At 35.7% G+C, this 216,318-nt stretch overlaps 10 protein-coding genes and 1 long non-coding RNA gene across 30 annotated transcripts; 5 read left to right on the forward strand and 6 right to left on the reverse strand.

Annotated features, from left to right (window-relative positions):
- The first annotated feature begins 6,486 nt into the window (after positions 1 to 6,486).
- LOC126763382 (talin-2) lies at positions 6,487 to 84,083 on the forward strand. 7 transcript variants are annotated; one of them, XM_050480835.1, is made up of 17 exons: positions 6,487 to 6,586; positions 37,207 to 37,312; positions 62,748 to 63,036; positions 63,258 to 63,656; positions 63,733 to 63,924; positions 64,013 to 64,091; positions 64,169 to 64,672; positions 64,738 to 64,826; positions 65,762 to 65,850; positions 66,167 to 66,283; positions 66,363 to 70,950; positions 71,020 to 71,210; positions 77,487 to 77,603; positions 78,532 to 79,047; positions 79,517 to 80,197; positions 80,648 to 81,327; positions 82,254 to 84,083. In XM_050480835.1, exons 3-17 carry the CDS (start codon positions 62,901 to 62,903, stop codon positions 82,483 to 82,485), a joined length of 8,610 nt encoding a protein of 2,869 aa, XP_050336792.1. In that variant the 5' UTR covers positions 6,487 to 6,586; positions 37,207 to 37,312; positions 62,748 to 62,900; the 3' UTR covers positions 82,486 to 84,083. The 7 variants fall into 7 exon arrangements, with proteins under 7 accessions (XP_050336792.1, XP_050336795.1, XP_050336797.1 ...); XM_050480838.1 differs by lacking the exon at positions 65,762 to 65,850 and adding an exon at positions 66,057 to 66,079; XM_050480836.1 differs by lacking the exon at positions 6,487 to 6,586 and adding an exon at positions 8,138 to 8,294.
- A 1,735-nt stretch (positions 84,084 to 85,818) lies between these two features.
- LOC126763400 (isovaleryl-CoA dehydrogenase, mitochondrial) lies at positions 85,819 to 87,584 on the reverse strand. Its single transcript, XM_050480887.1, has 3 exons — positions 87,240 to 87,584; positions 87,033 to 87,158; positions 85,819 to 86,964 (listed from the first exon to the last, which is right to left on the reverse strand). Exons 1-3 carry the CDS (start codon positions 87,464 to 87,466, stop codon positions 86,046 to 86,048), a joined length of 1,272 nt encoding a protein of 423 aa, XP_050336844.1. The 5' UTR covers positions 87,467 to 87,584; the 3' UTR covers positions 85,819 to 86,045.
- An 8,803-nt stretch (positions 87,585 to 96,387) lies between these two features.
- Positions 96,388 to 164,623, forward strand: LOC126763383 (uncharacterized). 6 transcript variants are annotated; one of them, XM_050480843.1, is made up of 8 exons: positions 111,340 to 111,482; positions 120,854 to 120,925; positions 144,868 to 146,450; positions 146,525 to 148,134; positions 154,842 to 156,846; positions 156,919 to 157,151; positions 157,244 to 157,477; positions 161,684 to 164,623. In XM_050480843.1, the coding sequence occupies exons 1-8, from the start codon at positions 111,401 to 111,403 to the stop codon at positions 164,223 to 164,225; spliced, it is 8,361 nt and encodes a 2,786-aa protein (XP_050336800.1). In that variant the 5' UTR covers positions 111,340 to 111,400; the 3' UTR covers positions 164,226 to 164,623. The 6 variants fall into 6 exon arrangements, with proteins under 6 accessions (XP_050336804.1, XP_050336803.1, XP_050336800.1 ...); XM_050480847.1 differs by lacking the exons at positions 111,340 to 111,482; positions 120,854 to 120,925 and adding an exon at positions 96,388 to 96,403; XM_050480846.1 differs by lacking the exons at positions 111,340 to 111,482; positions 120,854 to 120,925 and adding an exon at positions 96,816 to 96,840.
- LOC126763407 (negative elongation factor E) lies at positions 113,853 to 166,519 on the reverse strand. Of its 2 annotated transcripts, XR_007667612.1 has the most exons (5): positions 166,349 to 166,519; positions 165,769 to 166,286; positions 165,514 to 165,680; positions 165,178 to 165,399; positions 113,853 to 113,917 (listed from the first exon to the last, which is right to left on the reverse strand). XR_007667612.1 is itself a non-coding variant. In XM_050480896.1 (4 exons), exons 1-4 carry the CDS (start codon positions 166,427 to 166,429, stop codon positions 165,308 to 165,310), a joined length of 858 nt encoding a protein of 285 aa, XP_050336853.1. In that variant the 5' UTR covers positions 166,430 to 166,486; the 3' UTR covers positions 165,046 to 165,307. The 2 variants fall into 2 exon arrangements, 1 of the variants encoding a protein (XP_050336853.1); XM_050480896.1 differs by lacking the exon at positions 113,853 to 113,917 and having other exon boundaries at positions 165,046 to 165,399; positions 166,349 to 166,486.
- LOC126763418 (uncharacterized) lies at positions 157,484 to 161,199 on the forward strand. The gene is made up of 2 exons (XR_007667613.1): positions 157,484 to 161,042; positions 161,165 to 161,199. It is a non-coding gene; the product is annotated as an uncharacterized LOC126763418 (long non-coding RNA).
- Positions 166,520 to 166,830: 311 nt separating the features above from the next.
- LOC126763388 (pseudouridylate synthase 7 homolog) lies at positions 166,831 to 169,549 on the forward strand. Its single transcript, XM_050480854.1, has 5 exons — positions 166,831 to 167,014; positions 167,091 to 167,278; positions 167,343 to 167,739; positions 167,804 to 168,356; positions 168,447 to 169,549. Exons 1-5 carry the CDS (start codon positions 166,914 to 166,916, stop codon positions 169,356 to 169,358), a joined length of 2,151 nt encoding a protein of 716 aa, XP_050336811.1. The 5' UTR covers positions 166,831 to 166,913; the 3' UTR covers positions 169,359 to 169,549.
- A 540-nt stretch (positions 169,550 to 170,089) lies between these two features.
- LOC126763387 (uncharacterized) lies at positions 170,090 to 177,297 on the forward strand. Of its 3 annotated transcripts, none has more exons than XM_050480851.1 (9): positions 170,090 to 170,477; positions 173,205 to 173,460; positions 173,543 to 173,672; positions 173,734 to 174,700; positions 174,759 to 175,348; positions 175,420 to 175,472; positions 175,543 to 175,644; positions 175,851 to 176,170; positions 176,232 to 177,297. In XM_050480851.1, the coding sequence occupies exons 2-9, from the start codon at positions 173,384 to 173,386 to the stop codon at positions 176,258 to 176,260; spliced, it is 2,268 nt and encodes a 755-aa protein (XP_050336808.1). In that variant the 5' UTR covers positions 170,090 to 170,477; positions 173,205 to 173,383; the 3' UTR covers positions 176,261 to 177,297. The 3 variants fall into 3 exon arrangements, with proteins under 3 accessions (XP_050336808.1, XP_050336809.1, XP_050336810.1); XM_050480852.1 differs by having other exon boundaries at positions 173,311 to 173,460; XM_050480853.1 differs by having other exon boundaries at positions 170,091 to 170,477; positions 175,423 to 175,472.
- On the reverse strand, positions 171,362 to 172,600 carry LOC126763414 (uncharacterized). Its single transcript, XM_050480910.1, has 3 exons — positions 172,326 to 172,600; positions 172,096 to 172,264; positions 171,362 to 172,033 (listed from the first exon to the last, which is right to left on the reverse strand). Exons 1-3 carry the CDS (start codon positions 172,477 to 172,479, stop codon positions 171,706 to 171,708), a joined length of 651 nt encoding a protein of 216 aa, XP_050336867.1. The 5' UTR covers positions 172,480 to 172,600; the 3' UTR covers positions 171,362 to 171,705.
- Positions 177,298 to 178,070: 773 nt separating the features above from the next.
- Positions 178,071 to 188,602, reverse strand: LOC126763410 (pyrimidodiazepine synthase-like). 3 transcript variants are annotated; one of them, XM_050480902.1, is made up of 4 exons: positions 188,575 to 188,602; positions 178,768 to 179,354; positions 178,569 to 178,690; positions 178,071 to 178,324 (listed from the first exon to the last, which is right to left on the reverse strand). In XM_050480902.1, exons 1-4 carry the CDS (start codon positions 188,600 to 188,602, stop codon positions 178,294 to 178,296), a joined length of 768 nt encoding a protein of 255 aa, XP_050336859.1. In that variant the 3' UTR covers positions 178,071 to 178,293. The 3 variants fall into 3 exon arrangements, with proteins under 3 accessions (XP_050336859.1, XP_050336858.1, XP_050336857.1); XM_050480901.1 differs by lacking the exon at positions 188,575 to 188,602 and adding an exon at positions 184,183 to 184,210; XM_050480900.1 differs by lacking the exon at positions 188,575 to 188,602 and adding an exon at positions 179,877 to 180,025.
- On the reverse strand, positions 182,761 to 188,664 carry LOC126763409 (pyrimidodiazepine synthase-like). Of its 2 annotated transcripts, none has more exons than XM_050480899.1 (4): positions 188,575 to 188,664; positions 183,367 to 183,953; positions 183,174 to 183,295; positions 182,761 to 183,058 (listed from the first exon to the last, which is right to left on the reverse strand). In XM_050480899.1, the coding sequence occupies exons 1-4, from the start codon at positions 188,600 to 188,602 to the stop codon at positions 183,025 to 183,027; spliced, it is 771 nt and encodes a 256-aa protein (XP_050336856.1). In that variant the 5' UTR covers positions 188,603 to 188,664; the 3' UTR covers positions 182,761 to 183,024. The 2 variants fall into 2 exon arrangements, with proteins under 2 accessions (XP_050336856.1, XP_050336855.1); XM_050480898.1 differs by lacking the exon at positions 188,575 to 188,664 and adding an exon at positions 184,183 to 184,274.
- LOC126763411 (pyrimidodiazepine synthase-like) lies at positions 186,258 to 188,669 on the reverse strand. Of its 3 annotated transcripts, none has more exons than XM_050480903.1 (3): positions 188,575 to 188,669; positions 186,500 to 187,086; positions 186,258 to 186,436 (listed from the first exon to the last, which is right to left on the reverse strand). In XM_050480903.1, exons 1-3 carry the CDS (start codon positions 188,600 to 188,602, stop codon positions 186,311 to 186,313), a joined length of 741 nt encoding a protein of 246 aa, XP_050336860.1. In that variant the 5' UTR covers positions 188,603 to 188,669; the 3' UTR covers positions 186,258 to 186,310. The 3 variants fall into 3 exon arrangements, with proteins under 3 accessions (XP_050336860.1, XP_050336862.1, XP_050336863.1); XM_050480905.1 differs by lacking the exon at positions 188,575 to 188,669 and adding an exon at positions 187,887 to 188,085; XM_050480906.1 differs by lacking the exon at positions 188,575 to 188,669 and adding an exon at positions 187,602 to 187,870.
- Between the last annotated feature and the right edge of the window lie 27,649 nt (positions 188,670 to 216,318).

Raw genomic sequence — 216,318 nt, forward strand, 5'->3', positions numbered from 1 at the left:
TGTCGGGATCTATTCTAGATAGATAGGATTGCTGCGAAAACATCCCAGCAGAAACTACCTGGAGAGGAGTGTATTTTGTTCTCAACCAAAAGCATGGGAGCCCACATGGAGATGTCAGACGAGGTACATCAATACATTCTCTGATATTTCGGAGTGCTTTTCTGTATCTTCTTCCGCTGCGTCCTGCTGAGTTCAGTGTTGCGTAATTAATGCCCGGGCGAAGATGGCCTGGTGTCCAGCAACGTTTCTCTATCCTTAGCCCAGGTACTGCCGGCTAGGGACTTGAGGATCTTGTTGTGGCTCTGTCCTTTAGTAATAATTGAGGTTGTATGCGTTAACACAAAATACTTCTTATCTTTCTGATTGTTTTAGGTTATCCGACAATTACTTATCTTTAATGTTTACTTCAGGAAATTAATAAATGTTATGAGAAAGTTTTCTGTGGCAAAAATACAATATGAGGTTCGGCAATGCCTCCAAAGGGTCTGCAATTAGGCAAAAATTGTTAATGTTGGACCGAACCCAGGTTCTTTTTGATGATAGTGTTCAATTCTAATTATTACATCTATGCTCTATCCAATAATTAAGTTAGAGTATACCCCTGTTATTACACCCTGCACAGGGTATATTAAATTTGCCACGGATTTTGTAACACTCAGAAGGAAACGTCAAAGACGATATAAAGTATTTATATTTATAGGTGATCAGTTTTTGAGATATCGATCTAAAATTTTTCGTACACCCTTTTCTCTGCAAGAATCCTCACATCTGCCGGAACAGCCAATAACAGACCAGTAAAGCATTTAGCTGCCGTATTAAATGAACTATCAAAAGTAAATTCGTGCATGAAATATTTCTTTATTTGATAAGATATTTTCACGAAATCTGGCATATGAAATAACTTGTTTGGATCAGTCCACTATAGCATATTGCTCTCATTTAAACTGATCGGTCAAAATCAAGACAAAGGCCTGTTTATGCTAAAATGTGTTCCATTTTGATGTTCCGTACTTTTTAAAGATAAAACTCAGAAACTTTAAATTAATTGGAGAATGTTTACTATCATTCGAAATAACCTTCTTTGGCATTTATTTTTTGAAGATTATACTATCTTTGAAATATTGGCTTCGGCTACGTCTCAGATGATCCATTCATTAAGTCCAATTTTTGATAACTCGTTTGAGATTTCGAATGATAAGCGTGACTATTCGCGTAGACTTTGGACTTTATATATCCTCACAGGAAAAAGTTTAACGGTGTGATATCACACCGAACTGTTCTTTCAATGAATCCATTGATTGATGCGGTGTGTGGGAAGGGGTACCGTCTTGTTGGAACCAAATGTCGCCAAGATCACGAGATTTAATTTCAGGCATCAAATAGTCGGTTGTCATTGACGGCATCATTTTTGAAAAAATATGGACTGTTGCTTCCCCTGGCCCCTGAAATGGCTACTTTTGAACAAAAGAACAAAATTTGACTTTAAAACATCGGATATTCTTAAAAATTTTCAAGAGCTCCTAGAGCTAAGCGATGTCGCTTGGGAGGGAGGACTTTATATTGTACACTTTCAATTTAAGATCTCGACGTAAAATGCTCCAAGTCGTTCCATACGTCAGTCCGAGTTCCTGCGAACGACGCCGAATCGACTCTCCACGGTCTTCATGTACACTCTCAGCTACGGCTGCTATATTTTCTTCACTGCGAGCTGGACGTGGTCTATTCGGTCGAATATTATCCAATAATGAGTTCTGCAGAAGATTTATGGTCCTTTACGCATTGGTAACTCTGAATAGCGCAGTCGATGGAACGATGAGCTGTACGAGATATACGACGGCATTGACATAGTAGAAGTAGAAGAATAATGAATGCTGGGTCTCAAGATGGGTGATGGTGTTGCGAATAGTACGCTCAGTCCGCCGATTATGTTGACCTTAAGTTGAGCAAAGCACGCGAAACACATTCTTTACAGAACCTGAGTTTTCGTAATAAAGTTCAACGATTTTTTAACGAATTTTGTATATCATTGACGAACAAAAATTCTAACCTCAGTGTTCGAATATCATTAAAGATACATTACAACATTGTGAAACAACCAGATTTCATAGATTACTCATGTTGTTTTATGAGATACAAAGTATATATTTATAATATTTCATTACCGCCACTGTCCCAACACCCGAACCCTCCTAAGTGCTCCCTTGAGACAGCGTCATATGAAAATATGGTGATTTCAACCAGTTTTCTATTTGCTTTTCCACAATTTGCCGTCATAAATCTTGGCAACCTCTCAACCGTGCGACTGACAGTCATTTCAGTTGTATTTTCCAAACAGCGCGTGGACACTTGCAACCATATGAGCGCAACTGAAGGCGGCATATGAAGAAAGGCAGTTGCTTTTGGGTGGAAATTTCCACATATCAGCGCTCGATGCCATTTGTAGTGTTTGTTTTCACATCCGCCTTCCGCCGAAGACGCGCATTAGAGGAAATCAACAACAAATGCGTGGCATGAGCGAAATTTATGGGCGCCGGCTTGAATTGCAAAGCCATGTGAGGAGCGTGTAAGATGAGTAACCAAAAAAAAAATCAGAATAATGCAAAAATATTGTCAGTTCCACACACGCTTTGTCACAACATGGCAACTAAGACGCATCATCTTTCCGCTGAGTTCGAATTGCAAAGGGTCAAACCGAAGGTTGAGCGCTTTCGCTTTATGTTGTTGGTCATTTAAGCCGACGAAAAGTCGCTGACTTAACGCGCTATACGTTGCAGCCTCCCACTCGGCCGGATGTTGGAAGCTTCCGACAAGCGGCATGGCCGCCAACTTGCCGATTCTTCAGCACTTTCCAGTCGATGGGCGGAAGTGAACGACAGGCGTCCGATTGAGATTAATTCAATTTCACTCCATGCATATCCTTCGACAGCACAATTAATATGCGCACACATACACTCATACATTTGCTATGATTTCTCAACTTTTCGTGGATTTGTGTGGGGGTATCAATACTCCTCGAGATTTCCCTTTATCTGCTTGCAAGGAAGTTATCATAAATTATGATGTACACAGACACTGATATGTATCTGGTATACATACATACATATGTACGTATGTATGCAGGCGCTTGTTGTCAGCGATATTTCCCGCATCTCTAAACAATTTCTTATGCACATGTCCGTCCACGCATTTGCGAAAATAAAAATTCGAAACGCCAACATTTAATTTTTTATATCCTTCGCACACACACACACACTGACAAAACAACGCTTATACATGGTATGTGTTTGTATGTATATGTTGTTGCGCGTGAGTTGCGAGACACCACGCGCCCACACGCGTCATCCTTGCGCCGCCTTGCGAGCGAATGGCTTGGAAGTCATGAATTTCATTTTTATTGCCTTTTTGTTTTTCATCGAAGATTTGCAAAAGTTTTTCATACGAATTTCCCTCTTATTTATGTAGTTGTTGTTGTCAGCGATAACAAAGTGAGGATACAACAAATTTGTGTGCATACAAATTCACATTTGTGGAAGAAAAGTATTTTGTTCAAGTCGAAGAAGGCGAGTGAAAAATACGTTGCGGAAATGACGATCGTTTGGCGAAAGTTGCAAGGAAGTTGGGAAAATTTGTCGAATAGCTTATGGCCGACATAATAATTTATCATTGTTTTCAAAAGGCAGCGGGAGAAACGGAATATTTTCAAATGAAATTGTTGTGTTTTGAGAAATTGGGTAAAATGGTTAACATTAAGCTAAGCGGTCTTTCAAAACATATACCATACATACATACATGACACCACATATATAAAAGGTAAACCATTTCGAGACTCCCTACTTTTTAAAAGAAAAAACGTATAAACTTCAAATTAAACGAGGAATTTTTATTATCATTCGAAAGAATATTCTTCGGCATTTATTTTTCGAAGAATATCTCTTTGAAATATTGGCTGTGACTACGCCTCAGATGGTCCAACCGTTGAGCCCAATTTTCGATGACTCATTCCAGCATTTCGACTGAAAACTGGGGTTTTGCAAGATTGTCCGCACAGACTTAAGACTTTACATATCCCTAAAGGAAAAAGTCTAACGATGTGATATCACAAAACGTGAAATGATCTGCTCACCAAAGTGTTCTCTCAATAAATCCATTAATTGATGCGATGTGTGGGAAGTGGTGCCGACTTGTTGAAACCAAATGTCGCCGAGATCGCGAGATCTTCAATTTCAGGTATAGAAATAGTCTGTTTTCATGGCGCGATAACGGTCGCCATTGACGTTTACGTTCTCACAGGCGTCACTTTTGAAGAATGATGGTCCAATGATTCCACCGGGCCACAAATTGCATCAAACCGTTGTTTTTTTGGATGAAATATAGTTCTTAAATCTCTTCAGGTTGCTCTTCGTCCCAACAAACGATAATTTTTTTTTTTTACTAGATCGGTAACACCATTATTTTAGGTTTTTAAATAACAAAAGAGTCACAGCGAGCCAAATCTGGAGAAAAACGTGCCTGAGCGATGACTATCGTTAGGTGTTTGGCCAAAAAGTCAGTCACAAACTATAAGATATGTTGATAAGATATGCTATATCTTTGATGCCAACACGATGATCTTCAAGCACTGTTTCTTCAACTTTTATGGTGTTATCTTCCTTAACAAAGACGGATAGACGTCTTGCATTGGGCAGTCAGTTTGCAGTTTATATGGACCCGTCATATTAATTGTATATAAGACACTTTTGTCGCTCGCCCATGGACTTGGATTCCAAAGCATAGTCATCGCTTACGCGGCTACAGCCGAGGTTGTTAGATTAGGTAAGGTAAAAATGCTGATTTTCGTGAGACCACGAATAATCCCACTTGGGCTGCTAGAGACGCTTGTCCGTTGTGATGTCCTGAACTCCTGAGCCCAGATCAAAAATACCGTCGTATATCTACCAAGCGCCTAGAGTCAGACACAAATTTATTGAGCCGGCTAATATCAAAAACTGCAAATTCGCCGGGTTCGTAGAAAGTTTGACAACAAAGACGCTTCAAATTTAGCCTGGTGAAAGCTGTACAGTAAAGGAGAGAGTGTCTGATTTTTCCACCTCATCTTCCCTCACTACAGCTTTGACAAGTTGCGTCTTTCAAAATCTTTAGTCTAACCTTGTGAGTGCGGCCATTTAAACCTGCTCGTTCCTATGGGTATTTGGGTAAGAGTGACCTTTCTAGCGAGCTCTTCGACTTTACACTTTCCGTCGATTCCGCTGTGGCCAGGCACCCAGATCCTCCTCTTTTCCAGCGACTCCGCCTCTCCCACATACATTTCGAAGGTATATGCGCGGAGAAGAAACCGCTGTTAGTAGGTTCCGCGGCACAGTGGTCCAAGTTGCCAGGAATGCAGTCGAAGTAAGAGAGGATTTCGGGATGTCCCTCTCTGACCCTCAACTTTATCCTGTGAATGACTTTCTGAAAACCAAACCCAAATCTTTTGCAGATGGACGTTTGGAAGAGGTAATGTATGTGGAATTTAGAGAAAGAGAAAACGAGTAATATCATTCAGTTACTCGACTTCTGTTTTTGAGAGTAACGCGAATCGAAAGTCGTTTTTGATGAGTCGCTCCCACAATTTCGGTTAAAGGTGTACGAGAGAGCTGAAAAAATGGGCATATCAAAGGTCCGCGTGGGAGCTGCCGGCGCGAAGAGTGGCTCCTTAATGTTTTTTAAGCGCCATCCGAAAAAGTTTCATGACCGTCCACGAAATAATCTTTTCTCCAGTACACATTAGAAACCAAAGAATATTCCAAACAGTGGATTTCACCGGCGAATCTGCTCCTTGTCTGCCCTATCCACCGGAATGGGGTGACGACGGTTATCTGAGACTCACAAGGTGTGATCTGAATCGACTACCTGCAGAGGAGCAAATGTTTATGATATATGACGAATTATTGTGTGGTTTTCGGGGAAACTGGCATTTCCATCATCTACTCACACAACACTTCTTCGTCCTTTGCACAAGTACCGTTGTTGTTTTCGTTGTTGCAACGGCGGAATTCTGCCCAGTTGGCAGTCCTTGGCCGGATAAAAATCCGGGTCCGTTCCGGTTATGTAGACCAGACTGTCGTAGGAACGGTCAAATACCGTCGGTACCTCTCATTTAATCCCATACTAATACAATGTTGAAAAAAACCGTTATAATAACAACAACAACCATTGGAAGTTGAAGATAACGCTTCGATTCGATTTCAATTTAGGGTTCAGGGTAAAGAGCTCTTTCTTTAAACAAATGATGATTATTTTAAATGTAAAAAAGGAAAGATTAACATACATAATGTGTTGTTTTATTTTAGTTAACAAAATTAAACTTTATTATTTTTTTCCATTTTTTGCATTATTGTTCTTATTGAACACACAGATGTCGCCGTGTACCCTTCGCTTTTTTACACTGATATGGTAAGGCGATTTACTGTCAAACTGACAGCAGCGCAATCGTTGCTAATGGGCGTATGTGTGTTTTTTCTATTCTCCAGCAATGAAGTGAATCCTGAAAAGGTGTTTATTTTATGCTATTTAAGTGTTTTTAAACGTGTAGTAAACGAAAATACATGTAAGTTTAAGTAAATTAAAGTTTTGCGAACTCAGTAGAGTATAGTTGTGTGCTTTCTGTGTAGTTTTTGTGCAAAATATAAGAAGTTTACATTCAGCTGCTTGCCTATGCCGATGTCAGATTTTTATGGCATCATCTCTACCGCAAATTGCTGCAAATAAATACAGAAAATTTTAATATAATGCTAATATAAGTAAGAAATTGTGTGTTCTTCTAATTGCAATATAAAGAAGCAGAGCATGCATGAGGAAAAAATTTTACATGTCGAATGCAAAAGTGCGGTGCATTTAATCCAATAAGAAAATTAACATTCATACATTTCTGCGGCTGTATGCATGTATGTATGTATATGCTTATGTAGGCATTCATAAAAACATCTATTGGATGGAAGCTTATTGTATCTTTACTTTATCCAACGAAATAATGTCCGGAACTTATCAGATTTTCTCGTTATTAAGGACTTAAGCTATATTTCTCAAGCAATCTTATATATAAAACATGTATAGTTATAAACATAATTACAAATTTTGGAGGAAATTGTGATGAGAAACTTATTATTTAAACTGAACCAACATTGATCTATATCATATCAAAATTTGTCAATATCTCTCTAAATTATTTAGTAAATGTTTGGTTTTAAGCATCTATAATACCATCCACCACCAACCTCTTTTTGTAAATTAGAAAAATATTTTCGTTCTAATAGGGTTAAGTTTGGCGCGGATTATTGTTCAAGGTAACAGTATAATCTCCGAAGAAGTTGTTCAGGTCGGTCTACTATAGCATATAGCTGTCAAACAAAGTCACCGATTAAAATCAAGTCTCTTTTGTGACCTTTTGTATTTGTGAAGGGTATACATACATATAAACGAAGTTAACGTGTTTTTTTGGTTTTATTTTATTAACTAACATATCAAAGTGCAAGTGATCTTGATTCAACTGTCTTAATTGTATTTACCTAGATGCTGGTTGTTGAAATATAATGGCAAAATGCTGCAAATTATGTTGAAATTTGCCAATTACATTTTATGGAGCCTTATCATTTTATTATTGCCGGGTCGGCTATGAGTAATACTCGTTCAAGCATCAACAACATATTAAGGTTCCATACATGTCGCTACTTCCTTTCGTTACCCTATAGTTGCTGCTACTCCACAATTTTTTCAATTTACCAATAAATACTTAAATTAGTCATTCGCGCTCGCGCAACAAATTTGCTTTCATCACACATCTGTTGTATTTATGAATACTTACATACATATGTATGTATTTATTTGGATTCACTTCGTAAATTTTACCGGCAAGATCGTCATCAACTCTTGCAGCATTGAGATTCCTCATTTCAGACTCTTTAGTGAGCACCGATGAGCATATAGAGCGAATGACTCTGACATGTATAAATGCTAACTAAGGCTATTTATAATTATTTAATGTTTGTGGTATTTTACTCTCCGGCTACGGCTAGGCGCTAGCGCTCGTTTCGCCTACGGTGCACTGGTGGCGATATACTGAATTTATATTTGCTGAACATTCAGTTCAAGAGAAGAAACGGTGTGAGCTGCTCCAACACGCAGACGGTGCGCGTGAAAATAAATTTAAAACATTTTAATTCGATTAAAAAAGGCAAAAAAAGTGAAGAATAACATTAAAATTTGCCATTGTCCAACAAATGTGTGCTGATGGAATAAGTTTATTGTGAGCTAAAAAGGTACGAGCACGCTAAACGAAATTTGGTAGCAAAGTGTAGTTTGTAAAGTATTTATGATTTTACAAATATATGTATATACATATAGTATATATATATGTATATATAAGTTATAAGTGACTCCGAGCACAATTCAGTGTCTGTGGAAATATAACATATGGTGATTTAGGTAAAATATGTGGTTTGGTTATACTCAATGTGGCAACAAATCTAAATTGGATACAATATAATTATGAAATTAATAATTTTTGGGCAAGAATTTGTTGAGTAAAAACATAAAATACATAAATAATATATCAGTGTGTGTGATTTTCGAAACATAATAAAGTGAAAAATATCATTTATAGAATTTTATATGTGCCTGCTTGCTATATCGTTGCACAAAATGACCGATTCAATAAATAAGGCAGTGATGTGATTTGTATGTTGTTCTACATACATATATAAAAGTGTAGTCTGACGCACTGGTGCTGCTGTTAGTGACAATATGCAATCTGGCATTACAAGTGGTTATTACTGCTAAAATTTATGAGAAGTGTAGACATGTGATCATCAAGAATAATAAAAAATTAATAATCTAAATTGTGAAAACATGTGTATATGCCATATGTATGTACATATATATTTCTAAATCAACAAATTGTGCATCAGACAAAACTAAATTATTAAAGTTATGCAAATTCTTAAAACTTCGTATCAATGACATACAAATAAGCATTAATACATACCAATGTATGTGCATTGCCCAAAGCAAAAGCAAAAATTTTGTGCTAAAATTGATGTATAGTCAAAAATATATTTGCTGGCTGCCTCATATGTATATACGCTGTTTATTGGATAAAAACCAACGAATTACCTCATCGTTTCAGTGCCTCAATTGACTTGGCCGCCTCGAATTCTACCGCCTACCCGTTTCGTCTAACTCGCTTCGTTTTGCTAGCTGCTTGTTTGTTTATACACTGGCCGTTGGGTTTGGAACTCGCCAGTGAGCAGTGTTCAGCATTTATTTGTATCTCGATATTTTGTTCTTATTTTTACCTATGTACATATGTATGTATGTATGTATGCATGTATATGTACTTATGTATTTATAATCATAAATGTATCGGTATTAGTTTCATAAAAACAAAAATACAAACGATAATGTACATAAGTATGTATGTACATGAGTATTACGTAGACTGATAGTTTTTGGTTTATAAATGAATTTATTAATGTAGTCGACAAGTTATGTTTGTTGTTTAAAGTTTTGAGCTTTGAGCTGCAATTTTATAAAATTAAGAATATAATTACATATGTATGTATGTATGTTTGTACATACTATGTATATATAATTATAATAAACAATTTAGAATTATTACTTTTTTTTTGCATACATTTTTCTAGAATTAGTGTGTATGTTCGTCTGGTAGCTATGTAGGTTTGTTAAAAAAAAATTATAAGTTTTGGTGTATTTTTTAAAAGTAATTATTTTTTATTAAATTTATTAAAATTTATTAATTAATTTTTTTTTAATTTTTTATTTAAATTTTTTTATTTTTTTTATGTACATATTTTTTCTATTTAAAATTATTTTTATTTTTTTAATTTCAATTTTTTTTTTTATTTTTTTAATTTAAATTTAATAATTTTTTAGATTCTTTTATAATTTTTTTGTATTATTTTTTAACAGTATATTTTTACCCCGCAATTTCTTTAATTAGAGTCCCACTCCACCATTTTGCATTAATTGCATGGTTCCTTTCCGTTAATATGTATATACGAATATTTGTTTATGGTCGTAAATATTGTTGGCGCTCTGTTCCGTTATCTTTCTGATTACTCTTTACATAAATACCAGAAGAAGTGTTGACATTGCATTCTCTGAATCAACCAATAACTTGGAACCTTATCACCTCATGAAAAATTCGAAATCGGTATCGTTTACTGTTATTTTTATACGGTATAATCTTTTCTTGTAAATTATATGTTTGATTGTAAAAGTTTGCAGTGTAAAATTCCTATTTAAACCCCATAGTATTGTGTGAAATGTCAAGCCTCCGAAGTACAAATATCAAGCTTTTTTCAATCTTTTTTTTTTATACCTACATATATTAAAAAGACATCCAGCAATATTCTCTGTGCTTATAGCAACATTATAGATCAATGTAAGTACTGAAACTACGACTTATCTAGAATAGACCCAGACATATCCAATATACATACATGTCCTGCATGCAATGAGTCTCCGACTCAGAGGAGACACTGGTCCTCTTTGCATGCCCTGCCAACCCTACTCATCTAACACCCCTTTCCCTTTGGTCAGACCCTGTCGAAATAGTACGTTTCCTGGGCCTTCCGCTAGATGACGTCGACGACAACCTGGATAACTCTTACCATCCTAACGGTGATTGATACACCGTGAAAACAACAACAACAACCAATGTAACTATGTTGGGGTGGTTTTGGGCAAAATTTTGAAACGTTGAATTATCTTTGGGGGCAAATATTATTCCTTATGTCTTTCAATAAACAATTATTTTTGTTCAGTTTAGAAATAAAGCTATCAGGGCCCTTCTTTCGCTTGATTTGTCGATCCATATGTTCTATAATAGTTATATATTTTTCGATAAAGGTAAGAGGGTATTCAAGTCTAGAGAACCGAAACTCGAGCGGGTATAGCCATTTATATATTTACTATGATTTTTTTTTATCCATTTTCGAAGAGTATACAAAATAAATTTAAAAAAATATCATAAAGTTATTCGTCCTTGATGTATAGGGTGCAAAAAGAGGCCTCGTCCTCGTCGTCACAACTTCCAACCTTGTGGTCATCTGATAAAACAATGACGCATTCTTGATTATACAAATGTCATTATCGAAAAAATAATTATAAAATATTTTTCAAAAATAAAGTTTGATTTTTCACTAATTTTTTAATTTTTTCGAAATTGTTTAAAAAATTTGGAATTCGAAATATCCAGTTTTTTGTTGGGTCATTGGAAATTTAAGAAAATCGATTGTTTATAATAAGTTATTTGACTTTAAATTTTTTTTTATATCCTTATATTTAAAACAACAAAACAAGGGATAAGTAATTTTCACGGGCTTCTCTTGAAGCCAACTTTACTCCATTAATAGAGTTCTCCATTGACCGAAACAAATGGTAGTCCAATGGTGCAAGGCCTGGGCTGTATGGTGGATGTATCAAAACTTCCCAGCCAAGCTCATCCAGTTTTTGCCAAGTCATCAAAGATGTGTGTGATCTGGGTTTGTCCTGATGGAAGACGATGCCCTTTCTGTTGATCAGTTCTAGCCGTTTTTTTCGATTGCTTACTTCAATCTCATCAGTTGTTGAGAGTAAAATGTAGAATCAACCATTCGATCAGGCAGGAGCAGCTCATAGTAGATGGCTCCTTTCCAATCCCACCAAACACTCAGCATAACCTTTCGAGGCGTCAATCCTGGCTTTGCGACCATTTGTTGAGCTTCACCACGCTTGTACCATGATCTTTTTCGCACATAATTGTCGTATTTGATCCACTTTTCGTCTCCTGTTACCATTCGCTTCTGAAATGGTTCGATTTCATTTCGTTTCAGCAAAGAATCGCAGATGTTAATTCGGTCCATTAAATTTTTCACAGACAATTCATGTGGTACCCAAACATCGAGCTTCTTTTTGTAGTCAGCCTTTTTTAAATGGTTCAAAACCGTTTGATGATGAATATTAAGTTCCTTAGCGATGTCATGGCTGCTTATGTGACGGTCCTGGTCAATATTTTCCTCAATTTCCTATGTTTTCATCGATTTTTTCAACGATAGATCAACTAGGGCGAGGTGCATGTTTTACATCGAAATTTCCAGAGCGGAAGCGAGCGAACCATTGTGTGCTACACGAACTGATACAGCAACATCTCCATAAACTTCACAAATTTCCCTTTTTTTATATAAAAATTTCAAATTATATCGAATTCCTTCATTATTTTCACTAATTTTTGAACAGATGCAACTTTTTTTCAACTTCCCGAATGAAGCTCAAATCTCACCTTTCCAACACTATATGACACAATGTGATTGGTAGCATTGGAGATATACGACTGCAACATCTATTGACGAAATACGAAAAGACTTTTTCGACTACTCAATATTTTTACAGCCTTTGCAGGAGTATAGCATGTTGTGGTTGTTGCTGTAGTAACATATGATATTTTCAAATCGTTTTGAGGAATTTTACTGCGGTGACATTTCTAGATTGGGTCTGAATGTAGTGTAAGCAAGAAATTATAATATTCTAAATTAGTAACTTTGCTTTTAAAAGCGGAGAAGGAATATATGTATGTATGTACATATATTAACATAAGAATATTCATATATGCATATACATACATATGTACGTACTAATAAACATGCTGACATTTTTTTATAATAATATTTGTACATATTTAAATTTGTGGGAGTTTAATCGTAACTAAAATTGGTAAACAATTTTGTTCTGATATTTCAACTTACAAACATACTACGGTATATACATATGTACATATGTATGTATGTATGTATGACTCTTATATTAACATGATGTATGTATGTGTATGAGCAAAAATGTTGCTCACTTTTGATATCGTCACTTCATGGTTTTGGAATGTGTTTCTACTTTTTTATTTTCTTTTTGTGATTTTTTCATATTTTTATTTTTCATATGATGATAAAACTCGCGCGCAAATTTGGAAATACATACATACATACGTACATACATATATAGTAACATTAATAATTATATTTGCATTTCGCATTTTTCATGATGAATTATGTTGATGTGTTCTAGAATAATATCGTAAACAAGTTAAGTATGTTTGTAGCTCTAGTGTCGCAAGTGTGTGTGTTTCCTTTTTTATTAGCAAACGCAATTTAATTATGTTACGCCTATGTAAGTGATATGCGTGAACTAGTTTCTCGACTACGAGTACGAGTAGTCTAAATATTCGTCTGCGTGCGGGCGTAGACTTTTATCGCAAACAAAGCATACTTTTGCGTGACTTCTGGGCTAATCTACGTAGCAAATTTATGAGTATTTAGCAATATACACATACATATATATAAACACTATAAAGTTGAGTTTAGCAATTTCAGAATAACAGGTTCTTACACATATGACGACTCGCCTATTCATTAAACTCCACCGTAAAGAGTAAACAAATGAAGAGCGTTGCTTTGCTAATAATCACGGTCATGAAAAATTCACACCTAAGCATTATTGTCGCGAGATTGCTTTAATATTTACTTCAAGCAGTACTTAAGAGACTGAGCAAACACAATATGTACCAAAATAAGTGGTTTATACAGATAATACATACTTGCAAATGGTTCTTTAACGTTAAACGATTTTTTTTTAATCTATCATAGAAGTGAGATCGTTACTTCTGCCTTAATTAGTAATATATAGGTTAGAAGAAAATCTGAATTCGTGCTAATTAAATAGACCCAACTGTGATAGAACCGGATTTTCCTTTTTAATTAACGATCCTCACTTCTTATGATTTTATTCGGAGGATATCCATAGTTTCACACTTAAAAACCCATTGCCATTTTGGAGACAGTGATCGAATATTAACGCACTTTTTTTTACTTATTTTCCCAAAAAAGTCAATATAAAGTGCCATCCATTTCGAGCTTCCCTACCTACCATTTTAAAGAACAAGCACATAAACTTCAAATTTAATGCAGAATGTTTATTTTTCGAAAGAACATGCTTTGGCATATACTTTTTGAAGATTATTTCATTTGCTACGTCTCAAATGGTCCATCCTTTGAGTCTAATTTCGATGCTTCGTTGGAGCATTTTGACTGGTTACTGGCGAATGACACGCGTGATGTTTTGCTCCAAGGCCTGAATCGAAGCATAGAATTTAGACTTAAGGGGATATTCTGGTCTAGGACCATGAATTTTGGGTAATTTTTAAAGTGTCGTAAAAAAAAGGCAATTAATATTTTTACCATCCATTTTTTATTAGTTATTTGTTAATTTTAGAAGAGTACAGAAAAAAATTAAAAACTAAAAAAAGTAAAAAATTTCAAAAATTATGAGCTGACGAAGTGGGGGGTCTCTAAAAATTTCCACGTGACCATACCAATGATTTCAACCCTCCTAGTTATCTGAAACCAAAAAAAAAAAAGATTATTAATCTAGAATAATGTCGCAATGGCCGGAACTGCGGAAAAGTGGAAAAAATTGTTTTCACAAAATGGCGACTGCCTGAAAAAAAAGTTGTTTTCACTTCACTTCATCACTTTTTCTGACTATTTCGAACTTTTTAAAAATAATAAAAATAAAAATTTGGGGATGGGGCTAGTTCCAACCATAGACAAGCCTATAAAGAAGACTCTATAAAAATTTCAAGTAAATCGGACCAGTAGAACCTGAGAAATCGTGGGTATCGTTCCGAAAAAATCAGTTTTGAGAAAAACGCGTTTAAAGTTTAGGAGACAATTCTAGTGAACACGGACGCCACGTCACAAAATCGGCTGTATCTCCGAAAATAAGTCGAATTTTGAAAAATCCTTCCAAGGTCATATTTTTGAAAGTCTAAACATTCAAGATATGCAAAAAAAATCGATTTTTTTCAAAATCCTAGACAAGAATACCCCGTTAACATATTCCCACAGGAAAAAGTCTAACGGTGTGATATCATGCCATCTTGGTAGCCAATCGATCTTCCTTTTTTTCATCATTTCGTCTTCCAAGTTGGTGGCTGGTAACATATACCATTTCTTAATTCTTAGGTATACCATTCTCAAGGTTATTATTTCTGGTCAGATCCAGTGCCACTAATGAAAATTTCTTCACAATTCGATAACTTGTCAAATGATAGACAGTGAACAAAGCATTTTTTAAGTTTTCACCCTTTACATTCGCAAACGATTTGTCACTAATCTTAATATTCGACCGGAAGTCGTAAACATATGTATGTATATCTATCTGTCTTATATGACTTCCTTAAGTTCGTTATCCTCAACCGGCTCACGTTTTCACAATTTAAGGTCTTGAATATCGTCGATATGCTAATGGGTGTCTGTACATCTTCTGCTTAAGGTCTATAACCCAAATTTCACGCGTCAAACGGACACAAACACACGCACACATACATAAATACATATTTACAGGCGTCGTCATTAATTTTGGGGCGCTTACATATACATTCTTGCTTTCATTTACGAACGCATACGAAATATCGACAAAATATCGTAAAAATTGTGTAAGCAATTGGAATTTTTATTTACTTTTCCTTATCCCTTTGAGTGCAGCGATTTCGCGTGAAGCAACTCACCAATATTGAAGCCAATTCATAGCCCCATCACGTTGTCTGCGGCGTCGATTAGTCATAGCCGTTTTATGTGAGTATATGTATATTTGTATGTGTATGCGTGTGTTAGTGTATTTTCGCGTATTCGCTCTTTTTCATTATCAAATGGCTTTGTTTGTGATATATACTATATATATGTATGTATGTATATACACAAATTTATTTATGCAGTTTTTTTGCACATATTTACATACTCAACTAGACTTATCCCTACTGACGTACATACATATGTATGTATGTATGTATGTATGTATGCTGCATAAATATGTAGGGGTTCCCTGCCTATATTTCACATATTTTTATGAATAACTCTCTATTCAATCGTTTTTCTTGCTATAATTATACACTACACACACATACACACGCGCACGTATTCGCTTATGGTTGTTTTGTGAGCATTTATATGCTTTGCACAGCTGATAACAAAAAAGCGTATGATAAAATAAAAAAATACGCCCATTAAGCTAAAAATAGCGAGGAGCATTGTCTGTATGAGAGTTTGTATGTATATGTGTAGGTAGTTGTATTGCGGGAGCAGCAAGCTGAACTATTTAGTCGAGTGTTTATAGTAAAAAGAATGGGTATAGGGTGTTTCAATAAGTGATTTTAATATTAAAGTGCTTCAAAAATTGTCTAATAATAATAAATTAATTATTCTTCATAAAGAAATTCAATATCGCGTACATACAGACATGGCAAAATCGACTCAGCTCGTCACGCTGAAAATTTCGATATATTCTTTATAAGGTCCCCAACGTTTGATTGTTACGAAGATCGTAGCAAACCGAATTTACTTACAAAACACAATCGAAGCACTTTTAGAGTATGTCTTTTAGCCGTTTTCCTCTCTTAGAGTATAATATTTTAAATATGGTGCTTCGAATTTCTTTTTAAATTTTTTAGAAGATTAAAAAAAATTATAAAAATTCATATAGAAACACCCTGTATATATACAAAATATGTATACAAAAATTTAATTATTTAATAGAAATATTTGAAATAAATAAAAAAAATACTTCAGAGCTCAGCTTGGAACACCCTATATACTGTTAATCAATTAAATTGGGTGTGTAGTGGGGTTACGCTAGTTATTTAGAAGATTAAAAAAAAGCAAAAAATTATGAAAAATTCATATAGAAACACCCTGTATGTTTATATGCTAAAAGTTATTTTAATAATTATTTAAAAAAAGATTTGAAATAAATAAAAAACTATACCAGAGCTCAGCTTGGAACACCCTATATACTGTAAATTAAATAAATTAGCTGTGTGGTGGGGTTACCTAATTATTGAATTATTTAGAAGATTAAAAATAAATAAAAACAAATTACAAAAATCCATTTAGAAACACCCTATACATATGTATATATGCTAAACATTATTTCAATAATTATTTAAAAGAAATATTTGAAATAAATAAAAAACAATTTCGATAGCTCAGCTTGGAACACCCTATATACTGTCAATCAAATGAATTGGGTGTGGAGTGGGGTTACGCTCCTGCATATGGGGTACATACCCGCCATCAAAGCGACAGTGCCAATCCTTTGTGGTTGAGGATTATTACCAGTGCTGACATACATACTTACATATATATATGTACATACATACATGTGCTGAGGTAGCACATAGTACATTTGTATATACATATGTATATTTATATATTTATCTAGATAGTGAGCTAAACATTTAAATTCGAGGTAGCACATAGTACATTTGTATATACATATATTTATACATTTATACAGATAGTGAGCTAAACATTTAAATTCGTTTTGGATACACCGTTCGAAGTTTTTGACGTTTTTTTGCTGTACGATCCTTGGCCTCAACAATATAGTGGTCCGAGTCGAGACAACCGGGCGTAGCTTGATGAATTCTGGTTGGTGGCTTTTTGATCCAGGGACAACCGGGTAGCTTGATGAATCTTTCTATTGTGGAATGTAGTACTACAAATAACCATATTTCGGGCGCCGGCGAAAGCAATCAGCCGCAATCCGTTTGGGGATGTTTCATCATGGACGTTGAACTTACCGACCGTTGTGCCAAAGATACCTTCTTTGCTCACCCTGGCGTTAAAGTCACCATGCACAATTTTTGACATCGTAGCGGGGGCAGCTCGCATAGGTGCGCTCTAAGCCCTCATAGAAGACATCCTTGGTCACTTAGTCCTTATCTTCTGACGGGGCGTGGGCCCAAATCAGCGGTATGTTGAAGAACTTCACCTTGATGCGAATTGGGGCTAGACGTTCATCCACCGCGGTGAATGCCAGCTCACGGCGACGGAGTCTCTCTCCCGCCACGAATCCCACACCGAATTTGCGCTCCTTTATATGGCCACTTCAGTAAATGCCACAAGGACCTACTCGTCTCAATCCTTGTCCCATTCATCGCACTTTTTGGACGGCGGTGTTGTCCGCCTTTATATTTACGAGGACGTCAACCAACATGGCAGCGGCATTTTTCCACTTAAGGGACCGGACCCTTAAATCGTAATTCTTAGTGCATTTGCCGTCGTCGTCACCAAAAGGGGAATGTCTTATCCAAGGCTGTTGTTTTCTTTTCATTGGGGGCGTTTTTTACGTGGCGCACAGCCCTAGGGAGGTATCGTTCGTCTTCTCACTTTAGCTCGCCTTCAAACGGGCGTAACGTAAGGCAAATTTTTTGAGCTTAGCAAATTTAATTTGCTTTCATCAGACCACATGATCTGTTGCCAATCACTTTGATCCCGATTTTGGTACTTTTGAGCTCAAGAGTGTCGTGCAGCCCTAATTTTTTGTGTTAATGGTGGCTTTTTGGCAGGGCGCCTTCCATATAAACCCACGTCTCTAAGCCGTTGACGCATGATGCGAATTTTTTGATCACACGTTAATTTCTTCTGATTATGAAAATGTTCCCATTAGAACCACCCGTTACCACATATTTTTTTGCTGCGCCAATGGTGGCGTGTTGGAACTGCATAAAATGAAACCTATTGATTACGTCAGTAGATCGGTCGTCACACCAGCTCGTTCGCTGGCATAACTCTATTTACTCGGTACTCGCCTTGAGTGGCGTAAATGTCCGTTCTCAATTAAATAAATAAATAAATTTATTAATAAATGACTGTCTTTGTTATATCGGAAATCTTGACTTCATTCCACTGTTCATCGAACGACAGTCGGCCAATTCATATGTGCTCATATATAAAGAACTAAAGATAATGTTGCCATATTCGAAAACATATTGTACATGGCAGAGCGCTGCTTAATCAAGATGTGCAATTCGAATTGGAACACTCATACATATACACATACATATGCATGGTATAGTGACTGACCGCGTTTCTCGTGTTTGCGCTAATCGATTCTAAATGGCAGACGAATCGTGATCAAAATCACTAAATCAAAAACTATTGCGACCTATCCCCCACCTGGCTTAATTAGATAAATATTTATCATTTGTTTATACTTGCTAGGTATTGTGTAGGTATGTACATAGGTACATTCCTGACATTCCTTAAAAACTAATGAGACTTCATGTCACTGACCAATTTTGTAAAGTGTAAAAAAAAGACTCTTCAATAATTTATATTTCAGTGCTATTGCTAAAAATTTGAATAAAATTCGGCAGCGCGAGTAATGTTAGCTTTATAAAGCGCTGGAACTCTGATATGGAGTTGAACTTTAATTCCTAAAGCGTGATATATTGGTTTTGATAATTTGAAAAGGTGTCTAAGCCAAGCCAATATGGGTTCCAGACCATGATTTTACAATATATTTTAGATATAATTGGTAGTAGTACAAACGTGTGATCCATTTCGAGGCCCCTAGTTTTTTAAGAAAATTCAAATTTAATGGGAAATGTTTATTATCATTCGAAAGAAAATTCTTTGGCATTTATTTTTTGAGGATTATCTTTTTCAAATGTTCGACTAATAACTAGCGAAACTTGCTCCAAGGCCTGAATCGAAGCGGTATTATCCGCATAGACTTTAGACTTTACATATACTCATAGGAAAAATCACGCGATCTTGGTGGCCAATCGACTGACCCAAAACGTGAAATTATCTGCTCACAGAAGTGTTCTCTAAATAAATCCATTGATTGATGCGATGTGTGGGAAGTAGCGCCGTTTTGTTGAAAATGGAGATCTCGAGCTTCAATTTCAGGCATCAAATAGTCGGTTATCATGGCACGATAATGGTCGCCATTGACAGTTACGTTCTTACCGACATCATTTTTGAAGGAATATGGTCCGATGATTCCATCGGCTCGCAATGAAATGATAGCTCTTGAATCACTTCAGGTTGCTCTTCGTCCCAAATGCGACAATTTTGCTTGTTTACTTATCCATTGAGCCAGAAATGGACCACATCGCTGAAAAAAGTTGGCTCGAAAACGTCGGATTTTCTTGGAACTTTTCAAGAGCCCATAGAGCGAAACGATGTCTGTTGGGAAGGTCGAGTAGCTTCAATTTTTGCACAAGCCGTATTTTGTACACTTTCAATTTAAGATCTCGACGTAAAATTCCCCAAGTCGTTCCATACGTCCGTTCGAGTTGCTGCGAACGGCGCCGGTCTTCGTGTACACTCTTTTAGCGCCATAGGAGATCGCGTATTTTCTTAAAGTAAATTATTCTGAAATTTTTTTGTTGGAGTCACCGAGCTTGAAAGAGATCTCCCTTGGTGTTCAAGTCTTTGCTCGCTTTCTTGCCATTACGTCTAGGATATATGGGTATTAGGGTATTTCTATAAAATCTTATTATATATTTTCACTTTACACCACAATACTAGAGACCATTAGGATTCAGGGACAAAGAATTTTGAACTGCAGGTTCCAAACCCAGTCTAAACTTTCAGCATGAACCCTTTAGAGTGTTTTCAAAACTAATGGCTTCCTCTTTTTTTAAAAAATAAAAACATGACATATTTAGCACACCAATTTTAGGGAAGGGCAGAATAATTCCTAAAGTACGGCTAATAATTCTAATCGGAATTCTTAGGTTCTCAAGATATTTTTTATCTCATATCTTACCATCTTTTGTACGCCAATAAATTGTATTTGATTAAATGTTGCCTACATTTAGGCGATAAATTAATTATACCATGTATTCCATATAGGACCTTCATATTTTTTGTACCTAATACTTTTTTTTTTACTTTTTTATTATTTTTGTTGATTTGTCAACAACAAATTTACAACAAAGTTAAACTTTTTTTTTAAAATACTCACACTTAAGATCACGAGGTATTTGCTTCCTTTCACCGTAACTAAATTAAGTCATGAAGGTTAGTCATAGCAGAGTAACTCGGCATAAGTACATACATACATATGCATAGAGCCACACATGAGTAATAGAAAAGTAGAAAAACTAGTGACAGCATGGCTGTGGGTGTTGCAACAGGCGAATAAGCAAGAAATCTTTCAAGTGCCTAGCACTTTCACAACCCACTGTAGGAGATACGTGCCTACGTACTCGATATACATACACATATATATACATATAAAATTATGTGTGTTTGTATGTACCGCTAAGTGTATGCAATTGCATTTTTCTAAATACTTCTGTACATACAGACCTAGTACTTGTAGACGCTATGTATGTGGAGGTGCTCGCCTCACAGAATTTATAGTTCCGCGTGCGTTCGTCGGGAGTCGCCTCACCACTACCAACGATCCGTTGCAATCCTCACTCATTTCATTCAAACTTTATGGACTTGGCAACTCACTTTTACGTGGTGTCTTCTTCATTGTTGTTTTTGTTATTGTTGTTGCCATTGTTGGCGATGAAAATGCCACGTTTTATACTTGTTTCCGTAGCAGCGGTGCCCGACTGACTGGAGCCAAAGAATTTTATTCGACACATTCGCACATTCTTCCATTGCTTGTCCCACTATTACGCTATCGTGACAAATAGCCGTACATACACACATACATTCATACATACATATGTGGCTCTCGTACGAGTGTATTCGCATTGAATTGGTTTGGAAACACTTGTCGACTTATTACGTTAGCTAAATTGTAGTGACATTAAGCCGACGACTCACTCACCGCATACCACTATCTCTCTCTCTCACTCCTTCGTAATACTTAAGTTTGCTAAAGCGGCTAGTTTGGCTTAAGTGTTTAAGATAAAGACACTTTTATAGCGGTACTTTTAAAAAAATGCTACAAAAGATATCCTTCTCTGCGTCGTCATTCGAATAAAAGGATATTTTCGCGTAGCAAATTTCTTTAAAATAAAAACTGCTGCAAAGAAAGCAAGTAAGGATGTGCCATGTTTGGTTGGAACCGAACCAAGAGCATTTTTCGAAATAATAAATTAAAATAAAAAAATACTGTTTTTTAATTACCGTTACAGCATCCATATCAATAGTGAAATATGACTAAAAATAGTAAGACTTTGTTCTTATTTTAAGATTCTTAATTTATTTTTCAAAGTCTCTGTCGTCCCTCTCAAAGTAGAGTCTCCTTGGTCCCAATACACTTATATTTAGGTTTTTACCAAACCTCAAAACAGTTATTAACGTCAATTTCCGGAATAGCCTTCAATGCTAGTATCGATTCACGCTTAATCTCTTCAATTGACTCAAAACGGTTTCCACGAAGCAGTCGTGAGAGTTCGCTGACTAGCCAGAATACACACGGAGTTAAATCAAACGATTCCCATTCTCATTAAAACGGTGGTTGCGGCATTATATTGGTTGAAAATTTGGCAAACACACAAAGTATTAATGATGTATGCGACGGTGCATTATCGTGGTGCAAAAACCAAGAGTTGTCAGCCCATAATTCAGGTCCCTTTTTACGAATAGCTTCGCGCAAACGATGCATAACACTCAAATAGTATTACTCGTTGACCGTTGTTGGGCCGAAAGAAATTCGGACTGCACCACACCTCGATAATCGAAAAAACTGTCAACATAACCTTAGCTTTTCAACTGCTTTGACGTCGTTTTTTCGGCTTCGGCTCACCTTTGCCATGATATTCGGCCGATTGATCGTCTGATTCCGGTTTGTAAGCATAGATCTAAAACTCATCGCCAGTAATAATGCGTTTCATGACATACTGACAGTCGGAAAGCATTTTTCACAGTCATTAACGCGACGCTGTTTTTCGAAAAAATTTAATGCGAAACCAATCGTGTTTTCACTTTTCTTATGACCAGATGATCTTTCAAAATGGTTTTCACATATGTATACATACTTCCGATATTCCAACGATGCCAGTCAGATCTCTTACTGTTAGTCGTCGATTCTCAAGCACAAATTCCTTTATTTTATTAACGAGTTGATCATTAGTTGATGTTAAAGCTGTCATTTTGTCAAATATTAAAATTTAGACAGATTCTTCGAGCATAACCCATATTTGTCTATTGTTATAATATATTTTTTTTTGTTTTGTTTTTTTTTTTGATTTGAAATAATTGTGAGCAAAAGATTCTTCACAGCCAGACACCTTTTTTCTTAAAAATTGCTTTTTCAAAAGAAAAATGTACAAAAAGGAAGAGCAGGCGATTGGAAAAGTAAATGTTCGGTCAGTTTTAATTTGTTATGATCTGTAGTTTTTTTCATTGTATTCAGCAATGTTACAATTTCATCAAGGAAAGATATACGCAAGACCAACGTTAACAAATTATTCAATTTTATTAGCAAAATAATGGATCTCCAATTGCAAATTTTCTTTCGTTTTGCCATTTTATGCTCGTAAATTCGTCCAACCGTGCTCGCTATTCGTCGAATTGTTGAACATTTCGAACATACTTTTTTTTACATAATGTTCAAGTGCCAATAAGACAAAGAACCGTAATAATGAAAATATTGCTGCTCTTCAGGCATGTGATGCTGAAGACCGCAATTTGTCGATTCCTAGATGATCTCAAGAATTACGACTTTTTCAAACCACAACCTGGCGGATTTTGAGCAATAATTTTGGCCAACCGTAATCGTCGTGAATATCATTTTGCCTTCCGAAGAGGCTACTTTCAACTGAGTTGTGCTGTAAATAAACAAAACTGTCGATTCTGGTGCGAAGAAAAATCCAAAAATTATTCATTAACAACCATTACATTCACCTAAATTGACTTTTTGGTGTGGTTTTTGGTCTGGTGAAATCATCGGTCCGTATTTCTTTCGAAATAAAGCTGTGATAACCAACTTTTTATGACCGCAATTATAATTAGTTGATTTTGACAACATCTAGTTCCATCAAGACGGGGCCAAGTGCCATACAGCACGTGCAACAACCCAATTATTGCGAGAAAAGTTTGGAGTTTTGATTATTTCAAGAAATTGTGATATTGAATGTCATCCCAGAAATTGTGATTTAACACCATTAGATTACTTCTTGAAGTCATTGGTCTTTGTAAATAAACCAGACTCTCCTCAAGCTTTAGAGGTCAATATTGAACGTACTATTCATGACTGACGACTTGATTTAGTGGAAAAAGTATTCGTAAATTAGGTTCATCGAATTCGTGTCTGCAAAAGAAGTCGTTGAGGCTATTTGAATGATGCTACATACATATATGCTGAACTTAATGGTATCGGTTGTATTTTACATTAATTGAAAAGCCTTTGAATTTTCTTAACAGTTAGTGTTTTTTTAATAATCATTTTACTCTTATTGGAAAGCCCTGTATATCTACTTCAATAATACTATTTTAAACCGATAGTTCAAGAAAACCTTTCTGCTCCATGCAACATGGTGCGTGTGCATTGAAAAAATCACTCCAATTGAGTAACTACTCTGGGTTTAATAGTCCACAGCGAACTACTTATGTGCATCGAGTATATAAGTATGTGTGTAGATATATCTGAGTAATTTGAGTTGTGTCATTTTTTGTAAACACATCCACGATTAGCCACATGACCGCGCTTTCATGGCAGAAAAGTGATTTTGTTTTTCTCGAGAAAATAGTAAATGTTTGCACAGAATGTAATAGGATAGGAGGAATGCTTGAAAGCTAAATACACATACATATGTACAAATGGACTTACAACGTTACGAGGGTGGTTTGTAAAGCCATTCAGCTTTTGAGTGACAGATTTTTTTCGTAGAAAGTATTTTATTTTACCATAAAAGCAAGATTTGAACATTTTTAGACTTTTTACAGTCCTTTTTCCCAGATGGAGGAAAATATTTTTCTAAAAGTTCTTTGAATTATTATTCTTAAAGGATGACTAATTATTATGTTTCTAAAGTTCTACCTTGTTTTGGTGTCTTCAAGTTGAAAAAAAGTAATAGCTTCAGGGATTTTATTGGTACAAAGAAATCATTGTTTTCTTTTCTCACAATTTACCAGATAGTCTCTCCGTGGCTTGATCTTAGCCAAGTATCTCGGTTTTTTGACTAAAATCTACGTAAAATTTGTGCAAAATCTCATAATAATACTAAGCGATAAGCGTTCACCTCTACTCTTGGTTTTTTGGGAGACTCTACGAAAAAATCTACATCATCTGGAACTTTCGTGCTCCGAGAAATCTATATTTTGATCATGAATGCCGTAAACCCTTGTTCTCAGCTCTTCTAATCATTGGTATTTCCAAACAGCTGAGATTAATTCATTCCCGCATTGAATCAGATCTGTTTACTGTCAAAAATGACAGCACCAAGGTTGCATTTTCTTCTATAATTTCTCTTAAAACTTCCAAAAACACCAACTTATCGACCCACCCTCGTACCTATATGCAGCTGTAAACAAAGAATTGCGCTCTGCACCATTAATGTGGGCAAGAAAGCTAAGCCAAAATAATAAAAGCGAATGAAAACAGTAATAGTTTGAAATACGAGTAAATAAGAGCAGTTTGCATTGTTGAAGACACACTGACTGTTTGTATTTGCACAGTGAGTGCCTCATCATCACACACAGCGACACAAATCAATCAAAGACTTTAGCTTTGTAAGCGCTGGATGAGAGTGGAACTAGATAATAGGCGCTAATAGCAAGGACTACGCACGTGTTGTTCGGGGGTTTGTACCCTGCAGGAAATTTCACCTTTTGACCAACAAGTTTAAAGTTCTGATTCTTTTAAAGAATATTGCCCAAAGTAAAAAAAATAAAACATTTTGGGGAAGAAAGGGAGAGGCATAACTTTGCAGAATCGGCATACAAAATAATTGGTTGGTTTGGTGAAAAAGTGGTCGCGCTTGAGCTCCCAAGCAGAGTCCAGGCCAAGCAGCATTCAACAACGCGCCATATTTGATAGAATTAGTATGTTTTTCCCACCCTAGTTGAAGACTTTCGCAAAGGTTCTAGGTTTTCATTAACTTGAGAGGTTGTTCTGAATTACCAAATATCAGTAGTACGTACCAAATTTAAATAATTCCCACTACTCTGAAAATAGGAATATTTTGATTTGTCCACCATCTACTCTATCCCAAAGTAATTTTGTGCAAGCATCTTAATATTGGTCTTTCAAGATCTGGGGTATTCAAACTTGGCAACGGAAATAAATATATTAAGTGCATATTGATTGTATTTCCTAGATATGTAAGAACCCCCAAGATATTGGGTAGTCGAAAAAGTCTTTTCGTATTATTCCGTCAGTGTAAAACTTTCATCAGTGTAAATCGAAATTTCCATTGGTGTGCTACTCGGACTGATACAGCATCGTCTCCGTAAACTTCACAAATTTCATTGATGGCTTGCGTGGCATTCTTCCCTTTTTTATACAAAAATTTCAAATTATATCGAATTTCTTCATTATTTTCACTCATTTTTGAACAGCTGTAACTTTTTTTCCAACATTCCTGAATTTTTGGTTAAAGGAAGCTTAAAATCGCACCTTTTCCACACTGTATGGTATGAAACAATGTAATTGGTAGCACTGGAAATATACTACAAAATACGAAAATACTTTTTCGACTACCATATATTTGGTATTTATTCAACTTTCCTTACGTAACTTGTTTCGCGCCGAAATGTAGGCAACACTTTTTCACATTCGGTTTTTCCTAACCGTGCAGTGAAGTTCAAAATGATCCATTATATTTTATTTTCACCACATACATATGTACATATATACATAATTTGCTTACATACTGTGGCTGTATTTGTTTTCGCCCGTCTCTTTTCTTGTATCCTTGTATGAAAGGGGTTAATTTAGTCATATTATTTTGCCAAACGTTGGTGCTTGCTGATGGTTATCTCGATATAATTTGCCACATTATGAGTAGATTATTTGGTCGATTCCACTTACTGCATAGACAGCTCGAGTCATTGCCATGGTGTGGATGTCAACGAACACAATGAGATTAATTTTGATTTGTTTGTGCAATTTCTATATAGCACGTGTGCTTATATTGTATACACTACATATACATATGTATGTGTGCATTCGTCGGTATATAATATTATAGAAATGTGTACATATACCATATATATACATATATATGTATATAGTTAAATATTATTATTCGATTATTAAAGACTCTTACGTTTGCTATACCTTTGGAAATATGTTCAAAGCTGTTTCAGAATTATTCCAATAAATACCACTAGTTTCTTCCAGTTGGCGTTTTTATCCATTCTTTTAAAACTCAGTTTTTTCTTATATACTTATAAGCATATAAATACATAAATATGCCGCATATTTTCAGTCATTTTCATATTTTTTTTAATCTCTTGTGTTTTTGCAATGTTTTGTTTTTTCCTAAATATATTCTTATCGCTTGTGGTTTTTACAGCGAAATTTACTTTAAGAAATCTTTGCTATAATATTTTGAAATATGCGGTGTTTTTTGTTGTGTTTTCCTGGAAGCGTGATAAAAATATGAGCTAATGCATTGAAATGCCATAAAATGCCATAAAATTTGCCACAAAAAATTCAAAACTTTTTTATAAAATAAAATAAATTATTTATAAAATATTTTTATAAAAAAGTTTAAAATTGTTGATAAGCAGTAAAAAATATAATGCAAAATGCATGTGATTTGGCAGTCAGAAAAGGCGCGGGTTTTTGTGATTTTTTTAAAGAGGGATTTCATATAATAAAGAAATAGAAATATATACATTTACAGAATTTAATGTATTTCAATAATCTTCGATTCATATATAATAGCCATAAGTCACACGAAGCTAAATCCGGCAAATATGGTGGTTGTGACATTATATTTGTTGAAAATGCCACAAACCAAACCAAGAATTGTCGGACCATAATTCTGGTCTTTTTCTATGAATAGCTACTCACAAACGACATATAACAAATAGTATTCCTTGTTGACAGAGTGCACCACACCTCGATAATCGATGAAAAGTGTTAACATAACCTTGATTTTTGGCCATCTCCTGCTCTTCTTTGCCACGATATTCAGCCGATAATCGGACTAAATTTGGTCACAATTTGACTTTGGCGCCACCTAGTGGTATACATTTTTATAAACACAATTTTTTATATTAATTTTTTAGTTTAGGAATAACAGAAATCCCAAAAAATGCCCGAAGTTTGCCTTTGCCAACAGAGAGTATTTTGCAGCGTTACATAAAACGTTTAATGTTGGCTGAAACTTAGATCAATTTCAGATTCGAAAATTTTGAAGATAGTCCGGTATATATCACCGGAATATAACCGCATTCATATTAGGTCAAGGACTGTCAAATCAGCGGCATTTCTTATACCATTTGAGACTTTATCATGGCAAGTAACAAAATAGTGGGGAACCAGTCCTGCAGGAACCACAAATTGAACGATGGACTTTTTTGTTCATCAAGACCATTTATCTAGATATAGCGCCCACAGTGCTCCAAAATTACATTTCCAGTAGCATTTTCAAAGTATAAGTTTGGTTAACGCTAACGTCGTTAAAAAATTCTGATATAACTTTCATCATCTGAGAATGCTTTAGTTTTTTCGCGGTCAATAACAATTTTAGAAAAAAGTTCGAACTATTTTCGGTCAAGATTTCCAGCCAAAAGAGCTGTTAATGTCAAAATATCATCCCACTAAAAATAACCCACCATATGGAATAGCTTTTAGCTGACAAGCCTTTTGCCTCATTTTATCCACCACCCCTACTTACATGTCACGTATATCGTGACGTTTCTCCTGTCCGGCAACACTTGAGGATTAGTTAGTTAAAATTAGTGTTTTTTCAAGTTCTTGACATTTGTTTTCCATGCTAAGCTTTTTTGATTTTTATTTATACTAAGCTTTCTTCAGCATAAAATTTTCGTTGACACTTCACCGTGAAAGTGCTGATCAACCAAAACTAATAATTTATTGCCCAATGTCTTTGGCAACGTCGTCGTTTTCTTTTCTAAAATAAAATAAAAATAACAACCAAGGTAAACAGAGCATATGTTGTTTTTTTCTAGAGTTTCGTTCCACACTTTTCGTTGTATTTAATTCACTGTGTAATTAAAAATGTTTTTGTTCGATTTCGAAAAAAGAAGGCACTAACAACGATTGCCACAACCAATGAATTGGATGATGGTATTTCCAATCAAATTATGTACATATATAAGGAATAGAAATTTACATGGTATATTCATATATGTATGTGTATATAAATATATAAGTATATACCTTTGTGTAACTATCTAATTTGTATGTGAGATTATGTGTTGTAAACGATGATCGGCAGCTGGTAGCGGCATTGAAAGAAACAGACGGCGTCTTCTCATGCGTTACACCTTCTGATGATGAGCACAACGAATACTTACATACTACATACATACATAATACTATATACTTATAGTAGCTTTAATGCTAGATTTCGTTTAATGTTTTTTAAACTTTTTTAATTATTTTTTTTTTGTGATTTTTGGCTATCTTTCAATTTGGCAGCTTCTGTTGTGTAGGGGTATGTGTATGTGTTTAGTATGATTCGTCATGTTTCTTTCTCTCAGTCCCATTGATGAATCACTATATAATTTATAGATTTTATATTTTTCGTAGAAATGTGTCTGTCTTTTGCTAGTAAACATTTGGCCCTGTTGTTGCTTTTTGCTTTGTTTTTACGCAAATTTTGAATGCAAAATGAATAAATGAAGATGACAGAATTTTTTGTTTATTAAAAATAAGAGAAAACATTAGTACGTAGGAATTAAAAATTTTATTTTAAAAAGAAAAAAAAAATAAAAAAGAAATAAAGAAGAGTAAATGAAATATAAACAATAAAAATAAAACGAAAAGAATTCAAACAGTAAAACACTACGAATTAATAAAGAAATTAAAAATAAAACACAAAAATTCTTTAAAAAAAAAATTTACATAAAAATGTTACATTATAAATATAAAAAAATCAAAAAAATAAAAATAGAAAAAATAGATTAATAAATAAAATAAGATGAAAGCTCAGTAATAACAGAAATAATTTGTGAATTAAAACATCTGTGGTAACTTTGCTCAAAAATATGTTTATCGAAGGGGATTCTTAAATTTTGGAGCACATTACGTAATATTTTCCACAATTTTATTTTTACAATATATGGCAACTCTGTTTAAGCATACTTATAAAGTTGCACCTAACACATTTCGAAGTCTTTCTTAAACACCTTTTATTTTAGAACACATTTCGTAGTATTTTCGACAATTTTACTTTTACGATAGGTGGCAACTCTGTTAAAAAAAAGTTTAAAGCGGTACCGAACACTTTTCGAAAGGCTATCTTAAACCCCTTATATTTTAGAAAACATTACGCAATATTTTCCATAATTGTACTTTTACGATAGGTGGCAACTCTGTTAAAAAAAGTTTTAAAGCCGTGTCGTACACTTTTCGAAAGTTTTTCTTAAACACATTTTATTGTGGAGCACATTACATAATATTTGACACAATTTTACTTCACGACAGATGGCAACTCTGTTCCAAAATATTTTTAAAAACTTCAACAAACAGTTTTCAGAAGATTTTTAAAGACCTTATATTTGATTATATGTATTACTATCGTTTAAGCATTTTTAATAGGTGGCAACAATATTTTAAAATATATTTAAATACAAGCTTTACAAATATTAGTACCTTTGTAATTTTGTGCTTAGTTTTAGTTTCTATCAATAGGTGGCAATTCCATTTCAGAAGAATGTTTTAATTGCTTTGTTTTACTTTAGTTGGCATCTACTATTTTTATCTAATGTTTTGGAATACTATTTTAAATATAAGATATATATATGATCGTTTTTGAGCTTTGCAGATCTATAAAATGTTTTCATAAATATATACATATGTACATATGTATACATATTTACATCCATATGCCAATGTATTCAAGTTCAAAGCAGCCCTCATAGCAAAGCCCGACTCATTTAAGAAACAAATGCGTCAGTCGTTTATAGTTTTTTTCGATTACTCACTCAATTTGCAATTTTTTTTTAATTCTAACTATTTTTTCTTGATTCTTTACTTCTGATTCATAACGCTTTCTTAAGTCATACTTTGAAAATCCTTTTTTAGCTACATACGTACATAAGTATGTATATTGTGATTTAAATGAAATTAATCATAAGCAATTGCACGCAACTATATTTTTATATCTAAAATTGGATATAGACTTTGACGCTCGAATAATAATATATAATAAATAATATGTTATATAATTTTTATCGGGTATTAAAAGTGGATTTCCCCACTGAGAATTTTGTTTGGTGTACGTGCCAAGCACCGAGTTTACATTGCATGACTGCCTGGCCTCAATTATGAGAGGGATGGTTCATATTTGAACTATAAAGCTATATGCCGATATTGCAATGTGTTCTACATACAAATTTAATATTACAAAGTGAGATCTATAAAATCACCTTCAGATTTATGATGGTTTCTATTTGCAATATTACAGAGTGAGCTCATTCACTATTCGCCTTTGATCAGAGAGATCACGAAGGTCATCTTGAAACCAGCTTACATTTTTATTTATTAACAACAATTCTTTCTATCAAATCGACAGAACTAGTTATAATTTATATTATATTTATTATTATATTTCGAGAGTAGTAAGAAGGTATTGATTATTTTATCTTTTCCTTTGGTTGGGTTGAAGAACAAAAAATGCTGAATGTTTTATAACAATTGTTATAATGTAAGGAATCAGAGTATTATAACCAATAGGCAAACTTTTCGCGTCGTAAAAAAGATCTTAAAAGGGTTTTATCAATTTAGAAAAAAAAATATCGACTCGGCTTGCGCGCGCTGTTTAAACTCAGTCCTAGTCAATTTTGATCCTGAGTATATTTGTTTATAAATGAAAATAGATTTCAAATTACTACCATCACCAATAACTAAGAGGTCTTAACTTTATAAATAGATGTTTCAAGCATCATTTCTTACAAAAATTATTAAATATCGGCTTATATGTTACTCTAGACTCTAGACATCATCTATGTTGTTATAATAACGTTCGAGCCTCTCCTTATCGAATCAAACCACCAACTGTCAACTCAAAAATATTTGAGAAATATTTTGTACCGACTAGTAGTAGTCGGGTGATCCAAGTACAGGTACTTTTTTCAGTGGCCTTTTGTGACAGATCACGCGTTAGTCGTGTCAAGTGTCATGTTATTTTTGTTGAGTATTGTTTGGCATTTCACCATGGAAAGACTTACGCCTGAACAACGTTTACAAATCGTTCAACTTTATTACGAAAATTTACGTTCTGTAAAGAATGTGTTGCGCGCACTTCGCTCAACTTATGATAGTGTACACGAGACCATGGAGAATATGATTCAGCGCCGTTCGTAGCAACTCGTTGACAGACGTATGGAACGACGGCGCCACTTCCCACACAATGCATTAGTCAATGAATTTATATAAAGCGCACTTCGATGAGCAGATAATTTCACGTTTTGGGCCGGTCAAGATCGTGTGATATCACATCGTTAGAGTTTTTCCTGTGGGGATATGTAAAGTTGTAGAGTCTATGCGGGCAATCCCGCTTAGATTCAGGCCTTGGCGCAAAATATTACGCATGTCATTCGCCAGTTACTAGTCGAAACACTCGAACGAGTGATCGAAATTTGGACTCAACGGTTGGACCATCTGAGACGTAGCCGCGGGCAACATTTGAAAGAGATAATCTTCAAAAAATAAATGCTTAATAATATACTTTCGAATGATAATAAACATTCCCTATTAAATTTGATGTTTCTGTGTTTTTTCTCTAAAAAAGTAGAGAACCTCGAAATGGATCACTTCCTACTACTATTGTAGTTTAATCGGCGAACTTTTGACAGTCGCGAATTGAACAAACACAGATAACAAACACAAAAGATGTGTACGTTTGACGGATAATCTCATTAATTTGTGACATAATTAGTGAAAGAAGGGAAGGACATTGCTTACAAATTAGTATATGTGACCTGGTCTACGGAAAGGGGGGCTTAGGTGTCAAAAATAGTTAATGAGGGTTAGCTCCCTTTTCGTAGACCAGGTCACATACATATATGAAAATTTTACAGCTTGTCTTGTTTATGACATAATCTTGAGATATTATAGAAACTTTAAGGGGGTATTCTTATGTAATCACTTCGAAAAATCGATTTTTTTTTTATATTTAAAATTTACATATGTTCTTCTACTCATTTATAGTAATCGTCCCAACCAGAATTGTTTATTTTCGAAAAGATTTTTTTAACGATTTTTAACGAAAAAAACAAGATTTTCGTGACTTTTTTGAAGTTCGACATTTTTTTTTAATGAAAGTGATTATATTTGCTAAGGACGATAGCCGCAGAACTACTGATTAATAATCCATTCAATTTTTTTATTTCAGACAACATGAACAGCCGCTATCACCATGACCAGTGAACTATTTTTTTTTATTGGGGACGACGAAAAAAAATTTTTTTTGTACATCTCAAAATACAAATAAAAATATGTGACCTGGTCTACGAAAAAGGAGCTAACGTGCGAAAACTAGTTTTCTGCGAAAAGCTGTTAAAAATAATCGTCAGTTTCTCGTTATCTCATTAATTGTTCTCCTTTTTTTTTTGACACCTAAGCCCCCTTTCCGTAGACCAGGTCACATATATTAAAAAATTAAAATGATTTAATTTTGTTGTCGCATAAAAAAAAATTTCCTAAAATGTGGTAAAATGTATGCGTTCACATGAGAGTACCCCCTTAATGAGGTATGCGTATACTTTCCTGTGTAGAATTCGACTAGATAATTGTGCTGCTTTCACACATAAACCTTCTTGACAAGATTACGGAGTTCAATCAAGCTAAAAAAGAAGTGAGGGTATGAATTGGATCCTGACATTTTTTGTCGGGTGCATTTTTATAGGAGTATGAATGGTAGCTACATATGTACATACATATATGCTATAGAGATAGAGATGCTAGCATTACATTGGAAAAATTTTCGTAAATTTTTTTTTTTTTTTAATAAAAAATTGTTCCTTTTGATCGATCTTTTCTTACATATGCATGTATGTAAGTGGCAACTCTGTTACGGAATTTAAATGCAAGTGAATCTAATATTCCACAGCGCACTAGCTTAGCTCTTTCTCATCCGTTATTTATGGCTTTTAACGGTTTTTACACGCCATTATAACAATTATAAATAAGCTTAACGTTTTCTCTGCAAATAAAAGCCGACGCATCGAATATAATACTTTGAATATATTAACTGCATAAGCAGGTATATCTACCGTTATTATATGCTATATGTCCACACATATTTCTAATAACAAATAACGACAATGGAAAGTGATTATCGTGTGATGATTTTGACATATTGTAAACACGCCAAAGTTCGGTCGCTCAATTTCACTTTCATGTGTGTGGGGCATGCAACTCTTTCATATTTGGAGCGTACAACACCATAATGCAACACTTCGTTAGCTGTCCGCCTACACACACGTTGATGCACACACACACAAATATATCTAGATTTATATATGTATGTATATAATAAACGTGACATTGTTTACATCCGCCGAATTGATGGACATACATTGTGGCCGACCCACGCGACAGCTACGCGCCACTTGCCATGATTATAGAAACGAGCGCTTACCGACTTAGATATATACATACATACATATACTTGTATGTACATGTATGTGCATTCTTATAAAGCAATCAACAACATTTATAGTGCAACCGCGTAGCTACTGCATGCCGGCTGAGTGATTTCACGCTGGCCGCTTTCAATGCGCGGCCAATTTGTGCGCCGACAATGGGCAACAAACGGTAACAAAGGTATGCACGCGGCTATGTAGGTGCATACAAAGTGTGTTGACGGCCTTAAATGGGCCAAATGCCTTTGCACCTACACTCTGGCGGCTAATTCGGCGTCAAGTCGCCATATCCAACATACAAATACTTCTGCTGACAGACAGATATACTACAGCTATGCTTTGTATATGCATTGCATACATATGTATGTATGTGTATATATTTATATTTACTCTTCTATTAAGTGAACTTTGTTGTTGCGCGCTGTCGTGCTTTCGGCACGTGGCACAAAATGCCTGGTCTTCTTTGCGCGAGCACTCGCATCTCCTAGTTGCTTGCATTATAGGCGCATTATACTCTACTCTAACTCTGCTTGGGTGTTCGTGTGCGCTTGTACGTGTTCGTAATTATTCGCACTCGTACGCTTCGATCCGTTCCCTATTTGTTGTGTAGCAATGGCAGTCTTCGGCAGCATCAGTGTGTCGACTATGTGCACTTCATAGTGTTCTTGCACGAAGTTTTGCTTCAGCGTCGCGGCAGTCTTAACACCAAAGGTGGTCGCCATCGGTTTTTTTCTAATTAAGGCCCTGAGTGGCATTCCTGCACTTGAGAGGTTGAGGCAGACAACTTTGACGTGACCGTTTGCCTTCAAATGGCAAAGTTGTTGTGGGGCATCCGACATTACGTTTGGGAGAAAAAGAAATTCTTTACACTTACACTGTGAGAAATGTGGGTAGGAGAGCATGATGCAGTATTTCTTATAGTATATCTTGCATCTAACGCTTTTTTGTAGTTATATTATTCTTATCAGTCGCAGAGTTTTTATAGCTCATAATCTGTCAAGGTATGTTGAAAAGAAACCAGTACTCTTCATAAATTTATCTATCTTAGCTGGCGTACGTCGATGATATTGATATCATTGGACTGGATAAGGAAGCGAAGCGTATGGCGCTGGTTTTGAACGGGGCAAGACGGAATATCTCCTGTCATCAAACAAACACGTGTCGCACTCGCGACTTGGCTCTCACGTCACTGTTGACAGTCATAACTTTGAAGTTGTAGATAATTTCGTCTATCTTGGAACCAGCGTAAACACCACCAACAATGTCAACCTCGAAATCCAATGCAGAATAACTGTTGCCAACAGATGCTACTTCGGACTGAGTAGGCAATTGAGAAGTAAAGTTCTCTCTAGACTTCCAAAGACCAAACCCTACAAGTCACTTATCATCCCCGTCCTACAATATGATGCAGAGCCATGGACGAAGACAACATTTGGTGAGTCGGCGTTTTCGAGAGAAAGGTTGTGCGGAAGATTTATGTATGGTCCTTTGTGCATTGGCAACGCAGTACCACAGTCGATGGAACGATGCGCTATATGAGATATACGACGGCATTGACGTAGTTGAGCGAATTAAGAGACATCGGCTACGCTGGCTAGGTCATGTCGTCCGAATGGATGAAAACACTCCAGCTTTGAAAGTATTAGACGCAGTATCCACTGGCGGAAGCAGAGGAAAAGGAAGAATTCCACTCCGTTCGAAAGACCAGCTGGGGAAGGACTTGGCTACACCTAGAATCGAGGAAGAACGACGGGCGCGCTGTTGTAAACTCGGCTATAATCACGTAATCAGTGCCTACGACAATAAAGAAGAACTTTTCGCAGATTTAGATTGAATAATCTATATTATGGAAATTCAGAACTGTTTTGTTTATCTCTGAAAGTACGATATCGAATTCGTATATAAAAATTTAGGGTGACCGGTTGGACTATTGCAACAAGTTAAAGGGCTTGCTGGGGTATACGGGAAATCATATTTGAACAATTCATATTTTAAAATATTTTCTGCCGAAAGTGTTACAAGCTTTTGGGCGCTCAAAGAAAATTTTTCCGGCAAACTCCATATTTAAGAGTGGTGCACAATGTTTGAGCTCAAAGTAATCAATAAACTCGAGTTGAACGCATATGGCGAAGCTACAAAAGAATATCTCGCTGTGTAGCTTACCTTGATATTGTGCGTCGTTTGATCTCCAAGAAAAGTTTCAATGGGAAAACTTGAACCCACCGATTTGGTGTTTGAAATGTGACTGCAATGTGCCTGCATACATACATACATACATACATACATATGTATATACTTAAGACATTAGCGAAGAAGTGCAATAGAAGCGGTTTATCTTCGCAATTCACAGCTTATACGGTTCCAAAGCCTACAAAGTTGCGGTAGCAGAAACCGCACGGCCAATGCCTCACTGACATTGCTGGCCTGGTTTGCTGTTTGGTTAAGGTTTTCTCTTATGGGTGTGAATATATTTAGCAAGTGTGATATGGAGCACATTCGAGGCAAATGGAATTCAATATGGAAAACGCATTTCTCTCAAAACTTTTCTTTTAGTTTTTTATTTTTACTTAAGAATATCGGTAGCTTAATGTGCTTTAATTAATTTTTTCTAATTTCCTTTTATTTTTTCTTTCAGATTCCTCACATCGAAAGTTAACAAATATAAACAAACGAACGACAACAATATCGCCATTTTTTTTTACAACAATTTACGAATTTTTTACCTTTTTGCTTAAAACAAGGTGAGTGATATTAACCTCGATTATTAATTATAATAAGTGGCATTTTCTTTAATTACAATGGGCATCACTGATATATTGGGTAGTCGAAAAAGTATTTTCGTATTTTGTCAAAACATGTCGTTGCAGTCATTTATATTTTTTATGCCATTTATATGATTTTATTGATATTTAAAGTACATAAAAAATATACAAAATCGTCGAATCACAGGCGGCGAAGTAGAGGCTGCTTCCTGATTAACATGATTTCAACCCTTATAGTGATCTAAAATATTCATTAGTAAAGAAATCGCTATCGTATTCACCTTTAACAAAGAAAAAATTACAAATTAGCGTTCACTTGGAAAAAAAATTTTAACTCCCTTTTCTATCTTTTTGAATTTTTCATCTATACTGAAAATTTAAATTTTCCAATTTCCGAGGCTGGGGCGATTGAGAGAGGGATGCATAACAAATATAACAATTTATCAAATTTAAAAGGTATAGGTTAAGTAGAGTTTGAGATATCATATAAACCACCTTAAAAAAGTGGATTCGATTAAAACGCGCTTAAATTTTTACGTTAACGTTTGCCATTCCGGCCACGACACTAAAACGGCCATAACTTCAGAAATTATTTAAATTTTGAAAAATCTTTTTTGGAAGATATTTTTGAATATCTAAACCATCGAATTATGAAAAAAATGATTTAATTTTTAATACCACCCCTTAAGGTGTTATATCTTCCTGTGAATTTCAAAAAATAGATTTTCTGTTTTACATATACTAAAGGGTGTTCCTTTCCTCGGTTCTCCTGTTTTTAGAAGAAAAAGCACAGAAACTTCAAATTTAATGTGGCATGTTTATTATCATTCGAAGGAATATTCTTTGACATTTATTTTTTGAAGATTATCTATTCTAATCTATTTCAAATGTCTCAGATGGTCCATTCGTTTTGTCCAGTTTTCGATGACTCGTTCGAGCATATCGACTGGTAACTGGCGAATGGCACGCGTGATGTTCTGCTCAAAGGCCTGAGTCGAAGCGGGATTGTCCGTATATACTACTTTAGATTTTACATATCCCCACAGGAAAAAGTATAACGGTGTGATATCACACGATCTGGATTGCCAATCGAACGGCCCAAAACGTGAAATTATCTGCTCACCGAAGTGTTCTCTCAACAAATCAATTGATTTATGCGATGTGTGGGAAGTGGCGCCGTCTTATTGGAAGCAAATGTCGCTGAGATCACGCCAAGATAACAGTCGCCATTGAAAGTTGCATTTTCATTTTTCAAGAGCCCATGTAGCGATACGATGTCGCTTGGGAAGGTCGAGCGTCTTCAGTTCTTGCACAAGCTGTATTTTGAACGTTTTCAATTTAAGATCTCTACGTAAAATGTGCCAATTTGTTCCATACGTTAGTCCGAGTTGCTGCGAACGACGCCGAATCGACTTTGCCCGATATTCGTGTACACTCAGCAAAGGCTGCAAAAATTTTTCACTGCATGTCGATCGTGGTCTATTCGACCGAATTTTATCCAATAATGAATGCTGGATCTCAAGATGGGTGATGGTGTTGCGAATAGTACGCTCAGTTGACCATAAGTTGAGCGAAGCATGAGAAACACATCTTTATAGATCGTGAATTTTCGTAATAAATTTGAACGATTTGTAAACGTTGCTCAGGCGTAAATCTTTCCATGTTGTTAGTAATAAAAAATAGAAAATGAAACAATCGTTGCTTACAATGACATACTCTATCAAGACACACACCTACTGATTAAATAATGAAGGGTGAAATGATTTATAATAAAAGTTTTTCTCTCGTCTGGTGTCATATGAGAAAATGTAATATTTGGTTGGTATGTTTCACATAGGTTAGGCTAGATAGCTGGTCACTCAGCATTGCAGAGAGATCACACTGAGACTGTTATGTTCAGTCCTTCGTAAAGCCTAATGATAAAATCTTCTGTATTTGGATATTAGCTATCGGCAAAGCGCTCTGAACTTATAACAAATCTGCTAAGGGGTTTTATTTCTATTTTCGCTATTTCACCTGGATGTCCTAATATGGTATATGAGATCCGAGGTTTTTTTGCCTTGATCTGCCGAAAACGGGAAATTCAAGGAGGAAGTGTTGAGATGTTTCTATTTCTTTTTCTTCTAAAAGGTTGATGCAGCCGGCATCCGTCTGTACCGTCATATCTGTCCACAAGAAACCAAGCAGCTCTCACACGTTTCCATTCCTCTGTTATTGAGACTGAGTACCTATGCAGATTCCTAGGAAGCGTTTTTTGTAATGTCTAACCTTAAGCATTAGCCTTTTTGTTTTTCTAAGCATTTTGAAAATTTTATCAAAGAACCTTCAACACTCGACCAAATCGTCTAACTAACAAGCCTTCGATTTAATAGATCTCTCGAAATTGCCTGCTGAATTGTTTTCGGACACTATCACTACTGCCAACTACTTGTTTGGGACCAAAAGATCATAAGATACGTTGTAATGAAATATTTTTTAGTTATTGGATTGTTTGGTCAGAGGTTACTCAAATTATTTCTATATATAGAAGTTTTCGTCGAGACTTTCTATATACCATCTGATCAAATTTGATGCAGATTGGCAAACAAAAATACATTTTCATGTATTTTAATATAAATCTTTATCAACGCCCTTAAGGTAGGCGCCAATAAAATCATTTTTGCCGTTTCGGCTTATTTTTGTTTGTTTTTCACTAGATTGTTGGACAGCTACGACATCATATTCATAAACAAATATATTGTCATCAATAATGATGTGTTTGTTGAATGAAAAGTTCTCAGCCACCTTGTCAGGGATCTCTTTTACGACCTCTACTCAACGTTGTTTTTGCAAAAGATTCAGATTTTGGTATCGCTTCATACCCCAAACTTTAACCAACATGTATTGAGCCGATCCATAAGAGATGTTGAGCTCCTCTGATATGTCTCTAATGGCAATATGACGATTTCAAAGAATATCTTTAACTTTTTTCATGTTATCGTCATTAACAGAGGTAAAACGACGACTCGCAAGAGCGAAGTTTTCGATGACTGCATCTAAATCGAACCTCATTGTTTGAGGTGTAAGTTTTAGAAGTAAAAAATAATATTTCTGGACAAGTTCAAACAACAGCTATTAGATGTGCCAAACCATAAAAAAATTATTTTTTTTTTTCAAAAACATAGTATCATCAAAGCATTCATTTAGTATACTTGTAAATTGTTCTTGTACGGCAATGTGTTGAAATTATTATAACTGTAACTAACGGCTTTCATATTATATTGGTAGGTGCTTAATATATTTTTTTACATTCACACATATCCATAAATATTTATTGGCGTATGCACGAACTCACTCGTATGCAAGCGAGAAGAATTGCACAAAAGAATTGTAGACTAGGCAACTGAATGAAGAAAGGATATATGTATGTATACATACATACACATGTACAGAATCACACAATGGCTCCATGTTGTCGCAGCTTCGTGACATTTTTCCTTTCAGCATTGCGCAAACAACATGAAAACGCTCGCACAGTCAAATGCTCCTACGACCCACACACACATACGCGCTAAATGTGGTCTCCACACACACACATAGCAAGTGGTTAGCGAAGCTTGTATTTAAGTCACAGACAAAATGGTCGCTAGGCGCCACATTGTCGCGCCAGTTGAGATTTCATGGCGGCTGCTGTGTACCGTTGGCAAGTGTACACACCAACACACACACACGTACCCCCATATACATGTGCTTATGTTACAGCGATATGAGTGTGATATCCTGCCATTCGCTGGCGCTCTTGATAGATTTTACATTTTTTTATGAGCAATATGACTACTTCACCACCGTGTGAGTGTACGAGTGAATGCGAATGTGCGTGTGTTGTGCATTTGCCATTTTTATGTTATTCGACGATTGGTATTCTACTGATGCGACGATTGCACTGTGGTAATTAAGCAGTTGTGCAAAAACGATTAATTGCATTTCATCAATGATTTACCGTTTTATTTCACGAGCGGACTAAGAGCGGTCTTCGGCAAGACTATTTACTCAAATGCAACATTTCTAATTAATTAGCTGCAAAACGCAGGATTTTTTTTTATTGTTTTAGCTGACGTATCATTACATTTAGAAGAGATTGAAGAACTCAAGGGTTTTTACGTAAATTGTCATGGGGTTTCAGATACTTAAATGAGACTTTGATTATAGGTTAGGTTACTCTGGTTGATCTCCGATCCCTCGATTTTCATCCTGATCTTAGAGATGATTTTGAACTGAAAGGAACCAAAATGGTATCTAATACTGAGATATACCATTTACTAGACAACTTCGAGCGAAAACTTTTACTCAACGCAAGGATATTTATCCGACAATCTTTGTTATTATATCTTGCTAAGAGCCACAAACTACGTAGACTTCGTGCGCCTCAGCCCGGATCAGAAGGTCTTTGTGACCACTTAAGTTCTGCTATCCCAATTCCTTCGAGTCCTCGGTAAGTGTGGTGGATGCGGAAGCAAATCGAAGTCCACTTCTTCACTTTTGAGAGCCCACTGCATTCATCGTATTCGGTCTTATGTAACTGGTTTGGATATAAATGAAATTCCCAATTCCGGTGAAAGTACATTCGATGCCATTACGTATAGAACTCGATTTCTCTTGCCGAAGTCCAGACGCTGAACCCAATTTTCGACGGTTTTCAAGCATAAATCGGCCGATACTGCTGCAATTTCACGTTCGATATTCGTACGAAGTTCATCAATCGTCGCTGGCTTGTTGGCATAGACCATAGACTAGACGCAGCTCCACAGGAAATAATCTAACGGCGTCAAATAGCACGACCGAGGCGGCCAATAGACTGGGCCATTTCGTGAGATAACACGTTCATCAAACTTGGTTTTCAATAAATTGATTGTGACATTCGCTGTGTGGCTTGTGGCGCTGTCCTGTTGGATCCACATACTATTGTCCAAGTCCATACCATCCAATTCGGGCCAAAAATATTCGGTTATTATTGAGCGGTAGCGATTCCCATTCACAATAACGTAACGCTCTTTATCATCACGGAAGTAGTACGGCCTAATGACGCCGGCGGCCCATAAACCGCACCGTAATTTTTTCGGTATGCAATGGTGACTCATGGAGTATGTGAGGATTGCTGTCTGACCAAAACGCATATTTTGCTTATTGATGAACCGATTCAGCCAGAAATGAGCCTCATCGCGGAAGATGATTTTTCGATGAAAATCCGGATAGTTTTCAAGTTGTTGCTCAGCCCATTCACGAACATACGACGATTTTGGTGTTCAAGCGACTTCAGTTCTTGCGTCACTTTGTTCTTATAAGGATGAAGACCAAGATCTTTTCGCGAAATTCGTTACAACGACGTCATAGATCTGCCCAACGCTTGAGAACGACGTGTGGGAGACTGATTTGGGTCACTTTTTTGTCTCACTGACATGGGGAAACATTTTTTACTGTACCTGTGGATTCAAAATATCGCACTAGACGCTCAATTGTTGACGACCATAAATTGGACGTAGCGCTCTTAAAATTGAGGCCACTAACTCCGAATTTCGGTAGTAAAATTTAATAATTTCGACTAGTTGTATATCTTTCCATGATGAAATAGTAAACCTTACTAAATGTATGCTTAATATGGCGTCGTTTATTGTCCTTATCGGTCTACTTTTGTAGCGATGCTTTTGAAAAACCCGTTATTATATGATATAAGAAAATAATTTGAAAAAGAAACTTCGAGTTGGTTGGTTCCTCTATTGTTAGGCCTAGAAAACGCGCTATCAGTCGAATAAATGATGCAGTTTTTTACTCACGTACCTGTGGTGATTGTCAAAATTTAATTTATTTCAACACTCAGAACGCAATGCGCACGGTTACTCTCGTTTCTCGAGGCATATCGTGGTCCCCATAGTTGGAAAATTGTTAATTGCTTCTCTGGGAATAGCGTTTAATGACTGTTGAATTGTAGGGTTCGAAGACTGATCAAGAACGAGGTCTTGCTGTCCCTGGAACGACGGTTCTGCATCAGGAAAATGAATGCAGGAATGACTTCCACGAAAACAGCCGAGTAGAAACTGCTTATAAAGGACTCTACTTAGTAGATCCCAGTAGTAGGGGCTCATATTATATTCCGTTGTGCGATTGCTGCTGTAATGGCACAAAACATTCTTCAAATAATTTCAATTAATACTGCCGTGTTATCTACCAGTCCTTGGGTGAATAAAAATCCGTTCCGTCCGTTCTGGTCGAAGAATCGACTGTAGTGGTAACGGTCCGACTGCGGAGTTCTGGCTTGTTCGAAGCTCTATCATCAGCTTCGTACTAGTTTCAGAAAGCCAGATTAGAGCTCATTGTCACTTTATTAACGACTGAATATGCTTCAATCTGCTACTGGAAATATATCTACATCTATTGCCGATCCACTTCTAATTCTTTACTGGCGTACACAATGATTATGCGGTTATAGCCGAATTAAAAACAGCGCCCCAGGCGTTTCTTCTTTCCGCGAAGACAGGTCCTTCTCCACCTGATCTTTCCAACGGAGTGGAGGTCTTCCTTTTCCTATGCTTCCACCGGCGCGTATTGAATCGAAAACCTTCAAAGCTGGAGTGTTGTGTTTGATTCGCCGATCCACTTAGTCGACTTTCAAATAGTTCCTCGTTCAACGACATTAATCATTTTCCGCTTAAGATTGCCTCGCCGTCAAGTGAGCTAAAAAAGTGCTCGAGTTAGGCAAATAGCATTCTCATGTTTTATGATGAGAATACGCACAACTATTTACTTTAATTAAATGTGTTCACACTGCACGAAGATTTCTTCGTAAATTGCATGCAATATTGGCATCCTGTTGAGCCCTACACTGCTGGCTGAAACATGATTTCGCTACTTTTTTAATATGATAATGACAAGCTCACAACATTTCCTTTTTATCCACTAATATACTTTACAAAATCCCAAAAAAGCAGAAAAACAACAACAATCCCGCTCGTTAGCTTGTTAGATCGCTAGCGCGATTGGTTTCTTGGCTTGTGGGCTGCTTGCACGGTTCACATTCCGTCCCGGTGGGTGGCAAGTGCTGCGTTGTCATTGAGTTGGCGAGTTAGCTGCATAAACAAGTGTTGTGGCGACGGAGTTTCGGCTTAACCTTGCTGCGGTGCATTTGCTCTAATGTGGTAATTGTTGTTGTTTATGTGGTTGTTGTTATAGTAGTAGTTGGTTGTTGTTGTTTTGTCTTTTCAATGTGCGCAAATTAACTTAATCGCTGAAATCAGTTTGTTAGCATTAATTGTATGCTCCGAAGATTCTCTGTTATCTCTGCGGGTATGTGTGCTTATGTGTTGGTTGTTTGATACAGAATATGTATATATGTAAAGAAGTATATGTTTAGGCTATATATATTTTAGCATATAAGCGCAGTTATTGACGCAGCATTTACAATGACGTTGTTAATTAAAAATCAAAGCCTACATCCAGGCGCAGCAACGCGCACTCTGCAGAGCGCCGTACTTATAAGCACATAACCATGCTTAAGCGTGGTATATACTTATGTATGTATGTAGAGGGATGCTAATACATATGAAGTTATTTTTGTCAGCTCCATATGTCTGTATGTGTGTTACTAAGTTATATATGCTTATATACATAAAGGTATAAAATTATATATCAAAGCGGTTATATGCACTTGGGAGTCAGAAAAAAAATTTTTCCTGATTTTTTTATTAGGCATTTTATAAAATAAATAAATGCTTTCATAGAATTTAATGTGCATAACTAAGCACTAAGTTAAGGTACAGGGTCGCAGTAGCAATTTGTGGGCAAATAATTTTGAAAAAGTGGGCGTGGCGCCGCCCTCTATTAAGTTTAACGTATATATCTCTTAAACCACTTAAACCTTCTGCCATTTCTTCCGTAAAATTTAGTGTTTCTGACGTTTTTTGTTAGTCGGTTAACGCACTTTTAGTGATTTTCAACATAACCTTTGTATGGGAGGTGGACGTGGTTATTATCCGATTTCTTCCATTTTTGAACTGTATGTGGAAATGCCTGAAGAAAACGACTCTGTAGAGTTTGGTTGACATAGCTATAGTAGTTTCCGACATACGTACAAAAAACTTAGTAGGGGGCGGGGCCACGCCCACTTTTCCAAAAAAATTACGTACAAATATGCCTCTCCCTAAAGCGATCCTTTGTGCCAAATTTCACTTTAATATCTTTATTTATGGCTTAGTTATGACACTTTATAGGTTTTCGGTTTCCGCCATTTTGTGGGCGTGGCAGTGGGCCGATTTTGCCCAGCTTCGAACTTCCTTCTTATGGAGCCAAGAAATACGTGTACCAAGTTTCATCATGATATCTCAATTTTTACTCAAGTTACAGCTTGCACGGACGGACGGACGGACGGAGACAGACATCCGGATTTCAACTCTACTCGTCACCCTGATCACTTTGGACTCTCTTAGTTTTAGGACTTACAAACAACCGTTATGTGAACAAAACTATAATACTCTCCATAGCAACTTTGTTGCGAGAGTATAAAAACTACTTAAAGCGCGATAAATCAATAACTAAATACGCCAGAAACATAAAATTTTACCCCTCGAGATGATATGACTGAGCGCTAATGCAGCCGTGGTCAAAATCGGACGATGGGCGTGGCACCGACCACTTTTATGTGAAAACACATATCTCGACACCCGCCTGACCGATTTCAACCAACATGACATTCAACTAGCATCCCTATAATGCAGTGTGAAAATGGGAGAAATCGGACTACAGGCACGCCTACTTCCCATATAACACATTTTTAAATTCCTTCAGACTCTTTCCTTTCGAGTGTACAAATCAAGAATCAATTAATACAAGTATAACGCATGCCACCCTATGACCAAAAATCTAGGTATCGAAAATGCGAACCCTAAAGCCTTTAGGTGACTTTTTACCAGATTTATAATTGAATTACAGAGAGAATCCTTTCCTGGTAATAGTATGTCTATGTGCTACAATTGGGTGTAATGGGGTCAATACCTCCTGTAGCCCCCATATACCTAAAGATTGTCGAACTTTCGGGTGACTTTATACCGCTTATATCGACCTATCGACCAATATGTGAGTTGGGAGAGAGCATCGGGCTGAGTATTAAGTTTGTCACGATTTAGCCATGTCCGTCTGTCTGTCTGTATATATACGAACTAGTCCCTCAATTTTTAAGATATCGTTTTGAAATTTTGCAAACGTCATTTTCTCTTCAAGAAGCTGCTCATTTGTCGGAACAGCCGATATCGGACCACTATAACATATAGCTGCCATACAAACTGAACGATCGGAATCAAATGCTTGTATGGAAAACTTTCACATTTGACAAGATATATTCATGAAATTTGATATAGATTATTTTCTAAGGCAACAATGTTATCTCCGAAGAAATTGTTCAGATCGGTTAACTATAGCATATAGCTTCCATACAAACTGAACACATAGTTACTAACAGAAATGCACCTGTGAAGGGTATTTAGCTTCGGTGCAACCGAAGTTAACGTTTTTTCTTGTTGTGAATAAAATCGGGTGCAAACTCACTCTAAACCCCTTGTAACTAGCAGGCCTTTTTTACCTGAAGGTACTTACCTGGTTTTAATTCTTGCAAGTTGCAAGAGCGTGAAATCTTCGGTTATACCCGATCTTAATTCTTCCTTACTTGTTCTGCTTAAAATTGTCTCAAGTCCAAAATCATAAAAAATGTATTATTACATTAGATAAATATAAGTTATGATCTAAGGACTAGTCAAAATTTTGGTTTTTGCCAAAATAGCGGCTTCTAAAAAAAGAGTTTTTTTGTGAAAAAATTGAACTACAGACTGGCTTAGCTTAGGTTAGGTAGTGAGGTTGATCTAAAATCGATAAATCTCAATTGATATACGTCCTTTATATTACCCGAAAACTTCTAAAAGTGGATTACTAGATTCTCATCGATCGAAGATCGTTTTGAGTTTACCACAAATTTATTAAAGCGTTTCATATCAATACCAGCAACTTCGCTAGGTTCGCCAAAAGTGTGGGTACCGAGATATTTCAATCTGTCTGACAAAAGCCAGACAATGGAGGAGGTAGATACAAGATGATCCCCCTTCGCCTTCCATCATACAGCTTTGGCAAAGAGCGTCCGACAGAATGTTTAGCGGCGAGGTTGACTTTGCTAAGAGACAGTAGTTCGGAGGATATCTTATGGTTCACTCTGTACAAGAAGTATCTCGCAGTCGCACCAGTTCTGGTTGTTACCAAAACTTGCTGAGCTCACTGGAGGTCCAAAGGTCCACAAGTTCTGTTTGTTGGCCAGCGCTTGATGAGCTCATTGGAGATGCAAAGTTGCTTCGGAGGCAATTGGGAAAAGGATGCACTCCCTAGTAAGCTCATCAGCTTTGCAGTTTCCGGTGATTCTGATATGACCACCCTTCATATAGTCGTATAGTATGGAAGAAGTTTGAAGCTATCGCTAATGAGGTCATCAGCGATAGCTTCGGTCATCGTAGTGAATGCACATCTCTCTAATGGAAGCTGCACTTCGGAGGTGTACATCCACTGCTATATTGATGGCAGCCGCCTCCGCTTGAAAGACGTTACAGCGGTGTTGTTATCTGAAACTAGAAGCGGTGGAGAGCTCTCAGCAGAAGACCTTACCACCTACTCTCATTCTTCGACCCATCTGTGAAAAACTCACTGAACCTCTTTTTTTTAATGACTTCGACCCCTAAAAAATTTCTCGTAGTAGTGTCAACCGAGAAGTAACCGCCAGGAGAAGGTTCTGCGATGCAGTGATCTAGATTGTAAGGAATACAATCGAAGCAGTGTGGTATTTCTGTGTATCCCTGCCCGCTTTAATCATTGCTTGACATATATGTCTGTATATCTAATACTATGTTCAGACCGACACTTAATCACACGATTTCGGCTGTTGAGTGGTTTATCCCACTAATCTTATAAATTTATCAAGATTTCGCCATACAAAAATGACAGTTCAAAATCACTTCATCGGAGTGATTTGAAACTGATCCACGCTAAATCCTCTGTGCGACTCTGATTTTGCGCCATATACTTGTCAGCTATGGAAATCTATTCCATTATCACAGCTGATTTAGACACTATAAAAAGGAAAAAATGTAAACAAACAAATTTTTATTAGAGCAATAAATCTAATTTTTGCTGAAAATCGACTTCCCAAATGAAAAAATGCGTCCATTATTTCCATTATATGGAAAATATTTAAAAGAATACGGCTTTTATTACAAAATACTATATGACAATGTTTTCTTTTGATAAATATTGAGCGATGTAAATTCTTGAATGGCAAAAACAGCTGTTTTTAATCTTTTCAACGGCAGTAAGAACACTGTTGGGTTATGAAATGCTTAAATGTAATCTAATCTTTTAAATTTTCGGTCTGAACATGGTATAAGGAGGTCTTGTAAAATTTTCAAGTCGATAAGTCCAACCGGCTCGGAGAAATTTTGCTCACCAACTTTGAAAATATCGGTTCGAAAAAAACTCGTTAAAGTTTCTGGTAGCCGATTACACTAAATTGAAAAATTCGTAAAAATACGCTTATATATTCGAAATTATCCGGATCAACTTCAATTTTTCGGGGAATATTTTATTTATATAGAATAATAAAAAAATCGATTTTTTTAAATTCGCAAGTGGGTATAACCTCTTAAGTAAATGCGTACATATATACAAAAATATCGCTTATATAAGTATATACATATGTACGTATATGAATATTGAAGTAAATATATGTGAACAAAAAGTCATATGTACTTATGTATATTACTTACTTATACATATGTACATATATGCCAACTTCAGCGCATTTTTTCTCGCAGTCCTACATATTGCTGTTGCTGTTGCCTTCCCCAAACTATATAAGGCCAGTGCGAATTTTCATAGTGGTTGTCGCCTGTCGCGTTTCTATATAATCCAACCCCATGGGTGGTGTGATTTTAGCGCTTCATATGCATATATGTATGTGTTGTAGTTGTACACCCACCAATTTCGGTCCACCACAAAGCCAACCTCCAACCCCATGGCCAGCCAGCCAGCTGAATACATACATATATATGTATATTTACGACTTTATATCGGCGCTGCGACAGCGCAGCATCATACCACACTTTGCACACCCCTCTCTGCTGTGTAGGTCTACGTGTGTGACTCGTTAGCCGTTTGACTTGCCAGCTTTGTTGTTGCGAGCGCTGACGTGGTGCGCTACTTGCCACTTGTCACCGCACGCGGCCGGCACTTTTTCGCATACGCTTTTTTGTTTTTGTTTTTGCATTTTCTTTGAACTTTTTTTTGTAAGCGCAACGTTGCGCAGCTTCCGATGGCGCATGCGCCCAACACTGTCGCTGACACTGGCATTAACTGTATGTGCTGTGCTTGGCCAACACATCAAGCATTGTCGCCGACGCAATTGCCAACAGCTTCATCACCATCACTAGTGTCCTATGCGGCGACACCACCACCACCACCGCCACCGGGTAGCTGCGCGTAGCGAGCGTACGCTTCGAACGCTTACGACTTGTGGAATGGCTGAGTTTAGCAGCAGTGGTTCACGATGTGTCGCTGACGGAACACATCATTCTAGGCCTAACCACAGATCGGAAAGGACATCAGCGGCGTGCAGTAGCCAGCTTAGCCAGCCAGCAGCCAGTAGCCAGTAGCCCGCAGCAGCAGCTTCAAACGCGGCCGTGTTAGCAACAGCTCAGCTGTGAGAAAGTGCTGGCCGTTCGCTTCAACTCAGTCGTGCTTGCGACCTGCCGCGTTACACTTGTCGAAAATGTAGCGCTGCGCAAGGAATCAGCGATAAAAAAAATTAATCCGAAATCGAAATTAGATAACAGTACTGCAAGTTTTACTCTAACGGTTGTGCTCAGCGTTTACAAACGAAGCGAAACGAACACGCGTTTGATACAATTTGTTTATTGTTGTTGTTATTTATTAGTATTACGCCTTTTAAAGTTGACGGTTTTTGCTTTTAAAACAATTTTATTAAATAAAATTCAAAAGAAGTGCCTTGCGTGCTACATTTTGGGAAGAATGTAGACGCCGAGAAACACCGAATCGCCTTAAAACATCCAGTGCCTTAGAGATAGACGCAAATGTTTCGGTTTTAACAAAAAAATTAATATAAAAAAAAAAAAATTAATATAAAATTAAAAAAAAAATTATATAAAATTAAAAAAAAAATTATATAAAATTAAAAAAAAAAATTATATAAAATTAAAAAAAAATTAATATAATAATTTAAAAACGGTAAATATACGATTTTTGAATATTTTAAAAAATAACGGTTAAAATTCGAAAATAATTTTTTTCGTGTGCCTTAATCGCCGCCATAGCCTTAAAACCTACACACACACACACACAATCGCTTGTCGAGATTGTGCCGTTACGTGTAACGTGTTTTATTGTCCAAGTTTTATACGTCGTTTTTTCTCGTCATATTCGTCGCGTTTTTAATCCCATCGCTTATTGTTGTTAACATTAAACTACTTTTTACCGCAAATGTATACGTTTTAAAAGCTATTGCTGTTGTAATTTTAAAAAACTGTAATTGTTAAGCATCGTTTGTTGTCGTTATTGCGTTCGGAGATTTTAGTTTTGTCGGTTCGTTTAATTTCGAAAATAATAAATTTGTTATACGAAAAATCAACGTTACGACGTACGTCCGTACGTGCAACGTAACGTTGTTGGTGTCACATCACAACGTGCCTCAAACAGTTGTCGGCGATTCGGTCGCGTTGAACGGCCCAGCGCAGCCAATGCCGTGGGCCATACGTTCACCACGAATCGCACGATCGAGCTGCTGTAAACGATTTATAAAATCTTCACACAATTGCCTTGCGTTTTGCCCGATGTGCCTTCACGTTTTTAAAAGTAACAACGAAAGCTCAGCAATGAGTTTCAACTGTCCAAAAAGTAAGTAGCGTTGCCAAAAATATTTATTAACAAAAACAAAAAAAATATTAAAACAAAAAAAAATTATTAAAACAAAAAAAAATTATTAAAACAAAAAAAATTATTAAAACAAAAAAAATTTATTAAAACAAAAAAAATTATTCACAAAACAGTTATCAAAAAAAAAAATAACTGTTTCGGGTTTGCTAATTTTTGGAGAACATTTTTATTTGAAAAAAATAGTTCCTGGGAATTTGTTTGCTTTGGTTTTGAAGAACATTTTATTTGAAAAAAAATTGTTCTAAGGAATTTGCTTTCTTTAGTTCGGAGTACTCTTACAATTCTTAAAAGACACTTAGTGTGACAACCTTAAAATGGCGATGCTTTTAATTAAAAAAAACAGCTACTGCATCAATGTTTTTAAAATTTTAAGAATATATTTATACATATTTTAAGTGGTTACGTGGATTTCCTCCCATAAAAAAACAACCCTTTTTCAACAATTTTTTTCTCATATAAAAACTGACATATTTTATTAGAATTTTTAATTGTTACAAACATACACTATTAACTAAGAATTTTAGAAATTTTTGAAAAAAAAAATATTTTAAACTCGGCCATTGCGATGCCACTTCCGGTGACACCTCGGAAAAAAGATGCATTCGAGATGGCAGGCTAGCTCTTAACAGAATAATTTAAAGTGAAAAATATGTGTTTTAGTTAAAACCTTAACTTAGAACTTGGACCAAAGGTAAAAAACTGAAAAGTGGATTTTTGGTAGACATTTCCGTGAAATTCCTATATCATCAAATACTTTTTCGAGCTGTGAAAAAAATTATTTATTTATTTATTTTAATATGAGCTGTAAATAAATTTACAGACATACTAGGAAAACAAAGGGAAACTGGCTGCTTAGGCCTTCGTCCAAAAAAAAATTAAATTCTTATTAATGTTACAATTTTACTGTTAGGAAGATTGACACAATTAATACAAAATAAACTTATGGATTTAGTTCGGTACCATGTTGCAGAGGCTTCTTGAAAAATTTCCACAGAAGTATAAAAAAGATGGTATTCGAGAGCCGGAACTAAAAATTGCAAAGATATAATAGGAAAAACACTCCAGAATATCTGACTTTGAGAGAACTTACCGGCTTTGAGAATACATTTTTCTTTATCTATCATGCTCTAGCAAAGCGGCGCACTGCAGTTTGAAGTTGCTCTCGTCTGACCACAAAACGTTTCGCCATTGCTCAAGTGTCCAGTTCTTGTATTTGTTTGCCCATTCTAAACGCGATTTTTTCAGTTTTTGGGTCAGCATTAGCTTTTTTGCAGGACGTCTTCCGAACAAACCGCCTTATGGCAAAATTCTTCGTACTGTTTCCACACTTATTTTCACTCCATTATGTGTGTCCAGCCCTGACTGTATAGAAACGGCACTTTTGAATCGATCCTAAACACTTATCATTATACCCTGAACAGGGTGTATTAAGTTTGCCACGAAGTTTGTAACACCCAGAAGGAAGCGTCGGAGACCCTATAAAAAATATATATAAATGATCGTATATCGAGCTGAGTCGATTTAGCCATGTCCGTCGGTCTGTCTGTATATATACGAACTAGTCCCTCAGTTTTTAAAATATCGTTTTGAAATTTTGCAAACGTCATTTGCTCTTCAAGAAGCTGCTCATTTGTCGGAACTGCCGATATCGGAGCACTATAACATATAGCTGCCATACAAACTGAACCATCGGAATCAAGTTCTTGTATGGAAAACTTTCACATTTGACAAGATATATTCATGAAATTTGGTATAGATTATTTTCTAAGGCCACAATGTTATCTCCGAAGAAATTGTTCAGATCGGCTGACTATAGCATATAGCTGCCATACAAACTGAATGATCGGAATCAAGGGCTTGTATGGAAACCTTCCTCATTTGACGATATATCTTCATGAAATTTGCTAAGAGTTATTGTTCATAGAAACAATATAATCTCCCAAAAAATAGTTCAGATCGGATTACTATAGCATATAGCTTCCATACAAACTGCGGTAAATTCCCACATTCCTAACTTGAATGACGGTGTTGCCACTGGTGCGCTTTTCAAAACCGCTAGTGCACTTATTGTTTTCTTATAAATACAAGTAGATAGATAAGATAATCTATCATCAATACTGGCTACTAATCACCACTTAAACTTCCCATTAGCTTAAATCACACTTCAAAGAATAGCAAGCGCAATAGGGAACTCGGATTTTTTTTTTTGTAATTATGCGTAAATTATTATTATTTTTATCAATACTTACCATTACCATTTGAAAACCGTCAGATCAGCATTATCAACACCTTAACCAATTGGTAAAAATTCTTTCTTTTGTGGCTGTTAAAAATGTACATGAAAAATGTATTACTTTCAATAAAGCGCTAACAAAACAATGAATAAAAATTTAATAACATAATAAATGCGGTCCTTAATTAGAACTTACTTCCAATACAGACATTTCGCAAACATCGATACACAACTATTTAGTGCCAAAACTCTATATTTAGTAATAGAATTACGGTATTGAATTAACTGTATGTTTACACTTGTTGTTAGCTTATCCATTAGCGACGCAGTGTGAATTTACGATGATTTCCTATAGAAAAATGGTGAATGAATTACATTCCGCGCGCCTCAACGCTTTCGGCACTATCGACAGACACACATACCTACATCATACTGCTTACATATCGGTACAATTCGGTTTTATGTACTCATTAGAGCGCTTGCTGGGCACTTGATAGGCGCACACCTGCTGCGCAAATTACGAGCGTGCGGAGGCGACAAAATTCCATAGCGCTCGCTAGCTGCCTGGCTGACTGGCAGTCATTAAAGTGCAAAGTTGCGCTGAGATAATTATTAGCCACAATTTGCCACCCCAAAACCGTACGAAATGCATGCGTAGGCGAATTGTGTGTTTGTATGTTTAGCTGTCACGCCGACAAACAACGGAAGTTGACTTTCGAATTCTTTCGAGTTCTCCCTTGCCAAGCTATCCTTCCGTGCAAACAAATCATTCATCCATTTGAAATTAGATCCGCTAGAGTTATGACGGATATCGCTTACAATCGCACTAACATTTACACAAGCATATTCGTAATAGCAAACAGTGTATTCTATTAATTATTATGCTTTTCGATGTGTAATCAAGTAGTAAATTTCATTAGTGTCCTGAGGCTTTTGTTTGTGGAAATTGATATTTGGCTGCACAGAGACATTATTGTCGGTATGTATTAAATAAAGTTTGCAGTCAAGTGTATAGTTGTAATTTTTATTGCGATTTTATCACTAATAGTTCGGTCACATGTCATTTTTAATTACTAAATTTTTTTATGTGCTAAATTATACTCTGAATTACTTAATTAATATTTGAATTCTTTTAAACAACGATACAGGCATAAAGGTCTTAAATTGTGTTGTAAATAATTTGAATCCGACCAGTTAAAAAAAAAACGAATTTTCCAAATTTTTTTCTGAGAAAACCTATAAATTTATTATTTGGAAAGAAACTACAGCTGATCTCCGGGAGCTCATCTCAAAGACGTTTTGCGGTGACTACTATATCCCTGAATGGAATCCTCTGAAATGTTAAATCTAATAAAGCACATCGAGGGAAAAAGCAAAAAAATATTTTCCGAGAAAATAACGGTTTCTCATAAAAAATATCGATTTTTACAGAAATTTCGTCCGTAAATTGTTTATAAAAAAATATTTATCGGTAAAAAAAACCTTCGATTAATTATTAAAAATTTATTTAAGGGGTCCCGGTGGTCTAGAACCCTCAAATTAAGGGTGTTTTCAGGATTTTTTTAAGGTTTAAAAAAAGAGCAATCGATTTAAAATTTTTACAGTTTATTTACACACTTATGAAGAGTACAAAAATATTTTTTTGTTAATTTAAAAAAAAATTTAACAATATTAAAAATGGCGTCCAAAAAAAGCTATCTTAAAAAATGACTCCCGGTGCCGTTGTTGATTTTAACTCTTCAGAACATCTGAAACATAAAAACCAAACAAATTATTAATCGGTAGGAGTGCAGCTATCGCTGGGAATACAACCAAAAAAAAAAAATTAAAAAAAATTTCGCGCTTTTGAAGTTCGGATTCTGAAAACAGCTATTTTTTGACCAGTTTTAGATCGAAAAAAAATCGAAGTTCTTAAAATTAAAATTTGATCGTAGTTCCAGCGATAGATATTGATCTTATAAACACCATATTAAAATTTCAAGTGATTCGGATGGATAGTTTTTTTTTCATCAACGGCACGTTGAAAAAAGTAGTTTTGAGATAAATGACGTACAAAGCATCCATTCATTGAGCTAAAATAATATGAATATCCTTCCAAAAATTTTAAAATATATTCTTAAAGGATTATACATTCGAACTATCAAACAAAAAAAATCGATTTTTTTGAAAATTCTAGACCACCGGGACCCCTTAAGAAGCACGTGTTAAAATGAGCGAATAATCGTTTAACTTCGAAAACTCCATTTGGAGAAAAACGCGTTTAAAGTTTGGAATGCACTACCAAGCATTCTGAAACATTTTTTCAAATTTGCCTGTAACTTCGAAAATATTCACCGGAACGATATGAAAGTTTCTGTGTGTGCTCCTAAATAGTAAAAAAATCGATTTTTGAAAATTCCCATTGTATATAACCACTTAAATAAAATAGGGGTTCGACCTTAACTTAAAAAATGTTTCAAGTTCGACATTCACCATACATAGTAAGCGGAATCTAATTTTTTTATTTAATGAAGTTCTAAATTTAAACAAATTCAGTACGAATTCTGCACTAAATTCAACAGTCCATCACAAAAGTTCAACAAATATACATTTATATTTTTTTTCAGGTATAAAAGTAGAGAGGTGTTATACTCTATAATAACTTTATATAATCCAGACATAAAATTGTCATTCTGAAAAAAAAAAAAAAATTAATAAAAAAAAGTTTGGCAACCCCTGCAAGTGATAAAATTTGAATGTAACTATATCTGAATCAAAATATTTGCCTGACGAGAATAAAAATTTATAAAAAAGTTTGCAACCCCTGCAGGTACCAAAAAGGGTTTACAATTTTCTACATACTTAATAATATCACGCGTATTGAAAATTTGGTATTGAATTTTTCGATTTTTTCAAAGCCTTCATATACTTGCTAACTTTTCAATTCTATATAACTGTATAATATATTTGAAAGTGTTGTACAATTTCGCAATTTCAACTGAGTTTCTTCAGAGTCAAATTGCTTATCCGAAGTTACTAACAAGATTTGACAAAAATAAAATAAAAGTTTGGGAGCCACTGTAAGTGCATAAACCTCATTGTTACTACTCCTTCAGAGTCAAATTGCTAATCCGACGTTACTGACAAAATTTCACGAAAATAAAATAAAAGTTTGGGAACCACTGACAGTACCTTAACCACATTGATACCGTCTGTCAATAAAATTAAATTACAAACTTTTCAATAATTCGCAGTTCTACATAACAGCACTTATTTGATAATGTTCTATTTAATATTCAGTTAACGCTTTCTCACATGTTATTCGTTAGTTTGATGTAACAAATTAGAAAAAAATATTATAGAGAATATGCTAAGCCATAGTAGTGAATTGTTTGACAAAATGCAAACAATAAAAATGGTGCGGAGCACCAGGCCTTACTGAGACCTTCGGGCTCGTTAGCAACTGTCCCTGTTCTCTCCTCCCCATTTACTGAGAATACGCACTCAGGCGTTAGGGTGCGCTTTAGGTAGCTCTTTGATATTATTCTTTACTTCTCTCTCATTCACTTAAGTAATTTAAAAGTAAATTATTTTAATTTTTTTTCGAAGTGTCTGCTTTTAACATAATTCTCCTCAGTAGCTTAAAATAAGCTTGCATTTCGTTGCTTTGCGCACAAGCTTTGCACATGCGCCTGCCATGCGGAACGGCTGAATCCAACGCATACATTGCCGCATGCCCATTACTAGCTTGCCATAAGTGGCTGCTGCTAACCCTAACAGCACACAAACAGCTGTAACTGTAATTTTCCAATTCTACTTGGCGCTGTTAAAATCTCTACAAACTCTACAAGGGTAGTTTGTGCCATTGCCATACCGTTTCCGTGCCGTAAAATGAAAAGCTGTATGCATTACCAGCATATACATACATACATATGTGTGTGTGTGTATGTATATGCCGCTATGGCAGTGGGAAAACGCGCATAAGCATTAAAACTCAGCGTGTGGGGAAGTTCATTGCCTAAGTGCCACCCTCTAGCCATGTGCCACTTTTGTACGCGTTTATTGTGCCAGTTTGCAGTGACAATCGAGCGCACAGCATCAGCATCCATCCCCCAGAAATGTTGTGAACCGCAGAGAATCGAATCAAGCCGCATTTCTGTCTGTAATCTTATATGCGTGTATGTGTGCGTATTTGTGTGAGTTGTCTGCCAGGAGATGAAGGAGCACACACAGATTTTAGCTTTTTGCGCTGCGCGTGATTTTCAGTTGTTGTGTGGAATTGGTGGCAAGAGGTCGTGCGTCAACGGCGCGCTGTTGTGGAAAAATAGAAAAAATCTTGAGTTTTTTTTTGCTGAAATTTAATAAGTGTTTAATTTGATGTGCTATTGAGCACACAGTTGTGGACATATTGGCGAAAGTGGGAGTGGCAGCGCCTACCGTGTGTGGCAAAAGCCTCAAACAAAAGTAACTGCGTGTCTTTCCACGGCGTATCTTGGCGTTGATAACCTCAAAATGCTTACGAAAACTGCAAAAAGTAAATGAAAATATTGAAAATAATGGTTTTATTTGATTTGCAGTTAATTTTCTCGAAGAATTCGTGCAATTTCATATGGCGGAAGTGTAGAATTCGGTGAAACGCTGCAGCTGGTTGAGAAGTTGGTGTGAAAATTCAGCTTTTTTCTCGGCATAAAAGTGTGTTTTCTGTGTATATAATAGACATACAAATGTACAAACATACATATGTATATACATACATACAGTCAATGGCTAGCAGCAAATAATCACCTTTCTCCGCCATCCCTTTTTAATTCAAATGACCGAAGAATATCGATTTTGTTTTATGCTTTTCATTCTTTCAATCTCGTTTTGGTGTAATTTGTGTGCTTTCTACAATATTTCACTTGGTCTTATGGCTGGTAAAAAAAATCCATAAGCCAGCACAGCCTGGGCTGGGTCAGCAAACAAAAGCAATCACAGGCGATTACTAACATAGTTTATTGGAACTACTTACATATATACACAATAATACTTTTTTTGAAATACTGTGACTTTTGTCAGCATTTTGCTTTTACGCATACATACATAATATAAATATACACACATACACATATCAACACATAGTTATCTACATACTTACTTACCTACATATATATAGTACACTGCTATGTTATCAGCTTTAATTTTTAACAGCACACTGTTATATATCCTTTTAATTACATACTTAATCAGCATACATACACACATACAACACTACAAAAATACATACATAAATTATATTGACAAGGTGTGCCCCAGTGGCAAAGTGATGCTTGCAGTGTTTGTTTGTTTTCTCTCCACTTCCTGCCTTGCTATTGAGCAGCTTTCCAGCTTGAACCGGAAAAAAGTATCGAATTAGAAAATAGGCAAGCATTTAACTAAAGGCAGACGGCAACTATACGCATTATACATATAAAGAAGAAAAAACGTTATTATACCCTGCACAAATCAAAAAGTTTTCCATATAAGCACTTGAATTGTATCGGTAAATTTGTATGGCAGCTATATGCTATAGTGATCCGATTTGAAAAATATGTTAGGAGAATGTAACGTTCATATGCACAATAGTTCACACTAAATTTCATCAGAATAACTTGTCAAATAAAAAAGTTTTCCATACAGGGACTTGAGTCTGATCCTTCAGTTTGTATGGCAGCTATATGCTCTAGTGGTAGGATCTAAGCAATTTGTTCACAGATTTTGCCATTGTCTTCTATAATATTCCATGCGAAATTTCGTGAAGATATCTTGTCAAATAAAAAAATGTTCCATACAGGGACTTGAGTCTGATCGAACAGTCTGTATGGCAGCTATATCATATAGTTGTCCGATATCGGTGATTCTGACAAACGAGTTGCTTTTTGGGAAGAAAACGATGAGTGCAAAATTTCAGATCGATATCTCAAAAACTGCAGGACTAGTTGGAGGATTGAGCGCGTTATTACAATGTTATGCATGTATATATCGTCACCTAAAATGCACAATAACGTAACATCACTTTTCATAAGTTTACAGGCGAAGGAAAAACGAAATAATAGAAACCACTCATACCGAAACAAAATATGAGTTTTGGTTATAAAATGGTTATACATTGGTTATCATATACTCAATTTGAGTTTTGGTTATAAAATGGTTATAAATCGGTTATTTTCTCTAGCAGCGAGTTACGATTTTTTTTATGAAACGTTGGCATAGGTGACGATATGCTTTATAAGCACTCCGACGTAACCTTCTATTGCTGCAAACTTAATAAACACTGTGCAGGGTATAACAAAATACACACAAACCTACATATAAACACACAATGCAACTAAGCGCGGTCGTGAGGGTTGCCTAATGCCCAGTGCACAGATAACTCTAAGAGCAAATATTAAACGTGAGCGCATTGCGGTAAAACATACATTTACCGTAAGTCAAAGTAAGCGGAAGCGGCTGTAAGAGGGGTTGTTGTTGCTGGCATTTTGCCAATTATGCGTACTGTGAAGAAGTTTTAAGGCAAATATTGACAAAAGATACATACAGATAGCCATAAATGACAGGCAGTTCACCATTCACAAATACAAAAAATGTGAAAATTTTTAAAAAGTAATTTCGACTAAACAAAGTCGCACAAAAATTTGTTAAAATTAACTTTTTTATAAAACTCGATCACACATTTAATAGATTGTATTTTATTTACATATCTGCAATAGATAAATATCAATATGTATGCGTTTACAGCGTAATAGATATGGAGACCGCAGCAAAGTGGAGGGTTTCTTCTCTGCAAACAAACCAAAAAATTATAAAAGAAAATCCTTGCCTGCCTTCTTCTCTCTTGCTTTGATTGTATTCGGGGTATTTAGGGTGGATTCTGTGCCATCAAATTAATGTGATTTTTCCATTGTCAAATGTTCACTCCTTAAGCATTTCAAAGCAGGAATTAAATACACAAGAAGTTGCGACTTTAAGAGGAGCATCACAGTCTTGAGAGTGATTATTGATAATAAGGGCTGACAATGATAATTTTGAAGTAATATATGTATGTATGTGTTATATAATTTCTTTTTTTTTAATTTGAATTCGATATTCCAATATCCGGTTATTCATCCGAATAATATGTTGAGAAAATCTGGATAACTGTAAATACGGTAATTAATATGACCTTCGTAATATTTATTTTTGAAACTATTCGAATTTTCGAAGATCATATTAATATTCGTATTAACAAAGAAATTCTGAAATTTATGAAAAAAAATATTTTACCCACGGCCATTTCATTTTCGGTGACCCCTCGGGGAAAAAAGATGCACAAGTTCTCAAGACTGTATCTCCGAAACTATTACTCAGATCAACTTGAAAATTTAGGACAATATTCTAAAGGTGTTGTAGAATAAAAAAAAAAAAACAATAAAAAATTCGATATTTTTTTTCGGATATCCGAATATAAGGATCTTTCCTTTAGATCTTCGTAGAATGAAATATGAACAAAAATAAAAAAAAATCAAACACTATTTTCGCTGAACCACATTCAAATTTTTTAAAATTTTTGAAATTTTATTTAATACCAAAATTATTATTTCATTATTGAGGACGGTTCTAAAATCTGCTCTGATTTTTTATTTAAACCCATTACGTCAAACATCTACTGATTTCGAAAACGTTAGAATTTGTAAATGGAAAAAAATAAAATTAAACCTTGCATCGAATATAATTATAGTTTAGAACTATCTTCTCAAACCTCCCGCACTGTTCCTCTATAATAATTCCATTTGATCAATACAACGTACTCAAGTCTCCAATTGTGTATGTTCAACAAATTTGAGTACGGAAAATAGCGTCTTCAGCCAAAAAGATATTTTGTTTGCATGATAGAACAATTTATACTTACCAGAGAACATATAAAAAAACATTGATTAATAATTAACAAGAAAAATTGCCTAAGCTTTGGTTTGAAAAGAAAATACTCTCTCAAAGCGCTCCCATTAAATTAAGTCGATTTATTTTTAAAAACCTATACAATATAAGCCTAATTATTTTTAATTTAAGATTAGAGTTTGTTGGGACAGCGGTTCTATATAATGTATATATTGTGACAAAAAAGTACCCGGAAATTGTAAAAAACGCAAAATATTTCATTATTCATCAATATTTATTTTGTCGCCTTCAAAGTAATCCTCACCAGATGTAATACACGTATGCCAACGATTTTTCCAGTGATCGAAACATCTATTTTTTTGGGATGGCTGGATTCCACGGAGCGGCAATTTGAGTTTGGGGCTCATTGCATTTTTGGCTTTAAATTCGGTCTCAATCATAGCTCGATGCGATGGTGTATTGTTATCGTGCAAAATCCATGAATTCTTCTTCCACAAGTCCGGCCGTTTTCAAAGTCTGTTTTGACGCAAACGCCTCAATGCGGCCAAATAGATCTCCTTATTAACCGTCTGTCACTCCGGAACAAATTCATGATGCACCAAACCACGAATATCGAAAAAAATAATGAGCATCACCTTGATTTTTTAGCGGCTTTGGCGTGGTTTTTTGGTTTTGGCCTCATTTTCTTCTCTCCATTCTGATCATTTTGACTTGTTTGCATGACAAACTCTTAAACCCTTGTCTCATCGGCAGTTAGATTGCTCTCCTTGAATGTGGGATCAGAATGCGCATGATCAAGCTCTTGCCATCCCTCTAACACTTGCCTGACGATTTTCATCATCATATCTTCAAAGATAGAAAAAAAAATTAGAAAATAAGTAGATTTAAAAACATTAATACTAATTTTGTAATATTAATAAATTGAGAATCTTAATAAGAAAGTTATATAATATTTTTTTATACATTCCATTAGATATATGTTTATTTTGCTCAGTTTATATAACATGTAAAGGTTACCTTTGTCATTTGTATGCCATTTATATACCAAAATTATATCATATTTTTCACAGTAGAATTATGAAACCCTTCTGAAAATCGAATTTTTTAACTGCGTGTGGTTGAGTTCTGCCTTTTTCATATAGGACTGATGTATCTCACTGTTGGGAATAAATATCTTATTACATAATATACATTTTTACACACTCCTACACATGGCAGTACACGCCTGCCTGCACATCACATCAAAATCAATCAGAAAACCAATACTTATGCTAACCAAATTTCGCTTGCTCTTCTCTTCCACAGTGCCTTTTAAAACTAAGTCTATAATTTTATTATCGAAAAACGCAAAAATCAACAAAATCGACAATAAGAACAACATAGTTAGTCGATATCTGCAACACAACCACAAGCAGCGAAGAAAAAGCGACGTCAAAACGTACAACGACAAGTGCCAAAATGTCAACACTATCGTTACGTATACAGTTAGAGGGTGGCCGTGTCACAAAGACCATACAATTCCATCCCAATACGACAGTATTTGATGCCTGTAAAATTATACGGGATAAGTTTGCCGAAGCTGTGCAGGGACAACGTAAGTAAAAGGCAAACATAATGGTGGTGTACATACATACATGTATACTTACATGCATATACATATATACATATATATAATGTATATACATAGTGTAAATCTCGCATGTGTATGTGTGTTTGTATGCCACCCACGCATTTTGCTTGATTCCTTGTCTATCACATTTTCCCTTTAATCATCACTCATTTTGCTTTGCTTTCTATATTGTTTTCCTCCCACAGCCAGCGAATATGGTCTATTTATATCGGATGAGCAACATCAACAGGGCGTTTGGCTGGAAGCCGGCCGTACACTCGGCTATTATATACTCCACAATCAGGACACGCTGGAATATCGACGTAAGCTACGTACGTTGCGTGTGCGTATGTTGGACGGTGCCGTGAAGACCATACTTGTCGATGACTCGCAACCGGTGTCGCAATTAATGGTGGTCATTTGCACGAAAATTGGCATCACCAATCATGAGGAGTATGGACTGGTGCGCGAGGATAACGAGGCGCAGAATGAGAGCCTGCCGGATAATAAGTTTGGCACGTTGACGTTGCGTCGGAAATTCACCGAAAAGGATCGTGATGCGAAGATGGAAAGTTTGCGCCGGAAGCTGAAAACCGATGATGAAAGTAAGTGACATTAATTACACGCAAATATATGCATATGTATGAGTGCAAGTTACATAAAATTTCTACTTACTTGCAGTCAATTGGGTGGATGTCGGTAAGACGTTGCGCGAACAAGGCATTGATGAGTCGGAAACGGTTTTGTTGCGTCGTCGCTTCTTCTTCTCGGATCAAAATATTGACTCACGTGATCCGGTGCAATTGAATTTGTTGTACGTGCAGGCGCGTGACGCCATACTCGATGGCACACATCCCGTTACACAGGATAAAGGTACGTGTTGTTGTTCGTCGCTGCGTATACAAAGCATACATTTTGTTGTTATTGTTATTCTAATACTGGTTTCTTTTCATACAAAAAGCTTGTGAATTCGCTGGCATACAAGTGCACATACAATTCGGCCCACACAACGAAGCCAAGCATAAGCCCGGATTTTTAGAGTAAGTCTACATATTCAACTATAAGTAGCACACACACAAACACACAAGTATTTACATCTCTATTTGCCCACACACAGTTTAAAGGATTTCCTGCCGCAATCCTACGTACGTGTGAAGAACATTGAAAAGAAAATATTTGCGGAGCACAAGAAACACGCCGCTCTGACGGAAATCGACGCCAAAGTCTTGTATACGAAGACGGCACGTGAGCTGCCTACCTACGGTGTGACATTCTTCTTGGTGAAGGAGAAGATGAACGGACGCAATAAGTTGGTGCCACGCTTGTTGGGCGTGACCAAAGATTCCGTATTGCGTTTGGATGAACGCACCAAGGAGATTTTAGTATCGTGGCCATTGACGACGGTACGTCGTTGGGGCGCCTCGCCGAATACCTTCACATTGGATTTCGGTGATTATGCCAATCAATATTACTCGGTGCAAACAACCGAGGCTGAGCAAATTGTACAGCTAATCGCTGGTTATATTGATATTATATTGAAGAAGAAACAAACCAAAGATCATTTTGGTATCGAGGGAGATGAGGGCTCCACTATGGTGGAGGAGTCAGTTGCGCCCTCAAAGTAAGCATTGTTGAAAAGTGTTAAGTGTATAGAGTGTGTCTAATTGTAGTTATTTCTATTTGCAGAGCAACATTCTTGCAACATGAAACAAATAAAATTGGTAAAATCAATACTGAGTCGCTGGCACATCCCGAAATACTGCGTGCATCCGATGGTGAGTTGTTATTTTCTGTGTCAATTTTGCGCTTTACGCTTTTTCTGTGATTTTTTGGATATATATTTTTTTGTTTTGAAAATTTTTTGTATATATGTAGCTTTGAAAATATTTTTTTTTATATTCTTTTAAATTTTTTTACTTTTATATTTTTTTTAATTCATTATATTTTAAATTTTTTTAAAATATTTTTTTAAACAATAAATTTTTTTTTAAATAATTTATGTTTATTTTTTTTAATTTTTTATATATTTTTTTTTAATTTTAAAATGTTTTCTTTTTTTTTGTAATACAGTTTTTCTCTTTTTACTTATTTATATGTAGTAATTTTAAAATTCTTAAAAACTATTTTAAATAAATAAAAAATTTTAATTTTTATATTTTTTTTAATTTGTTTATATTTTAAATGTTTTTTAAATACTTTTTTTTAAATATTTTTAAAAAATTTAGAAACTATTTTTTAAACTCTTAAAACAAAAAAAAATCTTTAATAATTTATATACATATGTATAATTTTTTATATATATGTATATTTTTTTTTAATTTTGTATATATTTATTTTTTAATTTTAAAATGTTTTCTTTTATTTTTCTAATATAGTTTTTTTCCGTTTACTTATTTATAATAATTTTAAAATTCTTAAAACAATAAAATATTTTTTTAATAATTATATATATTTTGTTAACCTGTTATAATTTTTTTTTTTAATTTTTTATATATATTTTTTTTAAATTTGAATGTTGTTTTTTTAATTTTTTTTCCTTTTAATAATTTATAATATATTTAAAATATTTTAAAGACTATTTTTTAAATTTCAAAACAATTTTTTATATTTTCTCAAATATTTTTATTTTTCTTGTATATATTTTTCGCACAATTTGCCTTAAAATCTACGCATTGCACAAATTACTGTAAAAATAAACGAAAACAAAAAGGCGAGCGCAAGTATACGCAAGGCGAAATGCAATCGGTGCAATATGGCGCCTACGTGGGGCAAGTTAACCACGCCCATCAACCGCCAACGGTGAGTACAAAAAATTTTTTCTTTACAATGCATTATTATTTTCATTTTATTTTGTCATTTTATTCTATTTTGCCATGAGCTTTGTGTATAACTATTTATATACATACATATATATCTATGTATATAGAAACATAACCTAAATTAGGCACCATAATATACTAATAAAAATACATTTCATTCAATTCATGCTGCATACACATATAAAGGTCAAAGCGAACATATGCATAAAGTAGGTTAACAAGCGAAAAATAATATAAATTTTGCTAACAAATTTATCTAACTGAAACACTGTACAAATAAATCACACTCTTTATAGACGAAGGAGGTACGCATAAGCACTGTGAACCTAACCGAACCGCAACGCGCGCTACTCGGCTACATCTCGGCGGGTCAAGATGTCTTGCTGCGTGCCGATGAGGAGCTTAGAACGAAGGTATGTAACAGTAAAGCGCATAAAAAACGCACACATTCACAATTAAGACACACACTAAAATCCCGTTGGCTACTTTTAGGCGCCCATACAGGAGCTCGGCACCGACTTGCGTTCGATCGAGTGGCGTGAAAACACTTTGGACACTTCGAAACAGGCTGTGACCAGTCATGTGGCCACCATGAATGCGGCTACCGCACAAATTATAACCGCCTCACAGTTCGATGAGGTCGATACGGAGGCCATTTCCGCATCCGTTTCACAAATAACACAAACCATACCAGAAGTAACGAAGGAGGTGCGTCTAATCGCCGCGCTCATGGAGGATAGTAACAATGGTGATCGTTTGTTGGATGCCGCGCGTAATTTATGCAATGCATTCAGCGATTTGTTGAAGGCCGCCGAGCCAGAGAGCAAAGAACCTTCACAGAATCTCATCAATGCCGCTAGTCGCGTGGGTGAGGCGACGACGCATGTGCTCAGCACCATTGCTGAAGAGGAAGCGCCTGAAAATAGTGATTTGCATGATATGCTGCTGACTTTGGCCAAGGCCGTGGCGAATACCACAGCCGCTTTGATGTTGCGCGCCAAGGCGATCGCGGCCAGCTGCGAGGATGAGGAGTCACGCAATCGCGTTATTGGCGCGGCCAGTCAATGCGCTTTGGCGACTAGTCAGCTGGTGGCTTGCGCTAAGGTTGTTGCGCCCACGTTGCATAATGCCGCTTGTCGTGAACAATTGGAGGCGGCGGCACGTAATGTGGCGCGCGCTGTTAACAACTTGTGTGAGGTGTGCAATGATGCTACCAATGATCCGAAATTGAAGAATGATCTGCTCGCCGCCGCACGTGATGTGTCGAAGAGTTTGAGTGATATGTTGGATCATGTGAAGTTGAGTTCGCGCGAATATGCTAGTCGCACCAGCCAAGAGATGAGTCCGGTGGAGAATGTTATTATCGGCACGGACATACTGGTGGCTTCTAACGATCCACAAGAAATGGTACGTCACGCCAAAACGCTCGGACAAGCGACCGCACAATTGATACAGAGCATCAAGGGTGAGGCGGATCAGCAGAAGGATGAGGATATGCAACGTCGTTTGCTTTCAGCTGCCAAGCAGTTGGCCGATGCTACAGCAAAACTCGTCGAAGCTGCGCGCCTCTGCTCTGGTAATCCACAAAATACCGAAAATCAAAATGCTTTGCGTCGCGCGGCCGAAGAGTTGCGTGAAATCACCACCACCACTGCAAATACGCCAGCCATGAAACGTAATCTAATTCATCGTCTCGAGTACTGCTCCAAACAAGCTGCCTCGGCGGCTACCCAATGCATTTCGGCAGCACAGAATGCCGTGCAGCATAGTGATGACCATCAAACTAAGGAACAGTTGTTACAAGACTGCAAACGCGCGGCCGACACAATACCACGTCTGGTGACCTCGGTGAAGACTACACGTTCCAGTCCAGACGATCCCAATGCCCAGTTAAATCTAATCGAAGCCGCTGAGCAATTTATCGAACCAGCCATACAGGTATCGCGTTCCGCACGCGCGCTACAACCCACCGTCACCGATATACCCTCAGCAACACAGCTGTCGAAGAGCGCGCTTTATCTGGGTCAAACCGTGTCTGAATTGAATTCGGCCGCGCAACGTGCACGTGAAGCTTGCGGCGGTCAAGAATTGGAGTCTGCTTTGGAGGCGGTGCGCAATCTGCACAACGTGCTGGACGACACACGTAAGGCGGCGCAATCGGGCAGCATTCGTCCATTGCCTGGCGAGACGGTCGAAAACACCGCACAACAGCTGCGCATCTCTGCCAAAAATGTGGGTCTGGCGCTCAGACAGTTGCTCTCATCGGTTATACAAGAACAACGTCGTTACGCAGGTGTGGCCGGACGTGATACCGCTTTAGCGCTCGGTGATTTCACAAAGAGCGTACATGGCGTCGCGGCCACAACAAAGAACCCGGTTGTCATAGACTGCGCCGACGATGTGGTATTGCATTCGGCGCGCCTGATCGAAGAAGCCCAACGCACGCTGCAAAATGTCGGCAACACCGATGCGTTAACCAAAGCTGGACGTGATGTGACCGCTGCGCTTTCAAAGACCGTCGATTGCATACCTGGTCAACGTGAAGTGGATAACGCTTTGCGTAATGTGAGCGAATTAAGTGAAATACTCTCGATGAGTGAATTCCCACCGTCGGAACGTAACTACAACACATTGCAGTCGGAGTTGAAACAAGTCGCCGAGGGACTCAGCGCGGCTAGTGGCCAAATCGTACAGGCGTACGACAGTCCCGCACAATTAGCCGATACTAGCCAAAACTTTGCCACCAACTATCGCGATCTGCTCGCTGTTTCAATGGAGATGGTCGGTCAAACGCCCGATGAGGTCGTACGCTCCGAAATGATCGACCGTTTGCGCAATGTCTCCACGCAATCTTGTTCATTACTATCTGCCGCCAAGTCCATTGCCGCCGATCCAGGTCAACCAAATGCCAAGAATCTATTGCATGCAGCAGCACGCAGTGTCATCGAAAGCATAAACAAACTCGTCGACGCCAGCATACAATCGGCGCCGGGACAAAAGGAGTGCGACAATGCCATACGCAACATTGAGGGTCTGCGCGTAATGCTGGACTATCCACATGAGCCCATCAACGAACAGGGCTACTTCGAATGCGTCGAGAATGCGACCGGCAAGTCACGCAATTTGGGTTACGCCATTTCCGAGATGATTAACAATGCAAAACAATCGAATCACGTTGGTTTTGGTCAGTCGGTGAACACCGTGGGCGAGTCCATACACAGCTTGATCGAGTCATCTGCACAGGCCGCCTATTTAATTGGTGTATCGCATCCGAGTAGCGTCGCCGGGCGTCCGGGTATCATTGATCAGGCTCAATTGAGCTGGGCCTATCAGGGCATTCGTCAGCATTGCGAGATTGTGAGCAGCGCCAAAGCCACGAAACAACAAAAGATATCGGCGCTAACGGTAATCGCCAAGCATACCAGCTATTTGTGCTCCATCTGCCGACAGGCCAGCATGAACACCAACAATCCGGTGGCAAAGAATGAGTTCATTGTGTTGGCTAAACAAGTTGCCACAGCCACCTCGAACTTGGTACAGGAGATAAAGAGTATTGAAGACGAGCCATCCACACCAACGCGCGCACGTCTCGTAGAACCGCTATTGGAGTCTGTGAAAGCGGTACGTCAATACGCTTCCAGTCCGGAATTCATTTCGGTGCCAGCAAAGATTTCCGCCGAAGGTCGCAAGGCGCAAGAACCAGTTATCAATGCCGGACGCGGTGTTATCGACGGCGTGATCGAAATGGTGAAGGCCGCAAAATCATTGGCGCTCTCACCTGATGATCCACCAGTATGGCAACAACTTTCCAATGCCTCAGCACCCGTCTCCGAATCCGTGAAACGTTTGGTGGACAACATACGCGATAAAGCGCCGGGTCAAGCGCAATGCGAACAAGTGTTGCATACGCTGAACACGTGCACTCGAGAATTGGATAGCTGCGCCATGGCTGTCAGCGCACAAGGTTTGAGTCAACGCCGCGATAATAATTTACATGGCTTCAGCGGTCAAACCTTGAATTCCGCCGCTGAGTTAATTGACAAGCTCGAACCTATACGCATGGCGGGCAAGAACAATGCCGAGCAATTGGGACACGCTGTCGGCGAGATTTCACGCTACATTGTGCCCATGGTGAATGGCGCCATCGGCGCTTGCACGCACATCGTTCACACTAACCAACAAATGAGTTTGATCAACCAAACGAAATCGGTGGTGGAGAGCGCTGTCACGCTAGTGCAAGCCGCTAAAGATTCGGCCGGCAATCCACGTTCCACACATGCGCACACACACTTGGACGAGTCGATCGATTACACGCGTCAAGCGATACAAGAGCTAACGGAAACTGTGGAGAAGATCAACGCGGACATGGGTGTCGTCACGGGTCTGATGGAGCAAGTGAATCGTGCCATTACACGTTTGACCGACAAACGTCAATCGTTGCTTAATGCCTCCTACTCCGACTCCTTCGTTGACTATCAAACACGCATGGTGCAATCGGCTAAGGAAATTGCGCGCCTAGCAAATGACATGAACGCTAAGGCAACCATCGAACCGCAACTACTGCCGCAAATTGCCTTAGAAATGACACAGCATTACACGCAGTTGACACAGGATTCGGTGGGCGCATCCACGACCACATCCACACCGGATGTAGCTATGCGCATACGTTCGAGTGTGGTGGATTTGGGTCGCTCGGTGAGCTCTATGATACAATCGGGCGCAACTGGCGCACGTCCCAACGACGTGTCGAGTCAAGGCGAAATCGCACGCAACGCACGTGACGTCTCCGAAAAGGTCGCACAGGTTTTAGCTGCGCTACAGGCCGGTTCACGCGGCACGCAGGCATGCATTAATGCTGCACACACCGTGTCCGGCATAATTGGCGATCTCGACACGACCATCATGTTTGCCACCGCCGGCACCTTGCATTCGGACGGTGATGGCTCATTCGCCGATCATCGCGAACATATTCTACAAACCGCCAAGGCTTTGGTGGAGGACACAAAAGTACTGGTCACTGGCGCTGCAGGCACACAAGAGGAACTGGCGAACGCCGCACAGAACGCCGTCTCAACTATATGTAAGTGTGGCGTTTAATACATTACTGCGCTTTGTAGTGTGATTTTATAATTACTTTTGCTTTCTGTAGTACAACTTTCGGAAGCTGTTAAGCGTGGCGCTTGTAGTCTAGGCTCTACACAGCCAGATTCGCAAGTTATGGTTATCAATGCCGTTAAGGATGTCGCCTCTGCTTTGGGTGATCTGATTAATGCCACCAAATTGGCCTCAGGCAAACCCATACACGATCCGTCGATGCAAGATTTGAAGGAGAGCGCTAGGGTAAGTAGCGTTGCCATATTCTTTCAAATACCTTTTTTTTACTTTTCAAATTAAATTTTTATTATTTTCACACACTCTAGTATTGAATTATCGTTTCAATACTATAATTCGTCAGTCAGATTTCAATGCTTTCGTTGTTGTGGTGCTTTTAATTTTATTTTCTTTCTCATATTAATACTTAAATTTGTTTTTGAAGAATTTTTCTCAAAAAATCAGCTTTCTAACTTTAATATTTTTCATATAAATTTTTGTTGTAAAAACACCGATTTTATTTTCATGGAGTCAACTCGCGTTTAATTTTCACCTAAGAAATTGCATTTGCTGCGTTTTCTAACCGTATAAAATAGCCATACATTCAGTTATATACATATGTATATATAAATATTTAATTAGTTTTCGTGTTTTGGTACTTTGGACTGTTTCATTTTAACTAAAAATTGCATGTGTCATTAAAATTTCATATTTCATTACAACGGTTAATGCTGTGTGCTAAACTAGTGGAAAAATATTTTAAGAAGTAATGAAAGGCATTTTTTGTTTATAGAGTCAGCGAGTTTCTAGTTAGGTGATAGAGTGTTTAGAGTTTGCCCTAAAAAGTAGGCAGCAAAATATACCATAAACTTGAACTAGAGAGGTCACTAATTGGTATTGGGTAAAGATTTATTCTGTAAGTTCTAAATAAAATACACTCAGTCCTTTTTTTACGCGATTATTGGTTCTGCCACTAATCGCGTAAAAAAAATCGCGTAAAAATGGTTAGTTTTCCAATATTAACTGACGAATTGGTTCCGAATATAAAAAATATTGCGTATTTACGCGCAAAAAAATATTAAAACAATACAATAAGTTTCAAATTTCAGACTTTTGATTTATTCATTCATAGCAAAATAAAAAATACAAAACAAAAACCATATATAAAAGGCAGTTGAATAATGTTTAAAATATATCCATAAATCACTAGAATTTGTACTTAGAACTAGATTGATGTTCTGATCAGCTAATTGCACCATAAATTCAGTTCTTTTTGGACCCATTCTTAACATGCAGAGACTCAATTCTTTTTGAAAAATTCGTGCACGTTCGGCATCAGTATCATTTGCTAAATTTTCCAATTCTGCTGATTTACACACGCATACCAATATCCACACACTGTACAGTTAAAAATATGTAAACTAAATAATATATATAGAAAATTACAGAAATTTCTCACTTTTAAAAGAAATATTTTTGCTTGATTAAATAGCCAAGAAATTTCTTTCTTGTTCGGCATTATAATTTTTATTTTAGCGCTCGAAAAAGTAGACAACAAAATATAAACTTGAATGAGTGGGATTACTAGTAGGTTTTGGGTATAGATTTCTTCTTGTGAACGCTCCAATTACACTTTTAAAAGGAATAATTCTGCTTCGTCATGTAACAGTTGTATGGAAAACTTTTTTATATTGACAATATATCTTCACGAAATTTGACATGGTTCATTATCGAAGGCTACGCTACCATCTCGGAATTTCTTGTTCAGATCGGACCACTATAGCATATAGCTGCCTAACAATCTGAACGATCAAAATCCAGTACTTGTATGGAAAGCCGTTTTATTTGACGAAATTTGACACATTTTATTGCCCAAGGCAACGGCCACCATCTCGAATCTTGTGCAGATCAATTCAGTAGGGCATATTGTTGTCATACAAACTGAGCGTTCAAAATCAAGTTCTTGTATCAAAATTATTTTATTAGTGAAGGGTTGCTTAACTGCAACCGAAGTGAACGAGCTTTTCTTTGATAATTTTTTTTATTTTTTTTTTATTGGTTTCTTGGTAAATACTGACTCTATAATCTGCGTTTTCTTCATTTTTTGTGTTCAAATACATTGTAAATGCATCAAAAATTCATTATTGTAGCACAATTAAAACATTTTGAGCACTTGAAAATTGGACAACAACAAAAGCTGTGTTTTTAATAAATTTGACAACACCGCTGAGAGCATTTTTTCACATAAATATGTCCACGAAACTTTATAAAACTATTTATTTACTATACAAGTCACTAAATTAATTAATATTTGATAGAAATCATTATTTATATAAAAACAAAATGGCTTTGGCACTTCATTTAATACTTCAGTAAATATAAAAAATATAAATATGTGTACAAAAGTGGATAGCACTGCAATTTTGTGCATTATGGGGTGGGGTAATTTTATATATTAGAATAAATAAATTTGAATTTTTGTATTAAAATTTTAAATAATTTTAAACTAATGCATTACATGTATTCTCACGTGAATCTATAACTTTTTTCATATTTAGCTTCTACAAATAATTTAAAAAAGTAAAAGCAAAACAACTAATTTCGCCACCGTTTGTAAATATTTACTTGTAGTTGCTATTTGTTGTTGTTTTTTTTTAATAATTTATAATAGTTGTGTATCACAGTTTTGTATAAGAAGCATTCTCATATTTATTGTTCTGTGTCAGCTGAGTAATGGTAGCCACCTTTGCATACACCTATTCAAAATAATTATTAAACAAACAAGAAAGGCCTGCGCAAACGTCTAATTAGCCTGCTAATGGAGACATGTATGAATGCACTTGTAAATATGTATATGAAGTAACTAGCGGCATAACACAAGCTTTGTGCGGCACAACCTAGCACGCCTGGCACTCGCTTCATTGCACGACGCTCTATTTATATTCTGTCTATAAACACTCATATATGCATAACTGCTCCGCTGTTCTTCTACTCTCGCAAACTATCCTTTGGTGACTCTTGCAATTCTTACGCTGTGGTCTCTAAACGCTTACGCACAGAAATAAAGCTGCAAACTGCTAACAATTTACGCAAAAAGCAAAAGCTGCGTGCAATTTTTATGTAAACAAACAAAAAATTATTATACAAATACACACATACAAGTGTTAAACGCCTACTGTCATTGTCTACTGTCTTTTTTCTTCTTCCATTACATTTGTCAAATCACTTGTTCGTACGTGTGCGCGCCCATTTGTACTGTCAAAAATATCGAAAATTAAAAAAAAAAATTTAAAAAAATGTTAAATCATCAACCCTGGGGGTAATGCAGACGCTTAAAGAAATGTGCACATCTGCTGCCGCCGCTGCTGGTACTACTAACATACTCTATGGCCAGCGCGCACTCCATCGCCAGTCACTCATAAATCATGGAATACTTAGCGCTTAGGCCAGCAAAAGTGCCGAGCGCACAAGTCAAGCAACCGCAAGAGTTGCACGATTTTTATAAAAAAAATTATATACATACATATATTGAATAACACGTCGTCTTCATCTCGCCAAAACGTCTTAACGTCAACCAGCTGTCGTCACATGCGCCTGCTCTCATTTTTTGACATTTTGGAGCATCGTTTTTTATTCATATAATCAAAATCGTACCGTCAACGCACCGCAAAATCAAAATTTAACGCATAAATATTCGAAAAAACAACAACAACAAATCAACTGGTTAAACTAATTTTTAGACATAATATAAAATTTAAAATAATAATACTAATACTAAAATTTTAAAAATTCTATAGCATTTTGGCTTGTAAGAATTTGCGGATGCTGTTGCACTCGACTTGCTTTACGTTTTGGTAGCAATTTATTATTTTTTATATTTTTAATTTTGACTTTTGGAGGCTTCTACAGCTTCACTGCACACAGACATAGCTAGTAGTTGCCACACTTTTCTCTTTTTAGTTGAAATTATTATGCATTGAAAGCGGGAAAGAAATTACTTACAACAAAAAGCACACAACTATCAACATATTATTATGTATGTAAGGCTAAGGCTTTGAATGGTTAGCGCTGTTAGCAAACGAGTTACGCACAAAATATTTGAAAATTTTCAGAAGTAGCACTTTTGTGAGTAGTACTTGCAAGCTTTGTATGTCGAAATATGCTTAAAATTAGTATTCGTCGATTGGATGTGATCTTTTGGGGTTTCAAAAACATATTTACAGTGTTTGTCGTTTCGATGAAATTTTTTGTGAAATTATATTATTAAAAATGTAGAGTTTTGAATATCTAGATATGTTTGAGGTTAAAGGCTGTCATTTCAATTAAATTTTTTTCGAATACAAAATTAACAGTTTTCGATTATCAAAAAACATTTAACAGGTTTCGTTGATTCGATGCAAATTTTCCGATGCATAGCTTTATAGAGTTTCGGATATCTAAAAGTGCTTAAAATTAGAGTTCGTCGTTTCGATGATTTTTTTTACGAATTCATATTTAAAAAAAATTGAACTTTAGAATTGTATTTTTCATAAAATTTTGAGTAAAATGGTTTTTAAATTAAAATGACTATAAGAAAAAGATTTTATTTAGAAACTATCTAGAATGCACCATAATAGAAAAACCTCTTCCAAACAAAATTGATTTTTTACATTCGGCGATTTCATAAATTTTCCAAAAAATATTATTCCAATACAAAACTGTTTTTTTTATTTAATGCATAAATGCCTAAACCCTCCAAAAAGTACTCAAATTGAATTCCAGTCACTAAAATACAAGTTCTAATAGTTAAAAAGTATTATTAAATTTAGGTCTGGATGTAAAATGTCATACAATCCCAGTGAGAAAATAGAAATTGTAAAAAAAAATGTATATGAAAAATAGGAGAAAATCAGTCCCAGTGGATTATTTTCAATCTAACACATCTTGAAAACCAACCTAAAATAGCCAGACCATATAAACATCCGAAATCTATTAAAGCCAAAATATTATGATTTCTGGAAAAGAAACAATAAAAATAAGGTTACTAAATATTAAAAAATAAATTTTCTGGCAACATTTAGCTTACTTCTAAATACAGTTCGGTTTCAATCTTCTTGTGGTTATTCTTTTCGAACAGCTAAAAGAATATTACACACAAACTTTTAACCACAAGTTGGAGCGGTAGCTTAGCTTAAAGTGCGCAGGCACTTCAATGAACATAAGACGTGCAACAACATTTTTGAAAAAATTTAGCATTTTTGAAAAAGTTTTGTAAAATAGTATGAGTTAAATTCATACAAATAATTTAGTAAATCAGTGAATACAAAACGTGCAACTACAAATTGAAAAAAAAAAATTGGTTTTATAAAAATGTACTGAAAAATCGCATGAGACAAATTTTTAAAAATAGTTTTTATAGCAGAAATAATAATTTTTATAACAATTTAAGGGTTTTTAATTAATTTAGGTTTTATAAAAAAGTATTGAAAAAAAATATCATGAGATAAATTTTTAAAAATAGTTTTTATAGTAAAAGTATTTATTTTCAACAACAAATAAATGTAATATTTTTCAAAACGAAGGGGATACTACTCGAATATTTTGCTAGAAATAAATTTTAGGCGCTCAAAAAACTCCAGAGAACCCTTGATTAACAGTTTTAGGTTTTAGTTTCAACACTTAAATATTATATATTCCAAAATTAAAAAAAAAACAGGGGTTTAGGTTTAACAAAATGCACCTACTTATTATTGATCATAAAAAATACTAAAACCAAGTTTAATTTATATTAACTATCAAGACGCGTACGGCAGCATCTGCAATTTCAGTTTCATATCTACTAAGTTTTGTATTGTAAACCCCATACATACATACATACATACAAATATGATAGTCTAACGCAAATACTTAATTTTTTATACTTAATATGAAATTCAATATTAATAAATATAATACAAATAATAAATAAAAATTAATTATCACCTCATAAATAAATATTCTTTTTGGGGATAGTCTGATGTAACCGAAATAAACTGTGTACTTCTTTTTAATTTTCAATATTATAGAATTTGAAATTTTATGGTAATAAATGAATGTGTCATAGCCATTGAAAATAGTAATTAACTTAAAAAAAAATTATTTTTAATAAAATTTCAAAAAGAAAATATATTTTATTATCTAAAAAATTAAAAAAAAATTAAACTACATCTATATAGTAATTAAAATAAATATATATTTTTTATAATTAAAAAAGAAAAAAATTAAAAATATATTTATTTTAATTTACTAAATTATTTTTTAATAATATTTTAAAAAAGAAAATATTTTTTCGTAATTTAAAAAATTATTTTTTTAATTAAAAGGGGAAAAAAATTTAACTTAAAAAAATACGCAAAAAATATATATTTATTTTTAATTAAAAAAAAAAATATTTGTTAATTTTTTTTAATTATTTAAATTAGGCTAATTAATTTAATGAATAAGAATTATTTTTATTTATTTTTAAATATAAATTAGAGTTTAATATTTTATTTTGAATTAATGCAGGTAATGGTGCTAAATGTATCTTCATTGCTGAAGACTGTCAAGGCTGTTGAAGATGAACACACACGTGGCACACGTGCTATGGAGTCCACCGTCGAAGCCATTTCACAGGAAATACGCGTAAGTTGAATAAATTATGAAATATATTTTTTAAAGAAAAAATTTTCAATGAAAATTACTATTTTCAAAAAAAATGTTAATGAAAATTATTATTTTTTTTAATAAAAAAAAATTAGAAAAAGATCTAATAAAACAAAAATCGAGTTTTCCAATAATAAAAAAAACCTTTCTTAAATAAAAAAAAATAAAAAGTTTTTTTTTATAAAAAACTAAGAAAAACTGCCTAATATAAAATAATAATAAATTTAAAAACAAAAATAAATTTTCAAATAAAAGTTACTGTTTGAAACAAAAAATTTGAATTATTTATTTTTTTAATTAAAATAATTAAGAAAAAATGCCTGAAACAAAAATAGATTTTTGCAATAAAAATTTCTTTTTTAAATAAAAAATTTTGATAAAAATTATTTTTTCGATAAAAAATAAGAAAAAATTTCGATAAAAAAAATAATACAACAAAAATAGATTTTCCACAAAACACTACTAATTTTTTCATCAAATACAAAATAATTTTTTTTCAATAATTTGTTTTTAAATAATTGTTTATATAAAATTAAAAAAATATTAATCCAGGTAATTTGCAAAGACATTATTATATTTTCACTTACATCATCTTAAACAACACAGAAATATATATCAAAAATTTCAATGAAAATAATATTTAAAAAAAATCTACTTCAAGAAAAGTTTTCAATTTAAATTAAATTAATTTTTTTTTTTCAAAAATAAAAGCAAAAAAAAGTATCTAATTAAATTAATCATAATAAAAAAAATTAAATTAGTTACAAAAAACTATTTAAATTCAATACTATTTTTTTATAAATACATATACATTTTTCCATATTTTTGTTTAGATTTTTTTTTTTTTTTTTTCACTGACATCACTTTAAACACCTCAAACAATTAAATTTATTTATCATTCTCACAGGCCATCCACTCACCACCACCACCCGGCAGCGCCCATTGTGGTCCTGAAGATTTGATACGCGTCACCAAGAATGTGACATTGGCCACGGCAAAGGCCGTCGCCGCCGGTGCTTCCAATTTACAGACCGATATTGTCGCAGCCGCCAATTTGGGTCGTCGCGCCATATCCGAAATGCTACTAATTTGCCGTTCGGTTGCATGGAATTGTGCCGAGACGGAAGATTTGCGTCAACGCACACTCGAAGCTGGTGCCTCTGTCGGCGAGTCCTATCGTGAACTCTTGAATGGCATACTACACAATTGTTCGGCCGATGATCGTGTGCATTTATCGCGTCGTGTGGCGAAGAGCGTTACCGATCTGGTGGCTATGGCGCGCCTACTAAAGGGTTCGGATTGGATTGATCCCGAAGATCCGACAGTGATTGCCGAAAACGAGCTGCTCGGCGCGGCGGCATCTATTGATGCGGCGGCTAAGAAGCTGGCGTCGCTACGGCCGCGTCGCCAACCCGATGTGAAGGTGGGTGTTTTTTTTTATATACGTATATCTATACTAATTAATATGTGTGCCCAAGTGGTGTTGGAAATAATTTTTTAACAATCTAATGAAATGGTGTTGAACTTTTCGTAACTAACTGTGCTATTTAAAAAAAAAATTATTAATTAAAAATTAACTGTGCGAATTTCACTAAAACGAAGAGCTAAAAAATTAATGGTGTGTGGTTTCTCAGTGTGTGTGTCTGCCCTAAACTGCTACTAAACGCTAATAGTTCCAGTCAGATATGTTTGATATTCTTGGTTGTTACATTTAAAGGTTCACCCAGGAATCAAACATATTATTACTGCGATTATTAATATGCTACTAAACAATATTTTATAATGGCGAAGGTTTTCAATGCACTCAACAATTGTAAATTACACATAACACAACATAACCTCAAAACACTTCCACTACAAAACATATAAACTAAATGACTTTTCACTTTCAGATCGAGTTGGACGAGAACATGAAGTTCGATGAAATGATTTTGGAAGCCGCCAAAGGCATTATGGCCGCTTCGTCGGCTTTGGTGCGCGCTGCCAACGCGGCGCAACGCGAACTCATCGACCAGGGTAAAGTGGCGCGTCGTCCGCTCACCTCCTCCGATGACGGACAATGGTCGGAGGGCCTTATATCGGCAGCGCGTCTTGTTGCTGCCGCCACGCACAGCTTGGTTGAGGCCGCACAGAATTTGGTGCGCGGCGTAGGCACCGAAGAAATGCTAATTTCCACCGCCAAGCAAGTGGCCGCCTCAACGGCACAATTGCTTATTGCTTGCAAAGTGAAATCGAACCCCAATTCGGAAGCTGGACGCCGCCTGCAAGCGGCAGGCAATCAAGTGATCAAGTCTACAGAGAATTTGGTGCGCGCTGCACAACAGGGTTTGGAGGATGAGGAGGAGAAGACATTGAAAATCAACACCTCGATGGTGGATGGCATGGCGCAGGAGATTAATGCGCGCTCCGATGTGCTGCGCATGGAGAAGCAGTTGGAGGAGGCGCGCCAGAAACTCATCACCATTAGACATGCGCGCGCGATGCAGAAGAAGACACAAGGTTTTGGCACAGACGAGAGTGACACGGAGTATGCGCAGTCCACCTATGGCACATTGCAGAAGAGTCAAAATAATGTATGTATACGTTTGTAATTGTGCGTTTTTATTGTTGTTTCTCGATTTTTATTTTGTTGTTGCACATTTTCACATTTTAATTGATGTAGCTTTGCATTGAGGAAGAACAGCTCGTTCAATGAGTGGCCAACACACTGGCGAAATTTTTTAAACAAACGAAAAGAAACGAACTGCATGTTTGTTGTTTTGTAAATTACAACAAAAATTATAAAAATAAACTGAATTGGCAACAATTGGTGTTGAGACAAATAAGTGTGTTGCTCGCTGTGGTTAAAATATTCTTTTCTTTTTAGCATATTAGAGTAATTAATGTAGACTAACGGCACTTATGTTTTGTTAATTAGAAAAAAAAACAACAATAATTGCATTTACATCCACCACTAATATTCGTTCTAACCAAAAATAATAATAACGTCCGCCACTTTAACTTCATTCACATCTAACCTTTAGACACTAAACCGTTCGGCGGGCTACCCCTCGGACGTGCCCACCTCGCCGAGTTATTACAGCCAACAACAACAACAGCAGGCGAAGCATCATTACAACTACGCGACACATCCACAGCATTTCCATCATCCCGCCGCTGTGTCGCCACCGCCACCACCGATGAGCCACCAATATGCCAGCGTTGGTGATTTGAATGGTGGCATCGAGTTGCCACCGCCGCCGCCACCACTCTCCACCACACTCTACAACATGCAGGCAGCCACTGCGGCCGGCAGTGGTGGCAGCACATTTAGACCTAACCCCAAACTAACAGCCAACGCCGTGCCACGCCCCTATCCCGGTAGTCCGACAGCAGGTGGTGCTGGTGGCAGTTTATTAGGTACTAACAGCGGTGTTAGCGGTGCTAAACTCACACAATCACCCACTTCTAAAGCGAATGTTAGTAATTATCATCAACAACAACAACAATCTTTTGAAAATACCACCAACGCTACAACAACAATCGCTGGCAATGCTGCTCATCAAACGCAGTCACCACAACAGAAGTCATCGTCGTCGGTTAATCGCAAATTGGAAGCTTGTGTACAGGATTTGCATGACAAGACGTTCGGCCAGGGTGGTGTGGTGCAGATTACCGGTGCGGGCGCTTATCCAGGTCAAAACTATGAGGGTTATACCTCGAGGTGAGTGCAGTGAAAATGATAGCGCAGTGTTTGCAGAAATATAAAGCTAATTGGTACATTTCACATTTGAGGTTATGTTGAAAATTTTAGTTTGATATAAAATTTAGCAGTAGAATTGAATTTGTATTATTAAAAAAGCAATACATATTATTTTACCGCGCGACACTATATAAATATATGAGGCATGTAGGTTCTTTTTATACCCTACACAGAGTATTTTAGGTTTGCCACGATTTTTGAAACATCCAAAAGGAAACGTCGGAGACTTTAGTTTCAGAGATTTCGATCTGAAATTTCGCACACGTCCTTTCCTCTCCAAGAAGCTGCTCATTTGCTGGAACAGCCACTATCAGCTGCCATACGAATTGACCGATCAATGCCGTACCCACAACAGTTGGGTATACGTAATGGGCATAGACGCGGATTTTTATCCAACCAAGGACTGTCAACTCGGCATAATTTTGCGTTACAAGAACAACAACAACACGACAGTCGGGTCTGTGTAACCGGTACAGCCCGAATATTTATCCGGCCAAGGACTGTCAACTCGGCACCATTCCTCGAAATTACTTTAGAAGTGTTTTCTGCCGCTACAACAACAACAACCTATCAAAATCCAGACCTTTTTTGGCAAACTTTTTTAATTTGACAATATTCCGGCAAGAAATTCGCCACAGATTATTATCTAAAGCATCACTTCAAGCTTCCAAAAATTTTTGTTCATATCGGACTATAGCATAAAACTGCCACATAAACTGACCGATCAAAATCATGATAAACATCTTTTTGCTAACTTTTTACGCTATAAAAAAAAATTAGTCTGTGTAGGGTATTTTGTTTCGGTGCAGCCGAAGTTAACATTTTTTCATGCATAAATTCGAATTTATTTAATAAATTATCAAATACTAATGATTTCGATTTTTTAGATATGAAACGCGCAATTACGAGAAGAGCAATGAAACGGTGGACAAACCATTGGACTCCAACTTCTCGCAATTAACGCTCAGCACTGACGGCGGCAAAGTCAGTATCATTGATCAGGGCTCGGAGCGTTTGACATCGATGACACAGCGCGTAATGGAACGCAAAACATTTAGCACCACTACCGAGACGCGTTCGGAGAAGAAAACCGAGTCGCATAGTTTTCGCATGGAGTAGATTTAAATAAGTTAGCAGAGATGCGAATACACACAAAAGCAAATAAGCGAAAAATAAAAACAAAAAAAATATATATTGTAAATGAAAATAAAAACAAATAATATTTATAAACATAACAAAAAATTAAAAATAATAATAACAAAAATTCGTAAAAAAATTATGATAAAAAATTAAAATAATAAAATATGTAGTATAAAAAATAATCATAAAATATTATAAAAAAATAACCGTAAAAAATTGCATAAAATGAACAATGTAAATGTGTAACTGTAAAATTTGGCAAACATGTTGGTGCTATTAAACTTAACTGTTGTGTGTTGTTATCTCATTAACAACCTAACGGTTTGCCACAAAGTTTGCTTGCGAGAAATGCCACTTCGCCAAAATAACTACCGTTTTGTAGGCGCTTAAGAAAATTTGCCAAAAGTGCTTTTAACTGTACTAATATTTATAATTAAACTATTAATAATAATAAATTACTTGTAATAATAATAATGCATTGATATTTAGATATTAGTAAATAATAATAGAGTTTTGATATGTTTATTGTTTTGAAAAAAAAAAAAAAAAATATTTATATTGTCGCCAAACAAAAACAAAAAAAAAAACGGTGTAAAAACAGTTGAAAATGCAACTACTCACCGTTTGCTCGCCAAATTGTGCCGTTATAAAGTAATTTTGTGTTATTCCATTGCCGCATTGTGTAACTGTGTATTTTTCCTCCAGCGTTTTTGTCCTTTTTTACGTGATAATGTAAAGTTAAATACAACGATCTGCAGTCCATATAAAAATGATATTTTTGTTTGCCAACATGTTGCCTGTAATTGCATAATGTTTAATTTATTTACACATCGTCATCTAAAATGCAAAACAACGTAACATCAAAAAAAAAAAAAAAAAAAAAAAATAGAAAATCGTTGACAAATACAAAAAACAAAATATATAACCAAAACGCAAATTTAACCATTTGATAACCAAAATATAACCATGTTATAACCACTTCATAACCAAAACTCAAATTTTTTTCTATGAGTGGTTTCTATTATAACGTTTTTCCTCGGCCTGTAAACTTATGAAAAGTGTTGTTACGTTATTTTGCATTTTATGTGACGATACATAACACAATTAACTGTATTAATTATTATTTAGAGCGCATTTGTAAGCAAAAAGAAAATAAACAAAAAGAAAATGCAAAAACAAAAAAAAAACAATTTAAATATACTACGTTCTATGCTTTATATTGTAATTCGATAATTGTCTAACGCCACTTGTGTCCCTTCTGTACGTGATTAATGTTTTTAAAACTTATTTTGACACTTCGTATGAAAATATTTATATTATGTATTTGTATTTTTGATTTTTTCACACTCGCTAAATGCTATATAAAATATATATTAGACCTATTTGTACATACATACGTATACATATATGTTTATTTTTTTATTTTCATTATTATTATTTTTTTGGCTTACACTTATTTACGCGCATATAAACTAAAAATATTTTTAAAAATTTGTGTGTTTCATGTGTAATTGTTTTTTTTTATTATCATATGTACAATGAAATTAAATTAAATAAAAATAAGTATTAATAACAGAGTTGGTGAGTTTTGTGGATTTATTTTTTCTTGCTATAAGGACATTTATTTTAGATGATGTGCCTTGTAGTCACAAAAATAAAAGTTGACTTGGAAGTTTTTAGTTTCTAAGCGGTTATAATTACGAAATTAGTCGTTTTCGAAACGGAATTTCTACACTGGCTAGATGTTAGCTCTATCATCTTTTCAAAAAACAAGGCAACAACAAAGTTATACAGTCGAATTCTACTCAAGTGAGTACATGGATATCGCATATAACTGATGTAACCGTTTGTTAATCTATTTTTACTTGATTATACCTGTCCATCAGATTTATACTAGTTTTTTTTCGATTCGCTACTCTCAAAATGGGTTGCAGGCGACTGTAGATGTGCGAAACGCCTTCAACAACGCTAGATGAGTGGATATGATCGACGCTCTCGAAAAAAAGCTTTAAAATCTCTGACTACCTCAGAGCTGTGGTGCGGAGCTAGCTTAATAGTAACAGAAAACTGCTGTACCAAACTAGAAAGGGATCACGAGAGATAGCGGTCACGACAGGAGCAACACAAGGATTCATTTTAGATTCAGACTTGTGGAATGTCAGCTATGACGCTATACTAAAACCCGAAATGCGAGACGAATCGTACTTAATTGGCTACGCGGACGATATTGCAGCAGTAATTAGAGCATGAGACACAGAAGCGCACCTCAGCCCTCACAGTTGCATCAGCCTCCCGAACCCTGCCAGGTGATGCAATATTAATCATAAGTGGTAATGTCCCAATTTACCTTCTAGCATACGAAAAGAAAAAAACGTCCGAAAATAACAAGAGCGCAATAGAGCAAATAAAGCAAGATACAATAACAACATGGCAACGAAGATTGGAAAATGATAATAACGGCAGTTGGACGTCCACATACTAATAAAAGACCTAAACTCATGGACAAGTCGTAAATTCAGAGAAGTCGACTTTTAGACAACCCAGCTGTTATCCGGCTCATGGATACTTCAAAAAGTACCTCCACAGAATGCGGAGCGTCGAAGAACCGTCATGCCTATACAACGTCGCGACAGAAGACAACACTGAAGACACATTCTTTGAATGTATGCGATGGCAACGAGAACATCACCGCCAGAGAAGACCTGGTTGGCCCAATTAACGCGGACAATTAAGTCAGCGCCCTGCTGGAGAGTAAAGTAAACTTGGGGATTATCCAGAAATTCGCAGCTATTTTGCTACGCAGCAAAAAGCGGGACTTGGACTCAGGTGCGTAAATGTAAATCTCTCAATAAGAAAAATGGAACGCCACTATGAAGTAATGCAAATATGTTCTTTAGAGGGGACGGGGGGAGGATTTGGTTTTTTAGTGACCTTCAAGTGGCACATACCGCTGCTGTGACGACAGCACTGTTGATGCGGAAAGCATTTTCCACCACCTCACCCGCAAAAAAAAAAAAAGAAATAAGAGCGAACCGAAATACATTTGGAAGAATGTAGTCCTTACACAATATGAGCAGCGTGACGAGCTGAGTCCGTCTGTCCCTCGGTTTTTGAAATACCGATCTAAAATCACATACACGTTCATTTCTCGCCAAGAAGCTGCTCATTTGTCGGAACCGCGTATAGCATATGGCTCCAATACCAACTGACGGATCTAAATAAAGTTATTTTAAGAAAATTTATTAATTCTAATAGCTTCAGACCGAAGTTAAATTTTTTGATTTTTGTTGTTAGAAATGAATAAAATTCCTATTTAGTTCATATCGAATTGCTAACATTGTTTATTAAAAGTAAAATATAAATGTATGTATATTTATGTATAAGAATATACTAAACTTATGGGAGAATACATTATTTACACATACATATAGCTGTACAAAGGTACAAAAATAAATGCAACAAATAGTCTGTTTGTTAATATATATCATAGATAGGTTTTCTGCAAGGCACAAATCACAACCGCAATCTCGGCGTAACGTTTACTTGTATTCCTGATTCAACTGGCGGCCGATCAACCAACGACGAATCTCCGAAGTGCCAGCACCGATCTCATACAATTTAGCATCGCGCAATATGCGACCGGTTGGATACTCATTGATAAAACCATTACCACCAAGTATTTGTATGGCTTCCAGCGCCACTTGGGTGGCTTTCTCGGCACAATACAAAATGACACCAGCGCAATCCTTTGAGCTGCGCTCACCACAATCGGCGGAACGCGCTACAGCATACAAATACGAACGGCAGGCGCTCAAAGTAGTATACATATCAGCCATTTTGCCCTGCATCAGCTGGAATTCACCAATTAGTTGGCCCTTTTGCTTGCGTTGATGCGCATAGTCGAAGGAGACATCGATGGCGGCTTGCATGAGACCCACGGGACCGGCAGCCAACACCAGACGTTCATAATCCAAACCGGACATCAATACATAGACACCCTTATTTTCCTGGCCCAAAATGTTCTTAACCGGCACTTTGAGATCCTGGAACACTAATTCGCATGTGCTGCTGCCACGCATACCTAATTTATCGAGTTTTTGCGCCACACTGAAACCCTCCCACGCTGTCTCTATGATAAACGCCGTTATGGCATGCTTGTCCTCGCAACCGGTACCGGTCTTGGCGTACACAATTAATGTGTCCGCATCTGAACCATTGGTAATCCAGAATTTACTGCCGTTGAGCACATAGTAGTCACCCTTTTTCTCGGCGCGCAACTTCATCGAGACGACATCGGAGCCGGAACCTGGTTCGGACATGGCCAAACCGCCGATATGCTCGCCACTGCACAGTTTTGGTAGGTATTTTTCCTTTTGTTCGTTGGTGCCGTTTTTTGTGAGCTGATTCACGCAAAGATTTGAGTGCGCACCGTAGGAGAGCGCGACGCCACCAGCAGCTCTGCAGCAGTGAAAATAAGCAAATATTTATATCTGTGATCAAATGCGTATGCAAAACTGCATACTCACCTAGAAATCTCCTCCATGATAATGCAATGATCAAGGTAAGTGCCACCAGTGCCACCGAAATCCGGTTCAGCTGTGATGCCTAAGAAGCCCAGTTCGCCCATCTTCTGCCAAAATGCGCGTAGATCTCTGTGTGCAACAGGTCAAAGTACAATTCCATTTATGTAAACACTATATACACTGTTTTCTTCTAGCAATAAAGAAACTCACTTGAAGTTATCATTCTTGTCGATTTCCTTGGCATACGGTGCCAATTCTTTTTGAAAGAAATTGAAAGCGATCTCACGCAACTTCTGTTGCTCCTCATTTAAGCCGTAAAATTTATCATTGACGGGATAGTGTGCTGCACCTCTGGCCTGTTGTGGTATGCTTGCCGCAACACAACGGGGCAACAAGTTGGAGAGGGATTTTGTGGCGAAACGTAAACTTACGGACATATTAACTGGGTGCAAAAAAACTAATAACACGAGGGAGGGAGATAAGGAAAGATTGTTTCTTCAATTCACTTCCAACGAGCACAAAATATTAAACACTTTTAATCAGTAACAGCTGTTTTGATTACATAAACACACGTTTACTATCAGTACGGCGTTGCCACATGATTTCTTGGAGTTTTGACAGTTGCGGTAATTAAAATTATATTTTATTTTGAAAAACTAAATTTTTTTATATATTTCGAATATCTAAAAAAGTTGTAATAAAATTTTTCGCGAAAATTTCTGATATGAAAAGAAAAATTACTATGTAAATGCATATGGAAAAATTCAATAAAAGCTCACAAATATTTATTTCAAGCGATCAAAAGAGCTTTCCGTGTACTATGTCTAACTATATACATACATATGTATGTAAGAAAACAAAATTCTGTGCTTGCGCTCTTTTATTCGAAATTTCTCTTTTGAATTCGTAATTGAAAGAGAGAAAGCGCTTTTTAACATTAGATCGTGGAGATGTTACTCTCTTTTATTTCAGAACCTTGTCACTTGAATAATCCAAAACAAGAAAAAAAGTTATCTTCAGTTGCACCAAAGCTATAATACACTTTACAAATAACAAAGTTTTCACATAAGAACTCGATTTTGATCGGTCAGTTTGTATGGCAGCTGTATGCTATAGTGATGAAAAAAATTGTTTTTAGATTGTGGCGTTCCTTTAAGCAACATATAGACATACATATATCGTCTTATAAAATAGTTTTCCACACAATAACTTGACCTTGATAGTTCAAGTTGTAAAACAGTAATCCGTTATTGGCGCTAGCGACAAATGAGAAGTATATCTTTATATATAAAAAGTACGTGTCACGTTGTTTGTCCGCGATGAACTCCTAAACTACTGAACCGATTTTAGTAAAATTTAGCACACTGTGTCCAGTTCGAACTAACTTAGATGATAGGATAGTTAAAAGAATTCATAAATAAAGAATACCGTGAAAGCTCTCTTAAATTAACGCCCTATTAAGCGGACATATCCATTAACCATGCACATTGTTGATGTTTATTAAAAGGCATTCTATTAAGCGGACAACTCTATTAACTGGACAGAAACGCTGTTAACCGGACATTGAGAAAGCAGCCTTAAATTCGTATTTTTTCCAATGAAATTTATTTGTATGAACATATTCAAATTTAAACCTCAAGTACAATACCTTGGATTCTTATACCGACAAAAACAATTTTCACTGTATTGAATAGTTTTTTATATGAATAATAGTATAAAGTGTATACCATAGTATGTATATATATTTTATAGAGCCCCCGACATTTTGTTTCGAATGTTACGAACTACGTGACGCTTAGAACTATATTCCATTCTGGAGATAACATTTTGAGATATTCTAAAGCTTAATACCAGCTACAAATAGTTGACACTTTTTAGAGATATGTTTTTTAAACCAAATTCATTTCATTGCACAAAATTGGTTAGAAGTGACCGTTATTGAAAGAATGCTTTTTATATTTTTTCCATATTTTTCGTAACTTGATAATTGCTGTTTTGTCTAAAATTCATACTATTACTGTTACTGTGGATTTGGCTTTTGCTCCAACCAACTTCAACACTTGATGACAGAACCTAATCTGAAAGATCGTCAACTTTCTATCTCCAGGAGAAGCTATATAAACTTTTAAAGAGTCTTCAATCAATATATCTACCTTTCGTTTTATTGTTATCTATTTTGAAAATGAGTGTTGGCTAGACTAACCTCAAGAAGGTTCATCTGCGTTAGCGGCTCTGACTTGAAATTCTGATTAACAACCATAAGGCTAAAAATCTTGTTAGATGCCAACTAGAAATTGTTTGGACTGGCGAAGTATACTAATCTTAATATTTACTTCTTGAATGTCTAGCTTTTGAGAGCCGATGTTCAAAATCTCGCTGTCACTTATTTAATTATACAGGTGAACAAGCCTGGATCCTACCCTTAATAAGTTTGTGACAAGCTCGAAACGATTCGTCAGGTTTGATCCATCTTGAGGGCTTTTTTATTCGAAAATATAGAAAAATTGTCCAATTGTGATTTATCGATCAGTAATGAGCCTCAAAAAACCTGAATATAAGAAAAAACTGTGAGGTACTACTACATTCAATGATTAATTGATGAGAAGTCAATAGATGGCGGAAATGTTGTGTTTTCTTCTTTATAGAAATTGTGGACTTGGTAGTAGGATATCTGAGATGTGACGTTAAGATGGTACTTAATTTATATAGATCTGTTGTAAAATATATGGAAAAGATAGAAAGGAACATCCAATTGAATGCGACATGCTAACGTCTAGGAATCAGTAACAATATCGAAATACGTTCTATCTGACACTTAATAAACCTCTGGATGATTGGAAATTGTTCATTTGAGATGAAACAAAGATGTTCTACTCGTAGTAATGCTGATATATTTATGTATAGGATAGTCTTTGATATTTATCGAATGGTTGTACTACTGTGAGCACTTGTCTTTCTGAAGCACATAATGGGCAGTCGGCGATTTTTACGATGAGTAAAATTGTTCAATAAAGAAGTTCCATTAAATTTTGTGTGCGAAATCAAATATTTCTGATGCCGAAACGTTTCAAATGTTGGAAAAGGTCTTCGGAGATACGTATTTGCCGCGTGCAAGTGTTTTTAATTGGTATTCAAAGAGGGTCGAGAACGCATTGACGACGAACCACATCCAGCACGGCCATCAACATCAACTGATGATCAACACGTCCATAAAATAAAGAAACTGCTGCTTGAGGATCGACGATTAACTGTCAGAGATCTTACTAGCATCGTTGGAATATCTGAAGGATCAGTGAAAACCTTTTTGAAAGATCATTTGGGCCTAAGAAAAGTGAAAACACGATTGGTTCCAAAATCATTAAATTTTTTCGAAAAACAGCGTCGCGTTAATGTCTGTGAAAAATGCTTTCCGACTACCAAAATGTCGTGACGTGTTATTATTGGCGATGAGTCTTGGATGTAGGCTAACGATCCGGAAACAGACAATAAAAATGGCGAACATCGTAGAAAATGTGAGCCGAAACTGCCGAAATTAAAAATTTTAACATTATGAAGAAAGTCTTAACATTTTTTGCACATAGTAGTAGAGCTTACACCTCTAACAGTATTACTTAGTAACATTAGGGGAGGAGGCGGTAAACGACTGCTCTGGAAATATGGAGTAGAGGCTACAATAGGCGCTGCTTTCACATAGAGTTTCAATTTGGGTACGGCTACTATAGCGTCAAAGCAAAAGTCGAAAAAATAAAAACGTTATCGAAAAATTATCGTCAAAGTAATTATAAGAAATTACTATAGCTCTGCATTACCGTCGTAGGGTATCGAAATTTGGGTGTTAATTTTGCTAGAACATTAATTTCTTTCAAAAAGTGTGTTATCATTCATCAATCTTTCGGCAAGTGGACAAGTTTTGACAACTCCCAACTTCACTACAACAATATGTCCGAATTATGTAAAAATGTTTGTATGTATATGTGTATGTATGTATGTATGGGTATGTCTGAAATTGTAGCTGCTTGTTGAGATTTGTTGTCAACTAAAAAAACACATATTTGTCTGCGACTTCAACTCCCTCCAACAGCACTGTACTCGCATGACTGTATGTGTGAATGTAAAAAGGTTTGTTCATGACTATAAAAAAGCCGGACATGTAATGATTGTTAATTTGTAAGGATAACAACAACAATGAACACACTTAGCTTGTCAAACCGTTAATGCCAAATGTTTGAACAACAAATGGCGGCAGTTACTTGCAACAACAACCGATGAAACATTTCAAAGCTGCGAGGATACAAATACATGCAAACAGTTGTAGGCCTGCAGGGAATAACACTTTGGCTGAAGAAATACATATGTAACTAGTTGATGACTAGCGCAATTTCGCCAAATTTGTAGCCGCTCAAGGTAGAAATATTCAGTATTCAAACAGATATCTTGGAAGGGGCCCGAGAGCCATAGACCCACACTCTTACTTCATACAACGTCGGGCGATCCAAGTAGAGGTACTTTTCTCAATAGCCATTTTTTGACAGATCACGCATAAGTCGTGTTAAGCTGACATGTTATTTTTGTTCACTATTCTCTGGCATTTCATCATGGAAAGACTTACGAACAACGTTTACAAATCATTCAACTTTAACACAAAAATTCACGTTCTTTAAATAATCACAATCGCCCTACTGAGCATACTATTCGCAATACCATCACCCATCTTGAGACCCAGCATGCATTTTTGGATAATATTCGAACGAACAGACCACGTCCAGCACGCAGTGAAAGAAACATAGTACATGTAGCTGAGAGTGGACATGAAGACCATGGATAGTCGATTCGGCGCAGTTCGCAGCAATACAGATTGATCTATGAAACGACTTACTTCGAGAATCATCGGTTTATATTTCTTCAAAAATGATAACCGACTATTTGGTGTCTGAAATTGAAGCTCGAGATCTTGCCGACATTTGATTTCAACAAGACGGCGTCGATTGGACAGCAAGTTCGTGTGATATCACACCGTTAGCCATTTTCCTGTGGGGATATGTGAAGTGTAAAGTCTATACGCTACAGGCAATTGCCTGTCGAACGAGTCATTGAAAATTGGACTCAACGGATGGACCATTTGAGGCGAAGCCGCGGCCAATATTTGAAAGAGATAATCTTCAAAAACTAAATGCAAAAGAATTTTCTTTCAAATGATAATAAACATTTCCCATTGAATTTGAAGTTTCTGTGTTTTTCCTTTAAAAGTGTAGAAAACCTTGAAATGGATCATCCTCTATATCTGATAACACGGAAAGACCGCTCGTGGCGGCCATTTTTGTTTCATTTCTTTAGTAGTTGTGTGCACGCTTGAAAATTGTCTAAGATTATTATGATTCACGATTTCCGTTGGCTACTTTAAGAGCTCTGTCTTCTCAGATTAGGCCCATTTCTAGCTTAATGGCTTGTCAACAAATAAAGTTGTCGCTGTTAGGGTGAGTAAAATTCTCGCGGGGTTCAATTGAATCCTTAAAAATGGACCATTTGGTACGGATGGTGCGGATCGACGCTCACGATCTCTATTTCCAACAAGACGGTGCGCCGCCGCATTTTTCAAGTATAAACAGGTGGCGGAGCCGTGTTGGACGTTTGGGTGACAATTAGCTCAAATCATAAATGGCATACATGTATAGGCATAACCAAAATCAAAAAGAAACAACACCTATTTCGAAAAAATATGAGTGCTTCATTTTAACATCACATCATTCTTGTTGGCAGACCTCAAAAGATGTCGTCTCAAGTATTTTGTAAAGTAATTTGATAAAAAGTAAGTCCAATCCAATTTTGTGATAAACGAAAAAAAGATGATCCGATCTCTTTATCTCGAATAACCTCCACTAGAGACTAGAGACTGTTCGTAGTCTCTCTTGGTAAATAATGCCGTCCATTGTGTCTCAGTAGAAGGGGTCGATTTCTTCTGGCGATTTACAATGGAATGGCTGGGTCCCACATGATCTTGGCATGGAATTGTCAAAGTCTTTCTGGATTGCGGTAAATCGCAAGAGCTCTAATGAGCAAAGTTTACCTCTCCCCATTTAGAGAGGTTTTAACTGATCATTGTCCAATCGGCATGTACGTAAAAACTTTTCGGGATACCCGTTGATTGTCACGCCTTTGCAAAAAAAAAGACAAAATCACCTTGAATCTTACATCTTCAGCCATCCAGCTGAACTGGCGGAAGTAGAAATATAATGCCTAAGCATATTTGAGATATGTTCAAGGTGCTCTACAGACACATGAGTTCCAATTACAGGAGTTTTTTGGCTTGACAAAAAACATGCCATTAGTAGATCACATATAATTGCCATCCTGGAGATCTATGGCTGAAGTGAACTTAAAACAAGAAAAAACGTTAACTTCGGCTGCACCGAAACTAATATACCCTTTACAGGTGCATTTCTTTTAGTAACTTTGTGGTCGGTTTATACGGAAGCTATTTGCTATAGTAAACCGCTCTGATAAATTTTTTCGGAAATTATATTATTATCGTCAAATGAGGAAGTTTCCCACAAGCATTTGATTCCGATCATTCAATTTGTATGGCAGCTATATGCTATAGGTAACCGATCTGAACAATTTCTTCGGAGATTAGAAAATAATCTATAGAAAATAATCTATACCAAATTTCAGTCGAATATATCTAGTCAAATGTGAAAGTTTTCCATAAAAGAACTTGATTCCGATCGTTGTTCCGACAAAATTTTAAAACGATATCTTAAAAACTGAGGGACTAGTTCGTATATATACAGACGGACAGACGGACATGGCTAAATCGACTCAGCTCAACATAATTTAAGTTTGCCACGAAGTTTATATCTGATAACTTATATATATACTTTATAGGGTCTCCGACGCTTCCTTCTGGGTGTTACAAACTTCGTGGCAAACTTACCCTGTTCAGGGTATAAAAATAAACCGTTATCCATCGCAAGCGAGTTTTCAAAGGATAAAATGGTACAAAAAGAAGTTTCTTTTGATTTTTATCGGTCAGTCTGAATAAAATACTATCGAAACACTGACCTGAACAATTTTCTCGGAGATTTTTGCGTTGTTTTTGACAATAATCTCTGCCAAATTTCGTAAATACATTATAATAGTCAAATAAAAAACTATTCCGTACAAGGACTTGATTTTGATAGGTCTAATTGTATGACAGGTCTAACATCGGCAGTGCCAAGAAATGAGAAAATTATGCGAAAGGTCGCGAGTGGACGATAACTTAAAAAATTTAGGAACTAGGTCGCCTATATGCAGGCAGACAGACGGACATATCTAAATAACTCCGCTCGTCACGCAGATCATTTATATACGTAAGTACTTATATACTTTAAAGGGTTTCCGACGTTTCTTTCTGGGTGTTAAAAACTTTGTGGCAAACTTAATATACCATATTCAAGCTACAAAAATCGTGTGCAGAAGAGTTAGACTTCGTTTGGAGTTTCGAAGCTCCAACTTCAATTTCAAAAACGGTTATATCTGGGAAAATGTGAAGAGTAATGAAAGAGATGAAAGTCATACATCGATGAACAAAGACACCAGGCTTATACGATGACAACATCCGATGAGTTGACGTTACGAGTTTTTGAGAGAAAGGCCCTGCGGAAGATATATGTTCCTTTGCGCATTGGCAACAGCGAATACTGCATTCGATTGAACAATGAGCTGTACGAGATATACGACGTCATTGACATAGTTCAGCGAATTAAGAGACAGCGGCTACGCTGGCTAGGACATGTTGTCCGAATGGATGAAAACACTCCAGCTCTTTAAGTATACGACGCAGTACCTGCCAGGGGAAGCAGGAAAATAAGACCTCTACTCCGTTGGTAAGACGAGGTGGAGAAGGACCTGGCTACACTTGGAATCTCCAATTAGACAAAGGTCATGTCGTTTGTATGGATGAGAACACTCCAGCTCTTTAAGTATTCGACGCAGTACCCGCCTTGGGAAGCAGAGGAAAATAAGACCTCTACTCCGTTGGTAAGACGAGGTGGAGAAGGACCTGGCTACACTTGGAATCTACAATTAGACAAAGTAATGAACGACTGGCACGCCGTAGTAAACTCGGCTATAATCGCGTAAGCGGTGTCTACGCCAATAAAGAAGAAGAAGAATGAAATAGATGGTGCACTAAAACCAAAGCAATTCCTGCAAGGATAGCAAGCACGAGTCGCATCTGTGATTATATATGTATGAATGCACATACATACATATATACAAATATGCCTGCATGTTTACAAAAAAAAAATCAAACCTCGTTCAAAGCTATTTTTAGCTTTAAGCAAATCGTTTTTTTCCTTTTGTAGCGTGCCATGCGCCACCAGGATGGCAACGGCAGACGGTGAATTGTGGTAAGCGTGATTGCTCCATTTACTTGTGCTCAAGCTTATCAACAGCAACTAAGACGGTGCAACAGCAACAACAACAACAACAGTGACGGAGAGTAAGCAACTAAAATGCGCATGTCTCAACAATGTGGATGGAATAGAGTGGCTCCTGAGAGTACGTGTGTGTGTGCATTGATGATAGCATTTGTTTGTGTGTGTGTGTGTGTGTATAGCTATATATGTGTGTATATGTGGCTATATGTGTGTGTGGGTGCTTTCGATGGCTCAACACATGACCATCACAACGTCTACACGAGCAGCCAGAAATGCCGACACAACTATTACAACAACAGCAACAACAACAATGCGGTCAATAACAATAACAACGAGCGGAGCACGAGGAAATCAACAAAAAAATTGAAAATAAATACAAAAACAAAATGTAGCAAAGTAAAAGGCTGCAAATGCCGATAAACAAATCAAAAGCGCCGAAACGGCAATAAGGAAGCACAGCAGCAAAACACAGCCAAGTGGCTGGCGGATACCAACACACATACGGCCAAAGTACATACATATATTAGAAGGACACATGAGGCCAAGCAAACGCAACGCGGGCAATCGAAGCGCACAATTGAAATCATATTTTAGTCGGAAACGCGTCATGCAGTTCGTTTGTGTAATGAGCGCATCGCTGCAGTGGGAATTCAACAGCAGCAAAAAAAGGATTCATACACATACACACACATACATATAAGTGAAGTATGTATGGACGCTCGACTCGACTGCTGCTACGCTGCTTAGTGCGGTGAAATAGTGATGAGCCAGCAATTAAATCGCTCAAGCTCAAGGATAACGCGAAAAATTGACATTGAATGCGCTGTAAATAGTCGGTAATGAAGTCGAAGATAAAGTTGAGTGCACGATAAATTAAAGTAAATTAAGGAAAAGTGAAAACCAGCGCACATATTTGCTGAAAAGCCAAGAAAGTGAGCGTGAAATAGCGAAAAAGTAAGTGCAGTTGGTGAAAACAAATGCGGAAAGTGCATGCGTTAGCAAAAAAAAATGCAATAGTAACTAAACAAAAACAACAAAAAATATTTGCATTAATTTTAAACAAATTTCTGCATTTTTCAAATAAATTTTCACAAAAAAGTAAATAAATTTACGCAAAAAAAGTAAATTTTGTGCTAGAAAGCGTGCGAAAATGCCAAGATAGAAATGCAGCAAGCTTGAAAAAATATTTTGCCCATAAATTTTAATGCAGCTCAGTGCAAATTTAATTGGAAATTAACTTGAAATTCGTGTGGCAAGGCGCAGCGCTGGAATATTTGCTTATGTAAATAAAAATAATAATATAAATAGAAGAAAAGTAACAACAACAACAACAAAAGTGTTTGCGAAAATCGGTATTTGTGGCACAAGTTGCAAGGGTTGCATGCCAGCGTGTAAGTGCATTTCAATGGCATACTCGTATGCATAAGTGTATTTGTGTATGTGTAGGTGTGTGTGGCACTCATTTTTGATTTATAAGCATAGTAGAATGCAGACTGAGTTCATGTTGAGCACTAAAGACTAATAGTTGTATACAATTGTTGTTGTTTGTTTACTGCATATTATTTGAAAATTATCATGTTAAAATAAAATTAAATATTATGATCATAACAAAAATTAAGTTTCGAAGCTCACTTAGATTTATTTAATAATTTATTTTTAAATGCTTAAATTTTAATAAAACGAAAAAACGTATTTTTAGACTAAAAATGTTATTAAAAATTATTTCAATATTTTTAAAATAAAATTTTGTAAAAAAAAGTTAAAAGCTAATTAAAAATTTTTTGTTTTACTCTTCTTTCATAATTATTTTATTTGTAATTAATATATGCAATTAATTATTACAAAAAAAAATAATAATAACAATAAAAGTTCAAAACGAAAAACTAAAACAAATACAAAATCCATTTCAAAACTAAAAAATTTTCGAAAAAGCAATTTTTGTTACTTTAAATTTAATTTTTATGAAAAAATTAATTAAAGTTGCAGTAAATAATGCATAATTTAAATAATTAACATTTTTCCTTAATTTTTTTTCATGAAAAATTCAATTAATTTACAAGCAATAATGCATTAAAAAATTATTTCATTAATAGTTTAGTTAATTTTTATTTTATTTGAAAAAAAAAATATTTTTTATTAAAAAAATGAAAGTTCCTAAATACACCACAACAAATAAAAAATCCATTTCAAAACTTACAATTATTCAAAAAAGCATTTTTTTACTTAAAAATTTAATTTTTATGAAAAAATTTAATTAATTTTCAAGAAAATAATGTATTCAAAAATAATTTAATTAGCGTTTTTTGACTTTTTTGTTTTGTAATCTCAAATACAGGATTAAAATATAAAAAAAAAAAGCATACAAGCATTGAAAAAAATAAAAAAAAACGTAATCTTACAATTAATATTTATTTTCAAGTTTTAACTCCAACTACCGGGTTGAAAAGTAAAAAATAAAATTTTTAAACTCCAGCACATAATTAAGAATTATTTTAGTATTAACTTTTTTTGCGTTAATATTAAAAATTAAAATTTCCAAATTTCAATTTATTCAAATTTTATTTAAATTTTCAAATTTTAATCGATTTTCGATTTTCATTTTTGAATCCCAAACATCTTGGATTAAAAAATCCCAAGGGTCATGGATTATTATCAGATTTATAATTAAATATTAATTAAATTTTTAATGTAAACATCGAGATTAAAAAATTAAAATTTAATTTTTAATGCAAAGTTTTTGAATTAAAACCTTGCTCCCAAGCAATTTTTACTTTTATACCAAAATTAAAAAAGATATATTATCAAAAAATTTTTATTTTGATATTTTTTATGAAAAATTTAATTAAATTTCAATAAATATAATTATTGTAATTCAAAATTTTATTTTACGAAAATATAGTAAAAATTAAGAGAAAAATAATAATAAAAAATTTTTAATTAAAAATAAATTTAAGTGTAGAGCGCCACGTATGGAAACGAGAATTTTTTTGGATGCAGTTTACTATGTATAAATTATATATAAAACATTAAATACAAAAAATAAGATATTGACTTTTTTTAATGAAAATAATTTAAACAAATATTAACACAAAAATTTAAAATTTTTAAAAATTAAAGGAAATATATTTAAATAAATTGTAATAACTATAAATTAAATTTGTTTAAGTCATTTTTTTTATTTATTTGTTTTATAAAAATACTGCGATGAATAAAAATTGTAGTTTTTTACATTTAATTTAAATAAATTGCAATTAGATTACATAAAATTTCCAATTCATAAATTTTAATTTTATTTATTTATTTCATAAATTATGTAATGTTTAAAAAACAAATTTTTTCCATTTTGATTTTTCATAATTTGTTTTCCTGCATTTCAGAAAAACTCAAAAAAAAAAATTAAAAAGCAAAAATTTACTCTATAATAGTTTATAAAAACAATCAATAATTTTAATTTATTTAGTTGATTTCATATATATGTATATTAGCTTGGCTGTAAATAATCCCAATTTTCCTTACGCTACTCTCCACAATTAAATTAATATTTGATTACTCTATGCTTGCTCATAAATTCTGCACGCCACTGCGTATACGCAACCTTAAGTAGCCAAAATGAATAGCAACTTGTGTTCATGAAAGAAAAACTTAAGCTTTATTGTATTTTTTTTTAGCAACATACACACACGAATTATAGTAGTAAAATCAATAACTCATTAATACGAAAGAAATGTGTAGTTAGATTTATATTTTCTTAAGGCAGCACGAAACTCGGCAGACACGCACCATACACTTGCGGTAGGGTAATGTGGCAGTGAGTAGTGTCACAAAACGTAAAAGTTGTTTGGTGATAACGAAAATAAATATCGTAATCAATAAGTCTAATATGGGTGTTGTACCTATGTAAATATGTATGTATGTGTTGTATATATTATAAGTTGCGACAATAAATTGAGACGTCATTTTGCTTTAGCAACAGCATATGAGGGTAGTTGGCTGAAAACGTGAATTTTGTAGAGCAAATATTTGAAAAAAATGTGTGTTATTTACCACTGCTGGTGCAAATTGATTCTGAATATAATATCTACAAGTTTATATTAACATTAGTTTTTCTTAGATTCTCAGAACCGGCATGAGTAAAGGCTTGTTTTTTAGAACTCAGGCTTGTACAAAAGGATTTCTTCTTTGAGCTAGAAAGTGGGTGTATGCTATAAAATAGTAAGAAAACTATCAATACTATTAAAAAGCAGAATCTTAAAGGCTAGAATATTTTATGAGACGTTTTTTCATGGCGGGAGTACACTTATAGGCTTGCCACTACCTTCCGCCGGAGAGCGGGTAGTCGAAAAAACTATTTTTTTCTTGTGTAGGTTGATACAGCATTGCTCTATCGTCCTCTGTAGTGTTAGTGAGAACCTCAATGAAGTATGTAGTTGTACAACAGTGTTTATTTTATTGTCGGATTGAACCTAATATTTTGACTATTCTTCCCATTTTTATCAAACTAACGAGGTCTTATGGTCTAACACAAGCACATCAACAACCAGTCCAATTTTCCATACACTTGCTAAAAGTCTTTTAACTTGTGTAATGACTCTAATGAAGCAGTTGGTAGAGTTGTTTGTCATTGAAGACTGGCGGCGGCACCTTCAGTCTGATTCATCATTCAATCAGACTGTTAAGGGGGTATTCTGGTCTAGAAATTTAAAAAATCGATTTTTTTTATATTTTCAAAGTTTAACTATTCAAGAATATGTGTACAAGAGGATTTTTCAAAATTCAAATTATTTTCGGAGATATAGGCATTTTTCTGACCCGGCATCCAAACTGGTTCGGCCGGAACTAATCGAACAAAAGACTTTACGCGAAACTTAAAACGCGTTTTTCTCAAAACTCACTTTTTCGGAACGATACCCACGATTTCTCAGGTTCTACTGGACCGATTTACTTGAAATTTTTATAGAGTCTTCTTTATAGGCTTGTCTATGGTTGGAACTAGCCCCATCCCCAAATATTTATTTTTATTATTTTTAAAAAATTCGAAATAGTCAGAAAAAGTGATCCAAAAAAACTTTTTTTTTTCAGGCAGTCGCCATTTTGTGAAAAAAAATTTTTCCACTTTTCCGTAGTTCCGCCCATTGCGACATTATTCTAGATTAATAATCTTTTTTTTTTTGGTTTCAGATAACTAGGAGGGTTGAAATCATGGGTATGGTCACGTGGAAATTTTTAGAGACCCCCCACTTCGTCAGCTCATAATTTTTGAAATTTTTTACTTTTTTTAGTTTTTAATTTTTTTCTGTACTCTTCTAAATTAACAAATAACTAATAAAAAAATGGATAGTAAAAATATTAATTGCCTTTTTTTACGACACTTTAAAAATTATCTGAAATTCATGCTTCTAGACCAGAATACCCCCTTAAATCGATCTATAGGAAATGTTAAGAACATCTGCTAACTCTCTAAGGCTAACACGAGTTTGTTGTTAGATTTCGCTTTAACGTTCTTAGACGAACCCTTTTACGAGAGTACTTTTAATTACTTAGTGCTGGTCAAATTTGAGCAGTCGCTGTCGAAGGAAGATATTTGCGTGTATTTTCCACCAAAATTGGCGAAAAAAAATCGTTAACTCCAGCAACACCGGAGATATAAGTAATAAACAAGTTTTCGCACAAGAACTTGATCCAATCGTTCAGTTTATTTGGCAGCTATATGCTATATGTAATGATCTTATCGGCTGTTCCGATAAATGAGCGGCTTCGTGGGGAAAAAAATACTTCCCAAAATTTCAGTTTGGTATCGCAAAGACTGAGTGACTAGTCCGCGTATATACAGAAGAACAGCCTGATCAGGGTATAATTGGGGATAATATATAAATATCTGCATATACATACGAGCATGGGTGTGGAATTTGTATACTTTTTATATTTTTTAACTCAAAGACAGCATTAGTATTCATATTTATTTTCATTCATATTAACTTTCTTCTTTTTGAGATTTGCTTTCCCTACATATCCTCTTCAAATTTTAATATCATCTCCTTCAGACGAGTAGAGTTTTGGAGTGTTTACTAATCTTGCAACATATGCCAATAAAGTATTTGACTTGCTTCACCCTTCACTCTTAGACTCGTTCGTCTATTGCCACACGGGCATTTTTGTTAGTATATACTATAAGTAGATTTGCATTTGAAACTGATAATATTTGTTTATGGAAATAGGGATGAAACTTCATAATTTATTTCTTAATGACAGAAGAGTTTTTATAATTTTGAAATTGGAAAAGAACATCAGAAAATCTATTCAAATTCCACGAAATGTCATTGTATGGCGAAAAGAGTGATTTTTGGAGCTGATGACTACGCGAAAACTATTATGAGACCATATTTTTTAAACTAACTTATACTAATATAATAGGTCTAGTGAGAGAAATTCAATAGATGGCATTAGTAATCTTTACCACGCGTTGTGTACGGATTAAACTTAAACTGTCAAAGGTGCACGATGCTATGCCAATTGTGGAAAAACCCAATGAAATAGTGGAAATTGTCGAGTCCGACCGCTAAACGCTGCTAAATCGCAATTAAATTGATACTTTTCTGAAGCGATGATGAAAAGTGAATTACTTACAACAACGTTAAACGAAAGCAATAACGGTCGTATCGCGATGAGCAGACGCAAAGATGTCCAAGCCAGGATTAACGGTAAAGAAGATGGTGCAATTGGCAGGGAATTATTAATAACGACCTGTCCCCTACGGCTAAACTCTTAATTTGAAACTGTTCTATCGACCGTTTGATGGAAGCGACCATCCAGAAGCGACCAGCTTTGCTCTATAGAAAGGGAATAGTGATCCATCAGGACACACAAGATCACACTCATCGGTAAAAACTCGTCAGACCCTCCGGGAACTTAGATTGGATAGATAGACGAGGCTTGCACCGCAACTTGAGCTGCCCTCTCTTAAATCATACAGACTCACCTAGCCCTAGCATATTGATAAAGTCCAAGTGCTAGTGAGGCGATGTGAGTCATATTTGGGAACATGGATCCAAGGGCCTTTATCTTCCGCATGCAGACTGCTATGCAGTCAATTAGCAGATGTTCTGGAGTTTCAGGCTACCTTTATCAGAACCAGCTAGAGTTTCTTTAGCTTGCTGTGACGCATGCCTTGAAGTTATTGCCAATTTCTCTTTTTTGCGGAGCAGTTCCTTTAAGGTATGGGGACCCACCGCGATGAAGGATTCAGGTTCTACTATGTTAGTGGATGCTGCGGAGCGGGCGAACTCATCAGCCAGCTCATTCCCGCTTACACCTTTGTGATCGGGCACCCAGATGTGGTCCACTTGGTTACGTTGCGCTAGGTAATTCAGCCGTTCTCTACACTCCTGCACCAGTAGCGATTTGATTTCATAAGCAGATATCGTAGGCAGATGTTGGAGGTTTATCTCTAAGCACCGACTTATGGCAAAGACTTTTGCCTGAAAATACTCGAAAAACTTCCCATAGGTATCACCCTTATTTCCATTTGTTTGATGCGTGGGCGTGGCGAATGGCCTGAAGAAAAGCTTGTGAATGTAGCGACTGTTCCAATTTTTTGACAATAGGAACGAGGGTTTCTTAAAAGTGGTATTATGAAATTACCTACAAAATGGCAACAAGTTATCGAACAAAGCGGTGCAGATTGAACCAAAATCTGGATCCCTCTAATTATCCCAAATTAAACCTTAATTTTAAAGCAAAATAATGGATTTTTTAACTAGACCTTTAGTATGTGGAAAGGGAATATCAATGAATATTATGATTAAATGTGTGTTAAGGAGCTCGTGTTGGCTACTGTTTTCAACAGGACATGGTGCGCTGTCCTGTTACTTTGCTTGTCAAACTATTCAGGTTAACTAAGCATCAGGCTGCTAGAGTTCGTCTTAAACAAAGAGAAAGCTTTAAAAAGTTCAAACAAAACGCTTTATAACAGTTAACACAAATATAAAAATTTTAAAGTATGCGTGGGTGGACAGTCGGTTAATTGATTGATTAACTAGTAGGCCAAAGAAATATTGCAATGACAGTCAATCAAAATAAATATTATTGCGTAAATTAATCCATTTATTTCGTTTTAAGTAATTATTTGTTAAAATTACCATTGATAATAAAAACTACCCTTATTTCCATTTGTTTTGCAACTTGTGGCTATAAGTTTTGAATAAAATGTTTGTTAACTGTGTATAGCTTAACCCTCTCGATGATAAATTGCTTGAATTATATTATTCAAATAAAATGGAAAATTTGAATATCAACCACCGACACACCTAGAGATAGACGGGATTAAACCATGTTTTTTAAATCTATTAAAATTGTGATAAATGTCCAACTAAAAATACCGAAATTGAATACAATTCGTTCATACATTCTCCGCTTGTTGTTTCTTAAACTTATTCCATGTAAGATAAAAAATTATCTTAATCGTTAAGAAACTCTCGGCCAATAATTACGATTCTTTTTCTATATAAAGCCTTTCATGCGCATTCTCTACTGTCTTCTTTTTCTACCGCCCGACAGCCAGATATGAATTTTTCTATCTGATAATAAAAAAATATCAAAATGTAAGGCGGAGAATATTCTCGTTACAATTAATAGCTGTCTAAGAACCTATTTTTCAGAGTACCAAGCGACCAAAAGAATAAATTTTTTTGACCCGCTTTAATACCACTATGAGCAAAAAATAGTAAGTCTTTGTTCATAATTTATTCTCTAAAATCTATGTCGTCCCTCTCAAAGCAATCCCCCATGGCCGCATTACATTTGTGCCAACGTTTTGCGAATCCTCGAGTCAATTTGTGGAATAGCCTTGAATGTACGTAGCGATTCACGTTTAATGCCTTCAATTGACTCAAAACGGTCTTTCGGAATGCTGAATAGTCAGAAGTCACACCGAGCTAAATCAGGTGAATACGGTGGTTGCGGCACGATATTGGTTGAAAATTTGGCGAAAAACTCACGAAGAATCAATGCTCTATGTGACGGTGCAAAAATCAATAGCTGTCCGCCTATAATTCAGTCCTCTTTTTAAGAACAGCTTCGAGCAAATGAGATATAACTCTCAAATAGTATTTCTTGTTGAAAGTTTAGACGGTTGGAAGGAATACGGAATACACCACACCTCGATAATTCAGAAAACTGTCAACATAACCTCTTTTTTTGACCTGCTTTGACGTGGTTTTTTCGGCTTCGACTCACCTCTGCCACGATATTCGGCCGATTGATCGTCTGTTTCCGGGCATAAGTAAGCATAGATCCAAGACTTAACTTCAGTAACAATACATTTCATTACATCCTGTTAGTCGGAAAGCTTTGCTTCATAGTTTTTAACGCGACGCTATTTTTCGAAAAAATTTAGTGATTTGAAACCAATAGTGCTTTCACTTTTCTTAGGCCAAAGTGATCTTTCAAAATTATTTTTAGCGATCCTTCCGATATTCCAAAGATGTCGGTAAGATCTCTGACTGTTAGTCGTCGATTCTCAAGCACCAATTCCTTTATTTTATTGACGTGCTGAACATCAATTGATGTTGATGGCTTTCTCGACCCTCCGTGAATAATTTGTACTAATCATAAAAACTTACTCGCCACAAATTATTATCCCCGAAGGCCTTTCAAACATTCTGAACGTTTCGGCAACAGAAATTTGATTCCGCACACAAAATTTAATGGAACTTCTTTGTTGAATAATTTCATTCATTGTAAAAATCGCCGAATGCACTTTTTTTACTTCAGAAAGACAAACGTATACTAAACACTAATGTTTATTTTGATTTGACATTTGGCTCACTGACATACCAACCCATTTTTTCTACTTCGACAAATGGGTTTTCGCACGAAATTTAAATTAAAAAGTCTTACTACTTTTTGACCATAGAAAATCTATAGAAACATTAGACATTCAAAAAAAGAAGGTATAGTTCAGTGTTGAATGCACAGATATTTTGTTGAAGGGTAGTTCTCTTTTTATACAGGTTACTCTAAAGATGTCTATGGTTTATAATAAGGCTCATAGCGGAATACTTGTTTGTTCGGAACCAGCGCTGAGGCAGGCCAAGAGATTCGTGTATACGCGATTATGGTTCTTTTCTATCTGATTCTTTTCCATTATTCCAATTTAGTGGATCTGGCTGCCTATAAAATATTTTCAAATACGGCGTATCGAATATTGGTTCCCAATAATTAATCACAACACTAATTTGCCAACAAATTCGTATATGTGATTATATTGCTACTCTTAAGAGCTCTTAAAGTGTGAAATTTGTTTAAAATTTTTTATGCGAACATTTCTCCGACACAAAAGTGTCTAATTTTATATATTTACATATACACAGACAGACATACATACATACATACACATATACATACATATCTATAAATTACTTAAAATTTGGCAGCAGTTTGTCCACAATAACAACAACGTGACCAGAAGCGGGCAACAAGTGTGAAGAGTCAAAGTAATTTTAAGCATTCCCCCTTTTGTTGTTGCTATTTTTGTTATTGCTGCTGCTGTCGTTGCTGGCAATGCTATGTTCCTTAGACTCCTTCGAGCCAAACTGTCGAATAGCCGCCATTACTTCGTCGCAAATGCACACACATATACATCCGTATTCAAAAACACACACATACACAAACACATATGCATGTTATATATATGAGTTTTTATATAAACGGTAGCTGATAAGATTGCATATGGCTGGCGCATTCAGTATGTGAACTTTTGTGAATGCAAAGAGGTGTGTTGCGGTCAGCGCACTGCATCACCGAACCGTTTAATTATAAACGACACTTTTTTTTCGCCGTCAATCATTTATAAATAAAATCCGAAATGAACTGCCTGCTGCGCTTAATTAACGGTCATTGTGATTACGCAGCGTCACGAGAATTCTTCGGCCAGTTCTTCCAACACCTCGACTGAGTACACATTGCTGAAGTGCTGAACACACTTGGGCCAAGTGCGTCTGTCAGCAGTACCGAGTACTGTGTACAAATATAGATTTGTAAGGCATTTCCTGCAGGGAAGCCACGGAGAACACAGTGCATACAAAAACTACGTGACACGACATTTGCTCGGTTTATTTTTTCTTCAATGGAAAAATTCGGAATACCAGAGTGAAATAGTCGATGCTGTGCAGAGTTTTCAAAATATGATATAAATATATAGTATATGTAAGTGTGTTAAGGTGTGTGTGGGAGAGTGCTTTTCAAGGTACATACATTTAAATAAATCGTGACCACATTAGTGGTGACGCGGCGGTGACAGCTAAAAGAGTAACAGCGTGCTGAGGGCGCCGATATAAGTATGTATGTACATATGAATTGACGAAGACAAATTTTCAAAACAAAAGTTGAAGAAAAAAAATATAGAAAAAAAATTAAATTACAAAAAAAAAAATAAAAACGAGAAAAAACGTCTTAAACGAGTAAAGAATAGAAAACAATTTAATTAAAAAAAAATTAAAAATAATTTTAAACAAAAAAATAAAAATTCTAAAAGAAGTAATATTATAAATATGGATTAAAAATTAAAAATTGTATTTCTTTTTGTTTAATTAAATAACAAAAAAAAAATTAAAAACGAGAAAAAAGTCTCATATTCGAGTAAAGAAAAAAAATTGATTAAAAAAATTGAAAATAATTTTAAAAACAAAAAAATTAAAAATTCTTAAAGAAGAAACATTAGAATGAAGGAGAAAAATAAAAAATATATATGTACAAAAAAATTTAAATCACAAAAACAAAAATAAAAACGAGATATAAGTCATATACGAGCAAAGAATAAAAAAAAAAATTATTTAAAAGGAAAAAATCGAAATTCTAATAGGATAAGAATGAAGGACTAAAAATCTTAAATAAAAAAATATAAAAAATTCATCACAAAAAATTTTAAGTGCTAAAAAGAAGAATATTAGAATTAATCATTAAAAATGGAAAATGAGAAGAAAAATAAGAAAAATTAAAACCACAAACAAAATTTAAAATTCTAAAAACAATAATATTATTAAAATCGTATAAAAAATGGAAAATAAAAATTAAAAAAAAAATAAAAATAACTACAAAAGGTCATCCTAGCCGAACCAAACAGCCAACCGCTCCGCGCTGCCCAGCGTCATTCGTCCGAAATCGAAATGGAAAAACGGCAAATCGTGGAGATTCAATGAATGTCGCCGCTCGTTGATCACCATGAATATTGTCGCGACTGCGACTAGCGATCGCTGGTCGATCAGTCAGCAGATGCATAACGCAACGAACGACGAACGGACGCACATTGGCATGTTCGCAACGCACCGTTCAGTAGTAGAGTAATAGAAAAAAAATTAAAATAATTATTTTCGAATAAATTTGTGCAGTGACTGTCCATAAGAAAAGTAGGTCCACAAATAATTTTCCAAGCAATTGTCAAAAAAATGTATATGGCAACACTAGGTACACAAAAAAATCGACTAAAGTGCGTGTGAACCAACGACGCGTTTTAAAACCAAACAAAGCTCGGCGTATTTGATTTAGAGAGCAGCAAGTAGAGAGTTAAACAAGCTGTACGCCGGCACAATTCAGAGATAAAGCAAGCGACAAAGCGCAGCGGAAAACAACAATTGAGCTGATAGCGGACTAGTAAATGACAATAACAGCTGGCGTTGCGAGCGCGAGCTGTCCGGCTCCAGTTAATATGAGTGTTTGATTGAAGCTGTAGCATAGCTTTGTTTAGCTGAAAGCATCCAGCTGCCAATTAGTTGGCGTTTAGACGCCGAGTGTGAGCTAAACAAGTGTACTAAGTGCGCGTGGTGACTAAATTTTCATGGAAATATATAAATAAAAATAAAATAGTTTAATAGTATAAAAACTAAAAAATTAAATTGTTATGTGTACTACAATAAGAGAAATTAAAATAAAAATAAAATTATAAAATAAAAAAAATAAAAAATATATATATAAATATAGGTTTGGAATCGGGATATAAATATACGTATATGTAATAAATTTTCCATTAATTAAAAATAAATAACAAAAAAAAAAGTTAAAACAAATCTTAGCAAATATAAAAATTTCCAAAAGGAAAATAAATATTATTATATATACAAAACGTTTAATGAAACATGTAATATAAAAAGCTATATATACATAATTAGTTAATGAAAATTGGAAAAATACATACATATCACATAAAAATGATTACTTAAAATAGATGAAAATTTCAGAAAATAAATAATATTTATATCTACGACAGAACATATAAAAATCGTTGTTAATAAAAAAAATATTGCATACAAAATCATAAATGAAACTATAAAATTACTAACAATTTTAAAATTAAAAAAAAAACTTAGAAGTTAGAAATAGAGAAAAAAAAAGTTAAAACAAATAATTATATAAAGTACGCAAGCTTAATTATTTACATATTTAGTTAATAGTACATTTTCATTTAACTTTTTAACAATATCAATCAATTTATAATTTTTTATAAATCAAATAATAGCAACATCTAAAACATAAATATAATAATAAAAATAAAGTAATAAGTAAAACTTCCATAATTTACTAGATTTGTTTCAATAACCAATTTATATTTAATTAATTATATTTAAATCATGAATAAAATAAAAAATAGAAGTAAAATAATATAAAAACATAAATAAAATAGTGATAAAAATTAAAAAAAATAGTTAAATAAAAACTCAATATTTTATAATATATTTATTTTGTAGTTATTTACTTAATTTTAAATATTTTTTTTAGTTTTTCTTATATAAAAAATTTTGAAATAAAATACAAATATAAAAAAAATATTTTACTAAAATATTAAATAAAATATTTAAATATATTAAATAAAATATTTAAATATATTTTTTGTATGATTTAATTTTTATTTGTTATTTTGTTATTTTAGTTTTCTTTTTCTTTGTATTTGCTTTCATATTTTGTAATATATTTATTTTATAGAAATGTTTAATAATTTTTTTCTTATATAAATAATAAACCTACAAAAATATATTAAAAAAAAATTTAAAAAGATCAGTGAACAAAATATATATGTATATATCTAAATATAAAAATAATAAAAATATAAAAAAATATTATATAAAGCCTATATACTTTTATACTAAAGTATTATATAAAGCCTATATACATTTATACTAAAGTATATAGGCTTTACATAATATTTTTTCATATTTTTATATTTATATATATGCATATCTACATATATACTTTGTTCACTGATCTTTTTAATAATTTTTTTAATATATTTTCGTATTTTATATGTTTGTTTACGTATGTAACTTATTTAGAAAATAAAAATATTTAATTATTTTTAATTATATAAATATTGTGAAATAAACTAGAAACAAACAAATTTTAAAATAAAAACACTAAAATAAATGCATAAGCAAAATAAAAATAATTAATGAAATTTCGGCAATTAATAATTAATTTAATAATTTTTAATAGCAATAATTAACATAAAAAATTAACTTAACTTGTTTTCATTATTTAAATTATTGAGAAATAAACTATACAAATTTAATAATATTTAATAAATAAATTATAAGAACATACATATATATAAAACATAATATTAAAAATTAAATAAAATTAAAAATTTTAATTTTAATTCAAAAATTAATAATAATAAATTAAAATAATAATAAAAAATTGTAACTGAACTTGTTTTCACTATTTAAATTATTATAAATTAAACTACAAAAATAAAAATAAATTATAAAACAAAAATTATAAAAAAAATTACAAAATATAACACTCAAAGTTTAATAAAATTAAAATTTTTAAATTATAATACTAATACATACTTTAACTTAACTTATTTTCACTATTCGCATAAACTACAAAAAAAAATAAATTATAAAACAAAAATTATATAAAAACTAATACTCAAAATTAAATACACAAAAAATAAATATTTTATAAAGTTTTGACTTTCGCTAAAATTTTATTATTTATATGGTTATAACATAATATAATAACAATATTTTTTATAAAAAAATAGTTCAATTTATTTAATATTTGTTAAATTTTTCTACAGTTTTTCTGTGTTCAATGCAAGCATTAGCAAATATATTAGCAATAACAACAACAAGCAACTAAAGCCCAGTGCCAAATGAGAAACCAACGAAATGATTATTTAAATCATCGCATTAAAAATAACTTGTGAAAAAATAAATGGAAATAAAAAAATAATATTGTGCTCAAATGAAATTAAAAATTCGAAAAAGTAGCAACAACAAGAAATTTCAAAAGTAAAAATACTGTGCTAGAAAGTGTGTGAACGACAAAGTCTATATACCTGCATATATACATGAGTACGAGTACATATAAACATACTTGAAATTTGACAAAAATAACGCGATTTTGTGGTGGTGCCGGCTAAAGCAGCACGAAAGGCGCAACGAAAAAAGCCAACAAAAAGCTGCCCAGTGGAGAACTGCAAATGAGCGCGCATTTCGCGAACATAGTGTATGGAAAATCAGAATTAACCGTAAAATTCACACACATATATGAGTGTGTGTGTGTGTGAGTGTAAAAATAAATTTATTCGCAATTCAAAAAGCAACGAACGACGCGCTTGCATAAATACATAATCAACACACACATACATGCAAACGTATGTAAAAATATATATCTTTGAACAAATATATATATAAACATATACGTGTATATATGTATAAAATTGCAGTGCAACACACCTTGCAGAATTTACAAGTGCACACCACGTGTAAATAAATTTTATAAAATTATCGAATGACATAAAAGTACGGTAAACTCAAACTTTTTTGTTGTCTTGTGTATGCGTGCGTGTGTGTGTGTGAAAACGGGTATCCACATAGCGCGCGGGTGTACGTATGCCGCATTTCATCAAAGTGAACCAAACGTGACGTCAAATAATTTATCGCAAGCAATCGCATAATGGAGGAGAAAAAGGAGGAGAAGAAGCACAGAAAACGCAATGGCAAGCCTCGCCGCGTTAGACACCATCCCTGGGACGAAGGTATGCATGACCACTGCGCGTCGGCGTATACTTAACGCCGAAAACACATTTGATTACGCATACGCAAAGGTGTACATAGTACACAGAGTTGCAATGAGAGTATTAAAAGTGATAAATTAATATTATTTTTATTATTTTAATTAAATATTTTTTATATTTGAATATGGAATATATTTTTTTAACTATTCTACAAAAAGCTTTAAGAATAGCATAACTTTTGCTATAGAAGGCAAAAGACAGTGTTATAATTTTATAATTACATAACGTAGAATGAAGTATCACGTATAATTCTAACAATGCAGCGACTTTAAGCAAAAATTTAAAAGGTTTTGACAACTCTTCCGTGAAATGCTTTGCATTTGCTCAAGAATACGTTTCCAAGACACGTCGAACTGTAGCTTTTTTACTTTAGAAGTATGCACAAGGGAAGTCAAAGGAAATCTCGTTTGTTTGGTAAATCAATTTAGGATTAATAAATATTTTGTTATAGTCTGAGAAAAACGTTAATTTGGAAGGGTTACAAATGTTACTATATGTGAAAGAAGCTGTTTGAAGTATTGTATTGAAGTAGGAAGGCCAGGTCGCGCTCCTAAACTTATTTACTAATCAATTCTTGTAATAAGTTATACATTTCTGCATGTTGATATTGGGTCGTGTAGAAATCGTAAACAAACTTTATAGAGATTAAGAGGTTTATTCACTTATGAATATAAAAAAATCGATATTCATTCTATCGAATGTACATACATTTGAAAATATTCTCCGAAAATTTTCAGTTGGTCAGATAAATAGTTTCAGAGATGTGAGCGTATTTGTTAGAGAAATCTTTGAAAATAATTTCGATTTATTGAGCAGCTCTAAGCCGGAATCTATTGCTCGAAGCTGGATCTCAAGGTACTGGATTCCAAGTCACAAAAGAATTCCTGAAAAAGAAAATATTGAAGAGATTTGTCAAAAGTGCCATTCGTTTGACTACTGAATCAGTGCAGATAATACGGAAGTCACTCAAATGATATGCAATGAAATTTCCGAAGGGGCTTACAGACAGTTCAGGGCGAGATGGAATGCTTCATTGTAGGATTCCCAAGTTCATGTGCAAGAACCCTAAAGAAAAACTCGCATACTTTTTACGGCCGGCCGGTCGTTAAATACGCCGCAGACGAAGGAGCTGCAAACTTGTCAGAAAACTGCACTCCTCTTGACGTCTCCCCTAGTGAGGCCCGTTTGTTACCAGTTAAGTTTCTGCTTGGGTGCTTTCGCAGAAATCATTCCCCAACTACGTCGATGACATAAAACAATATGCCGACCAGACTTCGGACGCAACTATTTTCCAAAAAGCACTGACCGACATTCACAGCGGATCCATTCCCTCCCTCTCAGTGAATGGCGTACTTGAAGTCAAATCACCACCCATTGCAGACGAAGAGCTCGAGTTGCCGCGAGAAACGAGAGTGACCCTTGCGCAACTTCGTTCTGGATACTATAGCAGTTTAAACTCCTACTTATCCTGAATAGACCCTGACATATCAAATATGTATATGTCCAGCGTGCAATGAGTTCCCGCATGACACTGGCCACCTCTTTGCATATCCTACTAACTCTATTTATCTGACACTCTTCTGCCTTTGATCAGACTCCGTCGAAACAGCACGTTTCCTGGGCCTAACGTTGGACTAACAATTTATCTAATCCTTACCATCCTAACGGAATTAGGTACCCGTAACAACAACAACAGCCAGATGGGTATAAGTAACATCGATCCATGCAGACATGCAAAGAAGTAGGCATGAGTGAGATGCTGAAATACCTTCTATAACTCTGTCAAGCATCAACTAGAATTCATATTAAATTCGCAGTTCGAGAGACTAGATGAAGTATCACAGTTAGATATCAAGTCGCTCTTAAAGTTCCCAAAAAGTGTTGACGTGTTGTATGACGAATACTTCAGCTCAAATAACACTTAAACCCAATCAGGCATTGCTAAGGATCTTTACGTCTATATATGGCGTGACCGGCCGGAATCATCGAACCTAACCTAAGCCACTCTAAAGTGTAAATTTTTTTGACAACACATGACTTTTCTTTTGGGCAACCGCCTTTTTGTCAAAACATCAAAACTTTGATTAGCCCTTCGATCACTACTTGATTCAAATAGTAAGAATATTTTTTTTGGTATTTGCAAAATTTTAAGCAGAAAATCTACTTCACACTACGCTCATTTTTCTGTTGTCCTCTTGGAGATTATTTACGGGATCAAGAGAATCCAAATATTTCCAAAACGAATCACCGGTCATTACAGTACTTTAAATTATGTTGCACATTATTTGTAATTTTATATAAAATGAATTCAAAAAAGTCGTTTATTCTCACTTACCTTAAAGCTATTGTCAAGATTACCATTTTAATCACATTTGAGACATAGAAAATTGGAAGGTCTGTCGAATACAAAAGAGAGTATTTTTTTATAAGTATTTAAGGAATAAAATAGATTCTAAATAAAACTGAATATTACACAAAAAAGAAATATTTGAAGTGTTTAACGACATCAGGCACAATAACTTTTGTGTAACATAATTTATTGGGTAGTTTAGGTTAGCATGTCCAAAGAGTTTAGGTTAGTGCAAATTTTTTTAGTATTGAAAAATTATTTGTGCATATAATGTTATTAATTATAAATTTTATTTTAAATTCAATATCTAGTATAAGAATGAACCAACATAAATCATACTCTTAAGCACCAAAGCGTCTCTTACTCATGTCATTACTTGCTGCACTTGCTGATAAAGCCAGACAAATTGAGGTTATGCATATTTAATACTACACTTTTTTCACATTTAAAAACTCGACTAAAGATTTCAAATATATTTGACCAAAAATATAAAGGCCAGCAAGATAATTTAGCTAAACAAAGTTCAAAACAACTTAGTTTCTCAGAATTTGATTCGGATATACCATAGATGTGGATTACGTTTAGTTGTAATTACAAATGATTAAATACATAATATCAATTCTGTACGCTGCAGTTAAAGTCTTAAATAATTATGTACATATACATATATAGATGAATGTATCCCGTATGTAAATAGCTTTGTAATAAGTAACTTATACAAAAGCTCGTAGATAATGACAGCCAGTTTAAGATGCCAGACTTGTAAAAAAAATTTATCATTTCATTTATTCATTTAACGGCATTAAATATATGTATGCAAGTGTACATACATATGTATGTAATCGCTTGTGACCGGCAGTGACACCAAGAAGACAAACTTGAAGTGCTAAGAATGCATTTACTACGAGCAGATAAATATAGGTGCTTGTATGTGTGTATATATTTTTAGCAAATTGATTGTTTTGCTTTTTATCTTCTTGTTTAATTAAAAATCAAGCAAAAAGTTGAATGTTTGCTTTTTTATGCACACAGACTGTGAGCAGAGACACAAATCTATAAATATACAAATGTGCATATATTCAACTTATTTATAATTGCTTCTATAGACATTAGGGTGGATCCAAATAGTATGAGAAAACAAATGAATACAAACAAATAAATATATATATATTTTATATTTAAATAAAGTGCGACAAACTGACCAATTGATAATCAAAAATCAAAATAGAATTAAAAATTTATGATGGAAATATGATTACATATTTATGTATATAACATCTGATCAAATTCGACCCGGAGTAGTAAATATATTTTAATAAACCTTTTTAATATTACCTTCGATCTCTGAGCGCTTAGGCTGGGTTCAGTGCTTCCAGAAAATTTTGGTGATTTCGGTTTCAGCTCATTTTTAAAGCCACATGCGCTAAATTGTGTAACAGTCACATCCCACGTATCTTCACCAGGGTCCTCAGCCACCGCAAAACTTACAAATAGTATTTCTTATCGATAATTTGACCCTGTGGGATGAATTCATATTGAACTCTGGCGATTTCGGTTTATTTTTGAAGAGCCGTCTGGCCGATATTTTTGACAGTTTCGTCTTCATATTCAAATGTAGTGTCCTCAGCTACGTTGTCAAGTATCTTTTTTGTGACCTCTACTTGACGTAATTTTTGCAAAAGCTTCAGATCTTTTGGTACGAGTCTAGCATTGACACGCTATACCCAAAACATTAAATAAAATGTTTTGAGTAAATGCATGAGATTGAGAACCTCTGCTATCTCTACGATGCCAACACAAAAATTTTTAACCTCAATTTCTCCAACTTTTTCGATATTATCGTCATTAATAAGGTGGCTGGACGACTTGTATGAGCTAGCTTTCGTTGAGTTCACGACCTTTACTGAATGGTTTGTGCCACTCAAATACTTGTGTTCCTAATAACGTAATAAAGTAGACTCCCCAAAACACTTTTGCAAAAAATTCTCATGTTTTTCTATGGTTAAAACTATCAGACAAACTGTCAAACACATACTAATTGACATTTGGAAACCATTTGCACGAACAAAGCCAAAAACGTGTACCAATCTTGGAACATTTCTTTTGGATCAGTCCGGGTCAAATTTGAACAGATTGATATGATGTGAAAGTCAATGACAGTGAGTTTACAGTGATAAGGGCTTTCCTGGTTGAACATGTGGAGACATTTAAATTCACTAATTGTGGATTTTAAAACGGCGGGAACTTTAGCTGCAATAATGCCCGACGTCAAGCCCACTACATTTCATTTTAATATTTGATTATTGATTTTTCAGAAATTATATTATATATCTACTTTATCATATAAGAGAATTATTGAAATTTTACAGTGTACTTATATGCAAAAAGTTTGCTCATGATAATATTGTTTTCGTACTTAAACAAGCAAACCAATAATTTAAGACACACCCTAATACATAAAACGTACATGCATGTATTCATGTATCCCTGTACGTGACCGGCTTATTATCTAAAAGGTGATTATTTTTACTGTTGCATATAAGGTTTTTTTTTATTTTTGGTTTTTGTTTTGTTTTGTTTTTGTGCTCAGCAAAAGCTCACAACATAAACAATAGAACCGCTTGAACATTGTACTTAAACTACAATATGTTTACGGTGAGAAAGGCGACACAAACACTCGCAATGTGCGGCGAAGTGTCATGCACTTTGTTGCATGAGTTAATTCATCATATTTGCACTCAATAATATGAAAAACCGCATATCGTTAATAAATAGCTAACAAAAAGTGAGCCATAATATCCATATCCGCAAGTATTGTGGTAGATAAAATAAATTTGCTATTAATAAAAAGTCAAATTGAAATTTAAGTGGGCTTAACTTAGCCACAGTTTAACTTAATGTGGTGCAATTGAGTATTTAGCTAGAAATTAGCGATTTAGTTGCAAGAGATTTCTGGGTGTTAGGTAACAAGTGAATATACTAGATAGAGCTGGCGGATTTATACGCGTATGTATTTCCGATTCTCTAACCAATATTTAAGTCTTGGAAAAATATTTTTGTTTTTATATTTAAAATTCGGAAAGGTGGCAACTTCCTTCCTTGTATAAATTTTTAATAATTTTAAATAAGATTTCGTTAAATATTACTAATTTCATATGAATGCAATTTTTTATATTTTTCAACTTTCAAAAAGGTGGCAACTTCCTTGTATAAATATTTTAATGATTTTAAGTAAGATTTCGTTAAATATCACTAATTTCATATGAATACACTTTTTTATATTTTTTATTTTTCAAAAAACGAAAAGGTGGCAACTTCTTTGAATAAATTTTCAATAATTTTACATAAGATTTCGTTGACTCCTTTGAATAAATTTTTAATAGTTTTACATAAGATTTCGTTGAATATCACTAATTTCATATTAATACTTTTTTGCTTTACTATTATAATGCGAACCTATTTTAAACTTTTGAAATATGGCAACCCTGTTTCAACTTATACATAAATTCAAGCAATTATAGAAATGTTAAGTGTTATAGCCGTTTTTTATAGCAAAATATTTAAAAAAAAAAAATTTATTTTTAAAATCAGGTGGCAACTACGCTAAATAGTATTTTTTAAATATACTTTTTCTTGTACCCGTAGTATTATGAGAAACAATACTTTCAGATGTATCTAACAAAAAAAATAAAAGTTAGAATTAAATACATGTGGCAACTCCATAAATTTATTTTCGTAAAAAAATATAAAAAAAAACCACTAATATCCTAGAACAATTAAATTGCATTTTTTTTATTTTAAAAATTAATTTCATTAATTGTTGTAGCTAAATAATGCCACTATATAAACTAATATTTTTGTATTAAAATTCGGGAAAATAACTTTTCTTAAAACTTTCATATTGAATTTCTTTTTTTCTAAATTCTAATATTATTTGGAAATATATTTAATACAATACAGAATTCAATACACCTGGCAACCTTTACATCATAAATTTTCTAGTTTTTGAAATTGTGTACGGAAAACTGATAATTTTTAATTTCTAAACTAGATTGTAAATTAGATCTGCAATTTTTTAATGGTAGTTGGATTCAGCCCATACGAGTACAAGCCAAAAACCATTCCACGACCCATCAAATAACCGCAGCATCAAAAACGGTTCAACAATAAAAATTGCATTTGATCAACTTTGTGTCGATCACCATTAGTCTGTCAGATGTTAATGCAATAAAACCGTTTTATCTGTTTTAGAATTGCTTTAGTTTGATTTCTAGTTTTGTTTACTTGTCGGCAATCGAAAGTAAATTAACCAAAAGCGGAAAGAATATGGCTGTTTTCAATCAGCAGGCGTTCCAATGTTCAAACAGCGAGGAATTTCAAGTATTTTCATCATATAATTATCCTTAAATTTGCACATTCAATTAAGTTTGGGTTGAAATTTGCATTTTTAAATAAGTTTGAGTTCAAGGAAGCAATTTTGTGAAAAAACACGTACTATTAGGTTTTAGAAATTGTGGAAAAATTATTGATGAAATAAAAGGAAATATTTTACGATTTGAGAAAGCACAGAAGTACATTTAAATATGTATGCATTTATTATTTCGATAACACCGCTTAACTCCTTTTCAAATTTTGAAATTAGATCGGCGATCCCAAGTTTCGGAAGTAAAAATATTTGTTAATTTGAGAATGATCAGCATGAGGTCTACAAAAAGTCCTTTACTTTTGTATAAAATAGAAGATTCGAATTGTTGCCATTGCGTATGAAATTTTATAACGCTACTCTCATAGAAACCCTCGTCGCTATTTGCAAGAAAACTCAGAAGCTTCGCTTTAGATAAAATTTTCACCAGCAAATCATTCAACTTAGACAGTAACAGGTAGTAATCACTTGGATTCACCTAAACAAGCACATCTAAAAAAACATTACTTTATTACCAAGAACTTTTCGCTGACCTTAGACCTCCAGAAAATTGTAGGTGAAAAAAACGTGATAAGACTGAAATGGTATCCAAGCCATTTTGCCACTCTGATTAAGATAGCTGCAATACATGCTTTTTTACGCATTAAATGCCTCTTCAGGTGTCGAAAAACGTTGACTTCTTAGTTTTTTTTTACGAATGGGAATAAAAATAAGTCATTCGGTGCCAAGGCAGGACTATACGGTGGATGACTCATCAAATCGATGTTTTGAGTGCTCAAAAATGCAGTTCTTTCAGTCGATGCGTGAGAGCTCGTATTGTCGTGGCGGTTGGTTTTACTGATTTCTTGAAAGACAACCGCTAATCTGACCACGTATAGCTGTTTCAATAAAGTCAACTGCTTTTTACTTTCGTGCTCATACGCGTAAATCCATGATTCATCACCTGTCACGACGTCGTAGACGTGTTTCGAAACCCCGCTATCGTATTTTGTTAACATTTCTCTCGACCAATCGACACGAGACTTTTTTTGAGCGATTGACAAATTGTGTGGAATCCAACGTGAACAATTTTTTTTACAGTCAAATGTACATGCTATATTATAATATATGTATATAGTTGTCGGTATCTCACGATAGGCCACATGACCTGGCATTATAGCTTGCGCACATAATCAATAGTTTCCGGAATAACATATGATTTTGGACGACCTTCCCAAAATTCGTCTTGGGAGTGATCTACGACCCCGATCGAATTCACCATATCACCAATAAACACTGGTCTTTGATAGAGCTTCATCATCAAAAATTAAATTAAGTTCATCTATGCACTTTTGATGAGTTAATTCACGTTGAAAGTTGTTAAAAAATAATCGTGCGAGAGTGTGTACGATTTAATTTAATTTGTTGGTGGAGCAGAATATTTTAAGTTAGTGTAAACACCACAAATAGCGCTCATATGTCAAAATGTCCTGAATATACATACTATCAAAAATGTTAAATTTTAGTTATGAGTATCCAAATTGCAACACTAGAGTTCTCGAAATATGAAAGGCAATCTACGTATGCGTTCTTTTTAACCTCCTGTTATCCTTCTTGTCATAGTGAAAATTTTGGAACTATAGATCATAAAGTCTAATAACCGAAAATAATGTAAATTTCTGCCCCAATAGAGGCTATAACATTTTTCATGATTTCCAATATTCGACAGTGAGTTGAAACAGAACACAGACTCATAACTATATATAGAGTCGTAGGTCAGCCGAAGCAAAATCAAAAATAACAGAAGCTTTTACAAGTACTTGAGTATTACCAACCTAAAGAATTATCTCATAATTCTAACAGCAGTTTAGTTGCGGATAATAAACCTCTTAGAACCTCAATTTATCAAGTAATACTGAAAAAAACCACTTATAAATTCTGCGAAAAATACTGTAAAATTACAAATCACAATTAAACAAGTAGAAAAAAATTGTGAACATTATAATGAGTTCAAAAAAGTTCCTCAGTCATTATTTTATACTTCTAAAATCAAGCTTTTCGTGTTCCAGTCGGCACATGAATCACGTAATCGAATTAAATAGCAACAACCAACAGGGGCAATTTATTTAGCCTCAACAACAAGTGAGGCTTTTGCCGATTTGTGGTTAAAATCATGTACAATTTCTAAGCTTCTAAGCTTCCAATAACAACAAGAAAAAAAGAAAACAAATAACAGTAAATCACATGTTCAATTAGCGTCCATCAAATTGATCGATGGGCAAAGTAAATATGAGAATTAACAAAGAATTCAACTGTGCCAAGTAAGAAGATGCTACAGATAAGAAGCAAGTGTAGAAGCCAAAGAAAGCTAGGAAAATGTAAATTGCGAACAGTTTGTGCTAAAAGTGTTGCTCCATTTAAAATATAAAAAAGAAGGTTGGACTTATGATGCGCAAATTGAGGATTTATTTATTTATGCAATAAGAAAAATTAGATGCAGCGTTGTGAATATACATATATGTGTACAAATATTTGGAAGTATTTTGAAAAATATAAAATATTATTTTGAATTTGTTGCAGAGTTAAGCGACGCGAGTGGGGTGTGTGGCGCAACATTAACAAGATTTTTGGTTTGCATGGCACCAGTAATGGGTAAATTATACAGAAAAAAAACCGAGTCACATAAGTAGAAACTAAATTACTTAGTAATTTTGTAAGTTCAGTGTGTTCGTGTGCACAAATGTGGAACAAAATTCGTTTTAATGTTGTTCGAGTAAATTAAATGCTGTTGGCAACGTGTAAATACATTCATTAAAATACATTTATCGACATACATACATACATATACTCATTTGTAATTGAAAATGTTTGTATGTACACTAAGTATACTAGATATATATTTACATGGACTTATATATGTAAATTTCACATTAGGGTGGGTCAGTGGTGTACTTTATTTTCATATTTTTTCTGTTATTGGGTTGGAAATTGGAATTTATCTAAATAATACTACAATCTTATACCACACATACTCAAGAAGAAGAGGTTCTTTTCTGCCTGAACTGGATGGATTTTACCCCATTTTTAAAGATCAGTAGAAAATAATCACATTTGAAACAAAAACTATATAATATACAATTAATATGAGAGAGTGTGGACAAAAAAAAATCCGACTTTAAGCTTAACCTCCATGGGCGCTGAAAACTTTTTGAGAAATTGCAGCTAACTTCACATTATTCACAAAGCTATTTCATTCGTAACCAAATCGATTGTGTGAAAGAGTTGTGTGGCTGTTCATCATTTACTTCCATCCTGTCTGAAACTCAACTAAATTCGTTTTAACCAACTAACAGGGTTATAGACTAAATAATATTTACTAATACATTTATTAAATTATGCCATTGTGTAGTCGAAAAAGTCTTTTCGTATTTCTAATCAAACTTCAACTTATTTTTTTATATTTATACTAATAAATAAAAAAACATGTACCATTTTGGTCGACTACTTTTTGCCATCTTTCCGCTAGATACAGCATCATCTCCGAAAACTTTACACATTTCATTATTATCTTGCGTGGCATTATTCCCTTTTTTATATAAAAATTTCAAAATATAGCGAATTTGTTCATTATTTTCACTCATTTTTAAACAGCTGTAACTTTTTTTCAATTTCGCCGAATTTTTTGTTTGATTAAATGAAGCTTAAAATTTCACCCTTCCAAAACTATAGTGTACGACACAATGTGATTGGTAGCACTGGATATATACGACTGCAAAGACATCTATTGACAAAATACGAAAATACTTTTTCAATTATCAATATATTTTATAATAGTAATTGGTACAATCACCAAAGAATCTGCACAATCACACATTCTTTTTAAAAGGAATAGTACTATACATGCGACCATATAGTACTCTGTTAACAAGACTTCAAGAACTGTCAAAAATTAGTCAAAATGTACTTAATGTATGAAAGTTTGTCTGAAAGTGTTTCATGTTGTTAATGACCAAGCAGTTCAAAAAGTTTTGAAATCGAAATAAAGTAAAATTGTTAGCATTCCTGCACTTGAGAGGTTGAGGCACTTTGACGTGACCGTTTGCCTTCAAATGGCAAAGTTGTTGTGGGGCAACCGACATTGCGTTTGGGAGAAAAAGAAATTTTATATATTTACAGTATATTTTTATTTTAGTATATCTTGAATCTGGTCTTTTTGAGAAGTAGTTAAATTGTTCTTATCAGTCGTAGAGTATTTATATCTCATAATCCGTCAACGTATGCGGAGAAGAAACCAATACACTTTACAAAATTATCTATCTTAACTGATGATCAATTTTCTTAGCTGGAATTTTTATTCTCTCTCTGAGAAACTGAGTGTAATCGCCACACGTTCCTGTTACTATGAAGCAAAATACTGAGAACTTTCAAACTCCGAAGTCGATGTTAAAAAGACTAATGTAGGTTAGAGACTCGGAATATAGGGTTCAATAAAATAGTTTAAAAATGGTAATAAACTCCGAAACAGGATTTTTGAGCATTACTAGATATTTCAGGTAGAGATTACAGAGTTCTCATCTTTTTACTGCTTCAGCATATTCAAAGAGGCAGCCGACTAACTTTCTTTGGAGAATATGGTTTTTCTTAGGCAATACAGATATATAATTAAATAAATGAATTAAATTAAAATAAATTGAATAATCCGACGATTGAGATCGCATGTTATCTTTTACCGCATCGAAGCTATAAGCACAAATAAAAAAGGTTCCATGAGTTGATTTTGAGCGATCAGTTTGTATGGAAACTGTAGATTATAGTGACCCAATATCGGTGTTTCTGACAAATCAGTGCTTCTTGAGTAGAAAAGGTTAAAGTCAAAATTTTAGATCGATATCTGCAAAACTGAGGGAATTAGTCTGCGTATATACAGGCAGGTGGAATCAGCATTAACACCAAAAACAAAGTCAGCCTGGAAATCCAACGCAAAATAAATCTTGCCAAGATGATGTGCTACTTCGGACTGAGTAGGCAATTGAGAAATAAAGTTCTCTTTCGTCCAATAAAGACCAAACTCTACAAGTCACTCATTATCACCGTGCTGCTATATGGTGCAGGGGCTTGGTCAATGACATCATCTGATGAGTCAAAGTTACTAGTTTTCGAGAGAAAGGTTCTGCGTAAGATTAATGGTCCTTTGTGCGTTGGCAAAGAGATATATGACGACATTGACATAGTTCAGCGAATTCAGAGACAGCGGCTACGCTGGCTAGGTCATGCTGTCCGAATGGACGAAAACACTCCAGCTCTGCCAGTATTCGACGCAGTACCCACCAGGGGAAGCAAAGGAAGAGGAAAAAAACCCGTTGGAAAGACCAGGTGGAGAAGGATCTGGCTTCGCTTGAAGTCTTCAATTGGCGCCACGTTGCGAAAAGAAGAAACGACTGGTGCGCTGTTATTAACTCGACTGTAATCGCGTAAGCGGTGTCTACGCCAGTAAAGAAGAAGAAGATATGCTTAGAGCATCCACTGAAACCTCCTACAGTTTTCGAGCTCGCACACTCCTAATAAATATTTCACTACGCTAATCATTACTACTTTCTTTGCTCTGCATTTTCACTTAAAAATGTTGCTCCATTACAACTTTTATCTTAAGATTTTCATATACCCTTATATACATACTATACATGTATATATGTATGTAGTGGGAGTCATTGAATTATGAGTTCAACGTGTGCCAAGTAAATGCGCTAACACACAATTTCAAATTCATCATCAAAGCACATTTCAAACACATTTACGCCAAAACATATACACATACAAACATAACATAGACCTATAAGCTATCTTAAATAGATGGTCATTACACATATGCAAACAGCCGAAATGTGGTGAGCGATGAAAATTCGTCTGGCTCGTGTCCGCATTTATGAAAATGTGTCATCGAATATCACTCTCAGCGAAGACACGCACACAAATCTAACTTGTAGATTTATCAACATATAGTATAGCACCAAGATCATGTTGACGATGTTCATGTACATATGTATCACATACATTTATGTATTTAGCCATACATTTTCGTCTTCGTTGGTCACTACATTGTGGGTGGGTGGATGCTTGGGCGATGATGTCGCTTGCTATCGGTGCTTATGTGGTATATAAGTATGTAAATTAGTGAGCAGTGTGAAGACTGATTGAAACGCAACCTTCTTAACGCCGGAAAGAGAATTTATTTTTGTCGCAATTTCACGCTGATGTGTCTTTATATTCAAACATATAGATTAATGTGTGTCATATGCTATATGCATATATGTATTTTATGTGTTACTAAATGATTTAAAGGAGATTTTTCAAAATTTGGTTACTGATTAAATGTGTTTTAAAACAAATACCTCTTTCTTACAAAAGCTTTCTATTAAAAAAAATAAATTAGTTCTTGTAATTTAATCGCTTAAAAATTTTTAAGGCGAAAATTACTATTTGAGGCTAAAGAAAGGGCTGGATCGATTTCATGTAATATGGCATTAAATTAGAGTATGCCAGAATCACTATTTTATGAAAATTGATAATCATATTGAATTTCATAGTCGACATCAAAGAGATTAACTGAACCGATTTTAGTTATAGTTCGTACCAGACCATATTGTAGTCATAAAAATATAAGTATAATAACTTAATTCCTTTAAGCTACTTTGAAACTTGTCTGATATTTTAGATATAGTCAGTCGTAGACACAGGAGTACTCATATTCGGTACTGGGAACTTAAAAAAATTTAGATTTTTAAATAAGAATATCCATGCAATTAGAGCCCTATTTTTATTGGTTTTCACATTATGACAAAAAAGCACACGGAAATTGTAATTAAATTACCCGGATAAATGATATTTCAAAACAATGTATGGTTCTTAATTACTATGCAAAATATGAGCGTGATCTGTCAACTAGTTTGCTTACAGCAGTTGCTAAGTCGGTACACCTCAGTAAAGCGTTGCAATTTTTACAAAGGATAAAAATATCGAACAAAGATTTTGTCTCAAATATTGTATTTCTAACCAAGTTTCATGTGCGGAGCCGTTGGGAAAGCCTTGCGGTGATTCAATTTGATCAAAAACACAAGCCTACGGTGGTACAAAGCCTTTAAAGACGGTCGAGAGATTGATCTTGATCGTGCTTCTGATCCCACATTCATCGAGACCATTATCCTGCCGATGAGACAGGGGTGTATGAGTTTGACAAATCAACAATCCTGGGAATGGAGGAAAAAAAACCGAGATGAAACCAAAAAACCACCCTAAAGCCGCTCAAAAATCATTGTGATCCGTGTGATTTTTTCTTGTTCCTCAAACTGAAATTGCCGCTCCGTGGAACCCGTTTTCTGTCGATAGAAGAGACAAAACTAAATTCGCTGAAGGAGCTGAAGGCCACCCCAAAGTGTTATGAAAAGTGTTTCGAGGACTGGAAAATTCGTTGGCAAAAGTACCTACATATATTACATCTTTTAATTACTTTGAAGGCGACAAAACAAATATTGATGAATAATTAAATATTTTGCGTTTTCTTTGTAAAATGAAAGAATGAGATGGAAGTTATAATGGCATCACATTATGTAAAATGTGGATCAAATTAGCCGAGTAGTGGTTTTGGTATGAGACATCACGACAGTAGCTGATGACAAACAAATATCGCTTTTATTATCGATTAAGAAGAAAAAAGTATATCATAAATGGATAAACTTCAGTTAGAATTAGGATAAAAATATGGACATATGTACATATATCCGAATTTTGATAACGGAATAAAAAATATTATCTTCGGCTCTTTTTTAAATATTAAAAAACAATAACACAATAACAATAACAATAAATAGACACAGTTTTGGGGTTATTTTGGCATCAACTATAAGAGTTGTTGAAATCCTCTTTTATCGCTCTGATACTAACAAGATAATTTCCAAGAACTGTTTTTTAATTTTTTCGATATCGTCGTTAATATAATGGGATGGGCAACGCGTATGAGGCAAGTTTTCTATGACTTCACGGCCTTCAATGAAAGCTTTGTGCCACTCAAGTACTTGTTTCGTTATAAAGTCGATTCCCCAAAACACTTCTGCAACATTTTTATCGATTCCCTAATCGCAATTCCATTGAAAACACAAAATTTCAAGAAAATTCATTGCTCATTATTTTCCATGGTAATATCAAACCTCACAAAAATACCAATCTACGAAAAAACTCGAATCGATTCGAGTTGTGCTCGCAGTTTATATGGCCTAGTCCGGGTCAAATTTGATCAGCTGTCTACCAGATTAAAAATTAATTTTCGTAATTATTATTGCAAATATTTATAATTTTTGGTGGCACACGTTTTCAGTTATGCCTTACTTCTATATTTCTCTTTAATTTTATTATAAAACTAACTCACAAGTATTACCAGTTCTAGTATGACTATGCAGATTAGGGCAAGCATTGCGAATATTTAATGCGATTTATTATTGTTTTTGTTTTTAGAACGCTACAGCAACTAAAATAGTTGGCGGTGTTACTGTTAGTTAGTTATTGACAACGAATTTGCAAGAATGCGCAATACTTAGTGGCAAAGTGATTTACATTCAGAGATCAAAAGTGCATTTTAATAGACCATTATTTATAATGGATAATTGTTTTCGAATACAACAACAAATATGAAGAAAAAGAGATCAACCGGACTGTAATTTAAGTGATGTTGGTCAAGGCGAGTGATTGGAATAAGTTCTCAAATTGCAGCAATAAATGTTTTTCAATTGCAAGTGGAGAAAAGAAGTGTGGTTTTTTGAAAAAAAAATTAACTGAAATATATCAATATTAAAGTGTTAAAAAAAAACAAGAAAGAATTTTAACCACGTTTGCATCGAAACTATAATACCATGCACGTATAATACGGTTTTCATACAAGAACTTGATTTTGAGCAATATTTTTTTATTGCAGCCATAACATATGCTATAGTGGTCCGATCTTAACAATTTTTTCCGAGATTATAGCGCTGCTCTGGATAATAATCCATGCTAAATTTGTGGGATTTTTCTTTAAAATAAAAAAATTTTCTAGTCAAGTATTTGTTTCGGATCGATCGGTTTGTATGGCAGCTATATGCTATAGTGGTTCGATTTGAACAATTTCTTCAGAAATGACGCCCCTACCTCTGAAAATTATCCATTATAAATTTCGTGAAGCTATCTTGTAAAATAAAAAAGTTTCTTATATAAAGAATCGATTTTGTCGAACAGTTTGTATGACAGCTATATGTTACACTGCTCTGATATCGGCGGTTTCGACAAATGAGAAGCTTTTTCGGAAGAAAATAGAGTTTGCCAAATTTCAGAACGATATATCAAAAAATAAGGGCTTAGTTCACGTATATCTGACTGAATCGACTCAACTCGTCTCGTTGATCATTTCCGTATATATAGGGTTTCCGACGTTCCGAATTATCGGACCCCTACAGAAAAATAATTGGTAAATATTGTTTTTTGTTTTAAAGCATATTTGTCTATTAATATCAATACGTACATATGTACATATATACTTTTATAGCACCTATTGGCTCATGCTTCGAAGTCACACATTTCATTGATTAGTAATTCTTAGCTAAAAGCTCGCTTTAAACATTATTTCCCTCATCACACACTTAGCACAATTGTTGCTTATGTCCGATCTATGGCATGTTGTTGTTATTGTACACCATTTATATTTAGTAAACTGCGTTGACGTTGTTGGCACAACAATTTAGTTTATTCATGTCATCGGCCAAAGATGAAATGAAACGAGTCTAGATGTGGGAGCAATACAAAACTAAAAGCAACAACAAAACAAACAAAAAAGATGACACGAAAATTGGCACAGAAATGTAGAAAAAATAATCAACAAAAGAAGTGAAGAATACACTTATATTGAAGCTTACAGCCCACAATGCTGAGAGACGATACAATGAAGAGCGAACTAAATATTTGCACGCCACAAAACCTAAGCTATTCGCTCCCACAATCAAAAATAATATATATTTATTTATTTTTATTTGAAAGCTCAACTTGCGCTCATCATAACGAAGCTTTTACTGATAAGCCCACAGTTATTTCGTTGTTATTCTCTCATTAATTTGATGACCTGATCGCGGGCAACAAGTTTGCGTGCTACTCTTTATAAGTATATGTATGAAAATAGCTATGTACGTTGATAAACAACGATGAATCGTGCTTTGTAAGGGGTTGTTAGGCCCTGAGCTAAATTTTATACATACATGATGCTATCGACCTTGAAAAGCTCTTGTCAGAATTTGGAAAAACTGATGCTGATCGCGTGTACAGGAGAATACATGGGAATTAAGATTTTCGAAAATCGTGAAAATAAAAACAACAAATGTTTTTACTTTTTATTCCTAACAAAAACCACAACTTCTAATAAGGTAGCTTCGACTAAAGACTAAGGTCGGGTAATCATAAAGAAGCAAACAGTGTTATGTCATCGGAAAGTTTCTTATCAGATGATCAGTCATGATCATGTTAGATCAGATGTCATGTTATTTATAGTATACATAAGTAAGTGATACTATACAATTCATAGCACATTTATTTACCCTGGAGAGGGTATTTCGCGACCAGCTCGTAGTCAGTTCTAAAAATAAGATTAAACAAATCTTTTTTCGAATAAAATATTTGTGTGTCAGTGCATAAATTTACAATAATCTTCGAAGCTTAAAGTTTTTATGAAAGAAACAATTTGATTACGTGAACAGATCAACACATATTTTTTATTTTTATTCCTTTTCTTCTCCCATGAGAAATATTATTTTCGGGTCTTTTTTTATACATATGTACGTCAATATACTACTATGAGCAAAAAACAGTAAGACTTTATTTATAATCTTAAAATTCATAATTTACTCTTCAAAATCTATGTCGTCCTCCGCTTGGCCTTAATATAAGTACTTGTGCCAATGTTTTTTCCAATCCTCGAAACAGTTGTTAACAGTCAATTTCCGGAATAGCCTTCAATGCGCGTAGCGATTCTCGTTTAATGTCTTCAATTGACTCAAAACGGTTTCCTCGGAGCGGTCATTTGAGTTTGCTGAATAGCGAGGAGTCACACGTAGCTAAATCAAGCGAATATGGTGGTTGCGGTCCAATATTGGTCCAATTTTGGCGAAAAACTCATGAAAAGCCATAAGCAAAACACTCAAATATTATTCCTTGATAACCTTGATTTTTGACCTGCTTTGATATGTTTTTTCGGTTTCAGCTCACCTTTGCCATGATATTCGGCAGATTGATCGTCTGTTTCCGGGTCGTAACCCTAGATCCAAGACTCATCGCCAGTAATTATACGTTTCGTGACATCCTGTTAGTCGGAAAGCATTGTTTCATGGACGTTAGCGCGTCGCTGTTTTTCGTAAAACTTTAATGATTTTGGAACCAATAGTGCTTTCACTTTTCTTAGGCCCAAATGACCTCTCAAAATGGTTTTCACTAATCCTTCCGATATTCCAACGATGCCAGTAAGATTTCTGACTGTTAGTCGCCAATTCTCAAGCACCAATTCTTTTACTTTATTGAAGTGTTGATCATTAGTTAATGTTGATGGTCGTCCTGGACGTGGTTCTTCGTCATCGCGTTCTCGACCTTCTTTGAATAATTTGCATCAATCAAAAACACTTGCTCACGACAAACAATTATCACCGAAGGCCTTTTCCAACATTCTGAACGTTTCGGCACCAGAAAATTGATTCCGCACACAAAATTTAATGGAACTTCAGGAGGACAAGCGTATACTAAACACTAATGATTATTTTGATGCGACATTTGGCATAGAAGTCACTGACAGTCATACCAACCCAACATACAAAAAAAAAAAATCGACGAATGGGTTTTAGCGCGAAATTTTAATTAAAAAGTCTTACAATTTTTTGGTCATAGTAGTATTGAGGCTTGCGATATCTATTTAAAAAAAAAGAAACTGACGGGAAATAAAATGGCATTATACGGGGAAATTAGCATGCTAGTTCCCCAATTTCGATATTTCAAAATGCAACACAAGAATGTGATGATGATGCATTCGGTTTAAACTGATAAAATGGTGTATAATATATGAAATCAATGAATTAATATATGATTTCTAAAAGTCGATGACATTAGATCAATTTCCAATGGATGGTTGGATAAACAGACACTCAGAAATGAATTCATCTCGTCAGCCTTATTATTTTGATACACATACACAACCCTATATCAATTTCCATTATTTTTAGGTGTTTCAAACAACCGAAAATATTTACTGCAAATATTTATGTAACTGTTAGCTACGTGCCTAAAGCACAAACAAGAAGCCAACGTTATATTAGAAATTGATTTCAATGATGAAAGTAATGAGCGAACGAAGGCGAAAATTTATATGCTGAGAATTTTGGAATTGATCATTCATTTTCCACCAGAAAAAAAATTTGGCATAATAAATCATTTGTTGTTAAACAAAATGCCGGGGCAGTCAAGCTGGGTACCAAAAATAATATTTCTAAAATCAAAATTGTGCGTCACGCATAGAAAGAGAAAACCATCCAAGCAGCTCGTAAACGTGTAAGGAGTGTGCCAAATATTGTTATTATTTTGTTTTGGAAATTGCATTCGAAACCCATTAAAACCATTCGAGTTAGAAATTCATGAATTTCACTGCAGTAGAATACATACATACATAAGTTCATATATTTTATTATGGCTTTACACGCAATTATAGTATTACTTTTGAGGCACGTTTTTGCCCAAAATATGGTCGTTTGAACTCTCAAAAAATTAGCCAGAAAATTGTGTGTTTGTTGATGGTTCTAGATGCATTCAGTACGTGACTAACAATTTTTAAAACACAACAGTGGAGGAAGTTTAGTTAAAAAGGTGTCATAATTGTATGTAAGTAAGATATAATAATCATATTATTTTGAAAAAAATTTAAAATATTAATATTACAATAACGAAATAAATGTCTGAAAAAATGAATTTTTTTATTGCAGAAACAAAAATATTGCAATAACAACTACTTTTGATAAAAAATAATAAAATTCTTATAGTATCTTCATATACGATCAAGAATATGAAAAATTAAATAATTAAAATAAAAATCATATTCAATTTAATTATAATTTTTTATATCGGAAAATGAACTTTTAAAACATAAACATATCACAAAATCTCGATCATATACAATGGAAATATTTAAAAAAAATTATATTATTAAAACAACAATTATATTTGATATAATTTTGAAAAATTTATGAAATTTAACTGATATAAATATAGATTATTTTTTTCGATAAAAATTAAAATCACAAGATATCGATAAACATGATCAACTAAATTTAACTAATAATAAAAATATTGATTATTATTTTCGATAAAAATAAAAATCAGAAAATATCGATAAACATGATCAACTACTAATTATATTATTAAAAAGGCAATCATATTTGAAAAAATTGCGAAAAAATATATGAAATTTAACCAAAAAAAATGGATTTTTTTTTCGATAAAAAAATATATCGATACACATGATCAACTACAAATGATAAATAGCAATCAAATTTGATAAAAATGTTAAAGATTAGTTGAAATATAACTAATAAAATTATCGATTATTTTTTTCGATAACAATTAAAATCACAAAATATCGATAAACATGATCAGCTAATAATGATATGAAAATAGCAATCATATTTGATTAAAATGTGAAAAATATTAGAAATTTAACTTATAAAAATATCCATTATTTTTTTTTGATAACAATTAAAATCAGAAAATATCGGTAAATATGATTAACTGCTAATGATATTATTAAATAACAATCATTTGTGATAAAAATGTGCAAATTGGATTACATTTAACTAATAAAATTATCGATTATTTTCGATAAATATCCAAATAAAAAATATCGATAAAATACGATGCTTTATCGATGCCACGAAAATTTTATCGATTAAAGAAAAACTCACAAATTATTGATTAATAAGGCTGAAAAAAATTGATTAAATTATTACGATTAACTCATAATTTATTAATAAAATTAATATTACAAATTTATTTATTTTTATATACACATACACTAATAGAATCATTTGCATGCCATAGAAGCCCTACTATACACATATTTACATATTAATATACCTACATACATAAATACTACATATGAACATATGTATCTATGTATGTATGTTTAGCCAGTATTATGAAACGCAAATTTATAATAAGAGACAAATAAATTTAAATTAATTTTGTTTTAAGGGGGTATTCTGGTTTAGAAACCCGAATTTTAGGTATTTTTTTTTTGACCCGTTAAAAAAAATCAAAAATTATTTTGACTATCTATTTTTTTACATGCTTTTTATTGATGTTCTAAGAATACAAAACATAAATAATATAAGAAAAAAATTAAATTTAAAAAAACTGCAGGTTGGCGAAGTAGAGACTGATGAAACAATTGCTTGTCCTGGTGTTCAGGATATAAATCCTTTCCCTGACCTAAAATGAAAATTTATGCAAAATCCGTGAAGATTAAAAGTGTAGTTATCGCACTACGAAACGTTTTTGAAAAAAGAAAATTTTACAAAATCTCCACCATTTAAAAAAAAAGTTTCGTATTTTCCCTGTTTTTTTTTTTGGTTCGAAATTAAAAAAAAAAAAAATCGTTTGAAAGCTCTTTGTAGTGCGATACTATAATGTATAAGAAAGCTCAGTGTAAAATTTCATGTGAATCGGTTGAGTAGAACTTGAGATATCATGCACACCGTTTCTAGAAAAGTAGTTATGAGAAAAACGAGTTTAAAGATTGAGAACTAGTCGTGCGCAATGAATTTGAACTTCGAAAAATTCTCTTAGGGACATTTTCTTGAAGGGTTATACTATAAAAATATGCAAAAAATAATAGATTTTTTTGAATTTCTAAACCAGAATACCCCTTAAATAACGAATCGTAGATTGTTGTATAAGAACAAGCACAAGAAATCGGCAATCGCGCAGCTCACCTTGGAAGGAAATCATGCATAACGGACATAGATATATGTATATAAAGGCACACATAATAAGCGCCGCTATGCATAGAAAATGTTATATACATGTATGTATGTATAGTATGTGTGCTAATATGTAACTAGGTAAAAGTCGAGTACGCGGTGTGTGAAAATCAGCGACGCGCAGCTAACGAAACCGGTAAACCGGTAGCGGGCGACTGGGCAGTTGGGTGGCACCAAACTCACATTCGTATATGCATATATGTATGTATGTTCATGTATGCACATGCGTTTCAAATGCACGAAACGCTACAAGCACGCATTTGCATAGCGGGCCAATGTACGAATGTGCGAACGTAGGCAAAAAGAACCAGGCAAAAGCCCAGCCAGCAATCAAAATAAAGAAACTAAAGAAAGAGCAACTCAAAATGAAAGAAATTCGAATGTCGTTTGACGCCAATTGATAATAAGTTTAATTTTTGTGGTTGTTTTTGCTGTTATTCTTACGATTTGCTTTTCAAAAATGCCACTATAAGCACACATGTACGTGTGTAAGTGTGTGTGTATGCGTATTTGTACCTTACAAGTGTACTGCTGCAAATTGCTTCGAATAAGGCGGTCAGCGCGCTGTCAGCTGACGGCCGGCTGACGTTATTAGCGGCGGCTTGACGATTTAGTTATGTACACAGTAGTTGAGCAGCGTCTTGGTAGTATTCAAAACGCGATTAAACGTAAAACATGTGAAGCCGTCAGTCGTCGGGTCGAGAGACAAATTGCTCAAATTAATATTTATATTTTTTATTTGTTGTTGTTGTTTGTTGTTTGCAATACATTACGTTAATTAGTTTCCATTAAGTTTTTTAAGTAATTTTATGTTTGCACTTTTATTTGTTTTGCTGATTATGTAAGAGCGCACAAAGAGCAGTTTGCGAGTGATCACGTGCAAATAAGCAAAATATTATAAATAAAAAAATATTATATACAAAAAAATTGTACATAAAGTATTGAAAAAAAAATTATGAAAACGAATTTTTGAAAAAAAATATGAAAACGAAAAATTATTTAAAAATATATACATATTACAAAAATGTATACTATATTAAGTATTGAAAAAAATTATGAAAAACAATTAAAAAAAAAACTTTAAATACGAAAATTATTTAAAAAATAAAATTAGAAAAAAAATTTAAGTTTGGAAAAAAAACCAAATTGAAAAAAGTTGTGAAAAAAATTAGAAAGAATTTTTTGAAATAAAAAATAAATCGAAAAAAAAATAATTTGAAAAAAAATTATTTGTAAAATTTTGAAAAACTACATTTTTAATATTTTTGAAAGTTAAATATAAAAAAGTTATCGAAAAATGGTTTATGTGTTCCTAAGTGTTTTGGGAAATTACGGTGAGTGGTTAAGTAACTTAAATTACAAAAAAAAAACACGAATAATTATCAGATATTAAAAAAACATAAAATAATAATAAAAAATAATCTCAAAATGCCAATTATAAGCATTTTAAGGGCATATTTGTGGGTTGAAAGTTCAAAATTTTTCAAAAAATGAACAAAAACTTTTGAAAAAAATTTTAAAAATATTTTTTTAAATAAAAAATAATTTGAAAAACAACATTTTTAATATTTTTGTAAGCTAAATATAAAAAGGTTATCGAAAAATGGTCTATGTGGTACTAAGTGTTTTGGTTTCAAAACAAAAAATAAGAATTATTAAATATTAAAAATAAATAAGAAATTATAAAAAAATTAAAAATAAATTTAAAAAGCCAATTGGAAGCATTTTAACGGCATATTAGTGGGTTGAAAGTTCAAAACTTTTCAAATTATTCTATTAGCACTTAAATATCGTAAATACGAAAATGTTACGTATACGCAGTGTGTGGCAACCAGAGTCCTTTATGCATCGGCATACACACCTACACATTCATACACAAACTTATATTTAAATATAATTCCACTTTTATATGTACGCACGTGGCAAGATCTCCACAACTACACTACTAGGCACATAAACTACGAAGTGCCGTTAGTTCAAGGTTTAAGTACCCACTAACATACATACATACACATGTACACATAAGCACACAATTATATGACTTTTATTATTGTGCGCGTAACTAAGCACGTCAATAGTGTGTCTACTCAGCTGTCCCACAAACGCTATGGAGCGCCAACCAAAATAAATCACATGCACACACATACACACATTCATCCATACAAAAACAAAAAAAATGTATGCAAAGACATGCACGGCGCGTTGTGGGTGCAGTTCCGAGTGAAAGTATGTTTGTAAAAGTGATATGTTAACGGTTTACCGCTGCATACATATGTATGTATGTGTAAGATGTATATAAAGGGAAATTGGTGTTGTTGTTGCATTGTCTTGCATCATCTTTGCGCATTGAACTTGACTTTGATGCGCCGCATCGACTTTTGTGGAAGAATGCATGAAGTTCGTCTGAGTTTTTGTAGCGGAAAAACCCCAAATAAGGAAATACGAGGGCGGCTTGATGGCACAGTGTATTTTTTTGGGTAATTTAGTTTAAATGACGGTAGTCTTTAGGAAAAGAGAAATTTGTAAACTTTTTTTGAAAATGTGATGTGGTGAATTTGATGTATATAACACGATTTAGGATATAGTTTACTAAATATCGATGTTGTCAACTTTTGCCAGAACAAAGCCGAAAATTAAAGTGGTTCAAAACAGGGTGAGGGTGCTCAAGGTTGGCTAAGGTTGTAGGTAGAACTGAGAGAGCCCATATTTCGCAGTTGTAACTAGTTTATAAAAACGCTAGGCTAGAAAATATAATCTCTTCTTGGTTGCCTACAACCAAGCGGCCACTTAATCTGAGGGTATAACGATCTGTTCCCACGACAACCCGTCAAAATTCCTCAAAATTATTTTGGCAATTTATTTATACGACAACGAAAAAACATATAACGATGATCTATCACAACAGACTGGAGTTTTTTGGAAAAAAATAAAGAATGAATGCTACCTCGGAAAGCAATGAGGACGTAACGAAGGGGACTTTGTGCATGAAAAACTGCCAGATGTGCGTGAGTTTAAATACTGGTGAAGGCAAATTAAAAAAAAAAAGAGCACTTCATTTTCGTACATGCATATTTGTGGTATGACAAAGCTTTCCACAAAATCGATCAGCCTTTCTAAAAGAACTGAAAACCCGTAAAACCTGCTATTTGTACCACATCAAGATTGAAAATTCAGCAGGGAGCTGGAAAGTAAAAAATTAAAATAAGTGATAAAAAAGGATTAACCTTGCCATATCTAGTCATTTGTTGCAAATAACCAAGCATTATAGAAGAAAAAGCAGAATCAGTAAGCCATGGACCTGCTTTTTTTCGTTATTCGAAAAAGTAGGACAATATGAAAGAATCATCAATACAAGATTGAGACAAGCAATTCTATTAAAGAAACGCACGTCAAGCTTTCAATGCAACTAAGCCTTCTCCTCTTTCCTTTATGACGTCACGAAATTATGTACATACTATGTACCACTCTTTCAAGGCGCAACTGTCGTAATCTCTATTTCTATGGGTTAACTTGGTAACAGAAAATAGGAAAATTTATAAAAAAAAAAACATATAAAAACAAAAAATATAAAAAAAATATAAAAAAAAATATAAAAAAAATAAAAAAAAAATAAAAAAAAATAAAAAAAAAAAATAAAAAAAATATATAAAAAAAATATAAAAAAATTAAAAATTTATAAAAAAAAAATTTAAAAAAAAATTATTATAAAAAAAATTTTCTTTAAATTTATTTAAAAAAATTATAAAAAATTTTTCTTTAAATTAAAAAAAAAAATTATACAAAATAAATATTTTAAATTTATACAATTTTTTAAAATAAATATTTTAAATTTATATATTTTTTGTTTAATTTATAAAAAAAACTTATTAAAAATAACCAAATTTTTCCATCAGAATTTTTTCTTCAAAGCAAAAGACGATCGAACAAGTTTATGGTACAAGCATTAATGTCTCCACAGCGATCGGTTTCTGAGCATATGTTACGTCTTTAGTCTCCCTTCTCCATTAGCTGTAATTTAGGAACTAATTAAAAGGCCGCCGTTACAAAATATATGGTTAAATAAAGTAGATTTTACATATTTTAAAAAGAAATTAAGAATGAAAGATAAGGAAAGAGAGAAAGAGAGGAGAGAGTACGGAGACAAAATTCAAAAAATTAAAATTTTCTGAGTAAATAGGGAACTATTTTTAAGATTCTTTTTAGTTTTAAATTTTCAAAATTTTACTAGTTAATCCCACCAGCCTCGTGTTTAATAATATTTTTGAAATTTAATCGTATATACATATACATACGAAAATATTTCCGCTAGATTGAGCATTAAGAATTTAATTTCCTCACACTACTCTGATTATTTACATTTGAAGGTTAAAAATTATAAACATTTGCAAAATTAATTTACTTCCAATATATTCACACACACATATGTGACAAACTTTGCATTTCCGTACTAGCCGTAGCTGTTTTGCTTAATTATAATTATTGTCGTCTTGGCCCATATTCTTTCGACAAATTCATTGTTAATTAAAAATTGGCGTTGCCAAATAATAGCGACATGTGCAAACAAATGTGCGTAAACATATATACACCGGTCTATAGATACACACGTATATGCGTAAAATGAAAAAAAAAAAACAATATTAATAAAAAGCAAACCCAATTGCATGACATTTATGTATTTTCGTTCGGTCAGAAAAATTAATAAAAATGTCTGTGCTGAATAGCTAAAAATATAAATTATCATTAACGCAATAAAGCGAGCAGATAATGAGGTTGCTTCTTGAAAAAAAAATAATAAAACAAAACTGAAGAAAGATTTTCTTTATATAGTTTACAAAATTCGAAATAATAAAGGGTGATCCAAGTAGAGGCACTTTTTTCAATAGCCTTTTTTTGACAGATCACGAGTGAGTCGTATCAAGCTGTCATGTTACATTTGTTCAGTATTGTTTGGCATTTCATCATCGAAAGACTTACACCTAAACAACGTTTATAAATCGTTCACCTTTTTTACAAAACTTCGTTCTGTAAATAATGTGTTTCGCGCATGTCGCTCAAATTATGGTCAACATAATCGGACTACTGATCGTACTATTCGCAACACCATCACCTATCTTAAGACACTGCAGCGGCTTGACTTTTCCAAGCGACAAAGCTTCGCGCTATGGACTCTTGAGAAGTTCCAAGAAGACGTTTTTGAGCTAAACTTTGTTCAGCGCTAAGCCTAATTTTTGGCTCAATGAAAATGTAAACAAGAAAATTGCCATATTTGGAACGAAGAGCAACCTGAAGAGATTCAAGAGCTGCAATTTCATACAGAAGAAACAACGGTTTGGTGTGGTTTATGGGCGGGAGAACTTAACCATTATCACACCATGATAACCGTCTATTCGTTGCCTGAAATTGAATCTCGAGATCTCGGCGACATTTGGTTTAAGCAAGACGGTGCCACTTCCCACATATCTCATCAATCAATGGATTTATTGCGAGAAAACTTTGGCGAGCAAATAATTTCACATTCACCAGTCACCAGTCACCAGTTACCAGTCGGTATGCTCGAATGAGTCATCGAAAAATGGACTCAACGGATGGACTACCTGAGACGTAGCCGCGGCCAGCATTTGAAAGAGATAATTTTCAAAAAATAAATGCCAAAGAATGTTCTTTCGAATGATAATAAACATTCCCCATTAAATTTGAAGTTTCTGTGTTTTTTCTTCAAAAAAAAGTAGGCAGCCTCAAAATGGATAACCCTTTATAACAGGACAATATTTGGTTAGTCAAAATAATTTTATGAACAGACGATTTTGGCACTATCGATATTTTCGATTTTGTTTTTAATTGGAGCATATTTCAAATATTTCTTAAATTTTAGAAACAAAACTCAAAACATTTTTTAGTTCAGTTCTTACTATTTTTTTTGTCATGGCAGGTCACATATGTAGGAGAGTGATAAGTCATTTCAAGATTTTTCTAAAAAATATATGATGATGTATTTGTAAAACTCAAATATCCTACCATATCGATTTCTATCTGATCAAATATGACTCGGACTGGGCCACATAAAAGTCAAAGAAACAGTGATGGAAAATCGTCCTAGAGGATCTCAACATCTCTTATGTACCGACTCAACCGACTTTTGGTTAATGTTTTCGGTATGAATTGTGCCACTGGCTTACTGACCTCAATCTACAATTTTGGTAGTATATCCAGAAAAAAGGAATAATTTCAGGGATTTTGAAACAATTTTTTTGTTATGGTCTTTCGATATAAGTTTCATAAAGATATATAAAATTCGGTCAACACTTCAAATTACTTTTTGAAATTTTTAGAGGGTATAAGCCAGCAGAGACTCACCAGCCTCTTGCTTTTAGGAAAGCTTACTGTCTTTTGTAGTTTCAGCTAAATAGTGTTACAAGTAAATTTTAAATAATCCATCACTTTATTGAATCGAACTTTTGGTAATCAGATCATATTCGGAACTTTGTCTGTCAACTAATCTTCTCGGTTGCGTGATTAAATTACTTTGGAGTGATTTTTTAAGTGGATGTGTCATTTCGAAGATGTACGCTGATAAATCAGTTCCGATTCACTATATGAAAATCAGCATTGGGTGTATAATTGGAAACATAAGACCGACTAACTTGATACTTAAATCATTTTTAATATTTCGTAATGGATTTGTCAAATAAAGTGGCGTTTCATAAATTTTTCATAAGCAAAATCGTGCGCCATTTACGGAACAGGTAGTAATCATTGGTGTCACATCCGGACTATAAGATGCCTTTGACGAGTCACTATCGATGTACATAAGTGACTCAGCATTGTTCTGATGGAACACAATTTCTCTTCCTCAAAATTTAGCCACTTCTGGGCAATCGCTTCCATAAATTGTTGAAAGTACAAGTCTGAATTAAAAGCTTGTACTTAGTTCTTAATTAAAAGCACTTGTAAGTTTTGCCGTATAGCAGCATCTCATAATAGTTAACTTCCTCCGAATCTCATCAAGCCTATAGAAAACCCTTTGTGACCGTCAATCTTGGCTTGGCCAACGTTTGCGCCGACTCAGCGCTGTTAATAACTCACTTTTCATCAGGTGTAATCATGAGTTACAGAAATGTATCGACTTGATTGTGACGAAGGTGGAAATTCGGTCCATGCGGTAGTTGTTTATTGGTATTGATCTTTGACGCGTGCTCGAACAAAACTGAGCCAAGCAACCATAAAACTGTTCTAGAATTTTTTAGTGCGATTTTTTATCATTCTAACACTGGAAAAATAATGGTTTTTTACTAGACCGGTAAATCGAAAATACACAAAATTCTTATTGGCACTCGATAGAAAAGACTAATTGGAATACTAACTGGTCACTGTCTGGTGGCGCCACACGCCCGTAGGATGGGGCTGACAGAATGAGAAGACTGCGGGAAATATCTAAAGCAAGGTACCAGGTAAACAATGGACCATCTCTTGTATACTTGACCCGCATTGACAAGCCTTCGCTGTAAGCATCTGGTTTCCCCACGGTATGATATACTGGAGGAGGTAACGATAGTGAGGCCACAGGGTCTAATAAAATTCGCGTCAAACGCACTCATCCTAAAGGATGATTACTCCTCATGGACCTAGCAACTGAACTCTATCTGATATCGGAAAAGACCAAACTGGTCTATACATGGCTTATTGGCCTACCATTTCAAGCTAACCTAACCTACTAGACCTTATATAAAAATTTATAGAATTTTTGTGATTTTTAAAAGAACTTCTTAATTTTTTTTCGAAAATAATGAATGAATATTTTCAATTTTGGTATCAATCTTATATTATAGATTTGAAAAACAAGTGCCGTTAGTGTTTTATGGTTTGGCGCGTGCTAATTGTGTACACATAAATATTTTCTTTTAAAACCACATAAAACAGACAAACAATTCTGAGCAAAAACAAAAAATTAAAAAAAAAAATCAAACAACCACACTCTTTCCAAACAACTGATCTAAATTGGGATCACATATTTATACATTAAGCAGCAACGAGCTAAACATTGTCTAACCTGAAAGGCAAGAGCGTCTGTATGTTTGCGTTCTTACAACTTTTTTTTCTAATTTTTTCGGCATCACTTTTCGTACATGGGCACATACATACATATTTACTCGACCAATATTGAGCACAAACAGACCATGTCCAAATTAACTTCTACGTACATATTTATGAGTGCGAGTTGCATGAAAATGGCAATTGAGGAGAGCCAAAGGCGAGCAAGCGGACCAACGACGGACAGACAAGAATATATATGTATGTTTATACGAGAAAAGAGCACACAAAACATAAAAATTCAATGGAGAAGCAAGAAGTTAGTGCTCATGCACATCCAAGAACACATACTCACACACACACATGTGTGTACGCATATGCAGGCGCTTACACGCAAAAATAGACAACAATTAACCACCAGCCAAGTTCTTTAACGTTTTAATAACAAAAACAAATAGGAAAATTATAAAAATACACGCAAGCAAACATTTAGAGAAGAATTTCAAACAAAAACACAGCGTAAGAACAAAGTGAAAAATTGAGAAAACCTAATAGAAAATAGGGAAAATTGAAAAATTGAAACAAAAACAAAAGCAACGAACGAAAAACAGCTTGTTCGCCTAGCCGCTGAGCGCTGCCAAATGCCAAATGGCCAATGGCGAGCAAAAACAAAAGCAGCAAAATCTCAATAGCCGATCGGTCGGCAATTTCCTGCGAATTTCCGAATTTCAACCGAAAGACCCAACTCAGTGTGCTTAAGGTCATAAACGCGATCGGGGCGAATAATTGCGCATAATGAGCAGCGCGTTTTCTGTTTTGTGAATTACGAAATCCATAGTTCAAATAGTTTTGAATGAGTATCCTTTATATCATTTGAAAACTTGAAAGAACTCAGAAAATAGTAAAATAAAGTAACAAAAACAACGAATACGAACTTAAAGCATAGATTTGTGCGCAGCATCTACATACATATGTAGTGAACTAATAGTAAAAGTGAAAAGGTATTGGTTATAAATAAGCTAAAAATATTACTAGCTCTTGACATAGTTTGAGTCATAAAAGTGCATGAATTAAATTTTTACAAGCATCTGTATGTATCTAGGCGTCACAAAGTTAGGCAAATGTGCAGAAAAAATTTCAAAGTTTTTCGAACATCAATTATGCGCTCCGAAAGTGATTTTTTATACTTTCGAAAATGACATTTGTGCTCCGAAAATGTGTTTTAAAAATTTCGAAAATGCAGAAAAAAGTTTAAAATTTTCGAAAATCAATTAGCGCTCCGAAAGTGGTTTTTTATGCTTTCGAAAATAACGTCTATGCTCGGAAAATGTGTTTTAAAATTTTCGAAAATGTTTTTTAAAAATTCGAAAATCATTCTTGCCCTTTTTTGCAATGGAAATATTCTTTAAAATTTTCAAAAATAAAATTTTGGTGCTGAAAATTTTTTTCTAAAATGTCAAAAATCAATTTTTTGCTTTAAAATGTTTTTTTTAAATTTCGAAAAGCATTTATCCGCTCCGAAAGTATTTTAAAATTTTGGAAATTAAGTAGTATATTTCGAAAATATTTCTAAAAATTCGAGAAAAGTTTGACCACTGGGGAAGTTTTTTGAAATTTCGAAAAACAATTTTTCTCTCTGAGAAAGTTTTTTAAAATCTCGATAATCAATTTTTTTATTTCGTTTATGCCCTCTTAACATTTTATCCGTTCCGTTAGCGATTTTGCGTTCAGAATTCAAAATTTCGAAACGCCGTTTTTAAAATCAATTTCGCGCTCCAAATGTTTTTTTTAATAAGTTTTAGAATTAGTTGTTCGCTCTGGTATGTTTTGGTAATAAATTTTGAATATTTTTTTAACTTCGAAACGCGTTTTATTTACTTGAAATGCTTTTGAAAACTCAAACTTCGTGCTCGAAATGTTTTTGAAAATTAGGTGTTAGCTCTCTGATTTTTTTACATGGAAATGGATTTCGTGTTTATAAAATATTTTTTAAAAATTACTAAACTTAATTTTTCGCCTTGAAAATGTTTTAGTTTTTAAAAAATTAAGAACTGCAACTTTTGGATTAGAAAATGTTTTTTTAAGTTTCGAGAAATACTTCGAAAATGAATTTTGTACTTTGAAAATATTTTTTTTTTCATTTTTAATATTAATGTTTTAAAATTTTAAATTTTTTTTTCGTCCAGATTTTGTTTGTAAATTTGGAAATTATTTTGGCGACCTGAAAACGTTTTTTAAAAAATTTCGAAACTCAATTTTTCGTTTCAAAGTTCTTTTTTTGTTTTAAAAATTAATTTTGCACCCGAAAATTGTTAAAATTTTGGAAAATATTTGCTGGATTGATTATGGGCTTTCAATACTTTATTTTTTTTAAATATTTCGAAACAATTTTTTTTTTGAAATTTTGAAAATTATTTTCTCGCTCGCATATTTTTGGCGTCCTGAAAACGTTTTTATTTCGAAACTCAATTTTACGCTTTAGAACTTTTAGTTAGTTAGTTAGTTTTGAAAATAAATTTTTCACTCAAAAAATGTTTTTCAAAAATTTTGGAAAAATATTTTGCTGCATTGATTTTGGATTTTCCATATAATAATAATAATAATTTTTTAAATATTTCAAAACTAAATTTTTTTTTTGAAAATGTTTTCAAAAAGTTTTGAAAACGAATTTTGTACGCGAACATTTTTTTTATAAATTAGAAAGATTAGGTGTTCGATCTCAAATTTTTTAATTTCAGAAATGAACTTTATGTTCTCAAAATGTTTTTTAAAAATATATTTTTAAAATTTTTAATGTTTTTAGAAATGTCGACAATAGATATTGCGTTCTGAAAACTTTTTTGTTTCTAATTCCGAAAAAAATTTGGCTCGCGGTGTGCTTGGCGTGTTCGCCAATGTATTAAGTTGAACGTTTGTTTTGAACAAATAAAAAATTGTGTGGCATTTCGTAATTACAAGTACACTTCTTAATAAATGCTATCACTTGTGCAACAAAATAAATGTTTTGGTCGCATAAAAACAGGTGTGCTGTCATGCATGTCTCTTGAACGCAACGAAAAAGCATTGTATGATCGTCGCTGAAATGAATGGTCAGTGCTGGCCTGAAGGAAAAAATTTTGAAACTTACTCAAGGAACTTCAAAATTCTTCACTTTCAACTTCAAAATTTTCAAAATTCGTTCTTATGTAATCTGCCCTTTTGATATAGTCGTACATGCATACCGTTATACACGTCATCGTACACTCGTGTTCGTACAAAAGTTTTTGTGCTGACGTCTCTTGAATTATTGCTGTTTCTGTTTCTGTTTCTATTTCAATTTCAATTTTTTTTTTGTGCCGTACCGATCACTTGTTTCTCATTTCACGCATAAAACCCAATTGTTTTGTGGCCAAATGTACATATGCGTCGTGTATTTGTGCTATTCGCACTAAAATTAGAACCGATGCCGAATGGTGAATTAATTTTGCATTATTCTCTTGCTTGTAGTGTCATTACCCGGTGCTGGAACTAGTCCAACTGAGCAACAGACCATACTTGAAGTGCTCAACAATAAGCAGACACAACAACAACAGCAGCAGGACGCAACAGAGGCAACGCCAACTGAAACAGCTACAACAACAACTGCCGGTACTCCAACACAGACAGCAACACCGTCGCCATCAGCGGAAGGGGCAGCAGGCGCTGCAGTGAATATTGCAAACGATGAAATTCCAACGAGTACAGTTAATGTGCCGTTAGATGAGGTGGATGCATTATCAAGTGCCGATGATCTAGTCAGCAGTCAAAGCACAGCCAATACCGAAAGTAGTTCTTCGAGCAACGAAAGTGCAACGAGTCAAATACCCAATCCGGCAGTGACGTCAGCGCCGACGACAAAAGAGGCGGTACGCACAGAAAGTACGGAGGGCGAAGCGAGCGCGGTGACACAGCGTTCAACGAACACTGCTACTGTAGGTGACACAGCAGCGACGAAAGAAACGATTACAATTCAACCGATTGCCGTCGATAGGCAATGCAGTGCGAACAGCAGCAGCAGCGCCGATCAGGGTCATGTACTTGATATTGAATCTCATTTGATTGAGACGTACAGTGATTATCAAGCGAACGACGATAGTGTTGGTATTAACGAATTGCCACCTCAGCAAGATGAACTGACAGTGGGTTCGTCGAAAGTTGAGACGGATGTAAATGTACGAACGGTGATTGAAGTGGAGCCGGTTGGTGCGATATCGAAGAAACCCGTTGAGACAGTGCTGCCGACCAGACGTGTACAGCGGGCCGAAAGTGAGTCAGAGAACGTTGATGACGCCAAAATTGCGTCCGAAGTTGTAGAGGCAACTTTGAATGGCAAAGAAGACGGAGTGATAGAGGAAAAAGAAGCAGAAACGGAAGCGGAAGCGGAAACGGAAACAGAGGCAGTAAAGAGCGCATTTGTGTTACCCAGCGAACCAAGTGATGCAATTAAAGCGACCGCAGAGAGGCTAGTCAACGAAATAGAACGTGAAGTCTTGGACGCGTTGCGGAAGAGCGAAGAAGCACAAAACCAAACAAATACTGAAGGCTCGGAAGCCGCAGAAACACAAAATCAATTAAAAGCTGAGGTCTCCGCAGACACAGCAACCGAAACGCAAACACTTAACAACGACGCAGTACCAGAAGAAGCGTGTAAAATAGAAGAAAAGACTGAACAAGCCACAACCTTATTAGATGACATAAACAACTCATTAACGCAAAAAGTCGACGCACAATTGTCCGAGGTAACAAGCATACTAAAGTCATCGAAAACCAGCCACGCCGCTAATGGTGATGCCGAACAAAACAAACACAACGAGCTTAAGATTGTGAATGTGCCTTCACCGAAGACGCCATCGGATGAGGAGGAGCGTAAACGATTTTTGGAGTCGCTGCCGCATCTAGACAGTAACGCAGAGGCGCAAAAACTTGCCGACGATTGCAAACGTGAATACTATCAGTCGCTGAAGAAGTATCTGATACAGAGTCAAGCAGATCGACCACCAGTACCGTTACAGACCTATCGTTGGGAGGATTTGCGGCGTGCCAAGGAAAGGGTAAGCAGCAGAAATGCTTAAAGCATATTGGCGTTGTTATTAATGCTTTTTGTTCTTCTCATATTTCCCTTTAGGGCGGCTACCCGTGGACACATTTATACAAGCGGCCACTCGGCCCAGACGAACAACCCGAAATTGTTTTACTTTTACGTAAATCACAAGAATTTCGCTTTCTTTCGGAGTCCCCGAAGTCGCTGAAGAAAGTACGCATCGACGAGCAAGTTATAGTTAAGCAACCCGAACGTTATATACAAGAGCTTTCGGAAGCTGAAGAGGACTACCCACAATCGGCGCCCGAAGACGAAGAAACACACAGTTTACGCAGCGAAAGCATTTCTTGTGTCTCGGATTCGATACTTGCCACCGGCAAACCACGGAAGTCAACGCGTTTGGATAAAATACGTGGTTATTTGAGGCGACGCAAAGGCGGACGCAGCAACGAAGACGCACAATCACTGCCTTGCGCCTCCATAAGCAGTAGTCGACGACATAGTCAGGAAACTTTACCGGAGCCACAGCCAAATCCAGCAATTCTAGTGAACGGCAAAAACACCGATCAGAAGCATTGTTATCCCATAATGAAGAAACTGAAAAGTATGGCAGATCGCCAAAAGAAACGCTTGAATATAAAGCGTATACATTTGGGCAGAGATGAGAAGATTGTGCTGGGCGAAGAAACGAAAATTTTGAAATTGAAAAAATCACCGAAAGCAGAACGCGGCGAAATACCACACTTCATAGAGAAACAAGATTCTGACGATGTGTTGGAGATTATGGAATTGGATGAGTCGCCGAGCCGTAAGCGCAGAGACGATGGCCGGGAAGACGAAGAACGAACAGAAGCTGCCAACGGCATACATGAAGAGAATGAACAGATGGACACAAATCAGAGCGAGGCAATTAGCATTGTTGTGCCCGATGAGATCATTGAAATACCGAAGTTAGTGGAAAACAACAGTGAACTACCCACTACTAGTAAGGAGACTGTATCAACAGAAAACTTGCAGCAGTCGGAAGAAATTGAAGATGACGCTACTGCGTTGGAGGCTGACGTCACTGCAATTGAGAGTGCAACAACTGCAGCACCACCAAAGAAGGCGCCACGTCTGCGGCGCGAGCATGTATACGAAGAAATCGAAGCTGACTTGCCGCCGGAAATGTTGACCCAGCCGCCAACCACGGATGTTGGTGTGTTGGAGCTGGGCGCTATTGAGACGCTCAAAGAATCGCTGGCGAAGCAGGACAGCTCAACTTTGAAGCATATTGAAGAAGGTATAAAGCCACTGCCACTTGACCGCATGGGCAGCAGTGAAGAGGATCAAGTAGCCACTGCCGCTGCCGCCGCCGCTGCTGACAAGCCCACCATTAATTTGTTAGCGCCACTATCCTCCGTCGATTCCGCGTCATCGGATGAGGACCGCAATCGTGCACAACTCTCACCTGTGACGGAGGAAAGTGATGCAGCGAGTGTTGAAGATAATCTGCGCATTGTTGACGACAACGAACCGATCGATCTGAAGCCGGCCATTAAGAAAGAAGCCTCACCAGCGCCATCGGACAAGAAGGTGACCTTCTCGCATGTGGAAGACGAAGCGGAACCGCATCGTGAAGATATCGAATTGCCAACGGAAGTGCAGGAAGCAACACAAGAGGCTGCCCAGCGCAAGAGATGGACGACTATGAGGTGAGTTCACTGTGGCAAATACTAAAATCTCTACTTAATTTACTGCTATATTTCTGCTAATCTTCATCTTTGTAAATGTGTGCATTGCTTTCAGAAAACATTCTCTTTTGCTAATACATTTCCTAATGAAACCGTTACTAACTCCACGCCACTGCAGACAAACAAGCAAAGCACTTGTATATATCACAAACTCATATCTTTATGTACATACGCACACATAAGAACATAGCACATAAGACACAAATTGGCAACGCACATACAAAAATAACTGTATAAACCTACAAACCTGAATCTGTCAGAGGTGAGTGGTTATATAATTTTTCTATTAAAATCTTGAAAAATTAAGGCTTCCGCGAATGAGTCGAACAGTTCGTATCAGTTCGCTGAAGTGTAAGTTACACCAAGAGAGGAAAATTGTTAACCCTCGAGCTGTTAGAAGGGTTAAATCGATCCATTTGAGTAGCATTTGAGAGGGGAAAATATTATGAGTAGACATTTATCATTTATATAAACTCTCGGTGTCCAGAAACAGATAATAAATTTGAAAACATTATATTTTGATAAGTCAGTGACCTCAGTCAGTCAGTAAACGTCGGGGTCAAGTCAGGTCGTGGTGATGATCCTCCCACCAAAGGCAACGATGGATTGCATTGGACCGCTGTGAACGTTGGTCCTTTTCCACAAGTTCTGCTTGTCGACCAGCGCTTGCTGAGCTCATGAGAGACTCATAGGTTCTGCGCTAGACTACAAGAGGGTAACGGAGTACCGACTTACTTCCAATCGGATGAAATTGGCGGGAGATTGCCCTTCCTAGTAAGGTCTAATACGGTCAACATAGTCGGCCTACTGAGCCTTCTACTGCCTTCACACAACAATGCCTACACAACACCATCACCCATCTTGAGACCCAACATTCATTATTGGCTAATATTCGACAAAATATACCACGTCGAGCACGCAATGAGAAAAATATAGCAGCCGTAGCTGAGAGTAAACACGTAGACCGTGGAGAGTCGATTCGCCGTTTTGAAACAACTCGGACTGACGTTTGGAACGACTTGGTGCATTTTACTTCGAGATATTGAAGATTGAAAGCGTACAAAAGACAGTTTGTGAAAAAAACTGAAGCCGCTTGACCTCAACTTCATGAATCTAACAAGGTTCTGTTAAGTTGTTGAACAATTTCTTTCAACTTTATGATGGTACTGTAAAACAATGGTGATGAAGTTAATTTTTTCGAATGGTCCTAAGCACTTCAATATTGGAAGAGTTCGGCAAAGGAAATGAGACAAAAAGCAACCTGTGTGCACCCGGTAAAGATCAGAAGTTCGCGAGAGACAAAGAGTGAGAGAAACGCAGAAGGAAATTCAGTGTTCCTAGTCCAGATTGAAAGTAAAGTTCGCAAGAGAAACGCTGAAGCAAATTTGACGCAAATCAAAGTGTTCCTGGTACTGATTGAAAGTAAAGTTCGCGAGAGAGGGACTGAGGGAAACGCCGAAGGAAGTCGACGAAAACCAACCAGCATGATGCTGGTACTGAGCGGAAGTAAAGTTCGCGAGAGAGAGACTGAAGAATATACACCGACCGTAGTCGACGAAAACCAACCAGCATGTTCCTAGTACTGAGCCGAAACAAAGTTCGCGAGAGAGAGTGAGAGAAACGCCGAAGGAAATTCGCCGTAGGCTAAACCGAAGCAAATTCGACGAAAATCAACCAACATGTTCCTGGTACTGAGCGGAAGCAAAGTTCGCGAGAGAGAGAATGAGAGAAACGTCGAAGGACATTCGACGAAGACCAACCAGAATGTTCCTGGAGTTAATTTTTTCGAATGGTCCTAATCACCTGGTGCTTAGCGGAAGTAAAGTTCGAGAAAGAGAGAGAGAGAGTGAGAGAAATCAGTACGAAAATCAACCATCATGGTTCTAGAACTACCTGAAGATACCTGGTACTGATAGAAAGTATTCAAGAGAAAGAGAGAAAGCGAGACTTTTTGTGAGTTCTACAACTTATTAAAGATTTTTCAACTTCCTGATGGTACTTTTAGTTCGTCCTAATCAGGGGTATGTACTAGACTGGTTCTAAGCACTTCAACACTGAAAATTTTCGAAGAAAGTACTACATAAGCGCGCTTCGGCAATCAACTGATGAAAAACTTAGTAGCACTTCATTTTGGCAATTTAAAAAACAATTACACGAAAATAACACTTCTAAAACTGGCAAGATAAATGGATGTACGACTCCAGTGCAATTTTGAAAATACAAAATTATTTGGCACATCGTACGCGAAGAAATTTATGCATATACATAACTCGTAAGTGGAAATCTATTACATCACAAATACTGCTATAAAATTCATTGTGATTTCGAAGATGTTTACAAAGACCAGGCAGCAATACTTGAAAGCGGCTGGCGAGTGTGGCACACGGTGGCGTGGCCAAGTGTACATTTCTGGCACGGCGGCCAAGTAAAAATGAAAAGAAAAACAGAAAACTAGAAGAGCAAAATACTTTAGCGAATGCTAAACACAATTATTAACATGTCGTGTTTATATATAAATCGCAGATATATAATATTCTTTTTGTATAACTGATTACTTTTTGGTCGGCCGACGCCGTTGAATGTTGAACGATCGGAAAAGTGAAATAACTCAAATAAATGCTACGCTTTTGGCTAATTTTAAAACAACAAAAAAATAAAAAAAAATAGGAAATTGTTTTTGCAAAGACGACAAAGGCGCACAGCTTTCGTCGTCAATTAGTCGTCAACAGCCGACGACTCGACTCTTGCCATAACGGCTAAAGTGTGAAAAGCTCTCAGTCCTGGCTGAAATTCGCAACGATGCAGACGCTCGGTTGGCGTTGGACGCGCGAATAGCGAGACAGTTACTGTGCTGTGACAAAAGATAAATCTATTTTAAAATATCATAAATATATGCACGATGCGACAGTCAGAAAGCAGCAAATTCCTGGCTGCAAGTGTCTAATACGTTCAAGTGCTAGTTTTGCAGCCGAATTATTATTATTTTTTTTTTACAAAACATTGTGTTGTTGTTGTACGCAAAATTTACGCAAAATTGTCGACTTTTTAGTGGCGTAAATATATGAAAATTGTAACGGTTAAAGCTGTTTGAAATTTTAACCACTCCGAACGCCGAAGCAAAACCGAAGAAAACAAACGAGAATCCTTTTTTATAATTTTTTTTATAAAAATTTTCAACGAAATATTGAATTTTAGCAAAATTGTTATGCCTACCCGCGGGCAGCGCTCTCAAACGTATGTGTGTTTAAAAATAGCGTAAGCAAAAATCAAAAAAAAATAAAATATAATAAAAACAAACCCAACATCTACGAGCACAAAAAAGACAACTACGTCGATGCGCAACCGAACGTTGTTGCTGGGACCAAACGTGACACTTAACAAAGTAAATAGCAGCTACTTTACACCCGCGTGCGTGTGCCGCCCGAGCGCTTACTGCATAAAGCTGTGCAGCTGATCGGACCACAAAGCTCTTGTTAACATGAACCCGCGACGTTCGGCCTCGGTTGGTGCATTACCGGCCGAGAAGCGGCATTTTGTGTCGCGCAACGAAAGCACCAGTGGAGCTTCGCTCGATGTACGCTGCGCTTGTCAGTACTTTCAATGTGACTCGCTGCTACCCGATCGCGTGAATCCCGCCACTGACTCACGACCCACTTCGACTATGGGCTTCCACAGTGATGTGGGCAGCGAACGCGGCCAACTGCATTCGCCCAATCCATTTCAGCACGCTAATTTGGGTTCCGCAATACAGATGGATCAGCTGTCCACACGTAGCTATAATATCGGCAGTAATATGCATGTGGACATTGATCGACTGTCTATGCGTAGCGTGGGCGCACAGCATACGCTCAACCAGAGTACAACGCAGGTGGATATCTCATTCGTAGATAAATATCCGGAATTGGAGGAGGTGGCGCGTTCGCGTGGTTTGGTGGTGCGTAGCATTTCCGATGCTCAGGAAAACGAAATGCCTGGCGTACCGACTACATTTATGGCAGGGCAGCGCGGTCGTCAGATGTCGTTGAGTCGTCGTATGTCTAGCGGTGGTATGCGCGATCCGGAGACTTGGTCCACGCGTAGCGTTACCTCATTGCGTCGCATCTCACGTTCGCCATCCAAATCGGATCTCTTTGTGGCCGATATTAATATACCAACCACGCGGACGGAAACACGTTTCGAAATGCGCTCAGCGAGCACAAGTCGTCGCACTTCAAATGTTGATCTTTCACATTTTGCCTCGCATCGTGGAACGCCTGCATTGTTGCTTGCTAGTGTTCCTACATCGCCTACTGGTGATATTTCAAATGGATTTTCGCTTACTTCCGCACCACAGCTACAACAACAGCAGGCGCCCAAGCTAACTGCGCCACAATTGAATTTAATTGCACCCACACCGACGCCGAACACGGATGCTGCCGACATGCGCCCGGACTTCGAGCGTGCCACAGCTTCAAGACAGAGATCGCCTTCGCCGTCGGCAACTGACTACCGTATCGCTAAACCGCCTGTGTCTACGGACTATATGCGTCCGGAGGAGAATAAAGAAAATATGTATTATGCGGCAATGGGCGGTGTTATGCCACAGAATCGGCCAATTGATGTGTCCAAGTTTTCCGCTTATGAGGATGAAAGCACAGTGGAATTGCCAGCATTGGCGGTCACCAAACCAGCAACAACTACATGGCGACCTTTTACAAGAGCGCGCTCACCGAAACCTGCACCGGTAGTTGCCCCGCCTACAGCCACCACGACAGATCCTTTACAGGAGGTGGTTAGTGAGTTAGAGAATATAGCGGCCACTAGAAATGTTGAAGACGTGTACGACAACATTCGTATGCAGACAACGCGGCCACCGTCACTCACTGGAGATGAAGTACATCCGCCTTCTTTGCACCCCACCGAAGAAACAAGCATACAAATCGTCAGCGCCATACCCACAGTCGATATCGATAGGCTGGTGCAGAGCGAAACGCAGAAGGCGGTTGAAGCGCGTCTGCGCTCCAAATCACCACCACCGCCATCAGCAAGTAAGCGTGCACAATCCCCGCTTAACGGAATGGACACATTACAGCTGCCGGGCGCTGCTGACGCCACTAACTTCTCGAGCGACCAAACGCGTACAGCGAGTAAGCCCACGCCGTTGAAGCGACAACGTACACCGGAACGTAATATGTCACCGGATGGACGAAAAAAGCCGATGCCAAGTAGTCAACCTTTAGAGGCACAAACTATTGAATTCCATTTCACCGATCTAAACACCGAAGTGCCGCTTCAAGATGCGCCACCCGAAGTGAAACCCACCTACACATCCAGATTCAAATCAATGTTTACATCCAACAAACATCCAGCGGAAGCATCGCAAGTAGTTGAACCAATCTTTACGTCGGAACGTCAAAAATCACCTTCGCCGCTACGTCAGACCTCACCAACACCGCAGCGTGAGAAATCACCTTCCCCAGTGCCTGCAAAATTGATGGGCATGTTTACCAAATCCAAGCCAACACCAATGTCCATCGTCAGTGGTAACTCGGCTGTTGTTACGAAACCACCACAAAAAGAACTAATGTCCGTAAAAGTAACGGAGACTTTCTCATTGAAAGTCGATGAAATGGATCAGTACAATGCACGTCCAAGCAAACCGCCACCAAGTTCGGTGCAGCCCACACCACCGATTACCGCTTACAGCAGTCGCGAGGACTTTTTGAATTCCGAACAAGTTTCCGTTAACATAACGGATGCGTTTGCGCCCGTCGTAATACCCGCAATGAGCCGGGAGCAATTTATGGCTGGAAATAGATCATTTTATAGCAGCGAAATTGATGCGCAATCACGGCGCAGCGAGTCGGAGCTCAATCGCGGCAGTAAGGAACCATCGATAGGTGGCTTAAGCGGTAGTCACTTTCACATACCCAAGGGTACGCTAATTTCGGTACCGATAAATATTGGCGCCGGCAGTAGTGGTGATTTGGGGCAACAATCGTCATCAGCTGATGCGTCACAACGAAGCTTACCACCACGTCCACGTCCACCATCGGCCGACGGGCGGGTAGTAAAATCGAAATTGGTACGTAAATCATCCTTTATGGATGGACGAACTCAGTCGCAGGATCGTGCACAAAAACTGCACGGTTCACATGAAGATTTGTATAGTACGCGTATGACAAAAACCGTTAGTTTCAATTTCGATGAACGTAAATCACGTTTGTCCGAATTCGAAAGTTCCAATCTGTCTCAACAACAAAAAGATAAGAGTGAATTTCTCGAAAGGACATACTTTTCTCGGTAAGAATGCAAACCTTTTGAACGCACACTGGTCTTTCTGACAATACTTTGACTCCACAATGACACACACATTACCCACACACGAACACTAAGGCCGACAACATTGTGTTGCAAAGCAAGCAACGAACTATGAAGCTTAATCAAGGAACGAACGAAGTATGTCTGGTTCTTCACACATACTCGGTTCCACATATATGACTTCATCTTTCTTTGCTTAGTTCTACTCGTTGCTTTGCTCATGCAACACTATGTGCTTGGTATAAAAGACTCCCCCTTCATTTGTGTATTACTATAACACCAACTTCAGCTTTCCTCCAAATACTAATGACGTCTTCCATTAAAAAAATCGTATTTCATAAATAATGTGTTAATTTTTTCATTTCCAGTGATCATGAATATGAACCTATCGCAGCACCCGCCGAAGACGAGCAAGCTGCGGCGCCGCAAACACAAACTGAAAAATCAGATCTCGCACGAAACATTGAGAAGTTGCACGAAGAAATCAAAGACACCGAAGATTTCCAGCGAGATTTGGAGGAGCGTTACTTTAGTTCCGAAGCGACCACGCCACGTACAGAGTCGCGTACTGATTATGAAATACATACTAGTCAAGTTGATTCAAGTGCCTTGGAGGAGCTGCCCTTGAAGCCGGAAAATCGTAAGAAAGGTTTCATGGCTAGCGCACAGGACCGCACACGTAAAATGCAGGCGGGCTTAAAGAATCAAGCCGGCAAAATTAAGACCAAATTACGCACACCTGCCAAGAAACCGGCATCGTCGAGCCCAAAAGCAAAGGAGCGCAAACGTTTTAAGGCACCAGAGTTCTCGAAAATTAAAATGCCGGAAATTAAACGGCCCGATATGTCAAAACTGAAAGACTTCAAGCGTCCCGAATTCACCAAATTTAATAAGCCTGACATGTCGAAATTCAAATTACCCGAGAAGTTCACGACGCTGAAGCTTAAAAGGAGTAAGTCCTTTAAGGAGAATGAGACACAGGATGAGGAAATGGAAGTGGCTACACAACAAACAGACGCCGAGCCAAGAGCACAGCCACAAAAGAAAAAGTTCGAATTCAATTTCGGCACCTACCCCAGAGCATTTCGTAAGAAGAAACCGGTGGAGACACAAGCATCACTCGGTACGGATACGGACACGGCGGGAGTCAGTGTAATACCAAGCACTGAAACGCAACCATCACAGGAATCCTCCAATTCACCACAGGGTGATCGCGGTCCCGGTCCTGTGCGGTCGCGTTGGGCTGACAAATTCTCCGATGTCAGCTATAATGATAGCGAGGGTTCACGTTATCGTCGTTATGGCAGTGAACAGGAAAGCTTCGATCGCGAATCATCACTAGAACGCCGTATGAAGGACGATTTGGAAGAGACGGAGAGCGAGGTACAAGAAATGGGTATATTGGGCGGTGTTGCTGATACCAAGCAGTTTGCCGAATTCGATGAGGAGAATCGCGCCATACACGAGATATCGAAAATGCGTGCCGGCGAATTCCGTAGACGTCCGATGGTGCATCAAGACTCCGATCTACGCTCCGAAGACAGCAAAGATGTTGAGGGTTGGACCGAGAAAGAGATTGAAAAGAATAAATTATTACGCAAAGCCGAGTTAGAGGCTGAGGCAAGTTACTTAAAATATCCCTCCGACGATGTATTGCCACAAGAAACGCAATCCACTGCGAGCTCTGGCAAGAAAGTTGTTATGGAAGAAATTGATGACGATGAATTTTTCCTACGCAAACGTGGTGTCTCCGAAGACAACATCGAATTGCGACAGTATATAAGTAATGCGATACGTGAGGGTTACGACAGACCCATAAATACATTGGAACATGTAGGACAAACCAGGGAGAGCATGGAATACAGGGACTATGATATACCACCGCCGAAACCTAAGCGACTACACAAAAGCTATCGGCCACAAGATGTATCGCAAGATTTGGAATCGCAGCGTAGCGAATATGGCGATGATCTGTCGATGTCACAAAATGGCAGCGATTACTTCAATACGCCCAAACGTCCGCTACGTAAGGGACGAAGTCGCAGCAAATACTCTATGGATAGTCAAGATTTTCCCGTAGCTGAGCATATACGACACGAACCATATTTCGACGATGACGAGGAATATTTACGACCGCCACGCAACAGTTACAAAGACCACGAAGATGAGGTGGAAATGAATGACTTGGATATTGTAGGCAAACAGGTCTTCCCAGCCGAGCCAGAGGGTGTTAACGATGGTGTGCCAGCGCCGCAAGCGCCCAGACGTCGCAAACGTGATACGACGCGAGACAATTCATTGGATAAGGATTCGTATATGAACGGTTTCGGTGGTCGATCGGTATCGAATAGTCGTTTACAGCCAACCGACGATGTGGGTGTAATGAGTTTTGGATCTCTTAATGAAAATATCTACTAACGCTTTTAATTCTTTGAATGTATTTAGGTAATTGTTTATCGCACTGAACACGAATATCCTATTCCGCTCGCCGAGACCGAAAAATTCGCACCTGCGTTGGAAACTCGCAAGTCTAGAGCAACTAGTCGTTACGACGAAGACGATCGTACGTCACGTGGCGCCGATTCGTTAGGTTACGATGACCACGAGGAAACGCAAGCCGATCGTGAGTCGAATGTGGACAAGGACAAGTACATAATCGACATGATGGAGAACGATGGGTGCGTAGTAGTTTATGGAAATACTTTTTGTCTCAAATCAATTTTTATGTATACAAATTTTTGCATGCATTTTTTGACTTCTCTGCCCACAGTTACGCGATCGTCCGAAAGGAGCAATTGCCGAAACCCACGCCACCAGCTCGCCGAAAGAAATTCTCACGTTCGCCCGGCGAGCGCTTTGCCTCCATATCCAGCGGCTCTGCGAAGAGCAGCACGCCGCCACCCGAGCGTCCGCCACCACCCCGCGCCTACACACCGTCCACAATGGAGGAACCAGTGCCGCCGCGCCGCAAATCAGCTACAAGCTTAGAAGTGGCGCCGCAAATGTAAGCACGAAAAATACACAAGCAAAAAACGCACGTTTGAATGCAATATTTTTGGAAAAAAGAACACTTTTGAGTTTCTAAAAAACGAGTTTTGTTTCATTCCCAAATGTGGGAGTGGCCAAATGCAAACACTGCGCGCACTTCATTTTATTTTTTATTCTTTGTTTTTGTAATGCTTAATTTACTAAAAAATTCAGTTTGTTGTGTAAAATTGTTGTTGTTTGAAAGTATTTTTGTTGTTACTTGCTTAAATGTAAACGTTCATTAGTATTGTAAGTAGAGCGTCCATATCGAGATCGAATTCCATTGTTATTAATATTTTTTCCAATTTTTATTTCATTATATAATAAGTATGTGTGTGTTGTGTTTAATGAGCAAAGCTTGGCTTCAATAATATTTTTTTAAGCTTACATGGAAGGCAGTTAGGCGAATACCAGAATATACGTAGTAGCAGTAATTCATAAAATATTAGGGGTGTTCTAAACATTGGCGCACACAGGTTTTCTGTTGATTTCATTGGTATTTGGCCACATACTCGCATATTTATGTAGATACTCACACAGGTATTAGACACAAGCTCTACACTTCCAAAAAAAAAAACTGGAATTTTTTTACTTTCAATTTTTTTAGAAAAAATATATTTTAAACTTATAAGGTTTTTAAAGAGAAATGCCATACTATAAATAATAAATAACTTAATTTATTCGATCATATACCTTGAACACAGAAAACCTCGTTCTTTGAGAGTTAAAATCTTGTTAAATTGAGTCAGCAAGAGATTTCTCCGTGAAGAATTAAAAAATCAAGCTTTCTATAACTTCTTTTTGTCCATTCCATATTCCATTTAAGGACATTTAAATAAGAGATTAATTCCAAACCAAGCCGATCTTACAAAATTATATTTAAAAAAAATTTTCCAGAAAAATTTGGTTAATTATGCTTCGAAAAGATTTTTGAACGTCGGTCCGAAATAATTTTCTAACAGAACCCTCAAAAAAGTCTACCGATAATACTTTCTTTCTAATTCGGCAGTCGTCTTTAACTTAAGTGACAAACTGATTAAAAAAAAAAATAAATAAAATCAAATACAAAAGGCAATACACAATCTTAAGGGGTTACATGGGTTTCCTCGGTAAAAAACAGCCTTTTTTCAACAATTTTTTCTCATATCGTATTTTATTAGATTTTTTTTGTTGCAAACATACACTATTAACAGAGAAATTCTGAAATTTTGGAAAAAAATATTTCAAACTCGGCCCTTGCAGCGACATTTTCGGTGACCCCTCGGAAAAAGAGGCGCCCGCGTTGGCAGCATAATTCCTTACATAATCATCTAAAGTGAAAAAAACGTGTTTTAGTTTAAACCTTAATTTAGAACCTGGACGAAGGATAAAAAAACTGAAAATTTTTCCAAAAAAAAAAAAACAAAAAATAAAAATTCCTGTGGAAATTTCGCGACTTTTTTTCAAATAGTTGTAATCGAAAAAACTCCTTCATCCAAGTCTTTAAGAATTGTATCTCAAAGACCTGTGTAAAATTTCATGAATATCGGTTAAGTAGTTCTCGAGAAATCTTGCCAAACCGACATCAAAAAGAAAGTTTCGAGAAAAACGCGTTAGTCTAGCTAGCCTCGAGCGCACAAGTTCTCAACGCGGTATCTTCGAAACTATTACTCGGATCAACTTGAAAATTTAGGACAATATTCTAGAAGTGTTGCAGAATTTAATAAGACAATAAAAAAATCGATTTTTTGAAACCCGTAAACCCAGGTAACCCTTTAAGACCTCACCACATGACCTCATCGTATGGTCATATGTGGCAGAAATTGGATTCACTTCCAAAAATGTCTACGGGTTCTAGCAGCAAAATCAGAGACTAAGAAGTTAGAAGAAATTACATTTTAGAGTTTATCGCCTAACGAAAATATACACACCACTTAAAGCTTTTATGAAAGGATATACCATTGGTTGCGGGGACCCGGAAATTTTGTCAAAGGCTGTAGAAAAAGTTGTATCTTCAATTGTCGATCTAGTCTTGAAATATTTATAAGAGATCAAATATTTTTAGACTGCTCTAAAAAGTATTTACAAAACATTTTTCTTTACTTGGCCCATTTTCAAATTACTTCCCGCTTTACAACATCACAATGGTATAACTGTTAGACTCTACATCAACTTTTTTTCATACACTGAAGAGCATTTTTAGTTTGTCACAAAGTTTGTAAAACCCCGAAGGAAACGTCGGAGACCCTTTCAATATTAGAAATGTCTGTTTATCTGTATTTTAACGACTTAGTTCCTCACTTTTTGAGATATCGATAAAAAATTTTGCACAGGTTCGAGTCTTTGTATGAACTTGATCCACTGGAAACACTGAGATCGAACCACTATAATTTATAACTGTCATACAAAATCGAATCGATCGAAATCAATATAAATATCTTTTTATACCCTTTTATATTAAATATAGCTTCCAGAAATCGTACAAAGATAGGTTAGAAACTCTCATAGACCAGACCAAACACAATTTTTTTTAGAAAGAGATCAAAGTTTTGAGTTACAATAATGATAGTTAGGCCATTGCTGGCGATATACTAGATATTGCTGCCTAAAGACGGTGAAGTCAATAGTCGAATTTTCAGGAAAATTAAATATAAGCGAAAGTATTGCCTGTCATGAAATGAAACATTATATTTTTAAGATTTCAATTCGAAGTTCTATTATATAGAACACTCTCCCAAATGACTTCAAATAATTTAAAGCTTTTTAAAGGCAACAATGGAGCATCTTTTGTGCACTCTTCCCGCATTGGCAAGACTACGCTATAAGCATCTGGGGTCCCGACTTTATGATACACTAGAGGAGAATGACTACTTCTCATGGACCAAGCAACTGAGTTCCATCTGGTATCGCAAAGGACCAGAACTCGTTTATGCGTGGCTTATTCGCCTACCAGATTAACCTAACCTGACCTAAAGCTTTTCGCTTATTTTGTCTAATGAATTTGTTGTTTGACAGTTCCTTTGCTATCTTCATTAAGCAATCAAGAATGCAAAAAGCCTTGTGTTAAGAACCACCCTAATATTTTTATTAATCTTGATTGCAATCAAGAATGCAAAAAATCGCTGTGTTAAGAACAACCCTAATATTTTTATTAATCTTGATTGCATTGTAGGAATATTTATTCTATATATTTTTGCTATGCTTTATTCGAAATATCGAATAATAGACTTTAGCCGGAGTATATATTTTAGTGTGCAAACATTATTCTTTAGGTATGGCACAAAGAAAAGACCTGTGGCAGTTGGCAGTATATTAGAGCCTAAAATCTTAAGGCGACTTAAGGTATCAATTTGAGTTGTTTTAATCTTTTGTTTTATCCTTAACTACATACGTAGTCGAGAGTTTGAAATCGCTATAATATGGAGATAAATAACATATCCGGAATTTTACCAGAAAACAAAATACCAATCATTACTTAATTTGATTTAACCTAACTTATCATATCAAGAGGTTTTTATGAAAAAAAAAATTTTTGAATTTAGAACGCCCCTAGTGCTTATAAGGTTACATGCCAAAATCATTCTTAATCACTTATAAACACCAAACACCATAGCTTTTACACTTGCGAGCAAAATTATTGAAATTTTTTTTTTTTAGAATTTAGAACGCCCTTAATGCTCATAAGCATACATCCCAAAATCATTCTTAATCACTTATAAATATTTAAAAGCATTACTTTTACACTTGCGGGCAAAATTATGAAAAAATATTAAATTATTTTTGAATTTAGAACGTCCCTAATGCTTGTAAGGTTACATGCCAAAATCATTGCTGTGAAGGCTTCACCGCGAAATAGTTATTATTTACGATAAATACTTAAACTAACTACCAAAAAACACACTCACATACATTTACAGTTACATACATACAAACTACATAAAAAACAACATAAATAAAAAAAAATATATTAGAAAATAAAAAATCATTGCAAAACATAAACTTATTTTGTTTCGTTTGCTGTTTTTGGTGTTCGTTTCTTTTGTTATTGCATATTTTTCGCAATTTTCGTTCGTTGCTTACATTGTTGTTGTTGGTTTTGGTTTTTAGCGCTTTCACTTTTCCAGAAGCTCTACTAACCACTACTTATTACCTCTTCTCTTTGTCTACATTATTCACTCTCTTTTACGTTGCATACACGCCCCAGACTGGAGGACGATTACGAGGAGCCCGAAGCCTTGCAGCAGGAGCGTCCCGAATCACCACGCGACTTGCAGTCTGGTGAGATTATAAATAAAATGAAATTCCGCCCATTGCCACCACCACCACGCCCACCGCGTGAGAAGCGTCAACGCGCCGAAAGTAAAAGCTCAGCGCATAGCGCTTTTGTGTCATTACACGAACGCGACTTCGCCGATGATAAAATTGCGACCTCATCCACTGCGGATAGCTACGATCCGACCGATGTGGATTTGGAAGAGGAAGAAACGCGTCTACCCGAAGTGGAGGTGTCCACGCAAACCGATCCCCTACCAGACGATTTCGAATGCGAAGAGTTCGAAATCACCGAAGATATGCGCATCATCGAGCCGCGTATAAATAACTTGCGTAAGACGTTGGATGAGCTGCTTCGTGAGGAAGAGTTGAAGATTAAAGCTGCCGAAGAGGCGGCCGCGGCACCACTTACAGAAGAGGAGCAACTGACGCGCGGTTTGCAGCGCTTCCGCGATGCGAATCAACGTAGCATGTCGGAGCGTTCGCGTGCGTCGTCGCAAGCCGATCGCTCCAAGTCACAAAGTCGTCCACCAACACCCTCCGCTGTGGTGATCGAAAGACGCATTTCCACACCTATACCCAGTCAACAGGCCGAGACCATGTTGGAGGCCTCATTGATTGTGCGTCCAATTGACGATTTGGATCTCGAGGAGGAAGCCTTACGTAGAGAGGGTCTGCTTACGGATAGCGAGCAGCAGAGTAAATCCGATGTGGAGGCCACCACATCGCATGATGAAGAAGAAGAATCAAAGCATGCAATTAGCGAATATTCAGTCGGACCGAGCTCTGAGGAACTGAATGCCGCGCTGGACGAACTGCGCGCACAAGCAGACAGCAACTATGAGGACGAAAAGGAAGAAGCTGAGTTAAGCGAATATGCTAGTGAATATGAAAAGAGGGCAGAGGAAGGTACGCTGGGTAGAAGTAGTTACGACCGCTATATCGCAGACGAAACTTCTGGAAAGGAGGATGAGGAAGAGCTCGAGTTAGATGTAGCGGAAATGAAAGAAGAACTACTGCAAGATATCCAAACAGACAGTGAGCGGTACGAAGCGTCAACAATTGCTGACGATGATGAGCAGAAAATGAGCGAAATCGAAGAAGCGCCAACGGAAGAGGAGGATGCACAGAAAATAAGTGAAATCGATGAAGCGCCAACGGAAGAGGAGGACAACGTAGCGCCGACAACAGCTGAAGAAGTGACACCAACCCTTGTACAAGAGAAACACTTCACTTACGAAGATAAGGCTGAAAGTCTAGTAGAAATACGCGACACCACCGATGCGGCTGCAGTGGTAACTGAAGATCGGGAGGAAGCGACGGCATTTGAAGAGCCACCACTACCACCACCGCGACGCAAATCAACCACAGCATTGGAGCTGCCACCGACGCTAGCTTTGGTGGAGGAGACTTCGAAGGAATTAACACCTGTGCCAACATTAGCAGCAGCGCCGCTAGCTCAGGCGCAACCTCAGCTCCCTGCACATTTGGGTGAACTTGAGGTGGAACGCTTACGCGTGCATGCGCTACAAGCCGGACAAATCATGGTCTCACAGCTGCATGGCGCGCAAATATCCGCCGACGAGCTGGAGTGTAAATCGGGCAATTTGATTGTGAAAAATATAGCTTTACCGGATGGTTTCATTGAGGATATTGTGGAGCGTGTGCGCACCACCGATCGCAGTCAGCTATTAACTGTCGAAACACAAACTAGCTTACAAGCGAGCAGCGAAGAACGTTCGCCGGCACGTGAAGTGGTACCGCCACCAAAACCGCCACGTCAACGCGACTTGGAAGGCAGCAAGCGTACAGCGGCCGACACGAGCGACGAGATTGCGCTGCAACAGCTAAGAAATTACGATGAAGAAACACAAACCGATCCGTTGGCGTATCCAACACATATGAACGTCCCACCGCCCGTCTACGCCACAACCGAATATCTGCAGTCATTGCCACCGCTGGGTTTCTATAATCTACGACGCGCCGACGAACCGCCATACAGCGGCAGCGCTGACGGCAACGAAGCCAACGCACAGCAAAGAAGACAACAACCACATCATCACCATCATCATCATCATCGCCACCACCGCAGATGCGATTCATCATGTTCCGAGTGTGAGGATTATGATGACTTGGGCGAACGTGAGGAGACGCGCTCGCGCTCGCATAGCAGACGTTCGCGCAGCAGCACACGCCCACCAAACGAACCGCAGACCGTAGCCAAAGCGGGCAAACAATTCATGTCGGCCTGTAGCCTATCGTTGGTGCAATTGCTGAACCGCGTAACTGCGGCAATTCGTGGTGCCGAGGCGGACAAGAATGTTGAAGGTCAAGTGCATCATATACCGACATTGCTGGCGCTCTTCGTGGTCATATCGTTCACGTTGGTTGTGTACATGCTTGCGGGCCGCAGCGTACACACACATCATTGGGACTTCTTCAATCCGCCCGGGAGTGGCGCGCGCCAGTCGTAGGAGTACCGGTGGTGCATGGTGAAGATACACAGTCTCTTTTAGTTCCTCTTTTTCCAGGCGTCGTATGCGTTTTGCCCACAACCACAAGCCGTTGCCGAGCGTGTGCGTTTGAAAATTGTTTGCATTTTATGTTTTATATGGAATTTCGAATATGAATATACATACATACCTACATATGTACTTTTGAAACAGTTGTGTACATAAATAAGGGAAACGAATATCAGGGAACGACGCTTCGTGCTGAACGCGCATGCTCCATATGCTTCAAGATGCCAGCTGGCTGAACGTCAGCTGTGTCTTTGTATTGGTTTCGGCGAAGAGTTCAACTAAACGACGAAGTAAAATTTAACTAAATTGTTGCAATAATTTTGTACGAAAAATTAATAAAAAAAAATAAACGACGAAGTGCGACGAATATGCAATAAGCAATTTCTACAGAACTAACAAACGCTAATTAAGAACGTATGTTGCATATGTATTTACATATAAATATGTAAATATGTTTAGGATATACAGACATACATATATATTTTTGCAATGAAATCTTCATAATGGACCTAAAATTTGAAAATCATGTTATTATTGATGGCATATACGCATATTACACACATAAATACGTACGATGCCGTATCAAGTACCGTTATTGTTTTCTATTACTCTTTTTTATAAGTTTCTTTAATTTATTAAACTTTGCAGTAATCGGAGATGTTTTTGTTATTATTATTATTATTATTTTTTTATTAAATGTAAGCAATCAAATAGTTTATGTGTTAATTTGATCGCTTAAAATTTATGCATTATTGTTAACTACACTACAATATTTATTATTTATAATAATTATATATTCAAAATTCATACACACTCATATTAAGAAATACTGAAAGTGTAAAATTTTTCAATAAAGTAAAGTTCAAACAAACTACTTGTGTACATATTGTTGGCCTTTGCCTACCTTAAAGCGGAAAATTTTCACAATTTGCTTCATAACTGTGGGAAAATGCTGTTAAGTTATTGCTGCTAACGCTGGCGTAGGCTTATAACTTAGTTGGTATATTATTATATATTAAATTTTTAAACACTATTTATTCAAAACTTGTTTGCAGTAAAAAGTCCTCGTCATACTGAACCATTTCGCGGCCGTCTTTGTGGCTGCCCTTTTGCGAATCACTCGCCGCTGCAACGGATAATTGAAAAAAAAATTAGAAAATAAAAACAAAGTAAATAGCAGCTACATTTTTTGTTAAGACCCACAAAAAGTTTGTCTCACCCAAATATTAAATTTTCTTACCTATAGACGACCACACGGCCGAAGATGAAGCGTCATTTATAGGCTCAATTTGTGGTTGACGGCGCGCCAGTTGCACTTGCAAATTAATCCCGTTAACGCTTTTGCCATGCATTTCGGCAATAGCACGATCAGCTGATTCTGGTTTAGCAAACGAAACGAACCCACGACTACAAAAAGGAATGTGTAAATAACGGCAAGTAAAACTTACTACTACTTGTTGTACTTGTTTACAACTCGCACATTTTCATTACTCACCTTTTCTCAATTTCCATTGATACATTAACAATTGTGCCATAATCGTTGAAAGTTTTCTTCAAAAATTCTTCGGTTACTTTATTGCCCGAAACGAATATGGTATTGCCGGTGCGTGGCTTTTCTGGTTGTGTTGAATCCAATGGCGTTTTATCATTTAGACCACGTTCTTTGCGATCGCGTTCAGTGGCGAAATGTTGATAAAGGTTTTGCATACGCGGTTCTTCTTTTATGATTTCACTAATGATTGTCTCCTGTGCCACATCATTTTGTGTAGACGAGAATGGTTGATAGGCTGCTACGCTGGTTTCGGGCGCACGCTTAGCGCGCTCTTGTCCCTTGGGACGTTTAAATGAGGTTTGGTCTTGTTTGGTTTGCTGCTTTTGGATAGCTGGTATTGCGCCACTTTTAATTAATTTACGCGCTACTTCACGTGCATCGCGAGCATCAGTGGGACGCTTCAATGTTAGTGGTTTCTCTGGTTCTGGTTTTGGTGCTTTTAACGCTTGCAAGGCTTTTTTCTGCAAATAGACGCGTGAAACATTGTGTTACAACGGGGAACATAGTATTGAAAATTATTTACCTTTTTCTTTAGTTTTTGATATTTTGCTTGCAGCATATGCTCTTCCTCGGTTAAAGTGGTTGGGAAATGTATATAAACCATATTTTTGTTTTATTTATTGCAAGAAATGAAATATACTTTTCACTTTTAGACAATCGTCAACTAAATTGTTTATTGTTGTTTTCGGAACAGAGTTGCCTACGCTTAAAAATTATTTATACAGCTGACACCGGTTTTTCCTTCGTTCACGAACTTTCTGAACGAATAAATTTTAGAAATATTTTTGCAATTGAATTTGTTGCAAAAAGTGTACAATAATTGGATTTTACACAATATATATATGTGCTAAGTATTGAATTATCATTCAAAACAAAATTATGTAATTTGGATGAATGTTATTTACCAAAAAAAAAAAAAATTATTTATAACTAAAAGAATTGTTTGCTTTGGTCATCGATTTCCCACAATATATCGATACTTGCTGTATAAGTTATCGTACGATAGCGGTCTTTAGTTATTAGTAGCCCACTTTTGTTAATAAAAGCCGGTAGTTTATATTTTAAATAATCAATTTGATATTTTCGTCATGCCACAAAGAAAAAAAGCGAAAACCCCATGGCGTCCAAAGCAAATGCAGACTAAACATCGTCAAGGTCCAGAAGAGGAGTGGAGAAAAAGGCTACCAAAGTAGGTTCCACATGTTTTCGTACATTTATATTGCATTGACTTTACATACATATGTACATATATGATTTGTTATTAGAAAGGATGGGTCTAATAAGAATAGCTTGCGGGAAGATCAAGTGGGTATAACCGAATATGTTAGCAAAGGTGCTGGATTCACTGGAGTTGTAAAATCACGCTTTTCTGATTTTCATGTTAATGAAATTGATCTAGATGGAAAAGTTTTACAATTGAACGATTTGACGGTGCCAAAGCCAGCGGAACCTAGTAAATTTAAATTTTTCCATAGAAAGAAAATGCGGTTTTCGTAAACAATAAAATATTCTTATAGCACTTGATGAGGAGGAGTTGGCAGCTGTTCGTCAAAAATTTCGTGAAATCATAACAGATGACACGTGGGATAAAATGTCCGCATTAGCCGCCTTAGGTGCGAAAGATCCAGCAGCGCAGCCAATAGATATAATAGTGACGGCATTAGATAAAACAGAGCGTGGACAAATACACGATATGCTCAAAACACTGTATAGCTCGAAGCTGGTTGGTTCGACAGTGACTGAAGTGAAAGATTCTACAGAGGAACGAATTATACGCGTAATGAAGCCCAAATATAATTCCAGCAGTGAGAAACGCACGCGTTGGAATTTTCCGGGAGAATATGTACATTTTCTGGTATATAAAGAAAACATGGAAACCAGCGAGGCAGCATCACGTCTAGCTTCACGTATTGGGTATGTTTTGAGTAAATCTTCTTTCTACTTTTTATTTTTACACTTTACTACCGATCTGTTTTAGTATGCACCCATCTAACGTTAATTATTGTGGTACGAAAGATAAACGGGCCAAAACTACGCAGAAGTTCTGCATAAAACGACGACTTCCTTCACAAATTCTAACGGCAGCTCAAAAGTCATACGTACGAATAGGCAATTTCACATTCAGCAATGATGTGCTCAAATTAGGTGATTTAAAAGGCAATCGTTTTAGAATTGCTTTGCGTCATGTTAATGGTGATGAGGCCGAAATTCAGAAAGCTCTAGAGAGTTTACGTGACAAAGGCTTTATAAATTATTTTGGCTTGCAGCGTTTTGGTAATCACGCCGATATACCGACTTATGAAATTGGTGTTGCACTTTTGAAGGCGGATTATAAAACGGTCGCAGAGCTCATTCTAAAACCGCGCTCAAATGATCTGCCCTTCATGGATGAAGTGCGCAAGAAGTGGTGGGAAGAGCGTAATTCTGCTGCTGCGGCAGCAATGTTCATTCCTAATGAATTTATTGAGAAGAAATTGTTAGATGGCTTGGCGAAATACGGTGAAAATGATTATGCAGCGGCTTTAAGAAAGGTGAGACTTTTGTGGTAGTAAGAATTAAGTATTAGTTGTATTTAGTTATATTAACTTCTACATTGTTCTCTTTTTATTTCCAAATTTTAGATACCACGCAACATGCTCTTGCTTTACCCTCACTCCTTTCAAAGTTTTGTGTTCAACCGCATTGCATCGCGACGTATAAAAGAACACGGTTTTAAGCTGATACCAGGCGATTTAGTTTATCGCAATAAAGAAGAAATGGATGAGGACATCATTGAAAAATGTGATTTAGATAATCCTACCGATAATGTAGCAGAAGACATTGAGAATAATGAAGATAATCTAGAGGCAAAGGAAGATGCTGAAACTCCCGCTTCGGACGCTAAGAATGAAGATTCAATTTTTAAGCGTAAAGTCAAAGCTTTAACTGAGGAAGACATTGTCAGCGGTAATTATACGCTTTTCGATGTGGTTTTGCCCTTACCAGGTCATGATATCACTTATCCCAGCAATGAAGTCGGCGCTTGGTATGAAGAGATACTCGCTGAATATGGTTTGTCATCTGAAAAATTACGTCATAAAGTCAAAACTTTTGCTATGGCTGGTGCCTATCGCAAATTGTTGATATGCCCCCGCGAATTAACTTGGAAATTCCGTAAGTACTCCACACCCGAAGAGACACTGATAGCATCCGATTGGGATCGTATCGCAGGCAAAGCTGATAAAATAGAAAACACAGAGGGTACCGGTGACTTAAAGGCACTCTTATTAGATTTTTGCTTGCCGCCATCGGTGTATGCCACCATGTTTCTGCGGGAGCTGCTCAAATCGGATACATCGGCGGCACAACAATTAAAAATTGAAAAAGATGAAATGAGTAAAGTCAGAGACAAAATGCAGACACCAGAGGTGAATGAAAGTAAAGACGACGCAGCGCAAGTTGAAAGTGCCAGTGAGGTGACAACAACAGAAAAGCGAAAATTGACAGAAGACGAGGCAGTAGAGGTGGAGGAGAAGAAATTAAAAACTTCGTAGTAGTTAGTAACGCTAAAAGGGTAGTGCATTTTATACATATAATTCGTACAGATTTATGTAAGTAAATAAACAAATCCAAAATGATGATTAAAAGTTCCAAATATTGTGGTTATATATCAAATATAAAATATTGTCATATTTCTTATATTAATTTATGTTATGGATTTGAAATTATGTCCTTGTACGAAAAACTTTTTTTTTTATTTATTATTTCACTAAAATTGACAGGGATTATCGTGCTAAGTAACGCCACAATCTAGTAATATATTATTCAGATCGGACCACCATAGCATATAGCTGCCATACAAACTGATCAATCAAAATCATGTCCTTGTATAGAACACTTTTTTATTTGGCAAGATATTTGCACAAAATTTTACTTGAATTATTATCCAAGCCAATGCTATAACCTCCGAAGAAATTGTTAAGATCGGACCACCATAGCGTATACAAAGCTGCTATACGAACTGAACGATCAAAAAGAAGTTCTTGTATGGAAAACTTTTTTATTTGGGAAGAGTATCGAAGTTACATATTTTCATATTTTTAGCTTGTAATCACACTTACATACATATTCAGAATATATTTGAGTTGAGTGCTCAAAAAGACCGCGTTCAAAAATAGCCACAATACAAAAATAAAACAGTTAAAAGCAACAGACGATTTGTATTACAACAAAAACAAATCGATACATAGCATTGTTCCGCTTTGCCCCTCATACGCCTCGCCATTCTAGCGAATTGAGCGTCATTCGCCAGAGCACGCAGTCAAATCAGTTTGTTTACATTGCCTAAATGGCCAACAATTATGTTGAAGCTGTATTTGCGGTAGTGCACAAGTCTATTTGGTGGTGTAATTGACTCTCTTCAACTCTCTTCACATACAACCACTTACAGGCGTTCATATGAAGGGAGCGCGCCGTAGTGCGCATATACAGACAAAAGGATTGGCAAAAGGCGCAAGGATTTTCAGGCATTTTTACACGGATTACAGTACGAAGTGAACAACCGTGGCGACAACAAATAATAAAATCATTTCTTGGTTGGCAAAATTTTATAAAAAACATAAAAAGTGCGGTTTTAACGCAAAATATAAATATGCAGTGAAATAGGAAACAAAGTAAATAATCCAGCAGTGTTTGAAAAATAAATAAAAATTGCTTTCATTCATAAAAATATAAGAAATTATTGTTTCGAAAAGTGTTAATTGTTTAAAACGTTGCACTAGCTTGGCGCCTTTATTGGCATATGCATACCACTTGTAGAGAAATAAACAAAATTATTATACAATTAACGATATAAGGAGTAACATAATTTTTACAATGTCTAAATGTTATTTGTTAAGGCGAAGGTCTTTGAAAATTTTCAGTTATTGATTTTTTAACAGAGTAAATCAATCAATAAAGGCGACGGTCACATTAATGTATGAATAACAACAGCAAAACACAGGAGCACACCAACAGTGCTAATTGAAAACCTAAACGGTTATAAATACATATGCAGATATATATTTATATTAACACATATGTACAAATGAGGTACTTAATAACTGAAGTACTTGAATTGCGCGCTTCAAGCCAAAACAGCGAGGTCGACAACCAAACGCTCACACTAGGCGCCTATCATAACCACCCACTCAAACATTGCATATGGTGGTGAGACGTCGCATTTGCTTAGAATGAAAATAAATCTGCAAGATATTATGACCCTTATTAGAAAATCACCACCTTGTTTACACAGCGAGATACATACATAAATACAAGTATAACAGTATGTTTGTATTAGTCACACCTACATACATACATATATACATACATACATACATACATATGTACATATAACTGATATTAGTAGCGTCGAGTCGATATCTGCAATAAAATTTGCCCACTCCAACCAAACCATTATTACAATTGAAGGGTGGAAACCAAGCATCCAAGTGATTCATATCTGTAGAAATCAATAGCAGTTTGTGAGGATATATTCATTAAGGGGAAGTTACATACATACATTTGAGTGCGTTTTATTATTTGAAGTGACAAAAAAATATGTTTGTACACGCTCTAAAAGAGTAAAATCCAATAAATCAATACAAATAATGGCGAGGTAGTGCTATTTACTGCCTTATTGCTTCTAATGCATATTCATATAATTAAACTCTGAATCGTTAATTTAAAAAATCAATGTAATTTTTTACAGAAGTATGAACTTAACATTTTTTAATATAAAAAATCATTTAATTAGTTTCTATTACTGCCATTACACTTATATTTAAAATCAATAAATAGAGTTATGAAAAAAAGGATAAAATGATCTAGGCTTGAAATTTGCTTACATATACAAAAACTACTTTAAATTACTATATCGTCGATACTCTCATTTTCCAAAAATTTAAGCTGACACTTACAAAGATACGCGACGATACGCTTTTCAGCTTTTGTGCGATTATCTTCATCCAAGCCCTCAAGCAACGTTTCGATGCGTTTTAAGCATGATGCAGTAGTTGACGTTGTACTAACTACAGGTTCTGGTTTCTTTGCTTCTAAAGCGACGGCTTGTTCATCCATTGCCTCTTGTAGTGGATCATCGTCATTAGGTAATTGCTCAATAAGTTGCTCGGCTTCCATTTCACTCCAACTCGTACGTAGATTCTCTGCGGCGCTTTTGTGGCTGGTTGAGCTGTCAACATTTGAATACATGACTTAAATAAATTATTATAATATATATATTGATTAAATTACCTGTGTACCCTTGTGTGGTGGTCAAGGAATTTCATTTTATCTAATAAATGCCATGTAGCGCCCTGTGCGCTTTCTATACCGCCAGCTTTGCGTTTAAGCTCCTGTGTCTTTTGCGACTCACGACGATATTTATCGCGCAAATTCTTCCAACGTATAACACAGTATTTAGCTGAAAATTCAATAATTATTTCTATATGTTAAATTGCATTTAGTGATATTAGTGAAATTACTTTCTACACCCAGAGAGGATGCGATGCTACGCCAGAGTTCACTTTTTTTCTTCATCAGATGGTAAGGTGAACTACGCACTTCCTTTTCATACAGCAGTGGATTTGCGCGCACCAAATCGATTAATTTGGAATCGAAATCTAATTTCGCTTCCATTTTTATAGAGTTATTTATTTTACATGAAGTATTTATCACGTAAATAAAATATTAAGCACCAAGTAGCGAATGAGTATGAGAAACGACGAAAACAACAAAACCACGAAAATAGAATGTCAACTAGGGAAATGCGACAGTGCTGCCATACTACTTCGTTTAATAAACGGATATGAAGTTAGAAAACTATTAATAGACATAAAAAATAAATAAAAATATACGATATTTGGCAAAAAATAGGATATATATTTTAAAATATTTTATATTTAAAAAAATAATAATTGTGCCATAAAGCAGTACATTAATATAATATAAAAACTGTGGCTATGTTAATTGATAGCACTTCCGGTTTAGTTGCTTATATTTGCATGGAATATTAGATTTAAAAATTTAAATGTTATTTTATATAGACAATAATAGATATAGATAATAATTTTAAACTTTGCAAAATATAATTACTATTGATATCCTTATTCTCTAATGGTGAAATGTTCCATATAGAAACGTCCGTTAATTGCGCTTCCTGTGCTGTGATGTACACATACATACACATACAGCTATCTGTTCGTTATTGCGCGCTTGTTGCTATTGTAGCTGCCCAAAATTGCAGACAGTTTATTGATTTATCGATTTGCTTCCTGTTAGCATGCACTTGATTTCGCTCTTTTTATAACATAACGTGTTGAGCGCATACAAGCTTGTAAAACAGTAATACTTTCCCATTTTAGGATAGTATCAAAGCAGTGTCGTGTGTGAAGAATTAACACATTCAACAATTATTAGTATTTTAAATGCACCGCCATGTTGCAGTAATGCTTTTTCTTTTGCACAAAGTCAGTGATTCCAACGAGGGTAGTGAGCAAGGAAGTTTATATCAACCAGTGTGTCGGTTTACTTAACAGAAACGATGGCGGCAGAAAACTATCATTTGAAATGGGACTCACATTTGTCTTATTTGAATTCTTCAGTTGCCACACTTTACAAGTAAGATACATGAAAACCTTCACATCTGCGCTGCAACTGTATGCGAATTTGTTAATAAACTTGTTATTGATTTTCACCTTAGAAATGAGAAGTTCGCCGATGTTGTGCTCTACAGTTCCAGCAGCAGTAGCGCCAGTGGAAGTGGCACAGAGAGTGGCATACCAACAGTGGGTATATCAGCGCACAAATTTATACTCAGCTCGTGTAGTCAGGTAACTTGGCATAAATTAATTTAATTTTACTCTCCTTTAACTAAATTTTGTTTCGCTTAAGTTTTTTGCAACGATGTTCGAAACCGCACCAATATCCTCGCCCAACGGCGTGCTCTACGTTGTGCTTCCGCCAGAACTAAGCCACCGCGCTATACAAATACTAGTACAATATATGTACAGTGGCGAGGCCACAGTCGCCAATGATATACTTAATGAAGTTTTACGTGGCGGAGAAATTTTAAAAATTCGTGGCCTATGTCGCACCTCCTCCACGTCATCAAATTCGCACAATGCTTCAACGCGCGTCAACGAAACACTAATAGCTAACGGCGTTGGCACACATTATATACAAAGTGCAGGTAATCGCCAAGAGTCATTACCATCTCTTACACACTCGCATATGTCCAGTGCACATGGTGGCGATATGTATATTGTTAACAAATGTCCAAATGGTGCTGGTGGTGGCAATTGTGGACAACGTTATCATGCCATGGAACATTTGCAGCAACCTGTGACGCAAACAGTGCCGACGCAACAAACACACGCACAACAAATACAACAAACACATCACCAGTTTCGTGGCTTGGGCGCCTCCGTACTGCCCAAGGATAGTCCAGTGATAGTAAAGTCACCGAAATTGTCACAGCTTGGGTTACTATCCGCTGCAGCGTCGAGTAGTAAGCATCTTACGGGCTGTGGTATAACGGTAAACAAAGAAGTTGCTATAGATCCCGATGAAAAATGCTGCTATCGATTGAATCAGCTTCAAGTGGAAACTCCTTTGTGCAACGAAATTGGCTGTACGGGCGGCTGTCCCATTTCCATGGAGAATGAGCAGGTGAGGCGACAACAACGCAGACAAAACGATGAAAATATGCGCGCAACTGTGGTAGAGCAGCAATTGGAGCGAGAGTATACAGAGCGACAGCGTCCACCAGCCGACGAAGAAGAACAAAATAATGACATTGACATGCCCAATTATGACAGACAGCTGCGACGCAGTAGTGGCGGCAGCACCGGGGAGCGCAGTAAGTATTTCAAAATTGATAACCCCAATAAGTTATTTCTTATTACCGTTATTTACAGTGCGCGATTACTTCGTATCAGATTCCTATGAGCACACCAACACAACATCCACGAAAAGTCACTATACGGAGCAGGTCAGCGGCAGCAGATTGTCGAACGCATCGCCCATGCCTCACACACAAACTTTTCTCGCCATAAAACAAGAGCCAACCGACTGGACCACAAACGCTTCCGCAACAGACAATGCACACACCGATTTAGCGTCACGGCCCAAAACACCGCTGCGTTCGCCAAAACAACCGTTAGATTTTAAAATGCCACCTGGCAGTACCACTGTCAAACTTGAAGTCGGCGCACATTCCCATAGTCCACACAGCGAACAGGACACGAACACCCAAGATGATATCGACTATGAAACACGTCTCGCGTGCGAAACGTGCAAGCAATCCTTTGATGAACCTAAATCTTGGGTGCGTCATCTGGAGTCGCACACCGTTAACGCGGCAACAACAGCAGCAGATACGGTAACGGTAAATGTGACTTGCGGTACAACGAATAACATGAATAGCACAAGCATAAGCAATAACATACCCAATGGCGGGGAGGCATTAGTCAAGTCATATGTGCCCAAAAAGCGGCGACGAGTATCGGTGAGTGTGCCTATAAGCTCGAAGTTTAAATTTTGTTATATTTTGTCGACAATATTTTATATTCATGACAGCAGCAGGAGAACAACGCGGGTCATGTGACGCTCTGCTGTGACTTGTGTTCAATGTATGTAAATACTTTTCATATAATAGTTAAAAGAAGGAATCATATTTTGTTTTTGCTTTTACTACCACAGCTCCTTTGAGACCCCTGCAGACTGGGTGCGCCATCTGAACAACGAACACACCGAAATCGAGTTGGCCATGTTCAACAGCAAAAAGGACAATGAGCAGAAAAGGTAAGGCCAATTGCACATATACCTACAGTAATGTCCAGCGAAATAGTGACAGCAAGTTCTATTTTTATACTTAGTGTGTTAACAGTGCTACGAATCTATAATTTCTAGAGGGAAACAACCGAAGTTAACATTTTATTTATTATGTATATAGTAAATTAAATTGGTGTATGTACATAAATAAGTAGAGAAATTTCAATTTATTACAGTTCGGGCAACAACAACCACCAAAACCTGCAACAATTGCACCTCAAACGTTACACCCATCGCTCGACGTATGATCAGCCCGCCAACGATACGCAACCGTTAGCAGTAACTTCAACAGCGCCATCCACGTCCAACTTTTCGGAGCGTACAGAAGCTTGTAACAAAAAGTTTTCCACGCACAGCGGCGTTTTGACGCACAAACGTAATCACAACAGTGCACTGAATGGTGTCAGCGTGAGTGTGAGCACTAGTGTAGCATCCACATCATCCGGTGGAGCAGATGTAAGTGTGATTAGCAGCGTGGCCAGCAGTTTACCAAACGGTAAAACAAAAAGAAATTCAAATTCTGCCACATATACACATATCACTTTTATCTTCCATAGAACAAATAAGCACTTCGTCGCAAGCTTGATACAGTCGCAGATGTCGTAAGGATGCAAAAAACGCTTGAAAAGAACGCGCTTCTGCCAACGATTGCATGGCATGGAAGAATGCACAAAACGCTTGAGCAGCCCAACGTTTTGCCAGAGATTACAAGTGGAGTGAGAATCATTACCTAAGTCGTTCCAAATCTAAACTAATGATGAAATCATACCAACCAAACTATTTTAATCAAAATTTTTACAAAACTATAAATGGCATCAGGAGTACAGTTAAAATGTTTTAAAATATATAAATGAAAACAAAAAAAAAAAAAAAAACGTACACACACATATACTTTGGGTCACTTCGCAGCAACGAAAAAACATTATTAATGACTTCCGAAGGGGAATATATTGTGAAAAAAATTTAATAAGAAAGAAAAAAACTTAAAAAGAGAAAATAAAAAATTTAAAGCATACATTTTTAAATAATAAATGAACTAACGAAGAAAAAACAAAAACAAACATAATGTAAAATGGAAAAAAATATTTTTTTGTGAATTATACCAACTTACAAAAGCTCATAAGTGTATACACGTGCATGCAGATATATTGTAAACGAAAAAGTTTTAAACTTTAAGACAAAAGATCAACACCATTGAATATTTTATTCGAAACTATGCAACAATTTGTTACATATAAAGTGAAAAAATAATAATAAATTGATTCGATGTTTAATATTATTGTATACTTATTAAAACACAAGTATGTCCATACATAACCGTATACATATGTACAAGTATACAAAGGAGTGGCAGCTGTACAAAACAACTTAACTTGTCTGCAAAATGTATGTTTTTTCAATTTTCTCGCTCTCTATATGTGTAGTTGATACAAAAAAAAATTATAAAAATAATTGAACTCATTCCAAAACCACAAATGATATTTACATTTATCGTGATTTTACGTATTTAACGATTAAAAAAGGAAAAGTGAATATATATATTATATTGTATTTAGCTGTTTAAGCAGTTTATGCAGCAATGCAGTTTTAAATAAAGTATTTTTCTCTAACGTCAAACTAAAACTTTCTCTTTCAAAGCAACAAAATTATTTTAGTGATAAATTTTAGTTTTTTATACACTGAACTAGATATATTAAGTTTAGCATGAAGTTTGTAGCTCACTGAATGATCATCTAGCCTTGTAAAATACATGCATATAATTATAAATTTTCATGGCTAACAATTTAGTCGGTACGAGTGTATACGCGGACAAGTCCCTCAGTTTGTATGATATCGATATATTTTGTGCACGGATTTTTCTCTTTAAGACGCTGCTCACTTGTCGGAACCGCCGATATCGAACTGTTAACAAACAAACCTATCAACCATAGTCGAGTCCTTGTATGGAATACATTTTTTGACAAGATATATTCACGAAATTTCGTACGGAACGGTAAGCTGTACATTCTCCGAGGAAATTGTTTAGATCGCACAACTACAGCATATAGCTTCCGTACAAACTGACCGATAAAAATCAAGAAAAAAAACTTTTAATACACATTTATGTTTTAAGTAATGCACCTGTGACGGATATTATAGTTTCGACGCAGCCCAAGTTAAACCTTTTTCTTGGTTATGTCTGCAGAATCACGCAAATATATGGTTGGTTATATTACACGAAGAGTGCTTTTAGACATGCAAAAGTTAAGTACATTGAAGAAAATTGGACGTTTACAAATAGACGAAACAATTATTTTACTAATACGAAACACATAACAACAAACCACTTTAGATATCACCAAACAATTTTTTTTTTAATTTTTTGCAAAACATATCACTAAAAAAATTTTGACAAATTTGTTACAAAACAAATGCGCTGTATTTGAGTTCATCAAATGGATATGCTGATATGTACAAAAATATATGCGATGTATAAGAATGACTGTAAGTAATTTACAAGGATATGTAAGTAGCGTGATATTTCCCGTTATTTTGATATTGATAAACGGCATACAATGAAATCGACAGAAGTTATTCTTTCCACTATGACCAGAAACAATTAAAATGAGATTTTTATCCTCAACAAGTTCTTTGCCGTTTAGCATCGTTCCTGAAAATGAGATTGAAGACAAAAGAATCAGTTTTTGGAAGTCTACTTTCTTAGTCACATTCGACACTTATACATAGATTTTTAGTATGTAATACAAAAAAATTATATTATCAATTATAAGTTTGTTTGTTGGAATGACGTGCTTGCAAAGAGGTTAGTTAAATCCAATGATATTATATTAATAAGTCTATATTTCGCACTTGGCTTCGTCGAAAATCGGTTGTATACATTGAAAATGCCTTACACGAGCATATCATAATCGTGAACATTGGTCCGACGCGCTTTCATAAACTTGGCATGAGTTTCACCATCCAAATAGAATACCTTTACCGCAGGATCATTGATCATCAAATCCTTCCATGCTATCTATAATGGACAAACATTTTTGTTGAACACACTCAAATACAAAATAAAAATTTAATAACTTTACAAAATGTACTTACCAACTTGCCGAAACGTTCCTTATCCATTTCGTATTTGTCGGGTAGCAAATATTTCAACATGGCTGAACGCTCGCACCATGGCCAAATCATATAGTCCAACATGCCAGGTTTATCACCACCAAAGTAAGGTGTACCACGCGAGTTCAACTCCTTTTCGAAAATATCTAAACCTGTTGAAATTTCAGTAAGCGCACCGGGTGCTGCCTCAGCACCACCTACGAACACTTTGTACATTGCACTAGTCACTGCGTTGAATCTCTCGATAAGTATCTTATCTTGTGCTTTCTTTAGTGGATCTTTGGGGAAGAGTGGTACTTCGGGATACTTCTCGTCCAGATATTCAGCAATTATTAGTGACTCAATTAAGGATGGATTGCCTTCCTCTTTGGGTAATTGTAATGCCGGCACTTTACCCAGTGGGCTAACTTCGGTAAGCCATTCTGGTTTTTCCGTAAGATTAATATAAATTGTGTGATGGGGAATATTTTTGGCGTCAAGTACTAAATGAGCACGATGAGCATATGGACAAAAGCGCATAGAATACAAGCGATGAACACCATCGTCAGGTAGTTCTGGTTTTTGGGAACCTAAGCAATGAATAAAATTTTTTTTATATTGCAGAAGTTTGCTACAAATTATAATACATATGTATAAATGTATGCACATACATAAGTATGCATGTTTGGAAGTACTTAATACTTGTATGAGTGTAGCATACGACAAATAAATTAAAAAGGTTCACACATTCTACATATATCTCTATTTATAGTGTATATTAATACTAATTGGAAATTGATAACGCCGCTAATCATTTACGTGCAGTCTCTAGTATGCGTATCTCCATTTTTTTATTTGTATTAAACGTGACTAGGCAAAATTTGGATATCCCTTTATCAAAACCTTCACTTGATCGACGGGGGCATTATGACAATGCAAAATTTATAACAATGTTTGCTATTAAGAACTTTCTGGTAAACAACTAACTTTTTAGTCACAAAAGCAAGGACACGTTTAGAAAAGATATCTGTAGGATGCGAGTTACTTTTATATTTCATTGATTTCACAATAACACTCCAATTGTAGTATTTGTCACTAAAATATTTACTAACCTTTAGCTAAATGTTTGCCGCCACTCATTGTGTATTTTATTATTGTAAATGCTTTAAAATTTGTAGTAAAATTTTTATTTGGAATAAGAATTATTCACCGTTTGTTAAGTCACCAACTGAGCAAAATTAACTAATTCACGCGCTTATATACACATATAAATAACGACCGGTTTGACAAATGCTTATGTGCGTTCATTCGCTATATTTAAATTTATTTGTGCTTTCTTATCTATTTCTATTAGGGTTGCTCTGTAACAAATTTGTTTTATTTGCTGTTTGACAATTATGGAAAGCTTTTATGCCAATACAACTCTGTGTTGCCGATTTGATTCATTAGTACTCAAATGGGTACATTTTTCTTGAGGATCTCTTGTTGGATATACGATTTCAGTCAGTACAGCTCAAATATTAAGATATGTTTTTTATAAACTTCTTTTATGTGTTCTGAACTATTTTTAATAAGAGTTCCTCAGACCACCACTTGCCATTGAGATGACAGACGAGCTGCTACAGTTGCCCATAATTATGGTGGGGCTTTGTCGTTCTTGATGCAGAATGGCAAAACATCTATTTGTTCCGCTAGCCCCTTCCACCAACGATCGTTTGACAAACAGGAGTGATTGATTTCGTGCATGTTTTATATTTGATCAAATAATTAATTAAATTTCGTATTTTTAACTCAAGAGATATCATCTACTGGCCTTCAAAAAATGTTATATTGAATAAAGGGATACATTGTTGAAACTGATCACTTTTCCGGAAGTAACTTATGTTGTTATGAATATAAAACAACTTACTATATCCTTGAATCCGATAAACACTCGCACTGCATTACTCACTTCCAAATGTTTATATCATAGAACGTTGAATTATTTAATATTTTAGACGTTCTCTGCTCATATGGTACTAACCTTTAGCTACTGCAACTGATTAACTAACATTAACTCAAGAACAATTTTATTTAAACAACGGCCAGTTCAGTTCATGCACTTCAAACATATGTTTGAATTCATCATTTGCGAAAGCTTCCTTTTTCTCGCCACTTCCGTAAGTTTGACACTTAAAACTCTTTCTTATAATGACATTTATTTGGTTTGCGAAAATATTGTGATTTTGAACTAAATTTAAAACTTACTGAATGCACTAGAGGCTTTACAAATTCTAATTTCAGTAGAAATTTAGTTAGCAAACATGTACTTGTATTGTTATTATGAAAGTATAAAATATTTGAATTCGTATTAAAAGGAAGTTGGCAAAATGTTTGCCAAAACAAAACCTTAGGATTGCGGTGTAACGAATGAGCAAGTCAAAGGAATTGAAAATACATAGACCTACATACATACATACTATATGTATGTACATTCGGCATAAAAGCAACTAATATTATATTAATTGGAAATCGATAACAGTGCTTATAATATTTACATACTTTAGTCTCCAATTTTGTGCATTAAACATGACTAGGTAAAATTGGAAAATCATGACAGTGCGAATTTTTTCTTAACACTGTTTCTAATTCAGAATTTTTTCCCAGCAGCATACTAACTTTTTAGTCATAAAAGCAAGGACACGTTGGAACAAAAGATATCCTTTGGCTGCCTGGAACTTATATTTGCGATTTGTTTCACAATAACGCTCGAATTGTAACGGGTTTTCAATGCGGACACTACAAAAGTAGACTGACATGGACAGCAAACGACGTCATATTTTTTCCCGCTCTTTTGGCATTTCTCTTCAGTAAGGTTTGCCATTTTATTATGGAAATTTATACGATCCAACAATGAGTCAAAATTGAATTTTGCTACCGTTTGCCAATCTAAGTAAATATCCATTTGTACATACATAAATTCTTATGTTTATATAAATAAAATAAATTAACAACGAACAAAAAGAACAAATCATCAACTTTCAAATGATATAGGAATAAAATTCCTACATCAAGTTCAAATTTTCAATTAAACTAAGTGAAGGTACAGTCATTAGAAGGTAATTACTATAATACATGATTAGGTGGAAAAAAATCATAACTAGATACAATTATAACACAATTATTAACTTAAATTAGAAATTATAATGCTCATTTCTTAGGTATTTGGCAAAGCTTCTGATACAAAAAAAATATATATATTCACAAACACATCTACATGTGTAACGGGTTTTCTAATAGGGATGTGTTGATTTCAAAGTGTTGTTTCGGTCATTTTAATATGAGATGATTTGTAATTTTTTTCATTGTGTTCAGTAATGTTAACAATTTCAAGAGTAACGTTTACAGAATATTCAATTTGATTATCAAAATAATAATAAATAATTAAGAAAATCATCATCCCCGATGAGGCCCACTTTCCTCTGAGTGGTAACTTATCAGAACTGTCCATTCTGATGCGAAAAAAATCAAAAAAATTTTCATGAATAACCACTACATTCTCCTAAATTGACAGATTGGTGTGGTTTTACTTCTTTCGAAATGAAGCTGGTGACATCGTTACTGTAAATGGAAAGCGGTATAGATCAATGAAAACCAACTTTTTATGACCACAATTGCAAGAAGTTGATCTTGACAACATCTGGTTCCAACAAGACGGGACTATGTGCGACACGCAACAACCGAATTAATACGAGAAAAGTTTGCAGATTCGATTATTTCAAGAAATTGTGGCATTGAATGGCCTTCAAGAAGTTGCACGCTAACACCATTAGATTAATTAATAAACCATCGAATTCTTTCTTGCAAAACAAGTCATAGAGGCCGTTTGATGCTATATTCAGAACTTAATTGCATCGTTTGTACTTCGCATTAAATAAAAACATTTGATTTTCCTTTATTATTTATATTGGAAAACCCTGTACTTTAATAACATAAAAAAATCGAAATCAGTGAAAATATTTGAAGCATGAAGTTTTATTCAGAGCTTTTTTAAATACTTTTATATGTTATAACAATTTTAATTATTTTTATTTACATTCAATACATTTATGTATATATCCTCACCTAAAATGTAAAATAAATTGAGTATTTTATTGATTACCATTCACTTCTTCAAATTACACACATATAAATACATAAGTCTAACATTTTAGGGTTCTGCTACCAGATATAACCCAGTTTTAGCCAATACTTAAATTTTGTTTCAACTCATGTTCCATTTTATATCGTGTTTCGTTCATTCCCCTGTAAATTTCTACAAATGTTGTTACGTTATTTTGTATTTTAGGTGACGATATGTAGTTACATATATTTTTTTATATGTATACTATGCAACTATATGTATAACAAACACATTTCTAGAATCTTACACAAGCATATCATAATCGTGTACATTGGTCCGGCGCGCTTTCATAAACTTGGCATGAGTTTCGCCATCCAAATAATGACCTTTCACTGCTGGATCGTTTATCATCAAATCGCGCCATGCAACCTTTGAAGAGTTAAAATATACATATGTATTTAATAAAAATTCGTTGCCTTGAAAATATAAATTTAGCTTACCAATTTGCTGAAGCGTTCTTTATCCAATTCAAATTTCTCCGGCAGCAAGTATTTCAACATTTCCGCACGCTCGAACCATGGCCAAATCATATAGTCCAACATGCCAGGTTTTTCGCCACCAAAGTAAGGTGTACCACGTGAGCTCAACTCTTTCTCGAAAATATCTAAACCTTTAGAGATCTCTGTTAGCGCATCGGGTGCCGCTTCAGTACCACCTAGAAACACTTTGTACAAACCACCAACCACCGAGCTGAATCTCTCAATAAGTATCTTATCTTGTGCTTTCTTTAGTGGGTCTTTGGGGAAAAGTGGTACTTCGGGATATTTCTCATCAAGATATTCGGCCACTATTAGTGACTCAATTAAGGCTGGATTGCCTTCCTCTTTGGGTAGTTGCAGTGCCGGTACTTTACCCAGTGGACTGAATTCCGTAAGCCATTCTGGTTTCTCGGTAAGATTAATAAATATAGCGTGATATGGTATGTTTTTGGCGTTAAGCACTAAGTGAGCCCGATGAGCGTATGGACAAAATCGCATGGAAAATAAACGAAGAACGCCATCGTCAGGTAATGCGGGTTTTGGTGAGCCTAAGTGGTAATATTAAAAGTTATTAGTCATATTCACAATTTCTATATTGAGTAGTACAAAAATTATGTGTTGTTTTAATAATATTTAACTAAAACAAAAAGTTGTTATGCGTACACAAATGTGAAAAAATAGTAAACAAGTAATCAAAACACTAAGTATGTACATACAAAAATTGGAAATACCAGCCACCTATTCATTCCAAAGATTCCAAAGAAGCAAAATACTAACCTTTAGCTAAATGTCTGCCACCACTCATTGTATATATTATCGCTTTAAAAGTTGTTCGAGAAATGATTAATTTTGGAAAGCCCTCTTCAATTGTTTAAATATGCAACTGAGTAATATTGACTCAACAACAAGTTTATATAAACAACGACCGGTTCTTGCTGTAGCTTGTGTGCATTCATTCGCTATGTTTGACGTTCATTTCAAACATATGTTTTAATTCGTCATTTGCGAAAGCTTCCTTTTTATAGTCACTTCCGTAAGTTTGACGCTTAAAGCTCTTTCCTGTAGTGACGTTTATTTGGTTGGCGGAAAGAAGTGGCTTGGCGTAAAAATTGAATATTGTGATTTTAAACTAAATTTAAAACTTACTGAATGCACTAGAGGCTTTACAAATTCTTATTTTTATGGAAATTTAATTAATAAACAGTGATATTATGAAAGTATAAAATATTTGCATTTGAATTCGTTTTAAAAGGCAGTTAACAAAGCGTTTGTATCGCGGTTTTTACGAATGAGGAAGTCAAGGAAGTTGTGAAATTAACGCTGAATACTGCTCACAAGATTGCTCAAGACAAGAAAACTGAGGTACATTTGTTTTTTCTACGTAAAATGTATATTTTATCTCAAAACTAGCGCTCTACAAAATGAAAGTTTCCGATGTGGCTGCTAGAGTATTAGTAGTTGTCTTCGGTTCGTCATGTCTCTGCTCGCTATCCTGACGTACAATAACAAAATTTTCTAGTTGAATTCGTACAAGAAAGTACGTGAATACTTATTGAAGCTCTATAAACGATAAATCCAGTGCTACCAGGTTTGTTTTACACATTTTAGACCAGTTTTTCCATTGCGAAAGGCGCAACTGACAAGTTATTGTTACAAATTAAAATAATACAGGGCTTGTCCGGAAAGTAAGGGAACTGAGTCGATTTAAAAAAATTTATCGATTCAATCGGTATAATTCTTTAATAACTTTCAAAATAGGCTCCTTCCGCGTCGATGCAGTGCTGCCAGAACGATTTCCAAGTATAGAAGGAGTTATGGAAGGAAGGATGAGAGCCAAGATGCATGCTGCCAGGATCCCCTTTCATCGGCCTTTTCAGGCAAGGAAAGTAAAAAGTCCGGGGGCCGCATCTGGGCTTTCTACGTACACTAAACAAAATATGTCACACTGTTTGGTTTCAAACCATTTTAGCAATTTTGAAGTAAATTTTAATTCGGTCCTTTTCATTTTCACTCAGAGTCATTATTATGATATTCAAAGTCTTGAGTTTGAACTGAATCCGAATTGGTTGTGTTCATAAAGGGTGATCCATTACAAGGTTCCCTACTTTTTTAAAGACAAACCACAGAAACTTCAAATTTAATGGGAATGTTTATTATGAATCGAAAGAATATTCTTTGGCATTTCTTTTTTGCAGATTATCTCTCTCAAATGTTGGCCACGGCTACGTCTCAGATGTTCCGTCCGTTGAGTCCAATTTTCGATAACTCGTTCAAGCATTTCGACTGGTAACTGGCGCATGACACGAGTGATGGTTTGCTCCAAGGCCTGAATCAAAGCGGGATTGTCCTCATCGACTTTAGACTGTACATATCCCCACAGCAAAAAGTCTAACGGTATTATATCACATGATTTTGATGGTCAATCGACCAGACCAAAACGTGCAAGTATCTGCTCACCAAAGTCTTCTCTCAGTAAATCCATTGATTGATGCAATGTGTGGGAAGTAGCGCCGTCTTGTTGAAACCAAAAGTCGCCGAGATCACGAGCTTAAATTTTAGGAATCAAATGGTCGGTTGTCATGACGCCATAACGGTCGCCATTGACATTGTTCGGATCAAAGCACTATTTAATACTTTTGTTGGTGAAATGGCATAAGAGACAGAGAGAGAGAGAAGAGGACTACATGGGATATAGATCAATGTAGTAACTAAGACCTTAAATTAAGCTCTAATAGATTAGCTATAACTAACAAGATAATGATCATACCATTTTCCGAGGGAAAGAAGCTTCGGAAACCCGAAATATACCTTTAATGTATTGTTTGCCACCCTGTACAATGTACTATATATAGTTACTAGCTTACAAAAAATAAATTTATTGATAATATCTTTGACTTGATGAAGCCTACACAAGCATATCAAAATCGTGAACATTTTCCCGGCGCGCTTTCACAAATTTGGCATAAATTTCACCATCCAAATAATGACCTTTCACTGCTGGATCGTTTACCATCAAATCACGCCATGCAACCTATAACGAGTTAAAATACATTTAATCAAAATTCGATGCCTTGAAAATATAAATTTAGCTTACCAATTTGCTGAAGCGTTCTTTGTCCAATTCATATTTCTCCGGCAGCAAGTATTTCAACATTGCCGTACGCTCGAACCATGGCCAAATCATATAGTCCAACATACCGGGTTTGTCGCCACCAAAATAAGGTGTACCACGTGAGCTTAACTCCTTCTCGAAAATATCTAAACCTTTAGAGATTTCAGTTAGCGAATCGGATGCTCCTTCGATATCAGCGTGAAACACTTTGAACGTTGCACTAGTCACCGCGTTGAATCTCTCAATAAGTATCTTATCTTGTGCTTTCTTGAGTGGGTCTTTGGGGAAAAGTGGTACTTCGGGATACTTCTCATCAAGATATTCAGCAATTATTAGTGACTCGATTAAGGATGGATTGCCTTCCTCTTTGGGTAACTGTAATGCCGGTACTTTTCCCAGTGGACTGAATTCCGTAAGCCATTCTGGTTTCTCAGTAAGATTGATAAATATAGTGTGATATGGTATGTTTTTGGCGTTCAGCACTAAGTGAGCACGATGAGCATATGGACAAAATCGCATGGAAAACAAGCGAAGAACGCCATCGTCGGATAATGCAGGTTTGGGTGAGCCTAAGTGGTAATAATAAAAGCAATTAATAATATTCACAATTTCAATAATCAGTAAAAAGATAAAGTTATGTCTTGTTATACTCTAAACAGGCGGTGAAGAGGGTGTATTAAATTTGCCACTTCAATTTCTTCCCAAGAAGCAGCTGACTTGACAGCACACTCAACCGTTCCTCCGACAGTCGGGTCTACGAAACCGGAACGGACCCGGATTTTTATCCGGCCAAGGACTGTCAACTCGGCAGAATTTCTGCCGTTACAACAACAACAACAGCAGCAAACCCAAAGATCAAAATAATGTTCTTGTATGAAAAACTTTTTTCTCCTTCGATGTGTATTATTATGCAAAGCTCTCTCAAAATCTGCGAAGAAATGTTCAGATTGAAGCACTATCGCATATTTGTAGCTGATAAAAAACAACTGTCCGATCAAAGTCAAGTGATAGATTATATGAAAACTTTGGTATAGCTTCGTTGCAACCGAAATTTACATTTTGCTTTTGGTTTTTATTAAATTACCTAAAATTATATGTTGTGATGCTCATATGTACTACATATACAAATGAAAATATTTGCATACTTGAATCCAAACATTCTAAATACCACCAAGCAAAAATTAGAACTACCAGTCACTAACAAAATTTCAATTTTAAGATAAGAGTTTACGTGGTGGCTTTTTGCTTCTTCACTTCTGATATCTGCGAATTTGATCAAATTTGTTATGAACACGTACTGCGTTGTACTTGAGTTATATTTTGCCATTTTTTGATTAAATTTCGGATTTTTCAATCAAGCGACACCTACCGTGACCTTCAAATATTGCAGCCTACATTCCAACAACTGTTTACTTTTCCAGATATAAAACATATGTATGTGTATATATGGATTAGCAACTTGCTTAAACCACTCACTAACTCGCATCTAATTATACCAGATAACGTTGCATTAGACCGTGTTAACACAAGAACTTTTTTGCCGTTAATTATCGGAAAATTCTCTTGCTGTAGTTAATTGTGTTTACACGAGCGACATATGTCCGCCGGACATTTTTTTGTCTTCCCTTGCGTACCAAATTCTCAAATTGTTGTATACTTCATGTAAGCGATGCTTAAAAATATTTCTGATTAGCTAATTTTTTATACTTAAATTTAATTTTTTCCAAAATATTTCTATATGCATTATATAAAACACAATTCAAATTTAGAAATATATCAAATATATTCTTTTGTAATCAAGCAAAGCAAAAAGAAAGACTACTTCCAATTAGGTTACTCCTCGGATTTGCTTCAAAATGTACTCAGATATTCTCCAGACCATTAAAAAGACTTCATGTGCCTTATTTTTTTGCAAAAATTAATAAAATTGGAAACAAATATATTTTCAATAAAAAACTAAGTTTTTTTAGACAATTGAATTTTTTAAATTTACAATATGTTGATTTTTTTATTTCTTAAAAAAATTCTTTGAATTTTCTCAAAATATTTAGACTAACCTTTAGCTAAATGTCTGCCACCACTCATTATATATTTTATTAAGTTATAACTTGTCTGGGAAATGATTATTAATTTTTAGAAAGTTCGCGTTATTGTTAAGTCTGCAACTGACCAATACTAACTAAACCTTTTAAACGTAAATTTTATACTTTTTTGCAAACGCTTCTCTCTCTAGCTTATGTGCGTTCATTTGCTATGCTTTGCGTTCATTTCGATTATCTTATTTGTTATTAGGCTTACACGAACATATACTATACATATTTATTTTAGTTCGTCATTAGCGAAAGCTTCCTTTTCTAATCACTTTCATAAGAAGTGATGCTTAAAGCTCTTTTGTTCAGTGACATTTTTTTGGTTGATGGAAAGAAGTGACTCGGTAGATATTATTAGAAAAATATTGAATTTTGTTTTAAATTTGAACCTAAATAATACACAAAAAGCTTAGCAAATACATCTTTAGTTGGCAAACAAGATTCGATGGTTTGAAAGTATAAAATATATGCATTTGAATTCATATTTCAAGGAAGTTAATAACGTGAATAGCAAAATTTTAAAAGTTCACGGTATCGCAAAGCTTTTGGATCGAGTTTTTACGAATGAGGAAATAAAGGAAGAGATAGAAAAACACAGGGTACCAAAACCACTGTACCAAAAGTGCAAAATGAAAAATATTATTTGTTTTTTACAAAAATAATTGTTTGATATAAAGCTAAAGTAATAAATCATCTACTTATTTTTAGTTAAATATTGTGTGTGATATATCGCTGAGGCACTCACTGCATTCGGCTCTAACACACAGAAAAGTGACCAACTAAATTTAGTGTAAACTTCGGTATCTATAATATAAAGTTGTGGAACTGAACCTGCACACCGTTGACATTATCGTTGAATGCAAAAATAATGAGGTATGTCTGTCTTATATACAAAGATTTTATAATTACTCTTGAAATAAGCGATCCAACAATGAAAATTTGTGAAGTGTTTCACCCGGTTTTAGAAGCTTATAATACAGCACGCGCTTCGGATTCCACCAAATACAGAGCATTACCTTGGTGTCATGGATATTCGGCTTTGCCGTTGATTTGGCTGATTGATCAGCTTTCATATAAGGTTTTCTCATCGGTAAAAATCAGATGGAAAGTGACTTCTTACTTCAGTCTCTTGACTTCAATTCATATGACAACCAGTATTGTTGTTTTTGTTTTTGTCCGGAAAGTAATAGGTCTGAGTCCATTTAAAAAAAATTTATTGAACCAATCGTTACAATTCCAAGCATTGAAGGCGTCACGGAAGGCATTCTCCGGAATATTCTTAAGAGCCGAGGGTAATTTTGCTTGGATCAACTCTGTGGTCTCAAAATGTTTGCCTTTCATCGGCGTTTTCAGGCAAGGAAACAAAAAAAAAGTCCGGGGCGCCACATCTAGGCTGTAGGGCGGCTGCGGAAGCGTTGGTTAGGCAGCTGTTCACAAGAAAGGCGGTGTGAGCGTGGGCGTTGTCGTGGTAGAACTTCCAATCGCCTGCGATGTCTTGTTGGACCCGATTGACCCTTCGTTTGAGTCTCTTGAGGACTTCCACGTAAAACGTGGCGTTGACGGTTTGTCCAGGAGAAACAAATTCATGGTGGACGATGCCTTTGATGTCAAAAATGGATTTGCTCATTCATCAGCGACCTCTTCCCGGCCGTCTAAAAAGGCATGGTGCCACCGAAACACTCCACTTCTTACTAAAGCAATATCTGGGTAAGCCTGCTTGATCATATCGAACGTCTCTGTCGCAGATTTACCGAGTTTTACACAGATTTTAATCACGTACCTCTGCTCTAACGAACGCTACATTTTCGGCTTGCACCACTCACAAAAACACGTCGCGTGAAAAGTTTTGTCCTGACTCTTCAGGTGCTCGGAAACAACTGACCAGCCGTTCGTTCCTTAGCAAGGAAAGCCTTCTGCCGAATTCAGTCCATGCGCGCACGCTCCAAAGTACAGTCGCGGCGGAAGAAAATTAGTCCTATTACTTTCAGGACAAACCCCGTATAACAATATTTACAATAATCAATTTGAAAAAAATGCATAAATCGCAGTTTGAAGTCGTCATTAGTATTAAATTCGGAAAATTGGATTTTATGCACAAAAACAACACAAAAAGTGAAAATAATTGAAAATTTAAATTTTTCAAACATGTTTTGTTATTGATTTATTTCTTATGTCATTGTCAGCACTACAAAACTCATATGTTAGATTTGAGCACGTGACTACATGCACACCCAAATTGTGACTCATTAATTATCTCGCATTGCTTTCACTTCGAGGCAATAATCGCGGTTTGATTGATTTATTTTACCTTTATGTGTGCATTATGGTACGAATTGTATATTATATGGTACGTTAAACTTATTTGACACACGAAAAAACTTTGGTTGTTAGGTGAGTGCACGTTGGCGTATGAGTAATCTTTAATATCGGTGTAAATCAAGTGTGCCCGACAGCCAATTTGAACTGCATGCTTAATTAGTAGTTTAAATATTCCTAGCAGCAAAAAGTGTTTAAATCGCATCTTTTTAATTTACACATGGTTTCAACGTTTTCAAAGTGTTCGTGTGGGCCAGTCAAAATCCGTGATCATCGGAAATTCCATCGAAACTGTGCGTGAATTCATCAAAAATCAGCCGAAATCATCATTGAAATTCATGGAAATGGAATTGAACATCTCCAAAACATCGATTTATCGCATTTTGACCAAACATTTGTGCTTACGAAAGGTGTGTGCACGGTTTGTTCCGCACAAATTGACTGACGACCAAAAATTGTTCAGAATCCAACATTCGAATCCTTGTGACCGATTATTTGACCAAAAACCACATTTTAACCATTAACCACTCCCCGTATTCACCTGATATGGCACCGTGCGACTTCTTCCTTTTCGGATAAATGAATTTGCCCATGAAAGGAAAGCGTTATGCAGACGTGGAGCCCATTCAAAAGGCTTGTACCGGCATACTGGCGGCCATACCGGCCAACAAGCTAAAACACTCGTTCGACATGCTTTTGGACCGTGCAAAAAGCAGAAGGAGACTATTTTGATATTAATTTTGCCGAAAAAACCAAGTCCTGTTTAATTTGGAACACATCTTGTATATGTAAACGATAAGCATGACGAGCTGAGTCGATTTAGCCATGTTAATATGTTTCTCTGTCTGTGTATTCGCGAACTGAACTGGTTCCTCAATTAAATTACGCCGGCGAAGAACTGATAAGCATTAGCTTTTTTGTAGAACATTGTTGAATGAAAATGAAATATGGTGCCCGAAGACTAGAATTTAAGAGTGCTCTGCCCAATCCACAAAAAGGGAGACCCCACAATCTGCGCCAACTACGGTGGGATAAGCCTCCTCAACATCGCATTTAGGGTTCTATCGAGCGTACTTTGTGAAAGTTTAAAGCTCACCGTCAACAAACTGACCGAACCTTATCAATGTGGCTTTAGACCTGGAAAATCAACAACAGACCAGATATTCCAGCATGCTCCAAATCTTGGAAAAGACCCGTAAAAAGAGAATCGAAGAATTTAAGCTGCTTTTGATAGCACGAAAAGGAGATGCCTTTATGGCGCTATGTCTGAATTTGGTATTCCCGCAAAACTAATGCGGCAAATCCAAAAACTCCGTCAGGATCGGGGAGGACCTCTCCGAGCCGTTCGATACCAAACGAGGTTTCAGACAAGGTGATTCCCTCGTGTGACTTATTCAATCTACTCCTGGTGAAAATAATTCGACTTGCAGAACTTAATGGAGCAGGTACAATCTTTTATAAGAGTGTACAGCTGCTGGCTTACGCCGATGATATTGATATCATTGACCTCAACAACCGCGCCGTTAGTTCTGCTTTCTCCAGACTGGATAAGGAAGCGAAGCAAATTGGTCTGGTAGTGAACGAGGGCAAGACGAAATATCTTCTGTCATCTAACAAACAGTCGTTGTTTATAATTTCATCTATCTTTGAAGCAGTATTAACAGACACAACAATGTCATCCCCGAAATCCAACACAGAATAACTCTTGTCAACAGATGCTACTTCGGACTTAGTAGGCAATTAAGAAGTAAAGGTCTATCTCGACGAACAAAAACCAAACTCAACAAAGACCAAACTGAACAAAGAACTCATTATCCCCGTCCAGCTATATGCTGCAGAGGTATGTACGATGAAAACATCCTATGAGTCGGCGTTACGAGTTTTCGAGAGAAAGATTCTGCTGAAGATTTATGGTCCTTTACACATTGACCACGGCGAATATCACGTTCGATGGAACGAAGAGCTGTATGAGATGTACGACGACATTGACATAGTTCAGCGGACTCATTTATAGGAATCGCGGACATCGGCTCACTAGCCCATGCTATCATATAAACTTAACGATCAAAATGATGTCCATATATCGAAAACTTTTTATTTGTCGAGATATTTTCACTAAATTTTTCACGGATTATTATAGAAAGCAGCGCTACAATTCTCGAAAATCTCTTTTAAGCTCGGACCATTATAGCATGTAGCTGTTATACAAACTGATTGATCATAATCAAGCTCTTGTATGAAATCTTTTGTATTTGTGAAGGGTATTTATAGCTTCGAGGCAATTGAAGTTGACGTTTTTTCTTGTTTCACAATAAGAAGAGTCTTAAACTAGTCTTAAACTATTTATTTAATTTATTTTTAACATTAAAAAATACAAAATCGTTAACCCTTTAAGTATACAAGCACATAAAGATGTCGACAGCCGCACTGATATTGACGATCAAGTAGTGTCCAACAGCTCAGCAGTGCTGAGAGATTACGCCAACGCAGCAACGCCGACGATGAAATGTCACCGGACGCTTTCTAGCATTTCAGAAAGAATAAGAACGGGATCTAGTGCAAAAAAAAAACAACGGTGTCTGCAAAAAGAAGAAAAACATTGTAAAGTGTACTTATGGGTTTAAATAGTAATGCGCTTTTGAAACAACAGCAAAAGAATTAAGAATATCGGAAATGAATAAGAATTAAGCAGACAAAGTGTGGTGGAGTGGTTGGCTCCGTCGCGGTGCGTGTGTGGGCGCGCCATTACTAAGCAAATCAGGGCGCCGCGTCTTAAGCGTGTTGGATTTTGAACGCAGCTTTGAGCTCGAACGTGTTTTTGTCGTGGAAAAATATACAAAATTAATAGTTGAATTAAAAATTAATGCCTACGCGCCGATACGGACAATTTACATACAATCGTGGCTACTTATAAGCAAACAGATGGTGTTAATAGTGTGGTTATGTACGTGTATTTTTTGTTGTATTTGTAGCAGATTATGAATTTAAAGTGATTATTGGAAAAAATGAAATAAAATTTCGCATAAGTTGCTATGACTCAGGGGTGGCAAAATAATACTTTGTGACTATTTGACATTCAATGGACATTGAGGTCTTAAACTGAGCTTTACCAGCCTTCTTAGTGGAATTAAAGAAAAATTTATTTTTTTTTTATCCTGAATGGGCTGTATAAAGTTTGCCGACCGATCTGTACATTTGTCGGAACCACCGATATCAGACCACTATAGCATATGGTATACAAACTGACCGATCAAACTCTTGATCTTTCTTGTATGGAAAACTTTTTTATTTGGAAAGATATCTCCATAAAATTTCACACAGATTATTGTCCAAGATAGCGCTACAATCTCTGAATAAATTGTTCTGATCGAAACACTATAGCAAATAGTTTCCGACCGCTCAAAATCAGTTCCTTGTACGGAAAACTTGTGTATTTGAGAAGATTTCTTGATAAAATTTGGCACTAATTATTGTCCTAGGCAGAGATCTAATATCCGCAGATCTTGTTTAAATCGGATCACTATAATATTGGGTAGTCGAAAAAGTCCTTTCGTATTTTGTCAAATAGATGTCGTTGCAGTTGTATATCTCCAGTGCTTCCAATCACATTGTGTCATTGTATAGTGTGGAAAAGGTGAGATTTTAAGCTTAACCAAAACAAAATTAAATTCGGGGAAGTTAAAAAAAGCTACAGCTGTTCAGAAATGAAGAAATTCTGAAATTTTTGTAAAAAAAATCATCATCAAACGGTTTTGAACCATTGTCTGGCTACAAAAAGAAGCTCGAAGTTTGGGTACCACATGAATTGTATGTGAAAAATTTAATGGACTGAATTAACATATCCAATTCGTTGCCGAGATGAAATGAAATCGAACCATTTCTGAAGCAAATGGTAAAAGGAGACGAAAAGTGGATCAAATACGACAATAATGTGCGAAAAAGATCATGGTCCCAGCGTGGTGAAGCGCAACAAATGGTCGCAAAGCCTGGATTGACGCCTCGAAAGGTTATGCTGAGCGTTTGGTGGGATTGGAAGGGAATCATCCACTATGAGCTGCTCCAGCCTGGTCGAACGATTGATTCTACATTTTACTGTCAGCAACTGTTGAGATTGAAGCGAGCAGTCGATAAAAAACGGTCAGAACTGTTCAACAGAAAGGGCTTTGCCTGCCATCAGGACAATGCTAGACCACGCACATCTTTGATGACTAGGCAAAAGCTGGGAAGTTTTGATGCATCCACCTTATAGCCCTGACCTTGCACCATCGGACTACCATTTGTTTCGGTCAATGCAGAACTCCCTTAATGGAGTAAAGTTGGCTTCAAGAGAAGCCTGTGAAAATTACTTGTCGCAGTTTTTCGCCGAGAAACCAGAAAAGTTTTGCACTGATGGAATAATGTCTCTAGCGGAAAAATGGCAAAAAGTGGTCGACCAAATTGGTATTTGATTCATTAAAGTTCATTATAAATACAAAAAAATAAGTTGAATTTTGATTACCAATACGAAAAGACTTTTTCGACTACCCAATATATAGCTGCCCACAAGCTAATCTACTAAAATCAAGTAAAAAATTGTTTATATCCTTATGTGCTATAGAAAATGCAGCTATTTTGGTGCAAAAGAAGTTAACGGTTTTTCTTGTTCCTAATCCATTTGACATTCAAGTGACACTGAGGACTTAAAATGAACAGCTCAAGCCTTTTTAGACGAATTAAAGGAAAAATTTACTTTTTTTTATTTTTTATTTTATTATTTTTTTTTTAACATTACAATTTAATTTTTTATTAGTGTCTTACAATGCCGCTCACTGCTGCACTAAATGTTGTTGAATTTTATTTAATTTTTAATTTTTTGTGTTTGGGAATGAGTTTTATGGCGATTTCTTGCGATTTATTGCGCATTCAATTCAATTCAATCAATTTTATTGTATTTGTGATTATTCTGACCAGTTTATTATCGCTCAATTGTGTTGTGGTCTTTGTTTTATGGGGTTACGCGCCTCATCTATGTTGTTATTGTTGTAATTGATGTTGCTTTTTGTGTTTTTTTTTTGGGTGGAGTTCAAGGTTATGGGTTGAGCACTCTTTTCTACCAAAATGTTGGATTAATTTATGAATTCGTGATTTTTTCCAACGGACAATTCCCTGATTCAACTGAAGTTTACGTGAGTTTTTGTATAACACCCACACATACATACATATGTACACTCGCATAGTGAGTCGCCTAATTAACATGCAAGCGGCGTTTGTTTGTTTGTTCTCACTTTTACTCGACCAATTTGATTGACTGCACGAAATTCATGATTGCATGGAAAATCTGTAGGCAAAAAGCAGTAAACACAATAACAACAAAAACGTTATTACAATTTATTCGTCACTTGAACTCTTTTTTCGCCTCAAAGAAGCTGCCTCGCAACATACTCATATATGTATATGTATATATGTATATTTATATAAGCACTTATGTAGCGACACATATGCCTATGTATGTATATGCTGAACGTAGGCGATTGACCTCTTTAGAAAACCACATGCATATTTATATGTGTTGATATTGATTATAAAGAACATATGTATATGTAATACCTATGTATATATGATTGACTACCCCTGCAGGAAAATTTAGTATACGTAGTAACAAATAATTCGACTATAAGGATTTTATAAGTATCGCTTACTTCTTTGCTTCTCCTTTTTGTAGTTAAAAGCTTTTTTGTTGCTGCTGTAGCTGCAGAAAATATTTCCCGAATAGATTGGAGGAATGGCAGTCTGCTCCGGTCACGTACATAGATTCGACTGTCATGGGAATGATTGCCCAAGGGTTTTCATAGTTCGCTCCAAGGATGATTTGCCATTCTTATTTGAAAGCCTGAGATTGACAAGGACCTCTGGAACATACATTTTATAAAACACTCACTTATAAATTGTTTTGACTTTGAAGTCATTGATTAATTTCAACTCTCTAGTATCCATATGGACATGACATTTTTTCCAGTTTATGTTAATTAGGCAAATGATAACCATAACCCCGACATTGAAATATCATCCATGTTTCTTAATAACTTGATTCTGAAGAAATCCGTTGTCCTTAGAATTGATTTTGATAACAATAAAATAAAAAAAATTAATATTCATGTAATAGTCTTGCGGTTTCGCAGTTTTGTATTGGGACGCTTCTGAAACTGGGCATTTCCATGAAATTTAGGGAAATAACAAAAATAAATTCGGACGGTGATTCGATTTTTGTTGTTGTATACGATAATTTTTCTTCTCTAGAGACCAAAAAGTAGTTGAAACAGTAGAGTTTTCTCGGTTATCTTGCTGCAAAGAAGCTGAAAACTGTCCAATCGGCTCGAAAGTACAGGATGGACGAGTCCTCAGGAATGTGATCTAACACAGTTTCCGTATATAGAGGCCACGGAAGGGCTTGACAACGGCTTTATCGTCCGCTGAACTTAAGCATTTATAATGCCAACAGGTCTCGGGGACTTGAATGGTTTGAATGATTTTACATATGAAGTAGCGTTCGTCCAGAAAGTCCTTCGTTCTCCTGAAATCCTCCTTAAGGGCACTTCTTCGCGGAATTGGTTCCTTGGAAAGTGAGTATCTAGCGCTAGTTTCCAGCTCGAGATCCAATCATCATGCTTATTTCTAAGATAACGTTTTTCACGAGAAAACACCTAAACTTTGAGCATTCGTGACACTCTTCTACGCTTTCACAAAAGATCTTCTTGCAACTCTCTTAGCCTTCTTTTTTTCCGGCTTGTGTATAGCAAGTCTTATCTTAAACAGCGTCAATCGTCACCGCAATTTTTGTGGGCTTTATTGAACAGTCTTTTACTTGAAGATTCGATTTCCGATAGCTCCGATGTTCACCCATGGGTGACTGTCTAAGCTTTTAGAGAATATTAGCTTTGAAGAGTGTTCCTGCAGTCAGCTTCGAAGACCTCGACATACTCATAAATCGTGATGAGTGTGAGTTCTGAGTCTCAATTAAGAGACCGGAAGAGGTGAGCGAAGATCCCAATCCATGTTTATAAAGTTCTTAAAAGGTTTACTAGCTGTACGTACTCCTTTCAAACTAATGTTCATAAATCTATAACAAGAGAAGGAGGGGTCGTTAAGAACCCTTCAGTCCGAGAAAAAACAGCTTTTGAGGCTACAGTGAAGACAGTGTATTCCTCCCTATTCGCAATTACCAAACGGGATGGTATTAAATACCTAAATCACAATACTAATTAATTTTGTATTCCTGAGCATAGACTTTGCAATAAATGTTCACTCATGTTGCTCCACGAACCAAAAAAAAAAACAAATCGCTTCACCGGTTCCAAATCTCTCAACAACAAAAAAATTGTCATAGAAGATATGTCACGTTAAGTTCTTCCATTTTCTGTTTATACGAGGGCTGCTACATATATATATTCTGGCCTAGGGCAACACTAAGTGTTGCCAGGTGCAATCTGACATTTCCATTGGAAAGTTTGACATTTTATCGTGAATTGTTTTATTTACAGGGAATTAAAAAATTCATCTCGGCCAAAAATGACAATAACATTTTCGGTTAATTTTGTGCATTTCTCCCACCAGCATACATTCGATATTGACTTTGCAAAAATTTGTTCCCCCATTTGACAATCGCTCAAAAAAAGGCTCGTGTGGATTGGTGTAAAGAAATGTTGAAAAAATACGATCGCTACGGTGCTTCAAAATACGTTTATAAGATCCACGAATAATGGATCTATGCGTATGCGAAAAAAAAAAAAAATAAAAAAAAAAAAAAAAAAAAAAAAACATTTTCGTTGATAAATATGCCTATTTACATTATTAGGCCAGAAATATTGTATATAGCAACCTACGTACCCTGAGCATTATCTCCTGTTCCCAAAAGTCGGTTTGTCTGCCCGTCTGTCTGTTCATCCGTCTGCCTGTATATGTGTGTACTAGTCCCTCAGTTTTGAATTTGTCTTTCTAAGATCTTATTCGTTATTTAGGTGGAAGAAGAATTAGATAAATCAGAGATTATCTAAGATACGTCCGACTTTGTGCTATTTCCGTCTACATCAATTCTTTTTAAGCTGCTTTTTGCTTTAAATTTCACTTCTTTTCATGGCGACCTAAATATACTCTGTGTAATTTCCTGCAGCGGATACTTACAACGCGGAATTAGAAAAAAGTCACTGTGAGTCAATCCGAATAAGGCTGAATGATGATTGATGAAGGATGATTGATACGAAAGACTGAAAATATTAGCTAAATATGGCCATAGACCATATAAGAACATAGTCTATTGCTAAGATAGTGATTTCTAAACACTATTTCTTAGATTATTTTCGATGTTAAGCTTAGTTAACTGAAGTCAATGGACTAGTGAGTGGTGCACTGCCAAATTTTACGAAGAAGAAGGTTCTCCAAAAACCTTTGCAACTTTTTCAATTTTTTTTTCGAATCAAATTTGGTCAGCTGTTCGATGACATGGATTTCGAAAAACTTCTTATGCATTTTATAAATTATATGAATACGAATTTACAACAATTCGTTTCGCCTTTAGAAAAATATGCAAAGTCAAGGTCGCTCAGCATGACGCCCATCAATTAATTAGCAAATCAGCAGCTGACTAATTTAAGTGTCAAAGCAATGGGCAATTAAATACTTTTCAAACTCCAAACTTAAACAAATTAGTTTTATGCAAATTTTTACAGTTATTATTAACAGAGCATTTCTCAGTTGAAGGCTTAACTGCAGCAACTGTATGGACCTTATGGATGTATTGTTGCCGCTGGGAAGACAGTTGAAATCCAGAAGCTGAATTCTTTAGATTTCAATACAAAATGGAGCTTTGTTCTGCAGATTTTAATTTAATTTGGTGAGTTTTTTTATGCAAAACTGTTTAGGGGCATAGAGAAAGTTCGATGACTTTCTAGGAAATGAGCACGCCAAGTTGTTGCAGATGCCTTGCCTTTTCGGCAATAACTAATTTTAGTTGGAGACACACGATTTAGCTGACAGCGAGGCAGAAAAGGCAGAAAGAAGTGATGCTATCGGGGTCTTTACTTATTTTCGTTTTATAAACTGATGTCATTGATAACTAAGGCCTTGTTTTTGTTGTTTTTTTATTATTTTTTTTTTTTTGTTTTTCGTTTGTTTATGTGCCAATTCTCATTTGGTCATCGCCTCAATGCAATGTTTTATCTAATAAATTAAAGTGTGTATTCTTTAACGGCTTTCTTCTTTTGTTATTGTGTGCCTAATTCTTCATTTACGAAATAAAACTAATCGCCGCGAATAAAACAAAAACTTAAATGAGGTATTTAAATGTATTGTTTAATGAATAGTGCATGCCATAACGCATTTTGTTGTTGTTTTGCGCATTAAGAAAAATTATCCAAGCTATTACAGAAGCTTTTGTTGTTATTGTTTACTAATTTTAAAAAATATTCAATTTTGTTGTTATTGTTTTTTATTGTTGTAAATATTTTTAATTTGCTATTGTTGTTCTTATTGTTTGCATATTACAAAAATGTTAATTTATTTCAACAATTTCTGTTTATGGTATTTGTTATTGTGTTTTTAAAAATATATTAACATTATTTGTATTTATTTTATTTTTTCGCACAAAATTTTAAAATATTTTTTTATTATTATTTTTGTCCGTTTGAATTCTGTTTGTCATGCTTGCAGTTCAGCGAACTTCTTTTTGGATGCCGCCATTTATAAATTTAGTCGCTACTCTCATTTTACTATTTAGTTTTAGTTTTGTTTTTATTTTTTCCACAAAAAATCCAAATTTTTTTCACACATGAAGTTGTTTTCCTGTTTTCACATTTTCTCCAAATTTGTCTAAATCAATTTATTAGCGTAGGTCAAGTGAAATTGTGTCGTCGCGTGTAAGTGTTGAGCTTAAATGGTCTGAAGAGCGCTTGGCAAGTTGAATCTGTGTTCGAGATGAGCTCTAAAACACCTAAAAGGCGTTATATCTTCTGGTCATTGTACTATAAGAGTGTGGGCGTAGACTTAACTATGCAAAAATATGTATATTTTCGGTGCATTAGGGTGTGATGTTTTGGTAGTGAAAATAATAGCATTGAAATGCATATATTGGAATCGACTTATGTACATATGTATTTTTGACTTTTTGGAAGTTATTATTTTTTAATCTTTAAGTTTAATCGAATGTGAAGATCGTGTCATCGAATTTCGGCTTAGTTTCGGTTTCAACCACTATACGCAGTCTATTTTGTATATGTACATATGTACATCTCTAGAAGAATTTACAAAGGCTTCGGCTACCTTCTGAAAAATATTTATTATTCGCAAAGAGTCCTCCAAATTCGTCAATTACACATGTCCACAAGAAAATCGTTGAGGGTTTCTTTTCACCAAACCTGGTATAACACATATTTTTGTGGTCGCTGAACATGAATCCGAAGTCCGTTTTGCCCCATCGCGTCATGATTTTTTTCTAACCTCAAAAAACATTTGTTTGAAATTTGCTTAAAACTTGTTATTCGAGGGTTTTCGGGTTTCCCTGATTACGAATTTGATATCACACTTTCTAAATTCTTCTTTATCTGCATAGACACCGCTTACGTGATTATAGTCGAATATACAACAGAGCGCCAGTCGTTCTTCCTTTTCGCTAGTTGGCGCCAATTGGAGATTTCAAGTGTAGCCAGGTCCATCTCCACCTGGTTTTTCCAACGAAGAGAAAGTCTTCCTTTTCCTCTGCTTCCCTCCGCTGGACAGCTCTTCGTTACATCGGCTGAAACGATTCTATTACATATGGCTTAAGCAGCTCACGACTTTCGGTCTTAGACCAAGTATCTTCTGGGTAGCCAAAAACACCCGTTTGAAGGCGAGCTAAAATGAGAAGGCAAAATATCCCTCCCCAGGGTTGTGCGCTGGGTTTGGGACCGGCTCCGTAAGAAAACACCCCCAATGAAAAGAACACAACAGCCTCGGGCGACTTTCTAAATTAATATCCAATATATGGTTAAGACGTCCATTATTTTGCAAGTATCAGCATTCAGCCATACCCAGGAAGAACGACGTGGACATAGCAGGCTTCTGTTCCCTTTGTGGCGTTTGATAAAAAGTTAGTTAGGTTAGGTTCAAAAATATAAAAAAGAAATTGTATATTGTCTTGTCAGTGATACTAAACTCACACAAATTTTCAGGAAAGTATACAACTATTTCTTTCGTGGACTTGTGTTATCAGTTGTCAACTTCCCGGTGATAATTGAAAAACTTAGTCTTCAAATTTCAACAAAGTTTGAAAATATTTCTAAGGAATTTACCAACGCCAAGCTGCAAACATAAGTATTAAGCACTTTTTGTGTAAATTTGAAGGCACAAATTCGAATATTTGAATAATTGATTTAAAAAGTTCTAAAGAAAGTACTTTTCAAAATGTCACTTTCCGCAAATATAGACTCGACTTCGAGTACTCTTGGTCATGGATCTTGAGTTAGTTAACACTACAAAATCGAGGTTGATCTACGTGATGAAGATCACGGTTTCCAATTCCAAGAAACTGTCAAGCGCTTTGATTATTTTGGTTAATATATGGTAGTTTTCAGATGATTCGACCAGTTCATCGAAAGAATGGCATCTAAAATGTTTCAATCAGTATCTAGAGATAGCTGGACAGATTGGAATGTGTTAGGTATATTTGCGTGCCGCATTTTCTTTTAAACCATACATGCACGCCAATTTCAGCCTTGGTCATTTTGACAGACAGAGAACGACAAAATATTCGATGGCGACAAGACAAATACGATGGCGAGAGCGAATAATTCAATGAATCTCTGGCGTTTCGTTCTAGTCCAAAAGGATTTTATAATGGCACGCGGGCAAATTTTGACCTGCACTTCCTAAGTTCTCGCGAAGTCCAGAGGTTCAGCGCTTGAGCTCAAAAGGATATCGGGGACCCAACTGGTTGCTAATCTGATGAAACCAAGGCAAGGGTGTTCTCTCGGCTTTGCAGCTTCCAGCGATTCTGCTGTGACCAAGCTTCAAGACGAGTCTGATAATTATTATTATAATAAAGTAACTTGATGCCATCGATAGTGAGGTCAGACACTCCTATACAAATTGAGCGAGCTCAAAGCTAGTATTGCCGTTCTGATGGCAGAGTAAATGCTTTTTTCTCTGAAAGAGGCTGAAATACAATACCTTAATGACAGCCGTCTCTGCTTGAAGAATGCTAACTATAGTTAAGGCGAGTTCAATACCAGCTTTGCTGCTCTGCTATCTGAGTAAATTGTCAACTCTATAAGAAGACTGCGTCTCCAAGTTGTACAAGTATATCTTCTGCTCCCTAATTACAGTGGTTTAGAAGCCTGATCCTAGAATTGATGGAGATCCTCAGACAGAAGATAAGATAAGGTTCCAAGATCCTAAGAAGCTAATGAAACTCATTACAAGTCACTGATTTTTGTTCACACAGTCAGATGGAGGGTCAATAAGATCATATAATTTTAATTAAAAATTCCATCATGTTCTAATATTCAGCAAGAATATACGAACAATAAAGCATCCCAACTTATCAACGATCTGATCAATTGATCTTAAACCCCAATTAATGCTCATTTCACTTGGTTTATTGCACTCGTATGAATATTTGCCAAAAGCTTGCATAGTCCACCCGCCATACACTCGCCATAAATTACGCTAATAATCTCAGATCGCGGCAGTGGTTCAACTTGCAACGCACGTGCAATTACAACAACAAAGCGCATATTTACATGCCCCCCACATACATACACACACCAGTGACATGTGTAAACGAACCCAAACAAGCTGCCAAATATGAGCATTGCAACAAGTTATTGCTATTGTTGTTGTTGTTAGTACACACCATACAAAATACGGAGGCAAATAAATGCAAAGAAAGCAAAGTTGTAAATAACGAAACAGTTGGATGTACATATAAATGAAGCGCAAAAATAAAGTAAGTCAGCGGCGTGTGTGCCAACTGGCGGCGAAACGAAGCCGGCGATCGGCTATTGGCGCCTGCAGGCGGGCGGGGAGTCCAAGTGTGGTGGACTGGCGTTAAGGTGAGATATGCAAGCCGGTAGCGATTCGGCGATCGCATTCTCAGCGTCGATGTAAGCGCGTAAGCAATAGCAGAAACAACAAGTGCAACAACAACAGTGATAATAATAGCAACAACAAACCGCGCCAGCGCCATAAACATATCGACGTGTTTGCGTATTTTGGTCAACGCTTATTCAATTGGCCCCCATTTGGGGTTGGCTGCGCACTAATTATGCCAGCCGGCTTGTCTGCGGCCACGACTGGGGCTGTCACTTACCAGCATAATTTCTTTCGATTACACAATTCTACGTTCGGCACTCGCTTCGAGCGCATTTCGTTTTTAAATTGTCTATTATTACTTTCCAAGTGTGTGTGTGTATGTGTTTATGTGTTCAGACTAAATACAATTGAAAACGGTTAAATTATATCTCTATGTTATGCCTTGCTATGTGCGCGTGCCATGTTTTAGCTCTGTTTTGAAATTCGAATTTGAGTCACTAAATGTACGTGCTAAGCGATTGTGGCTGCATACATACAGTACATATATTGTTTTTGTATTTTTGGCAACACATAGATAATACACATGTAACAGAGTGTATGTACTCGTGTATGTGCACATATTTGTTGACTCACTTTATGTCGTACTTATTTTGATAAAAAAAATATATATACTATATATGTACATATATATACATATATATATGTATAAAATATATTTAAATATATGTATAAATGTGGTACATACTCTTTTTAACATTTTACAACACTAGTCGGGGCGCATATTTCCGCGTTCGCCCAATTTCGGCTGTCAGTGCGTTGTAATGAATTTTAATTCGATTTGACAAAATCAGTCTTCAAATCTATGCAAATTTCCTTGACATATGAGGAAGTGAGGTAGCTTCGGATATAAATAATATATACATACATATGTATATAAAATATATTGACAAGTACGGAAATTACTTCGCTAGGAGTCGAATATTATAATGTATAACCATATCACCCCACTATAACCACTCCCACTCCTGTCTATCTTTTTCAAAGCAAAGATCTCTTCCGGGCTTGGGGCCCCTTACATTTGGTGGCAGGGAGTTGGTGGTGTCTAAAGAGGTCAGTGTCCTTTGCCACACATTAGACTCAACCTTACGGTGGAATTAACACTGTCCAAAGCCACCACGGCTCTCATGATATGCAGACGTCTAGCCGGTAGATCCTGGGGCTGCAAGCCAGGCATCATCAGATGGCTGTATACCATGATCATAAGGCCTATTGTCACTTATGGAGCGGTTACTTGGGCAACTAAGTCGATGAAGTCTTCAGTTGGCCTTCAACTATCGAAGCTGCAAGGGCTTGCCTGTGACTGAGCTTCGGGGAGAATGCGCAATTGACCAACGGCAGCACTTGAAGTCATGCTGTATGTAGCTCACTCCGCTGCATCTAGTGATCAAACAAGTAGCAAAACATACCATGCTGCTCATGACAGCAGAGTGATTTGGCAAAGAGAAGATAATGTCGTCTCAGCAAATGAAAGAGTAAGACACATCACTGGTCCTTCTTCCAAGGGACAGCGTTACGAAGAGAGGAAACTTTACAAAGAAGTTTAGAGTTACTATCGGCAGTAAGACGGAGTGGAGTGATTCCACGCTCGACCTACTAATGAGGGCAACACTATCTAGAGGTACACAGATGTCTCGAAAAGACGGGAAGGCATTGGTGCAGTCATTGCGGAGCCGCATACCAAATTATCCATACCAATGGGACGTATTTCGAGCATCTTTAAAGCAGAAGTCTTTGCTATAAGTCAGTGTGCAGAAATCAATCTCCACCTCAACTATCGCAACCAGCGTATCGCTATACTTAGCGATAGTCAAGCGGCACTTAAAGCGATCTCAGCTGATGAGGTCAGATTGCTTTTAGTGGAGGAGTGTATGGAAGGCTGAACCGCCTAACAGTTTGCAACTGTGTACACCTGATCTGGGTGCCGGAGCATAAAGGGATACTACTGGGAGGGTACAGCCTTGCAAGATTGAAATAAATGAATTCCGCCTCCTTGTCGCGCTCTATACAGCGCACTGCAGGCTCAGGAAGCACTTTCCTACATGGGCACAGTCTCTTGCGCAAACTCCGGATTTTGCGACATGGAACAGGAAACTTCAGAACACCTGATTCTAGAATTTTCTATCTATCTATCTTGTAGTTATCTTTCGAAGATTGTAATTTTTTTCACAGCTGCCTTTTCACACTTATTCTTTCGAATCGGAAAAGAATATGCATTAAGCTTGCTTTTGTAAAAACTTTTCCAATTAAATTTTTTTTGTTAAGAGTAGTACTTGAATTTGGGGTTATACAAATATTTAAAATACTTTTATTAGAACTGAAATTGTCTTTCGGCAGTACAGACAGTACTTTTTCCTCATTCACTTTTAATGTGTTTTCGAAAATAACCATTGAACCCGAACCCTTAAGTACAGAATCGAAAATTTCATAGCTTCAATAAGGCCACCTCGGCAATTCAAAGATGGTGGAACCAAATGGAATCTAAGAACAGCTGAAATTTTTCCAAGATACGCCGACAAATTTTGTATTTCCTGGTCTAATGTGAGCATGAGTACATTGTGATATCATACACTGAACCGTTATAAAACTGGGAAGTTTACTAAAGAGCGTTTCTCATAGAACTGTCCTCCTTCAGACAGGTCTACTTTGGAGTTTATTGGTTTCTCTTGCGACTCAAAATTCTGAAGATGGGTCCTTTTTAAAATTTGGAAACCAAAAAGATAAACAAGCCTAAATATATATAAGTAATGAAATGGATAGGTAGTAGTTCGTAGTGTGAGGCGATTTTTTTGGAATTTCAGTACGAAAAGAACTCTATGACCATTTTACCCTTCACAAGGTAATTAATATAAGTACCTTCTGGAAAATTTCAAGAAACCGTGGCCGTTATCTCTCCGGACGGCAGGACAGCCTTCGCATTCTTCGGAGTAGCTTCACGGAATTCCTGTTCTGTCTTTTGTTTAGTCTCTAGTCTCTCGCTAAGTCTCAGCTACAAGTGGATTCAAGTTATTTGGCAATCATTCAAGCAGCCATTTCAAAACGTATTTTGCATATCATTAAGGTATCTATCAAAAAAATTAGTTTCTACATCGGATTGTGGCTGATGTTGAAAAATTGATCTATTACGACAATCCCAAATGCAAAAAATCATATGTAAGACTTGGCCAACTACCTAAATCAACGGCCAAGTCGAATATCCAAGACGCCAAGGTATTGCACGGTATTTGGTGGGATCAAAAGGACGTGCTGTATTATGGGCCACTTTAATCGGGTGAAGTCATTAATGGGGATCGCTATAAAACGAACGAGATGATCATCTAATGAAATATTTTTTTTTTAATCTAGTTGTAGCTTATAGTTCTTATAAAAACTTGTAAACTCCAATTCAGAAAAAAATTAAACAACTCTTTGCTCACTGTTTGAGTTGAAAGCATTAATTATACAATAACTTTTCTTCTTTGAATTTTTAACATTGAGGTCGTGCAAATTTCCGTTACTCAAAATTTATTGTTATGAGATCAGCACAATTGATCTTTCTAATTAGTTGTCTATATAATAATGATAAATTAAATTATATTTTAATGTTGAAAAATTACAATTTAGGCCATATGAGTGTTATGGTGTTAAACCAAGCAGATATATCAACTTCAATATTTTCAATTCTGCGATTTGCTACTTTTGCAATACCATTTTAAGCAGCATAACTTTTCCCCGCAACATTTTGATTAATTATATTTCATTCTTAGACTGGCAGCCCACATGGCTTTTACCATAAAAAGCTGTCAATAAAGAACTCACAATCATTTTATGTAAGCACAATGAACAGAGGCAGGCTTTAAGCGCAACAAATTTATTTGAAAAAATAAAATAAAATAAAAAAACGAAAATTTGCACTTAATTAGCTGAGCTAAAACAATCCGACTGAGGGAGTGACAAATACTGCGCGGCAATTTCCTTGTAGACAATTAGCTCTGGGCAAAACAGAATGCGCACCCACCACCAATAGCAGAGACGGTATGTTTTGTATGCTTTCAGTAAGAATGATGGCATTATAAAACACAACAATGAATTAGAATTAAAAACTATATTTAAATTGGCAAAAAACTAAGTAATTTTTTTTTATATTAGAATAAAATCTCTTCATTTTTGGTGCCGTGCCCGCAGCGTGCCTCTCAACCAAAACATTCCAAGCATATTCCAAATTTTTCTTCTTATATCAAAAGATTCATTTTATGTTTCTAATTTAATATATATTTAATTATTTATTGAAATTTATATATTTACCATCTGATCAAATTTAACCCGGACTAACTGGCAAAGATATATATCGCTTTCAAAATAGGCTACTTTTGAGTCAATACATGAAATTTTCCATAGATTTCTTATAAGCCTCTGCTGGCATGGCATTCAAAATTAAAATCGATAAAGCAGATTTTAATGGCTTCAATGGACTCATTGCATACTAGCCGAAGTTGATTTTTCAGTTTCGAAAATAGAAAACAATCACAGGAAGCTAAATCTTGCTAATACGGTTGCTGAGCGATGGTCCTCATTTTGTGTTTTGTCAAAAATTCAGTCACAATGATACTAGAATGTAGCGGCGAATTATCGTGGTGAAATATAAATGAATTTTTTGTCCAAAAATCCGGTCGTTTACGTCCAATTGCTTCGCGTAGATGCCTCAAAATAACCAGGTACTTTTCCTTATTGATCATTTGACCACTTCGTTCCACAAATCAAACGGTCAATCACGGTAAACGATGAACTGCTTTGATTTTTGACAAACTTTTACGTGTTTTTTGAGTTTGTGGACACGATTCATAAGAGATTTTGAGACCCTCGGCTATCTCTCTGACACCAACACGACAAATTTTCATGCACTATTCAACTTTTTCGTGTTATTCATTGAGAACGACTCGAATAAGGCACTTTCACGTACATTCGATGCCATTATATATGGAACTCGATTTCTTTTGCATGGACACGCTTGCAGAAGTCCAGACGATGAACTTAATTTTGGACGGTTTACAAGCATAAATCGGCCAATACTGCTGCAATTTCACGTTCGATATTCGTACGCAGTTTACCAGTCGTCGCTGGCTTGTCGGCATAGACTATAGACTTGACATAGTCCCACAGGAAATAGTCTAACGTCAAATCGCACGACCGAGGCGGCCAATTGGATTTCAATAAATCGATTGTGACATTCGCTGTATGGCTTGTGGCGTCGTCCTCTTGAAATTACGTCAAGGAAGAAGTACGGCCCAATGACGCCGCGAGCCCATAAACCCGCACCAAACCGTCAATTTTTAAGAATGCAATGGTGAGTCATGGAGTACGCGTGGATTTCTGTCTGACCAATAACGCATATTTTGCGGAAACATTTTGTGCTGTGCCTGTGGATTCAAAATTTTCCACTGGACGCTCAATTGTTGATCTGACAGGACGATTATGACGACCATAAATTGGACGTAACGCTCTTAAAGTTGAGGCCTCTGACTCCGAATTTCGGTAGTAAATTTTAATAATTTCGACTTATTGTTGGATCGTACATATTTCCATGATGAATTCGCAAACTTTCCTGAAAGAAGGATTAAAGAAATGTCAAAAGAGCGAAAAAATATGTTGGCTTTTAATGTCCCTATCGGTCTACTTTTGTAGCGTCCCTATGAAAAAGCCTGTATAAACAATACTATAATTTATAAATATAACTCTGGGTTTCTTAAATACCCAAACGAAGCTTTTTGAAAGTTATTCATAACTCTGAAATATTTCACTTTTCAAACAACTTAATATAATAATAAAAAGTTTTCATAAGACTAAATCTTAAACACAGAAATTGTTGTTCCCAAACCCCGAATCATAAAATCAGATTTTAAAGTTTCTTAAATTAAATGAATTTATATAGATGAGGCTCTAAAACGCCAAAAAAATATCAGAGTCTTTTAAATACCTCATTTAAAATATTTGAGAGTTATTCCTCAACAATATGTAAAATGGAAGTTTTTGATAGCTACTTATTCATAAATACCAATCCTTACATACTTAGATTTTCAAACAACTTAATAGAGTTATTCGTAAACACTTAATATTAAACTCAGAAAGACGTAAACACCTTAATGAAAACACATAATTGTTGTTCAAAAACACCAAACTTAAGCTCAGATTTTTCAGTTTCTTAAACCCCTACATAAGAATATCTAACAGCTGTTCAAAACCACCAAAAATAAAATTCAGGATTTCTTAAACACCTTATTAAACAAGTAAGGAAGAGCTAAGTTCGGGTGTCACCGAACATTTTATACTCTCGCATGATAAAGTGATAATAATTTACATATTTTTTTATTTTGCTGTAAAATTAATTAGATTCGATCAATTTGTGTACTTTGAGTATTGAATTGTATTTTCATTTCCTAATGTATATATTATACAGAGAAAGCATCAGATGGAATTCAAAATAGCGTTTTATTTAAAACAAGGAAAAAGGCACCGTCGCATGATGTGAAATCGAGATTTCATTATACGTCATTTACATATTTTTCATTTGTGTTTTATTTTTTGGAAAAAGGCGTCGTTGAACCGATTTTCACCCATATTACATGTCATCAGGGTGTTAAGAAAACATTATATACCGAATTTCATTGAAATCGGTGAAGTAGTTCCTGAGATATGGTTTTTGGTCCATAAGTGGGCGACGCCACGCCCATTTTCAATTTAAAAAAAAGCCTGGGTGCAGCTTCCTTCTGCAATTTCTTCCGTAAAATTTAGTGTTTCTGACATTTTTTATTAGTCGGTTAACGCACTTTTAGTGATTTTCAACATAACCTTTGTATGGGAGGTGGGCGTGGTTATTATCCGATTTCTTCCATTTTTGAACTGTATATGGAAATGCCTGAAGAAAACGACTCTGTAGAGTTTGGTTGACATAGCTATAGTAGTTTCCGAGATGTGTACAAAAAACTTAGTAGGAGGCGGGGCCACGCCCACTTTTCCAAAAAAATTACGTCCAAATATGCCCCTCTCTAATGCGATCCTTTGTGCCAAATTTCACTTTAATATCTTTATTTATGGCTTAGTTATGACACTTTATAGGTTTTCGGTTTCCGCCATTTTGTGGGCGTGGCAGTGGGCCGATTTTGCCCATCTTCGAACTTAACCTTCTTATGGAGCCAAGGAATACGTGTACCAAGTTTCATCATGATATCTCAATTTTTACTCAAGTTACAGCTTGCACGGACGGACAGACGGACGGACGGACAGACAGACATCCGGATTTCGACTCTACTCGTCACCCTGATCACTTTGGTATATATAACCCTATATCTGACTCTTTTAGTTTTAGGACTTACAAACAACCGTTATGTGAACAAAACTATAATACTCTCAGGCAACATTGTTGCGAGAGTATAAAAATATTTGATAGTTATTCATAAATACTATATCTTAAACTCAGAGTTTATTAGTTTATTGGACACCTGAAGTGAACATTTTTGAAGATAATTCAAAATATTAAACCTTAAACTCGGAGTTTCTTAAACATCAAAATTTAAACTCGAGTTTATGCTACTTCGTAAATGTGCTTTAAATGAGTTTCTTAAATATCAAGAAGTGTAATGAAATAATTAATGAAAATCTGGGTATTTCACCGTTGGCGCATACTGCTATATCCACATTAGGTATGTAATTAATCAACTGAACAAATAATTAGACAGAGACTCGTTGAAAATATGTGTAAACACTTGAAAAATCGAAACAGTAATTACGTAGGCAATTATACATATTTTTTTGCAAATTTCGCAATAATACTTTTGAGGTGTTAATTTTTGTAATATATAGCAATATATATCAGTATAACCTAGCCATTGGGCATGTAACCTTGACAACGCCCATTTCTTGTTTTCTTGCTCTGAATGCATTGCACTTTCAGTTTCAATTTTTCAATTGCTCAACAAGTGTTTGTTCGGCTAATTTTCGCCCTAATTCAGCGCTAGACACAAGAAGCCGCAGGGCATTGTTCAACTAGCGCACGCACACACAGAGAGCTCGCTAGTTCCGCAAGCCTCCATTATCGCCAACAGCAATCTCCACTTGTAATTATGATTTTGACTTTGCGCCAGTGTTAAGGTATTTGCGCACAAAACACGCCCACACCCGGCCAAAGGTTCGACTTTTCGACTTGAGAAAACTGAAAACAAAAACAAAATGCCAACAATTGAAAACTGCAAGCCACAAAGTCAACGACAAGCTCCATTGTTCAACATGGCAGCCCAGTGTGCCGTGGAGCAATGCGTGTCCAACAGAAATGTCTATTTGTAAATGTGTGTGTGTGTGCATATGTAAATATTTCTGTTCTCCATCGAATTCGCCCAAACAGTAGAAAAACGCACGAACTGAATGGAACTGTCGGAAAAAATTGTCTTTAATGATTTTTAACTTCTTTTGAATAAAAGCGAAGTTTTGGCGCCAAAGCGAGTCGGCGCACAATTTCAAGGCTGAATGAGCAGCAGTCATCTAGCAACGGCCGCAGCTGCTGCAAGCAAAGTGTATACGTATATATCTGTGCGCCTGCGCGTAGAAAAATAGAAAAAAAACATGAATTCAAATTAGCGGTGGATATGCAGAGACGCCTACGCAGTGGTGACGGTGGACGGTGCAAGCGCCAATGATTACTCAGTGAATGCTACTTTCTAAAGCTTTGTAATGCAAGTTCATAGTCGATAATGGTTTAATCGCTTATTCCAATTTTTATAATGAAAGCCAGCTATTGTTGCAACAAGGGCGACCTACACATTTTTTGCTGCCTAAGAAAACCGAAAAATAAAAAATTGAACGAAATCTAGTTCAATTCGTTGTGAATGCTCGAATATTACTTGGTGCACGGAATACCAATGAATATGATATGAAAGACCTTCAAAGCAATGATCTGTAAATATCTATTTCCTCTTTGTTAATACTGAAACTCTATAAGAAGGCTTGGCTAATCTGCCGCTCCTTCCGAATCTGCTTATCGAAGATTAATTCAAGTTGAAGACTTCCTCACTTGGTCTGTTTTCGTATAGGATAAGATGTTCTTTATCTTCACTCTTTATAGCTTTTGCTGTTGTAGCGGCAAAAAACATTCCTGAAGTAATTTCAAGGAAAGGGGCCGAGTTGACAGTCTTTGTCTGGGTAAAAATCCTGGTTCGTTCCGGTTACTTAGAGCCAACTATCGTGGGAACGGACTCTTTATAGCTGGTGCCATACACTTTAGACATAGGCATAGTGAAATATGTATAATAAAGCTCTAAGCTTATTCGATCCCTTCGGTAAAAGAGAATGCAGAGAATTGCAATTAAGTACAGTTATTCGAGAGCAGTTTGGTAATTTCTTAGCTTCAGCTTTTAGCTCATTGGCTCCGTTATCCAGATCGCTCTATAAAGCGCTATACGCTTTTTCCTAGAAGATAATGTCAAAATTCCATTATAATCGGCATTGCAGTTTTATTTTAGCCGTATATGAAAGAAGTCTTGTCCGTGAATGGGGAGATATAAAAGGAACAATATTGGTTGGCGAATGGATGTTTGTTTTTTGAAGGGAATCTTTCCATATTATCCTTTGGTTTATTGACTAATACGTTAACCTCACATGGCAAAAGTCTACGTCCGAAAACAGGTTCGCGAGATTTGCAGGTTTGCGAAGTTTGCCGCATTTATCATCCAAAAATTCTGAAACATGTTGTTGTTGTAACGGGTAGCTATTCCTCGTTAGGATGGTAAAAATTAAATAAGTTGTCGTCAAGGAAACTGTTTCGACGGGGTCAGACCAGTGGAAGAAGGGTGTCAGATGAGTAGGGTTAGCAAGAAGGTGGTCAGTGTCATGCGGGGACACATTTCACTCTGGACAAAAATTAGATATATCAGGGTCTACTCTGGACAAATAGGAGTTTAACCTGCTACAGCATCCGGAACAAAGCTGCGCAAGGGTCACTCTCGTTTCTAGCGGCAAGTACAGCTCTTTGACTGCAATGGGTGGTGGTTTGATTCCAAATAAGCCATTCACTGAAAGGCAGTGGATGAAGGTGTTAATGTCTCCACTGTGAATGGTGGTCAGTGCTTGTCGGAAGTTAGTTGCGTCCGAAGTCTGGTCGGCGGATTGTTTGATGTCGTCGACGTAGTTGAGGAATGTCCTCTTGATGTTCCTTTGAGGCGGTTTCGCTCCAAGCAGTTCCCGCTGGGGTTACTCGCAGAAATCATCCCTGCAGCACCTACTCCGAGCGGAAGTTCATTCTGCTTCTTAACTGGAAGCATACGGGCCTCAATATGAAGGGATTCGATGGGAGACATCAAGGGGCATTCTGTCTTAGTTCGGACTGCAGTGTTCTGACTGTTCTGCGCACCAGAACTGAACAGGTTTTATCCGGCCGAGGGGTGTTATTTCGGAGATCTAACCCCGTAATTCCACGACTATTTTTGATGACGTACTTTTTGATGGTCCGAAATTCAGTGGCATGGAAGTTATTGAGACCAAAGTACATGATTTCGCATTGACAGAACATAAATTGAAGGTTCGCTAGATGCTGAAATACTAGGAATTTTAAAAGACTGAGTACTGAGTGCATGAGATTTGAATACTTCGGATAACAAGCGCAATCTTACGATTCTTTAACAGCAGAGTGTGATACTTTTTAAGCGGTATCTGAAGGAGTTTCTGTGACGTGTCGTGAGATGTCGTTGAGCCATGGATGTGATGGTACACACCAGAGACTCAGACACAGTCGAAACAAAGGACTTCACTAGTTTCTACGAACTTGATGGTTTTCTGGGATTTACATCGACTATCTGGAAAAAGGCGAAACGACCAAAGGGCTGTACTATCCCGAATTATTGGCCTAATTCGACGCCGAATTGCAGAAGTTTAATGAAGAAAAAAGTGTTATTTCACCAGGTCAACGCGTTGACTCATACCTCCACTATCGCTGTGGTCAGATTGAATGAATAAGACCGTGAATTGGTTTCGTATAGCTTTATTTCGTTTCTAAACTTAAAACAGTCACCCACCGGAGAGCTTTACGATTTTCAGAAAGCGTATTTTCAAAAGGGCTAAAGAAGTTCGACTCTATAAGTCGCTCATAATTCCCGTCCTGCTATATGGTGCAGAGGCTTGGGCGATGACAGCAACCGATGAGTCGACGTTGCGAGTTTTCGAGAGAAAAATTCTGCGAAAGATTTTTGGTCCTTTGCGCATTGGCCACGGCGAATATCGCATTCGATGGAACGATGAGCTGTACGAGATATACGACGACATTGACTAGGTCATGTTGTCCGGATGTATGAAAACACTCCAGCTCTGAAAGTATTCGACGCAGTACCCGCCGGGGGAAGCAGAGGAAGAGCAAGACCTCCACTCCGTTGGAAGGACCAAGTGGAGAAGGACCTGCCTTCGCTTGAAATATCCAATTGGCGCCACGTAGCGAAAAGAAGAAACGACCGGCGCGCTGTTGTTAACTCGGCTATAATCGCGTAAGCGGTGTCTACGCCAATTAAGAAGAAGAAGAAAGAAGTTCGACAATCGCTGGTATCGAACAAAATGAGGCTTTGTTGGAAATACCACACCAGTTTTTTAGTATTTTATTTTTTCTTTTGTAGGACAAATAATGTAAATATTTTTTATGGGTTCCTTTATATTACCCAGCCATGAAGAGTCTGAATTTTTCTATAAAATCATCAGTTATCAACTACTCACAGGATTTATGGTGATTCCAGAGTTAAAGAATGATTACTGATAATAATGTTCATCGGATTTGCTGTTCTAATTCTAGCTTTTCGTCAAAAAGTTCTCGCTGTTTAAATGAATATTACTGCACCCAGATAATATTTAGGGCATACTTTTGAACCCGTTTAAACGATTAAAGCCTTATATTTCCCTAATGTTTCTCAGTTTATGTAACGAATTTATTATCCTCATGGCTACAGATATGTTTCAGCCTTTCAACGAAATGTATACTATCAAGTGTACTTGGAATCCAAGCACTGTCTGTAGATTTTATTAAACACAGCAAGTAAGTTCAGGCCCGTAATTTTGGCTCATAAAAAATAGCTTAAATTATTCACATACCTTTCATATGACTATTATAACTATTATGAAATTTACTGAGATTTGGCGAAAGTTTCTAATAATTTAGGCCAAACATTATCGAACCATCGGCATTTCTAAAAGAAGCAATAACCTTGGCAAAATATAAAAATTGATTTCGGCGCGACAACTCAATAACTTTGACAGCTCAAGAGATGCCTATCATGGAGAGCTCATGCAGCCTAAGGG

Source organism: Bactrocera neohumeralis, chromosome 6 (genome assembly GCF_024586455.1).
Source record: "Bactrocera neohumeralis isolate Rockhampton chromosome 6, APGP_CSIRO_Bneo_wtdbg2-racon-allhic-juicebox.fasta_v2, whole genome shotgun sequence".
Taxonomy (NCBI): Eukaryota; Metazoa; Arthropoda; class Insecta; order Diptera; family Tephritidae; genus Bactrocera; species Bactrocera neohumeralis.

Coding starts and splice junctions, on each gene's coding strand:
- LOC126763382 (XM_050480835.1), top strand. CDS start 62,901: ATGTCAACACTATCGTTACGTATACAGTTAGAGGGTGGCCGTGTCACA. Junction 71,211..77,486: donor ATTTGAAGGAGAGCGCTAGG/GTAAGTAGCGTT, acceptor GAATTAATGCAG/GTAATGGTGCTAAATGTATC. Junction 77,604..78,531: donor CCATTTCACAGGAAATACGC/GTAAGTTGAATA, acceptor TCATTCTCACAG/GCCATCCACTCACCACCACC.
- LOC126763409 (XM_050480899.1), bottom strand. CDS start 188,602: ATGAGTGGTGGCAGACATTTAGCTAAAG. Junction 183,954..188,574: donor TGGCAGACATTTAGCTAAAG/GTTAGTCTAAAT, acceptor ATTACCACTTAG/GCTCACCAAAACCCGCATTA. Junction 183,059..183,173: donor CACGATTATGATATGCTTGT/GTAAGATTCTAG, acceptor CAACATTTGTAG/AAATTTACAGGGGAATGAAC.
- LOC126763414 (XM_050480910.1), bottom strand. CDS start 172,479: ATGGAAGCGAAATTAGATTTCGATTCCAAATTAATCGATTTGGTGCGC. Junction 172,265..172,325: donor ATCCTCTCTGGGTGTAGAAA/GTAATTTCACTA, acceptor TTGAATTTTCAG/CTAAATACTGTGTTATACGT. Junction 172,034..172,095: donor CACCACACAAGGGTACACAG/GTAATTTAATCA, acceptor AAATGTTGACAG/CTCAACCAGCCACAAAAGCG.
- LOC126763410 (XM_050480902.1), bottom strand. CDS start 188,602: ATGAGTGGTGGCAGACATTTAGCTAAAG. Junction 179,355..188,574: donor TGGCAGACATTTAGCTAAAG/GTTAGTCTAAAT, acceptor TTCATTGCTTAG/GTTCCCAAAAACCAGAACTA. Junction 178,325..178,568: donor CACGATTATGATATGCTCGT/GTAAGGCATTTT, acceptor TCTCATTTTCAG/GAACGATGCTAAACGGCAAA.
- LOC126763388 (XM_050480854.1), top strand. CDS start 166,914: ATGCCACAAAGAAAAAAAGCGAAAACCCCATGGCGTCCAAAGCAAATG. Junction 167,015..167,090: donor TGGAGAAAAAGGCTACCAAA/GTAGGTTCCACA, acceptor ATTTGTTATTAG/AAAGGATGGGTCTAATAAGA. Junction 168,357..168,446: donor ATGCAGCGGCTTTAAGAAAG/GTGAGACTTTTG, acceptor TCCAAATTTTAG/ATACCACGCAACATGCTCTT.
- LOC126763400 (XM_050480887.1), bottom strand. CDS start 87,466: ATGTCCGTAAGTTTACGTTTCGCCACAAAATCCCTCTCCAACTTGTTG. Junction 87,159..87,239: donor GACAAGAATGATAACTTCAA/GTGAGTTTCTTT, acceptor TGTTGCACACAG/AGATCTACGCGCATTTTGGC. Junction 86,965..87,032: donor ATCATGGAGGAGATTTCTAG/GTGAGTATGCAG, acceptor TCACTGCTGCAG/AGCTGCTGGTGGCGTCGCGC.
- LOC126763411 (XM_050480903.1), bottom strand. CDS start 188,602: ATGAGTGGTGGCAGACATTTAGCTAAAG. Junction 187,087..188,574: donor TGGCAGACATTTAGCTAAAG/GTTAGTCTAAAT, acceptor ATTACCACTTAG/GCTCACCCAAACCTGCATTA. Junction 186,437..186,499: donor AAGAACGCTTCAGCAAATTG/GTAAGCTAAATT, acceptor AACTCGTTATAG/GTTGCATGGCGTGATTTGAT.
- LOC126763383 (XM_050480843.1), top strand. CDS start 111,401: ATGGAGGAGAAAAAGGAGGAGAAGAAGCACAGAAAACGCAATGGCAAG. Junction 146,451..146,524: donor TGCGGCGTGCCAAGGAAAGG/GTAAGCAGCAGA, acceptor ATTTCCCTTTAG/GGCGGCTACCCGTGGACACA. Junction 157,478..161,683: donor TTAGAAGTGGCGCCGCAAAT/GTAAGCACGAAA, acceptor TACACGCCCCAG/ACTGGAGGACGATTACGAGG.
- LOC126763387 (XM_050480851.1), top strand. CDS start 173,384: ATGGCGGCAGAAAACTATCATTTGAAATGGGACTCACATTTGTCTTAT. Junction 173,461..173,542: donor TCAGTTGCCACACTTTACAA/GTAAGATACATG, acceptor TTTTCACCTTAG/AAATGAGAAGTTCGCCGATG. Junction 176,171..176,231: donor GGCCAGCAGTTTACCAAACG/GTAAAACAAAAA, acceptor TATCTTCCATAG/AACAAATAAGCACTTCGTCG.
- LOC126763407 (XM_050480896.1), bottom strand. CDS start 166,429: ATGGTTTATATACATTTCCCAACCACTTTAACCGAGGAAGAGCATATG. Junction 166,287..166,348: donor ATCAAAAACTAAAGAAAAAG/GTAAATAATTTT, acceptor GTCTATTTGCAG/AAAAAAGCCTTGCAAGCGTT. Junction 165,681..165,768: donor TCAATGGAAATTGAGAAAAG/GTGAGTAATGAA, acceptor TCCTTTTTGTAG/TCGTGGGTTCGTTTCGTTTG.